Raw genomic sequence first — 245,863 nt, forward strand, 5'->3', positions numbered from 1 at the left:
TTTTGCAAAAGATCATCTTTAGGTCTTGAATAAAATTCAACCTTGCTCCCCTTCTTCAAGTCACTTGTTCTGTGTATTGCTTCCTCCAATAAAGTAAAACAGTTTATTACCAGAAAAAAACATCAAAAAAGCTGAGAGAACACACATGCCTCTTAACGGAAGCATCAAGCCATTGATGTTTATTCAGGTGAGCATTACCTATGATTATGTGAACATGTCACATTCATCAGATTCCTTTTGGGCTTCCGGTTCACTGATCTTACCCACTTCCTTAAATTACTACTTGGCTAATAAGGAAAGGGCAAGAAAGAGTCCAAAAGACAGTAACAACATTAGCAGCAGTGAGGCTTCCCAGTAAGAACCCTGCCACGGTCATACTCTTAACGTCTTCTCCGCGCGAGCTTGGGTTTATTTCATACTCCAGCAGCAAGGTGTGTGATGCAGGGTGTGCGGGTGGGGGAGGAGGGGCCCTGGGGTCCCCTCACTCGGAGCCAGAGTGACACACAGGAAGGGGAGATAGCAGGCAGAGGCCTGGGCCATAGTGTATGTACGTGGGGGCCACACTCACTGGGACGTCATCAGCTCCATGCTTTTCTCCTTTGCCTCTCCCCATCCCTCAAGACTGGGTTAGGCGCCCCACTGCACACTCCTGGAGCACCCTGCGCCTCTCCTGTTAACTGCACTTCCCACACTGCTCTGCGATTAGTGTCTCACTTATCCACAGCCACCCTTGTCTCCTTTGAGGCTTTAGTTGGCTTGTCCCTGAGTGTGTGAGCTAGGGATCTAGGGATTGAAGAGTTTCTTCTTATGTACACTGCAATCATTAGGCCCTGGAAACTTGGAGTTGGGCCTGAATCCTAAAACGTGCTCCCATTTGTACCTACTCTACCACTCTATTTAAATGCTTTAAGCTAGACAGGCTGTTTTGTTTACCAAGAAATGTATTAATCATTTATAAAAGCCATTAAAAAAGCCATACATTTAAGAAGACAGCAAAGAACATCACTTTGAAAATGCCATTTTTTTAAAACCATCAGTGAACATGCACTTTAAAAATCTACAGAGAACTTTTTTCATTTTGTATTTGTTCCACAGCATTCAAGCTGACAGTACAAGATAGGAGCTCATCAAACAGCACATGAAGATAGCCCAGGAGCATTCATGCATCCAGAAAAACAGAACAGCTTCTAAATCTCCACATATTCCCCAGTTAAGGGAAACCACTAGAACGTACATTTCTAGTGTACATTTTAGTAGCATTTGGGGATTTAGCACTTATAGTTCTATCACCTGGGGACGACTCCTAGGGTTCACAACATGTTTTTGAAACCTAAGTGCTATGAGGCTGGAGTGTGGACAAGTCACCGAGCTGATGAAGAACAGACCACTGTCAGCACAGCCCTGCTGTTTTCAACCTTCCTTCACATGTCGGAGACCATATTGTAATTGCACCTACAAATCTGAAAATTCACAGAGGACTAGATGATGTACTGCCCATGAATGTCAAAGGCAATTGGAAATCACCCAGTTCCATACACAGACAGGTTTGTTTCCAAGAAAAAGAGACCAAAGCACAGAAGCAGAGGACAAGAAAACATTTTAGATGATATTATATTCTCATGATAATATCCTCTCTACGTGAGGTCGGCTTGTTAGACCTTGACCTTACATCAAGCATATGCTAAAGGGACCTTACACACACTTTGAAAAGGGAAGACACGAATCAAATAAAACTAACTAGCTTGAAAGCAATAAGGGAGAACTAAACTTAAAAACTTCCACACTGGTTTCAACAATAATTTGTTTCCAGAACAAGGAAAAGTTCCTAACTATATTTGTACCCCTTCTTTATCAACTCCAGACCACCACATCCTTTTCCAAAACTGTCAGTCACACACATACACATTCGCGTCTTGTGTTTGCATCTGGCCCTCAGGCGATTTTAGCCAGCCACTTCTCCAAGTCCTGGATGTCAGCAGAGCCAGCGTCCCCTCTTCCGCCCTTGGCACTGCACTCTAGGAACTCCACTTTGAGGGGCAACTGTGAGAATTCAAATTCTTTGCCTTTCTTTCCCAGCTGAGCAGTGGCAGTGCTAGAACTGTCCAGTATGCTGGGGGCGGCAGAACGGGTGACTCGTAAAGTATTGCTGTGAGACAAAAGGAAAATGAGTCAGGAAGCAAAAAGAGCTTAATTTTTATATAACAATTAAAGGCCTTTAGGAAGTCATATTAATTCCTAAATATTTCAGCACTCATTTAAATACTTCATCATAAAACTGTCAATTATGCTATTAGGATTGTTGAATATTTGCATTTACAGGTCACTCTCTTGGACAGACAGGATACGGATCCAACCTAACATGGCCAGATGACAGGAGGGCACTAATGAACCAAGGTCACACCAACCTTCTTCCAGTTCAGTGCCCCCTTCTACTAGGATTTCCTGCATGATGCCATTTTAAGATACAGTTTTAAATTACCCGCTATAAGTATTATAAAACCTTTCTGAAAAGTTTCTGAAAGTGAAGTGTGGGTAGATAGGGTATTTATATTTACCTTGAGTCTACCTGGATACAGAGCTTAGAAATCCACAAACTACAGACTCTCATGTCCAGTTTGGGTACAATTACTATTCTCCAATCTCTTTAACCACTAACACTTTCCCAATTTAAGTCACTTAACTGCCACCTGCTGGCCCTAATAAGAATTGCAAAAGCAAGGCTCATTTGTCTACTTCTCTTCCCCTTTCTGCTGTCCAGAAGCAGAGGAATACAGGCTGACAATCTGCTTTCTTACAAAATAAAGCGTTTCTTGGTGCTGTAAGATTTCATGAAAACTACTGAAAAATCCACAGGAAAACTAAATACCTTGCTTAGAAAGACACACATAGATGTAAAACGTATTTTAAAAACAAATAATTAGAGACCGGAGCCCGCGTTTCCACAGAGCTGGAACTCCCGGCTCGGGGTCTCTTCCCTCTGCCGTCATGGAACTGCCCCAGAGCCCGAGGGGAGGGCAGCCTCACTGAGGCTGCCGGCTCTGGAGGGGCCCCGGGGGCCGAAGCCGCAACAGTCATGGGGACAGCAGGCTGGAGCCCAGAGAAGAAGTAGTCAGTATCCACTGCTGCTGGACGTGGCCGCGTGACCCAGTTCTGGACAATGAGAGAACCATGATTATATATTCCTCATACTGAAAAATGCTTTAACTGCCCAGAAAAATATGAGTGATAAAGGAAACTAAGAATCACATCACCTGCCATCTGCAAGCTGGGAACCCAGGAAAGTGAGTGGTTGTAATTCCAGTCCCTGTCCAAAGGCCTGACGACCAGTATAACTGATGGTGTAAAGCCCAGTCCAAGGGCAGGAGGAGACTGACGTCCCAACTCAAGCAGGCAGGTGGCAAGAAAAAAGCGCTGCTTAAAGGAGCTACAGAGGCCAGCGCGAGCAGCGACTAACAGCGCGGACCCCAGAAACGGGCATGAGACGCTAAGGCTGCTGCTGCCGACACCAAGAAGCCTGTGTGCGAGCACAGGTCACTATTCACACCCACCTTCCAGGGAGCCTGTGAAGCCCGCCACTGCCAGGGTCCCGGGATCCAGGGACAACTTCCCCAGGAGAACGCACGGCGAGCCTCAGGCTGGTGCAACGTCACGCTGGCCTCTGCCGCCGCAGGCTCGCCCCGCACGCAGTGCCCCTCCCTGCACCCGGCCTGAGTGAGCCAGAGCCCCCGAATCAGCGGCTCCTTTAACCCCGTCCTGTCTGAGCGAAAAATAGACGCCCTGCGGCGACCTAAATGCAGAGGTGGGGCCAAATCCAAAGCTGAGCCCCTGGGAGTTGTGAGAACAAAGAAGAGAAAGGGAAATATCTCCCAGCAGCCTCAGAAGCAGCGGATTAAAGCTCCACAATCAACTTGATGTGTCCTACATCTGTGGAATACATGAATAGACAACGAATCATCCCAAATTGAGGAGGTGGACTTCGAGAGCAAGATTTATGATTTTTCCCCCTTTTCCTCTTTTTATGAGTGTGTATGTGTATGCTCCTGTGTGAGATTTTGTCTGTATAGCTTTGCTTCCACCATTTGTCCTAGGGTTCTATCCGTCCGTTTTTGTTGTTGTTGTTTTAATTTTTTTCTTTATTAATAATTAATTTTAACTTTAATAACTCTATTTTATTTTACTTTATCTTCTTTCTTTCTTTCTTTCCTTCCTTCCCTCCTTTAGACAACGAATCATCCCAAATTGAGGAGGTGGACTTTGAGAACGAGATTTATGATTTTTTCCCCTTTTCCTCTTTTTGTGAGTGTGTATGTGTATGCTTCTGTGTCAGATTTTGTCTGAATAGCTTCGCTTTCACCATTTGTACTAGGGTTCTATCTGTCCGTTTTTTTTTTTCCTTTAAAAAAATTTTTTTTCTTAATAATTATTTTTTATTTTAACTATTTTATTTTATTTTACCTTCCTTTATTTTATTTGATTTTATCCTCTTCCCTCCCTCCCTCCCTCCCTCCCTCTCTCTCTCTCTCTCTCTTTCTTTCTTCTTTTTCTCCCTTTTATTCTGAACCATGTGGATGAAAGGCTCTTGGTGCTGCAGCCAGGAGTCAATGCTGTGCCTCTGAGGTGGGAGAGCCAACTTCAGGACACTGGTCCACAAAAGACCTCCCAGCTCCACATAATATCAAACGGCGAAAATCTCCCAGAGATCTCCATCTCAAAACCAGCACCCAGCTTCACTCAACGACCAGCAAGCTACAGTGCTGGACACCCTATGCCAAACAACTAGCAAGACAGGGACACAACCCCACCCATTAGCAGACAGGCTGCCTAAAATCATAAGTCCACAGACACCCGAAAACACACCACGAGACGTGGACCTGCCCACCAGTAAAACAAGATCCAGCCTCATCCACCAGAACACAGGCACTACTCCCCTCCACCAGGAAGCCTACACAAACCACTGAACCAACTTTAGCCACTGGGGACACACACCAAAAACAACGGGAACTACGAACCTGCAGCCTGCAAAAATGAGACCCCAAAAACAGTAAGATAAGCAAAATGAGAAGACAGAAAAACACAAAGCAGATGAAGGAGCAAGATAAAAACCCACCAGACGTAACAAATGAAGAGAAAATAGTCTACCTGAAAAAGAATTCAGAATAATGATAGTAAAGATGATCCAAAATCTTGGAAATAGAATAGAGAAAAAATGCAAGAAACATTTAAAAAGGACCTAGAAGAACTAAAGATGAAACAAGCAACGATGAACAACACAAAAAATGAAATTAAAAATCCTCTAGATGGGATCAATAGCAGAATAACTGAGGCAGAAGAACGGATAAGTGACTTGGAAGATAAAATAGTGGAAATAACTACTGCAGAGAAGAATAAAGAAAAAAGAATGAAAAGAACTGAGGACAGTCTCAGAGACATCAGGGACAACATTAAACACACCAACATTCGAATTATAGGGGTTCCAGAAGAAAAAGAGAAAAAGAAAGGGACTGAGAAAATATTTGAAAAGATTATAGTTGAAAACTTCCCTAATATGGGAAAGGAAATAGTTAATCAAGTCCAGGAAGCACAAAGAGTCCCATACAGGATAAATCCAAGGAGAAACACGCCAAAACACATATTAATCAAACTGTCAAAAATTAAATAAAAACAAAACATATTAAAAGCAGCAAAGGAAAAACAACAAATAACACACAAGGGAATCCTGATAAGGTTAACAACTGATCTTTCAGCAGAAACTCTGCTGAAAGCCAGAAGGGACTGGCAGGACATATTTAAAGTGATGAAGGACAGAAACCTACAACCAAGATTACTCTACCCAGCAAGGATCTCATTCAGATTTGATGGAGAAATTAAAACCTTTACAGACAAGCAAAAGCTGAGAGAGTTCAGCACCACCAAACCAGCTTTACAACAAATGCTAAAGGAACTTCTCTAGGCAAGAAACACAAGAGAAGGAAAAGACCTACAATAACAAACCCAAAACAATTCAGAAAATGGGAATAGGAACATACATATCAATAATTACCTTAAATGTAAATGGATTAAATGTGCCCACCAAAAGACACAGACTGGCTGAATGGATACAAAAACAAGACCCATAGATATACTGTCTACAAGAGACCCACTTCAGACCTAGAGACACATACAGACTGAAAGTAAGGGGATGGAAAAAGATATTCCATGCAAATGGAAACCAAAAGAAAGCTGAAGTAGCAATTCTCATATCAGACAAAATAGACTTTAAAATAAAGACTATTAGAAGAGACAAAGAAGGACACTACATAATGATCAAGGGATCGATCCAAGAAGAAGATATAACAATTTTAACTATCTATGCACCCAACATAGGAGCACCTCAATACATAAGGCAAATACTAACAGCCATAAAAGGGGAAATCGACAGTAACACATTCATAGTAGGGGACTTTAACACCCCACTTTCACCAATGGACAGATCATCCAAAATGAAAATAAGTAAGGAAACACAAGCTTTAAATGATACATTAAACAAGATGGACTTAATTGATATAGGACATTCCATCCAAAACCAACAGAAGTGCTCAAGTTCTCTCAAGTGCTCATGGAACATTCTCCAGGATAGATCATATCTTGGGTCACAAATCAAGCCTTGGTAAATTTAATAAAACTGAAATTGTATCAAGTATCTTCTCCGACCACAACACTATGAGACTAGATATCAATTACAGGAAAAGATCTGTAAAAAACACAAACACATGGAGGCTAAACAATACAATAGTTAATAACAAAGTGATCACTGAAGAAATCAAAGAGGAAATCAAAACATACCTAAAAACAAATGACAATGGAGACAGGACAACCCAAAACCTATGGGATGCAGCAAAAGCAGTTCTAAGAGGGAAGTTTATAGCATTACAATCCTACCTTAAGAAACAGAAAACATCTCGAATAAACAACCTAACCTTGCACCTAAAGCAATTAGAGAAAGAAGAACAAAGAAACCCTAAAGTTAGCAGAAGGAAAGAAATCATAAAGATCATATCAGAAATAAATGAAAAAGAAATGAAGGAAACGATAGCAAAGATCAATAAAACTAAAAGCTGGTTCTTTGAGAAAATAAACAAAATTGATAAACCACTAGACAGACGCATCAAGAAAAAAGGGAGAAGACTCAAATCAATAGAATTAGAAAAGGAGAAGTAACAACTGACACTGCAGAAATACAAAAGATCATGAGAGATTACTACAAGCAACTCTATGCCAATCAAACGGACAACCTGGAAGAAATGGACAAATTCTTAGAAATGCACAAACTGCCAAGACTGAATCAGGAAGAAATAGAAAATATGAACAGACCAATCACAAGCACTGAAATTGAAACAGTGATTTAAAATCTTCCAACAAGCTTCCCTAGTGGTGCAGTGGTTGAGAGTCCGCCTGCCGATGCAGGGGACATGGGTTCGAGCCCTGGTCCGGGAAGATCCCAGATGCCGTGGAGTGGCTGGGCGCGTGAGCCATGGCCGCTGAGCCTGCGTGTCCGGAGTCTGTGCTCCACAATGGGACAGGCCACAACAGTGAGAGGCCCACGTACCTCAAAAAAAAAAAAAAAAAAATCTTCCAACAAACATAAGCCCAAGACCAGATGGCTTCACAAGCGAATTCTATCAAACATTTAGAGAAGAGCTAACACCTATCCTTCTCAAACTCTTCCAAAATATAGCAGAGGGAGGAACACGCCCAAACTCATTCTACGAGGCCACCGTCACCCTGCTACCAAAACCAGACAAGGATGTCACAAAGAGAGAAAGCTACAGGCCAATATCACTGATGAACATAGATACAAAAATCCTCAACAAAATACTAGCAAACAGAATCAAACAACACATTAAAAGGATCATACACCATGATCAAGTGGGGTTTATTCCAGGAATGCAAGGATTCTTCAATATATGCAATCAATCAATGTGATACGCCATATTAATAAATTGAAAGATAAAAACCATATGGTTATCTCAATAGATGCAGAGAAAGCTTTCGACAAAATTCAACACCCATTTATGATAAAAACCCTCCAGAAAGTAGGCATAGAGGGAACTTTCCTCAACATAATAAAGGCCATATATGACAAACCCACAGCCAACATCGTCCTCAATGGTGAAAAACCGAAAGCATTTCCACTAAGATCAGGAACAAGACAAGGTTGCCCACTCTCACCACTCTTATTCAACATAGTTTTGGAAGTTTTAGCCACAGCAATCAGAGAAGAAAAGGAAATAAAAGGAATCCAAATCGGAAAAGAAGAAGTAAAGCTGTCACTGTTTGCAGATGACATGATACTATACATAGAGAATCCTAAAGATGCTACCAGAAAACTACTAGAGCTAATCAATGAATTTGGTAAAGTAGCAGGATACAAAATTAATGCACAGAAATCTCTGGCATTCCTATACACTAATGATGAAAAATCTGAAAGTGAAATCAAGAAAACACTCCCATTTACCACTGCAACAAAAAGAATAAAATATCTAGGAATAAACCTACCTAAGGAGACAGAAGACCTGTATGCAGAAATTATAAGACACTGATGAAAGAAATTAAAGATGACAGAAATAGATGGAGAGATATCCCATGTTCTTGGATTGGAAGAATCAACATTGTGAAAATGACTCTACTACCCAAAGCAATCTACAGATTCAATGCAATCCCTATCAAACTACCACTGGCATTTTTCACAGAACTAGAACAAAAAATTTCACAATTGTATGGAAACACAAAAGACGCTGAATACCCAAAGCAATCTTGAGAACGAAAAACGGAGCTGGAGGAATAAGGCTCCCTGACTTCAGACTATACTACAAAGCTACAGTAATCAAGACAGTATGGTACTGACACAAAAAACAGAAAGATCAATGGGACAGGATAGAAAGCCCAGAGATAAACCCACGCACATATGGTCACCTTATCTTTGATAAAGGAGGCAGGAATGTACAGTGGAGAAAGGACAGCCTCTTCAATAAGTGGTGCTGGGAAAACTGGACAGGTACATGTAAAAGTATGAGATTAGATCACTCCCTAACACCATATACAAAAATAAGCTCAAAATGGATTAAAGACCTAAATGTAAGGCCAGAAACTATCAAACTCTTCGAGGAAAACACAGGCAGAACACTCTATGACATAAATCACAGCAAGATCCTTTTTGACCCACCTCCTAGAGAAATGGAAATAAAAACAAAAATAAACAAATGGGACCTAATGAAACCTCAAAGGTTTTGCACAGCAAAGGAAACCATAAACGAGACCAAAAGACAATCCTCAGAATGGGAGAAAATATTTGCAAATGAAGCAACTGACAAAGGATTAATCTCCAAAATTTACAAGCAGCTCATGCAGCTCAATAACAAAAAAACAAACAACCCAATCCAAAAATGGACAGAAGACCTAAACAGACATTTCTCCAAAGAAGATATACAGACTGCCAACAAACACATGAAAGACTGCTCAACATCATTAACCATTAGAGAAATGCAAATCAAAACTACAATGAGATATCATCTCACACCAGTCAGAATGGCCATCATCAAAAAATCTAGGAAGAATAAATGCTGGAGAGGGTGTGGAGAAAAGAAAACACTCTTGCACTGATGGTGGGAATGTGAATTGGTACAGCCACTATGGAGAACAGTATGGAGGTTCCTTAAAAAACTACAAATAGAACTACCATATGACCCAGCAATCCCACTACTGGGCATATACCCTGAGAAAACCAAAATTCAAAAAGAGTCATGTACCAAAATGTTCATTGCAGCTCTATTTACAATAGCCAGGAGATGGAAACAACCTAAGTGTCCATCAACGGATGAATGGATAAAGAAGATGTGGCACATATATACAATGGAATATTACTAGGCCATAAAAAGAAACGAAATTGAGCTATTTGTAATGAGGTGGATGGACCCAGAGTCTGTCATACAGAGTGAAGTAAGTCATAGAGAGAAAGACAAATACCATACGCTAACACATATATATGGAAGTTAAGAAAAAAAAGTGTCATGAAGAACCTAGGGGTAAGACAGGAATAAAGACACAGACCTACTAGAGAATGAACTTGAGGATATGGGGAGGGGGAAGGGTAAGCTGTGACAAAGTGAGAGAGTGGCATGGACATATATACACTACCAAACGTAAAATAGCTAGCTAGTGGGAAGCAGCCGCAAAGCACAGGGAGATCCCCTAGAGGGGTGGGATAGGGAGGGTGGGAGGGAGGGAGACGCAAGAGTGAAGAGATATGGGAACATATGTATGTGTATAACTGATTCATTTTGTTATAAAGCAGAAACTAACAACACCATTGTAAAGCAATTATACTCCAATAAAGTTGTAAAAAAAAGTTGTAAAAAAACAACAACAAAGAATTAATACAGGGAAAAGCATTTGGGGAGGAGCACATAGGGCCTTCTAAGCAAGGTGGTGCATCCATGGGTATTCATCTTACTATTCTTTAAACTCAATATATGTGTCACATATACTCCTTTACATGTAGTATATTTTACAATTAAAAAACAACTCAAAAGGAAAAAACGACAAACATTATATTCAGCTCTTGCCATAAGGCCATGTAAATATAGTAAATCTTGTGATTCAGAAGACTAACAAATGCTTCAAAGCTGATAAGGCCTAATTCTCCTAAACACAGGATTAAACTAAATTTAGACTCCTAATTTAACTGATATTAACCTTTATAACTTTTTTTTTTTATGGCTGTGTGGGGTTCATTGCTGCACGTGGGCTTTCTTTAGTTGCGGTGAGTGGGGACTGCCCTTCGTTGTGGTGCACAGGCTTCTCACTGCGGCGGCTTCTTTTGTCACGGAGCATGGGCTCTAGGAGCACGGGTTCAGTAGTTGTGGTTCACGGGCTCTAGAGTGCAGGCTCAGTAGTTGTGGCACAGGGGCTTAGTTGCTCTGCAGCACATGGGATCTTCCCAGAGCAGGGCTCGAACCCGTGTTCCCTGCATTGGCAGGCGGTTCTTAACCACTGTGCCACTAGGGAAGCCCCCTTTATAACTTTTTAACATTTTATTTCACTGCCGTAAAATACAGCATTTTTTTCTGTATTGTTTTTCTACGGCCCTTTGGAGTGAAAAACAAATGGATTAAGGAAAATGTGTTTTAAACATGGGAAGACTTGGACTATGCTGTTTAAAAAAATGGATGTACAAATATTATGCCTGTTTTTGTCCAAAAGATAATTCTCAACAATTGCAACAGAAAATTTAGAAAAACAAATCAGCTAATTCCAATTTTTTTAGCTTAATGACAAGCAATATGCAGTCTCAAAAGAGTGAACATCAAGAATAGGAGAAGAGGTGATGAACATGCAATTTCAGAAAGGACAGAAACCACTGAAAGTGACACCAGCAAGATGGCAGAATGGGAGTTTTCAGCTCAAGTCCTCTCACAGAAACATCAATTTGAATAACCATCCACACAGAAGAACACCTTCATGAGAGGTAAGAAATCCAGGTTAGAGATTACAGCACCTGGGTATAACACAGAAATAAGAAAAGATGCATTGAAGAGGGTAGAAAGGACAGTTCCACATTACCCACGTTACTGCTCCTGCAAGCCTGAACAATGCAGCATGGAGAGTATGATTCACACGGGGGAAGGAGAGTGAAGTGAGCACCTACTGTGTCATGGAACCTAGCTCCTGACCAGCCCCAGTAGACACAGGTACCTACCTGGCCAGCCATGACAGATTCAGTTTCCAGGCCAGTTTCCATGGACCCAGGCATTAGGCCCACCCACCCACAAACCCAGAAGCAAGGCCAACCTGCCTAGGGACTCCAGCAGCAAGCCCACCCAGAATCTCTGGCTGGACTGACTAGAGAAGTGCTTACTCTGACAAAGTTAGTCTATAATGACTAGAAGAAGTCATTACTTTTTCAAATGTGCAGACACCAAAATAAGGACACAAGGAGCATGAAAAATCAGGGAAACATGACACCACCAAAGGAAGAAGATAGATCACCAATAACTGACCCTAAAGAAATGGAGATCTACAAAGTGCCTGGCAAAGAATTCAAAATAATCATCTGAAAGTCCCATAAGGTACAAAATAACACAGAAAACTCAACAAAATGAGGCAAAGAATAAGTGAACAAAATCAGAAAGTCAACAAAGATATAGAAACCATGAAAAACAAAAACTCTGGAGCTGAAGAACACAATGACTGGATGTGAAAAATTCAACAGCAGACTCAATCAGAATAAAGAATTGGAGAGCTTGAACACAGGTAACTTGAAATTACTCTGTGAGAAAAACAAAAAGAAAAAGCAAAAAAGAGTGAAGGAAGTCTTATGGGACATCATAAAAGGAACCGATATATGCATTATGGGAGTCTCAGAAAGAGCAGATAAAGACAAAGAATCAGAAAGCTTATTTAAAAAAATAATGATAGAAAACTCCCAAATCTGGGGAGGGAAATGAACATCCAGATCCACTAAGCCCCTAAAACCCCAAATGGATTAAACATAAAGAGAGCTTTAATGAGACACATTATAATCAAACTGACAAAAGTCAAAGACAGAATGTTGAAAGCATTAAGAGAAAGGCCATCTGTCACAAACAAGGGAAAATCCATAAGACTAAAAGTGGATCTCATAGCAGAAACCTTGCAGGCCAGTGGAGAGTGGAATGGTATATTCAAAATGCTGAAAGAAAAAAAACCTGCCATCCAAGAGTACTATACCCAGCAAAACTGTCCTTCAGATATGAAGGACAGACAAAAGCTTTCCCAAACACACAAAAGCTGCAGTTCATCACTACTAGTCCTGCCTTATAAGAAATGTTAAAGGGAGTTCTTCAAGGTGAAATAAAACTAATCAAGAACATGAAAACATATGAAAGTATAAAACTCACTGTAACAGTAAGAATATACTAAAATTTAGAATACTCTAGTATTGTAATGGTGACATATAAATCATTTTTAACTCTAGCATAAAAGCTAAAGACAAAAGTAATAAAAATAACTATGACTACAATAATTTATTAATGGATACACAATATAAAAAGATGTAAGTTGTGACATCAGTAACATAAAATGTGGGGGAAGGAGAAGTTAATGTATACAAATTTTTGTATACAAAGTTGTTATCAGCTTAAATTAGACTGTCAGTATTATAAGATGTTTTATATAAGCCATGACAGTCACAAAGAAAACATCTGTAGTAGACACACAAAATAAAGAGAAAAAAGTCAAAGCATAACAATACAAAAGAAATCATCAAATTACAAAGGAAGAGAGGAGACAAAGGAACTATGAAATAGTCAGAAAACCATCAACAAAACAGAATAAGTTCTTACCTATCAGTAATTACTTTAAATGTAAATGGTTTAAATTACCAATCAAAACAGAGTGGATGAATGGATAAAAAAACAAGCTTGAAGTACATGCTATCTCCAAGAGATGCACTCTCGATTTAAGGTTCAAAGTAAAGGGACAGAAAAACATATTCTATACAAATGATAAACAAAAGAGAGTAGGGCTGTATCAACAGAACAGACTAAGTCAAAAATTGTCACAAGAGACAAAGAAGGTTATCATATAATAATAAAGGGGCCAATTCATCAAGAGGATAAAATAATTGTGTACATATACATGTATATATGTAACATCAGAGAACCTAAATAAATAAATGGGATACATCACATTAACAGGATGAAGGATAAAAATCTTATGATCATCTCAACAGATTCAGAAAAAGCATATGACAAAATTCAACACCCTTTCATGATAAGAACTCAACAAAATAGTTACAGAAGGTAGGTACCTCAAAATAACAAGTGTCATTATATGACAAGCCCACAGATAACATCATACTCAATAGTGAAAGCTAAAAGCTTTTCCTCTAAGATCAGAAAAAAGATAAGGATGCCTACTCTTGCCACTTCTATTCAACATAGTACTGGAAGTCCTAGACAGAGCAATTAGGCAAAAAAGAAACAAAAGGCATCAAAATCAGAAAGGAAGAAGTAAAATTATCTCTGATTTCAGATCACTTGATCTTAAATATAGAAAACCATAAAAGACCCCCCAAAAATGAGAACTAACAGACTCAGTAAAATTGCAGGATACAAAATCTACACAAAAAAACAAGTTCTGTTTCTATGCACTACTAATGAACTATCAGGAAAAGAAATTAACAAAACAATTCCATTTATAATAGCATCAAAAACAATAAAATACTTAGGCATAAATTTAACAAAGTAGGTGAAAGATCTGTACACTGAAAACTATAAAACAGTGATGAAAGAAACTGAAGACACAAATAAATGGAAAAATGCCCCTTGTTCATATATTGGAATAATTTACATTGTTAACATGTCCATCTATAGGGGACTTCCCCGGTGGTCCAGTGGTTAAGAATCTGCCTTCCAATGCAGGGGATGTGGGTTCTATTTCTGGTCAGGGAACTAAGATCCCACATGCCGTGGGGCAACTAAGCCCGCACACCACAACTACTGAGCCCACGTGCCGCAAACTACAGAGCCCACTCTCCCCAAACTACTCTCTGGAGCCTGCGCGCCACAACTAGAGAGAAGCCCACAGGCTGCAACAAAAGATCCCACATGCCGCAACGATGATCCCACGTGCCGCAACTGAGACCCGATGCAAACAAAAAAATCTCCATCTATAAATTTAATGGAATCTCAATCAATATTCCAATGGAATTTTTCACAGAAATAGAAGAAACAATGGTAGAATTCATATGGAACCACAAAAGAACTATAATACTCAAAATAACCTTGAGTAAGAACAATAAATCTGGAGGCATCACATTTCCAGATTTCAAATTATATTGTAAACCTATAGTAATCAAAACAATATGGTACTATAAAAAGACATATAGATCAATGGAATAGAATAGAGAGCCCAGCACAAACCCATGCATATACAGTCAACTAATCTTCAACAAGGATGACAGGAGTATACTATAGGAAAAGGATAGTCTCTTCAATAAATGGTGCTGGGAAAACTGGATATCTACATGCAAAAGAATGAAACTGTGTATGTTATACCATACACAAAATCAACTCAAAATGGATTAAAGACTTAAATATAAGACCTGAAACCATAAAAATCCAAGAAGAAAATGTTCACTGACATTGGTGTTGTGGAAATTAGTTTTAAGATATGAGACCAAAAGCAAATAACAAAGCAAACATAAACAAGTGTGATTATATCAAACTAAAAAGCTTGTGCACAGCAAAGGAAAGAATCAACAAAATGAAAAGATAACCTATGGAATGGGGGAAAATATTTGCAAACCATATATCTGATAAGGGTTAATATCCAAAATATGGGATTTAGCAATATGTTTTTGGATCTGTCCCAAAACATACAACCCAGTAACAAAAAAACCAAATAATCCAATTTAAAAAATGGACAAAGGACCTGAACAGACATAGAGGACATACGAATAGTCAACAAGTACATGAAAAGATGCTAAACATCACTATTCATCAGGGAAATGCAAATCAAAACCACAATGAGATGTCACTTCACACCTGACAGAATTACTAACATTAGAAAAAAAAACATAAGTGTTGGTAAAGATATGGAGAAAAGGGAACCTTGGTACATTGTTGGTGGGTATGTAAATTGGTACAGCTATTACAGAAAACAGCACTGAGATTCCTCAAAAAATTACAAACAGAACTACTACCATATGAATCAGCAATTCCACTTCTGGGTAGTTATCCAAAGGAACTGAAATCAGGATCTCGGAGAGGTATATGCCTTCCATGTTCACTGCACCATTATTAACAATAGCTAATATATGGAAGCAACCTAAATGTCCATCGAAGGATGAACAGATAAAGAAAATGTGGAACATATATACAATGGAAAATTATTTAGCCCTGCAGAAGAAATTCCTGCCATTTGCGACAACATGGATGGACCTAGAGAACATTATGCTAAGTGAAATAACATAGAGTAAGACAACTACCATTATGATTAATTACACTTATATGTGGAATCTAAAACAGTCAAAAACATGGAAGCAAAGAGTAGAATGGTGGTCACCAAGGTGGGGGGCAGGGGGAAATGGAGAGATGATGGTCAAAGGGTATAAAGTTTCAGTTATGCAAGTAAGTGCTAGAGATCTAATATATAGCATAGTATTCACTGTACACTTAAAATTTGCTAATAGGGTAGATCTTATGTTAAGTGTTCTCATGAAATACATACACACACAAATAATGAAGTATGTAGGAAGAAACTCTGGGAAGTAATGGATATTTTTATGGCCTCGATGGTGATGATGGTTTCACAGTTGTATGCTTATCCCCAAATTGAGTTGTATACATTAAATATTCACAGCTTTTTACATATCAATTATACCTCAATAAAGGGGTTAAAATGTTCTTTTGATATTCAATTTGAAGGCATGATGTCTTTGATAAATCTAATTGAATGGCTAACTTTTCTTCTATTATATATTAAAAAGTTTAAAGCACATGGGATTGAATATATCATTCTCAATTGAAAAAAAAAAGCCACAGAAAATGACAGACCAGGGCTGGTAAAATTTTTCTGTAAAGAGCCATAAATTAGATATTTTGGGCTTGTGGGTGATATTTAGTCTCTGCCACATATTTTTCTACTTTTCTTCTTTTCTTACCTGTCCTATAAAAATGCAAAACCACTCTTTGTTGGCAGACCCTCAGCAGGAGTTTGTCAACCCCTGAAGCAAACCATATTCTACTAGACTCTAAGCTCCTGAGTACAGGAACAACATCACACTTCTTATAGTCACATCCTAGAGCAGGTCATGGCATATGTTAGACAAATTATAGGTGCTTATTAAATGAGCAAAGGAGAATGTAAATGATAATTGGAAAAAATTTACTAAAAGTTGAGTTTGTACAATTTTTCCTTATCAGATTTTTTTATTAAAAATATCCTTACATAACAGCATAAGAAAACATAACTTGCTCTATTATAATGTTGATTGTATCTCCTATGTAAGCAACCTGTTAGCTAACTCTTACAAATCAGCAGAACACAGAGACATAGATTCCTTAAAATTCAAAAGCTTATAGCTCAATTCACAAATTTTTAAACACTAAAATCAAGCTAAATGATATCGCCACATAGCTTGAAAACAAGAAACACACTACAAAATGGTATCATAGATTTTTATATTCTTCTGAAGTGTTCCTTTCTTGTTCTGTCAACAAAAATTTCCATAGCTTTCAAATTTAGTTTTTAAATCCTTTCATATCTACTATAAACTAGGTCTAGAAACAGTGGGAAAACAAATTGAGCTGTAGTCGCAATAAACCTGAGATTTTCTTTCCACGAAAATTTTAAATATCTATAAACATCCCATTAATACTTTTTACAGTTCCATTAATTCTGTTGTCAATTATTTAACAAGTATATTTCACACCAATCTGCAGGCTAATTGTGATAACCATACAAAACCAAAGACCTTAAGCAATATATACATATTTCCTAAGTGTTAAGAGATACAGTTAACCAATAGGACTTATTCTTACTTACATTTCTTTTTCAAGCTGCTGCTGAATTAACTTTGCTGATTTTGCCATTGTAATGTCTGTAAAGAAATAAAGACACTGCTGTTGTTTAAAGCAGAAGGGGTCTTTTCCCAAGACTTCTTGCACATATGGAAAATTCCTATTTAAACCCGTAAGTTTCTTTGCCCCACCATTTAAAAAAAATTTTTATGTTACATTGGATTATAGTTGACTTACAATGTTGTGTTAGTTTCAGGTGTACAGCAAAGTGATCCAGTTATACATATACATATATCTTATTCTTTTTCAAATTCTTTTCCCATTTAGGTTATTACAGAATATTGAGCAGAGTTCCCTGTGCTATACAGTAGGTCCTTGTTGGTTATCTATTTTAAATATAGTAATAAGTATATGTCAATCCCAAACTCTCAATTTATCCCTCCCACCAACCCCACCATTTTTTTAAAGAGCTTTTTTTTTAAATTTATTTTTATTCTTATTTTATTTATTTTTGGCTGTGTTGGGTTTTTGTTGCTGCACACGGGCTTTCCCTAGCTGCGGCGAGTGGGGGCTACTCTTTGTTGCAGGGTGTGGGCTTCTAATTGCGGTGACTTCTCTTGTTGCAGAGCACGGGCTCTAGGCTGCGGGCTTCAGTAGTTGTGGCACAGAGGCTCAGTAGTTGTGGCTCGCAAGCTCTAGAGCCCAGGCTCAGTAGTTGTGGCACATGGGCTTTGTTGCTCTGTGGCATGTGGGATCTTCCTGAACCAGGAATCAAACCTCTGTCCCCTGCATTGGCAGGCAGATTCTTATCCACTGCGCCACCAGGGAAGCCCGCTTAAAGAGCTTTTTATCACTAGTAGTTCCATTATCAAAGTAAGCTTTATATTTGCACAAATATTTATATTACAATTATGCTTACAATTAAGCTGGTGACCCTAAAATTGAGAAGCTCTTTCACAGAAGTTTTCTACATCTTACAGACATTTGAAATCAACACATATATTGTATACATAAGTCCAGCCAATGTAACAAGAAGAGAAGCTACCAGCTTTGTGATTTTAACAAGACCCTTCACTCCAGTAGAAATACCCTGCCTGTCATATAGAACTAAACCAAGAACATTTCCAGCTGATGCTAAGATGGTATGTTACGGCATCAAGTGCACTTTAGTAATAAAAAAGCACTGGTTTGGCACCAGCAGAAGCCAAATAAATATAGAAGAAATAAAGAGGTCAGGTAATGACCCTAAGACTGATTCACGATAAGTCATTGTTAGGGTTACTACTAGCTCACCTTTGAGAAATGCACTGAGCTTTTCATAGAATGAGAATATTAGGTCTGAAAGAGGACTAAAGATCAACTAGTCTATCTTATTTTTAGTTTTTTAGAAAAGAGAGATTATTTCATTATTGAGGTAACATTGGTTTATAACATGTTTCATATGTACAACATTATGATTCAATTTGTGTATACACTACACCGTGCCTACTATCAAAAATTTAGTTTCCATCCATCACCACACAGTAGTAGGTGCAAATATCTTTCTGAGTTAGTGTCCCATTACCTTTGGATAAATACCCAGAAGTGGAATAGCTGGATCCCATGGTAGCTCTATTCTTAATTTTTTGAGGACTATCTATACTGTTTCCCACAGTGGCTGCATTTACATTCCCATCAACAGTGCACAAGGGTTCCATTTTCTCCATATCCTCACCCACACATGTTATTTCTTCTCTGTTTGACAACAGTCACTCTAACAGGTGTGAGGTAATGTCTAATTGTGGCTTTGATTTGCATTTCCCTAATAGTTAATGATGTTCATCTTCACTAGTGATGAACATCTTCATTATGTGCCCAATGACCATTTGTATGTCTTTTCTGGAAAAACATCTATTCAGGTTATCTGCCCATTTTTAAATCAGGTTTTTTGTTGTTGTTGAGTTGTATGGGTTCTTTATAGATTTTGGATATTAACCCCTTATCAGATAATATGATTTGACAATATCTTCTCCCAGTCAGTAGGATGTCTTTTCATTTTGTTGATGGTTTCCTTTGCTGTGCAGAGCTTTTTAGTTTGATATAGTACCACCTGTTTATTTTTGTTTTTGTCTGCCTTGCCTGAGGAGACAGATCCAAAAACATATTGCTAAATCCCATGTCAAAGTCTGAACTCCCTGTTTTCTTCTAGGAGTTTTATGGTTTCAGGTCTTCTATTCAAGTCTTTAATACACTTTTCAGTTAATTTTTGTGTACAGTATAATAGTCTACTTTCATTCTTTTGCATGTGGCTGTACAGTTTTCCCAACACCATTTACTGAAGAGACTGTTCTTTCTCCATTCTATGTTCTTTGCGCCTTTGTTGTAAATTAATTGTCCATATGTTTATTTCTGGGCTCTCAATTCTGTTCCATTGACCTGTATGTCTGTTTTTCTGCCAAATACCATGCTGTTTTGATTACTATAGCTTTGTAGTAATATTTTGAAATCAGGGCATGTGATACCTCCAGCTTTGTTCCTTTTTCTCAGAATTGCTTCGGCTATTCATAGTTTTTCATGGTTCCATACAAATGTAAGGAATTTTTGTTCCATTTCTACAAAAAATGTCATTAGGATTTTGACAGGGATTGCTGCAATGAATCTGCAGATTGCTTTAAGTAAAATAGACATTTTAACAATGTTAATTCTTACAGTCTATGAGCATGAAATATCTTGCCATTTCTTTGTGTCTTCCATTTCTCTCAACAATGTTTTATAGTTTTTACTGTATTGTGGGATCTTAGTTCCCTGACCAGGGATTGAACCTGCACCCTCAGCAGTGAAAGTGTGGAGTCCTAACCACTGGACCACCAGGGAATTCCCATCCTTGGTTAAAATTTATTCCTGGGTATTTTATTGTTTTTGCTGCAATTTTAAATGGGACTGTTTTCTTAATTTCTCTTTCTGCTTGTTTGTTGTTGGTGTACAGAAACACAACAGAGTTTTGTATATTGCTTTTGCACCCTGCAACTTTACTGTATTCATTTATTATTTCTAATAGGTCTCTGGTGAAGTCTTTAGCTATGTTGAATGAGAGTGGCAAGAGTGGGCATCCTTGTCTTGTTCCTCATCTTAGAGGGATAGCTTTCAGTTTTTCACAGTTGAGTATGATGTCAGCTGTGGGTTTGACATGCATAGTCTTTATTATGTAGAGGTACATTCTTTCTATACCCATTTTATTGTCTTTATCATAAGTGGAATAGTTTAAGAAGAATGGGTATTAAATCTTCTTTGAACATTTGGTAGAATTTACCAGTGAAGCTGTCTGGTCCTGGACTTTTGGTTTTTTTGGAAGGCTTTTGATTACTGTTTTAATCTCCTTCCTAGTTAACAGTCTATTCAGATTTTCTATTTCTTCAAGATTCAGTCTTGGAAGGTTGTTTGTTAAGAATGTATTTATTTCTTCTAGGCTGTCCAATTTGTTGGTGTAGTTATTCACAGTATTCTCTTATAACCCTTTGTATTTCTGTGGGATCTGTTGTAATTTCTCCTCTTTCGTTTCTGATTTTATTTATGTGAGCCTCCTCTCTTTCTTAGTCTAGATAAAGGTTTGTCAATCTTGTTTATCTTTTCAAAGAACAAGCTCTTAGTTTCATTGATCTTTTCTACTATCTTCTTAGTCTCTATTTCATTTATTTCTGCTGGCTTTTAGTATTTCCTTCCTTCTACTGACTTTGGGCTTAGTTTGTTCTTTTACTAGTTCCTTTAGGTGTAAGGACTGTGGAGATTTTTCTTGTTTCTTGAGGTAGGCAAGTATTGCTATAAACTTGTACTGCTTTTTATGCATCCTATTGATCTGGTATGACATATTTTCATTTATCTTCAGGGATTTTTATTTCCTCCTTTCCTCCTCATTGACCTAATAGTTGTTCAGTAGCATGTTGTTTAGTCTCCACATATTTGTGACTTGTTCAGCTTTCCTCTTGTAGTTGATTTCTAGTTTCAAATCTTTGTGGTAGGAAAAGATGCTCGATATGATTTCAATCTTAAATTTATTGAAACTTGTTTTGTGTCCCAGCATATGGTCTATCCTTGAGAATGTTCCATGTGCACTTGAGAAGAATGTGTATTCTGCTGCTTTGGGATGGAATGTTTTATTTATATACATGTATATATGTATGTATGTATGTATGTATGTATGTGTGTGTGTGTATATATTCCACCTGATGTAATACTTCATTTAAGGCCAATGGTTCCTTATTAACATTCTGTCTAGATAATCAATTCATTGATGTAAGTGGGATGTTAAACTCCCCTACTATTATTGCTGTCAATTTCTTCATTTAGATCTGTTAATAATTCCTTTCATGTTTTAGTGCTCCTATGTTAGATGTTTATATATTCATAAATGTTACATCTTCTTGATGGACTGTCCCCTTTATCATTATATCAGTCCATCTTGTTCTCTTGTTTGGCTTGAAGTCTATTTGATCTGATCTGAGATGGCTAAACCTGCTTTCTTTTGGCTGCCATCTGCTTGGAGTATCATTTTCCATCCCTTCACTTTGAGCCTATGTTTGTCTTTAGAGCTGAGATGAGTCTCTGGGAGACAGGACATAGCTGGTCTTGTTTTTTAATACATCTAGCCACTGTGTCTTTTGATTGGTGAATTCAATCCACTTATATTTAGGGTGATTATTGATAAATGAGGACTAGTACTGCCATTTTATCTTTTGTTTTCTCTATATCTTTTGTTTTCTCTATATCTCCATTGTTTCTGCCTGACATCTTAGTTGGTGGTTTACTAGTTTCCTCCTAGTTTCATGTCTCTGCTCTAGAATTACTTTTGTGGTTACCGTCAGGTTTGTATAAGACATCTCATAGATAAAACAGTCCTTTTTCCGCTGATAGGATCTTATCTTCATTTGCCATTATATGGGTTCTGTTCTTTTCCTCTTCCCCTTTTACATTTTTGTCATCTCAAATTAACCCTTTTTATATTGTGAGTTCATTACCAAACTGCAATAGCTATAATTATTTTTACTGCTTTTTCCCCTTTAACCTTTATAATTAACAACCTATTCTGATGTAAAGTTGCAATTTTCTGATTCTATCTATTTATCACCTTACTCAAAGTTTTGCGTACTTTTGCCTCTTTGTTCCAGGTAGGAGAGCTCCTTCCAACATTTCTTGTAAGGCAGGTCTACTGGTAATGAACTCCCTCAGCTTTTGTCTGGGAAAGTCTTTATTTCTCCTTTGTATCTCAAGGATAAGTTTGTTGGAAGGATTCTTGGCAGAGGTTTTGTCTTATAATATTTTGAGCAGGCTATCCCATCCTCTCCTGGCCTATACAGTTTCTGCTGAGAAATCTGCTGATAGCTTAATAGGGGTTCCTACTGTCTTTTTTCCTCCAGATGCCTTTAAAATTCTTTATCATTGAATTTTGACAATTTTAACATAATGCGTCCTGGAGAACACCTTTTAGCATTGAGATAATTAAATGTCCTCTTAGCTTTATGGACTTGTATATCCAGTTCCTTCCCTGGCTTTGTGAAATTCTCAGCTATTATTTCTTTAAATAAACTCTCTGCTCTCTTCTCCCTCTCTTCTTCCTCTGGGATAACCATTATCTTTATGAAGGATAATGAAATTGGATAGTTCTCATAAAATTTTATTTAAAAAAAAATCTTAGTTCTCTTGCCACTCCTACTTGAATCATTTCTAGATCTCTATATTCAAGCTCACTAATTCTCTCTTCCATATGGTCTGCTCTATTTCCAGTGCTTTCTAATGCATTCTTCATCTCATTTATTGACATTTTCAGCTCCAGAACTTCTGTTTGGTTCTCTTTTAGACTTTTAATATCTTTGGTAAAGTATTTCTTCTGTTCATTAATTTTATTCCTGAGCTCACTGAACTGCCCTCCTGAGTTCTCTTGTAGCTTGTTTAGTTTCTTCGTAACAGCTATTTTGAATTCTCTATCAGTTAGATTACAATCTTCCATGACTTAAGTTTGGCTGCTGGAGAACTGTCATTTTCTTTTCGTTACACTGTGTACTGTGGTTTTACATGGTACTTGACAAACTGTTCCTCTGCCAGTGCATTTGAAGTAGCAAATACCTTTCTTATGTAGGTAAAGCTTTTTTTTTTCTCCTTGATTCTTACAGTTCAACAAGTTGGAAAATAGATGCCTTTCTTTTCTTTTTCTTGCTATAGCACAGGTTTTTGGCTTTTCTTACCTGAGCTGCCTCTGACTATATTTGAGAATTGGCACTTTCCACCCTCTACTACCTCTGCCAGATGTGTCACTGGTACCCTCACTGTCACTGCTTGAGCAGTGGAGGGTGTGGGGGGAAAAGTGAAGGAGACAGAGTCACGGACACCTTCGCCACATCTGGGGTTGTCGGGTTTGCATGCAGCACTGCCATGAGCCAGGGGATTGGGGTCACAGGCCCCACCACCACTGCTGCTGCTGCGGGGTTCCCTGTGGCCAAAGGAGCTACTGCAGCCAGGAGGCTGGAGCCATGTGTGCTGTCTTCCCTGTTGCTACAGGGTTATCTGGGGCTTCAGGCTCAGCCACTGTGGCCAGAGGCTGAGATTGTAGACATTCTTCCACTGTTCCCCCAGTTCTACCTCCTCCATGTGTTCCAGTCCACCCACCTTCAGAAGTAGACTTGTGGATCTCTCCAGCATTCTAGTGTGTTGGGCAGAGGAACCAGAGGAACCTTTGTTGAGTTTTGGATGTTTTACTAGTTGTAGAATGAAGGGGAGAGACAAAGAAGGTGTCTTACACCTCATGATGCTGACATCACTCCTAATCCGATTTTAAAGGTAATAAAACTGAAGCCTAGTTTTACTGGCTGAGACTAAAATGTTTTTCATTCTTACAAAGTTGCAAACTCTCCTTGATGAAGTGTGCTAGATGGCAAACTTGTTTAAAAGGAGAGACTCCATCCTGTCCTTCCTCAACTGTGTATCTGATATGACATATTGTCGATCTGATGAACTTAACTTGGTAAATTAAAATGATTTACGATTAAAAATAAAACACTGTATCAAAGAATAAATGACAATAATCACTCCTTTGTCGCTCCTTAGAACAGCCAGGTAAGGGAGACTATGAAAATGCTGGAGTATAAATACATTTTAAGATTTAAAATCCTTAATTTATAGTTCATTAGCAATCATCTCTCATCTTCAGTAATAACAATTGTAGATAACTGTATTAATTCTTAGTAGCAATCCCAGAAAAATCTCAACTATTATTACCAGAAAACATGATAGTACCTTGCTTATTGCAAGCGATTAAGAATGATGGTGTGTTCTTCAGACCAATACTGTCAAGGAGGACTTGATACAGAAACTCTGCCACATCTTTCACCTCTCGCTGGAAGGCTGCACTATCCACAACAAACACAATAGCCCTGGAGGGGGAAAAAAAGAAAAACTGCCATGTGAGCGTGCAACAGTGCAGCATTATATTGAAAAATGATACCCTTAATTTTGCCCAATTCAATCCTAATGATTAAAACAAAACAAACTCACATACAGGTGTCTGCACAAGTAATGATACAACACAAATACTTAACAAAGGACTACTTAGTGCTACTATGTATCAATGAACGTATCTAAAAAGACAAAAGAAAATGATGCCTCCCCTCAAGTCCAGCAAATTGTCATATACAAAACCATGTGATAAAACACTAGGACAGACCTTGTACCTGTACCTCCCCTCAAGTCCAGCAAATTGTCATATACAAAACCATGTGATAAAACACTAGGACAGACCTTGTACCTGCTATAATAGAAACAAAGAGGAAGATAATTTACATGGAACCAGGTCAGGAAGACTTAAAGGAGGATGTAATAGTTGAGTGAATTTTAGCCAGACAAAATACTACTGTGGCAAAGACTGTCTGGAAAGTAGTATGTGCAGGGCACAAAGTGGTGGAACAACATGCTTTGGAGAACTCAAGGTAAGCTAATACACAGGTAGGTGGGGAAATGAAGGAAAACCAGGTCAGATGGCAAAGGGGTGCAACACACTGACCTAAAGAGTTTATGCTTTTCTGTCTTACAAAGAATATTAGTGCCTAAATGACAAATACAACTAAGAGAATAATCAAACTAGAAGCAGAGTGACCAGGTAGGGCCCAACCTAAGGCAGCAACAGTGAGAATCCTCATGTGCCAGAAATAAAGAGATATCTAAGCTAAAGCAAAGCAGTCCAGGAAAACAGCAGATTTAGGCTTTAGGAACAAGGGTTTGAAAGCCCAGGAGATGTGCAACAGCCAACATGGAGTTGGAAAGCTGGAACTGAACACTCTGTGCAAAGCCTAGTACTTAAAAGCAGTCTAACAGACAGCAGTGTGGGAAAATAATCCAAGAAGAATTGAATCACCAGGCCTCCTGTGCCACACACAGAAACAGGGTATGAACTTACACTATCTCATGGTGTAAGATCCCCAAGCAGGAAGATATATAAAAATTGGGCCAGACTCAATGAACTCCTATGGCCCCCAAAAGAAGGAAATATGAACCCCTTCTGGAGAGAGGCTTTCATAACCTAAAGCAATTAAAAAAAACAAAACAAAACAGCAACCACAACATCAACAGCAAAATCTAACCCCCTTGAACAGGGTATCTGGATCAAAATTACAAAGCACAGTAAATAAACCATTATGAGGGAGAACCACAAAGGCAGATTAATCAGCACTCAAAACTAAAACTAATAAAGCAATCAGTAAAATATTTTAAATTATTTAAAAGAATACTAGACACCATAATAAAAGAATAAAGATAGTACTAAAAAAAAAGGCTGATTTTGAAAGATATGTTTTTACAAGTAAAGAACAAAATTAGTAATAACCCAATGGAAAAGTTAAGCAGAAAATACTACAGCTGAAAAGGATATAATAAACTACAAAATAAAGATGAAAATATCAACTATACGTAAGGTAAAAAGACTTGGAAGATATGACAGAGAAGAGACAAGAAGATAAGGTTCAATGATGTTAATAAGAGTTCCAAGAGGTGAAAGTGAGAATTTGGAAATAGAACTACCTAAAAAAAAATATTGTTGAGAATTTTCCAGAACTGAAGATACAAATCTTTCAACTGAAATAGCACACTTGAATCCCAACCATGATAAAGCTAAATCACCCCTAAACAGAAGGATAATCTACCCCTGAATACAGGATTAAAAAAACATAGATTCTGTATCATGAAATGACAATTAGATTGAGCACTGCTTTCTCATCTACAACAACAGATATCTGAAGTCAGGAGTAATGCCTTCAATGTGAAAACAGAAATAACTGCCACCCAGGATTTTATACTCGGCTAAAATAGTTATTCAAAAATGAAGGCCAATGAAAAAAGTTTCAAATGAACAAAAGATGAGAAACTTTTATCTCTTATTCACCATTTCTGGAAACATATCCAAAAGATATACGTGAAAGAAAATTAAATCAAAAGGAAAGAGTAAGAGGCAAGAAGCGATAGAGAAAAAAGAAATCCATAAACATCCTGGTAATTCTAGGTGATCACTGAATGATGGAGAAAAATATTAGTAACTGCTGGATGTTAAAAAAGAAGAAAGAGGGCTTTCCTGGTGGTGCAGTGGTTGAGAGTCCGCCTGCCGATGCAGGGGACACGGGTTCGTGCCCCGGTCTGGGAAGATCCCACATGCCGCGGAGCGGCTGGGCCTGTGAGCCATGGCCGCTGAGCCTGCGCGTCTGGAGCCTGTGCTCCGCAACGGGAGAGGCCACAGCAGTGAGAGGCCTGCGTACCACAAAAAAAAAAAAAAAAAAGAAGAAAGAGAAATAAAATGAAAGGAAGATGTGAGGAAGATCAAAGTAAGGTATTTTAAGTTCCAGTGAAAGAAAACCAATATTATTGATTTTAAACTTAAGTAATCAAAGTTTAAAAAAAAAAAGTAGAGGATAACAATGAAAAAAGAAAAAATAGCATAGTTTCAAACCAGCAGAGGGGGAAAAATGATATTAGGGAAACTTGATTAACCAAAAAAGGTAGGATTAAAAAACTAGAAGCCTCAGATCAATATACTATAAGTTGACCCTTGAACAATGTGGGCATTAGAGGCCTGACCCTCCAGTCAAAAATCTGCGTGTAACTTCATGGTCAGCCCTCTGTATCTGAGGTTTGGCATTGCCGGATTCGACCAACCAGATTGTGCAGTACATATTAAGTGAAAAAATTCCTCCTATAAGCGGACCCACACAGTTCAAATCCATGCTGTTCAAGGGTCCACTGTAGTAAATGTCTTTTGAATTTGCATTTATTGTGATTATGATTTGAGTTCATTTGTATCTTACATACTTTGAACGTTTTAGCTACCCAAAATACTTGGATCAAAGAGTAATTACACTGTGAACTGTAAAAAATTTATAATTGAAAATGGAAAAAAATTTTAATTAGAAATTAAAACCCAATTATAGCAAAATTTGCCAGTTCTAGATTTGTATCAATTGTTTGAGGAATTAAAAAAAAAAAAAATCACACAACTCCCAGTTTCCAGTCCAGCATGAAAGAAGCTGGAAGTCACCACTGCATTCTAACAAGTAAAAAGCTAACCAGACTGAAAACTCAACAGCACTTAGATTCATCAGAGAAGTGAGGTTATACAGCAAATCACTCCCCGCCAAATTGGAGAGAACAACACACATATACAGAAAAATACAACTTACTGAGGAATCAGTTGAGAATCAAGTATGAAGTTCACAGTCCAGAGACACAGGTTCACTAAGACTGAGACCTAATCACAGGACACTTCCCTTCCCCTCACACTTCACCACGTTACTAAGGGCAGTTCTTACCCAGTATATTGTGTCTGGCTATCAAGAAAAAATTACAAGACATACTAAAAAGTAAAAAAGAGTTTGAAGAGAAGGGGCAAGCAACAGAACTAGACTCAGATATGGAAGAGATGTTGGAATGATTAGACCAAGAATGTAAAACAACTGTGACTGTGGTGCTAAGGGCTCTAAAAGATAAAGTAGACAACATGCAAAAACAGATGGGCAATGTAAGGAGAGAGATGGAAGTTCTAAGAAATAACTAAAAAGAAAGCCACAGATCAAAAATAACCTAACAGAAATGGAGAAAGCCTGTGATGGAATTATTAGTAGACTAGACATGACTGAAGGAAAGAATCTCTGGCTTGAGATATCTCAACAGAAGCCTCCAAAACTGAAAAGCAAAGAGAACAAAGACTTAAAAAAACATAACAGAATATCTGAGAACTGCAGGACAACTACAAAAGGTGTAACATATATGTAATGGGAATTCCAGAAGGAGAGGAAAGAGAGGAAAGAACAGAAGAAATATTTAAACAACAATGACCGAAAATTTCCCCAAATTAATGTCAGACACCAAAGCACAGATTCACAGAAACCACAGGAAGCTCAGAAAACACCAAGCAGGATTAATGCTAAAAGAACTATACCTAGCCATTATCATTTTTAAACTACAGAAAATCAAAGATAAAGAAAAAATCCCACAATAAGCCAGAAGGAAAAAGACCTTACTTATAGAGGAGCAATGTAAGAATTATATCCAACTTCTCAGACATCATGCACGCAAGAAGAGAGTCAAGTGAAATATTTAAGGTGTTGAGAGAAGAATCCCCCAAACCTAGAATTCTATACCGTGTGAAGTTTACAGCATTGAATGCATTTATTAGAAAAGAAGAAAGACCCAAAATCAATCATCTAAGCTTCCACCTTAGGAAGCTAGAAAAATCAGAGTAATTTAAATCTACAGTACACGCAAGAAATAATGAAAGAGTAGAAATCAATGAAATAGAAAATAGGAAATCAATGGAGAACATCAACAAAACCAAAAACTGGTTCTATGAAAAGATCAATAAAATTTATAAACTTCTAGCTAGTCTAACTAAGAAAAAGAGAAGACACAAATTACAAATATCAGAAATGAAAGGGGATATCACTACAGATTCATGGGCATTAAAAGGACAATCAAGGGATACTATAAATAACTCTATGCCCCAAAATGTAATAACCTAGATGAAATGGTCCAACTCCTTGAAAGACGCAATCTGCCAAAACTAACATAAGAAACGGACAATCTGAATAGCCCTGTATCTATTAAAGAAACTGAATCAATAATTAAACCTTCCAAAACTGAGAGCACTAGGCACAGGTGGGATCACTGGTGAATTCTATCAAATGTTTAAGGACATTTATACAATGTTATATGCCACAAATATTCAATTTAAAAAAATTTAAGGAAGAAAATATACAAGTTCTCTATAATTTCTTTCAAAAAATAGAAACAGAGGGAATATTTTCTTACTCATTCTATGAGGCCAGCATTACTTTAAACACAAACCAAGACATTACAAGAAAACTACAGATAAATATCTCATGAACACAGATGTAAAAATCCTCATGAAAATATTGGCAAATCGAATCCAACAATGTATGAGAAGAATTATACACCATGATTGGTTCTGGACCCAATTCCAATGTGGGGGATGTGGGTTCCCCCACCACCAAGCAATGCTCCTGACACCAGATGGGTGCCCTACAATTCAACTCAATTCTGATGCTATCTACTTGGAGATAACATCAGATTTCACAGGTTAAAGGCTCAGTGCCACAAGACTGCCCTCCACTTCAGATGCCAATTACAAGCCCAGATTGTTACCTGTGCTTCTGACCAACAGGCTACAGACTCGAAGGTCTCACAACTCCTTCCTTCGGTTTGATTAATTTGGTAGCAGTGACCTCAGACACCAGTCAGAAGTCCAGGTTGTTAACTGTACTTCTGACTGACTGGCTATAAATCAGAGGTTCCCATGACCCCTCCTTCTTGGATTCAATTAATTTGTGAGAGCAGCTCAACTCAGGAAACTCATTTAACTCACTAAATTATCAGTTTATTGCAAAAGATATTAAAGGATATGAATCAACAGCCAGATGAAGGGATACATATGGTGAGATCCTGAACAAAGGAGCCTCTGTCCCCACGGAGTTTGGGCCCTGCAGGGTGGCATGTAGAAGCATTCTGGTTCTCCAACCTAGAAGCCCTATGAACCTCATCCTTTTGGGGTTTTATGGAGGCATAATTATATAGGCGTGATTGACTGAACAATTGACCGCTGGTGATTGATTCAACCTCCAGCCTCTCTCCTCTCCCTTCCCTGGATGGGAATGAAAAGTTCCAACTCTCTAATCATATGGTTGGTTCTTCTGGCACCCAGCCCCCATCCTTAGGTGCTTTCCAAAACTCACCGCAAAAACGTAACAAAAGACACATTTATCACTCTCACCACTTAGGAAATTCTAAGGGTTTTATGAGCTCTGTGCCAGAAACAGGGATGAAGACCAAATATGCATTTCTCATTATAAATCACAAAATCACAACAACCAAGTGGTATGAAAGGCTGGTTCAACGTTCAATCATCAATTAACATAATCATTTCATTGATATATAAACTAAAAAAGAAAAATCACACAATCGTATCAACAGATCCAAAAAAGCATTTGACAAAATCAAACAACCATTCATGATAAAACCTCCTAGTAAACTAAGAATAGAAGGGAACTTCAACTTGATAAAGAATATCTACAAAAATCAAATGGTTAACATCATACTTAATGGTGAAAAAAATCAAAGATTTCCTGCTAAGACCAGGAACACAGCAAGGATGTCCCATCTCACCATTGCTTTTGCAACATCGCACTGTAATTTCAAGCTAATGCATTAGGACAACAACAGGAAATAAAAGATATAGATTAGGAAGGAAGAAATAAAAATGTCTGTATTCGCACATGAAATGACTGTAGATGATCTGAAAAAATCAACCAAAAAGCTCAGGAACTAATAAGCAATTATAGCAGAGTTGCAGGATACAAGGTTGATACACAAGTGAATTGCTTACCCAAATATCAGGAATGAACAAATGGAATTTGATATTAAAAACACAATACCATTTACATTAGCATCCCACAATATGAAACTTAGGTACAAATCATATGAAATCTGTATCAGGAAAACTATGAAACTCTGATCAACAAAATTGAAGTAGAACTAGAAAAATGGAGAGATATTCCACGTTCATGGATAGGAAGACTAAATAGAGTCAAGATGTCAGTTCTTCCCAACTTGATTTACAGACTCAATGCAATCCCAATAAAAATCTTGGCAACTTATTTGTGGATACTGACAAACTGATTCTGAAGTTTATACAGAGAGGCAAAAGACCCAGAATAGTCAACACAATACTGAAGAAGAATAAAGTTGGAGAACTGATGTTACCAACTTACTATGAAACTATAGTAACAAAGACAGCATGGTATTGGTGAGAGAATAGATCAATAGAACAGAGTCCGGAAAGAGACCCTCATATATACGGTCAAGTGATCTCTGATGGAGGAGCAAAGGCAACAAATGAAGCAAAGATAGTCTTTTCAACAAATAGTGCTGGAACAGCTAGACATCCACATGCAAAAAAATGAATCTAGATATACAGAACTTACACCTTCCACAAAAATTTACTTAAAATGGATCACACAGGGGCTTCCCTGGTGGCGCAGTGGTTGAGAGTCCGCCTGCCGATGCAAAAAAAAAAAAAAAGGATCACACACCTAAACGTAAACCAAAACTACAAAACTCCTAGGAGATAACACTGGAGAAAACCTAGATGATGTTGGGTTTGACAATGACTTTTTATATACAATACAATCCATGGTAAACTGGACTTCAGTAAAGATAAAAATTTCTGCTCTACAAAAATCAACATCAAGAGAATGAGAAAACAAGCCACAGACTGGGAGAAAATATCTGCAAAAGATATATCTGATAAGGACCGTTACCCAAAATATATAAAAGAACTCTTGAAACTCAACAGTAAGAAAACAAACAACTTAATTAAAAAATGGGTCAAAGATCTTTATAGACACCTCACCAAACAAGATTTAAATAACTTATAAATAGCAAATATAAAAAGATGCTCCACATCATATGTCATCAGGGAAATGCAAATTAAAACAACAATTAGATACCACTACATACCCATTAGAATGGCAAAATCCAGAACACTGACAACACTAAATGCTGGTCAGGATGCAGAGTGACTGGAACTCTTTCATCGCTGGTGGGAATGCAAAATGGTACAGCCACTTTGGAAGAGAGTTTGGCAGTTTCTCACAAAACTAAACATACTCTTACTATATGATTCTGCTATTGTGCTCCTTGATATTTACCCCAAAACTTATGTGTACACAAATACCAGCTTAATTCAGAACTGCCAAAATTTGGAGGCAACTGAGATGTCCTTCAACAGGTAAATGGATAAATAAACTGTGGTACATCTAGACAATAGCATATTATTCAGCACTACAAAGAAATAAGCTATCAAACAATGAAAACACATGGAAGAAACTTAAATGCATATTACTAAGTGAAAGAAGCCAACATGAAAAGGCTACATACTGTATGTTTCCAACTATATGAAATTGTGAAAAAGGCAAAACTATGGAGACAATAAAAAGATGAGTGGTTGTGAGGGGTTAGGGGAGAGAAAGATGAACTGGCAGCGCAGAGAATTTTTAGGGCAGTGAAGCTACTCTCTAAGATACTATAATGGTGACTACATATCATTGTACATTTCTTCAGATTCCTAGAATGTACAACACCAAGAGTGAATCTTAATGTAACATACAGACTGAGAGATTATTATGTGTCAATTTAGGTACATCAGCTGCAACAAATGAACCACTGGGGTGAAGGATGCTGATAATAGGGGAGGTTAGACATGTGCAGGGGTAGGGTTATATGGGAAATCTCTGTACCTTCTATTCAATTTTGCTGTGAACCTAAAACTCTCTAAAAATAGTCTCTTTTTTTTTTTTGCAGTACACGGGCCTCTCACTGTTGTGGCCTCTCCCATTGCGGAGCACAGGCTCCGGACGCACAGGCTCAGTGGCCATGGCTCACAGGCCTAGCCGCTCCACAGTACGTGGGATCTTCCCGGACCGGGGCACAAACCCGTGTCCCCTGCATCGGCAGGCGGGCTCTCAACCACTGCACCACCAGGGAAGTCCATTTTTTTTTTTTTTTTTTAAAATCAAGTAACAGTCTCAACTATGACAGATTGCTCATCATCACCACCTTGTGGGCCAAGAAGCAACAACAAAATACAAAACAAGGTACCTTCAAAAATAAGGAAAGAAACAACTACCTCATTCCATCAACCCAGATTCCATCAATTAAAACACATATTATTTCAGGTTCAACTAAGAAAGAAAATACTGCCAATTAAACTATGACACCATTAACTATAAGTGGCATTCCAATTTCATAGATGTTAAAATGTGTCTTAAAATAAATGAAATGTGGTATTTTGATTTTCCTCAAGCTCCTACCAGTGTTAGAGACTACACAAGAATAAAGCATCTTAAGCTGAACCACAAGAAATTTAGGAAATAAGGGTCAGTAATACTAGGACAATACTAAACGAAATATGAAAATATTCTTCTGTACTTTTCAGGCGGCAAGTTTAGATAATTTAAGGATGGAAATACATAATGTTGGATTTTAATATCTTCTCAGATGCCACCTAGCTTTAAAATTCTTTTTTCAGATTTTAATAGTTCTACACATTACTAAATTTGTCCTCAGAGTAAATGAAAAATTTACTGACATCCTAATAAGGGTAAACGCTTTCTGAACACTCTGAGAAATATTTTCAAATATTATCTCATATAATCCAAGTGAAAGTGGACTTGCATCCCAGAAATGCTGACCCCAGGGTCCATGCTCTTTCCACTCCAGGACACCAGGATGCCTCCAGAATACCATGAGAGCAAACAACATAGCTGGCCTTGATATACAGATTTCAGACAAGCCCTTCCCACTTCCTACTTACCTGGCTGAAGCCTTAAACCGCTCTAAGAACTGAAGTCTCAAGCTCTCATGGCCAGGGAGGTCAATCAAGGTCAGGCTAGTGCCCTAAGGATGCCAGCAATATTATTAATGTTTCAGTCCGGATTCACATTTACAACATAAATCTTTCATATCAGATCGCAGGTATCAGAATGGTACCCAATTAATGAATCAAAAAAGGTCACTGTAACTGATTAATGAATCAAACAAATGTCCACAGAGCATCCTCTATTTATAAATCATGGAGTGAAGGCTCTGGAGATTTAACAATGGACAAAAACATGGTCCTGCCCTAACAGAGTTTATAATATAATCAGAAAGGTCAACACAATGTAAAATTACATGTAAATGTAAAATTACAACTTTGATCAATGTTCTGAGGGTACGTGAGAAACCTGACCCTGTATGGGGAAGTCAGGAAAGTCCACCTGAGGCTGGGAAAAATACCAGTATGAATAAAAGCAAAAACATGTGAAAAACCAGTAATATATTCACAAACTAAATAATATAAGAATCTACATTTTATCACATAACATGTTACCACTGCAGGGATCCCCAACCTTTATAAAAACAAAACATTCTTTTATATTTCTACTGCAATCTAATTTTAAAACATATGTCCACTAGACACACCATTTATTTGTTCCAACTCTGTCAATATTTTTTGTCAATTCTTGATCCAGGTGACAATCACTGAACAGGGCGGGGTTGTGCCACTACAGAGCAGACTGATTAAGTGCCCACTTCCATGCTATTCATGCCAGGCCTTCATTCTTGAGCTCAGGTTCAATGCAGATGTGGCAATGCTCAATCCTAAGACTCTCAGGTATAGCCCCGGCACATTTATCAGACCCACGGATCATTTCTCATTATGTTCTGCCTTCTCCACAGCCAGCCTCAACCACTATTCAGCAGGAGGGAGTCAGCATTATGCACAGATTTGACATAATTACAGCTGGATACACTGTGACCTGTCACTTAGTCTGTTTGATCTTTTATAGGTAATACACGAAGTATATTAGCCTTTTTTCTATTTTTATACTGGTAGTGTAGGGACCTCAGGTTGGGACCCCCATCACATTTCGTAATCAGCACCACAACACATACTATAAACAATCCATAAGGTACAGTACTAAATACATTACTATTTTGAGAGACTAAATCTAAAACATAAAGAGGGTGGGAAAAGAAGTAAAAAAGGGAGGGATGTTTTACATATTCAATAGAAACATGCAAGTCTTATTTGTAATGTTAAGTTTTCTGATAGCTATATTAAAAAAGTAAAAAGAAACAGGTAAAATTTTAAAAATATGTATTACATAACCCAGTATATCTAAATTAGCTTTATAACATATAAAAAAATTCAAGAAATTGATATTTTATTCTTTTTTTCATCCCAAGTCTTCAAGATCTGATGTATATTTTATACTTATAGCAGCCCTCAATTTGGACTGGTCACATTTCAGGTGCTCAACAGTCACACACGATCAGTGGCTACTCTGTTGGAAAGTACAGGTCTAAAGCATACCCTGGAATACCCCACTTAAAAGATCTAGTACAAGTGCCCCAAGAATTAAAGATCTCCCAAATCTGAAATTTCAAAATCTGAATCCTTGGGAGTTTAAAAAGGTCTGAGTCAGAAATAGTGCCATTATTGAAAAAAGAAAAAAAATACCTCTAAGACATTTAAAAGGATGTCTCTTTATCTTTGCTTACAATGTTTAATACTGGAGGTACCAGAAAAGGGCAGGGCGGGGGTGGGGAGGGCCCAAGGAGAGGGAGAAAAAGTCTCTAAAATCACCATTCTAATTCATCCATCTATACATCTAATGCCTCCAATCAGTCATCCACCCACCTTCCTTCCACCCACTAACTAAATACCTATTAAGCATTATAATTGGCTTGGCAGTCACTATCTACATTCTGGGGCCATACAGGTACATAAAAAGTCCTTCTCACGATTCCTTATTGGTGTTTTTTAAATATACTCATGTATACTCCATAAGATATCCACTGCAACACTGTTTGTAAAAGCAAGATTGTAACAACCAAAAAACTAAATGTCTGTTAATAGGGCTCTTATTAAATAAAAACTCAACATTAGTTGACAGGAGTAAAAGCTTTCTGATTATACTGTCTTCACATTCAACTGTGATCATGTACTACTTTTCCATGTGTACCTGTAAGACTTTTCTGTCATGTCTCAAAAGTAAAGGCTTTAAGAAAGGAAAAAAAAAATTGTATGGTATAGCCACATAATGGCATACTATGCAGGTCATAAATCAACCTGGTAGTACTATGTATGCAAATGAGGAAGAAAAAATGAAAACAAATCCAAGCTGTATCAGTTATATTGTTAAATTAAAAACAAAAACAAACGGGAGGGGGTAGAACACAGTGTTAAAAAAGAAAAAAGTAAAGATATACAGATATGTTTGTATAGCATAGACCATCTGGAAGGCTATACAGGAAAATGGTAAGTTACTACCTCCAAAGAGAAGACTTGTAAGAAGGGATAGGAATGGCAAAATTACTTTTCACCCAATATCCCTTCTAACCTTTTGAATTTTTGTCCCATATACATGTACTAAAGAAAAAGGCTTAATGCTCACTCTTAAGAACTCATGGTAAAGTTGGAATTAAGAAACAGAAACAAAAATTAATAAATAATCAGTGTGCATAAGGTACAACAAAGCAGGGGAGGGCATGATTTAAGTCCACTGCTTGGATGGTCAAAAGAAGAATTTGTCACATGCACAATATTTATCCATAAAAATAAGCTATGAACGTACCTATGCCCTCAGACTAATTTATCCTAGAAATGTCTTTTCCTGACACACCAAAGTAAAGTAAAACTGTCAGACTCCCCACATTCTAGGAACCTCTTACCCTGTTACTGTTGACCCTGTAGGCAGCAGAGCTGTCAGTGATGGAAGTCTGAGTGTCTCTGTAAAGGCCTGTTAACAACTGTAAAACAAAACAAAACAAAACACAACATGGAGGAGATCAGAGTAAACATATAAATAGCAAACCTAAAGAAAGTAACTTTGCTCTAACTCTCCTAGGTGTAAGGTCAAATAAACGAATGTTACTTGCAATAGCTGAAAAGGACCATATTAGTATTTTTTTTCTTTCTTCCTTTGCTTGTACAAAAATCTTATTAATTGCAAACTTCATTCCCCTCTCCTTAACGAGAGGAGGGGGATAACTATTATTTTTAAACTATTATTTTCAAATAATAGTTTCAAATGGTTAGTGGCCAAATTTACTGACCTTCCATCAACATTTACAATCATCAAAGTGGAAGGGAAATAATTTATACTCTCAAAAAGAAGAGTAATCAGAAGAAAACCTCTGCTACTCTCTGTAGCAAAAACCAAACATTTAAAAATACTACATAGGGCTTCCCTGGTGGTGCAGTGGTTGAGAGTCCGCCTGCCGATGCAGGGGACACGAGTTCGTGCCCCGGTCCGGGAAGATCCCACATGCCGCGGAGCGGCTGGGCCCGTGAGCCATGGCTGCTGAGTCTGCGCATCCGGAGCCTGTGCTCCGCAACAGGAGAGGCCACAACAGTGAGAGGCCCGCGTACCGCAAAAAATAAATAAATAAATAAATAAATAAATAAAAATACTACATGGACTCAAAATAAATATTAGTGAAAAGAAGCCTAAGTAGCCAATAGGCAGAAGAAGAATCACCCTTTAAAAAAGTTTCTTTGACAAAGTCTCAGAAAAATTATACACTGTATACAGATTACTGCCCCTCTATCTCTTCAGCTGGTCTGGCATCCTTAGCCATGACATGAAAGTAGTATATAAAACCCTTAAATGGGATAAGGGTTAAATGTCAGTATCTGGCAAGTACAAGAGAATAGAAATGGTCAAATTCCAGTTTAAGAGCTTTTCAAGAGTCTTTTCATCCTACCAAGTGATTCAAGAATTAACTCCCCAATTTGTCAGCACAGCTTCTTTTCCAAAGTACACCTCACAGGAATAATGGGGTGCCCTAAAATTTCCTATCAAGTTTAAGAGAGGTGTAAATCAAAGCATTTACTCTGACAAAAAGCAATGTTTTCCCGGAGTCACAAAGGCCAACAAGAAGAACAGCTCTTTGACTGCTCCTTCTGCTCCGGATGAACTTCCAGAACACTGTGGAATAGAGAAAAACAACCAAAATTATGCCTTGATTATCAACAATATGCATGTATGGTTGGGCTGTGGGAAATTAAGTCTACCACAGAACACTTCATTCACCTGGAACTTACCTCCATTGTTATTACCACCATTATAATCATTATTGTTTTAGGGACTCCGCTGAGTACCTGCCACTAACAGCTGTCAATTTTTCTGCATCTGCAGCCCCTACACCGACGGCGTACTCTTCAAGCGCAATCTTGCTCATTAGCTTTGTGTCCCCAGCGCCCAGTTCGCAAACATAGGATGCTCAAACTTGGAGCGACGACCATTGCAGTCTTCGTAGCAAGAGCAATGAAAGGGAGAAAACCGCGCGCTCACGCAGAACAGGGGCTAGTAACGCTGCGCTGCTCCTGCTGCTTCAGACAGGAGGGCAGGTTGGTATAAGGGGTGATTCCCCCTCTCTAGACGCCCCCCCGATGCCATGTCCGTTCCGCGTCCGCGGTCTGCACAAGCCCAGTCCAAGCTCGGATCCCCGCCAGCCCTGCACCCGCCATATCTACCGGCCGCCTCTTTACCCAGCGTCAGCAGCACCGCGACGAGCGCCACCACGACTGACAGCAGCGTCGGGTCCCTCTGCCACAGTTCCTGCCGCAAGGAGTCCAGGTAGAGCTGGAAGGCGCCTCCGACACTGCCGCCGTTCCCCATCCGCCGGGAGTCCGCGGAAGCCATGGCTGAGATCTTGCTAAGCGGCACCGCAAAACCTACGTGGCCCTCGGCTCTGCGCAGGCGTCCGAAGCGGAGCATCACGGGAGTGGTAGTTCCTAAGTTATATTTCCTCCTTCGGAGGCCGGGATCCCGAAGGTCCTGATGGTAGTTGTAGTTCTCTTGGACACTGCGCTCCCGCCGAAAAGACTGAGCTGCCAGACACAAGTATGAGTTACACGCTCATCCTTTAAGATATGAGTCAGATGTCGCCGCTCTCTTCATGGTTGTTGACAAAATGATGGATGAATAAAATGAATGGCTCGAGAAATCTCTGCTGAAGATTTCTAGTCGCTCCCTTCGTGAGGTGAGGTGTCTTGTGAGGAACTCAAGCATTACACAAATATTTCATCGGAAAATCACGTGGCAGGAGGTGTGACTGAAGATGTAAGGTGCGGTATGGGAATGCAGAAAGGGGCGCCTAATCCACATGGGTTCAGAGAAAAGCTCCCGGAGGAAAACGACAGGAACTGGGCCATGAAGGATGAGTTATCCTCTGCAGGTGAAACAGGAGAAAGGGTGCTCTGTGCAGAAGAAAAGAGCAATTCAGTGTCCCTACACTGTAAATCCAGGGCTGCAACTGAGATACCTACGTTAAGGGAAGCAGCCAGGAAAGTCAATGGGACGGGCAGAGCCTGTTGAAAACTGTCACTCCTGCCCTAAGGGGGCAGCCACCACTCTGCCAGGCAGGTATGTGGGAGCAAGGTGGCCAGTTCTTCAGTTTTTCAAGAGAAGCCAGAAAGAAAGGTTTTTAAGAGAAATTTTCCACTTTTTAAATTTCAGCAAGTAATGAAAACTTGTAGCCCAAATAAAACACCTCATAGGGTCAGAAGTAGCCGGCCTAGGGGCTGCCAGTTTGCAGTCTCTGTCACTAAGCAGGTGTCATTTCAGCAGAAGTGGCAGGAGATGAAGCAGGAAATGTTGGCAAAAAACAGACATGAAGGGACCGTGTGCTATGCTGAGGAACCTAGACTTTATCTAGAGTGCAATAAGAAGTTTCAGTTGGGAGTGAAATAGATGACTGGCAGATCAATGGAGAACTATGGTTTGAGAGGGAAAAGACTGGAGGCAGGGAGACCAGCTGGGGCTGTTGCAGTGTTTTGGCAAATGATGCACAGGGTCTGAACCAGGGAAATGTGGAAAGTGGAAAGGAGGGCACAGACATGAGAGATATTTAGAAGGAAAATATATAGGATTTAGTGATTAATTGGATAAGCTGAGTTAAGGAGAAGGAGAGCTATCAAGACTGCATCTGAAGCACTTGGTGTGTGTTGCTGGGAAGATCAAAGTGCTTAACGCGAATCAGAGAACTCAGTTGAAGGGTCTTTGGAGCTGGGGACATAGCCAGGATGAAAACTGCCTCTCTTTTGTGTATATGGAGTTCCCGGTGCCTCTGGGAAGTCTGAAATCGTATATCAAGCAGGTGATACAGTAAACAAATGTGAAGTCAGCAATAGGTGCTAGATTTTCATTTGGAAGTCATATGTAAACAAGCGGTCATTAAATTGTGGAGAGCATGAGGAATGAGGAGGAGAGGGAACCCCACAAAGAAGCCTGAGAAGGGAGGGTCAGCGACACAGGAGTAAAACGTGTCCTGGAATTGGCCAGCAGCATCTCTGCAGCAGAGGTTGAAGGCTTGAGTGAAAAGTGAGCTCAGGGGGAACAGCGGGGAGGGGTGGGGGGAGACAAGGTAATAAGGATAATTGCTCACATTAATGAGTGGTTGCTAGAGCCAGGCATTGTTCTAAATACTTTAAATTTATTAATTTGTTTAATCCTCACAATGACCCATTATCCCAATTTTACAGAGGGAAAACTGGGACAGGGATTGAGTAACCTACCCACCGATTCCAGGCAGTCGGGCTCCTTTATGCTTGACTATATGCTCTAACACAGTATAATTCATTTTCCAGGCATTTCATTGATAAAGGTAGGCAACAGGGACTCCAGATTAAGGAAGGATGTTTAGGATGGGAGGTTAAAGTTAGTAAACCAACTTCTATATTTTAAATTAGCATTATGAATTAAAACTGTCAGAACTGACAGGAATCTTACCACATTCTATTTCTTTTCTTTCTTATGGTCTTGATCCCTACTCTGTATCCACCACCCAACACGCGCGCGCACACACACACACACACACACACACACACAGTTCCTTTATAATAACTTCTGTTAGGGACTAAAAATGCAGGGAAGGAGGAAGGGCCAGGCATGGAGAACATCTACCAGAAATGTCCTCAGTGTATAGGGATTTTTAGTCAGAGCTACGTGAGTGAACAAGTGCCGTGTTGGTGGAGAAATTTGGGGATGAGGAAGCAGGGCTTTGATAAGACATGGTCATGCTGTTTTTCAATTTGTTTCCTGCGTATTATGAAGGCAGAAGAAATGTGCACACCTTCCACCCTCGTGTTAGAAGGTGGTGCTGCCATTCTGAGTAATGAGAGCAGGAGAGAATGGCGTCGGAGGCTTCCTGTCCTCTCACGTCTCTGCCTCAGGGACTCCGCAGGCTCCCAGGGGCTCTGTGGGGATGGATGTCAAGGAAGGACGTGCAGACACTGACTGCTGCTGGCTGAAAGTGCTCTGCTCCCTGATTCTAACAGCAGATGGAGAGTTACAATAAAACCAACATAGACAATTTTTTCTTCTCTTCCATTAATTAAAATGTCTCATTCACCGGACACATTTTTCTCTCCTGTTCCCAGCAGCTCCAAATCATAATGGAACCTATCTCAGACTCAAGGACACCAATCATGTGATTCCCCTACTCTGGCTTATCTCTTTAACTCTGTTTCTTTGAAAACATGGAGGATTTTTTAAAAAAGAATTAAAATGAGACATTTATTATATTAAAAACTCAATATAATAATGAAAGATCAAAGAAGAAAGACACAAATCGCCTTAGTTTTTATACCAATAGTATCTGGTGAACATGATTTCAGACATTGTACAGATATACTGACAAGAAGGCAGTCTAGAGGGAGGAATAAATAAAAAATAGACAGAAATTATTTTCAGAGACTATAATATGCCTTGCTGTGTTAACAGTCCGTAGAACAGTGCCTGGATCATGGTAGGTACTCAGCGCGTTGTTGATAAAATTAGATTTGTTGGCTCATTGCAATAAGACAGACCACACGCCAGAGGAATGGTGGGACATCTCACCAAACAAAGGAAAAGAAAGAATTATTATAGGATTTGAGGTGAGGGTGGAGTTTAGGTGGATATTACATAAAGCAGAGTGTTGCTAGACTCAAAGCAAAGCAGGGCTGTATGTAAAAAGGTGAACATCAGGTCTGGTCTGCAAAATGGACCCAGGGTCTGTTTCCTTGGTTACTAGAAAGTTGAGAGATGTGGACTGTTGTGTTCAGAACCCCCTACCTGCAGCTGTTCCCCAGAGTGTAGAGGAGTTAGGAAACAAAGGGGCAAACTGAAGAGTTGTTTAGAAGGCAAAATCAGCAGAACTTGCTGACATTGGATGTGGAATGAGGGGAAAGAGTGAATTGAAATTTGACTCCTCAGTTTGTGACTCCTGTGAGTGGGTAGCAGACCATGTCTTTACCCAGTATGAAATATATGGAAACAATAGTTGGATTAGGGAAGCAGGAGAGGGAAGGGGTAAGATGATCACCTCACTTTTCTTTCTGTTGGGCTTCCGATTGCTGTGCGAACTCTACCGTATAGATGCACAGGCAGGAGGAGGTGTGAGTGTGGGATGCTGGAAGCAGGGGTGAGCACAATAGATGTAGATGCCCAGGAGTCATTCTCATTGCTTACGGAGGGCCTGGAAAAGCACTGGATCAAGAGAAGAACCCCGGGAAGATTACCCTACTTTTCAGAACTGGTAGGATGAGCCCACAGTAAGACCACAAGAGGACAGAGAGGTAGGAACCAAAGCGAAGAGCTGCTGTGTCAGAGAAACTGGGAGAGGGTTCCAAGGAAGGGTGAGTGGTCAGCCATATCAAGTTAGTAAACAGACTCAAGGATGAAAGAACAAGTTGGTTTTCACAGCTGGCAGGTGGGTGGTAACCTTGACCCAAGTAGCTGCAGGGATATGAGTGGAGCAGAAGGCTGATTTCTCTGTGTTCAGCCATTAATAACCAGTGAGGGGTGGGAAGAATAAGGCTCCACCTTTCAGGAGCTCCACTAAGAATGGGAGGAGACAGGGCAGTGACTGCCATGGGAGGCGGGGTCAAGCTATGATTTTTAGCAAGAAGAGTTTCCAGTGATTCACTTTTCCAAGCAGTAAGAGTCAGGACTTCACGTATACCTGATGAAATTTATGAAAAATATTTTAAATGTGTAAATCGTCTATATTCTTTTTCTGTACTGCCTTGAATGCTCCATCTCAATACTTACTCTGCATCCTCCTTCCTTCCCCTTCCCCAGCAACACACACACACACACACACACACACACACACACACACACACACACACCACACACAGCCTTATACACTTGATTATATTATAATGACCATGCAGACCCCTTTTAGAAAGAATTCCTACTTGGACTGTACCCAGGAGGTATGGCTATGGGAAAGAGCAAATGAATCTTGAGCTCTGAAGGAAGGGCTAGTTGCACATGTATTTAGCCCTTCCAGACCAAACATTTAGGGAAAAAATGAAGTTTTTAAAAGATAAAACCAATAATAATTTTTATTTTGTCCCGCAGAGGTGCCACCACCAAACTGAAGGCAACCAAACCACTCAGACCAGCAAAACCAGGGGAAGCTTATGGGTCCGGTGAGCTCCCATCTCCATCAGGTGGTGGCCCCACTCTTGGATTTTAACCTCTGTGGAAACTGCAGGCTTCCAGGAGTTCTGTGGGGACAGAGCAGAGGGGTAGGGCAGTTAATATCTACCTATATTTGTTTTCTGTTAAGTGAATCAACAGTTAAGCCTGATACAAAAGTGCTCAGACCCATTGCCCTGCTCTTCTGATGGGTGGACCTGGCCGTTCTCCTAGTGGCCTCCTCCTCCTGCCTGCACAGCTCTTGTGCCTACAGCGGGCAGTGTCTCACACCAAGAATGGTAACAGGATTTCCCTGCCCTACATCATCCCCCATCTTGTGTCTTACGGGCAGGGCTCATACGCCTGAGTCCATGTGGCTGGAACGAGCCTGGGAGGACTGTCCTCTCTGATCCAAGTGAGGAACTAACATAACGAGATGCACTAAGCACCCAGCACGTGCCAGTTTCCGTCCTGGGAGCTGGGGATGGAGCAGAGTACAGCAGGGCCAGAGTCTCCCCCCCTCACAGACTATATAGGTAAATACAACCTGGGTACTCAGAACAGTGGCCATGGATCCTTCCTTATACCAGAATTATGTGGGCAGGTGTTTAAATGCAGAAACCCTGAACCTGGCACAGACTTGCTGAATCAGTATCCCCAGGACCTGGGAATCAGTATCTTAAGGACTGTGGCTTATGGACCTGCACTCTGCAGTTGAAGAATAACCTCCCTGTAGCTACATGGTATTCTCCCACATCTTCCAAATGATTCCAAGTCATTAAATGATGTCCAACATAGCTATAGTACAAAGGTGTGTTTTACTGTATTCTAGTTCTTAGAAAACTGGTGTTCTAGATAAGTACAGGCATACCTCATTTTATTGTGCTTCGCTTTATTGCACTTCACAGATGCTGTGTTTTTTACAAATTGAAGGTTTGTGGTAACCCTGCATCAAGCAAGTCTACTGGTGCCATTTTCCCAATAACATTTGCTAACTTCATGTCTCTGTGTCACATTTTGGTAATTCTTGAAATATTTCAGACTTTTTCATTATTATTATATATTTGTTATGGTGATCTGTGGTCAGTAATCCTTGATGTTACTATTATTAATTGTTTTGGGGCACCACAAGCCATGCCCATTAACATGGCAAACTTAATTGATAAATGTTGTGTGTGTTCTGACTGCTCCACCAGCACAACAATATTGAAATTAGGCCAGTTAATAACCCTACACTGGCCTCTAAATGTTCAAGTGAAAGGAAGAGTTGCACATCTCTCACTTTAAATCAAAAGCTAGATGTGATTAAGCTTAGTGAGGAAGGCCTGTCCAAAGACAAGCTGGGCGTCTTGTGCCAAACAGTTAGCCAAGTTGTGGACATAAAGGAAAAGTTCTTGAAGGAAGTTAAAAGTGCTGCTCCAGTGGACACAGAAATGATAAGAAACAGCCTTATTCCTGATATGGAGAAAGTTTTAGTGGCCTAGATAAAGGATCAAACCAGCCACAACATTCCCTTAAGCTAAAGCCTAATCCAGAGAAAGGCCCTAACTCTCTTCAGTTCTGTGAAGGCTGAGAGAGGTGAGGAAGCTGCAGGAGAAATGCCTGAAGCCAGCAGAGGTTGGTTCATGAGGTTTAAGGAAAGAAGCCATCTCCAGAACATAAAAGTGCAAAGTGAAGCAGCAAGTGCTGATGTAGAAGCTACAGCAAGTTACACAGAAGACCTACCTAAGATAGTTAATGAAGGTGGCTACACTAAACAACAGATTTTCCATGTAGACAAAACAGCCTTCTATTGGAAGAAGATGCCATCTAGGACTTTCATAGCTAGAGAGGAGAAGTCAATGCCTGGCTTCAGAGCTTCAAAGGACAGGCTGACTCTCTTGTTAGGGGCTAATGCAGCTGGTGACTTGAAATTGAAGCCAATGCTCATTTACCATTTCAAAAATCCTAGGGCCCTTAAGAATTATGCTTAGTCTCCTCTGCATATGCTCTATAAAGGGAACAACAAAGCCTGGATGACGGTACATCTGTTTACAATATGGTTTACTGAATATATTAAGCCCACTATTGAGACCTACTGCTCAGAAAAAAAGATTCCTTTCGAAATATGAGTGCCCACTAACAATGTACATGGTAACCCAAGAGCTCTGATGGAGATGTACAAGATTAATGTTGTTTTCATGCCTGCTCACACAACATCCATTCTGCAGCCCATGGATCAAGGAGTCATTCTGACTCTCAAGTCTCATTATGAAAGAAATACATTCCATAAGCCTATAGCTGCCATAGATAGTGATTCCTCTGATGGGTCTGGGCAAAGTCAAATGAAAACCTTCTGGAAAGGATTCTTCATTCTAGATGCCATTAAGAATATTTGTGATTCATGGAGAAAGGTCAAAATATCATCATGAACAGGAATTTGAGAGAAGTTGATTCCAATCCTCATAGGTGACTATAAGGGGTTCAAGACTTCAGTGGAGGAAGTAACTGCAGATGTGGTGGAAATAGCAAGAGACCTAGAATTAGAAGAGGAGCCTGAAGATGTGACTGACTTGCTGCAATCTCATGATAAAACTTTAATGAATAAGGAGTTGCTTCTCATGGATGAGCAAAGAGAGTGGTTTCTTGGGATGAAATCTACTCATGGTGAAGATGCTGTGAAGATTGTTGAAATGACAACAAAGGATTTAGAATATTATATAAACTTAGTTGATAAACTAACGGCAGGGCTTGAGAGGATGGAACTCCAATTATGAAAGAAGTTCTGCTGCGGGTAAAATGCTATCAAACATTGCATGCTACAGAGAAATCGTTCATAAAAGAAGAGTCAATTGATGGGGCAAACTTAATTGTCGTCTTATTTTAAGAAATTGCCAGAGTCACCTCAGCCTTCAGCAACCACCACCCTGATCAGTCAGCAGCCAGCACCATTGAGGTAAGACCCTCCACCAGCAAAGAGATTATGACTTGCTGAAGGCTCAGATGATGGTTAGCATTTTTTAGCAATAAAGTATTTTTTAATTAAGGTACGTATATTGTTAGACACTTTTTAGACATAATGCTATTGCACACTTTATACTGTAGTATAAACATAACTTTTATGTGCACTGGAAAGCCAAAAACTTCATATGTCTTGCTTTATTGCAATATTCCTTTATTGCAATAGTCTGAAACTGAATCTGCAACATCTCCGAGGTATGCCTGTGGTGTGTATGGCAACTTTAGAGTTACTGGAACTTATCATTTTTCAAGCTTTCAGGAGCAGCACCATGTAAAAGAACTCTCTGCAATGCTGGAAATGTTCTCTTTGCTCATCTATGTGGAGACACATGTATCTATTGAGCGCTTGAATTATGGCTAGTGTGACTGAGGAACTAAATTTAAAATTTTGTTTAATACTAATACAAATTTAAATACCCACATGTAGCTAGAGGCTACCATCTTGAACAAGGCAGCACTGTATAAAAAGGTGTTTATAGCAGAGTAATTGGCATGGGCACATAACTCTCTTCCTTTTCTTAGTAATAGCATGGAATTCTGTATGTCCTGGCAGTCACTGCCTCAGTGCCTTCAGCCCGTGCCCCCTTACGATCAGCCCATGCAAGTTAGCCTTTCATTCATGCTGGGATTGCATTGTTCCCTCAGCATTTCATCCTGTCTGTTGGTCATCTCCTGGGGACTGCAGCCCGCTCCTCCTTTTGTATCCAGCACCCAGAACCCCGCACATGTTCGTTTTGCAGATTCCCCAATGCTGTTCCTCTTACTCACTTGAGGTTGAGCATTGTCTCAGGTTAGCCACAGCTGTGACATACTCAGTTCCTAAGTAGGTTTCATACGTTGTTGCGTTCGGAAGTTCAGCCAAACATTTAGTGTCACTCCTGAACAGAAGGTCCTTGTTTTCTGAGTGGAACAAACAAAAACTGCTCGGGCAGTTAGTTCCATTGTTTCCAAATTGATCCTGTCAAATGGACAGAAAGTGCATGAGGACGTGTGGCAAAGAGCTGCTGGGAACGCATGGATGGGATGGAGGGGACTGGAAGCTGGGAACCAACCCTGGGAAGAAAGGGAAGCCGCAGAGGATGCCTCGGGATCTTTCCACATCCATCACCTGGCATTCATACAATTATGGACCACAAATCTGTGCTTCCATGAGGCCCCAAAGTCCTCTGTAGGGTCTATCCTGGTCCCATCTCCTTGGGGAAGTCCCTGCCTCCTGCCCACTGCTGACCTCTGATCTCTCTTCCTCACTTCGTTGGCCATGGTCTTGGGGGCGGCTTCCAGGAAATGAGAGGGAAGAAGCATGTCCCTTTTAAGTATTATTGTCAAAGAAAATATTAAATATGAGCAACCCAGTGAGGAGTAGTACAGGTAGCTGTTAAAAGTTCATATTTGACTTTTAAGTTCATGTGAACTTAAAAGTTCATCTTTGATCCTATCTTGATAAGAGGCTCAACTCCTCCAGGCCTTCTAAGATTATAAGTGAAATAATGATTACAGAACATTTAGCATTCCATCTAGCACTTAGGAAATGTCCATTAAATACTAATTATTAGTACCATTTACCTTCAGAGGACTCACAAAGGTAGCTATCTTAATTTTTAAAAGAAGAAAACCAATGGTGGATCAACAGAGAGGAAGCTGTCACTGAGGGGAGGGTGGTGTTTGTGGGTGGAGGGGTCTTTAGGATTAAAATACTCAGGCAGTCTCTCTCCCCACAAGGCCAGCCCTGGGTTGGTTGTTTTCCCCAGAGGACAAGTTCCCTCAGGGTAGGTTCCTGGGTTCTACTGCCTGTTGGAATGGTTCTTAGTATGCCTAAGCAAGAGAAACACAGTCCACATTTCATGACTTGTATCTAGAAGGGCTGGGAAATAGGATCAGTCACCTTCATTTTAAAAAAGGCAGAAGTGGGGAAAATGAGGGTACCACAGAGCAAGGTCAGCGTCGAGCTGCAAGGCAGGTACTTGGACCCTGGGACACATGCATCAGATGGGGTCTGATCTCTAGTGAGCAGAGTGAGGCCTGGGAGATCCAGTTCCACAATCCATGCCCTCCCAGTTCTAACTTCCAGGAAAAGAATGCTGGGGTACGGGCTGGGACTCAGCTGGGAAATCCCCAAATAATCCACACGCACACAGGAAGAAAGGGTTGGAGGCCCTGTCTGTGCCACCATACCTGCTGTCTGTTTAATATTCTGCGAACACAAGCTGCCTTATCTTCCCGTGAGACCACAGCATGATTCGGGGCTCGGGCCAGGTGGCAATCTTTAGCCTTATCCACAGACTTCCTGTTTCCATCGGTGCATAGCAGCTCAAAATCTTTCTCCTGCAGTGTTTTTGCCCACTCTTCAGGGTTTTCTTTTGGGTACAGAAAAGGTGGGTCAGCCACAGTTTTGATCAAGGCACACCTCACTGGGGAGATGTGACCAACCCACTGGCGTGTGGAGGGCCTGGACCCAGTGGCCAGCAGGGGTTACAGTAATGTGGAGAGGAAGAGAGTTACCAGGAATTCCCAGAGACCACTCCTTTCAATCTGCCCACCCAGCCAGGGGAGGGTGAACCACATTCTATGGATGATGTTCAAAATGATCTTCATTTCTTCTAAATTCCAAAGCATTTGGATCTCCTGCTCCAGTGTAGAAAGAATGTGACCCTCTAAGCAGGTTTGTGCTGTACCATCTGGCACTAGCAAGCAAAAGAACTTTCCCCAGAAGCCCTTTTGGAAGGGCCAAAGATTTCACTTTTAGGAGTGAAATCTGGCTCGCTCGTACTAGTTCTATGTGGAATGCACGCATGCCTCTGTGCATACAGGTCCATATCCTGTTCTCAGCCCCTTGCTTCATCTTTTCTGTATTCTCTCTGAAAAAAGAACATCTCACCTATTCTCAAGGTTTAAGCTCCTTCCTCCTAAGGCAATTCTCAAATAAGTTTTCCCGGTTTTTGCTTCTCTCCTAAAATACAGGATTGCAGTCTTTTTCTTAATTTAATTTTCTCATTTAATTGAAAAACTAATATATGAATGCAGTATTTTAAAAGTTTAAATTTATATAGAGAGTAAAAATATCCCTTTTCCTACACTCTCCAAAGGTACACTTTTGGTTTTTATAGAAAACCCCAAATTGCCTGCCTTTCCTCCCACCAGTACCTGCACATATCTTTGCTCACCTTTTAACATTTCTCCTTTCTTTTCTTACCCATCCCTCCAACTCAACACCTTCCAAGTGAAATCCATCCTTATTCTCTCCAAACCCATTCTGTTCTACTTAGTACTTTAAGCATTTATTCAGTACCATGTCCTCAGCCTTCTGCAAGACACAGTCTTATTGGAGGGGGGAAATAGCACACATACCAAAATCAAAAATGCAGGGCACAGATAATAACATTTTGTATTTTGTGTAACACTCTCTAAACGCTGTGTGAGCTAGGGAACCAGCACAGCGAGAGCACATTAACTCAGGAAGGCTAGCTGGAGAAGGCAAGCTTTCAGGTGTGTCCTGTAACATGTGTAGGCCTGAGAGGAGGAGAGAGGAACGCTTCTCTGTGAGGGGATGGAGGGCTCCGGCAAGACTCACGGACAGGTACGTGCCCGGTGTTCCTATTGGGTGGAGGAGAGCCCCCCTGGAACAGAGTCTTGGGCAGTCAGGCTAAACATGCTCAGATCCTCAAGGCCCTGAGTGTGGGATGGAGTGTGGCACTTAGGTAGGAAGAAAAGTGGGTCTATGAGAACTTATGAATGGAAATCAGTGTTAATGTGTGAGCCTGAAATAGGACAACTAGGAAAAATGAGATGGGAGGTGATTTGGTCTGGGTTAGGAGCAGTGGGCATCTAGAAGGGCATGATAAAAAATTTTCTTTCCACTACAAATAATGCTTGTTTACTGCAGCTAATTTGTAAAATGCTACATAGTTTAAGGAAGAAGACTTTGAAACCCAGTATAATCCCACAGCATTCACCTTCAACATTGGTGCATTACTTCTAGTCTCTTTTCTAGACTCATATGATGTGCAGACACATATCTATATAATTAGATCATACAGTCTCTATGCCTTTGTATCCTGGTTCTTCCATATCACAACATACCATAGAATTTAATGAAGACATATCTAGTCCGAAGAAACAAAAAACATACTGACTGAAAATTTAATCTAGGCTCGACTGGCAGGGCATATAAGACCTCCATGGGGACAGAGGCTGTGTGAAGAGGACTGGGTTTTGAGAGAAGTATGAGGAGTTTGGATTTATACAGGTTGAGTTTGCAGTGCCAGTGTACTTTGTACATAAAAATGACCACAGGGCAAACAGAGATCCTGGGATGTTATTTAGATGGGAGGTGGGCCTCCTCTATAAATTCCCCTCAGGAGGTAAGGCTTTTGGAGTCTTTGCAAAGACAGTTGCGGCCTTGAGAGGGGAGCCCTACTTGGAAGGGTACAAAGAGAAATCAAGGGATGACAAAGAACCAGCCTAGGGTAACACTCAGGTAGCAGGAAAAAGGACAGCCCTTAAAGGAAAAAGCAAAAGTAACAGGAGGGAAGAAAGAAAAATTAGCCAAACCAATTATTCCTTCAAGTAAGTACTTAGCAACTTCTGTGTGCCATGTACTGTGGTTGGTGTTGGGATGTAAGAAGAGGAAAAAAGAGCTCCCTGTGGCCATAGTTTATTACAGAATGTGATGAATTCAATAATAAGAGCAATATGGACAGAGGATTCTGTTGTGGGATGGAGGTGTGCCACTGGGGAAGGCATCTTAGAGGAGTTGGTCCTGTACTAGTTCATTCTAAATGAGTTGCTGGAAAAATTTGAGGTTGAGTAAAGGGACATGAGGGAAGGAGGGAAGTAATAGCTGCCTGGACTCTAGATGGGGAATATAAGCAGTTAGTGATAGAGAGTGGGCAGGTGGAATACTCATTCTTACTGACATTTTTAAAATTTTTGTCTTGTTTGTTAATGTCATGGCCATCTAATATTCACCCACTAGTTTTAGTGCCCATTGATGATCCTTGCTTGAATCAATTATTACTATCTTGGTTGCCAAACGATAGTTTTTTAACTTCATAATTATTTCTGCATCTGTAATTAGCATTCTACAATAAGGAAGATGTTTCCCTTATACTCATTTGTTTAATCAGGATGGACTTATGCGTTCCTATTTTATTCAATGGGTTATTATTTCTTACTACTATTATTATGTCTTTTCAAGCTCAAAATGTCCCAGATTTGGCCAGTGGAGGGCTTTCACAATGGCTCCTTTGTGCTTTGATACGTCCCATCTCTCTGAGCTCTTCAGCATGATGTTCCAGGTTCACCTTATACTTTTCCTGCCCCAGCCACAGAATCAGCTATTTTTCCAAGGGGCCTTGGTTCCTTCTATTGGAGAATGGTTCTAGAAGCCAAGGTCTTGGTGCTCATTCCTACAGGGGTGCCACTGTCTGTATGTTTTTCCCAGTGGACCTATAATATATTTAAATATATATTGGACCTAGAAATATGAGAAATAGTTATAAAGGACCTTTTGGGGATAACTCACAGAATTTGAATAGGGACTGTGGACGTGATGAGTATTAAATCCATGTTAGTATAAATTTCCTGATCTTGCTAATTGTAATGTAGGTATGTGAGAGAAAGTCCTGGTTCTTAGGAAATGTGCACTGAAGTATTTAGGGGAAAGGAGGCACAGTGCCTGCACCTGTAGGAAGGTTCCTGGGAGAGACTCAGGGCCACTGGGAAGCCCATGGTCCTTACCATTCTGCCTATCCAAGCAAACACTTCTCTCTTCACCGAACAAACAGGTTGAGAATCAGAGCTCTGGACCCTGACAGAGTCCATAACACTTCCACAAAGACATCTTGGACACAAGTGAACCAGCGACCCTGATTTATGGGGACAAAGGTTATGCACGTACCACCAGTGTTCTCTTTGACAGTCTGGTCCTTCACAAAGGCCACGTCTCCCTTCTCAACCAGACACCTGCAGAGTCCCAGACAGGGAGAGAGAAGAAAAGAGGCCAGAGACACATCTGTCATTCAGAAAGGCCACCTTATAGATCCAGGGCTGGCCATCTGATATCAGCAATTGTGATTCCCATTTGATCACTAATCTATTGTCACTGATCTTACATATTACTAATGTAAGTAATAAAAAGAAAACAAAACCTCTGATATGCTTTGTAGTTATACAATCTCACTTCTGCACTCTAAATTCTGGCCCATTTTCTCCAACAGAGCTACATCCATTTCCTAGCTTCAACACAGATATTAGAGGGGCAGTCTTCCCTCAAGGTGATTCCTTACTCACAGTCTCCCTGTAAAATTGTAAACTTGTGGGCTGTGAATTTTTCTTACTCTAACTCACAAGCTGGCTGTACCTGGGAAGTTGGGATAGTCTTTGTTTTTCCTTCCCTAGTGAGAATTTTAGTTACAATACCACCATCATTGGGAAGTTGATGGATTCATGAACTGCTAAGTGACACAGGCCCAAGCCAGACAGGATAGTTAAAAACTAATAAGGTCGTAAAGTGCACAGGTGTCTCTTTAAAAATGATAGAAACTCCATGAACTAGAAATGTAACCAAAGATGTAGAAGTCATGTACTTTACTTTTGTATTGATATATTTCCATGGTTGTAGGTTCCCCCAGAGGTGAATGGAAGAGCAGGAGCCAGATGCTTGACTCCTGTGTTTATTCAATTATGGTAGGGTTTCCTCACCTGGCACTTGTGACATTAGGGGCCAGATAATTCTTTGTTGTAGGGTGCTGTCCTACGCATGTAGGATGTTTAGCAGCCTCTCCCAGTTAGATGCCAGTAGCATCCCCCAACTCCACTGATAATCAAAAACATCTCCAGACACTGCCAAATGTCCCCTGAGGGGCAAATCACCCCCCACTGAGAACTTCTGACCTGTACCATACTGCCAGTCTTTGCTGTCTATGACAGCCAGGTCTGGAGACCGTGTCCTGGAGGGAGCTGGATGCCTCTTCTCACAGGTTTCTACTTATGTTTGTAAATGTGACACCCTAACATGCAGGACTAATGGGATAGGAATGTAAGAATCTCACCTGCGTTTCTAAAAAGGAATTTCGTCAGGGCTGGGATTACTATTATTTTTGTATGAGGATTATAATACTCACCTGAAAGCCCCTGAATAGCCATAGTATCTCTCATGGTTGTTGGGAAGACACTCCCTTCCCGGAACACCTTCTGAGCCAATGCACAGAGCACAGAGACTGGAATTTCGCAGAGACCCAGGAGCACAGCCTTCACTGAAAAATTTATCTGTGCAGAAGGATAAGAGAAAGTCAGCTCTTCCTGAGTCAATGTCAGTGGCCTTTACCTAACACATCACAGGTGTGTATGGCCCAGGATAGGTAGAACATACTCATTATGTGACCTGCCATCAACTCAGGACCTGCCAGGGTATAGGCTTTGAAAGGAAACTTAATTGAGGCTGGGAACAATTACAAGTCAGGTGGAGGGGATTCCATCAGCATCCCAATAGTGTCTCACTCACCTAGAGAGATGGGATGGGAATGATATGAAAGTTGACTAAAAGGGGTAAAATTGAAGGTCTCACTCCCTGAGTTGTGCCACTTGTTTTTGGTGTTTCTTTTCTCTGATATCTATTAGAAGAGCCTTTAACAGAACTTAGAACTCCAACCTTGAGAAAGTGCTGGGGAATTTCACACACAGTTCAGCTGCTCTCCCATAGCTGTAAAACTGCCAGGAGGCTCAGGAGAGCAGAAGTGCTGCCCTTGCTAGTGGGCAACAGAACTCCTGAATGCACCCCCCTCTCACACACACACACACACACACACACACACACACACACACAGGACTTGCCTGGTTCATAACTGTCTTTAGAGACCCTCCTTTTGAAGTAGCTACAAATATTTGGAGGTGGCAGGGAGGAAGTACTCAGGAAGTTAAAGAAAATAAGAACCATGACAAAACATGTCCATGGTGAAATTACACACAGATTTTAGGAGGTAGAACTAAGCTCATACCTGAAGATATTCAGAGGACACAGAGAATAAACTGATTTCCACCCCTTTGAAGGGGCCTAGGAGCTGAGCAGTCACTTGGTGAGACTGCCAAGATCTTAAAGAGACCCGAGGACCCCTCATACCACATTGCCTAGAAAGCCCTGTGGCAGGGCTTGGAGCTGTCCACCCAACGGCCATTTCCCCTTGCTTCTTCGTAACAAAGATCAAGTTTTTTTTCTTTTTCTTTTTTCTCCATTAATTTTTCATTGAGATATAATTGACGTATAACATATTAATTTCAGGAGTACAACACGTTTCGCTACTGTGAAATGATCACCACAATAGGTCTAGTTAACATCCATCACCATACGGGGTTAAAAATTTTTTTTCTGGGCTTCCCTGGTGGCGCAGTGGTTGAGAGTCTGCCTGCGGATGCAGGGGACACGGGTTCGTGTCCCAGTCCAGGAAGATCCCACATGCCGTGGAGCGGCTAGGCTAGGCCCATGAGCCATGGCCGCTGAGCCTGCGCGTTCGGAGCCTGTGCTCCGCAACGGGAGAGGCCACAATAGTGAGAGGCCCGCGTAACGTAAAAAAAAAAAAAAAAATTCTTTTGGCTAGGACTTCCAAACTATGTTGCATAAAAGTGGCAACAGTGGGAGTCCTTGTCTTGTGCCTGATCTTAGAGGGAATGCTTTCAGCTTTTCACTGTTGTGTATGATAGCTGTGGGTTTGTCATATACGGCCTTTATTAATTTGAGGTATATTCCCTCTATGCTCACTTTCTGGAGAGTTTTTCTCATAAATGAGTGATGAATTTTATCAAAAGCTTTTGCTGTATCTATTGAGATGATCATATGATCTTTTTCTTCAATTTGTTAATGTGGTGTATCACATTAAAATTTTTTTTTCTTGTGATGAGAACTTTTAAGAGCTACTCTCTTAGCAACTTTGAAATGTGCAATACAGCATTAACTATAGTCACCATGATGTACATTACATCCCCATGATTTATTTATTTTATAACCGAAGTTCTTACCTTTTGACTACACTCACCCAATTTGCCCACCCCCAGCCCCTGCCTCTGGCAACCGCCAATCTGCTCTCTGTGTCTATGAGCTCGGGTTATTTTGTTTTATTTTTGTTTAGATCCCACATATAAATGAGAACATACGGTATTTGTCTTTCTCTGCCTGACTTATTTCACATAGTGCCCTCAGGGTCCATCCATGGTGTTGCAAGAGGCAAAATTTCTTTCTTTTTTATGACTGAATGATATTCTATTGTATATATATAAACCACAATTTCTTTATCCATTCATTCATGATGGACACTTAGGTTCTTTCCGTGTCATGGCTGTTGTAAATAATGCTGCAGTGAACGTGTGGGTGCATATCTTTTCGAGTTAGTATTTTTGTTTTCTTCCAGTAAATACCCAGAAGTGAAATTGTTGGATCATATGGTAGTTCTACTTTTAATTTTTTGAACAAAAATCTAGTTTTATTTGGGACAGAAACATGCCCAAATAAACGATGACATTTTTCAGCCTCTCTTACAGCTAAATGTGACTATGTATCTAAGTTCAGGGCAATGAGAAGTTAGCTGAAGTAATTGGGCTACAGTTCCTGAATAGCTCCTTTAACAAGGTGGCACATACTTCAAGTGCCCTTTCTCTTTGTTCCTTGAGGTTGCCTGGATCGTGGATATAATGGCAACCATGAGTGACCTTGAAGATGGAGGCCTTATGCTGAGAATGGTGCAGCGGGAAGAGAGAGGAGCCTGGGTTTCTAACGACAGTACCAGCCACGGACTGCTGTCTCCGGTCTTTTTCATGAGAGAGAAAAGTAAACGCATATTCACTTAAGCCATTATGTGCAACTGAAAAGAACCATTCTGATCCATCTCCCAGCCCTACCATTCCTTTTAGATATTTTCTTGAAGTTCACTAAACCACATTGTATTACCATAGAGCCACGGCCACAGCATCTTGTACCATACCACACTCTTCCCAGTACACCTCTTCCCACCTGGCCCTGACAACAGTAGCCTCTCAGAGCTCACTCACCAAATTCACAGTGTTTAATATTATTGTAGAGCAGACCCATGGGGATGTTCCAACCAGCAGTTCTGTCTACTGCAGTGTGGCAGGACTTCCTGCCTTTCAGATTGTTCCAGTTGAGATCAGCATCTGATTTCTTAACCACAGCCACAGCAAAGTACCCTGCAAGAAAGACACCTAAATAGGGAGTATTAACACCCCTGGGCCCTCCAGAGTGTCTAAACCTGCCATCTCCTTAAGGAGTAGAATTATCCCAAACTATTCCTTCTCACTTTGAAAGGGTCTTCCCAATAACTGACGGGGGGGTGGTGGTGGGGTGGATACAAGTCATTCCAGGAGGTGGAGATTAATCTGAACTTTAAAAGTAAAGTAGTAAGAATACATAACCATCAGAGCAATGGCTGGTGTATAACCCTTCCCCAAATGCATGAAGCTACTGACATAAACCAGCAACTCACCCTCCACTGTGGAATAGCAGAGGAATGGATACTGAAGGGCACATTAGGAAAGAGTAGTAAATGAGCAATAAACCACAGGGATATTCTGGCCAGATAATTTGTGATAAGAAGAATACAGGTTTGCACCACAATAAATATGCAAAGTGGAAACTGTCAAAATCAAGTTAGCTGCCATGATTAGCTGCAAATACATGCTGATCTTTAAAACTGGTAATAGAAAGAATATCAACTCATGATTTCAGTTTTCCAATTTAATTAATTCAGGAAATTGTTTCCAACAGAAAAGACACAAATCTTATTGTTCATGGAATAAGAATGGTTATATTTTCGGCTGAAGAGCTTGGTTCCTAGTGTGACGGGGAGAGGCTGAAGGTTGTAACTGGGACAAGTGATGAGGACAGACTTGCACACTAGTGGCTGGAAATGACCTGCAGGGACCTGAGTGTGGGCCCCAGAGCCCACTTTGATAAGATTTCCTGTCTTTCTCCTGCCACATCTTTCCAGATCCACCCCCAGCCAGAGCGCTGGGTGAGAGCCAGGTTGGCCTGGGTTCCTGGGCCTAGCTCTGGCTGGGAGGCTGAGCAATCACATGCCCCTAGACATCTGCCGGTATGAGCCTCTCCCTTCAGCCCTGCCAGGCACGTATCAGCAAGTCTCCTGGGCTGGTGCTAACTCTCATCTAAAACTTTGCTGGCCTCGTGCAATGCGAGGCAGTCAGGAGTGGTGGGGAGGGCCTGTATTTGCTTGCTGGATGTTGGAGTCTAGACAACTTGCAATCTCTCTAAGCTGTTGGTCCTCTTATGCATCCTTAGAGGACAACAAGACATACCTTATAGGATTAAATGAAAATTCCCATGTGCAAGTCATAGCAAGTGTACAAAAGTAATCATCATTGCCAGTTACTCTACTTCCATGATTCCTTTGCATTCCGAAAATTGGTCTCTTATCTACTTTTGATTTGAATTTAAACTTACCTTACCCTTTCCCAAAAGCAGTGGGAATTTATCTTAAACTCATGAGGTTACCAATCTCAACTCACCTTCCTCTGGTGTGGTTTTACAATGTTGGCCCTCACTTTCTGTAGAGGAGAAAACGAAGAAGTCATTAAATACTCATTTATAGATTGGAAATCGTCTTTACCATGTGCAGCTCAGAATTAAAAGAGCCAGGAAAACTGTCTACATATCACCAGTTCCCAAAAGGTCCAGGCTGTCTGGATTATGCAAGTTCACTTTAGCTCCCTGGCCTCTGGAATGTAGTCCAAATTGTAAATTTCAAGCTTCCCACTCTATCTGTCCTGTGGCCACAGTGGTCTCTGCCAACCATACTTGAATCCCTGCACCAGGGCAACAGGAGAAGTGTGAGCTTTGGAATCAAGAAGACCTGCCAGGAATCCCAACTGAGAATCTAGGTGTCCTCTGCAGAGGGGTCACTTTTAGCTAGAACTTCCCCGTGCAAAGCCTCCAACTCCCTTGTGGGAGGTATGATAGAAGATCCCATCCTTCAAGAAAACTGTTGGGGGCTAGAGATGAGGGAGCCCAGGGCCTAGGAAGTAGGAGGTGCTCAGTAAGCAAGAGCTTTATGGCCCATGTGGCATAAATCAGGCTGTTATTTTCCATTTCCTTTCTCCATGGCCCAGGGGAAATGAAACACTGAGAGAAGCCCCTTCCACTTACTGTAGTTCTCTGCCAGGACAGGTACCAGACCACATTTGCCTGCTATGTAGATGTAGCCTCCATCCAAGCTCATGGCATCAGCTTCTCCTTTCTGCAAAGACACAGCACATCACAGCAGGTGAAAAGAGACCATCTTCTGTCCCACATGCCCTCCAAGCTGTTTCCTTGAAGCAGCCTTGCCAGCACAGGTCATGAAGGCCCAGCGAGACAGAAGCTGCTGGTACTGGACCCCCAAAGGATCAGTCAGGCACACCCAACATAGAAAATAAAATGTACTCCCATTTTCACCCAAACCATGATGAACTGATGATCAACTCTGGGTGCTTTGCTTAGTTTCTTCAGAAGGAAAGACCCACATTCAGTCCCCCTGTCCTCGTAGGGCACACTGTCCCAGAGACACTCTCACAACACCTTTCTGACACCAAGAGTTCTCATTTGTAAGACAAATGAGCAGAGTCAGAGACTCAGGGCTGTGCCTGTGGCATAGAGTGCCTCCTGATGGGGGCCCCAGACCCGGATCTCGGCCACATTGGCTGGGTGCTATTTTGGTGCTTGGTCAATACAAGGTCTTTAATGAATGAGTCAAATAAACTCAAATGATCTGTTAGATATAATGATCTAATAGAGCTAATAAGCCCCAAATTTCAGAAATGCTTAAATTCAACAAGGCTGCCAAGCTTCCCATTGGGCTTAGAAATATACTTTTGAGGAATATACCCTAAAGGAATAATCAGATATGTGGGAAACTATTTGGGCAAAATGTGTAAGTGGGCAAAAGCATGCAAGTGTGATTCATAATATCAATAAGACAGGACCAAACTTAATGCTCAATAGCAAGGAAATGGCTCAACAAATTGTAGCACATCCACACTCTGGAATAGCTATCAACATTAAGCTATCAACATGTTTTCGTAGAAACAACCTAAATGTCCATCGACAGATGAATGGATAAAGAAGATGTGGTACATATATACAATGGAATACTACTCAGCCATAAAAAAGAATGAAATAATGCCATTTGCAGCAACATGGATTGACCTAGAGATTATCATACTAAGTGAAGTGAGTCAGAAAGAGAAAGACAGATACCATATGGTATCACTTATATGTGGAATCTAAAGTATGACACAAATGAATTTATCTACAGAAAAGAAGCCGACTCACAGACATAGAGAACAGACTTGTGGTTGCCAAGGTGGGGGGGGCTGGGGAAGGAATGGGTTGGGAGTTTGGGGTTAGCAGATGCAAACTGTTATACATAGAACAGATAAACAACAATGTCCCACTGTATAGCACAGGCAACTATATTCAACATCCTATAATAAACCGTAAGGGAAAATAAAAATTTAAATTTAAAAAAAAGAAAAAAGAAAAAAAAGAAATGAAAGTCCCCCATAAACTTGGTCCCCAGACATACCACTGTAAACAGAATAGTGTATATTCTTTCAAAAATAAACTAAAATATATTTTTAAAAATCATGTTTTCAAAGAATGACTTGTGACAAGGGAAAAGCTCCCTAGATAAGATTAGGTGAGAAAAGAGAGTAAATTGTACGTATGATATGAGCCCAGTTAACAGGATTTTCTCTGAGTTATAAGGTTACAATTAGTTTTTATGTATTTTCTTCATTATATCCTCCAATTTTTCAACATTATCTAGAAGGAAATATGGAATGCTTTTGTGATCAACAAGGCTAAACTTCTACCTGCTTGCACAATAACACGACCCTGTCACACTTGTCTCACTTGCCATGGCACACCGTGGGTTTCAGGCACACCCACACTCAGGTCCAGCCTCCCTAAGCAGACATGGCTCAGATTGCCCTCCACTGGGTGCTAACACTAGGAGGAAACAAGCCCTAAGGAGCCCTTCAGATCCAGAAGTCCAAAGGTCCTGAGGTTTCGGTGGGGCTGGTCTCCCACAGTGAGGGCAAGGTTCCTTGGAACCCGGCTTTTCGTGTCATTCCCAGGAACACTCACTCACCCTTGCGGACAGGTGGGCAACAGTGGCAGGGATGCTGCCCTACAGAGGCAGGAGTGACGTACCATTATCTTGGCGATGCATTCTTCAGTGCTGTCTGCTGATTCACACTCTATTTCCCCGTCACTGTTCACACTCCACATATCACACCTGACCTTCTCCAGGTGGTGCACTGCACACCACTTCACCTTCTTGCATTCACCCTTTGAGGCGATCGGGCCTAGGACATAAGGAAGAGAACCAGAGTTTAGAAGAGGCCCAGATGTTGCCTGCTGGTTATGCTACTCTTTTCATGAAAGTGCTAGGATTTCTCAGCAATACACAAACAGATCCCATTCAAGGAATTAATCTCTTAGAAATCAAAGGTAATAACAGTCTCTCAGTTGGCTTCTTATCATTTAGATTTAACTTAAAATTGTTTCTTATGAGAAGTCAACTTTCCTCCCGACCCCAAGGCACTCTATCACTTCAGGCTGGGTTTGTTTTTTTTTTTCCCCTCTTTGTTTAGAAATAGCACTTAACCATCTGAGCTGTTGTTATGTATTTATTCATTATTTATTGTCTGTTCCCTGCAGGAGAACATAAGCTTGGCCAGGGCTAGGGTCATGCCTGTCTTGTTCTCCATGGCACCCTTAGTGCCTGCCTCATGGTCAGTACAATAAATGTTGGCTGAATAAATGGACACCTACCCAACTTTCAGACCCAGCTCAAGAGGCACTTCCTCAGGGAAGCCTTAACTCAATTCTGGGACCTGTCTTTCTTTGTTTTGCACTCTTCTAGAGCCATGATATTTTGTTCTGGGTTTTTGTTTTTGTTTTCCTTCTGCTGAGGAAATCTCTCATTTTTAATTGATCATTCAATGGAGTGACTATTCCTTCAACATTTGTCTTCCCCACTGGGCTGAATGTTCCATGACAGCAGAATTTAATATATTTTTGACTCACCATTGTATGCCCAGCACGTTGCACAGTTTATAGATAAGTGGTCAATACATGTCTGTTGAATGAAGGTTCAAACACATCCCCAATGACCCAAGGAAATTCAGAAGCAGGATCGACCTGTCTAAAGCTCCAGCTTCACCATGGCACATGTTGACCATAGCATTGGCTTCAGATGTGCACGTTTGTAGCAATTTCATTCTATTTGACTTACTTCATGCCAGGCTAACTGGCTTCACAAAGTGGGTAGGGTAGCCTTGATTTATACAAGGGAAACAGTGCTGGTATCAATACAAATCATTTTAAGCATGAATTTCCTTTAATGCCCTTTGGTGATGCCATTTAGCATTCATCTAACACTGGGCTGCACAGGCAGGGCAGACAAAGCATTGTTGGGACAGGTGTTCAATACCTGGAAAGACTCTATTGCTGGTGCACACCCTCACCAGTTTTCCAAGTTCCTAGAGCCACACGATCCTTCGCAAACACTTACGTGTATCTTCTCTTAGATTCCGGAGAGCGGTGACATACTCATATCCCAGGTAGAGCCAGGAGTCCATCTTAGGAGGAATCTTTAAAAACCCATTGGCAGAGTCCTTAAACAGCAGGTCCTTCCCATGAGGGGAGCTGAAGAGCTGGAAGCTTTCAGAGGTATCTCTGCCAAAGTGTTCCTGTGTGTGGTAAAAACACGGATCTGAATGGCTACAGCAACAAGGGATGCTGCAAAATGGGACCGAAGAAAATTTTAAAACTCAGGAAACTAAATTAAAAAGTGAAAATTTCAAGATGCCAGGAGAGAGGGCAGTCGGATCTGTTCTTTCCCACCCAGCACCTTCTCCATTCACAGCCCTCTTGGGACATATAACAAACACCCAATTTCACTGAATGTGTTTCTGTGCCTGTCTCCCTGGCTGGATGACAGCTCACTGAGTGCAAGAAACACATCTCCTTCAGAGGCTGACACTGTGTGGCTGCCTTGATGGACAGATGGACAGGTGGGAGGGCCGGATAAGAGAAAGTTGGCTCAGTTCTGGCTTTCTGCTGCTCTAGGGAAGGAAAGCTGGCTGTGTGTGCAGCTCCCTTGCAGTCAGGCTGAAGAACCTTGGAAGAGAGATCATTTCCTTTCCAACGGGAGAGATATGGAATAGAGCAAGAAGGAGCAGCTTCATGTCACTGGTCCAGAACGTAAGGGTCTGACAGATGATAATGCAGGACTAGGCTCTGTGCAACTCCAAGAAGGCTTTGCTGGGTGCTTTCTTACAAGTGGATGGTGTGTGGCATGGTCCCCACTGTATCCTGAACACAGAAGGGCTTCTACAGTGGCAAGAAGGGAGTGCAGGAAAATGCCCCAAATCCAAGCAGGAACTGCTAAGCAGGAAAGAGGACAGGGATTCGATACCTGGGCCTGGTTAAGAAGCTCCCAGATCAAGTCCTCCTTGCCGCCCATGCTTCGGGCCACGACGGCATGGGAAGGGACCCGGGCGAGGTAGCACCTCTCGTACTCGTCCACAGGCCTCCGGGTGTTGTCCCTGCAGAGCAGCTCATACTCGTCCCTGTCAGCCTCGTTAGGCAGGTTCTCTGGGGGAGGGAAGCCCACGTGAGCCGACGGCAGGCAGAGCGTGAGGTGTGGTGCCCCTTCCGCTCCCTTGCAAAACCCCACTGAATCATAAACTGTGTGAGCCAAGAAGCCTAGAGTAAACACTGAGCCAGAAGAAAACTGACTTGCTCAGGATCCCACAGCCAGTTTACAGGTAAAGCTTCTGATGTCCCGTGCAGGGGTGACTGCCCACACCTCACAAGAGGTCTCATCTCAGCAGGCTGACTACAGGTCAAGGCCAGCCAGACCTCCTCCCAATCCTTTGCTATTGCAACACTGACCAGGAGGAAGGGTCCCAGTGCCTAGGAAGTTGAACGATAGGATGAAGCCCAGGAGTCCAGCCGGGGACCCCACAGACACACGCCTCTGCGCAGGTAAACGCCCCAGCAGTGAGAAAGGAGGAACACGCTATGCTCGTGTCTGACTACTGAGCATGTAGAAGAAGGCAGGAAGAAAAGGAAGGCCTTCTGCTTGAAGGGACCTGCAGATGCTTCTCCTGTCACCTACCAAATACCGTGGTGTGCTTGACAAAGGCCACTTCCCCAGCGTCCTCCATCAGACACCTGTGGGGAGGAGACACATTAGGAGGGTTCCTGCAGGGCTGGCCCTTCTCCTTAGGTTGAGGGTCTGACCACACTGTCCAGCCTTGGGGAAAGGGCAGGGCCTGGGGGAGGCCTCTACGAAGACCCACAGCTGAGGGGGCACCATGGGGCACTGATATCCAGGGTACCATGGAGATAGGGGGGTGAGCTCACAGCAGCTGGAGGACCCTCACCATGTGCCCCAAAGCATCAAAAAGGCACTGAAGATGTTTCAATGAGAAAAGTGTTTTCAAACTTCTGGTGGAGGATAAAGGCATAGTGTCTCTTGAGGGAGGAAAGGTGCCCTTGGCTGGCTCTAAAACTTTAGAGTATAACCAAGGGAGGAGAGGGAGCAAGAAATCAGCCACATGAGCTGCCTGCACAGGGACGGTGAGAGGAGCCAGGAGAGAGGCCAGTGCCTTGAGCGGTCAGCGCTGCTGCAGTGGAGAGCAGAGGGCCTGCCCCTGAAGAGCAGCATGGACACTAGGGCCGTGCCCGTCATTTCAGGCTCTGCCTAGTCCAGTGAGAGAACTCCGGGGAAACGGAAAGAGGAGCCCCAGGAGAGGGCTTCCTTGTCAATGTCACATGAAGAGAGTATGCACTGGCCCGGCCTGGCCTGGGGAGCTGTGTCACTAAGTCCCTGTGTCACTGAGGCGATTAGGCCCCCTGGTTGCCCATTTGAAGACTGGGCTCTGCTGTGGGCCAGGGGAGATTTCCAGCCAAGGACATTGGACACTTAGGAGCCCGGATGGAGCAGAAGCCGGCCTCACTCACTTGAAGGCCCCTGAGTAGCCGAAGTACGGTTCATGGTTGGAGCAGGCGCACTTGTCCGTCCCTTTCCCCGCACACAGTTGGCACAGTTTGGGGAAGGACGACTGATCCACACAGGGGACGCAGCTGCTCGCGAAGAAACTGGCCGCTGCTGCTCAACACAGAGACACAGAAGCACAGGCGTGAGCCAGCCTGGCCAGAGGCACTTACAGCTCCCAGCTTAGGCTCATGATGGGACAGAGAGACCCAGACAAAACCAGCACCCCTAGACCCACTTGCCTTTACAAGTGTTCGCTCTTCAAGATTAAGGGTTTCCAAAAAGGGGCGAGTTTAACCCCTTTCCTCCCTCCTCCCTCCCCAAGAACCAGGCTTGTGCCAGCCACTCTCCAAGACCAGGTCACCGTCAGCCCCCCTCCCTGCCTTGTCAGACTGGAACAGCTCAGAGACAGGTCTCCTCTGGGATCCATGCGTGAGAAATGGAGGACCCGCCTGGAGAGGTGCGCGCCAAGTTCATGGCCAGCAGATGGCCACCAGGGAAAGCTCCAGCAGAATGGGAAAAGCATCAGCCACAGACAGGAAAGCACCCCAGGGAAGTGGACAGTGGGGCCCAGCAACCTTGGCCCTGACTGAAGCCCTCTGTTCCCTTCCCCCGACTCCTCAGGACAACCTCTGGTGGGGTGTCAGGAGCTCAGAGATAAAAGGACTTATGACAGCCCCTAATGGCTGCTGGTGCAGCAGACCTGCCAGTTTAAAGCTGTTTAACCTCCCACCTCCACTCCCAGAGTCATCACATATCATCACCTGATCATGTCTGAGTGACGCCAGTGTGGCCCATGTGGGCATCTGAGGAAGAGATGCCCGCTGAGGGCACTCACCCTCCTGCCTGCTTACCTCTCTGAAGAGATTCATGTGGCTCAGGCAAGTCCCAGTAAAGTAAGCCCATGGGGATATTCCACCCAGCAGATCTGCCGAGGCCTGTGTGGCAGGACTTCTTGCCTTTGAGCTCTTTCAGACCGAACTCAGTGCCCTTCTTCACCACGGCCACAGCGTAATACTGAGTTTGCGGGTCTGCAAAGGGAGACCGTGGATGAAAGACTCTCAAACTGGGCCCCAGGGAAGCACTGCTCATCACTACTGGGCTCCTGAGTAGGGAAGGGGAACCCCGAGGTAACATTTATGTTGGGTTGGCTTCTAAAGAGGGAAGGATCAGAAAAACTCTCATAGGCTTACATGGGAAAGGAAGGACCACAGAGGAGACATTTGTAACAACCCTCCAGGCAAACCCAGGAGCAAGAAGCCACATGCACACATGCCCCAATGCTATTGCCTACCCAGGCCTTGCAGGGAGTATCTGCCTACAACTACCAAGCCAAGCTCCCCTGGAAACTGGAACTGTGGCAACAGAGGCCACAGTCCTGACTTTCTCTAAGTATTTCTGTCCCTCACACAGGCCCAGGGACAGTGGAGTTGCTCTCAGAAGAGATGCAAAGCTGTCAGGGCTCCAAGTTCATGCTCCTGTGTGGTCTCTCCCCTGCGTGTGGCACCTGTGGTTCTTGGAGAACTGCTCTTTACACATTTAAACTCCAGTGGTTCAGCTCAGATTGCACACAGCCTGCCCAGGAGGTCAGTGTCCTGAGCACCAGTCCTCAACCAGCCCAAAGCTCCCAGAGGCCTTGAGTCGTGGCTGTGGGGGTTGATAGGGCCCCTCATTCCCCACTCACTGCCCCCTGGGGCAGGCTTATCAGTAGCTAATCCCCATTACCTGCCTGAATGAGACAAGACTCAGCATCTACCAGGAGAGAACAAGGGCCACAAACACCTTCCTGGGTCCCCGGGGAGAACTTACTATCTTTTGGGCCGTAGAACTCTGCCACTACAGGCTTCAGGTTGTAGGGCTTCAGGCCTGCCTCAAACACCAAACCACCATCCAACGTCACAGCATCTGCTTCGTTATCCTGGAAGAGAACAGACCAGAGTCTGATGAAGCCCTTACTTCCGAGCAAGGTCTGTCTGTAGTTGGGTGGTGCTCCTTGGATCTGGGGCCAGAAGAGCACTCAGTTTGGCCAATAGCTAACTGCACAACACCACAAGCTTCAGTTAACTCTACCTCCCTGGTGAGGGGATTTGTCCACCATATTCCTTAATTCCTGCAAAGAGAAAGAATGGATCATTTTTCTGTTTTCCCTGGTGAGGAGTCCAGCTGCTGGCCCAGAAAACTATCGTGATTTTTCAAGACTGACCTAAATTACAGAGGCTTTACCAGCAGGCCTCTTGGGGGAAAGCTGCCCCCCCAACACCAGACTGGGTGCACAGCCCATGCACCACAGGCTCTGAAGGGGCTGCAGTCAAGGACTCAGGTCCCTCTGCCTGGCCATGCTGTTACACATATTTACATTTCAAGTTCAGGTCCTTTCATTTGGTGACCTCTTTATTTTGGGCCTTCTGCTGAGATCTTCCTCAGATGCCTCTGTGGAGAATTCTCTATGGGGAAGGGGAGGCTTGAAGACATCCTTCTCCACTCTGATTCAGTACTCAGTACTTTTTCTTCCTGTCCTGGGTCCATATAACTGCAGGAGTCTTTTGTTCAGGGACGGGTGCTTTCTCTGGCTTTAACTTCTAGCTTATACTCTGAACTGAGTGTTAAATGCTAATTATTACTTCCATTATGGCTGATTGTTCATTTAATCAACTACACAGACACCATTGTCGAACTCAGCTCCATTTTACACATTAAAAAATAGAGGCCCAGAAACTTTAAGTCACCTCCCCAAGCCACATAGCTAGTAAGTCATGGAGCTGGGATTCGAATCCACGTAGTGTGGGTTTATTTCTCCCATTTACTGTTACTTGCTGGGTTTTTGGTTTTCATTTTTAGTTTTTGCTTCCAATAATTCTCATCTTTAAACCAGTAGTTCACTTGGTTCACTATAACCAATATTATAGATACCTTCCCACTAGGTCTAGAATTTATTTTCTCTTGAAGTGAGAAGCACCATCTTTTATATAGGCACTTCATAACATACTTTTATTGCTTTTTTTCTTGCTTCAAATATCTTTAATCAAAATGATTTTTCTTGAAGCCCTTGCTAGTACTCCATAAATAGTTCTTACTATTTATGGATTAAATTACAAGGCAGGGACTATAGCTCTATGATCTATGTCATGTTATAGATAAATAATAAGGTAATAGTATTTCTAAATGAAATAAAATAATAACGTAAGCCAAACCATATATTTGTCTAGCTGAAACTTTTCTTTCAATAGTTGGAATTGTTTTTGTTATTTTATTGTAATTAAATAACAACATAAAATTTATCATTTAACCATTTTTAAGAGTACCTTTCAGTGCCATTAAATACATTCACAATGGTGAAGGACTTTTTATTCCACAAATAGACTCCGTATATGAAACAATCTTTATGGTTTTCTTGGTATCTCAAAAGGTAGGTGAAACCTCCAGAGACTGTCCCCACCCACCTCACACACCACAGAATAAAAATAAATGAGTAAAAAAATAAGAACTTATCCTAGAGCAGTGAGGTTGGGGCTTTTTTGGCCCAGACACCAGGATCCTGGGCAGGAATCACTGGGGCCTCAGGGGCTCAGGAACCAAGGAGCCAAGGCCTAACTCATGGAGTCCACAAGAGCAACAGGGATTCTGAAGGGAAACTGAACCAGCAGGGAGGGGCAGGATTAAAGTCAAGCATGACTTCCCAGGTGCAGATAAACAAACCCAAAAGAAGGTAAGCCACAATGCATAGGCATCAGCAGGAACAGCAGACTTGGGCTCTCAAGGGTTGTGGATGTTGGAATGGTCAGAAACAATGGAGAAGAGCTATATATGTGCTTTATTGGAGAAGAGCTATATATGTGCTTTATGCACAAAGTGAAGGCTACAATCACAGAGATAAGCATAGAAAGGAAATTATCAGGAATAAAAAAGGAAAGCTGTTTAAACTGGTACTTCTAGAAGCAAAAAATATAATTGTTGAAATTAAAAAAAAGTGAATGAATGGGCAACAAGTTGATTAGACGTGTTTAAACTGAGAATTAGGAAACTGGAGGCTATATCTGAAGAATTCATCCCAGATGCTGCCAAAAAAGAGGTGCAGAGACTGAAACTATGAAAGAGGGATTAAAAGATATAGATGCTAGATTAAGGAAGGCCTAACGTGTTTCCTTGGAATCTTAGAATTAAAAAAAAAAAAAAAAAAGGAACTAAAGAAAAGGCAGTATTTAAAAAGATAATGGCAGCAAATTTTCCAGAACTGGTGAAAAACATGATTCCACAGATCCAACATACTTTAAGCAAGATAAGTAACAAGATTTCTACAACTGGAAATATCATAGCGAATCTATGGAACATCACCAACCAAGGACATGAAATCTCAAAGTTTTCCAGAGAGATGATTGAGGGAATAATAGGATAATATCAGACTTCTCAACTACTACAGTGGAAGTCAGGAGACAGTGGAATGGTATTTTTAAATAGTGTAAAAATATCAAACTAGAATTATACATTCAGCAAAATTACCATTCAAGAATAAGGGGGAGATTAAAGCATTTTCAGAGAAAACAAACAAGCAAGCAATGGAGAGAGTTTAACACCAAGATACTGACTCTAAAGTATCACCAAAAGAACACATTTCAAAAGGAAAACTTGTCCCAGAAGGATGGTCTGAAATATAAGAAGGGATAGTAGGGAGTTCCCTGGTGGTCTAGTGGTTGGGATTTAGTGTTTTCACTGCCGCGGCCTGGATTCGATCCCTGGTTGGGGAACTGAGATCTCGTAAGCCACGTAGCTCAGCCAAAATCTTTTTTAAAACTTAAAAAAAATAAAAAAAGAAGGAATGGTAAACAGATGAAATGGCAAAAATGTAAACAAGTCCAAATTTCTCTCTCTGCCTCTCTCTCTCTCTGTCTCCTTCCCTCTTTCTGAACTTTTGGGTGCATACACAAACTTACACATGCACACACTCACACACACACACACACACATATATAAATATATATTTATATAGTATTTTATGTATACTGCCAACAAATACATGAAGTATCTACATTCCAGGGTTAAAACAAGATAGACATAAAATATCAAATAGTAATATCTACACAGGGAAGAGCAAAGCCTGAGCTACTACATTCCAGAGTTCTTTTGCTGTTTCAGAAGGACATAATGGTCAAGATTATTTTACTATTAACATTTTGTTAAGCTAAAATTGTACAGTAAAAATTTAAGGGAAGTCATTAAAATATATAAATTGTTTAAATTTACTTTCAGTAGGGGGAAAGGTAGAATAAAGGGAAAACAATCCAAATGAACACACATGTACGAACTCCATTTTTAAAAATCAGAAATCAGAGGGAAAGCAGGACTAAGAGAAATCAAAAAGTAAATGGCAGAAATAAGTACAAATTTATCAATAATAAAAATAATAATTTGGGCTTCCCAGGTGCCTCAGTGGTTAAGAATCCACCTGCCAATGCAGGGGACACGGGTTCGAGCCCTGGTCCAGGAAGATCCCACATGCCGCGGAGCAACTAAGCCCACGCGCCACAACTGCTGAGCCTGCACTCTAGAGCCCGCGAGCCACAACTACTGAGGCCGCGTGCCACAACTACTGAAGCCCACGTGCCTAGAGCCTGTGCTCCTCAACAAGAGAAGCCACCTCAGTGAGAAGCCCATGCACCACAACGAAGGGTAGCCCCTGCTCGCCAAAACTAGAGAGAGCCTGTGCACAGCAACGAAGACCCAACGCGGCCAACAAAGAAAATAAATAAATTTATTTATTAAAAAAAATAATTTATTAACGGTCTAAATTGTCAGATTTCATTAATAAACAAAATCCAGCAATATACAATTTTCAAAAGACACACTTGAAAGATCAGCACACAGAAAGTTGAAAATAAAGGAATGGAACGAGATATAGGAAGAGGATACTAACCAAAAGAAAGTTGATGTAGTATGTATGCTAATATCAGAAAAATAGAGTTTAGTTAAGAAGTACTGCCAGAGATAGTGATTTTTTCATAATAATAAAATATCAAATTCACCAAGAATGATATGGGTTATGCTCTCATACACTGCTGGTGAAAGTGGAAATTGGAATAACCACATTGGATTTGCTTAAAAACCAAATACATTTGGCATCATCTTCAAAGTCAAATACTCACATATCCCACGGCACAGAAACTCTGCTCCTACATATATATTAAAGAGAAACTAGTAATTCTTGTGTCCCATGAGATTTGTATAAAAGTATTCCACAAACACTGATTAGAATAACAAAAAACTGGAAAAAATCCAAATGTCTCATGACCAGAAAAGAAAACATGAATTGTGGTATACTAACACAATGGACTTTTGTAGAGCTCTGAAAATGAAAGAACAATAGCTATATTCAACAACATGTGTGAAAACTTAGCATAATATTGAGGAGGGAAAAGCAAGTATGAGAAGACAACACATAGCGATGGCATGTTTATAAAATATTTTAAGAAGCAAAACTGTGCAATCATCCACACATACCTATATGTCTTAAATTAAAATAAAAGGCAAGAAAGTTTTAGGATTCTGTTTGCGCTGGATGGGGAAACACACACTAGTTGTAAGCAGGGCCAGTGGCTTACACTACCCCAAGTGGTGTTGTTCCCATAGAATCCAATGTTGCCACACAGTAGCCCTAGAAATAAGCTATTGGCAGTGATGAAGTTTTGAGAACCTCTGGTGGGTTTGTGGATAATATTATTTTATATTATTAACATATTTAAAAACAGAGAGGGGTATGCATACACCAAAGCTGAAATTATGTCATAAATCAAGAGTTATAATTAAGCCGTGATAGTAACTGAGGTTCAATAAACACACACACACAACAGACCAGTTGTTTATACCAAATCACTGATTCCTTGAGTTAATCATGCTCCATCTGGCTGAGTCTACCTCTCCCACCTCATTCCTCCTTCCAGTCTCCTGCTTGCTCTGCTCCAGTCACCCTACCTTCCCTACAGAAACTCAAACAAGCCCAGCTCTCCTCTGTCTCAGGCCCTTTGCACATGCTATGGTTCACTACCTGGCGTATTCTACCATAGCTTTTGGCAGGATTACCCATGCTCATCCCTGGGGTCTCAGGTTCATTGCTTCCTCTCAGAGAGATTGTCCCTGACACCCAGGCCAAAGCAGGTTTCCTCTGAAAGTTCTGTTCCTTTCTCTCCATTGTACATGACACAATTTGAAATTTCACATCTACTTGTTTGCATGTCTTTCTTCTCTCCTGACTAGACTGTAAACGCCTCAAAAGTAAGGAGCATGTGTGTTTAAATTCACTACTGCAGCCCCATTGCCCAGCACAGGGTCTGACACACGTTCAAATGTGCAGGAACAACGTTAAAGGAGTGAAGAGTATTTTGGAAAACCTAGAAGACAAAAGGATCAGCTATCAACAGCAATCATGACTATGTATTCCTCTTCCCTGTGTGTACCATTCATCTACTTCTTGTGATGCATCAGGAACCTCCAAAATAGTGTTACATGGCCATTCTGATAGCATGTATTCTTGTTTTCTTCTCTGAGTTCAGAGAATTTGGTGGCTCAAAAGAGTCCCCTTTCAGAACATGTTAGATTTTGCTTTAAGACTCATTAAAGGTGACTGCTCGTCTTTCCATTTCTAAAGTGATTTTACTAGCACTAGGGGCTGACTGCCCCACACAGCAGCCTCCTACCTGTGAGCACAGAATGATTCCAAAACAACAGGAGAAAGAGAAAGTATGGATTTTCTTCTTCTCTCCTTTAGGCAGCCACGACTTACCATGATGGCCTTGATGCAATCGATGTAGGAGGTCTTCTTCACACAGGAGACAAAAGGACCAGTATCAGTGAGGACTTTATTCATATTTTCACGGAAACTGGAGCACTTATTGGCCTCATGACTTGAAACGGTGCACCACCTCACAGTTTTCTCTGAGACAGCCAGACACAGCCCTAGGGGAGAGAGGTCAGAGGTCCCTGTGCCAGTGGGAGAGACAGCAGCACCCTCTGGAGGGTCGTGAAGTCTACTTCCCCTCCATCATGTCCACTCCCACTCCTGTTCGTGAACAACAAGAGACAGAGTTTCCACTGCATTCTGAGTCTGGGGACGAGTGACAGGCACCCTAATGTCCTCTTAGCTTCCCACTGACCAGACTGTGCTGGCCAGAGGGATGCCGACTTGACTATCAGCTCTCAATTGGAGACAATAAGCTGCTCCTCTGTGTTCTCTGAGCCTCCTTCATTCACCTCATGACCCGTGGCCTGCCATGGAATACAAATTTCAGGATACACAGGGGATTTTCAGCTATGTCAAGGTGTTGGCTCAATGCTACAACTCTGGGAAGCCAGCAGGGAAGGAATTACATCATCCAGTAATTACTGTCTTTTAGAGATGAGGGAACTGGGCTCAGAGAGTGATGCTTTACCCTAGGTTACCCAGCCTGTTAGTAGCTGCGACTGCCCTAGAAATCAGGTCTCCAGACTTTGGTCTCTGCCCAGGGAACAAAAGAAGATAACATTCTGAGTTGTCTTCCATGTGCTTGGCCAGTACATAGGGGTACATGATTGATGAGGCAATAAATTTGCCTGTGATGCTTATCTGTCATCCTCTGTTCCAAGAATAACTAGAAACTCCACATATTCAATGTTTCTCTCTGTTTCCAATGACCCCTCCCTCAATTTTACCATTAGGCTTTCTGGCTGACACTATGAGAAGCTAAAGCCAGCCATGTCTGTAGCAATTAATCCATGGGGTTGCAGATGTGTTGTCCCCATGATATGAGCATTTGGCACTGTCCACAAAGCCCTCTGTCATCTCCACTCTGTGGATCAACAGCACAGGGCTGGCTCAAGGAAGTGGATGAATATTCACAATGCACAAAGCAAGAGAGGGGGACAGAACAGTTCTCCAGGATGGAAAAAGAGGGTCCACAGGAAGCCTGTCCCCCAACCACCCTTTATCTCACCTCTGCCCATGGGATATCAAAGGAGGCAACAAGGAGTCAGCGGCAGACTCTCCCAAAAACCACTCCTCCAGGCCCTCCCCAAACTGCCCCTCCTGAGATCCCAAAGGCAGGAATTTGTCCTCAGTCATGCATTTACCTTCCACAGCCCTGTGAGATTCTCTGAGGTTAGGATTGGGGGCTGGGCGGGTAGGCAAAGACAAGTAAGGTGGGTCGACTCTCAAGGGTTAACTTTTTCAGGAAAGACAAGTAACTAAACACAGAAGGCTCCAAAGGTATATAAATGCACCACGACTGGCCAGCAAAAGTTAGAGGACAAAGGGGGCCTAACAGTGACAGGCTCCGAAGCACAGATGTGTGCAGCAAAGTCCCCTGCACTAGTGCCTGGATCCACAGCCTCATTTACTCTCACGGGACCTTTCCAGGTCAGGCTGTACTACCCCCCTCACCGCTGGAGACGCAAAAAGTTTGGCTTCAAATCCCATGCTCCAAACCCTTCAACTGCCCTGCCTCATTAGTGGGGCATGGTCAGCACCAAGGGCACCCATGGGACATCAGACTATCAGTGGAGGTGGGACCAGATCTGGGGAGGCTTTGAATGCCGTCCTAAGCAGTTTGGACTTGATTGAGACCGCAGCAAAGGGATTTGATAAACCGTGATGGAAGTGCTCTAATTTATTGTGTTCCGCTACTGAAAGGTTTTCTGGACACGAGGAGGAAGCAAGGAGGGGGTGAAAATGTGGCAGAGGCACAGGCAGGACCAGAAGGTGCGCGCAAGCGCAGAGCTGTCCCTGAGGCAGTGATGAAGCAGATGCAAGGGTGCAGCGGGGAGAAGCGAAGGAAAAGTCCGGGCTTCCAGCTCCAGCGCGGAGCCCAGGGATGGTGTGGCGGGCTTCGGTATTCAGGGGGCACCCGGGCCGGCGACTCTGCGGGCCTTCCCAGCGACCGCACTCACCCAGGACCGCGCAGGCTAGCAGAGCGCGGACGGCGAGCCTCATCCTCCCGGGTCTGCGAAGCGGAGTGCTGAGCACAGACGCACCGGCTTTTGGGCCACCTCCCCGCGCCCCGCGCCCCTTTATCCCCCGCGGGGCTGGCCAAGCACAATCTTTGACCCCCTTTGTTTGTGCAGCCCGCTTGCCCAATCGCCCCTCAGCCCTCCCCCTTCATTCCTCGCTCAGGCTGATAACCTCATTTCCTGACCTCTGGGACAGATCCGTGGGTGGAATCCAACACAAAAATGCTGACTGGAAGGGAATTAAAGAAAAATCACCCCGTTGTTAACGCGCGCTTGCTCTGTGCCAGGAGCAGAGTTGCAGCGGAAAGAGGCGGGGGTGGCTCTGCTTCTGAATCCCAAGGTGCCACAGCTGGTCCTGAACCAACCTATGTGCTCATTCTACAGATGGAAGAAGGAAGGGACTGGCCCAAACGCACACCAGAACAGGAGAATGACAGGCAGAGACCTTCCTGGGAGAGGGTGTGAGAGAAGAATAAGGCTGACCACAAGTCAAAGACAACAGGCTCAACCTCTTTCACTTGTTCCAAGGTGTATCCAGAAATCCCACTCCTTCTTGGGCCTTAAAGGCCCATGGAGGAGCTGTCCCTCCCCATGTGTCCTCCTGAGCACAGGATCCTGGACTGGTAAACTTCCTTCCCTTCATGCAGCCTGCTGGACACCTAGGCTAGGGACAGAGTCACAGGAGAGACAATGTCTCTCCTACAAGAAGCTGCCCTGGAATGTGATCAAGACTCTGTGACACTCAGGACAAGTGACACATGAACACAAAGAAAGGGACCCAGGAGAGGATGTGGCCTGATCTCATTGCCCTGGGTCATCCCTGGCTCTCTCCAGAAAAGTGGTCTCCAAACCATTTTGATTGCCCATCCTTATCTGGAAAAATAGTGAGGCTGTACATTGTGTGTATATATATATATATATATATATATAAACACTTTATATATATATAAACACTTTATATATATATAAACACTTTTAAAACTAATATTGTGTATATTTCAATCATGAAAGGAATAGAAAATTTGTAAACAATGAGACAAAGATGAAACACTCATTTTTAAATGTCTCTCTATATACTCTGCCTTATACACAATGAAAAATATCTCAAGGCAAAATATACACTTAGGGAAGGGGCAAAGTTCCTGATAGTAGATGTAAGTCCATATTCCAGAGAGTCAAGATAATTTTAGGTTTTCTTAAGTTACTTGTCCAACCCAATCAGATTAGCATTGTTTTTGGTTTTATTTACACTAATTTACACCAGACTTAGAAGATATCTCAATAGTGCCATTTTATTTTAGTTCACCTGTGTTTGTGATATTGGAATCATCTTCTAGGTCTAGTTTCTTTGCAGGAATCTTTCTAAGGCACTCATGCATTTTGTGAGATCTGATGAGTTAAATCACGTTACTTAATCTGTACATCCATTTTACTGGGCATATGCAAACCACAAAATGTGGAACCACAAAAGCCAAAAGTAAAGGACAGTTCAGGGAGTCACAGCCTTCCAGCATCCCCTTCCCCACCCCACCCCTTGTGAGGCTTTCCCCATCTTCCCTCAGGAACCTCAAAGGCCCTCCATGACATGCGTCTGCCTGCCTTGCAGACCAGGTGGGAGGCAGTGCCAATCCTCATATGAAACAAGAGTGAGTGTTAACTTATTCATCTTTTGCATGAGGAGTAAATATAATCGGAAGCTAGCATAAACTCCCCACGCCCCAATAGATTGTCTCATGTACAGGGGCTACACACGCCCCATTTCAGAGAGCGCTACTTTAGCAGGGACTTTCTGTTTACAGGGGGGACATAAGACAAGCCCGGCCCTCCAAATCCCTGCCTCACCGTGAAGAAGAGTGGCGGCTGCTGCGCTTGTGTCCCTGCCCTTGTGGACCCTCCGGCTCAAGCCATGGGAAACCCAGAATCTTGGCAGAAGGGGCGAATTCCTGCTGCCCACTGCGGCAGGCATTAGGGGGTGGCCTGCCCTCATGGGGCACCTTGAGGTACAGAGAGAAGAATGGAGGGGGAAAGTCAGGGGCAGGGCTGGCTGGGAGAGACTCCACAGAGCAGGATGCCCACACTCAGCTCATGCCTTCTACAGGTCCTGCAGTGAGCTTGCAGAGTCTGCCCAGAAGCAGGAAGGAGAGTTGTCGAATGTTGAGCTAATCCACGAACACATGGGAGCTTGGTGGAGGGCATGCGAGGCAGATGGACCTTGATCCTACCCCCTGGGCCCCTTCTGCACTCACACAGTGAGCCTTTCCTGAGGCAGCTCCTCTGGGGACAGGCCTACAGCCTGGCCTGAGCCCTCAGAGAGAGCACTCTGGCCAGGCTGAGCCCTCTCTGGGCCAGCCAAGCCTATGCCTTGCCTCAGTGGAGCCCTCTGAGTCTGAGCCTAAGACACGAGGGGAGGAAGTACAGAGCCCACGGGATCTGAAGAAGGGCCAGACGAGACATGGAGAACAGGATCCTGCACCATCTACTCACAAGAGGCTTGGTTCTTGCTCAGGAGGACAGGATAGAGGCCTGTGTCTGCCACTCCTAGGAGGCAGGGGTGAGGCCAGCTGTGGGTATACATGAGTGCATGACCCTGGTTGTATGGCTGTGCCCACATCTATAATGTGTATGGGGGTGTGTGGTGGTGACAGGTGAAAGTGTCAGTGTTCTGTGTCCTTGGTGGCCCATGACACTTGTCCCTGTGCTCTCCCTTATGGTGTTTAATTCTTTACTAGAAACACTCTGGAGTCAGGAAGCTCATTGTCCCTCTTTTACAGCTTAATGATGGCTAATACTTGCTGAGAGATTCACTGGGCCCTCACCACAGCCCTCTGAGATCGGTGCATTAGAATCCTCATTTTACAGATGAGATGAGGACACTGAGGCCCTGAGGGGTTATTAACTTGTCCAAGGTCAGCTGGCGAGCCAGGTGCAAAATCGGGCTGTCTGGTTCCAGAGCGTATGTACCCATCCACCAGGGACACTGCCTCTCCCATGAAACAGGGACACACACACAGGCCAAGAGGCTTGTCTGGGGTCACACTGAGAGAGAAACAGACCAGAGGCCTCCAGGACTGCCATTTCTCCACAGACACACAGCCCCCATTTTCTGCTGCAGAGGGGCTTGTCTCTGGGAGAGGTGTGGGTGCCCCAGCTGCAGCACCTCAGGCATGCACTGGCTTATCATGCTCAGATGGAAGGAAAGGATCATGTTTTCAGCTGTTCCACATGCCAGGCACTGTTCTGGGGCAAGACCTTGTGATCTTGACTAACTGCCTAAGGAGGTAAGATCAGTGCCCCATTTTTTAGATGTGAACATTACAGTAAAATGACAGGTCCTCATTCACAGAGCTCTGGAACCTGAACTCAAATCTCCTAAGTCCCAGCCTTCTCTAGACCACAGCTGCCTTCTTGATATTGATCTTTTCTCCTTTTTTTTTTTTTAAATATTGATCTTGTCTCCTTTTCTCATATTGATCTTGTCTCCTTCTTTTTTCTATATTGATCTTCTCTTTATTTGTCCAGAGAGGAAGGGAGAAAGGGAGGAAGGGAGGGAGGAGACAGAGAGAGAAGAGAACTTCCAGTTACAGATGAATCTAAGTCATGATCCAAATCTTCCACCATAAGCTGAATAAAACTCTTAAATTTCAACAGGATTGGCCCTCTTGTTGAAAGAGGTGGACTTGTGTGTACATGCAGGGAGGTTGGGTAGCTGACCTAAAGGAGATGGCATGAAGGCATTGGTCCTCTGAACCAATATTTGTTTCTAAATGTTGCCTCATTTACAAAGAAGCAGGGCAAACAAAGGGCCTCTGTCTGCTTGAACCCGTCCCTCCTCCCCCTCTCCCTCACTGCTCTCTGCCCAACACCAAGGCTTGTCCTCTGAAAGGCCTGCCTGTGGTCATTGGGAAGGTGGGATCAGGCAGCCGGAGAACTATACTCGTAGACTCCTTATCCTGCAGACCTGCCAGCTCAGGGATGTGTGGCGTGATAGTTGGTAACAAAGAGCAGAGTCTTTTTAGGAAAATGCCAGGTAATTTGTAATGTCATACACCACCACCTCTGTCTCTCTCTTAGTTCTACCCCACAGAAGTCCCTGAACAATCGATGGCTTCTGGGTTTCTATTCTTTCCCCAGGGGAGCCCATAAAAATATCCTTTCCATGAAGAATAGCCCAGGACCAGATAGCTTCACGGATGAATTCTACCAAACATTAAAGAAGAATTCTTCTTACACACACTCTTCCTGGTAATAGAAAAAGAAGGAATACTCCTTGACTAAATTTTTAAGGCAAGTACAGCAAAACCCAAAAACTGTCAAGGATATTATGAGAAAGATAAAAAAAATTCTTTTTATGAACATAGATGCAAAAATCCTAAGCAAAATATTAGCAAATTGAATCCAGCAACATCTAAGAGGGATACTAAATCATTACCAAATTGAGATTATTCCAGGAATGCAAGTTATCTTTAAAAAAAAAATCAGTGTAATTGATCACATTAACAGAATAAAGGAGAAAAGTTATATGACCATCAGTGGGTAGAGGAACAGCATTTGGTAAAATCCAACAACCATTCATTTTAAAACACTCTTAGCAAACTTATTCTAGGAAATTTGCTTAATCTGATAAAGAGTATGTACATGTGTGTGTGAAATATACATAAAAGAAATATATATGTAAATATACATAAGAAATGTATATGTGAAACCATCATATTCAGTGGTGAAATGGTGAATGAAAGTTTTCCCTTTGAGATCAAGGAAAAGATCAGAAGGTCTACCATTATGATTTCTATTCAACATTTTTACTTGCAGCCCTACCTGCCAGTCTGCTCAGGTATGAAAAATATATAATAATATAAAAGGATTGAAAAAGCAAAAATAAAACTCTTATTTTCACTAATGATATGATTGAAAATGTATAAAATTCTAAAAAACTAGATTATTAGAAAAATAAATGTTAGCTAGGCTTCCGGGAAGATGGCGGAAGAGTAAGACGCGGAAATCATCTTCCTCCCCACAGATACACCAGATACACGTGGAACAACTCCTACAGAACACCTACTGAACGCTGCCAGAAGACCTCAGACCTCCCAAAAGGCAAGAAACCCCCCACGTACCTGGGTAGGGCAAAAGAAAAAAGAATAAACAGAGACAAAAGGATAGGGACGGGACCTGCACCAGTGGGGGGGAGCCGTGAAGGAGGAAAGGTTTCCACACACTAGGAAGCCCCTTCGTGGGCGGAGACTGCAGGTGGCGGAGGGTGAAGCTTCGGAGCCGCGGACGAGAGCACGGCAACAGAGGTGCGGAGAGCAAAGCGGAGAGATTCCCGCACAGAGGATCGGTGCCGACCGGCACTCACCAGCCCGCGAGGCTTGTCTGCTCACCCGCCGGGGCGGGGCTGGGAGTTGAGGCTAGGACTTCGGTCGGAGCGTTGGGAATGGACTGGAATTGGTGGCGTGAACACAGCCTGCAGGGGGTTAGTGCACCACGGCTAGCCGGGAGGGAGTCCGGGGAAAAGTCTGGACCTGCCGAAGAGGCAGAAGACTTTTTCTTCCCTCTTTGTTTCCTGGTGCGCGAGGAGAGGGGATTAAGAGCACTGCTTAAAGGAGCTCCAGAGACGGGCGCCAGCCGCGGCTAAAAGCGTGGACCACAGAGACGGGCATGAGATGCTAAGGCTGCTGCTGCCGCCACCAAGAAGCCTGTGTGCGGGCACAGGTCACTATCCACAGCCCCCTTCCGGGGAGTCTGTGCAGCCCTACACTGCCAGGGTGCCGGGATCCAGGGACAGCTCCCCGGGGAGAACGCCCGGCGCGCCCTAGGCTGGTGCAACGTCACGTCGGCCTCTGCCACCGCAGGCTCACCCCGCACTCCGTGCCCCTCCCTCCCCCCGGCCTGAGCGAGCCAGAGCCCCCGAATCAGCGGCTCCTTTAACCTCGTCCTCTCTGAGCGAAGAACAGACGCCCTCCGGCGACCTACACACAGAGACGGGGCCAAATCCAAAGCTGAGCCCCTGGGAGCTGTGAGAACAAAGAAGAGAAAGGGAAATCTCTCCCAGCAGCCTCAGAAGCAGCGGATTAAAGCTCCACAATCAACTTGATGTACCCTGCTTCTGTGGAATACATGAATAGACAACGAGTCATCCCAAATTGAGGAGGTGGACTTTGAAAGATTTATTATTTTTTCCCCTTTTCCTCTTTTTGTGAGTGTGTATGTGTATGCTTCTGTGTCAGATTTTGTCTGTATAGCTTTGCTTTCACCATTTGTCCTAGGGTTCCATCCGTCCATTTCTTTTTTTAATAATTATTTTTTATTTTAATAACTTTATTTTATTTTACTTTATCTTCTTTCTTTCCTTCCTTCTTTCCTTCTTTCTTTCCTTCCTTCCTTCCTTTAGACAACGAATCATCCCAATTGAGGAGGTGGACTTTGAGAACAAGATTTATGATTTTTTCCCCTTTTCCTCTTTTTGTGAGTGTGTATGTGTATACTTCTGTGTGAGATTTTGTCTATATAGCTTCACTTTCACCATTTGTCCTAGGGTTCTATCTGTCCGTTTTTTGTTTTTTTAAAAAAATTTTTTATAATAATTATTTTTTTATTTTAATAACTTTATTATATTTTATCTTACTTTATTTATTTTACTTCATCTTCTTTCTTTTCTTCCTTCCTTCCCTCCTTCCTTCCTTCCACCCTCCCTCCCTCCCTCCTTTCTTTCTTTCTTTTTTCTACTTCTACTAATTCTCTCTTTCTACTTTTTCTCTCTATTATTCTGAGCCGTGTGGATGAAAGGCTCTTGGTGCTGCAGCCAGGAGTCAGTGCTGTGCCTCTGAGGTGGGAGAGCCAACTTCAGGGCACTGGTCCACAAGAGACCTCCCATCTGCACATAATATCAAATGACGAAAATCTCCCAGAGATCTCCATTTCAACACCAGCACCCAGCTTCACTCAACGACCAGCAAGCTACAGTGCTGGACACCCTATGCCAAACAACTAGCAGGATAGGAACACAACACCACCCATTAGCAGAGAGGCTACCTAAAATCATAACAAGTCCACAGACACCCGAAAACATACCACCAGACGTGGACCTGCCCACCAGAAAGACAAGATCCAGTCTCATCCACCAGAACACAGGCACTAGTCCCCTCCACCAGGAAGCCTACACAACCCACTGAACCAACTTTAGCCACTGGGGACACACACCAAAAACAACGGGAACTACGAACCTGCAGCCTGCAAAAAGGAGACCCCAAAAACAGTAAGATAAGCAAAAGGAGAAGACAGAAAAACACACAGCAGATGAAGGAGCAAGATAAAAACCCACCAGACCTAACAAATGAAGAGGAAATAGGTAGTCTACCTGAAAAAGAATTCAGAATAATGATAGTAAAGATGATCCAAAATCTTGGAAATATAATAGACAAAATGCAAGAAACATTTAACAAGGACCTAGAAGAACTAAAGATGAAACAAGCAATGATGAACAACACAATAAATGAAATTAAAAATCCTCTAGATGGGATCAATAGCAGAATAACTGAGGCAGAAGAACGGATAAGTGACCTGGAAGATAAAATAGTGGAAATAACTACTGCAGAGAAGAATAAAGAAAAAAGAACGAAAAGAACTGAGGACAGTCTCAGAGACCTCTGGGACAACATTAAACGCACCAACATTCCAATTATGGGGGTTCCAGAAGAAGAAGAGAAAAAGAAAGGGACTGAGAAAATATTTGAAGAGATTATAGTTGAAAACTTCCCTAATATGGGAAAGGAAATAGTTAAGTCCAGGAAGCACAGAGAGTCCCATACAGGATAAATCCAAGGAGAAACACGCCAAAACACATATTAATCAAACTGTCAAAAATTAAATACAAAGAAAACATATTAAAAGCAGCAAGGGAAAAACAACAAATAGCACACAAGGGAATCCCCATAAGGTTAACAGCTGAACTTTCAGCAGAAACTCTGCAAGCCAGAAGGGACTGGCAGGACATATTAAAAGTGATGAAGGAGAAAAACCTGCAACCAAGATTAGTCTACCCAGCAAGGATCTCATTCAGATTTGATGGAGAAATTAAAACCTTTACAGACAAGCAAAAGCTGAGAGAGTTCAGCACCACCAAATCAGCTTTACAACAACTGCTAAAGGAACTTCTCTAGGGAAGAAACACAAGAGAAGGAAAAGACCTACAATAACAAACCCAAAACAATTCAGAAAATGGGAATAGGAACATACATATCAAAAATTACCTTAAATGTAAATGGATTAAATGTGCCCACCAAAAGACACAGACTGACTGAACGGATACAAAAACAAGACGCATGTATTTACTGTCTACAAGAGACCCACTTCAGACCTAGAGACACATACAGACTGATAGTAAGGGGATGGAAAAAGATATTCCATGCAAATGGAAACCAAAAGAAAGCTGGAGTAGCAATTCTCATATCAGACAAAATAGACTTTAAAATAAAGACTATTAGAAGAGACAAAGAAGGACACTACATAATGATCAAGGGATTGATCCAAGAAGAAGATATAAAAATTGTAAATATTTATGCTCCCAACATAGGAGCACGTCAATACATAAGACAAATACTAACAGCCATAAAAGGGGATATCGACAGTAACACATTCATAGTAGGGGACTTTAACACCCCACTTTCACCAATGGACAGATCATCCAAAATGAAAATAAATAAGGAAACATAAGCTTTATATGATACATTAAATAAGATGGACTTAATTGATATTTATAGGACATTACATCCAAAACCAACAGAATACACATTTTTCTCAAGTGCCCATGGAACATTCTCCAGGATAGATCATATCTTGGGTCACAAATCAAGCCTTGGTAAATTTAATAAAATTGAAATTGTATCAATTATCTTTTCCGACCACAACACTATGAGACTAGATATCAATTACAGGAAAAGATCTGTAAAAAATACAAACACATGGAGGCTAAACAAAACACTACTAAATAACGAAGTGATCATTGAAGAAATCAAAGAGCAAATCAAAAAATACCTAGAAACAAATGACAATGGAGACAGGACAACCCAAAACCTATGGGATGCAGCAAAAGCAGGTTTAAGAGGGAAGTTTATAGCAATACAATCCTACCTTAAGAAACAGGAAACATCTCAAATAAACAACCTCACCTTGCACCTAAAGCTATTAGAGAAAGAAGAACAAAAAAACCCCAAAGTTAGCAGAAGGAAAGAAATCATAAAGATCAGATCAGAAATAAATGAAAAAGAAATGAAGGAAACGATAGCAAAGATCAATAAAACTGAAAGCTGGTTCTTTGAGAAGATAAACAAAATTGATAAACCATTAGCCAGACCCATCAAGAAAAAAGGGAGAAGACTCAAATCAATAGAATTAGAAATGAAAAAGGAGAAGTAACAAATGACACTGCAGAAATACAAAAGCTCATGAGAGATTACTACAAGCAACTCTATGCCAATCAAATGGACAACCTGGAAGAAATGGACAAATTCTTAGAAATGCACAACCTGCCAAGACTGAATCAGGAAGAAATGGAAAATATGAACAGACCAATCACAAGCACTGAACTTGAAACTGTGATTAAAAATCTTCCAACAAACAAAAGCCCAGGACCAGATGGCTTCACAGGCGAATTCTATCAAACATTTAGAGAAGAGCTAACACCTATCTTTCTCAAGCTCTTCCAAAATACAACAGAGGGAGGAACACTCCCAAACTCATTGTACGAGGCCACCATCACCCTGATACCAAAACCAGACAAGGATGTCACAAAGAAAGAAAACTACAGGCCAATAACACTGATGAACATAGATGCAAAAATCCTCAATAAAATACTAGCAAACAGAATCCAACAGCACATTAAAAGGATCATACACCATGGATCAAGTGGCGTTTATTCCAGGAATGCAAGGATTCTTCAATATATGCAAATCAATCAATGTGATACACCATATTAACAAACTGAAGGAGAAAAACCATATGGTCATCTCAACAGATGCAGAGAAAGCTTTTGACAAAATTCAACACCCATTTATGATAAAAACGCTCCAGACTAGGCATAGAGGGAACTTTCCTCAACATAATAAAGGCAATATATGACAAACCCACATTCAATATCGTCCTCAATAGTGAAAAACTGAAAGCATTTCCACTAAGATCAGGAACAAGAGAAGGTTGCCCACCCTCACCACTCTTATTCAACATAGTTTTGGAAGTTTTAGCCACAGCAATCAGAGAAGAAAAGGAAATAAAAGGATTCCAAATCGGAAAAGAAGAAGTAAAGCTGTCACTGTTTGCAGATGACATACTATACATAGAGAATCCTAAAGATGCTACCGGAAAACTACTAGAGCTAATCAATGAATTTGGTAAAGTAGCAGGATACAAAATTAATGCACAGAAATCTCTGGCATTCCTAAGCACTAATGATGAGAAATCTGAAAGTGAAATCAAGAAAACACTGCCATTTACCATTGCAACAAAAAGAATAATGTACCTAGGAATAAACCTACCTAAGGAGACAAAAGACCTGTATGCAGAAATTATAAGACACTGATGAAAGAAATTAAAGATGATACAAATAGATGGAGAGATATACCATGTTCTTGGATTGGAAGAATCAACATTGTGAAAATGACTACACTACCCAAAGCAATCTACAGATTCAATGCAATCCCTATCAAACTACCAATGACATTTTTCACAGAACTAGAACAAAAAATTTCACAATTTGTATGGAAACACAAAAGACCCCGAATAGCCAAAGCAGTCTTGAGAAGGAAAAACGGAGCTGGAGGAATCAGGGTCCCTGACTTCAGACTATACTACAAAGCTACAGTAATCAGGACAGTATGGTACTGGCAAAAAAACAGAAAGATAGATCAATGGAACAGGATAGAAAGCCCAGAGATAAACCCACACACATATGGTCACCTTATCTTTGATAAGGGAGGCAGGAATGTACAGTGGAGAAAGGACAGCCCTTCAATAAGTGGTGCTGGGAAAACTGGACAGGTATATGTAAAATTATGAGATTAGATCACTGCCTAACACCATACACAAAAATAAGCTCAAAATGAATTAAAGACCTAAATGTAAGGCCAGAAACTATCAAACTCTTAGAGGAAAACTTAGGCAGAACACTCTATGACATAAACCACAGCAAGATCCTTTTTGACCCACCTCCTAGAGAAATGGAAATAAAAACAACAATAAACAAATGGGACCTAATGAAACTTCAAAGCTTTTGCACAGCAAAGGAAACCATAAACAAGACCAAAAGACAACCCTCAGAATGGGAGAATATATTTGCAAATGAAGCAACTGACAAAGGATTAATCTCCAAAATTTATAAGCAGCTCATGCAGCTCAATAACAAAAAAACAAACAACCCAATCCAAAAATGGGCAGAAGTACTAAATAGACATTTCTCCAAAGAAGATATGCAGACTGCCAACAAACACATGAAAGAATGCTCAACATCATTAATCATTAGAGAAATGCAAATCAAAACTACAATGCGATGTCATCTCACACCAGTCAGAATGGCCATGATCAAAAAATCTAGAAACAATAAATGCTGGAGAGTGTGTGTAGAAAAGGGAACCCCTTTGCACTCTTGGTGGAAATGTAAATTGATACAGCCACTGTGGAGAACAGTATGGAGGTTCCTTAGAAACTACAAATAGAACTACCATATGACCCAGCAATCCCACTACTGGGCATATCCCCTGAGAAAACCATAATTCAAAAAGAGCCATATACCAAAATATTCATTGCAGCTCTATTTACAATAACCCAGAGATGGAAACAACCTAAGTGTCCATCATCGGATGAATGGATAAAGAAGATGTGGCACATATATACAATGGAATATTACTCAGCCATAAAAAGAAACGAAATTGAACTATTTGTAATGAGGTGGATAGACCTAGAGTCTGTCATACAGAGTGAAGTATGTCAGAAAGAGAAAGACAAATACCGTATGCTAACACATATATATGGAATTTAAGAAAGAAAATGTCATGAAGAACCTAGGGGTAAGACAGGAATAAAGACACAGAACTACTAGAGAATGGACTTGAGGATATGGTGAGGGAGATGGGTAAGCTGTGACAAAGCGAGAGAGAGGCATGGACATATGTACACTACCAAATGCAAGGTAGATAGCTAGTGGGAAGCAGCCGCATAACACAGGGAGATCAGCTTGGTGCTTTGTGACTGCCTGGAGCGGTGGGATAGGGAGGGTGGAAGGGAGGGAGATGCAAGAGTGAAGAGATATGGGAACATATGTATATGTATAACTGATTCACTTTGTTATAAAGCAGAAACTAACACACCATTGTAAAGCAATTATACTCCAATAAAATAAATAATTAATTTTTTAAAATGTGAAAGAAAAAAATGTCAGGCAGTGTTGCTGGATATAAGATAAATATACAAAAATCAATTATATTCCTAGATTAAAATTTTTTTAATGAAAATGCTATTTAAAGTAGTATAAGAATCACAGATGACCAAGAATAAGTCTATCAAAAGTTGTCTAAAATTTTTACACACCAAACTGTAAAATATTGATGAGAAATATTAAAGAAACTCTAAGTTAATGAAAGGCTATACACAGAAAATGGAGTTCTGACTCAATATTATAAAGATGTCAGTTCTCCTCAAATTATAATATATAGGTTCAGTGAACTCCCAATCTAACTCCTAATAAGTTTTTAATATTTTTTAGTGTGAATTGACAATGTAATCCTAAAGTTTATAAGGAAATGCAAAAGACCTTAAATAGACATTTGTTTGGTTGTGTAAGTTGTAGCATTCCAAGATTAGAACAAAATGCATTTGATTTTTCTAAACTTTTCTGCCTAACTCTAAGTACTGACATCTGAAATATAATTGCCATGTCTATCCAATTCAGCTGTTCATTATCAATAAAATTACCTACGTGCTTTCTATAACTTGACACTGGATTAGTAGTATGAATAAAAATTATATACAGTCCACTAAATAAGTATTTGTAGACATACATCCACCACAGTTGGTATATAATTTAACTCTTATGTTTATTCCAATTCTTTCACATTAAAAAGCAAATTAAACTCTTCACTAGCTATGGTTTAAGGTCTATTTCAGATTCCTCTTCTCTTCCAGATTCGTCTTCTCTTCCTCCACCTTCTTTTACATAGATATATGCCATTTTCAAATATACAGATAAGTAGAGAAAATGATGTAATAAACTCCCATGTACACCTTACCCAACTTCATCAATTGTCAACATTTCGCCAATATTATTTCATCCATCCTTCCACTTCCCCATTTTTTTCTGGAGTAACAGACAGTGCATTACTTCACCCACAAAAGTGTGCATCTCTAACAGCTAAGGGATTTTTCATATATAACCATAATGCATTTATCACACCTGTCAAAAATGAACAATTATTCCATATTATTATCTAATTCCCAGTTAATATTCCAGTTTACCTGGTTGTCAAAAAATGTTATTACCTCATTCAAATTAGAACCTAAAACAAGATCCAGGCATTGAATTGGTTATATATCTTAAATCTCTTCTGCTTTTTTCTTTTACCTTTTATGCTATTTACTTGTTGAAGAAACTGCATCATTTGTCCTTTGGAATTTCCAACATTCTGGATTTGGCTGGTGTGATTTAACATGTTATTTTGCATTTAACAGCATTTTACAGAAAGTCCCTCAATTTGGGTCTGTCTGAAATTGCTTCATGATTTGATTCAGGTGTGCATTTTTGACAGCAACATCACAGAAGTGAGGCTGGGTTCTCAGAGTATTGCATTAGAAGGAACACAATAGTAATTTGTTCCATTATCACTTCTGTAACCTTTATTTGCTTGGTTAAGGTGGTGTGTGACAGGTTTCTACACTGTAAATTTTCCTTTGTAATTAATGAGTAGTCTGTGGAGAGACACTTTGAAACTACTTAACATTTTGTTCCTCATCAGACTTTCATCCTCCAGTTTTAGCATCCATTGATGATTCTTGCCTGAATCATTATTACTATATTGATTACCAAATAGTGATTTTTCTGATTATTTCATTCCTTGTGCATTTATCAATTGCCATTCTAAAATAGACAAGTACTTCTCTTTCTCCATTTATTTATTGATTTCCTTTTATTTGTTTTTATCAGCATGGTCTTGGGGGTTTCTTTTATATTCAGTGGGTTATAATATTTTACTATTATTCTTTTTTTTCCATTTTTTATTGTGGTAAAAAACACAACATGAAATTTATCATCTTAACCATTTTAAAGTGTACAGTTCAGTGATATTAAGTACATTCATATTGCTGTGCAAATTGTCACCACCATACATCTCCAGAATTCTTTTCATCTTGCAAAATTGAAACTCTACACCAGTAAACAATAATTCCTCATTTTCCCTTACCAGCCCCTGGCAACCACTTCTCCACTTTCTATCTCTATGATTTTGACTACACTAAGTGCTTCATTTAAGTGGAATCATACACTATTTGCCTTTTGTGATTGTCTTACTTCACTTACCATAATATCCTTGTTTCATCCATGTTGTAGCACATGTCAATAATTTCCTTCTTTTTTAAGGCTGAATAATATTCCATTGTATGTACATACCATATTTGCTTATCCATTCATCTAGCAATGGGCACTTGGGTTGCTTCCACATTTTAGCTATTGCAAACAATACTTCTATAAACCATGAGTGTATAAATATCTCTACAAGACCCTGCTTTCAATTCTTTTGGGTATATACTAAGAAGTGAATATCTGGATCATATGGTAACTCTACATCTAATGTTTTTTGAGAAATCTCCATACAGTTTTCTACAATGGCTGTACATTCCCACCAACAGGGTTTTAATTAATCCACATCCTCACCAACACTTACTACTTTCTGGTTTTTTTGATAGGAGCCATTCCAATGAGTATGTGGTTTCTTAATGTAGATTTAATTTGCATTTCTCTAATGATTAGTGATGTTGAGCATCTTTTCATGTGCCTATTTACCATTCATATAATTTCTTTTCAAAAAAATTAAAGTTCTTTGCCCATTTTTGAATTGGATGTTTGGTTTTCTCTTGTTGAGTTTTAGGAGTTTTCTATATATTCTAGGTATTAATCCCTTAACAGATATCTAATATGGAAATGTTTTCTCCCACTCTGTGGGTTACCTTTCACTGTTCATAGTATCTTTTGATGCACAAAAGTTTTAATTTTCATAAACTTCAATCTGTCTGTTTTTGCTTTTGTTGCCTGTGCCTTGATGTCACATCCAAGAAATCACTGCCAAATCCAATGTCATCAAGCTTCTTCCCTATGTTTTCTTCTAAGAGTTTTATACTTTTTATGTCTTAAGTCTAGGTCTTTAAATAATTTTGAGTTAATTTTTATATGGTATTAGGTGAGTGTCCAACTTCTTTCTTTTGCATGTTTATACCCAGTTTTCTTAGCACGATTTGTCAAAAAGACTATCCTTTCACCTATTGAATGACTTGAACCCCTTTGTGGATATATGTCAGTGATTATTTCTGGGTTTTCTATTCTATTACTTTGATCTATGTGTCTGTCTTTATGCCAGCACCATACTCTTTTGAAATCTATAAAATATAATGTTATGTTTGTTGGTATGTTTTGACAACAGGAAATGTGAGTCCTCCAGCTTTGTTCTTATTCAAAAGTGTTTTGGCTATTCAGGATCACTTGAGATTCCATATGAATTTTAGGATTTTTTCCTATTTCTGGGAAAAAAATGTCATTTGGGTTTTGATAGGAATTGCATTTAATCTGTAGATTATTTGGGGTAGTATTGACATCATAACAATGTTAAGTTTTCTAATCAATAAACATGGAAGGTCTTTACATTTATGTCTTCTTTAACTTCTTTTAGCAATGTTTTGTAGTTTTCATTGTACAAAACTTTTACCTCTTTTGTTAAGATAATTCCTAATCACTTTTTTTTTTAACATCTTTATTGGAGTGTAATTGCTTTACAATGGTGTGTTAGTTTCTGCTTTATAACAAAGTGAATCAGTTATACATATACATATGTTCCCATATCTCTTTCCTCTTGCATCTCCCTCCCTCCCACCCTCCCTATCCCACCCCTCTAGGTGGTCACAAAGCACCAAACTGATCTCCCTGTGCTATGTGGCTACTTCCCAGTAGCTATCTATTTTACGTTTAGTAGTGTATATATGTCCATGCCACTCTCTCACTTTGTCACAGCTTACCCTTCCCCCTCCCCATATCCTCAAGTCCATGCTCTAGTAGGTCTGTGTCTTTATTCCCATCTTCCCCCTAGGTTCTTCATGAGCTTTTTTTTTTTTTTTCTTAGATTCCATATATATGTGTTAGCATACAGTATTCTGTTCTAGTCAGACAAGATACTTTATATTATATCTATCTTTAAAGTCTATTGAGACTTAATGTGTGGCCTAACATATCCTGAAAAGAATGTGTATTTGCACTTAAAAAGAATGTGTATTCTGTTGTTATTGGGTGGAGTGTTCTGTATATGTCTGTTTGATCTAGTTGATTTAATGAGTTGTTGAAGTCCTCTATTTCCATGCTTATCTTCTATCTGGTTATTCTGTCCATTATTGAGAGTGGGATATTGATGTCTCCAACTATTACTGTAGAACTGTCTATTTCTCCCTTCAATTCTGACAATTTTTGCTTTATATATTTTGATGGTCTATTGTTAGGTTTGTAAATGTTTGTAATGATTATATCATTTTACTGTATTGAAATCTTTACTAATATATAATGTTCTTCTTTGTCTGTTATAAACTTTTTTGATTTAAAGTCTATTTTTTCTGATATAATTATAGCCAACCCTGTTCTCTTTTGGTTACTATTTGGATGGAATATTTTCTTCCATCATTTCACATTCAATCTATTTGTGTCTTTGGATAAAAGTAAGTCTCTTGCAGACAATGTTTTATTATATCATGTTTTTTTCCATTCTGCTAATTTCTGTCTTTTGATTAGAGAGTTTAATCCATTTACATTGAAAGTAATTGCTGATAAGGAAGGACTTCTGTCATAGTACTATTTGTTTTCTACATGCCATACAGCATTTTTCTGTTCATTTCCAGCATTACTGTCTTCTCTTGTGTTTAGTTGATTTTTTTTTTGGTAGTGAAACATTTTAATTTCTTTCTCATTTCCTTTTGTGTGTATTCTATACCTATTTTTCCATGTGGTTACTATGGAGATTACATCTTAAAGTTATAACACTCTAAGTTGAACTTATACCATCCTAACTTGAATAACATACAAAAACTGCTTGTTTACAGCTCCATTCCCCACCCCTTTCAATTGTTGATCTCATAAAATTACATCTTTATACATTGTGTCTGAAAACATAAGCTAATAAAATTTTATGCATTAGTCTCTTATATATGTAGAAAACAAAATGTGGAATTATAAACCCTGGTTACAATAATACTAGCTTTTATAATCACTCATGTATTTTCCTTTACTGTGATCTTTATTTCTGCATAAGGCTTCAAGTTATTGTCTAGTGTCCTTTGATTTCTTTCTTTTTTTAATTAATTAATTATTTTTTTATTTTTGGCTCTATTGGGTTTTCGTTGCTGTGCGCAGGCCTTCTCTGGTTGCGGCGAGTGGGGGTTACTCTTCCTTGCAGTGTGCGGGCTTCTCATTGCAGTGGCTTCTCTTGTTGTGGAGCACAGGCTCTAGGCACATGGGCTTCAGTAGCTGTGGCTCACGGGCTCTAGAATACAGGTTCAGTAGTTGTGGTGCACAGGCTTAGGTGCTCCATGGCATGTGGGATCTTCCCGGACTAGGGCTTGAACCCACGTCCCCTGTGTTGGCAGGTGGATTCTTAACCACTGCATCACCAGGGAAGCCCTGTGTCATTTGATTTCAACCTGCAAAACTACCTTTAGTATTTCTTGCAGGGCAGGTCTAGTGGTAACAAATGTCCCCAGCTTTTGTTTATCTGGGAAAGTCTTAATTTCTCCCTCACTTTTGAAGAACAATTTTGCCAGACATAGGATTCTTGATTGATAGCGTTTTTTCTTTTGGCACCTTAAATGTATCAGCCCACTGCCTTCTGTCCTCCAAAGTTTTGTTTTTAAATATTTATTTATTTATTTGGCTGCGCTGGGTCTTAGTTGGGGTATGCGGGATCTTCATTGCCCATGTGGGATCTTTGTTGTGGCATGTGGGCTCTTAATTGTAGCATGTAGGATCTACTTCCCTGACCAGGGATTGAACACAGGCCCCCTGCATTGGGAGTGCAGAGTCTTAACCACTGGACCACCAGGGAAGTGGTGGTCCTGCAAAGTTTTTGAAGAGGAATTTGTTAATAACCTTGTTGAAGATCCCTTGTATGTCAAGAGTTGCTTCTTTCTTTCTGCATTCAAGATTATTTTTTTGTCTCTACTTTTGACAGTTTGGTTATAATATGTCTTGGTGTGGGTCCTGGGTTCATCTTACTTGGTGTTCACTGAGCTTCTTGGATTTATATTCATGTCCTTCATCAAACCTGGGAAGTTTTTGACCATTATTTTTTCAAATATTCTCTCTACTCCTTTCTATTCTCCTTCTGGGACTCCCACAATGTATATGTTATTCTACATTATGAAGACACACTTGTCCCTTATTCTCTGTTCACTTTTGCTCCATAATTTTTCTTTTTGCTCTTCAGACTCAATAATTTCAATTGTCCTGTCTTTCAGTTCACTGATTCTTCTCCCTGTTCAAAAATGCCTTTGAATTCCTTTAATGAATTTTTATTTCAGTTATTATACTTTTAGCTTCAGAATTTCTTTTAGGTTTTCTATCTCTTTACTTATATTTCCATTTTGATTATACATCATTTTTTTGTTTGCTTACTTTCTGCACATATCCTTTTAGTTCTCTCTTGAGCATTTTTGAAACAGTTATTTTAAAGTCTTCATCTAGTAGACCCATCATCAGGTCTTTTTCAGGAACAGTTTCTGTTGATTCTTTTCTCTTTTGAATGGTCCATATGTTTCTGTTTCTTTGTATGCCTTGTTTTGTTGTTGTTGTTGAAAACTGGACATTTGAATCTAACAGTATAGTAACTCTGGAAATCAGATTCTCCTTCCTCAGGGTTTGCCATTTTGTTTTGTTTTCTATTGCTGTAGACTATCTCTGTGCCATGGATCAGCTGAAGTACAAACTTAAGATCTTTTCAGTCATTTTTGATCCTGCTCCTTTCCCTGGGTATGCACAATGACTTTCTAATTTCTCTTGAATATGCAGTTGCTTTTTAATGCCCTAGTCTTAAATGTCTCATTTTCAAAAGGGAGAAAAAGAAAAAAGTGAGGGGGGGTGGTAAAAAGGTATTGGCCCTTTAAACCCTCTGGAAGTCACTCAGAGGAGGAGGGTCTTGCAACAAAGAGGAGAAGTGCAATAACAATGGCTTCCCTCCTCTGTATCTGCACCTCCATGTTCAGAAGCTGCAATCAATGACCATAACACAAATCCCTAATATTTCATAACAGGATCCTTATTGCCCACCTTGGATCCCACAAGCTGTGTGCAAGCTGCTCCAGGAATACATACACAGCTGCCTGATGTGGGGCATGGGGGAGGGAGATGGGTAGCCACTGCTAGGCTAAGAACTGAAATTGACTGAAATTAATGGCAGTTTACCCTTTAAACATTCCCCTGGAATTTGGAAGCCTTCAATGGATTCCAACGTTCAAAAATACTTACATCAAACAGTTTCTACCAGTGTAATTGTTGTTTGAGCGGGAAGACTGATTCTTGGTGCTTTATACTCTGCCATCTTCCCAGAACCCTCCCCCTCATTTATTTTGATGATTAGATTGTTGTGGCCCTTCACGCTTGCTCCTGTGTATTTGTTACAAGCCCCATAATTTTTTAGGCACTTCACTTTCTGGCAGAATAAGACATTCAGGCCTATCTCATACTTTCCCTATATTAGCTCTGGAATCTCTGTTTCAGGAATCTCATTTCTCTAAGAAACTTTATCCTTTTAGTATAGAATGGTATTTAGGAACCAAAATATGGGTGCTAGGTGTGGTAACTGCTTTGGAGAGAAATTGATACTAGGATCTTTCAACATATGTATAGATGATACAGATATAGATATATAGATATAGATCTCCATAATAACACACATCTACATCCATCTCTCCCTCCCTCCCTCTCTCTCTCTCTCCAACCATGAGTTCACACTGATTCCTCCAATTCAAGTTGAACATCACAGCAAATCTTTTAGTTTTCTCCCTCCCCATATTTGCAACTCCCTTCCTCCTGACAGTGAGAAAGCTGGATCTTGATGTTCTCAATATTTTTAGCTCTTTGTTCCATTCCCCTGTATATTATCAATCTCCTGATCCTCCAGCTGCCTCTTTGGCCCCAGTCCCTCAGGCTTCACTCCCCCTGGCCATCTCAAGGAGAGGAAATGAAGGAGAGCAAATAAGTATTTTTTAACTGAAGAAAAGAACAAAAAAGGGAAGAGAAAGAGAAAAGTAGAGAAAAGGAAAAGGAAGAGGAGCTTTTTAACCTGTCTCCACAGTCACACAGTAAACTGTGAAGGGCAGAGAGCAGGATCCTGTGCAGAATGAGGAAAAACTGAACAGAGATAATTAACATTTTTTACCATTAAACAAAGCTCTGGGCTCCTTTTCCTCAACACAATCATTCTTCTATAATGTACTGGGAGAGACTAGCTGGCGTTTGTCCTTGTTTCAAAAGCCAGAGATGTCTATTCTGCATGCAAAAGAACCTCCTAATAAAACTCTCTCCTTATCAGTATAATGTTCAACCTAACCTGGCTGTATCTGACCGCTAGGCCAACAGGTGCAGAGGCCACTGACCCTGGAGCTAAGTGGACTATGGAAACTGTCATGTGTAAAGGAACAAAAGTCCCTGATCAAAGGCAGGTGTGCAGGGAAAGTTGGTCTTCTCTGGCATGCTCTTGGCAGGGCACTCCGACAGGTCTGGCAAAGATGGGAAGAGAGTTAGAGGTCAGGGCTGGGGCACAGTTTAGGCAGGGTTGATTTCAGACAAAATTGTGAAACAGGCAGGATCTGTCCCAGGATGGAACATCTGTTCAAAAGCCCCTCTGGCAATTGACTTCTCCCAGGCCACACAGCGGGATACTATGGAGGGGAAAGGAAGGCTGGGGAATTCTAAGAGCCTGGTATAAAGTGGGCCAGGACACCAGGGTGTCAAGGAGTCTTCATTTTAAAATGAAAGAAGGATCTCAGGTAGAGGAACCTGCTCCCAGAAGTGGAGTTAATTTCCAGATTTGTATTTGGAAATCACCTGCCCAGTGCTAAGCAGGAATGTAGTGGTGATAGAAGGAGCATTAAGTAAACATGAGAAATGATCACAACTGCAAAGACTGGGACAAGAGGAGAACCTGGCCCTGGTTCTCCTTGACTGGGGACACCACTATATCTAGTGTGATTTGGTCATTTGCTTCTACACATTTACTTCTATTCAGTAAGACTTTCAGTTGTTTAGTGACTTAGGCGAGTTACTTCACTCTCACCACATTTTGTTTCCCACCTAGAAAATGAGAATAATAATACCTACCTCATAGGGTTATTATGAGAACTAAATTAGCAATTAAAGTAAATCACCTGGTACAGTACCCAGCACATTATTCTCCTTCTTATTTTTATTTATGTCATGACCAATATCTTCGCCTTCAATTCCCGTGTGCACAGTGTTGTGACCCCAGCTCCTGAGTCACACCACATCAGGGAGCCCTGCAAGCATGCTCACCACTAGATCCTAGACAATGCATCATAAAGAATATAGCAAGCAGATGCTGCAAAATTTTTTTCACCTTATGCTAGTTACCTATGCACGCTTTTTATTCACCTGTCCATTCTTGAGGACAGATACTGGGTATTATCATGTGCAATCTGTAGAATAAAATGGGTATGAAATTGGAGTCAGAGACTCCTCGTTTTGAATCATAGGCCACTTAGAAGATACATGATGCTGGACAAGTTACTTACCTATTCCTAGCACGTTTTCTCTTTAATAATAGGAATATGAGACCTTCTTGGGTCATTTCGAAGATTACTTACAGTGCTATTAAAGTGCTAGTCCTGCCTGACATGTAACAGTCACCAATAGATGGGCAATGCTTTCATTATTATGGAACACTCAGCACAGACTGAGTACTAACAACGTATTCAGTGAATTAATGAAGTGACCCCACATAATATCTTCATGGCACCTTCCATTGCTAATGGACCCTTCAGCAAAACACACTCTGCAAGACCATCTAGTACAATGATCTCATTTTATAGAGAGAAAAACTGAAGCCCAGCCAGAGAACATAACTGGTAGGGTGCCCAGCAGACAAAGCCAGAACCCAGGATTTTGGACTCAATATCCTGAGCTATCCCCACCATCCTGTGACATGCTTTCTTGAAAGGTATCATTCATAATGTCTTCTAAGTCATTTAGGGATGTCACTTCCCATGCTCTTTCACCAAGAGAAGCCAAGTCCTGAGATCTTCAGGTGGGCCCATGAGGAGTGGCTGGTTAAGCTGAGCAGAGTCTAGTGCTCCTGGGGCAAAAGAAACAGATTGCAGATTCCTCTACTGCCCTGACAGCAAATGCCATTGTTTGATGTCCCTGCTCTGTGTGGGAAGAGGATAGCAAAGTCCACCTGGTTTCTTAGCTGTTTCAAAGTAAACCTTTGATCTATACAGATTTGTAGACAATTGGTGTCAACTCTTGGTTTCTACAATTAAATTATCCTACCCTTTTAGTTGTCCTAAATGTTCCACAGATAGGCCTTTTACATAAATATATGCAACTTGTCTATATGTGCAACAAGACTTATCAGCCCCTCAGGGTAGAATCTGCCTGAAAATAGATTAAGTAGCCTCTATCCCCACCCCTCCAACCCAGGGGAAAGTGGTGTGAGGTTGCAGAAGAATCAGTGGACTGGAGCTATGAATACACAAAAATTATACACCAAGGGGTGTGTTTGTGTGTGTGTGTGTGTCTGTGTGTGTGTGTGTGTGTGTGTTATGATGGTGAGAGTCCCATGATTTTATTAATGCTCAAAGGGGTCCATTAGTACCCCAAACATGTTGAAATTCTAAACATTTATTATCTGCTCTGGTCTTTTTTCCAAGTCTTAGAATTGAGAGAAAGTAGAGGTAGAGTGCTTGATAGCTTTTCCCCAGACAGGGAGAAGTCCCTGTTGGACCAGGATCTTCAGGCTCCTGCCTCAAGTCTAATCCACTCAAGACTGCAAGGGTGGCTCTCCTGGTAGGGGAAACTGGTGGCAGAGACTCAAGCCCATCAGAGGCAACAGTCTCTGAGGCTTCAGGCAACAGAGCCTGAGGACTCTGTAGCAGGTGAAACTCTAGAAGAGAGTCTTCCTAGAAGTCCCAGGTTGAAGGATAAGCATGCCTGTGGCTTCCTAGGGGTATCCTGTAGGGAGACAGCCTAGGACGAGATGTGAAAATACCTTTCCCAAGAAGGACAAAAGGACCTGGAGCAGTCTGGTGCAAGAGACTGCTGAACGTGGAATCAGATTTGTGTAGGAAAGGGAAAACAAGGATTAAGTAAAAGGAAGGTTTAGACCAAAGTGGACAAGGGAATAAAACCAAAAAACCCAAGAAAGCAAGCTATTATGTTTTTGAATAATGCACAAAACAACAGAAGACGGAGCTCTGTAAAGTTAGAAAATCTTTCCTGAAAATAGCCTTAGTCTAAAAGTTCAGGAAAGCAAATTTCACATAAAATTCAGTAACCAAAAGTACTGCGGTCAAATACTATACAAAGTTATTACAGAAAATTAAATAAGAAGAAAAATAATATATCTACAGGCAATGAAAGCATGCCAGAAAGACATAGCCTCAAAATATCTAAAATCTATAACCTACACAAAAGTATGGAGAGAGCTAGAAACAGTAGAGATGTGGGTAAATATTATAAGATTTTTTTCATTTTTAAATTTCTTTAAAAGGTAATTGACAGCTTGATGTAAAAATAATAAAAATATACTGTGGAGTTTCTAACATATGTAGAAGTAAAATGTATGATAGTAAGAGCACAAAAGATAAAACAGGGAAATCAGTGGGGTAGTACAGCCAGCTTGTGATGGCTTGCAAAGGCTGATTGTGTGTATCTCTACTCAACTCTGAATTCATTGACGTCACTTTGGTAGCTTGAAATCATCCATGGCGAGAGTACATACTCCATGAAACTGGCAAATGACACAAATCAAGACTTTTTTTACCTTGAAGATCTGGTTGTTAAAAGTTTATCTGCACATCACTGGGGAAAGTGGAGCTGTACAGAATCTTATGTTAGACACAAAGTGATATAATGTTATTTGATGCTGGTATTAAGCTAAAGATGTATATTACAAACCTTGGAGAAGTTATTAAAAATAAAAGAATAGCTAATAAACAAACAGAGAAGATAAAATGAAATACTAAAAATTATCCAATTAATCCAACAGAAGGCAGAAAAGAGGAAATAAGGAACAAGGAACAGATGAGACAGATAGAAAACAAATATCAAAAATTACATTATATATAAATGAACTAAACACATCATTTAAAAGGGAAGAGAATGTCACACTGAATAAAAAAAAAAACTCTGTGCTCTTTATAAGAAACCCTCCTTAATAGAAAGAAACAGATGAATTAAAAGTAAAAGAATGTAGAACAATAAACCAAGCACAAACTATCATGAGAAAGGTGGAGTGGTCATATTAATATCCAATGAAACAGACTTAAAAAGAAAAAGTATTATAGGGACAACTAGGGACATTTCATAATGGTAAGGGAGTCAATTCATCAAGAAAGCCTAATCTCCTAAATATGTATGTAACAAAGCCTCCAAATATATAAAGCAAAATCTATTTAAACTGGAGGGAGAAATGAGCAAATCCATACTTATAGTTCAAGAGTTCAATCCTCTTCTCTCAGTAATTAATGCAAAAAGTAGATAGAAAATGAGTCAAGGCAGAGGATTTGAACAATAACTTTAGCCAACTTGACCTACTGCTACTTATAGTACTACACTACATATTACAGAACTACACCAAACAATTAAGAATACTTATTTTTTTTAAGTATACATGGAACATCCACCAAGATTGGCCATATGCTGGCCAACAAAAAAAAAAAACTTCAATAAATTTAGCAGGGTTGAAGTTATATAGAATATATATCTTCTGACCACAAAGGAATTAAATTAGAAATAAATTACAAAAGTATATCTGGAAAATTGCCAAATATTTGGAAATTTAAAAGAATTTTTAAATAATCCACAGATCAAAGAAGAAATCTTTGAAAAACTAGAAAAAAAATGTACCTCAATGATAATGAAAATAAACATATCAAAATTTGTGGGATTCAGCTAAAGCAGTGCTTAGAGGGAAATTTATCATTTTAAATGCCTATATTAGAAAAATAAAATGGGCTAAATATTGATATAAGCTTGCATCTTAAGAATCTAAGAAAAAAAGAAAAATAAATGAAAAATAAGTAGAAAGGAAGTAAGGCTAAGAACAGAAAATGAGATTAAAAAATAATAGTGGGACTTCCCTGGTGGCACAGTGGTTAAGAATCCATCTGCCAATGCAGGGTACACGGGTTCGATCCCTGGCCCGGGAAGATCCCACATGCCGCGGAGCAACTAAGCCCGTGTGCCACAACTACTGAGCCTGCGCTCTAGAGCCGGGGAGTCACAACTACTGAAGCCCCAAGCCTAGAGCCCGCGCTCTGCAACAAGAGAAGCCACCTCATTGAGAAGCCCACACACCGCAACGAAGAGTAGCCCCTGCTCGCCTCAGCTAGAGAAAGCCCGAGTGCAGCAACAGAGACCCAACATAGCCAAAAATAAATAAATTAAATAAATAAAAATTTTAAAAATAATAATATGAAAGTTTATAAAACTAAAAATTCATTCTTTGAAAAGTTCAAGAAAATTGATAAAGCTACAGCTACACAGGTCAAGAAGAAAGAAGAAAATACAAATTACCAGTATGAAAAATAGAAGAAGAGATATCACTACACAACCTATAAATATTAAAATAATAATAAGGAAATATTTTGAGCAATTTTATGGCAAAAATAGACAATTTAGATCAAACAAATTCCTTGAAACACAAATTTTGCCACTCTAGATTTTCACTGGTTCTTTTTGAAACCTTACACTTTTTATGTAAGGTTTTGTTATGTTCATGTATGTATGTATGTATGTATTTTTGGCCACATGGCTTGTGGGATCTTAGTTCCCCAACCGGGGATGGAACCCGGGCCCTTGGCAGTGAAAGCTCCCAGTCCTAACTATTGGACTGCCAGGGAATTCTCTTCATGTTTTCCTTTAAATCCTTGTGCCTGTTTATAACAACTGTTTAAAGTTAATTGTCTGAATACCATCATCTCTGTGGTTTCTAGGTGAGTTTCTACTGGTTGATTTTTCTGATGACTCTGGGTCACATTTTGTGCTTCTTCGCACATCTGGTAATCTTTGTATCTGACGCTGGATATTATGCATGCCACACTGTTGAATATTTAGATTTTGTTGTATTCATTTAGTGAGTATTGAGGTTTATTTTAGAGGGCAGTCAGGTGACTTGCAGATCTGCTTGATCTCACCAAGGCTAGTGTCACTCTCAGTAGGGGCAGTTATGGAGCAGCCCTTAGTCTACAGCTATTTCAGCCGCAGCTGCCTTCAGAGAAAAGCTTAGGTGTTCAGTGAGGTCTCTTCACACCGGCTGGTAGGAACGTGATTGGCTCCTGGCCCCATGGGAGCCCTGGGCATTGTTCAGCTTATGGGCCTCCCACAGTCATTCTTTGCCTAGCCTGACCGACTTCAGTTTCATTCTATGCACAAGCAGATTAGTATTTTGCCAAACATTTCAAGGAGACTCCTGTACAGATCTCTCTGTATACAAATTCCAGTCACTCTGGCTTCCCCAGACTCCTACCTCTGTTTCCTCAACTCAGTGTGATGGGCTCTCTTGGGTTCCTGCTCCCTTTGCCATGATCTGGAAATTTCCTCTAAGGAAGAAGTAAGGTCATCACTCTGCACACCTCTTTTCTTTTCCTTCTTTCAAGGATCATAGTCCTGCACTGTTATAGCCCAGTGTTTGAGAACATTTGTTTCATGTATTTTTTCCAGTTTTTTAGTTGTTTATGGAAGGACAGCAAATCCTGTACTGGTTACTCATTCACAGGCAGAAGCAGAAGTCCACACACCAAACTGACACTTCACAATATATAACTTGGGTTCCCATGCAGCATTTATTGAGGCACTACCATAGGTTGGGATCATGGTAATAATAGATAAGGCAAAATCTCTGATAAGAAACTGACTTAAATGAGTGTAAATCACACTTCTAGGAAATTTACTGCAAAAAGGTAGTAGGATGAGATTTTTGCTGTAATTTTCATATTTTTCAATTAATCTGATCAGGAGTTTGATTCCGCTTGACATTATGGATTTTAAATGCTCAAATATATTTTCAAAATGCAGAAACTCATTCCTTATCCTTTATTTTCATTATGTAAGTCCTTGATACTGCACACACTAATGCTTTTTTTGCACACTCAGACTCCCTTCAGACAGATTTATTGCTTAAATTCTATTTAAGTGAGTTGACTCTTGGGTAAAACCATCAAACAATAGGGAGGGAAGTTGAGCTAGTCTGGTAGAGGTCTAAAAAAAGATATAATTTAATACATACTAAATTCAGAAGCACAATTCTAGTATAAACAAACCATTTTCTACCCATGCCCCTGCCAAAATCTGAGAACATTTCATGAAGTTTTCTGAAAGACACAATAATTTTTATTCATTTTATTTTTTGCATCAGTTACAGGACACACTTATAAACATTAACTGATATTAACACAGACCCACCATGCAGACAAGTGAGAATGTGGCCCCACCGGATTTGCAGGCTCTGAGCATCTCTGCGGTTGCCCACTTTGATCAATTTTTAATTTCCATGGAATGTGCAAGCATCCAGAAGTTCTGTGAGAGGTAACATAAGAGAAAGACCGTCAGGTACTGCCTGTGCTTATTAAGTACGATGCTCTTCCTATTTTCTAAAAGTAAATGGTAGGTAATGAAGATTTTTTTTAAAAAAATCTCTCTCTCTCCTCTAACTGATGTCAGTGCTATCCTTAAACATCTACACTTTCCTCTCCTCCTATTCTCCACGTCTCTAACACATGATATAATTTAACAAAAATTCAGGCACACTCCCAATAATTTGATTATTCCAGCTCTAATTTTATTTCTCCAACTTATTTTTTTTGAGGCAGCTATGCCATGTCTATAGTACATAGAAGTAGAGAGAAGTGACTTACTTAGTGCCACTTCTACATATGTATATGTATATATGTAGAGGTGGCCTGCTCAGGCTAACAACACTTGTCTATTTTAATATCAATTATACATTTTATTTAAAATCTTTGAAAATTGGTCCACTATGAGTGGTATGTATGTGTCATTTCCAACCTCCTCCCTACACTGAAGTGCTCCCACACACAGACATTTTCATTCTATTAGCCAAAAAATGGAAATATACATGTAAACAAGTTCAATTTCCAAATGATCTTCAGTTCTGTTGCACTCTCTGGCTCCTTCAAATGATTTGGCCTTTTCAGTTAGTGTCTTATACGGTGCCCTAATTGACTGCCTCCCTGGTAAGCCTGAATCCTCTTGCAGGGCCAGGAGCAAGCCTTCCTAATCTTTGTGTCCTATTCGTACTGGCCCAGGCTTGGCACACCGTCGTCCTTAAGACAAACATGTTTACCTTGACCCCCACGTTATTGCTCCTTGGTGTTTATTCTACTCACCAGAGTGTAAGCACTGTCTCATGTTAGCAACAGCATGAAGATACTCTGGCCCTAAGTATTTTTGATAAGTTGTTCTGTCCTGAAGGTTAGCCAAACATTCTGTATCATCGCTGAAGAGCAGATCCTTGCTTGAGGATTTGAACAGCTGGAACATCATGTATTCAAACCCGTTTCTTCCAAAGAGCTCCTGCGTTAGACAGACAGACAGCGAGTGGCCAGCAGCGCCGGGCAGCACGGAGCTGTGTGCTCTGCTTCAGAAGCCCCGAGTCTGCTGGACTGCTCAGCGCCAGGCCCTAGGAGACCCGGGACACAGAGACAGCTTAGGAGGCACCGTAGTAAAATGGCACAAAGCATGGCCTCTGGGTTCAAATCCAGGCCCTAGCTTTTCCTGTCGAGTGACATTAAGAAAATTCTTGACGGAGCTCAGTGAACCTCAGTTTACTCATTTGTATATGGAGGTAATTACGCTAAATACTGAGATGATGTATGTAAAGCAACTGCTAAATAGAAAGAGCTCCAAGCTCACAGCTGTATCACTATCCCAACCAATCACTGCCAGATGTTTTCAACTCTCTGGGTCATCCTTCCATGTCCTCCTGTGGCCGGAGCCCTTACTACCTTGCCTCTTCTGTTCTCTGGACCTGCCCCAGGCACTGACCCTGCCCCTCCCCCGCTTCCTGCCCCTCCCCCCTTCCTTTGTCCACTTTCCTTGTAGCCCAGGTGACAGCTCACTCTGTGTGGGACCCATCCCTTCAAAAGTCCATGACCAAGAGCCTCTGTATTTCCACCTGTCCCTGGGTCATCACCTTTTAACTGGGATGTGTGGACAGAATGTGCTAAGATATGTATTAATCATTTGGGGCTCCTCCAGGAATGGGGTGTGCTAGGGCAAAAGGCAGACAAGGCTCTGGGTTTCCTTAAGATCATCTGATTCAGACAGCCACTACTTCATAGGGTCATCCCTTGTTGGCTGCCTGTAGAGGTCATGAGTTGTCTGAATGTTGGCTCTTCGACTTTCACGAAGCCAAAACAGTCTCAGCCTACCCAGGTCCAGGAAACACACTGGGATCCTCCCTAGGTCACACAGAGTAACCTCCGTTCTGCCTTTTCCACATGTAGCCCAGCCTACTGTGAAGGGCACTGGGCCAACCCCCTTATTTCTGTGACAGAACAAGCCCAAGAGGTACCACGACTCTGCTTAGAGAGTCAAGTGAGTCTCAGGGAGACGCTTGAGATACCCATGCGTCTGGGACTCTTCCAGTCCACTGTGATATCCTAGACAGCCCCAGAGCAAGAAGTGAGCGCAGCCGCCAGCCTTCCGCTTTCATCAGAGTCAGGGCCCACTGCCAAGGGAGAAAGGGCATGCGACTGGGATGTGCCTGTGCAGCTCTGCAAGTAACCTAAGCATTCGTTTGGGGGATGAGGACTGAATTCCCACACCTGTTGGTTGAAGAGCATTCTGCGGACAAAATCCGCCTTATCTTTCCTTGAGACCACAGCATGACTTGGGGCTATGGCCAGGTGGCAGCTCTGAGCCTCGGTCACAGGCTTCCTGGTGCCATCGAGGCACAGCAGCTGGAAGTCCTCCTGCTTCAGATCCTTCGCCCAGGCTTCAGGGTTCTTTCCTGGGGAGAGAGAGGAGGTGGACGGGCTACAGCTGACAGCTTTGGTCAAGGCACCCTCAATGGGGGGTGTGACCGACCACCAGTGCCTGGGAGAATCACAGAGGTGCAAAAAAAACACAATAAAGCCTTTACAATAAAGCAGAAGAAAAACATTCATAAACTCATAGATTCTCTTAAAGGCAAAGATTTCTTCAACAGACCTGAAAAGCACTAGGCAGAAAGGAGAAGATTGATGGATTGAACCATACTAAAATGAAGAATGTTTATCAAAAGACATCATCAAGAAAGTGAAAGGCAAGCCTTTTCAGAGAGGGACAAGATATTTGCAATACACACAGCTGACAAAAACTTGTATCCTGAACGCCTAAAAACCAAGACAGCCAGATGTGCTCATATGGACTGCGGCAGCTGTGTGTTTGTCAGTTGAGTTCAAGACCAATGTGATAACCAACCCTGTCAAGTCTGCCCAGACATGAAGAATTTTCTCATTCCCTAAATAAAAAAGGTTAGGACCAAAGTCACCAGAGTCTGATGGGGTTAATAAACTTCCCCCTTGCCCACCTGGGGAGTGATTTCCCAGGAAGGACTCTGAGTTTTCCGAGAGAGGAAAGGACAGCGTAGGCGCCTACCGTCAGTGTTCCGCAGGACCGTGGGATACTTCACAAAGGCCACGTCTCCCTTCTCAACCAGACACCTGCACAGAGAGGGTCAGATCAGCAAGGAGGACTCACAGCAGTGGGAGGGAGAGGCTCCAAGAGGGAACCACTGGGAGCTCCCAGCCCTACCCCGGGCCACTTACACCACACACGCTCCTGTGATGCCTGCTGTCCCTGGGGACTCAAGGGGAAATGCCGTGGAAAAAAGAAGTCTGCTTATTTAGATTCTATTGTAGATACCTATTGTTTGGTTCCTTGTTTTAAACACTGATTGGTTTCTCCACAAGAGCTGCTTGTGTTCTCCTATTAATAGGGATATCCAAGGATAATCCTCTGGTTGGATCAAACCACACATCAGAGATTAAAATCAGCGTGGAAGATGTGATTCTGAAGGAGTCCTATCACATCCATATGTCTACTCAGCCTTAACAAAAGTTAACGTGCATCATGAGATATTTTTCATGCTTAATCCCCTGAAAAATGTTTCTGTGTGTTTAAGGTGCATTCTTTTTTTTTTTTTTTTTTTTGTGATACGCGGGCCTCTCACTGTTGTGGCCTCTCCCGTTGCAGAGCACAGGCTCCGGACGCACAGGCTCAGTGGCCATGGCTCACGGGCGCAGCTGCTCCGTGGCATGTGGGATCTTCCCGGACCGGGGCACGAACCCGTGTCCCCTGCATCGGCAGGCGGACTCTCAACCACTGCGCCACCAGGGAAGCCCTAAGGTGCATTCTTTGTGAGAAACGCTGAGCGCATTAAAAATCAGTTTTGTGACATTCAATCAGTTGGAATTGATCCAGTTCCCTCTCTCTCCTAATCTTCGGGTCCCTCTATCATTAGCTAGGCTCAGCTACTCCGTTCAATTCTCCATCTTGCTCTATTTCCTTGCTTCAACACCACGCCCTCCACCCTGGCCAGTACAATCTCAGTCCTGAAGGAGCCTGATCGTCTGCCTCAGGTGTGTCTGCACCTCGGCAGTGAGGTAAACCAGAGCTTCCCGATCGTTGACTTCACCTGGGCATTCCTGTTGTCCCTTCTCTGCTCTAGATCTGTGATTCTCCAAGTGTGGGCTGGACTGGCAGCATCAGCACCAGTGGGAACTAGTTAGAAATGCACGTTCTCGGGACCCACCCCAGACCTACTGGCTCAGGAATTCTGGGGGTGGGGTCCAGCCATCGGTGTTTTAACAAGCTCTCTGGGAGATTCTGATTTGTGCTCAAGTGTGAAACAGTGCCCCCCCACCCCCGCTCTATAGAGCTTGAGACAGCACCCCCTCAACTCTATAGAGCATGGACTCCAAAACGTTCTCCCACTTCCTGTAAACCTCTGTCTCTCCACACACCCCTACCCAACACTCACACTCTGACATGTGCTTTGGCTTCCCGGAGGAAACACAGAAATCATCACTTGGGCTTCCTTTCAGCATCCTTCTGCCAAATCTGGCAGCCCAAGGCTCCAGCACGCTCCTGCCCTCCAGGGACAAAGGAGGAAGGAAGGTCTCTCTCCAGCAAAAGTCTCCTCCCTGGGTGGTCTGCACCTCACCCACGCTCAGGCACTTTCCACTGTAGTCATCCTCTTTCTCTTCTATAACCCTCTTCACTCTTCTCATCAGCTTCCACACTTCTTGTAAAAACAAACAATAAGCCCTGCCTTGACCCCACACTGCCCTTAGCAATGGGCCTCTCTCCAGGACTCATCCAAACACCTGAAAGGATCATCGCACTTGCCATCAGCACCCCTGCACATGACTCTCTGACCCTTGCCAGTCATCTTAGGGGGCTGACTCAGTATTGAATCTCCTCCCGCCCAGGTCACCAGATCCAGGAGCTAGGTTCACTGTATTCATTTTATTTGATCTCTCAAGTTCATCCTTTCCCCAGTGATCTGAAATGTCATCTTTGTTTTAGATTAAATATAGTATGTCCATGTACCTGTCTTGGAAATTTTTTCTCTTCCACTGATTTATTTGTCATTTTTCACATAAACCAGCCTGTATTGATCACAGCATTACCGTATTAAGTAGTATTATAATATGATTTTTATATCTAAGAAAACAAAATTCCCTTTGTATAATTTTATTTTTAAATTCTTGGCTTTTGTTCGGTCTACCTAGCTTTACTACTTTTTTGAGTACTGACCCCGCCCCCCGCCCCCCGCATCTGCTTTAATCCATCTGGTCACAGCGGTGGCAGCTGGAACTTCACAATGCAACTTCACGGCATGAGTTATGTGAGCGGGAAACTTTCACCTGAACTGGGCTGACAATCCTATGTCCTGGGACCTGGGACTAATACGTTATGGTCTGTGTTTGCTTCTTTATAACTGAAGACCTGTAACAATGCTGGGGCTGCTGGTCACAGACATTCCCTCTGTGTAGACTGAGAAACAGAGAAAACCACCCTGCGGGGAAAGAGAAATGAGGCAGATGTGCAGAGAGAGAGAGAGACAGAGAGAGAGAGAGAGAGAGAGAGAGAGAGAGAGAGAGGGAGAGAGAGAGAGAGAGGAGAAGCAGAGTGCTAAAAATTCATTCGTCATTTATCTGGAATTCTAATTTAACTGGATGACCTGAATTTTACCTGGCAACCCTCGCCTTAAAGTATCTTGGCTACTCCTGAGGCTCAGGTCTCAGCCCTTACAAGGAGGAAGCTCCCACAGCACCTGTTAAAATATGCCCTTGCCTTAAGATGGTTCATATGGGTGTTTTCGCTTGCAACCAAAGTCCTTATTCACTTTATTAAAGAAAAAAGATGTGAACCAAGATCAGCAGATAAAATGTATAGTATTCTAGAGAGTGAAAAGTGCTAAAGAAAACATAAAGCAAGAAAGGCGGATATGGAATATTGGCAAGGGTATGTGTGTAAAATCAGAGAGTGGCCAGGAAAGACTTCCCTGAGAAAGCTTAAAGGAAATGAGGGAACTAGCCATGATGCTATGAGAAGAAGGAGCACTGCAGGTGGGGGTAAGAGCAAGTGCAAAGGCCCTGAGGCAGGAGTGTGCCCGATATCTTCAAGAAACAGCTGTGATGCCAAGATCACAGATGGAGCAGAGACAGCAAGAGGAAAGATGTAGGAGATGAGGTCACACAGAGCCTTCCCAGATCTCCAAGGGGCCACACAGGTCAAAGAAGGACCCTGACTTTTACTCTGAGTAATATGGAAAATTACTGGGGGGCTTTAAGCAGAGAAATGCTTTAAACAGAATCACTCTCGTTGCTGTGTTGAGACAACACAGCAACGAGAGTGGGGGAGGAGGATAGGACAGATGCATGGAGATCTATTGGGGGTTATAATCCAGGGAGAGATGATGGTGGTTTAGATCTAGGTGGTATCACTGGAGATGGGCGATGAGGACAATTCTCGTTACCCTTTGCAGGCAGAGCTAACATGATTTGATGATGATCCAGACATGGGGTTTGAGAGAGAGAGAGTAAACACGGTTATCACACACCAAGGCTTTGACTTTTTCCTAAAGGAAAAACGGAGTTACCTTTAACTGAGATGGCGAAGACCTCAGGAGGTACTGGTTTGGGTGGGGGTGTGTAAATTCCAAAAGGTCAGCTTGGGACATTTAAACTTGACCTGGTGATTAGAAACCAAGTGGACGTGCCCAGGAGGCAGTTGGATATATGCGTTTGGAGTTTCATCTGGAGTTTTGGGAATTGTCAGCCTATAGATAGATTGAGACTAGATAAAACCACCAAGGTCTGAGCGTGAAGAGAGAAGACCAATGCTGGAGCCCTGGGGCATGCCAACTTGTACAGGTTGGGGAATGAGGTAGAGCCAGCAAAGAGGCCGAGATGCAGTAACAGGAGAGGGAGGAGGGAATCCAAGAAAGTGTGGGGTCCTGAAGCCAGGGAAGAAAATGTATGCAAGTGGGGGAAGAGATCGGTGGTGTCAGTGATCTGGGCTTTGGATTTATTTAGCAACACAGAGGTCCCTGGCAATTTAAAAGTGCAGTTTCAGCTGCATGGTGGGTGGTGGTATATGGGGGAGGGGGTTGGGAGGCGGGGAGTGGGGAGGTATGGTGGGAGTAGTCTTCTCATGTGCCAAGAGTAAGGAGAAATGTTTTCTGTAGATAATTTAAATACAATAATAAAACCAACTCCACTGGTTGGGGTGGGGGAGGTGAACAGATTCTTAAACTAGGCTTTGGGGAGATTGAAAGGAGAGAAAGTGAACCGAGCAAGGACATTAAAATATCCTCCTTCAAGGAATTTTGTTGTAAAGAGGAGAGAAATGGAAAGCTGCTGCAGAGGAAAGTGAGGTCAAGAGAGGTTTTACTTATTTCTTTATGTTTAAAGTGAGAAAACAGCAGCATGTTTGTATGCTGATGGAAATGATCCTGTAGAGAATAAGATGCGAAAACACAGGAGAAAAGAGGGGGAGGAGCGCTGGGGCAATGCCCTTGAGCGGGCTGCCTGCCGGAGACAATCGCTGCAGATGCAGGGCTGGGCTCGGCGAGGAGATGGCCCGCTCCTCCCCAGTAAAAGGAGGGAGGGCAGCGTCCAGGGGCGCACACAGGCCAGCACTCAGCAGATGTGGCGGTGGGACGTTGTGGAGTTTCTCTTTTGATTGCTTCAATTTTCTCAGGTGAAATAGGAAACAAAGGTGTGACAGATGGAGGAAGAAGTGTTGGAGGACTGAGGAGAGGAAAGAGTATGGAATGGTCTTGTAGGAGCGTGGGGTAGTAACAGACTAGAGACTTCTGGCTCATCTGAGCTGGGTTCGCATTACTTTAAAGGGAGGCCAGTCAGCCTGGAGGCGCTGGCACCAAAGTAGAATGTTGCACCCAACCCAGGTCGAGGTTCAGCCAGAAGAGATGACCGGCATTTGAGGCTGTGCCCCGGGGAATAATTATCACGGTTGGCTGTGGAATGTATGCTGCATCCGGAGGGGGAAAAGGACATGAGGGTGGGTGTGAACAGGATCAACGGGCCTCAGGTCGGTAGGAATGGTGGAGCCAGGAAGCTAGAAGGCGCGCAAAGGCAGGCAGGTGGTGGCGGGCAGGATGAGTGTCTAGAGCTAAGGTTGTTCTTCGTGTGCTCACTTGCACTTTGGAACTTCCGTGGTTCTGGATAGAACTCCGAGGACAGAATTCTAGGCCTCTGTGATTCTACTGTAATCATACCAAATGGGACCGTGGACCCTAATGCCAACGTGCTTCCCAGTGTAAAGAGAAGGTCAACTATTTTAGCCTAGGTTTAACGTTCAGCATATAGTTTTGTAGTGGGATCTGTGAAAATATGTGATTTATGTACGGCTTATGAAAGTGACCAAACTTTGGAGAGGGAGGGACGAAGCAGTCTGGCAGTGTGATGAATAGAAGGCTCCTTTCTAGAGGCTCACGCGTTCTCCACACCACCCTAACTCCACAGGGTGCCCTTCATACTGAGAATTAACTCTACCTCCTTAGCCAGGCCCGCAAGGCACCGAGACAGCCAATGCCTGCAGCTCCAGCCTCCTCCCTCACCTGATCCCCTCCCTCCCAATGCTCTACTCTGGCGCCTTCTCTGGCCTCAAATATGGCATCATTTGTCCAGCCCCAGCCTTTGTCCTTGCTGTTCCTTCTTCCTGGATTACTCTTCTCCATATTTTCTCAGGCCTGATTCCCTCTCAACATTTAACCCTCAGTTCACATGGCCCCTCTGATCCCGAGGCCTTCCCTGACCACCTTTTCTAAGATTGTCCCTGAGTCACTGCCATATCACCCCCCTTGGTCACCACCACCACCCCCAGCACTTATCACAGTCAGGAAGTGATTGTGCTTTAAGTATTTATTGTCTTACTCTCCCCACGAGACTCAGAGGCCGTGTGTCTTGCTGTTGCTCTAACCTCTCTACTTAGAATAGTGCCTGCCATATACTAGGTGCTCAATAAATATTTCTTGAATGGATGGAGGAGCCCAGGAATATGTGTTTTTAAATATACTCTTCAACCAGGTGTAAGAAGCATGTAGCCGGTGTCCTTCCTTTGATCTTAAACTGGGTCACTGAAAGATCCTGTGACTTGTCCACAATCACACAGAAGAACAGATCAAAAGTAGAAGCAGGGTTGTGACCTGTGTCCATCAGTCTTGCCTCTCCCCAGGTGCCCTGAGTCCGCCGGCTCTGCCCAAGACTGCTCCAGGAAGGGGCTGGGCTTGAGTCCTCAGGGCCCCTGGGAATCTGCAGTTCTTTTCTCTAATTCTGGCTCCTCCTAAATGCAGCACCCAGATGGTGGGATGATGAGAGAGGCAAAAGGGCAGGAAGTTCACCAGGCTGGTGCCAGAGTGAAAGGTGGTGGACAGATGCTACTTGCCTGAGAGCCCCACTCGAGCCGTAGTACCCCTCGTGGCTGTTGGGAGCACACGTGTGGGCTGGCGTGCCACTGCCATTGCACAGGGCACAGAGACTGGACGCTGGATCAGACCCAGGAGCACAGCTTTGACTGAAGAATTCATCTGCGCAGGAGGACACGAGAGGTCAGCTCTTCCTGCCTGTGTTGGCAAGAAAGCCTCAGACTTTGTTCCTAAAATTGCCTGAGTGACATAAAGACACACTCAGGTATTTAGTACCATATGATTAGAAACAAGAACCTTATGGAATTTTTTTAAAAAAAGGCTGCAGCTGAAGCAGAGTAAAGGGGGCCTGGCTGAGGCTGGGACAAGGGTCTTTGAGATCACAGCAGTCCCGGTATAGGTCAGTGGTGTGGACGGGTGGACACAGGTTTAACCCTAAGAGAGTGGACAAAATTGGAAGTCCTAGGTGGTTGAACCTGTCCTGTATGCTTTCCGATCTCTACTGCCCTTGTCCATCTTTACAAGGTCTGCCATCATGACTCAAAGGCCAGGAAGGGGCCCAAGAGGCCCAGCTGCCCACCCCTGTGCTGAGCCCCAGGGCATTGTGGTGAGGAAACCACACAAGCCCCGCCCTCCTGGACCCCAAGTTTCTGTGGTGACAGTCACGACTCAAGTAACCACGCCAGTGAATTTATGTTTCCCTATCATCGTGTTTCCCCACCGTGCTCTGGGAAAAAGAACATGGTTCCACGGCTACAGATAAAGGAACCTGGTGCAGACCTGGGAGTCAGGGAGAGGCCTCAAGTGGAGAGATGAAGAATGAATAGGAATTACCCAAGTGAAGGGCAAAGGGACGAGTTTTCCAGACAGGGAGCAGCATCTGCAAAGGCCTAGGGCAGGAGTTGGGGGAGGGAGCAAACAGCACAGAGAGCTTAATGGAGGCCATTGGTCCTGGACCACCCAGTGGTCCAGTGAGCGGGAGGGGTCAGGGTCCAGACCACATGTGATATTTTACACATTTGTGTATATTTTGTTCTTTATTTGTAGAGAAATGGGGAGCCTCTGATGGGCTTTAGACAATGTTGGGCCAGGGGTCTAGCAGCAGAGTGAGCCAGGACAGATGTGGGGTGTAGGCAGCAGGCTACTGCAGGGGTCCAGGGGACATGAGGGCAGCTTGAAGTAGCACAAAGGGGAGGGAGGAGCTACGTGGAAGGAGGAGAAGCTGATATCACTGGTGATGGACAGGTGTGTGGTGGCTGGCAGATTCATTTCCAGCTGGGGCCAGTGGATGGACTGTGGGGGGCCTCCACCAAGCTAGGCAGCTCTGGAGCAGGGCCAGGATCGGCAGAGATGATGCATTCCATGTTGTACAGGTTGAGTTTAATGTACTTTTTGAAATACTGGACTAGATAATGTCAAACAAGCAGTTCAATATACATAGGTTTGGAGATCAAGGAGAGATCTGTGCCAGGGACAAAAACTTGACAGTTATCAGCATATAGACACAATAATCGTACAGCAGCAAACATTTATCTAGTGCTTGCTATGTGCCTAGCTTTGTACGTATGTTTGTTTTAGATCGTCATCTAGGCTATAGGCATGGATGTGAGGGCTTGGGGGTTGAGTTTAGAGTGGTGAAAAAAGTTGCTTTAAGCAACTCAAACATTTATTAATCAGGTTGGGAAAGGGACTTTGTAGGGGTAGGAGAAAAAAGAAGCCAGTGTGTTTTCACAAAAGCCAGGAGATGGTGGTTTAAGGTGATCTGAAGCAGGAAAGGTCATGGAAGCACAGACTGGAGCCCATCCTTCCAGTTGAGCAACATGGAGGTCCCGGTAGCCTTGACCAGAGTTCTCCCTGTGGAACCAGGTGGAGGAGCCAGAGGGCAGTGAGTGCAGCCGTGAGTGGGGTGAGTGGCTGAGACCATGATTTTATGAGGTTTGGCCATAAAGGGGAGAAAGAGAAGGCAGGAGCTGGAGGGGAATGTGGGGAGAGGGAGGGTTTTTAAAGGTGGAAGACACTGGGTGTGTTCACATGCTGAAAGAAATTGTTGGACGTACCAGAGGAAGAGGTAGTAACTGAGGGTGCAGCTCTGGGGAGGGGCGAGGCAAGGCCCACAGCCAAGTGCAGGTAGGAGGACGGGCTGCGTTGTAGAGGGAGGCTGAGCAGGTGCAGCCAGCAGGAGCCCCCAGCTTTGGTGGTGGGGCATTGATGGGAACCATCCTGAGGGTTTGAAGTATCTCTTGCAGGTGCAGATGAGATCATGTGCTCAGAAAGGGTGATAGGTAGGTAAGCGTGGGATGGAAGTGTACGGACAACTAGGACATTAGGATAATTATTGGGAAGTGTGGGTGTGGAGCAGAGGAACAGCGGGGGTACTCGTGAGCGCCAGAGCAGGGCAGGGGGCGCTGGGGTCAGCAGCTGGAGCACCTCCATGGAATGAACTGCTCTGCCCTGCGACATTCTCCAGCTGTGTTCAGCTGATCAGGTGCAGAGTGCCAAGAGAGAGGGTGACAGGGTTCCCGCAGGGCTCGGATTTGTCAGATGGCTGGGGAAAGCCAGGGAGCAGGAGCCTTTTAGGTATTGGCAAGAGCGTTGTTGAAACAACTGATACGGAAATTTAAGAGAGGTGAGGGTGAAAGTGAAAGCTAAAGCACTCAAAATTTACTGGTGTAAGGTTTTCAATTAAGAAAGCAGCCAATTCAGTTTATGTGGAAAGATAACACATACACACAAACACACACACATATCACATGTGCACCCCTACATCCCACTCTTTTTTTTTTTTTTTGCAGTACGCGGGCCTCTCACTGTTGTGGCCTCTCCAGTTGCGGAGCACAGGCTCCGGACGCACAGGCTCAGCGGCCATGGCTCACGGGCCTAGCTGCTCCGCGGCACGTGGGATCTTCTCAGACCGGGGCACGAACCCGTGTCCCCTGCATCGGCAGGTGGACTCTCAACCACTGCGCCACCAGGGAAGCCCCCCTATGACCCACTCTTGCTTTGCAACCCAGGTCTCTTCCCTGAGCCAGATTTGAAAGACATAAAGAGTAGCGTATTTCCCTGAGATCTGCCCTTTGGGCCAAACCACTCCCCTCAGAAGCAATGGGAGAGGAGAAAGGGGAGTCCTGCTAAGGAGCTGTGAAGCTCACCCACATGGCTGTCCAGACCTTGTCCACACCATCCACTTATGCCATTCATTGAACTGAATTTCTCCCCTACACAGGCACAGGCCCAAGGAAGGGGCTGCCGCACCACCGCTCAGAGCACACTTACCAAATTTACAGGACCCAGTTTGGTTGTATATGAAACCCATCGGGATGTTCCAGCCTGCAGAAGTGCCAACTGCAGTGTGGCAGGACTTCTTGCCTCGCAGAGAATTCCAGGTGAGGTCAGCATCTGACTTCTTGACCACTGCCACGACGTAATAACCTTGCAACAGAGATACCAGGATGCAATTTCAATACCTCCAGGGCCCTCCCAAAATGTACTGCAGAGTTGCTGCCTGCCAGTCTCCCAGGGGAGGGGGAACAGCTTGAAGCCCTCACCTTGCTCTAGCAGATCCTCCCAGTAACCGTCATTGTTAGGTACTCTGCCAAACAGAGCGACTCTACTGCTCTCCAGATATGTCTCCAGGCATACACTCACAAATATTTACACACACACACTTCATACTCTTTCAACAGAATCCTGCCAGTGCATTCTTTTCTGCCAGTGCTTTATTCTTCCTCAATGATATACCTTTTTGATTCAGTAGAAATAGATATGGCTGTCTCATTCTATTTATTAGTTGAATCTAAGTTATGTCCACTGTATAGAAGTACAGTGTTTTATAATCCCCCTACTGGTGGGCATTTAAGTTGTGACCCATTTTTCCCTATGAAAAATCACTTATCTAAATAAAGCTTTGTATGGAGTGTGCACCTGCTTAAATATTTCTGTTGAATAGAAGTCCAAAAGAAAGAGCTTTAATGACTTCTTTTTTAAAGTCAAGTCTCTGATTTTCTAGGTTTACAATAATACCATTTTCTAATAATGACAATTTAATCTCTTCCTTTCCCCAATATATTTTTTTAAATATTTTTCTTATCTTTCTGCATTCACTTACAAAATAATGTCAAATATCTTTGGTGGGTGTGGGCATTCTTGTCTTCTTCCTGATTGTTATGGGAACACCATTGATGCTTGATGTATTCCTATTGCAGTAGAGTGTAACAGAATCCTGCTTGTTGAGTAAGGCCTAAACTGCAAGGCTGAATTTAGAGACAGGAATCATGGGTAATGTGGTTCACCACCACCACTCCCACCACCCCCAACACACACACCCTGTCTTGCTGTTGTGGATGAGGTATCTATATATTCATGCCTGGAAAATTTGGGAATCAACATGGCAGTGGAAGACCTGCCTCACCAGTTACTAAATGATCTCAGACAAGTCGCTTAGCATCTAGGATCCTAAATTTCTCCTCAGTGAAATGGTAACAGTAATGCTAATATGAGCACACTGTACGTTAGGAATGGGAAGGGGAGGTTACATGGATAGGTTTCCAGCCATATTGCTAATGGCAGAAGCAGTACCAGAGCCCCTTTCTTGGTGAAGCAGATTCTCCTGAGGCCACCGCAAGCTCTTGCCTATCAGACTGGGTTCTATTACGCCGTTCCGGCGGCCAAATACTGTTACAGTGCCTTTCTTGAGCTGTAACAATTCTGCACAAATGGTATTATTTATTGTCATCTGGTGTGTGTGTGTGTGTGGCTTTGGGATTAACCCCTCTCCATCTCTACTCCAATCTAACTTTCTCCATTACCCTGAACCGTCTTCTAAGCATCCTCATTGACCTACATTTGTATGTCACTGCAGTTCCTGGAAATTTCAATCACTTGTGAATCAATTAGAATTCTTTCTGACTTTACATATTTTTTAATCAGAACAACGAAATGCCAGCCCGTAGAGTTGAAGACGCAGATCCAATTCAGAGAAGACAGAAAGCCGTGAAAGCAGAGGGAAGAGGGACAGTTGACCCCAGGGCTGGGGTCCTGCTGCAAACAAAGGGCAGCTGCTGCAGGGTGAGTGGCTTTGCCCCCCTGAGGCCTTTGTGGAGGCGGGCGGTGCAGGGCTTCAAGACCCCAAGCTTGTGTGCCCGCCCACCTCCTGCAGCTCTCCTGTCTCATAAGAAATTCCAAACCCAGGTGAGCACTTGTTTTCATCTCAAGATCCTCCATCACAATGGTTTTCAAAGCTTAATATGCATCAGAATCATCCCAAGGGCTTGTTAAAACACAGAGCAGAGGCCCCATCCCAGACCCCAGCAGACCTGCAGTCAGACTCAAGAACGCTCACATCTAACAAGTTCTCAGGCGACACTGATGCCGCTGGTCCAGACACCACACTACCTAGAGAACCACTGCTCTAGCCAATGCCCAAGACTAGGTACCTCAGGGACAGACACAGAACCTCTCTGCCCATGTGGAGACACGGATGGGAAAACTCGTCACCTGGTCTCCTATTCTGAAGAGGAGGTCACTCCCCAGCTATTCAAAGCCAGTCACTAAAAGCTAAAGGGCTGATTTCATCTTCATCCTCCTCCTCTTCAGTAGCAGCATCTATGACTCCCCTCCTCCCCCTCTGAGGCATCCACTGGGCCCCAGAAACGTCAGGAACGGGCTCCTGCCCCAGTGCAGACATGGGTGGCAGTATGTGATGGGGAGCACTGCGGTGGGTCAGGAAGGGCAGGGGTCTCCAGTCACGGCGCCTCTGCCCAAACCCAGGTGCAGCCACTTCCCGGCTGTGTGGCCCTGGGCAAGTCACACCGTCCCTGAGCCTCACTTGCCCATCTACGTGATGTGGCCAGCGATGTGCATGTTCTAGAGGACTGCCGAGCGGAGTGAGCAGAAGCAGTCCAAGCAGGAGCCCTCTGTCCACTGTGACGCCCCACGACAGACCAGCTCCTTCACGATGGACTGCGGCAGTGTCATCTCTCTCTCTCTTTTGTTTAACAACTCTACTAACTTCGGTTTATTTGTAAGGCTTTCCTCACCCCCTCCCTGACAACAGGCCTTTACCTTTTTTTTTTTTTTGTGGTACGCGGGCCTCTCACTGTTGTGGCCTCTCCCGCTGCGGAACACAGGCTCCGGATGCGCAGGCTCAGTGGCCATGGCTCACGGGCCCAGCCGCTCCGCGGCACGTGGGATCTTCCCGGACCGGGTCATGAACCCGTGTCCCCTGCATCGGCAGGCGGACTCTCAACCACTGCACCACCAGGGAAGCCCAGGCCTTTACCTTTGAGCCCCAATGTTACCGATTCTGACTCACCTTCCACAGGTGTGTTCACACACTTAGACCCAAGCTGCTCTTTGCCATCTTGAGACACTAAAAAGAAAAAGAATTGAGGTACATTAAATTCTCACATTACTCAAGTCCTGACTTTCTCAGTCTCAATAGTCAAGAATAAAATGAGAAACGCTAGCTAAGCAGTTTATCATTGGCCATCAACAAGGCGAGATCCTGCAGTCCTATTTCACCTCCTCTTTCCTGACCTTTGCCACTGGAACATTAGGTTCCCTCCCAGAACATGCCCAACATTCAGGGAATTATAGAGAAAGACAGTGAGATGCTCATTGAAGGGGGTGGGGTGGGGAACAGAAGCCACTGAAGACCTTGACAGAGATCCTTTTGATTTGCTGTGTGATTCTAGGCATATGGACATTCTTCCCTTCAGAGCTCTGGGCTGTGTAGACAATCCTTGCAGCCATGCTGTGTTGGAGGGGAAGGATCCAGCCCATGGTTCAGAAAGACCTGGTTGCAGTCTTTATTCTACCTTGGACACATCATTCAACTTCCCCAAGCCTTAGTAAAATGGAGATACCACTATTTACTTCATAGAGTTGTTTTGTTTTGTTTTGAAGGATAACATATGGTTTCTCACTCACTGCATAGCAGATGAGGCATTTAACAAATAGTGGTGAAATCCTCTTTTCCCCTGGCTGTATTTTTCCAGGTGGATGGATCCCCACAAAGACCATGACCTTGTGGCCCCATCCCTCAATGTCCCAGTGCATCTTGGGTGAGCTAATTTTGGATTAGTAAATTTGGCAAAAGGATCTAGGCACCTGTGGCTCTTTCTTTGTTGAAGAGAATGGGGAGAGGGTGGTTTCGATCTCATCTATGACAGAATGTGTTTTCCCTCTGCCCTCAGCATGCGGTCTGCCAGCAGACCTGTCCTCCTGAATTGGTGGGTGACTCTAACTCAAGGACAATTTGACAAGCCCCATGGCTAGCTCTATGCCATGCCCTCCAATATCACTCTTTCAGTAATAAAGGTTTTATTTTGATTTCTTTCAGCCTAAGTTCCGCATCTATATCTTAACTGGTTCTGACTCTGGGGAAGATAGATGTTATCTACTAGCTCCCTACACTCCAGATAACATCTATTGTTATCTCCACACTGAACTAAATTATTTCCTCACCTTTCTGTGTCCATAGCCCAGAGGGAAGAAAACACAGAGACCCTCCCCTCCACTTACAGTAGTTCTCTGCCAGGACAGGCACCAGACCACATTTGCCCGCTGTGTAGATGAAGCCTCCATCCAAGCTCATGGCATCAGCCTCTCCTTTCTGAAGTTAAGAAATAAACCAATAGCACAACAGTGAGGCTGTTATCCTGTCTCATCCTCAGAGGTTTCCATCTCATTGGCTTAATGTCACACGTCCTTGTGATAAACCAAATGGTGTAGGACCCAGAGCTTCTGCCACATAAACACAGGGTTTAGAAAACTGGACATGCCTTTAGCCTGTTAACCCAGAAGCGAGCACCCAACCCAGGTCATGCTCCCTGGTCATCTCTGTGCCCTCGCATGAGACCCCGTTCTGAGTACTGGACATGCCATCACTACACTTTCTTTGTGACCATTGTCACTCACTCGACAATCAGACTCAGAGTATGTGTCTAATCTGTTTCTATGGAACATGTTTTCTTCCGTATGACATAGTTCAATTCTGTTCTTATAACCCCATTAGTACTCTACTCTAATTAATAATTCATTAATAATTAACTTATGATTTTAATCAATGAACTTTTCCAACAACAGAGACAAAAAATGCATACTTATATTCATAGATAAGGTCATCAAGAAACAAACACACAGACACAGGCACTCTTTGCTCTTCCCCTGTTAATTGCTCTTCTAGAAATCTATCTTAAAACAGTAGTAACTATAGAAGCAAAAGCTTATCAAGCCCCTACTATGTGCCAGGCCCTTTTCTAAACACTTTACAATGATTTCCTCATGTACTCCCTCACAGAACCCAGTAAGGTAGGTACTATAATTCTCCCCCTTTTATACCTTAGTTAACTGAAGCAGAGAGAAGCTAAGTAATTTATCCAATAGATGGTCACTAAGACTTAGGTAGTTTAATTCCTTAGCTTCTGCTCATAACCACTATGGAATGCATCAGCCTCCAGGATCTGACTAATCCAAAGAACACATCCCTAAATACTATTCTAGGTACACTTTTTTCATCCACAAAATGGGTGAAAAATCTACCTCATAGGCTCATCATGAGGAATAAATGAGTTAATACAAGTTAAGAGCTCATACGTATGCATGGCACATAGTAAGTAACTCCAGACATATTCACTGTCATTAATATTAAAGATATACTTAGAAATATTGATGGGTATAGAACAAAAATGTTCAATCCTATATTATTTATAACAGCCAAGGATTTGGAAATCATTCAGATATAGACATTTAGAAATTGGTTGAATAAATATCTGGTGGGCTATTATGCAACCATTAAGAACATTTTCGATGAATACTTCATTACCTAAAAAGTGCACCAATTGTGCTCAAGAATCGAAATCATAATAACAACTGTTAACATTTATAGACTGCTTATCATACGCCAGGCAATGCTACAAGCGCTCAACTTCACTTAATTCTTACAATTGACAAATTTAGGAGACTGTATAAATAGCAAGACTTTAATCTTAGAAATTGGTCCCAGGGACGTTTACCAAAATTAGATCTTCTTTCTTAAGAAAAATTGTAGTCTCCTAAGCTTGTCATTTTTTCAATCTTTTATTTATAAATGTTTTTCTAATCTCAAAAATATTGTCTGCTCATAGAGAAAATGGATGGTTGATACCAACACAACATCATAACTCAGAAATTATGTGGTGCTGATTTCTAAGTTATGAAGTTGTAAATGATATCATTTATTTTTCATTTCTCTTCCAGCATGTAATAATTTTATCCCCAGAAAAAAAAGCTGAACCTGTCCAGAGAACTGAAAAGGTTGATTTGCTTTCCCAATCCACAGGGGTCCTGACCACACCCTGGGGTGTCACCCAGCGTCCTAGGCAGGACCCCTCAGAGCTCCCTGGGCTCCAGAGCGGAGCTCCTAAGCAGTCTGGGTCCTGGGCTGCTCTGTGTTTCCGCCGGCCCCCGAGCGGGAGGGGCCTGTGGGAGCAGCGGGGTGTGGCTTTGGAGAGTTGGGGGTGGGGGGTGGGGGAAGGCAGCACGTAACAGGTGCGTCTCAGCCTCACAGCTGATGGGAAGACATCTGGGAAGGGGGCTTCACCGCCAGACTGCAGAAGCGCTGCGTGTCTGAGTGTCAGAGCCCAACTGCAGGAACGGGGCCCTCCTTACCGCGACGGCGGCGATGCAACCCTCGGTGGTCTCCTCCGCGGTGCACTTCAAGATGCCACCGCTCAGGGCACTCCACTCGTCACACTTGGCCTTCTCGTGCTGGCCCACTGTGCACCACATCACCCTCTGGGGGTCTTCTGTCCCTAGGTCTGGTGGAGAAGAGCCAGGGATCCAAAGGAAGCCCCCAGATGGGGGAGGGGAGGGGGGCGGTTAGCGCCACTGTCTTACGAGCGGCTGCCCAACAGCAGAGTCTCATGCCCATGTCACCGCTCATTGCTGCCTATCACCTCCCAGGAGAAATGGTGAACTCGGTTCCCAGAAAGAGCAGTGAAGGCAGAGCCAGCACCCTCTCGACCTCCCCTACTCAGACGTCACCACCCCAGGGGAGGCCTCTCTGAGCACCAGCCTGGCTCAGGGCCTTCTGGGGTTTTCTCTTCCAGGATGGGGTTCTCCCACCGAGGGAGCATCCCCTAGTTGGAAGCCAGTGTCATTTGTTCTGGGTGGGCCTGCTTGCTCTGACGCCCACATCAATCTCAGTGGCTTTGGTAGATGCTCCATAACTACTGGTTAACTAAATGAAGGGGGAAAAAAAAAAGGAAAGAAGGAAGGAAGGAAGAAATAAACCATGGGGATCCAAGGGAAAGCAGGCACTGGATTAAAACCCTCTGAAATTCTAGCTGTGCTCCTGGTGGTGGCAGAGGCTGTGTTCCCACTGCAGTTTAGGATGGGCTATTTTCCCCAGACCTACTGCAGGGTGGGGCAACCCTGGTTCACACAAGGGAGCCAGGACCATCATTACTTCAAGTTGCCTGCAATCTGAAGGTCTTTCAAAGCCTTTTGTGACCCCCTAATTCAGGCCTTTTTCCCAGATCAGCAGAAAATCCTTGCATGAACCCAATGCAGGTGGTAGTTCCCTTGGACCCTGCAGCCCAGTGAAGGTTGGGTGAGGTGAGGCTTGCGGGCACCAGGAAAACCTCCATGGCCACACCCTGCCCCATGTCCAAGCTCTCCAGGTTCCCCCGCAGGACCTTACACACCACTCATTAGATGCTGGATGGCAGAAAAATACTCGTATCCCAGGTATAGCTTGGCGTCCATCTTAGGTGGGACTCTTAAAAACCCAAGGGCGGCGTCCGTAAACAGCAGGTCCTTTCCATGAGGAGAGCCGAAGAGCTGGAATTCTGCTGACTTGTCTTTTCCAAAATTCTCCTGTTCAAAGGATAAAAGAAACAGTGAAGGAAGGAGGCTAGCATAAGGAAGTAAAGGAGAAACAAACCCCAAACCAGACAAGGAGAGCAGAGAGCGAGAGAAATATGAGCGCCTGAGAGTAAAGACCATGCCAAGGCCCTCCAAAGTCCCTGTGGCTCATGGGGTTCTCAAATCTTCTCCAGCAAATCCCAGCTTGTCTGCTTTGTGGGCCTCAGGGAGACCGCCAGGGGCTGCCCCCAGGTCTGCATAAAGGGTAATTGTCACCATGGGCCAGGCAGCTGCCCCTCTCCTATGCTGCATTCCCATGGGGCAGTCAGTGATGGTGGCCTTGTTGCTGGCCATCTGATTGCCCCAAGTGGCTCCGGTGAGCTTCATCCTGGAGCGGGTGCTGATCCAGGACCATCAAGCCTGGAGATCAGAAGTCCTGGGCGCGTCTGCCACCCCAAGCCTGCCACTGAAGGCCTTCAAGCAGTCCCTTCCTCTTTCTGGCACCCCCAGAAAGCGAAGGGCCCTTTGCGTATAACTCCCACTGACTGGCCCAAAGCCATTCCTGATGGTAGCTGACGGTAACACCTACCCACACGCTCTTTGCGACGTCTGTCTGCTTTTTGCTTTTGCAGTGGCTCTGCATGTTGCCTTCTCTGGCAAACCCCACATTTCCTTGGGGTGCCCACAGCTTACCCCGGGGCCCAGGAACCTTTCCAGATACGCCCTGCAAGTCAGTCCCTTCAAAGTACATAATCCATGTCCCCAAGGTTGTGCCCTCTCGTGATTATCTGTGTGTATAATGTGCTCACCGTATCTTCCACAGTCGTCTGTGAGTGACCCAAGGGCAGGTCTGTGTCTAGTTCATCTCTGACCACCCAGTGCTGAGCAGAGGGTGCTGACAGAGGTGACCGGATGAGGGCGGGCTGGGAGAGAGGGCCGCCAGCGCAGGACACAGAATGCTCACAGCCGGGAACCTGCCGCTGAGGGGTCCCCACCAATGGGATAAGAGGGGAGCACCTCATGGAGGAACGGCACCTGCATTGTAGCCTGAGGACCTCTTTACAACTGAGAAGAATAAATTGGGGCAACAAGGGGCTTCTGTGCAGTCTTTGGCCCATGGCGTTGATGATGCCAAGGGAGGGAGTTTTATGGCCACTGCTGCCCATCACGTATCCAGACCGAGTGCTTATCAGTGAAGCGGAGGACATGTGGCATGGTTCCCGCTGTGCTGGACACCCACGACTTCCACAGTGGCTAGAAGGGAGTCAACGAGAGTGTCCCAAATCCAAGCAGGGACCCCTACGCAGGAGGGGAGGATGGTGGGTGGAGCTACCTGGGCCAGGTTGAGAAGCTCCCAGATCAAGTCCTCCTTGCCGCCCATGCTTCGTGCCACGACAGCGTGGGAAGGGACCCGGGCCAGGTGGCACCTCTCGTACTCGTCCACAGGCCCCCGGGTGTTGTCCCTGCAGAGCAGCTCATACTCGTCCCTGTCAGCCTTGTCAGCCAGGTTCTCTGTGGAGGGAAGCCCACATGAGCCGTCGGCAGGCAGAGAAGGAGGTGTGGTCCCTGCCCCTCCCTGTATCCCAGATTGTTTGGGGATTTGTTGAAATAACTTTCTAAGCCCAAGACAGAGCCGCTCCTGCCTGGGATGCCACGTCACCACCAAAACTTAGATAACTTCCTGTGCCTGTAAATGTTCTGCTTGACCAGAAACGCAGTCTATCCAGTCAGCCAGGCCCCCAGTGCCAAGCCAACTCTGGGTCTATACTTCCTTCCTTCTTCCTTCTCACCCTTGGCAATGTGGCCCCAGCCAATCAGATATTATCTATTTTTCTCTTAGTTGTTCTTTATCCTATCAAAGCTTCCTGCCTTCTGCCCTATTTTGCAGTTCTCTGAATGGAGACTGCCAACTTCAAGAAGTGTTGAAGTTTGTATTACCTAAACTGTCTTCTTTAATCATTTTTTAACAGCCTGAGGAGGACTAAAAGAGAATCTTTTCCAAATATATTTTATACAGGTGAGGATGCTGAGCCCTCAGGAGATGAAATGACACGTTCTCACTGCAGAGAGACCCAGGGCTGGGAGGCATGCTCAGCCCAAGGCTCTGCTAACAAGGATGGTGACAGCAAATGTTTTCTGAGAGCTCACAGCACACCAAAGACTGACCTGAAGGCTCTCCATGCTCTGTCTCGTTTAATCCTCATAACAACTGGGGGAGGCTGGTAGATTATCCAGATTATCCTATTCTAGAGATGAGGAGACTGAGGCTAAGAGGGTTAAGGGAACTCATCAAAGTCTGAGTTAGTCTGTGGCTGACACAGCGCCAAGCTAGGACAATGAAACTCAGAAACTTCTGCTTAAAAGACAATGAGGGATCTTATATAATAGTGGACATGTGACTTTCAGCAAAGGGAAATTGGGATGGTCTTGGACAATTGGTTGTTTTCAGAAAGTGAGGATGTTTTCAGTTCTCCAGGGTGAGCATTAGAAGATGCTACCCATTGGCCTAACTGTGCCAACTTGAGCAGCCAGAGGAAATAACAATGACGGCTATCGGGAACAACTTGATTCTGGGAGACAAAACCCATAGATGACACCACTAATTAAAATTATTGATGATAAGATACACATGAATTGCCAAAATGCTAGCAAACCAGGTCAGTGTGTGATAATGAGGGGACAGTGAATTGTGAACAGCTGAGCAAGGGAACAAAGCCACTACACTTCTGCTCCATGTCAGGGAAAGACACCAGGCTGCGAGGAACCAAGGCCCCTGGAAAAAGTGAGGGCTCAAAATTCTCCTTGAGGTGGCAGACACATTTTAAAAAATGAACCTAGCATAAAATACACCTCTCTTGTTTAAACATCCTAAGTGATACAAGTGTGTTTTGTATCTAATAGAAATTTAATTGGTTATAAAACCCAGAATCTGTAAACTGAACTTGTCTGAAATATTATTTTGTTTGTTTGTTTCTGATAAACTGCCCAAAACTCTGGAAGGTTTTTTTTTTTTTAACATAGAAATACATCTTTGTCCATGGTAGTAATGCTTTTGCAACAGATTTAATTATAGATGTGCTAATAAGTTCTGAAATCATTATAATAATCTGTGTTTGTTTAAGGTGATTAAAGCATTTAGGAGCCCTTCATAATGAAGTATTCAGGAGAAAGTGATTAGATTGGAAACTGGTATTCCAGTGACTAAGAGAATCTGATTATTAAAACTTGTTTTATTAGTTGGTAAGTAATGCTTAAATGCTCAGATTTGTTTGGTAGATTTATAGACTGAACAAACTGAGCACTAAACAAAGTACAAACAGTGGAAGTGTTTTTTATACAGAAACTCTCCTATTTCATTAAGATCTTAGCACCACCCATCTCTAGATGTAAGGCGGCTCAGGAAGGAATGCGTTCCTCTGGCCAGAGGGTGGCCCGCAGGATTCATCCTCCGTCCGGCACTTACCAAACACCGTCATGTGCCTCACGAAGCTCACGTCCCCCACACTGTCCTGAAGACACCTGAGGACCAGGACAGCTGTGGTTAGGCACTGTCCACAGCACAGTCTCGCCCCTCCCCCAGTACCCCCCTCCCCAGGCTCTGCCCCGGTCCACTGGCTAACAGGGCTTCACCCACAGTTTCCCAGGCTTCAGTCCGTCCTCACAGAGGTGATGGCCCTGTCTGAAGACCCTTTGAATCCCCACAGCCAAGCCCAGGTCTGAAGCAAGCAGGAGCCCCCTAAGCTACATCCCAGGCAACTCTGGGGAGGGAGGCTGCAAAAGAGGGACCCACCACCTTCCTCTTCAAAGGCAGCCAAAAGCAACAGATTAAAAAAAAAAAAAAAAAAAAAAAGGTTTAAAGCCTTTTACATAGAGGTTAAAAACTCTAGACAGGCTTGGACTCCCGGCCAGTTTTGCTCTGGTTTTGAGCAGCAGCTATGTCTCTTGCAGGGCGTGGAGTACGGAGAGGTGCCTGCAGGCAGGGGGCTGAGTGGGAGGTGGGGAGAAGCAGCATGCATCCCTGACACAGAGGTACTCAGGTAGAGAGAAGCAGCTGGTGTGGGGGAGGGTTCCCAGCCCTTGGCCCAGCTGGGAGTCCAAGCCTGTGTCCATGGATCCCAGAGACCTCCCTGGTCCAGACCCCTCCATCTGGGGAGACAAGCGGGGCTCCCCCACAGAAGACTGCCCCTCAGGACGGGCAGGAACGAGGGTGGGCCGTGGGAGGCACTCGAGACCCTGTGTTTCACACCGACACTCTAGGTGGTCTGGGGCAGGCCCCGTCCACTCCCTGTGCCTTAGTTTCCCCATCATCAGAGTGAGGAAGAGGAGCAAGGGGGCCCCACTCACTTGAAGGCCCCCGAGTAGCCGAAGTACGGTTCGTGGGAGTTGCAGGCGCACTTGTCGGTCCCCTTCCCCGCACACAGTTGGCACAGTTTGGGGAAAGCCGTCTGATCCGCACAGGGGACGCAGCTGCCCGCGAAGAACTTAGCCGCTGCTGCTCAACACGGAGACACACGGACCTCAGGGCATGAGCTGCCAGGGCCCCTGGGTCGTGCATGCGTGTGTGTGTGTGTGTGTGTGTGTGTGTGTGTGTCCGTATGTGAGAGCCCAGAGGTCTGCATGCACTGCCTGGGACTGTCATGAGGAAGTGGGTGTGCAGAGGTGGCCGACAGTGCCCGGGTCTGAGGGCGTGGCTGGCTCACGCGTGGTCCCGGGGCTCCAGCCCAAGAGAAGCTTCCCAGCCTGTCCCCTGCAGGGCGCGAAAACTGCTGAGCTGCACTGACCCAAGCTGCAGCCCCAGCACCACTCACCTGGTTAGCTCACCAACACGGAGGCTCGGGGGTGGTGGGGGAGGCCGCAGGACTCTAAACACGCAGGAACCCCCGACAGCCCTTCCTTATCTCAGGACGTGGTCCCACCCACCCCTCTCCGCTTCTGATCCAGGGTCTGTGGTGGCTCCTGGGGATCCCTCTTCCAGGAACTCATGGGAGGGGGTTGGATTAACTTGCCTCATGGGCGCGGGGGTGTGCCAACAGCCGCATCATAACCGCCCAGACAGACGTCCCACAGCGTCTGACACTGGGGCAAGCAGGAACCCCAAGAAAGTGCAAACATGGCCAGAGCTGTGGCCCAGGCTGCAGCACCCCATCTGACCTCTGCAGCCCCAAACACAGGTGAAACATAAATGCTGCAGAGTTGGCAGGGCTCAAAAAGACACACTTTGGCAGAGCACAGAAAATTTGGCTGTCATCTTTCAGGGGCTGAAAAGGCACCCTAGGCTCACCATGGCTCATCGGAACTGAACAAGAGACTGGAGTACACAAAAAATCATAGCTCTGGTCCACTCATCCCCTCTCGCCTTCATCCCAAGCCCTCACCCACAGCACTGAGGCCTGACTGCTGGCGGTATGGCGATCATCCCCAGTGAGCCTTCCTGGGCAGCTGGAAGGCAGTTCCCCTTTCTCATCAGCCTCCACGATGGCCCTTATCAAGCCAAACTGCTGGGATTACCGTGAATGTGGGGCTGCCAGGAGCTCAGAGACCGGGGTTCCTTTGCTGAGAGAAGGAAAGACTCAGCTGCCAGTTCCCAAGGCTCGCTGGTGCAGCAAACCCAGACAGCACACGTTTAAAGCAGGTTGTCCGCATCTTGGAGTTTATGAAACCTGTACGCCTGTTAGTGTTCGTAAGGCCCCGAATCCAAGTGGGTGCTGGGAGTAGGAGCCCTGCCTCAGGGTACCCCGTCCCAGCCAGCTTACCTTTTCCAACCAAGTCAGAGGGAAGAAGTATCCCGATGGGGATGTTCCACCCAGGAGACCATCCCAGGCCTGTGTGGCAGGACTTCTTGCCTTGGAGCTGGTTCAGCTGGAAATTGCTGCCCTTCTTCACCACGGCTACAACATAATGGTGAGTCTGTGGATCTGAAAAGGAGCAGAGAAAGAAGGGCCAAAGGAAGATGCCACGTCATTGCCACTCATCTTCCAGAGTGTGTGCAATGGAACTTGGGAGGATCCTAGGACCTGCAACATCTCCTGGTAAGCAGGCAGAAAAGGAAAGGGAAAGGCCCTTGATTGACAGAAGAAAGGAAACTGCCCCTCTTCAAGGCAATACACTTGAGTTCTTTTTCTGCACCAGCTATTACAGGGCCTGCAGCTCCCAGTCATTGAGATTTACTGTTTCTCCCCACGGGCTCTTCTCCCTTCTCTGTCTGCAGCCTGGGCACGAAGATGAAGGTGTGGGGGGAAGGTATGGAGGGCGTCTCCAGGGTTTCGCCAGGGCCCTGCAAGCTGGACTCAGATTGAGACAGACCATGCTCACACACACACTGGTGACACCCATGGACAAGTATGGCAGGCACCCCATTCTTCGCCTCCCCAAACCCCATTCTTCAAACTGTGTTCTCTAGCACCTGCAGAGGACTTGGCACACGGAGAGGCTGTCCAGGTCTGTGTGTCTCCAGAGATGGGCGACCCCACTGGGTGGGCAGTGGACTCTGGACAACATGTCCGCTGTCACTCAGTGGCACAAGCAGCATTCCCATCAGGATGCTCAGGGTTCACAGCTTCCCAGAAAGAGCCAAGATCCCAGCCCCCATGAGTTAGCGGAGGTAACAGCCTCTCACAGTCTAAAGAACTCCAGCAGCTTTGTTCCCTGCAAGTGTAATGCCAACAGAGTCCCTGCCTCCCGCTGTGGCTGCTGTGTCAGAACAGAGACCTGGGTCCCCGCGGAAGACGCACCATCTTTTGACCCGTAGAATTCTGCCACGACGGGCTTCAGGTTGTAGGGGGCCAGGCCTGCCTCAAACACCAAACCTCCATCAATGGTCACAGCATCTGCTTTGTTTGCCTGAAAGAGAAAAGGCCAGACATGAATGAAGCCCCTCACCTCTGAGGAAGACTCACCTAACCCTCTGCCGGGGACACTTGACAAGTATCGCCATGGATACTTGGTATGGCTCAGACCTCCTCCGCCCCCCTAGTGTTGGCTCAAAAGCCTTCTCAGTGAGCCTTTCTCCGACTGTGCTCTTAAAACTACCACCTCATAAATGCTGGAAGCCCTCTGTTTCTCTCCTGAGCCCTTATCAACCATCTGACAAATCTTTATTTATTGTTTGTCCTCCCCTTTGAAATGCAGGCTCCTCCAAGGTGGGGATGTTACTGTGTTGTTTTATCCCGCCAAATCCCAGCACCGACTGCCAGTACGTGTCCAATAAATGTTGAATTGAGTGAATGAGTTGTAGAATATTTCCACCCATAAGAAGTCATGGTTTGCACTCTTGAGTCTGGATTCCCTCTTCAAGGATCTCTCAGCCAAGAATTCCTTCCTCCCTGAGAGAAGCAGTAACTTCACAGCCTCTTCTCAAAAATGAGGTTGGATTATTCCTTACCCCTCATTTCCTCATGGAAATCTTTTTTTTTCAACTGGAAGTCTGTACCTCTCAATCTCCCCCACCTATATCTTTCCTCCTTCTACCCATCTTCCCTCTGGCAACCACCCGTTCTCTGTATCTATGACTCTGTTTCTGTTTTGTTATATTTGTTCATTTGTTTTGTCTTTTAGATTCCACATATAAGTGAAATCATACAGCATTTGTCCTTTCTCTGTCTGACTTATTTCACTTAGTATAATACCCTCTGGGTCCACCCATGTTGTCACAAATGGCAAGATTTCACTCTTTTTTATGGGTAATATTCCATTGTATATATACACCACATCTTCTTTATCCATTCATCTACTGATGGACACTGAGGTTGCTTTTGTATCTTGGCTATTGTAAATAGTGCTTTTTATTCATTTCTTAATTGACATTTAAAGTAATTTAGCTTTTTATAAATTTAATACTACATTTCTGTATACTTGCCTCCCTTTACTCCATCTCATTTTTTCTTACATATATTTTACAATGTGTATTCATATATAAGTATATGTATACATATGTATATACATATATCAAATTAGTATTCTGTTGGTTGCATGTATCAGAAACCAATTTAAGAAAAGGAGGGATTTAGTATAAAGGTAAAAGACAAGAAGGCCACTAGGCCTTGTGAACACCATCAAGGTCAGAAGCAACAAGAACAGGTTTCAGTCCATCCCCATGGGCTCCAGCTCATGACTGAGGTTCTAGATGGTTCTCAGTCTTTCCCGCTTTGCACACATCTTCCCCCTCCTGACCACCTCCTCCTCAAGTTCCAGTATCAGATGCAAAGACAATAGTCTTACAGATATCTCTTAACCAGGTCCCACAATTGCATAAGGTCATATATAAATATGAATGAATTAGAGAAAATAAATAAAGTTTGTGTACATCTTTATGACCCTTACTGAATATTTCCAAATTTTTCTCCAGAAATGATGTAGAAATTTATAATTTCTAATGCCCATAGCAATGCATACCAATTTCAAGCAAAACTACTGGCAAGAAATACTATCATTTAAGAAATGTTATCACATTACGAGATATAAACTGCTACCTTAAGGTGGTTTTATTTGCATCCTTTGATTATTATAAAGGATGAACATTTTCCCTTCCTTACTTGTATCGTCTATTAGTTGTCATTTCTGTGAGTAGTTTGTTTATAGCTTGTTATTCTTAAGCATTTCTTATAAATTTAAATGACATCTTTACATAGCTTTTACACTACACTGTTTCGTTATAGCTGATGTGAATATATTTTTCTGTATGCTTAGGGCTTTAATCTTTTTCCTTTGTCAGAGACTTAAAATTTTTACATTTCCAAATTTGTCTACTTCTGTGATTTATCTTTTTATATCTATCTACATTAGTCAAATTGAGTCAAGCTGGGAGTTTATTTTGGTAAATGGATTAAAAATCTCACTTGATTTTATTTCTAAATGGCTATCCAGTTGTCCAACTAAAGAATCCTTTCTCAGACATTTGTTTGGAAAGTATGCCTTATCATACAATATCTAAATCTATGTGTATGTAACCATTAAGCCTAGGACCAGACTGCCTTAGTGTTGGACATTCATCATAGTTTGCATCTACATCATATCATGTAGATAATTAGACAGATGGATGTATGTATAGAAAGCTCGGAAGATGTCTGAATTTTGTTCTCTTCCAGATCTTCTACATCTGTCCGAGGACCCTGTTCTTTGTAATGCTGTTATTAAATATGTTATAGTTTCAGGCAGGCCTCAGCTACTCCCCAGCTCATTTTATTTTTCATAATACTATTTTATATTCTCACCCACACTTCTTCTTAAGAATTGTAAACTTATTTTACTGACTTTTTAAATTTTATAATATAATTTTGATAAAAATTATATTAAATTTATGAATTAACTTTGGGAAAATGTGCACATATATGAAGTTTAGTCTTCCTGTCTGGGAATATGGCATATGTTTTAATTTATTAATAAGTACTGTTCATTTGTCTCAGACTTTTGTATTACATTTATAATAATCTTACGGATCTCTCATATGATTTTTTTCCCTGCAACATTTTTCTGTATATCATTTTAAATGTAAATGAGATCACAATTTGGGGTTATTTTTCCCCAACTAGTGACTGTTGATATATGAAAATGACATTAATTGTGATATATTTATCTTTTACCAAACTAATTTTTTCATTAATAATTATGGTAACATTTCTTTTGATTCCATTGTACTTTCTAGGCGTGCAAGCATCTGAAAATATTGATATTTTGTTTGTTTCTATCTCATATGTATTTTATATCATTGCATTACTAGGAAATTCCAAAAACAATATTAAGTAATAATAGTGATACTACAGCTTCTTGTTTATTTATGAGTCTTTATAGATTTCTCTTTCAGTGCAATTCTGGCTTTGCTTTACCGTGACCATTTTCACTGAATCCTTCTCTATCAGTTGTTTAATTATTATTATTGTTGTTTTCACTATTAATGAATGTTGAGCACCTATATTTTCATCTACACATAGTCTCTGTACTTTCAAGTCTTTAGCTTATTTCTTTCTCCTCTAAAGCATGGTCTAGTTCCTTGGGGGAGAAAGTTGTTCTGAAGCAATAAACTATAACAAGTACAAAAAAAGAAGGAGAAAGTATGGATTTTCTTCCACTCTTCTTAGGCAGCAGTGACTTACCACAATGGCCTTGATGCACTCAAGGTAAGAGGTTCTCTTCACACAGGTGACATGAGGACCATCCACTGAAAGGACATTATTCATGTTGTCACGGAAGCTGTAGCACTTATTGGCCTCATGACTTGAGACAGTGCACCATCTCACAGTTTTTTCAGGGACAGCCAGACACAGCCCTATGGGAGACAGGCCAGGGGTGTAAGTGACCCACAGCACTCACCTTTCTCTGCTGTAAGAAGAAGGTAAAGACAAAGTCAAGGGTTGGCTGAGAGGGGTAGACACAAATTGGACTGGCTGCCTGGCCCACATAAATTCTCAGGTGCCATTTCTCTGGTTGTGCCTTTTCCCTTGGAGAAAAAAGCCAAAGCATCCCCCAAAAGTTAAATACAGAATTATCATATGACCCAGAAATTCCACTCATAAGTATATACCCAAAAGAATTGAAAACAGATACTCAAATACATATATACAAATATTCAGAGCAGCACTTTTCACAATGGTCAAAAAAGGTGGAAACAACCCAAATGCACAGCAATGAATGAATTGATAAGCAAAATATAGTACATCCACAAAATGGAATATAATCTACCGTAAAAAGAGTAAAGTACTGCTACATGCTACAGCACTGATAAAGCTCAAAAATAATACGTTAAATGAAAGAAGCCAGACACAAGAGGCCACACATTATATGACTCCATTTATATGAAATATCTAGAATAAGTAAATCTATAGAGGCAGAAAGCAAATTGGTGGTGGCCAGGGGCTGGGGAAGAGGAGGATGGGTACAGGATGCTCTCTTGGGGTGTTGGAACTATGGTGGAACTAGATAGAGGTGGTAGTTGCATAACCCTGTGAACATACTAAATACCACTGAATTGTATACTTTTAAATGATTAATTTCATTTTAGTGAATTTCACACCAAAAAAGAAAATAGCATTATGGGAAGGAAGATTTGGGCCTAATGATTTAATCTTTGTCTTGGCATTAGATACTCTAACCTTACATGGTAGTAACTGCTGGGGCATTAAAATCAGTGTCTGTTCATTTCACTGGCACTTTAGGCTGTAGTAATTAGTGTTAACAATAATGCAAAGGCAAAATGCTGTTTACAGAACTGTGGTATTTGAGCAAAATGTCATCTTAGATGAAATCTAGCAGATGAAAGTAACAGCAGTCACAGCTATGAATTTTTGAGGAGGCCCTGTGTGTCAGGCAGTGGGCCAGGCACATGACCCTCCTCGAATGCCCACAATTGTCCTGCTGGTTAAATACTGGTGTTCCCATTTTGTAGATGAGTTTAAACAAGCAAACAAAAAAACTGTCAGAGACATCAAATAACTTGAGATGAAGCTAATACTTGAAACACCCAGGTCTGTTTGGCTCCAAAGCCTGTATTGTGTCTTAACTGTCTGCAAGTAGGAAATATCAAAATAAATGGGACAGGAGATGTCAAATTTCCTTAGAGAGAATCCCATACCAAAGACAGGGAGTGACAAATGGAGTGCTTCAGCTCTGTTTTGAACAGGCCTTCGATAGTAGCTGCCAGGGTAGAAGAGCCAGTGAGAGAATGGAGCTGTCAGGACAGATGCCCTTGCGCAGAATAGAAGTGTGTGGAGTAATAGCTCATATTGCATTTTGAGCCTTTCAAAGCATGTTTATTCTGCTTGCCAATACAGATTCTTAAAACGTTTCTGCTCTTAGAAATGACTGATAACTGTAGAGACAATACAACTCTATAAATGAAAATAGCTTTGTAAGCAGGTTAAGTTACACAAAGAGCCACTGTATACAATTGCAGTTTTTTTTTCTTTTTCAAAGGTTTGCACTTACTGAGAAAGCCTTTTTGAAAGTCTATTTTCAGTCACCTGTGCTTATGGTCAAATGATTAAAACTGTAGCTTTTGAATTTCTGATGTTTTAAAATTATTTATTTATTTATTATTGAATGAAAGATTCTTTAAATTCTACCGTGCTTTACAATTTCCAAAAGTTTCACACAGATAATTTCATATAATCCTATAATAATCTTTTATTCCCTCTCCTACCTATATATTGCCCCTCATCCCCTCCCTCTCCCCGGTGGTAATCACTAGTTCATTCAGTGTGAGTATAAAATAGGGTGAATGATATTTGCATCGTTAGGGGAAACGCTAAAGTCTTGACAAAAACACGGTACTAAAGCAGGGAACTAAACAAATAAAACACAAAACAAACAAACAAAAAATCAAACCAGGATGGGCTTCTGTTTCCACCTATGAGAAATAACTGATATGGGACTTGCCCTAGCACTTTAAACAGGTGAGAAAAAAAAAAAAAAAACCTGGGGAAAAACATACGAAAAAAATGTTCTAACACATTGGACAACAGGAAGTGCAGGACTGTGATCCCTGAGAGAAGGGAAACAAATAAAGTAAGCCCTGTAATCACACTAGCTTTCTTCCTGGACAAAATGTCCAGATAGCAGGGCAGAGAAGAGAAAAGAAACAGCCCGATGGTCACCCCAAGTTGAGGAGACAGAGATCATAGTTTCGTAAGGTGGAGGCAATTAGAATGTGCAGCACAGGGTACCAAAGAGCAGGGAATGCAAAAAGAGAGGAGGAAGAGAAGAGAGATTGAGATCCAGAATTGTCACACCTTGGAGATTCTGGCTAAATATCAATTTGAGCATTGTGGAGGCCAGGCAAGGACAACTGCTAGGGAAAGAAAATTTAATAGGGAGCCTAAACCAAACATTTCTCAGAACTCAAATGGGGTTAGGAATCATTTGGGTTCCCACCATTCAGAGTGGAGAAAATCTTATTGAATAAATAGTGCATTTATGAAAGATTCCATAAGTAAGCTAAACTAGATCTAGAAAGAAGGGTATTCTAGACACTGCCTAAACATCTTGAAAATTAGTCTTGAGAAGGTTAAGCTGATCTGAAGACATTATGAGTGCCTGTCAGAAAAAAAGGTTGACACTCCTTAAATTAAAAAAAAAAAGCAAAAACCAAAAACCAAAATACAGTACTCAGCAAGGTAAAATTCACAGTATCCAGCAACCAATAAAATTAATCACAAGTGAAGGTGCAGGAAAATGTAATCCATAACCAGGAGGAAAATCAGTCAATACAATCAGAACCAGAAATGAAAGAGATGAGGAAATTAACAGAAAATAGCTTTAAAACAGCTATTTTAAATATTATAAGTATGCTCGGAGCGTTAAAGAAAAACATGAACATCAGCGCTGCTGGGGGATGTGGCGCTTCCTTTCTGCTCCCATGCTTGTTGTGGTGCCACCAGACATGCCCTCAACATGCAAAATGATGCCAGAGAGTTCGTGGACCTGTATTTGCCGCAGAAATACCCTGCCAGCAACCGCATCATCAGCGCCAAAGACCACGCGTCAGTCCAGGTGAACTTGGCTGAGGTCAACAAAGTAACAGGCAGGTTCAACACCCAGTTCAAAACCTAGGCTATCTGTGGGGCCATTCACAGGATGGGAGAGTCAGATGATGCCATTCTCCGACTGGCCAAGGCCCATGGCATACTCTCAAAGAACTTCTGACTGGAGAGGATCATGGATGTGGAATATTTGCCATAAGTAAATAGTGAACCCTACCCCCAAGAAAAGAAAAACATGAGCATAATGAGGAAACAAATATAAGATGTAAGGCGCCAAAAAGAATTCCTAGAGATGAAAAATAGAATATCTGAAATAAAAATTCCAGTGGATAAGATTAACAGCTGATTAGATATGCGGAAGAAAAAAGATGATCTAGAAGACATTATTACAAACTATCTAAAATGAAGCAGAGAGAAAGAAAGATAGAAAAACAAATGATCAGAGCCTCAGTGACTTGTCATACAGTATCAAGTGATCTAACATATGTGTAACTGGAGTCCAGGATAAAAAAGGGGGGAAGGGGCAAGAAAAAATATGTGAAGAAAGATTTGGCCAGAATTTTTGCTAATATTATGAAAATGACAAACTCCCAGTTCTAAAGCAACCAGAGAAAAGAGACAAAATTAGGTACAGAGGAGCAAAGACAATAAATGTCTCAGACTTTTTGTCAGAAACCACACAAGTCATAGACAATGGAATATCCTTAAAGTGCTAAAAGGAAAATAACTTGCTAACCTAGAAATCTAAAACCAATGAAAATAACTTTCAGAACTGAAGGCAAAAATAAACTTTTCCAGACAAACAAATGTTGGGAGAATTTGGGTACAGCAGACTTGCACTATAATGAATGTTAAAGGAAGTTCCAGACCCAAGTGGTTACACTCATGAAATCTATCAAACACTTAACAGAAATAACACCAATGTGGCAAAAACGATCTTATAAAGTAGAGAAGAAAGTAATACTCCTAACTCATTTTCTAAGGCCAGCATTAACCTGATACCAAATCCAAACAAAGACATTATAAGTAAAGAAAACTACAACCAAATATTCCCCATGAACATAGACACAAAAATCATTTACAAAATATTAACAAATCAAACGCAGCCAAAAAAAAATTCTTAAGTACATGAACACACACACACACACACACACACACACAGAGGTTTATCCCTTGCCCAGGAATGTGAAGTTGAATTAATGTGCAAAAACTAATCAGTATAGCTCACCATATTACAGAATAAAACAGAAAAATTCATACGATTATCTCTATAGAACAGAAAAGGCACTTGCCAATTCAAAATTCCAAGCAAAGTAAGAATAGAAAGGAATGTCCTCAACCTGATAAAGAACATCTAGAAAAAACCCCACAGTTAATATTATACCTAATGGTGAAAGACTGAATGCTTTCCCCTTCAGGTCAGAAACAAGGCAAAGATTGACATTCTCTTCACTTCTGTTTAACACTGTATTAGAGGTCTTAACCATTTTAACAAAGCTCAAAAGAGAAACAAAAGGCATACAGGTTGGAAAAGAAGATAGAAAATTGTCTATATTCACAGATAACATGTTTCTCTACACAGAAAATTTTAAGGAATAAATGATTTAGAAAGGTCTTAGGATCTGAGGTCAAAGCGCTAAAATCAGTTGAATCTCTACAAAGCTAAAAAGAAAAAACTGTAAAATGAAACTTTAAAAATACTACTTACGGGCTTCCCTGGTGGCGCAGTGGTTGAGAGTCCGCCTGCCGATGCAGGGGACGCGGGTTCATGCCCCGGTCCGGGAGGATCCCACGTGCCACGGAGCGGCTGGGCCCGTGAGCCATGGCCGCTGAGCCTGCGCGTCCGGAGCCTGTGCTCCGCAACGGGAGAGGCCACAACAGTGAGAGGCCCACATACCGCAAAAAAAAATAAATAAATAAATAAAAAATAATACTTACAATGGCTTTCAAAGATATGCAATATCAGAACTTCCCTGGTGGTCCAGTGGTAAAAAACCCACCTTCCAATGCAGGGGACACGGGTTCCATTCCTGGTGGAGGAACTAAGATCCCACATGCCACGGGGCAACTAAGCCCTTGTGCCACAACTACTGAGCTCACATGCCTCAACAAGAGAGCCCACCTGCCGCCAACTACAGAGCCCACGCGCCCTGGAGCCTGCACACCACAACTAGAGAGAGAAAAACCTGCACGCCACAAGTAGAGAGAAGCCTGAGCACCACAACAAAGAGCCCGTGCCGCAACGAAAGATCCCATATGCCTCAACGAAGATCCAGCGTTCCAAAACTAAGACCTGATACAGCCAAGAAAAATGAAAGAAAATAAGAAAAAAAATCTAAAATAGATATATATATGAAATATTAGGGATAAATTTAACAAATTATGAACAAGAGCTGTACATGAAAACTACAAAAAATTTCCAAGATAAATGAAAGAAGACCTAAATAAATAGATATAGAATGTTCATGGATTAGAAAACTCAATATTGTTAAGATGCCAAGCCTCAAAATAATCTATAAATTAAATGCTATCTCAATAATAATCCAAGCCTAATTGTTTTTTATAGAATTTGATAACCTGATTCAAAATTGTGTTTGGATATGCAAAAGATCTAAACGGCCAAACCAACACTGAAGTAGTACAATAGAGTTGGAGGATTTATACTACCTGATTTCAAGACTTATTATAAAGCTACAGTAACCAAGACAGTGTGATATTGGCACAAGGAGAGATATAAAGCTTAACGTAACAGAACAAAGAGTCTAGAAATTGACCCATATATATAGGGTCAGTAGATTTTCAACAAAGCTGCCGAGGTAATTCAGTGAAAAAAGGATATTCTTTTCGAAAACAAGTCCTGGAATAACTGGATATTCATATGAGAAAAGTGAATCCCAACTCTTACTTTATACCATACACAAAAATTAACTAAAAATGTATCATAGACCAAAACATAAAAGCTGAAGCTATAAAACTTCTAAAATAAAACAAAGAGGAAACTATTGCAACTTTGGGGGTAGCCAATTATATCAATATTTTTAGAGAGGACACAAAACATAATAACAAAAAATAAAAATTAGGTAAGGGAACCTGATCAAAATGTAAAACATCTGCTCTTCAGAAAGTATCATTGAGAAAATGGAGGGCTTCCCTGGTGGCACAGTGAATCCGCCTGCCAATGCAGGGGACACGGGTTTGAGCTCTGGTCCAGGAAGATCCCAGATGCTGTGGAGTAACTAAGCCCATGCGCCACAACTACTGAGCCAGTGAGACTAGAGCCTGTGCTCTGAAACACGAGAAGCCACTGAAATGAGAAGCTCGCGCATGGCAACAAAGAGTAGCCCCTGCTCACCATAACTAGAGAAAGCCCATGTGCCGCAACAAAGACCCAGTGCAGCCAAAAATAAATAAATAAAATTAATTATTTTATTGGTGGTGTGATGAATTGGGAGATTGGGATGGACATATATACACTAATATGTATAAAATGGATAACTAATAAGAACCTGCTGTATAAAAAAATAGAATTCAAAAAAAATTAATTAATTAAAGAAAATGGAAAGCTAAGCTACAACATTATTACTCATCAGGGAAATGCAATTTAAAACCATTGTGAGGTACTACACACACCTATCAGAATGGCTAAATGTGAAAATATTGACAACACCAAGTGTTAGCGGGATGTGGAGCAACTGAAATTATCATACTGTGGGTGGGAATGGAAAATGGTACAACTACTCAAAAAAGTTTGACATTTTCTTAACAAGTTAAACGTAACTTACCATTATGACCCAGCAATGCTACTCCTAGATATTTACCCAAAACAAATGAAAATATACGTCCACCCAAAGACTTGTACACTAACATTCATAGCAGCTTTAGTCATAATATCCCAAACTGGAGACAACCTAAACATCCACTAAGAAATGAATGGAAAACAAACTGTGATAAAGTCATACCATGGAATACTACTAAGCAATAAAAAGGAATGAACTTTGATACATACAACAATGTGGATAAATCTCTAAACAATTGTGCTGAATGAAACAAGCCAGACACAAAAGACTATGTAGTGCATGATTCCATTTACATGAAATCCTAGAAAAGGAAAAACTTACCTAAAGTGGGAAAAAATGGGAATGACTGGGAAGGGGTAGGGGACAGTTTGGGAGTGATGGAAATGTTTTATATTTTGATTGTGGTGGTAGTTATGGGGGTAGGCATATTTCTTGAAATTCATTGAACTATGTATACTTGTAGGAGAGCATTTTATTAAAAGCAAGTTATGCTTCAATAAAAATGATTTTAAAAAGAAAGAGTGTGTGCAAGCAAGCTAAGTGTCAATGGAGTCAAGTAACCTAAACTAGGCCAGCCATCAATAACACTCCATTCAACCATGTGACAATTTCAAGAAGGGGCAATCAGAGCCCACCGTGGATATTTCAATCTGCTCCTAGAAGGGAAAAGCTGCTGGTGGCCACATGCTCACTGCATGGAGAAATCTCTTCCCCAGAAGAGCAAAAGGCAGGGAAAGGAGGTGGCAGCCAAGGTGGAGGTACAGGCTGTACTGAGCCCCTGGTTCTTGGCTCTTGCAAGGCCTATTGATCACCATTCCCACGCCTCTGACACTTTTAGTTTAAGCTAGTTTGGTTACATTCCTGTCATCTGCCACCAGAAGGGTTTTTATAGGAAAAGAACACTGAGCTTTGAAGAAAGCACGTCCTCGATTCCAGCCTTGTCCAGTGGCCAAGAGAGAAGGAATGTTGGGATGGAGTGGGCGGAGGGCCAGGGAGAGGCAGCTCTTGCCTCTGTTTAGTAAACACAGAGCCGACTGGGAAAGTGAACTTTTGGTCAGTGCCTGACACTGCCAAGAGAGGGGATGGGGGGAGAACAAACAACAGAAGCCCTGTTCAGGAAGAATACGGGAGAGGCCAGGGGGCTGCACTCTGGATTTTTTGCAGCCATAGTTGGACCACAGCTGTAGCAACATTGCCAGCCTTCCCCAGCCCCATCAGAGCTCCCCGTGTGGCCCTAGGTGGCAGCACTGGGCCAAGGAGGGCCACCCCCATCCCTGAAAGCACTCCTTGCCTTTCCTGCCTTCTTCTGCTCAGCCCAGGTTATGCCTCCCCCCATGATAGATACCCTACCCCAGAAATGATTTAAGACAGCCTGAGACCTGACAGAATCAGGGCTGGACAGAACCCAGTTGTCCCGCCAAGCAGGGGTCTCCACCTGCATGAGGTCAGTGACTTTGCACCATTACCTTCCTTACAGTTACCCAGCCAAGAGCCCTGACAGTCCCCCAACACGGGAAGGGGCCCCCTACATTTACGTGCAGGATTTTTTTTCCAGTGATAACTCACCTGTGCCTACAGCTCTGCCCTTAGGTACATGACTTCATGTCACTTTCACAGCAACTGTGTGTTTGCTGTGAAAAAGTAATTTCTACTGAACTGAGGAGGAAATCAGCTCAGAGAGGAGGGCAAGGGACCACCCAGTCACATGGCACCGAGTGGCAGGTGGATTCCATTCTAGGGTGATTGTTTCTGCCCTATATTCCTCCACCTGCCTAGTGTGTAGTCGGGATGGGAGGCATTGTACAGTTCAGAGCAGGAAAGATCCTTCTGGTTAGATACCTGACATGACAAGCTTCCCTGATGTGCCCCTCCCCCTCTTAATAATAGTCCTTGAGCCCTCGGAAAAATTCCCTTCCCTCCTCTGACCCTGTTTCCTTCACTGTAAACTGGACGAACAGCCTCCAGGCCAGGGGTCATGAACTTTTTCTGTACTGGGCTAGCTAGGCAATTACTAGTTTTGTGGGCCATACAGTCTTTGTGGCAACTCTCCACTCTGCCCTTAAAGCCTGAAAGCAGCCGTGGACAATACCTGAATGAGCATGATCGTGTTGCAATGAAGTTTTATTTATGGACGCTGACATTTGAATTTCACATAATTCTTATGTGTCAAGCTATTTTTCTTTTTATTTTCTTTCACACATGTAAAGATGTAAAACCCATTCTTAGCTCGTTCGGCTGTGTATCAGGCAGCTGGCGGGATTTGGTCGGCTGGTCAGAGTTTGCGAACTCCTGCCCTAGCCTGCAGGGTTTCTGCAAGGGCGAAAGTTGGTCAGGTGCACTGATGCACCACCGGCGGTGGAAGGCACGTTGGAGCCAGCCAGGCGCTGGGTTGCTTCGAAGCCGCCTAGACGAGGCAGTGCAGTGTCCCGCCGTGGCTGACCCTCGGCTGGCACCCGGTCCCATCCTAAACGGCCGGCCCCCACCCGGCTCCCAGTGCGCACTCACCCAGGACCCCCGCGCACAGCACGGAGCAGACCGCGAGCCTCATTCTCCTCGGCGGCGCGCGACTCCTACCCGGCTCCCGGGGCCTCGGCCAACTTTACCTGCCCGCGAGGGGGCGGATCCGCCTCCTCCGAAGGGTTCGCCCTTCCGGCCCATTGCCTTCGCCACACCCCCACCCCTCTCCCAGACAGCTCGCAGGGGCTCGCTGCGGCTGCACCTCTGCCCAGCGCCCGGAACTGAGAGGCTGGATCTCTGCTCGCGGGCTAGTAGTCCTCACCCCGGAGGTACGAACCGCAGCAACCCCGGAGCCCGCTGGACAGAGAAGCCGAGGCCCAAGATGAGAGTGACCGCCTGGGCCCCAGGTTAGTTACTAGAATGCGGGTTCCTTGACCCCCTGGACAAGCAACTCTTCGATGTCTCCAACACAGACTCTTCGGGACTGAGGGGCGGTCCACTAGGTGAACACTGTGGACCCTTACCCCAGGAGAGCATGTGCACACGCATACACAACGTTTTGAACGCAATTTTCAGGTATCCTCAGACTCTTCCTCCAAAAGCGTCTCGTTGCCCACTCCGGGTCCCTCCCCCACCCCCAATCCCCCTGACACGGTCTCCTGCAACCCTGGCTGAAGTCTGAGGTCAGGTGAAGCGCTGAACCCTGGGAGGGCTGCTTCTACTCACCAGTGCAGCCCGCAGCCCCATCCTCCTGAAGTCTATGAGCTCTGCCTGGGGGAAGTCTTCCGAATTTAGATTTTTCAAAATTTTTCTTGAAGTGTAATAAACATACATAAAACTTAACATATCCTAAGTATACAACTTGAGCAATTATCACCAAGTGAGCACACCCCTGTAACCAGCACCCACATCAAGAAACAGAACGTTAACAGAGTGGGGGGTGCCTCTCCTCCAATTACTTCCCATCTCCCCACAAAGATATCCATTATCTTGACTTCTGGCAACATAGACTAATTCTGCTGATTGTTTAACTTTACAGAGATGGAATCATACAATATGTACAATGTTGCATCTGACTTCTTTCTGGTTACATTTGTAAGATTCATCTATGTTGTTGTGTATAGTTGCCCGTCAGGAGATCTTGGTGTTGCATATGACCCCATATTGTATATGCAGGACTTGCTATTTATCCTGCCTGTTGATGATAGTGGTTTCTAGTGGGCTCTTATAGTGAGTGCTGCTGTGAACATTCTAGTACATGTCTTTTCCTGCACACAGGTATACATTTCTGCAGGATATTTTCCTGGGAGGGTAACTGCTTGGTAATAAAGTAGGCATATGTTCAACTCATAGATACTGCCAAACACTTTTCCCAAGTGGTTGAACCAATTTCCACTCCCACATTAAGAGTACAAGAGTTTGGCTGTTCCATATTTTTACTGTTTTGCTGGGAGTGTTGTTGGTTTTGCACCATAATTTTGAGTTTTTTCTGATGACTAATGAGGTTGAGTATCTTTATATGTTTATTAGCTATTTAAATGCCCTCTTGTTCAAGTCTTTTGCCCTGGATACACTTTAAGTAGACTTTCTCTCAAGTTAAGTATTAGGACTGGCAATATAGTAATTCAAACCACAGACCAAGACTCATCTAATAATGCATCCTCAAAACTGAGTCTTAAGACTGTAAGAATGTATTATAATTGAATTTAAACAGTTTATTATTTTAGCCCACCATAACTCTTTATTCTGCCCCCCTCTTCTTGTGCGCAAAGGGTGAATCTTTGCTAAGGAAATACTGTTGTTTGTTTCAGCTCCTACCAAAATTATGAAAAGTTCTTCCCTCTGTCAGAGATTAACCCTGCCTTCCACTGAGGCCAGAGATAGTCCTGAGGGAGTAGGAAGAGGTTGTAAGTCACAGAATTCACAAGGTCAAAGGCATGAGACTATTATACACAAACCTGGGCTCTCCTCCCCTTCTCTTACACACACACACACACACACACACTGTCTCACACATATACCTCAAAGTAAACAATGTATCCTCTTCCTTCCATATCTTACAGACATCACCATCATTGGACAACTAATGGGAGATTGTCCCCATTCTCTCCCCCTTCACACCACCTCTAGCCAGCTAAGTTGAGTTTTCAATTCAAGAAATGTATTGTCTCTATGTGCCAGATAACTAGGGACAGGATAGAGTGAGGAGGGGACCTCTCACATCTGGTCAGCTTTCAAGGTGACCGTCTGGGCTTTGGAGTAAGACCAGCTGGAGGGCACAGAGAAAGGCTTAGGAGCCTTGGTCACACAAGGTCCGTGCTGTGCAGAGAGGCTGTCGGGGTCCCTGAGACCACATCCCATATGCTCATGAGCTGGAAATAGCCAGCATATTTCTGGTCAGAGATTAAAGCAACCTCTAGACCAGCAATCTGCTGAACACCATCTCAAAGGAAAGGATGAACATGTCCCCTCCTTGGTGAGACACTCATCAGGGGGTTCTTGGCACGGGGTTTGTCCCAGAGACTGCTATGGTGTAAACCCTTACTCTGGGCCTGCTGTGATGGTGACACAAAGTCCTGAAGGCCACCTGCTGCCCCCCCATGCCAAAGATACTAGAGGCCAGAGATTCCACGTTGGGACTCAGCTACTTCTGTGTCTCCTTCCACTCAAGGAATCCTTCGATCTTTAGAATTTTTGAAAATGAGAATAGCAGCCTCTTCCTCTTTTTAATCTAGAGAAAAAGGGATTTATATCTTTTTAATGTGAACCTTTTATTGAACTTATACATACATATAGAAAGTATACATCATGTGTACAACCTATGGATTAACACGGCATGAACACACCCATGTAACCAGCACTCAGATAAAGAGAATATTACCAGCTCCCTAGGAGCCCCCTCATCCAACTTAGAATCACCAGTGATCAAAAGTAACCATTATTCTGATTTCAAACACCACAGATGTTTCACCTGTTTTTGTATTTCACACAAATGGAATCATAAAGTAAGCACTGTTTTCTGTCTTGCTTCTTTGTCCAAATGTAATATTCATGACAGTCAACCATGCTGTTTCATATACTGTAATTTGTTCATTCTCATTACTGGGTGGTATTCCAATAGTGAATATATCAATGACTATTGATGGACATTTGGGGTTTTTTGTTTTTCAATTTGAGGCTATTATGAGGTAATACTGCTGTGAAAATTTTTGTACGTTTCTGTTGGTGAGCATGTGTCTGCATTTCTGTTGATTATACACGCAAGGGCACGATTGCTGAATCTCAGCATATGTCTATGTTCAGCTTTCATAAGTGTTGCCACACTGTTTCTAAAGTAGTCGTACACTTCCCACTCTCCTCCCACTCCCACCAGCGTATGAAAGTTCCAGTTGCCTCACATCATTGTCAACCCTTGGTTTGGGCTGACTTTTTAATTTTAACTCTCCTGGAGCATATGATGAAGTTCACTGTAGTTTTAATATTAATTTCCCTGATGACTAATAAAGTTGAACACTTTTTCACATGTTTATTGGTGATTCAGATATCTTCTTTTGTGATATACCTATTTTTTATTGGATTATTTTCACATTTTTTATGTTGTAGGAGTTCTTTATTTATTCTAGATATGAGAACTGTGAAGGACATATGTATTTCAAATATCTTCTTCCATTTTATGGGTTATCTTTCACTCTCTTGATGGTGTCTTTTAATAAACAGAAGTTTTATATATTTCTGAGTCCTATTTCAACATTTTCCTTTATGTTTAGCACTTTTTGTAAACTGTTTAAGAAATCTTTGCCTGTCCCAACTTCATGAAAATATTCTCTTATGTTTCCTTCTAGAAGCTTTATAGTTTTACCCCTCACATTTAGATCTAGAATCCACCTGGAATTGAGTTTTTTAAAAAAACACAGACATTTATTTTCCATTCATGTGAACGAGAAATTAGGTTAAAAGAAGTGGATGACTTTTCTTAACATGACATTTTTTTGCCCCAAATATTCACTCAGTAGGTCTCCTGGAATTTAACAAATGATGTATAGACCCTGTAATTTGTGCTATATAACTACAGTTATAAACTGAATAACTTAGTGAGCTATAGCATGATGTCACAGAAGACAAGGCTAAGGCACATGGCCTAGATCTTTTTGGAACTGATATTTGTGAATGGTATGGGATAGAAGCCTGTATTCATTTCTCCTTCCATATGTGTGCCCAGTTGACCCAGCACCATTTACTTGAAAGATAATTCTTTTTTTACTGCACTTTAGTATAAACTTTGTCAAAAATCAGGTAACTGTCTATGTGTTTCTAGACTCTCCACTCTGTTCCACTAAGCTATATATCAACCCTTCCACTTATATCTGTCTCAGTCTCTGTAACTTTATAATAAGTCTTGATATCTCAGTGAAGACACCCATGTCTAGAGTTTTATTGGTGGAAAGGTTTTCAATTCCAGATTAAATTTCTTTAATAGCTAAAGAAATGTTCAGATATTCTGATTCTTCAAGTCTTGGTATTGCTAAGTTTTTCAAGAAAGTTACCCATTTCATCTAAATTTCAAATTTATTGATGTAAAGTTGTGCACAATATTATCTTTATTCATTTTTTATGTTTACCAGTTTATTATAAAGGATATAGATGAATGACCAGATGAAGAGGTTCATTGGTGAGGTCTGGAAGGGTCCTGTTACAGGAGCTTCTGTCCCTGAGAAACTGGGATGCACCGTCCTCCCAGCACGTGAAAGTGTTCACCAACCTGGAAGCTCTTATACATTTTTAATGTGTGGAGGATCCTTGCTATAATTTTCTTTTTCATTTCTGATATTGGTAATTTATGTTTTCTCCTTTTTCTTGATTAGTATTGCCAAGGTTTTACCTATTTTATTAATTTTCATAAGGAGCCAACTTTTGGCTTTGTTGATTTTCTCTATGGTAAATTCACTTGTTGATTTCTGCTTTCTTGACTTTCTTTGGGCTTTGTTCTTTTTCTGGATTTTATAAAAGGAAGTTAAGATCATTGATTTTCAGCCTCTCTTCTACTCTAATATATGCATTGAAGGCTCCAAATTTCCTTTTCCTTGATATATTATTATATCTTTATGATTATCTAAAATATATTCAAATATATATTCTAATTCAAAATATATTCCAATTTTCATTGTGATTTCTTGTTTAACTCATAGTTTATTTAGAAATGTACTGCTTAATTTCCAGTGTTTTCAATTTCCTGGTTATCTTTTGTTATTTATGTCTAACTGAGTTCCACTATGGTACGATAACATACTCAGAATGATTTCAGTCTTTTGAAATGTGCTGAAGGTTGTTTGGTGGCCCAGCATACAGTTACTTTTTGTTGTTTAATATGCATTTTAAAATAATGAGTATTCTATGGCTGTTGGGTAAAGTGTTTTATTTATAATGCTATACATAAATCAAATACATACATATGTGTGTTATATACATATATACACACACACACCACACACACATTGAAAATTGTGTTGTTCAGCTCTATAATTGTTTTAATCCGATTTTTCTATTAGCACTGGAGAGAAGTGTGTTCCCCACTATGATTGTGGATTTGTCTATTTCTTGTTTTAATGCTGCTGACCTTTGCTTTATATATTTTAAAACTATGTTTTTGAGTACATACATATTTGAGATTGTGATACCTTACTGTTAGGTTATTCCCTTTATAATTCTAATCATTATGAAGTGCCTCTTTTTATCTCTAGTAATGTTTCTTGCTTTAGAGTCTTGTGTAATATTGGGGTAGTTACACCGGCTTTCTTCTGGCTATTGTATGCATCATATATTTTTTAATCCTTTTGTGTTCAGTGTTTCTGTGTCCTTATATTTAAAGTGTGTCTTTTACAAGCAGCATATATTTTAAAAACTCCATGTGACAATCTTAGACTTTAATTGGCATATAGTTTGTTGACATTTAATGTAATTACTGATATGTTAGAGTGTTATCTGACACCTTATATTTGTTTTCTATTTGGCTCACCTGTTTTTAATGTGCAAATCTTCTGGCAGAGCATTTTCTCAGGATTTTTAATGTTTTTAACTAACAGTTTGTAGAGTTTGTTCTTTTCTTCCATAACTTTAATAATGTCACTGTATTGTGTTCTTTTGTCTATAATTTCTGTTGAGAAGTCAACTGAGGTCAACTGTTGTTCCTTTGAAGGTAATTTGTCTTTTTCCTCTGGCTGCTTTTAAAATATTCCCTTTATCTTCTTCATGTTCTTTGGTTTGACCATCATATGCCTAAGTGTGATTTTACCCTAGCTGTGAAGGTTTGGGCTAATTTTCTTTATCACTTTTGGAAAATTCTCAGCCATTGTTTGTTTAAATATCCCTCCTGCCTATTCTGTTGATTCTACTTCTACAACTATAATTGTATGTGTAGTAATCCCTTTTTAAAAATATTTATTTATTTATTTTGGCTGGTCTTAGTCGCGGAACATGGGATCTTTGTTGCGGCGTGCGGGATCTTTGTTGCGGCATGCAGACTCAGTTGCGGCGTGCGGGATCTAGTATCCCGACCAGGCATTGAACCGGGGCCCCCTGCATTGGGAGCGTGGAGTCTTACCCACTGGACCACCAGGGAAGTCCCTGTAGTAATCTTTTTCAAATGCACACATGTATCATGCCTTTTTCTGTATTTCCATTTTTTTCCTTGTGTTTCAGTTTGGATATTTTATATTAAACTAACTTTCAGTTTACTAATCCTCTCTTCTTTGCATCTATTGTATTGTTAAATCTACTTAATGAGAAATTAACATAAATTATTGCCTTTTTCATGTAAACTCAAATTTCAGACTTTTTAGGGGGAGTAAAACAGGCTCTTTGCTGTTTAGAATGTTCTTTCTGAGTTGCAAAAATTCTCTTTCCATGGTTTTGTAATTCCTGTATTCCCCCATTCAGTCTTGGCTGCCACAAGTGCAAAGACACTTTTTCTTGCATCTTTAGTGGAACGATTGCCTTTTTCACTGCTAGAATTTCCATTTTTATTTCTTCTTCATAGATTCCAATTCTCAAATGAAATTCTCCACCTTTTTCACCCTTTTATTCTACTAAGAAGATAAAATGGGGACTGATCACTTTCATCCAATCGAGGTTTGGCTGAATCAAGACTAGCCTGCAGTTTTGATAGGCTCCTATGTCTACCCACTGAAAGCCTGGTGTGGTGGGCAGAAAAATGGCCCCCAAAGACATCCATGTCCTAATCTCACAAACTGTGAATATGTTATGCTACATGGCAAGGGAGGATTAACGTTGCAGATGGAACTAAAGTTGCTAGCCAGGCAATTTGGGAATAAAGAGATCATCCTAAATTATCTGTGAGGGTCAATGTAATCACAAGCAAGGGTCCTTTAAATGTGGAAGAGGGAAGCAGAAGGGTTAGTGTCTGAATAAGGCAAAGAAAGCCTGCAGTTGCTGGCTTTGAAGATGGAATGGGCTGCAGTCATGAGCCAAGAAACGTGAGCAGCTCTAAAGCAGGAAAAGCCAGAAAATGGGTTCTCCTATGGAGCCTTCAGAAAGGAGAGCAGCCCTGCTGACAACTTGAGTTTAGCCCAGTGAGACCCATTTCAGACTTTAGTCCTACAAAACTGTAATATAATAAATCTGTGTTGTTTTAAGCCACTTAATTTGTGGTGATTGTTACAGCAGCAATAGGAAACTAATACACCTGGTATATACTTTGGGCCCTCTCTAAGGTGTGGAATTATATTTTTTGCCTCCCTTTCCACGGAACTTCAAATTGTGCCAAATATCTTAAGGGGAGAACTGGTCATTTATCAGGCTTAGTTCTCTGCACCTCCCTTCTCATTGGGATCTTGTCTCCACTTGTGTTTTTCCAGCCGTGAGACTGCCAAAGCTCTGCTAGCAGTAGCCCTCTGCTCAGGCAAAACCAGATACCTCTTACCTTGTACCAGGAAGTGGTAAATTCCCCCAAGGAAATGTGGTTGCAGAATGTCATCTCACCTCCCTGGGTTACCCCTTCCCTTTTCCAGAAATTTGGCACCTCTAATGTCTAATGCTCTTAAATAGGTTTTCTGGTGCTTTATCCACATCTAGATGTGCTCAACAAGAGCACAGTTCTTGAACAAGCTACTTCACCATTACAGAAGCACAAATGAGGACATTAACTACTAATTTGTAATCTTTATTTTTGAAGATTCTAGTATATTGTTACTGAATGAATGAATTTTACAAGTTATTGTGCTCACAACTGCTCTAACTCCTCATTTATTCATACCTTTGAAAGGAAATAGGGTCTATGAGGGCAGAGACCACATTCTTCTTGTTCAGCATGCTAACCCTAGGTTGGAAAACAGTGCCTGGTATAAGACTCAAAAAAAAATGATCAAATATATGACAATTATGATGAATAAATGCATGTAAAGGATTGACTCAAAAGGAGGTTGAACAATCTTCTCTGTAGGCCTGTGGACAAAAATCAAATAGGGTCAAGAGGTGAGCATTGCTCCTAAGGTTAATGATCTACCTAAAGCTAACACAGCCTAAATCCAATAGACCAAGATGCCCTCTGACCTCTGAGTGGAGCAAACTCTGGAAAATTCCTGTGTACCGGAACAAAGTCATATTGCAAAGGAAGGACATCCATACTCCTAAAGCCATCTCTGTTGTTTTGGCACAATCTCTCTAACAGCAGAGCAGGAGGTTAGGAGATTGTATTGTAGGAAACAAGTTAAAGACTTCATTATGGCCTTTGGAAAATTAGGAATTTGTGAATTTATCATTAACTGTGTGCGAGGCACTGAGCTAAGTGCTTTTCAGATATTAATTTATAGCAACTCCATAAGGTAGGTGCTATTGTCATCCTCATTTCATACAGGAAGAAAGCAAAGTACAGAGAGGTTAAGTTACTTGCCGAAGGTCAGACAGCCAGTACATGTCAGAGCCGGCAATCAAACTAGGCAGCCTACTTCCAAGTCCAAGCTCTCCCCATGTGGCCTCTGGCATTTGTCTCTGAAGCAGTTTCACTTTCCTCTTTCCAAGGGCCTTTGTGGTAATAAAAACAGTTTTTGAAGTGGCAGCACATTTGTTTAAACCCTGGCAACTTCAGAATTGATTAGGTTGGTACTAGTTGACATAACAGATGAAACTCCTGATCTCAATGGTTTAACATAATGGAAGTTGGCTTCTTGCCAATATAAAACCCAGATGGCAGCAGTGGTCTTGTTTGGTTGGAGAGGCAGGGATGGGGAGTTCACCTTCATAGCTCTGGTCAGTCATTCAGAGATCCAGGCTAAGAGATGCTCTGCCATTTTCAACATGTGGTTTCCAATATTGCCTTGTGTATTGACATCTAGAATAAGGAATTGTGTAAGGCGGTACGAGAAGTTTCCATGACCCAGGCCTGGAAGTGCTAAACATCACTTCTACCTATATTCTATTGGTTATAACTCAGTCACACGATCCCATGGAGATGCAAATAGGATGGGAACTGGAATCCCTGGCTTGGGCAACTTTGTCCCAGCAACAACACACACTATCAAAGAGGACCGCATGCCTTGGGTCTTTTGTCTCAGTTTGAGTTTCCCCAGAAAGCACACTTTTAGACAAGCCTTTCTAAATGTTTTATTTGGTAAGTGAAGAAACAAAGGTTAGAGAATGGGGAAGGGAGACAGGGATGAGAAGGCATCCAAAGGATGTACTGACAGGTCAGTTAGCACTGTGGAGACTGGGGCTTAATTCCACTGGGGAAACTCTGGGAGCCAGGGTAGAATATCCCATTAAGAGGCTTGCAAACAAGAGTCTTTATACACGAACTCCTGTCAGTCATTGTTTGAGGGTTTTTTCCCATGGGTCATAAATCCCCTTGCCTTCTGGGATACTGTGCAGGTGGCTAAGCAGACTGCTGGTGCCAGAGAATGGCTTCATGCAAAGGAATGCAGTGCTGGCAATTGGAAGTTTCCCAATATGTCTGTGAGTGGTAAGGCTGAGGGGATATGTATGGGATACTAAGGATCTGCTACACAGTCTCAGCCAGAGTCCACGGGATGGTCCAGTGACATGTGGACTAACAAGACCAGTTGTTGCCCACCCCTCACCCTGACCCAGTCGCATACCTGATATACAATGGTGGAGCAGGGACAGAATAATTACAATAAAATTCCTTTTCAGAAAGGGAAGGAGGGGAGACTCCTAGCTGTTGCTGATCAGCATTAACTTTGAAGTCCTACTGGGCAGGCATTGGGTGGTTCCTCTGCCTGATTAGATCCAGGTTCTGCTCTCTGAAAGCAGTTCCTTTGCTCATTGCTCTCCAAGGTCCCTGGCCCCTCCCTCTGGGATGGTCTTCCTTTTCTATCAATATTATCCTCTCTAGCCAGGTCTGGACGGGGTACTGAGGAGCTTGTGCTCCGTGGGGGCTGTATGACTTTTCACCCACTTCTGACTATGCAAGCTTGAAGGTTGTACAAAGTTTGAATACTCCAGATTTCTGGTTTTCTTCACAAAACAATGAACCTTCAGAACCTTAGTAACCTTCAGATCTATTTGCTCCCAGTCAGTTTCACACATACAAGACAAGGTCAAGGGCAAGGCCTGACTGATGAGGCTGGTGAAGATACATGAGACACGTTTATTATTCCATAGATAGCAAAAAGGAAGAAGCCAAAGGTGCCAGCTCCCTGGGTCCTTACCCACACACCAAAAAGGATGACACTGAAAGGGCTGGTGGCTGCAACTTGAGTTGTGGGAAACCCCATCACTGGGGAGCCAAATCTAGATGGTAGCTAAGTCGTTTTATATTCTGTAGCTCTATTCTGAGGGGAGTGGTGCAGAAAGCCCCACACTTCATCAGAATCTGGGAGGTGATGAGAAACTATCTGATGACAGCCTTCCGGGGGAGGCAGGAAGACAAGTGGGAGGTGGCCTCCATCCTCTCATGTTCCTGCAGGATCACAGAGTGTTTTGGCTCACATATGCTGCAATCCCAACCTTAGCCTGCATGGATGTGTGCACGTCTGCCAGGAAGCCATGGCAGAGCTGCTCCCCTACAGTAGGTGCCACACCACAGTTCTCTCCTGGACTAATTTTCATGCTTGATTGCTATCCTTGGCCCCAAACCTTTCTCTCTCAATTAATGGTGCCTACCCAGCTTGGGTGGGAGGACCACACTCTTAACTAGGTCTTTTCCACGTGGATGGGTTGTAATGTACGTTTGTTCTGGAAAACCTCTCTTGGGTTTCTCTCTCACTTTTAGAGCCTAGATGCAGTCAGCTTTTCCAACCCTGCAAATCGCCAGTTTTGGACTTTTTAATTCCTTTTATTTTTTGCTTGCAAACAAGCCAGTTCTTCCCTGAGTTTACCACTTTCTTATAATGCCTAATTAAATGCAGCCAATAGCAAACAACACGTGCCACTAACATTCTATTTTACCTCCTCTTCCCAACACTTCAGCAGACTCAGTAGGCCTATGTTCTACCTTCCAGGTACTGAAGACAACAGTTTAAATAAGTATTTTGCCACAGCAAAGACTATTTCTGCAGCAAGAAAGATGGTTTACTAATCTCATTTTTAAATTATACATCCCCTTATTTGTACATATTTATTCATTTACAGCACTGGAAACAAATCTAAAACCCTATCCCTGAAAAAAAATCTACTTTTAGTTTACGTTCTAGTTTTCAGAAATCTTACGTAGCAAAACATAACAAGAAATACTCATATTCCCACCATCCATATTTTAGAAGTAACTATTTTGTCATATTTGTTTCCTGTATTTTTTCATTTTACAAACACATAAAGTTCCCTTTAATTCTACTCCAAGCAGGGTCTGGAGTGACTGGCTGTAGGTGACAGAAGGGCCAAGGAAACAGGGAAGGAAGGGGGAAGTTAATGCCCAGACCCCAACTTCACAGGCAGCTGCCTGAGGACACATCACAACTATTCCCCACGGTCACCAATATCTTCATGGACCACAACCCATATAACCATTTTCACCTTTCCCTAAGGGACTGCTATTCAAGCAAACGTTAATATGCATCAGAATCATCCTGAGGGCTTGTTAAAACACAGGGCAGCGGCCCCATCCTGGACCCCAGCAGACCTGTGGTCAGACTCAAGAACGCTCACATCTAACACGTTCTCAGGCGACACTGATGCCGCTGGTCCAGACACCACACTACCTAGAGAACCACTGCTTTAGCCAATGCCCAAGACTAGGTACCTCAGGGACAGACACAGAACCTCTCTGCCCATGTGGAGACACGGATGGGAAAACTCGTCACCTGGTCTCCTATTCTGAAGAGGAGATCAACTCCCCAGCTATTCAAAGCCAGCCACTAAAAGCTAAAGGGCTGATTTCATCTTCATCCTCCTCCTCTTCAGTAGCAGCATCTATGACTCCCCTCCTCCCCCTCTGAGGCATCCACTGGGCCCCAGAAACGTCAGGAATGGGATCCTGCCCCAGCGCAGACATGGGTGGCAGTATGTGACAGGGCAGTATGTGCGGTGGGTCAGGAAGGGCAGGGGTCTCCAGTCACGGTGCCTCTGCCCAAACCCAGGTGCAGCCACTTCCCGGCTGTGTGGCCCTGGGCAAGTCACACCGTCCCTGAGCCTCACTTGCCCATCTACGTGATGTGGCCAGCGATGTGCATGTTCTAGAGGACTGCCGAGCGGAGTGAGCAGAAGCAGTCCAAGCAGGAGCCCTCTGTCCACTGTGACGCCCCACGACAGACCTGCTCCTTCACGATGGACTGCGGCAGTGTCATCTCTCTCTCTCTTTTTTGTTTAACAACTCTACTAACTTTGGTTTATTTGTAAGGCTTTCCTCACTCCCTCCCTGACAACAGGCCTTTACCTTTGAGCCTCAGTGTTACTGATTCTGACTCACGTTCCACAGGTGTGTTCACACACTGCTGATCTTTGCCATCTTGAGACACTAAAAACAATTGAAGTACAGGTCATGAAACTGTCACATTACTCAAGTCCTGATTTTCTCAATCTCAGTAGTCAAGAATAAGATGAGGAAAAACGCTAACTAAGCAGTTTGTCATTGGCCGTCAACAAGCGGAGATCCTGCAGTCCTATTTCACCTCCTCTCCCCTGACCTGTGCTATTTGAACATTAGGTTCCATCCCAGAATCTGCCCAACACTCGGGGAATTACAGAGAAAGAAAATGAGATGCTCACTGAAGGGGGTGGTGTGGCACTCCTGAAGAAGTTGGCAAAGACCCAGGTGTGTAATTCACGTCATCCTGACATCTTTCTTCCCTTTAGACCTCTTGGCTGTGGTAGCTGGTGAGTACATTCGGACTATACTGGAGGAAAAAGAATCCAGTCCGCCAGTCCATGGAATCAAAAAGACTTGGATGCAGTCTTAATTCTACCACTTACTGTGACCTTGAACCCGTCATATACCTTCCCTAAGCCTCAGTTTTTACATCTGTAAAATGGAGATACCACTATTTGCCTCACAGAGTTGTTTTGGATAATATATGGTTTCTCAGTATAAAATATTTATTAAAGAAACCTTTTTCCTGCCTATAATTTTTGATGTGCTAGGGCCTCCTCTAAGGAACTGGCCTGCGGCCCCGCCCGCTAGCCGTGGGCGCTTGGCCAGCTCCCAGCGGAGCACAGGCCCGCTCTTGCAAGCCCTGATCGCTAGGCTCCCACCTCGAGGCTCCAACCTCAACGCTCCTGGTACCCCTTGCCCCCGGCCCAGCGCGCCACGCGCCCCACCCACCTCCGCAGCCTTACGTCTCCGCCCTCCTCCCGCAACTGCGGTGGCGTCACTTCCGCCGGAAGGGGCGGGCGCGTCCGCGCGGCTGGCGCGAAAGTTGGGTCGCGGTTCGGCAATTTCCGGGTCTGCGCTTGCTAGGGCTGGGGGCGCCGCAGGGGGCGGCGGTTGTGCGCCGGGCTGGCGCCCGACCCCAGCCGCCGTCCCACGGGCCGCGGGGCCCCCCACTCGCTGCCTGGAGACTCCCAGGCTCCACCCAGGTGAGTGAGGCTCGGAGTAAGGACCCAGCTCCCTCCCGCCGCCCCGCTGGGGGGTCGCGGTGCTGCCTCTGGCCTTCCGAGCCCTGGTTTCCGGACCTTGTAACCGGCCCCTGGACCGGCGGATAGGACTTAGACGCCGGAGAGGGAGTAACTGCGGCTGGACCGAGAGCCGGGCCTTTCCCTGGGACCTGGGGAGCTAGAGCGTCCGGCCTTTTAGGCGCCTGACTTTGCTGGCTGGCTTTCATGTTTATATTTGAAGTCCGTTTATTGAGGGCTGAACCTACCTCGAGGGCCGCGGATACCCACAGGGACCGATTCGTTCTGAGCATCCTTAAGCATAATGCAATTGAATGACTATTGGCTTAGGGGACTTAGCCCCAGAGCAAAGGTCCTAGATATATTCAGTTTAGCGTACATTAATTTCGTTTTCTGATTTGCAAGGATTGGTGTTGTCATCTTTTTCCTTGATTGTGCCCACATTCCATTGTTTGTTACAAATCGTAATGGACGAATTCATGGGCAAGGCCGGAATGTTTGTGCTGTGGCATTCTTGTCTTCGCAGAAGAATAGGTGCTTTAAAACATTTAACTTAATATGTAATGTGTTTTTGTTCTTGTTCATGGTTCCTTTATTTTGACAGTTCAGAAATGTCCCACAATGATAAAGAACCGCTTTTTGTGAAGTTTTTAAAGTCTTCAGACAATTCTGAATGTTTTTTTAAAGCTCTTGAGGTAAGACTACTTGAAAATGTCTTGTTTGATGCTGTGAATTCATTTTCTTGTTTTCAGTGTTTTTGATTTATTAGGCCTTTTTGTCTTAGTCATAGTTATTTTATTTTCATGATAGTTTTACTGTAGTCTACATTCATAAGTATCTCATTGTTACACAGTTTTGAATTGATATTAGTATATCACTGTATTTTGGGGGGCTTAAAATCTTTAATGACATTTCTATTGACAGTGATGGACCTACTATTCTTGGAAATTGTTTTCTTTTGTCTACTAACCATAGACCTTTGTGTGTTGAAAAAATTTGAGTCAGTCCTATATTGGTTACACTTCATTTTTGTTGTTGTTAATTGTTAACTATGTCTCATTATGTACAGTATTATATTATCTAGGTAGTGTAGAGCCTTGCTACTCACAGACCACAGTAGCATCACCATGGCCTGAGAGTTGGACCCCAACTCAGACTTACCAGTTGGAATCTGCTTTTTAACAAGATCCTGTGTACGTTAAAGTTTAAGGAACACTGTTGTAGCAGGTTTTTCTTTAAAGTTCATTCATTGAGCAAACAATTATTGAATGTCCATCATCTAAGAAGCACTGTTCTAGTACTTGGGATATATCAGTGATGAGATCAGGCAAATATCCATACTTTCTCAGAGCTTACATTCTATTCTAGCTGGAGGAAATAGACATTAATCAGACATATAATTGAGTAAACTGTAATGTTAAAGGTGCCAAGTGCTATGGGAAGAGAAAAACAAAGCAGGTTAAGGTGTTCTGGAGGTTGTTTGTTGGGGGAGAAGGGAAAGTTACAATTTATTTTAAATGGAGTGTGATCAGGGTAGACTTTATGGAGAAGATGATATTTGAGTATACTTGAAGGAGGTGAGAAAATGAGCCATGTGGATATCTGCAGAGGAAGGTTTCAGGCAGAGGAAATAATCATACACAAGCCCTGGGAAAGTGCTTGCGGTGTCTGTCCTGCTTTAGTGTGGCTGTAGTGTAGTGAAGAAGGGAGGTGGAAAGAATGCTAAGGTGTGCTTTAGAGAGTAAGAGTAAGGAGGTCATGAAGGGCCTTGTGGGCCATGGTAAAGACTTTGGCTTTTTCTTCCAGTGAGATGGAAAGCCACTGGGGGCTTTTAATCGGAAGAGTAACATGATCTGACTTAATCGTTTTAAAAGGATCACCCTAAGTATTTAATGTAAGGACTTCAAAATTTGTTCAGAAAATATTCGAGTGTTAACTGGGAGCCAGGATATTTTGGCAAACAAGATAGATCATGAAATTTTCATTCTTAGAAGGGAGAGAGACAAAAACAGTATGTGTATACGTGTGTGTGTGTATATATATATATACTATCTATGTTATTTTTCTTCATAAAATACACTAGAGGGATAGGGAAAGAATATTTTAGAAAAGGGTGATAAGGAAAGGCATCTCTGAGGAAGTGACATGTGAGCAGATGTGGTTGAAGTAAGGTAAGTCAGGTGAAGTCCTGGGGGGAAGAGTATTGCAGGCAGCGGGAAAAAGAGTAAAACCTCTAAATGAGGTCATGCTTAGTTTGTTCTAGGTTGCAAAAGAAAGCAGGAGTGGCTAGGGAAGAGTGAGCAAAAGGGATTAGAGGAAGAAGGTAAGTGTGGGGAGACAGGCAGGGGCCAGACTCTACGGTCTTGTAGGCAATTGTAAGAAACGTGGATTTTATTCTGAGTGTGGTGGGAAGCTGCTGGAGGTTTTTTGTTTGTTTGTTTGTTTGTTTGTTTTGCGGCACATGGGCCCCTCACTGTTGTGGCCTCTCCCGTTGCGGAGCACAGGCTCCAGACGCGCAGGCTCAGCGGCCACGGCTCACGGGCCCAGCCGCTCCGCGGCATGTGGGATCTTCCCGGACTGGGGCACGAACCCATGTCCCCTGCATCGGCAGGCGGACTCTCAACCACTGCACCACCAGGGAAGCCCCACTGGAGGTTTTTAACAGGGTGACATGACCTTTTTTGTATTGTTAAAAAGATTACCAGCTGCTGGGTAGAGAATAGATTTAGGGGAAGGGAGGGAGAAGGAACCACTTTGGAGACTTCTGCACAGGTCTAGTGAGAGATGACGGTTCCTTTCAATAGGAGAAAGGCTGGTTTTGAGATGGATTTTAAAGATAGAGTTCATAGGACATAAATACAGGTGAATTATTTCATATGCATTCTTACTTTTTCTTTCAGTCAATGAAAGAGTTCCAATCAGAAGAATATCTTCAGATTATTACAGAAGAAGAGGCATTGAAAATGAAGGAGAATGATAGATCACTTTATATCTGTGACCCTTTTAGTGGCAAAGTCTTTGATCATCTCAAAAAGGTTTGCTAACTTTTAGTGTGTTCTTTCAGGTAGTCTGTGTTTTGGTTTGTTTTTGCTTCAGTGGACATAAGTTCTTTACTGATCATGAAGTATTTTGCAAATTATGAATTGAGAGGAATCCTTTGTTTTTGGAAGACCAGAATAGTATTTTTCAAGGTAAATCATATTACAGTAGGCTTTGGTTAGTATGTAATTTTTATATTTCAGGGAATTTAGCTTCACTTAGAATAATTTAACCCTGTAGTAATGAAGCATTTTATTGATGAAGTTCTACTGTACTTAAACTCAGTTTGATTGCAAGATATATTAGGGAAAAATAGTACAGTAGGAAAAGACTTCAACATAATCCTTGGTTACTTACTGTCTTTCCTGTGTGCTCTTGAATTTTAGTACCTGTACTTTGTATAGGGTCTGAAAAATTATATGCTAAAGGAAGCATTTGGGGGCCGAGCATTGCTGATATACCATTGAGCCATCTTATTTCTTTTTGTTGATTCTAGAGTCTACTGACTCATTACTTTTTTGGTGTCTGGACAAGAGAGAAGCATTGAAATAAAAGTAAACTGGCTGTAATTACATCCAGATTACAAAGAAGTGATTCTTGTTTGAAGGAGAAGAAAGCATAGAAGAGTAGGTAGATGCAGTACTATCTGTACAGTATATGGAAGGTCTGTGCCCACCTTTGCCAAAAGCATTGTTGGTCTTACCCTCCTTTTGGAAATAACACTGCTTGTAAGATAGAATCAATAGCATCGAAAACTCAGTTTTCTTATGACTGATGGAAAAGATAGCAATAATCATTTACCCTGTAGATATTTACATCGGTCATGCTTTGGTGACTTTGGCAGCTGTAGGCTTTTTAGTCTGGGTTGGATGTGCTGATGTTGAGCAAGATTGTCACGTTTCTCAGTTATCAATGAAAGTGATACCTTAGGAGAAGTCTTTGTAGGTCTTCCTTGGAAAGACATTGAGTTGCGAACAAAGTATTTAAAAAACAAATGTAGGAACTGCCTAGGATTATACATTTTTTGTAGCAGAATAGGTTTTTTACCGGGGGGTTAGTTGGGCTCTCAACACTTTTTAACCACTTCATTGGCTGGCTGCTTCATTTGAAAAGTAAATGTAGATATTTCCTAATTATTATGGCATAAGACTGTTACTCATATCTCCTATCACTAAGATTGTGTTTGTTTCAGAAATTAAAATTTTAATGGCAATTTTGAGTGAGTGTGGCTTTTGGAGCTTATTTCTTTTGATAGCCTGCATTGTTTGATTTGCTTGTGTGTGTATGTTAACGTGTGATGTGTCTGAGAAATTATATAATGGTTATTGTTTTTTTCTTGTAAAAATTTGGTGGTTTTTCTGCAGTAGTCATCAACTTCTGTAAAGAATTGGTAAATACAGTATTACAAAATGTAATTTTATAAGACTGGAGGTCTTTTTCTACTTAGTAAACTTTCTCTGTTTTTGTAGCTTGGCTGCAGAATTGTTGGTCCTCAAGTAGTCATATTTTGTATGCACCACCAACGATGTGTCCCAAGAGCTGAACATCCAGTTTATAACATGGTTATGTCTGATGTAACCATATCTTGTACAAGCCTAGAAAATGATAAAAGGGTAGGTGTTGCGGTATTGAGTGGAATATCGTGGTCAATATGTATGTATTTCCACACTTAACTTTTCACTGTGTAGGGTATATTTTGAAAGACCTTGACTTGGTGTTTATGACTGATAACTAAGTCAAGATGACAGTGTATATCTTTTTTTATTTTTTAATAAATTGAATACAGTGGAATCTTTTATTGCAAACTGGCTAGTTGAAGTTTTTTGTTTTGATTTAAAAAGGAAACTCACTTTTTTCCCTGTGTAATTTTCCCTGTTTGTTTTTGAGTCACATTTTTCCACCATAGTTGCTTAATCTTTTAAAAAAGGATTGAGATTTACATATAATATATGTTTTTATATATTCTATATATAATTTGTATATTTTTAAGTATCAATGTGTATGTAGTATATTAAAATATATAGTGTTTACTGTAGAACCAACATAATTAAATTCATGGAGTTGCAAGAGATAAATGTAGGAAAATAATGTATATAAAGGTAATTATTCTAAAATTTGTCTTCCAAAAAGTAATTTCATTAATTATTTAACTTTATAGTGGTGAGAAACATTTGTGCATTCAAGCTAACAACAAAAGATGTTTATGGGATATTGTATAAAAAAATGGAAAAGATATTGTTTGTTTCAGTATTAACAATATATTTTCTTTTGGGGCTACAGGAAGAAGTTCATAAATATGTACAAATGATGGGTGGACGCATATACAGAGACCTTAACATATCAGTAACTCACCTTATTGCAGGAGAAGTTGGTAGCAAAAAGTATTTAGTTGCTGCAAACCTGAAGAAACCTATTTTACTTCCTTCCTGGGTAAAAACACTTTGGGAGAAGTCACAAGAGAAGTAAGAAAGATATTCAGATATTTTCTAGATTTGAATAAATGATACATTCAATCACTTTGGCACATTGTGGGTTTTCATAGGGGAGGTTTTATGGTATCCTCTTTGGATTTGTTATTTGGGGACAAAAATAGGATCATTACTCTTCTCTCCAATGAAAACAAAAGGTAATCTACAAGCTCTTATTATCAAGGTATAAGTTGATAGGTGGAATGGGCTATGGGCTTTAGCATTGGCTACAAGGTAAGCAATGCTTTGATAATAAAATGGTTTTCAGAAGTAAACATTTATAAAATAGTGGAGAAAATCAGTGTGGCAACTGTAGCTTTTATGTTGCGTTTATCCTTCAATACTGTGCTAACATGTTAAGATGGAGAGTAAATTTTAGCCACTTTGGCATTCGTATTCCCTCCCAAAAGAGACATATTTAAGGTTGAATATAAACACATATAAGCCATTAACTGAGATGTGATCATTCAGTAAACATTAACTGAGCCCATTTTATGTACCTGGCCTGAGTTAGGCATTAGATATAAGTGGAGAGCAGAACAGGACAGCATCCCTGCCCTCATGGAGCTTAGAGCCTATTTCAAAGGATAGAATTGAGTTTCCATTAGAATTATATTAACAACCAATAAGTCCAGGTACCACTGTTTGAATTAAACAGGCATTTTCCAGTCTTCCTTTCAACACCATCTAGCACATCCTAAACACGTCTCCACGTTGGCACCCTCATTCCTAGCCTGTTTCGTCAGCACATCTGCCTAGCACGGCAACAGAATGATAATGATATTTTTGTTGGCATTCTGACAAAAAGCATTCCTTATTATTTGTATAGTATAATGGAGGAATTAAAAGTCTGTTTTTCTAGTAGGCAACCAAAGAACCTTTGGGTTTTTAGGTAGAAATTTAGACTTATAATTTTGGAAAATGCACCACTTTCACCAGCATGGATTTACAGTTAATGAAATATATATTTTCCCGTAAAACAGTTTTATTTGAGAGACTCTGAAACATTAGTTTTTATTAGAGACATGGTTTGAGCTACATGAGCAATTAGTATCATTCGAAGTGTGTTTATCAGTTTCCCTTTTCTTAATAATGATTAAAATCCTAAAAAATGAGGAAAGCATTAGTGATATTTCTGTTGTTTGTCATTATTCTTCTGGTAAATTTAAACTATCTGGTATATTTAATATGTTAATGTTTTTTTCTTTTTTATTGTTTGTTTTCCCCAGAAAAATAATTAGATATACCGATATAGACATGGAAGACTTCAAGTGTCCTATTTTTCTTGGTTGCATAATCTGTGTCACTGGCTTACGTGGCTTAGACAGGAAAGAAGTTCAGCAACTCACAGTTAAGCATGGAGGTCAATATATGGGACAGTTGAAAATGAATGAGTGTACACACCTCATTGTGCAAGAACCAAAAGGTAAAACTGTTTCCCAAATGAACAAATGCAACATTTTCTACTACTTAACATTTTAAGATCATTATAGAATACCTTTTACTTCTGACATGTCATAAATCTGCTATGGTTTTTTTTCTTGCAAACATAGTTTGGTTTATAATCTTTAGAAAACTTACATGACTTCCCAAGTCTTTATCAGGTCATTGAATAAATAAAAAACAAAAATTTCCAGTGGGGTTTTATCTAAATTTATTTTCAGATCTTTTTTTGTTTGTTTTTTAAGTCCCCACACGGTTACCCAGTACTTAAGAGATGAGAGATTTGGATGAATAACAAGAAAGCTAATAGATGTCGCTAAATTACACTTCTTTCTAATTATAAATTTTAAAGGCTTGGCTTAGTTTTTAGTTGAATGAATCAGCCTTACTCAATGAACTACAAGTTTTAACTTGAAGATGCACCTTGCAGAACATGAGACAACTAAAAGAAGAAAAATATATTACCAAGAAGAAGAATTCCTTAAAATTGCAGTTAATTTTGGTGTTCTATAACCTTTATTCTGGAGAATATTTTTTTTTCTTAATATCTTTATTGGGGTATAATTGCTTTACAATGGTGTGTTAGTTTCTGCTTTATAACAAAGTGAATCAGTTATACATAAACACATGTTCCCATATGTCTTCCCTCTTGCGTCTCCCTCCCTCCCACCCTCCCTATCCCACCCCTCCAGGCTGTCACAAAGCACCGAGCCAATATCCCTGTGCCATGTGGCTGCTTCCCACTAGCTATCTACCTTACTACGTTTGTTAGTGTGTATATGTCCATGACTCTCTCTCGCCCTGTCACAGCTTGGAGAATATTTTTTACCAGTACTCTTAAAATATATAAAAATTGATAAGAGCAGAGTTTTATTAATATTTTTATTATATCTTTTTATATCTGTACTGTGTTTTATTAAGCTCCCTAAATAAGTAAAATTAGGGAAAAAATTAAAATTAATAATTGTCTTTAAGTGAGAACTTTGGGTATGGCCAATTATGATATTATGATTGTGAGTAAAGTTGATAACTGCTATTGGTTTTCTGAATCTAAAGACAGTACATCTCTCAGCTCTCATGAACGTCAAAGAAACCTTTCTTGTTATTGTTTACTATATATTGTCCTCAGTTTCTCTATACCGTTTCAAAATACATTGTGTTAAAAAGTTTTTTTAAGGCAATAAAAGATACGTAATTTTTATATGACTTATTTAACTATTTGCCTTTTTATCCTGGACTTCAAGTAGAATCCTGTTGACATAGGAATAGTCTCTTGAAAGTTGCTGTTTTTTATATTGCAGACATTTATAATTTTCACGGTTATTTTATACAGTTTATTAAACCACATAATTCTGTGAGTTATCCCCATGTTACAGATTAAGAAAATGGTTTAAAGAATTTAAATGATGGAGGCTGTACTCGAAAATACTGAGTTACCCCACAGTTGCCTCTGCCTCTGTGCAGTTTTGTAAAAGATAAACCCCCTCACATAGCATCATAGCATGTGTATTTAACAACACATAGAAAATATAATTGAGCAATAACCTAATATATTACCTTTTAATACACTGTATAGCATACTGTTAAAAGTAAGAGTAATTGCTGGTAACTTTAATTTTGTCCCAGGTAGATTTTTTTTATAACCTGTCATTTAAATATTTCTGCAAAGATTTTAATGGTTTGCATTTCTCTCTCTCTGTGTTTCTCTTTCTTAATGAACATAATAGGTCAAAAATATGAATGTGCCAGGAGATGGAATGTACACTGTGTGACTGTGCAGTGGTTTTTTGACAGTGTTGAGAAAGGTTTTTGTCAGGATGAATCCATATATAAGACAGAGCCTACACCAGAAACAAAGACTATGCCTGATACTTCAACTCCTACTGGCCAGATCAACACAACTAATAGTAAGTCTCTTTCGGATTAAAGTAAACAATCAGTTTTAAGACAGTCAGTTTTCTGTGTAAGAATTGATTTGTTAATAGGATCAGGGAGGTACAGTAGGAAATTCCATCTTTTCTTGCTATGCTTCCAGGTATAATTGTATAATAAAATAACTGAATTGTATTAAAAAATTAGTCCAGAACTCCTGATATTTCTTTTTATAATGAGTGCGTACTTTCATACCCTCATGCAATGCACAAGATTATTAAAGAAATTAAGAATGTTAATAAAGACTTAAGAGAATTAATTTTTTAAAACTTGACTGGCAGGTATAAGTACATTTTCTTTATTAGTTTGCTACAATTGTTATAGATCATCTGTATTCATATAAAATTTAAAACCATTTCTGTTTTGGAGGTATTAATGTTGGCAATTTAACAAATGTTATAAATTTTTTTTCAAATGTAACTTTCTTGGACCTTAAAGCCAGCAACTTCAGATTTTTATTGGAAGCAAGTCACTATTAAGAGAATGTATTAAATATATTTTCATTTAAATAAGATATGAGCCTTAATTAGTTTCATTTTCCCTTTTCATACTTTGCCACCAAGATTTCAGTAAAAGCATTTGAATCTTACTTTAGAAATTGTTCATGGCTCTTTTTGTATAAGAAAAGTTCGTGTGTAGGAAAATATGTAATCACAATTATTTTATCTCCATAAATTACATCTTTGTTTTCAATATGTAGGTTATGCTCTTTCAGATGTCAGCCATATTTCCAACATCAGTGCAAGTTGCATAAATGAATCGACATGTAGTTCAGTTCTTAATAGCAAAGTGGAGCCTACACTTGAAAATCTGGATGTCAGTGCATTTCAGGCACCTGAAGATTTATTAGATGGTTGTCGGGTATGTCTTTATCATGTAATAAATGCAGTAAGTGATAATATACTTTAGTACTTGTAGCTTCACTTTGAAGACCCTTTAGAGTTGGGCTTGTTCCTTATTTACATAAGCCCTCCACTCTAGCTAAGCAGATGCACTCATTAGGCCATGTCTATCTTTTAGCTTAGGGGCTCTATGCCTGGGGCGTACCTTCATCTCTCATCCATTAAAAGTTCATATCATTTTTTTCAACTCTTCTCTGAACCTTCCTAATAACTACCTTAATCTTTCCATCTACTGTGTTTTGAGAGCATTTAGTTTCTGAACCACTTAATGAATTTTTATTTATAGCTATCATTTATTAAGTGTTTATAACATGCTAGACAGTGTGCTAATTATTTCATATACATTGTTGATACGTTTTATATATAATCCCATTTAATTCCCACAAATAACTCTAAAACAGATAATATTGAGACTGATACTTAGAGGATTAAAGTTCCTGTTCAGAATCTCACAGACATTAAGTAGCCAGACATCTACTCCAAAGCCTATATTCCTAACCATTAGGTGTACTGCTTTGTTTAATATCTCTTGGGCTATTTTATTTTTTAGTGTCTGAGTAACTATCTTGTAAGTGCCTTTGATGGGATCATCATATATATATCTCCTAGAACTGAATACTTAATATATTCTTGTTTGTAGAATCAATAGGCTAAGCATTAATTTTAGAGTAGCAAAGATTTAACCTTATTTTATTGTTAAGGAAATTGGGCAAATTACCTTCCTTTCTATACTTTTAAAACTTAGCAGTTTACTAGCAGAACAGGAAGTGTGTTGTGTAATCTTTTATCTAGACTATACTAATTCTGGATATGACTTAATTATTTGTATAGAAAAACATATGATTCCTTATTTTTGTTAAAGTGTATTCTAGTGATGGAGGTTATTTAGTTTGGGATATAAATGCAGTTAGAAATAGATTGGTCATTAAGAAGTTTTTTAAAGACACGTTATGTAAAATAGAGTTGAAGAAGATAGTTATATTGATTAAATTGGTTTAAATACATACATAACCCCATCCGTGCCTCCAAAAGTATATATACACATATTGATAGTTAAAAATAAGTTACTGCTTACATATCATCCTAAGCATTCTGCTTAGCTCTTTGACTTAAATTTTCTTGTTTAATCAACTCTGTGAAAAAGATATCTCAATATATAAGTAAGAAAATTGGTTTAAAGTGTCTGAGTATCTTGAGGTGGTCATGTGGTTAATCATTGGCAGCTGAACCAAAATTTAAACCTAGCTTTTCTGAATTCAAGTGTTTAACGCCAGTTTATTTCTGTAATTACTTTAAAATTTAAAAGTGGTAAGAACAACTTAAGAAGCTACCTGATTTTAGAAATTGCTATGCACTAATGTTCAGAAGATAATTGAATTAATCTGGCTTCTATTTTATTTAAAGCCTCAGAATACTTATCAAGCAGTGTCTACTGTAAAGGGTAATAATGCTATGGGATTGTGAAGAAATGATAAAATTTAAGAATATTTTAAAATTCAAACCTTCAGAATATACGTCACTTCTTAATGTATCTTAAAGTGTAAACAAGAGTTGTCTTATTTACGCACAATGGATTTAGATATATGCTTTTAATAAATAGGTTTCTATTGAGAGAAATAAGCCATTTTAAATACATTAATCTAAAGTAAATGTTTTCTTTCTTTGCAGATCTATCTTTGCGGTTTTAGTGGCAGAAAGCTAGATAAACTGAGAAGACTTATTAACAGTGGAGGTGGAGTTCGCTTTAATCAGCTCAATGAAGATGTAACTCATGTTATTGTGGGAGATTATGATGATGAATTGAAACAGTTTTGGGATAAATCAGCCCACAGGTTTTGTCAGTTTTTAATTCAAAGCAATTTCTACTCTGATAATTTTTTTTAAATTGCATGTCCTGGCAATTATGTAAACTGCATGGCAAGTGGGATTGTGGTCCTTATAGTTTAAACTAATATATAACTATGTACTATTTTTGTAGGCCTCATGTAGTGGGAGCAAAATGGTTGCTAGAGTGTTTTAGTAAAGGTAATATGCTTCCTGAAGAGCCATATATCCATGCTAACTACCAGCCCGTGGAAATTCCAGTTTCAGACCAACCTGAAAGTAAAACAACCCTTTTAAAAAGGAAGAAGAGCAGCTTCTCTAAGAAAGACTTTGCTCCAAATGAAAAGCATGAGGAAACTGATGAAGATCTGCTCTCTCAATATGCGACTAATAACCCAACCATAGGTAAGAAAGAGTGATTAGTGTTTACAGTCATTAAATATTTTGGTAGCAGAATACATACATATGTGATTTCTGCCAGGTTCTCTAGAATTTAGTTAAACTAACGTTTTTCTTCCCTTGAAGTTTTATGTGTGTCACTTCTTTTTTTTAAGCAGGCAAGGCTAAGGGATTCTGGACCTTCTGACTCCCTCTTCTCTCTTCAACTCACTTGTTCCTCTTAGATCTGTTTTATACACAGGCATTACTTGGTTTGTGTGAGTTTGTAACACCCTGAACTTTTATTTTAACCTTGTAACAAATGCCTCTTACTTGGTAATTGTGCTCTTTGATGGGTATAATGCTGCACTGTAGACTACCATCTCAGGATGTAGTCTCAGTGTGGTAAGCAAAATTGCCAGTAAAGAGTTGTGGGCAGCATTTCTTATTTTTTTACTCTTTATACTTTGTTATTCTTCTCTCATTTTGCCTTGTTCCCGCCCTCCACCCTTTTTTTTTTTCTGTTGTGGTTTTATTTTGTTGCAGTTGTTTCAATTATAGTTTTATTTTTTTCTAATATATTTTATATCTTTCTAATTGTATTTTGTTTTCTATTCTTTGATATTGTACTGATCTGTCCCTCCCCTCCCCTCCCCTCCCCTCCCCTCCCCTCCCCCATGAGGCTTACGGAATCTTGGTTCCCAGGCCGGAGGTCAGGCCTGAGCTCCTGTGGTGTGAGCTCTGAGTTCAAATCTCTGGCCTAACAGAGAACATCAGACCCCAGGGAATATTAATTGGAGTGACACCTCCTGAAGGTCCTCATCTCAGCACCAAGACCTGGCTCTATCCAACTGCCTGCAGACACCAGTGGTGGACATCTCAGGCCAAACAACCAGTAAGACAGGAATACAGCACCACCCATCAAAAAAAAAAAAAAAAAAAAGAAACAACAAAAAACTATGTTGCAGACAATGGAGCAAGGTAAAAACCTGCAAGACAAATAAATGACGACGAAATAGGCAACCTACCTGAAAAAGAATGCAGAGTAATGATAGTAAAAATGATTCAAAATCTCAAAAACAGAATGGAGAAAATACAAAAAACATTTATCAAGGATCTAGAAGAACTAAGGAACAAACGAACAGTGATGAAAAACACAATTACTGAAATTAAAAATACTCAAGGAATCAATAGCAGAATAATTTAGGCAGAAGAAAGGATAAGTGAGCTGGAAGATAAAATGGTGCAAGTAACTGCGAGGGAGCAGAATAAACAAAAAAAAGAATGAAAAGAATTGAGGACAGTCTCAGAGATCTCTGGGACATTAAACGCACCAACATTTGAATTATAGGGGTCCCAGAAGAAGAAGAGGAAAAGAAAGGGACTGAGAAAATATTGGAAGAGATTATAGTTGAAAAATGTCCCTAACATGGGAAAGGACGTAGTCAATCAAGTCCAGGAAGCGCAGAGAGTCCCATACAGGATCAATCCAAGGAGAAACACACCAAGACACATATTTATCAAACTATCAAAAATTAAGTGCAAAGAACAAATATTAAAAGCAGCAACGGAAAAGCAACAAATAACATACAAGGGAATCCCCATAAGGTTAACAGCTGATCTTCCAGTAGAAACTCAGCAAGACAGAAGGGAGTGGCAGGACATGTTTAAAGTGGTGAAAGGGAAAGACCTACAACCAAGATTCCTCTACCCACAAGGATCTCATTCAGATTCAACAGAGAAATTAAAGCCTTTACAGACAAGCAAAAACTAAGAGAATTCATCACCACAAAACCAGCTTGACAAATGCTAAAGGAACTTCTCTAGGCAGGAAACACAAGAGATGGAAAAGACCTACAGTAACCCAAAACAATTAAGAAAATGGGAATAGGAACATACATATCGATAATTACCTTAAATGTAAATAGATTAAATGCTCCAACCAACAGACATAGACTGGCTGAATGGATACAAAAACAAGACCCGTATATATGCTGTCTACAAGAGACCCACTTCAGATCTAGGGACATATACAGACTGAAACTGAGGGGATGGAAAAAGATATTCCATGCAAATGGAAATCAAAAGAAAGCTGGAGTAGCAATTCTCATATCAGACAAAATAGACTTTAAAATAAACACTATTACAAGAGACCAAAAGGACACTACATAATGATCAAGGGATCAATCCAAGAAGATATAACAATTGTAAGTATTTATGCACCCAACATAGGAGCACCTCAATACATAGGGCAAATGTTAACAGCCATAAAGGGGAAATCGACAGTAACACAATCATAGTAGGGGTATTAACACCTCACTTTCATCAATGAAGAGATCATCCAAAATGAAAATAAATAAGGAAACACAAGCTTTAAATGACATTAAACAAGATGAACTTAATTGGTATTTATAGGACATTACATCCAAAAGCAGAAGAATACACTTTCTTCTCAAGTACTCATGGAATATTCTCCAGGATAGACCATATCATAGGTCACAAATCAAGCCTTAGTAAATTTAAGAAAACTGAAATTGTATCAAGTATCTTTTCCAACCACAACGCTTTGAAACTAGATATCAGTTACAGGAAAGCAATCTGTAAAAAATACAAACACATGGAGGCTAAACAATACACTACTAAATAACCGAGAAATCACTGAAGAAATCAAAGAGGAAATCAAAAAATACCTAGAAACAAATGACAATAGAAACACGGTGACACAAAACCTCTGGGATGCAGCAAAAGCAGTTCTAAGAGGGAAGTTTATAGCAATACAATCATACCTGAAGGAAAAAGAAATATCTCAAACAACCTAACCTTACACCTAAAGGAATTAGAGAAAGAAGGACAAAAAAACCCCGAAGTTAATAGAAGGAAAGAAATCATAAAGATCAGATCAGAAATCAATGAAATAGAAATGAAGGAAACAATAGCAAAGGTCAATAAAACTAAAAGCTAGTTCTTTGAGAAGATAAAATTGATAAACCATTAGCCAGACTCATCAAGAAAAAAAGGGAGAAGACAAATCAACAGAATTAGAAATGAAAAAGGAGAAGTAACAACTGACACTGTAGAAATACAAAGGATCATGAGAGATTACTACAAGCAACTGTATGCCAATAAAATGGACAACCTGGAAGAAATGGGCAAATTCTTAGAAAAGCACAACCTTCCAAGACTGAACCAGGAAGAAATAGAAAATATAAACAGACCAATCACAAGCACTGAAATTGAAACTGTGATTAAAAATCTTCCAACAAAGAAAAGCCCAGGACCAGATGGCTTCACAGGCGAATTCTATCAAACATATAGAGAAGAGCTAACACCTATCATTCTCAAACGCTTCCAAGATATAGCAGAGGGAAGAACACTCCCAAACTCATTCTACAAGGCCACCATCACCTTGATACCAAAGCCAGACAAAGATGTCACAAAAAAAGAAAACTACAGGCCAATATCCCTGATGAACATAGATGCAAAAATCCTCAACAAAATACTAGCACACAGAATCCAACCGCACACTAAAAGGGTCATACACCATGATCAAGTGGGGTTTATCTAAGGAATGCAAGGATTCTTCGGTATACAGAAATTAATCAATGTGATACACAATATTAACAAACTGAAGGATAAAAACCATATGGTAATCTCAGTAGATGCAGAAAAAGCTTTCAACAAAATTCATCACCCACTTATGACAAAAACTCACGAGAAAGTGGGCACAGAGGGAACCTACCTCAACTTAATAAAGGACATATATGATAAACCGACAGTCAATATCCTTCTCAAAGGTGAAAAACTGAAACCATTTTCTCTAAGATCAGGAACAAGTCAAGGGTGCCCACTCTCACCAGTATTCAACATAGTTTTGGAAGTTTTACCCACAGCAGTCAGAGAAGAAAAAGAAATAAGAGGAATCCAAATCGGAAAAGAAGAAGTAAAACTGGCACTGTTTGCAGATGACATGATACTATACATAGAAAATCCTAAAGATGCTACCAGAAAACTGCTGGCGCTAATTGATGAATTTGGTAGATTAGCAGGATACAAAATTAATGCACAGAAATCTCTTGCATTCCTATATACTGACGACAGAAAATCTGAGAGAAATTAAGGAAACACTCCCATTTACCATTGCAACAAAAAGAATAAAATACCCAGGAATAAACCTACCTAAGGAGATAAAAAACCTGTATGCAGAAAACTATGAGACACTGATGAAAGAAATTAAAGATGATACAAACACAGAGATACACCATATTCTTGCTTTGGAAGAATCAATATTGTGAAAATGACTATAGTACCCAAAGCAATCTACGGATTCAATGCAATCCCTATCAAACTACCAATGGCATTTTCCACAGAACTAGAACAAAAAATTTCACAATTTGTATGGAAACACAAAAGAACCCAAATACCCAACGCAGTCTTGAGAAAGAAAGCCAGAGCTGGAGGAATCAGGCTCCCGGTCTTCAGACTATACTACAAAGCTACAGTAATCAAGACAGTATGGTGCTGGCACAAACACAGAAATAGAGATCAATGGAACAGGATAGAAAGCCCAGAGATAAACCCCTGCCTATAATGGTCACCTTATCTTTCATAAAGGAGGCAAGAATATACAATGGAGAAAAGACAGCCTTTTCAATAAGTGGTGCTGGGAAAACTGGACAGCTACATGTAAATGAATGAAATTAGAGCACTCCCTAACACCATATACAAAAGTAAACTCAAAATGGATTAAAGACCTAAATGTAAGGCCAGACACTATAAAACCCTTAGAGGAAAACATAGAACACTCTATGACATAAATCATAGCAGGATCCTTTTTGACCCACCTCCTAGAGAAATGGAAATAAAAACAAGTAAACAAATGGGACCTAATGAAACGTAAAGCCTTTTGCACAGCAATGGAAACCATAAACAAGATGAAAAGACAACCCTCAGAATGGGAGAAGATATTTGCAAATGAAGTAACTGACAAAGGATTAATCTCCAAAATATACAAGCAGCTTATGCAGCTCAATATAAAAAAAATATATATCCAAAAATGGGCAGAAGACCTAAATAGACGTTTCTCCACAGAAGATATACAGATTGCCAGCAAGCACATGAAAGGATGCTCAGCCTCATTAATCATTAGAGAAATGCAAATCAAAGTTACAATGAGGTATCACCTCACACTTGTCAGAATGGCCATCATCAAAAAATCTACAAACAATAAATGCTGGAGAGGGTGTGGAGAAAAGGGAACCCACTTGCACTGTTGGTGGGAATGTAAATTGGTGCAGCCACTATGGAGAACAGTATGGAGGTTCCTTAAAACACTAAAAACAGAACTACTCTATGACCCAGCAATCCCACTACTGGGCATGTACCCTGAGAAAACCATAATTCAAAAAGAGTTATGTACCACAATGTTTATTGCGGCACTATTTACAATAGCCAGGACATGGAAGCAACCTAAGTATCCATGGACAGATGAATGGGTAAAGAAGATGTGGCAATGTATACAATGGAATACTACTCAACCATAAAAAGAAACAAAATTGAGTTATTTGTAGTGAGGCTGGTGCACCTAGAGTCTGTCTTACAGAGTGAAGTAAGTCAGAAAGTGAAAAATACCATATGGTAACACATATATGGAATCTAAAAAAAAAAAAAGGTTCTTATGAACCTAGGGGCAGGACAGGAATAAAGACGCAGACGTAGAGAATGGACTTGAGGACACAGGGAGGGGGCAGGGTAAGCTGGGATGAAGTGAAAGAGTAACATTGACTTATTTACACTACCAAATGTAAAATAGATAGCTAGTGGGAAACATCTGCCTAGCGGGTCCACCTAGAGGGTTGGGATAGGGAGGGTGGGAGGGAGACGCAAGAAGGAAGAGATATGGGAACATATGTATATGTATAACTGATTCACTGTTATAAAGCGGAAACTAACACACCATTGTAAAGCAATTATACTCCAATAAAGATGTTAAAAAAAACAAAAACAACTCAATACACAGAATGTTCTATAGAAAACTTTTAATATGATATCTAATATTAAAAATATTTCATTCTTATATACCAGCAAACAGTTCAAAAATGTAATTTTAAGACATAAAAATTAAAATATCAAAAAGAACAAATGAACATAATATAAATAGAAAACAAAAAATTAGGAATACTTATAACACAGCATGTGCAGGATCTTATGAGTGTAGTTATACTTTATTGAAAAACATTAAAAAAAGATAAAACTGTATGCTGATATTCTATATTCATGGAAAGGAAGAATTTTTCATTGTAAAGTTGTCAATTCTGCTCCAAATTATAAATTTAATAGAATCCCAACCAAATTCCCATACTGATTTATGCAAACTGATTTAAAAAATTAGAAGCAAAGGTCCAAAAAAGGGTAAGACACTTTTGTAAAGAAAATTGGAGAGTCCTTTTATTTCAGATATCAAAACATTTTACACAAAGTTATTATAATAAGATGGTTTATCACTGCAGTATCTCAATGGAACAGAATAAAAAGCTTAAACACAGATCCCCATTTAACAAACCCTTAATAAATGACGGGCGGCAGTGCAAATTAGTAGAAAAAGGATGGCCTGTTCAATAAAAAGTTTGAAAACAAGTGATTATCCACATGGATAATCTGAACACTTCTTATCAAATACAAAAATCAACTCCATGTGGATTGAAGACATAACGTGGGAAGGCAAAATTTTAAGACCTCTAAAAAATATACATAAAAGTAACTTTATGACCCTCAGATAGGAAAACTTGTATAAAATAGAAAACCACAAACCACAAAATAAGATTGAAAAATCCAACTACTTTAAAGTATTCGTCAAATAACACTCAAAAAGATGCTCTACCTTATTAGCAGTCAGTTATAAGATTAAAACCACAATGAGATCCCACTTTTCATCCATCAAATTGATAAGAATTTCAAGCCTTATGGGAAATTCTAAATGTTGAAAGGATGTGCAATAGGAATCCTTACTATTGTTCTAGTATGAAGTGGTAAACTAGAACAAACACTTCAGAAAGCAATATGCATTATGTAAGAAAGTGGAATATGTACATATCCCAGGAATCAGCCAAGCCAGCCCTAGAAAAATTCTTGCTCATGTGCACAGAGACGTGCATAAGAACAATCTCGGCAGTACGGTTTGTACTGTATTGGCAAAACAGCAAAGCAAAACCAAAAAAAACACAAAATATCCTTAGGTGGAAAAATAAATTGTGGTATGTTCACATACCAGTGTGGTACATTCATAACCAGTTACTTGGATGAGATGAATATCTCTCATGCTGAGGTTAGGATAGCAAAAGAGTACATACCATGTATCACTTATGTAAGTCAAAATACATGCAAAATGAAGTAGTGTATATATTACTTACAGTTATATACATGTTGTAAACCACAAAGAAAATGGGAAGGGATTCACAGGAGAATTTTGGCCAAGTAAAATATTTTATTTTTTCTAATAGCTAGATTAGCAGTATATGGTTACTCATTATTCTTTATATGTTTTTAGATGTATTAAATACTTCATAATAAAATTTTTAACACCTTTATCAGAGTAAAATTGCTTTACAATGGTGTGTTAGTTTCTGCTTTATAACAAAGTGAATCAGTTATACATATACAGATGTCCCCATATCTCTTCCTTCTTGCGTCTCCCTCCCTCCAAATCCCACCCCTCTAGGTGGTCACAAAGCACCGAGCTGATCTCCCTGTGCTATGCGGCTGCTTCCCACTAGCTAGCTATTTTACGTTTGGTAGTGTATATATGTCCATGCCACTCTCTCACTTTGTCACAGCTTACCCTTCCCCCTCCCCATATCCTCAAGTCCATTCTCTAGTAGGTCTGTGTCTTTATTCCTGTCTTACCCCTACGTTCTTCATGACATTTTTTTTCTTAAATTCCATATATATGTGTTAGCATACAGTATTTGTTTTTCTCCTGATTTACTTCACTCTATGACAGACTCTAGGTCCATTCACCTCATTACAAATAGCTCAATTTCGTTTCTTTTTATGGCTGAGTAATATTCCATTGTATATATGTGCCACATCTTCTTTATCCATTCATCCAATGATGGAAACTTAGGTTCTTTCCATCTCCTGTCTATTGTAAATAGAGCTGCAATGAACGTTTTGGTACATACCTTTTTTTTTTTTTTTTAACATCTTTATCGGGGTATAATTGCTTTACAATGGTGTGTTAGTTTCCGCTTTATAACAAAGTGAATCAGTTATACATATGTTCCCATATCTCTTCACTCTTGTGTCTCCCTCCCTCCCACCCTCCCTATCTCACCCCTCTAGGCGGTCACAAAGCACCGAGCTGATCTCCCTGTGCTATGCGGCTGCTTCCCACTAGCTATCTACCTTACGTTTGGTAGTGTATATATGTCCATGCCTCTCTCTCGCTTTGTCACAGCTCACCCTTCCCCCTCCCCATATCCTCAAGTCCCTTCTCTAGTAGGTCTGTGTCTTTATTCCTGTCTTACCCCTAGGTTCTTCATGACATTTTTTTTTCTTAAATTCCATATATATGTGTTAGCATACGGTATGTGTCTTTCTCTTTCTGACTTACTTCACTCTCTATGACAGACTCTAGGTCTATCCACCTCATTACACATAGCTCAATTTCGTTTCTTTTTATGGCTGAGTAATATTCCATTGTATATATGTGCCACATCTTCTTTATCCATTCATCCGATGATGGGCACTTAGATTGTTTCCATCTCCGGGCTATTGTAAATACAGCTGAAATGAAAATTTTGGTACATGCCTCTTTTTGAATTATGGTTTTCTCAGGGTATATGCCCAGTAGTGGGATTGCTGGGTCATATGGTAGTTCTATTTGTAGTTTTTTAAGGAACCTCCATACTGTTCTCCATACTGGCTGTACCAATTCACATTCCCACCAGCAGTGGAAGAGTGTTCCCTTTTCTCCACACTGTCTCCAGCATTTATTGTTTGTAGATTTTTTGATCATGGCCATTCTGACTGGTGTGAGGTGTACCTCACTGTAGTTTTGATTTGCATTTCCCACATGAGCATTCTTTCATGTGTTTGTTGGCAGTCTATATATCTTTGGAGAAATGTCTATTTAGGTCTTCTGCCCATTTTTGGATTGGGTTGTTTGTTTTTTTGTTATTGAGCTGCATGAGGTGCTTGTAAATTTTGGAGATTAATCCTCTGTCAGTTGCTTCATTTGCAAATATTTTCTCCCATTCTGAGGGTTGTCTTTTGGTCTTGTTTATGGTTTCCTTTGCTGTGCAAAAGCTTTGAAGTTTCATTAGGTCCCATTTGTTTATTTTTCTTTCTATTTCCGTTTCTCTAGGAGGTGGGTCAAAAAGGATCTTGCTGTGATTTATGACATGAGTGTTTTGCCTCTGTTTTCCTCTAAGAGTTTGATAGTTTCTGGCCTTACATTTAGGTCTTTAATCCATTTTGAGCTTATTTTTGTGTATGGTGTTAGGCAGTGATCTAATCTCATAATTTTACATGTACCTGTCCAGTTTTCCCCGCACCACTTACTGAGCTGTCCTTTCTCCACTGTACATTTCTGCCTTCTTTATCAAAGATAAGGTGGCCATATGTGCGTGGGTTTATCTCTGGGCTTTCTATCCAGTTCCGTTGATCTATATTTCTGTTTTTGTGCCAGTACCATACTCTCTTGACACTGTAGCTTTGTAGTATAGTCTGAAGTAAGGAAGCCTGATCCTCCAGCTCCGTTTTTCGTTCTCAGGATTGCTTTGGCTATTCGGGGTCTTCTGTGTTTCCATACAAATTGTGAAATCTTCTGTTCTAGTTCTGTGAAAAATGCCAGTGGTAGTTTGCTAAGGATTGCATTGAATCTGTAGATTGCTTTGGGTAGTAGAGTCATTTTCACAATGTTGATTCTTCCAACCCAAGAACATGGTATATCTCTCCATCTGTTTGTATCATCTTTAATTTCTTTCATCAGTGTCTTATAATTTTCTGCATACAGGTCTTTTGTCTCCTTAGGTAGGTTTATTCCTAGATATTTTATTCTTTTTGTGCAATGGTAAATGGGAGTGTTTTCTTGATTTCACGTTCAGATTTTTCATCATTAGTGTATAGGAATGCCCGAGATTTCTGTGCATTAATGTTGTATCCTGCTACTTTACCAAATTCATTGATTAGCTCTAGTAGTTTTCTGGTAGCATCTTTAGGATTCTCTATGTCCTCTGCAAACAGTGACAGCTTTACTTCCTTTCTGATTTCGATTCCTTTTATTTCCTTTTCTTCTCTGATTGCTGTGGCTAAAACTTCCAAAACTATGTTGAATAAGAGTGGTGAGAGTGGGCAACCTTCTCTTGTTCCTGATCTTAGTGGAAATGCTTTCAGTTTTTCACTATTGAGGACGATATTGAATGTGGGTTTGTCATATATTGCCTTTATTATGTTGAGGAAAGTTCTCTCTATGCCTAGTCTGGAGCGTTTTTATCATAAATGGGTGTTGAATTTTGTCAAAAGCTTTCTCTGCATCTGTTGAGATGACCATATGGTTTTTCTCCTTCAGTTTGTTAATATGGTGTATCACATTGATTGATTTGCATATATTGAAGAATCCTTGCATTCCTGGAATAAACGCCACTTGATCCATGGTGTATGATCCTTTTAATGTGCTGTTGGATTCTGTTTGCTAGTATTTTATTGAGGATTTTTACATCTATGTTCATCAGTGTTATTGGCCTGTAGTTTTCTTTCTTTGTGACATCCTTGTCTGGTTTTGGTATCAGGGTGATGGTGGCCTCGTACAATGAGTTTGGGAGTGTTCCTCCCTCTGCTGTATTTTGGAAGAGCTTGAGAAAGATAGGTGTTAGCTCTTCTCTAAATGTTTGATAGAGTTCGCCTGTGAAGCCATCTGGTCCTGGGCTTTTGTTTGTTGGAAGATTTTTAATCACAGTTTCAATTTCAGTGCTTGTGATTGGCCTGTTCATATTTTCCATTTCTTCCTGATTCAGTCTTGGCAGGTTGTGCATTTCTAAGAATTTGTCCATTTCTTCCAGGTTGTCCATTTGATTGGCATAGAGTTGCTTGTAGTAATCTCTCATGAGCTTTTGTATTTCTGCAGTGTCAGTTGTTACTTCTCCTTTTTCATTTCTAATTCTATTGATTTGAGTCTTCTCCCTTTTTTTCTTGATGGGTCTGGCTAATGGTTTATCAATTTTGTTTATCTTCTCAAAGAACCAGCTTTCAGTTTTATTGATCTTTGCTATCGTTTCCTTCATTTCTTTTTCATTTATTTCTGATCTGATCTTTGTGATTTCTTTCCTTCTGCTAACTTTGGGGTTTTTTTATTTTTCTTTCTCTAATTGCTTTAGGTGCAAGGTTAGGTTGTTTATTTGAGATGTTTCCTGTTTCTTAAGATAGGGTTGTATTGCTATAAACCTCCCTCTTAGAACTGCTTTTGTTGCATCGCATAGGTTGTGGGTCGTCGTGTCTCCATTGTCATTTGTTCCTAGGTATTTTTTGGTTTCCTCTTTGATTTCTTCAGTGATCACTTCGTTATTAAGTAGTGTATTGTTTAGCCTCCATGTGTTTGTATTTTTTACAGATCTTTTACTCTAATTGATATCTAGTCTCATAGCATTGTGGTCGGAGAAGAAACTTGATACAATTTCAGTTTTATTAAATTTACCAAGGCTTGATTTGTGACCCCATATATGATCTATCCTGGAGAATGTTCCATGAGCACTTGAGAAAAAAGTGTATTCTGTTGATTTTGGATGGAATGTCCTATAAATATCAATTAAGTCCATCTTGTTTAATGTATCATTTAAAGCTTGTGTTTCCTTATTTATTTTCATTTTGGATGATCTGTCCATTTGTGAAAGTGGGGTGTTAAAGTCCCCTACTATGAACGTGTTACTGTCGACTTCCCTTTCTATGGCTGTTAGTATTTGCCTTATGTATTGAGGTGCTCCTGTGTTAGGTGCATAGATACTTAAAATTGTTATATCTTCTTGGATCGATCCCTTGATCATTATGTAGTGTCCTTTGTCTCTTCTAATAGTCCTTATTTTAAAGTCTATTTTGTCTGATATGAGAATTGCTACTCCAGCTTTCTTTTGGTTTCCATTTGCATGGAATATCTTTTTCCATCCCCTCACTTTCAGTCTGTATGTGTCTCTAGGTCTGAAGTGGGTCTCTTGTACACAGCATATCTATGGGTCTTGTTTTTGTATCCATTCAGCCAGTCTGTGTCTTTTGGTGGGAGCATTTAATCCATTTACATTTAAGGTAATTATCGATATGTATGTTCCTATTCCCATTTTCTTAATTGTTTTGGGTTTGTTATTATAGGTCTTTTCCTTCTCTTGTGTTTCTTGCCTAGAGAAGATCCTTTAGCATTTGTTGTAGAGCTGGTTTGGTGGTGCTGAACTCTCTCAGCTTTTGCTTGTCTGCAAAGGCTTTAAGTTCTCCATCAAATCTGAATGAGATCCTTGCTGGGTAGAGTAATCTTGGTTGCAGGTTTTTCTCCTTCATCACTTTAAATATATCCTGCCAGTCCCTTCTGGCTTGCAGAGTTTCTGCTGAAAGATCAGCTGTTAACCTTATGGGGATTCCCTTCTGTGCTATTTGTTGTTTTTCCCTTGCTGCTTTTAATGTTTTCTTTGTATTTAACTTTTGACAGTTTGATTAATATGCGTCTTAACGTGTTTCTCCTTGGATTTATCCTGTATGGGACTCTCTGTGCTTCCTGGACTTGATTAACTATTTCCTTTCCCATATTAGGGAAGTTCTCAACTATAATGTCTTCACATATTTTCTTAGTCCCTTTCGTTTTCTCTTCTTCTTCTGGAACCCCTATAATTCGAATGTTGGTGCGTTTAATGTTGTCACAGAGGTCTCTGAGATTGTCCTCAGTCCTTTTCATTCTTTTTTCTTTATTCTGCTCTGCAGTAGTTATTTCCAGTATTCTATCTTCCAGGTCCCTTTCCGTTCTTCTGCCTCAGTTATTCTGCTATTGATCCCTTCTAGAGTATTTTTAATTTCATTTATTGTGTTGTTCATTGTTGCTTGTCTCATCTTTAGTTCTTCTACGTCCTTGTTAGATGTTTCTTGTATTTTGTCTATTATATTTCCAAGATTTTGGATCATCTTTACTACCATTATTCTGAATTCTTTTTCAGGTAGGCTGCCTATTTCCTCTTCATTTGTTACGTCTGGTGGGTTTTTATCTTGCTCCTTCATCTGCTGTGTGTTTTTCTGTCTTCTCATTTTGCTTAACTTACTGTGTTTGGGGTCTCCTTTTTGCAGGCTGCAGGTTCGTAGTTCCCGTTGTTTTTGGTGTGTGTCCCCAGTGGCTAAAGTTGGTTCAGTGGGTTGTGTAGGCTTCCTGGTGGAGGGCACTAGTGCCTGTGTTCTGGTGAATGGGGCTGGATCTTGTCTTTCTGGTGGGCAGGTCCACGTCTGGTGGTGTGTTTTGGGGTGTCTGTGGACTTATTATGATTTTAGGCAGCCTCTCTGCTAATGGATGGGGTTGTGTTCCTGTCTTGCTAGTTGTTTGGCATAGGGTGTCCTGCACTGTAGCTTGCTGGTCGTCGAGTGAAGCTGGGTGGTGGTGTTGAGATGGAGATCTCTGGGAGATTTTTGCCATTTGATATTACGTGGAGCTGGGAGGTCTCTTGTGGACCAGTGTCCTGAAGTTGGCTCTCCCACCTCAGAGTCACAGCACTGACTGCTGGCTGCAGCACCAGAGCCTTTCATCCACACCGCTCAGAATAAAAGGGAGAAAAAGTAGAAAGAAAGAGAGGGAGGGAGGGAAGGAGCAAGGAAAGGATAGAAGAAAATAAAATAAGGTATAATAAAATAAAAAAATTATTAAGAAAAAAAATTTTTTAAGTAAAAAAAAAAAATGGATGGATAGAACCCTAGGACAAATGGTGAAAGCAAAGCTATACAGACAAAATCTCACACAGAAGCGTACACATACTCAGAAAAAGCGGAAAAGGGGAAAAAATAATATATCTTGCTCTCAAAGTCCACCTCCTCTATTTGGGATGATTCGTTGTCTCTTCAGGTGTTCCACAGATGCAGGGTACATCATGTTGATTGTGGAGATTTAATCCACTGCTCCTGAGGCTGCTGGGAGAGATTTCCCTTTCTCTTCTTTGTTTGCACAGCTCCCAGGGTTCAGGTTTGGATTTGGCCCTGCCTCTGCGTGTAGGTCGCTGGAGGGCATCTGTTCTTCGCTCAGACAGGACGGGGTTAAAGGAGCTGCTGATTCGGGGGCTCTGGCTCACTCAGGCCGGGGGGAGGGAGGGGCACAGAGTGCGGGGTGCACCTGTGGCAGCAGTGGCCGGCGTGACGTTGCACCAGCCTGAGGCGCACCGTGCGTTCCCCCGGGGAAGTTGTCCCTGGGTCCCTGGACCCTGTCAGTGGAGGTCTGCACAGGCTCCCTGGAAGAGAGGTGTGGAGAGTGACCTGTGTTCGCACCCAGGCTTCTTGGTGGCGGCAGCAGCAGCCTTAGCGTCTCATGCCTGTCTCTGGGGTCCGCACTGCTGCTCGCGCCGATCTCTGGAGCTCCTTTAAGCAGTTCTCTTAATCCCCTCTCCTCGCGCACCAGGAAACAAAGAGGGAAGAAAAAGTCTCTTGCCTCTTTGGCAGGTCCAGACTTTTTCCCGGACTCCCTCCCGGTTAGCCGTGGTGCACGAACCACGTCAGGCTGTTTTCACGCTGCCAGTCCTCTCCCTGCGCTCTGACCGAAGCCCGAGCCTCAGCTCCCAGCCCCGCCTGCCCCAGCGGTTGAGCAGACAAGCCTCTCGGGCTGGTGAGTGCTGGTCGGCACCGATTCTCTGTGCGGTAATCTCTCCGCTTTGCCCTCCGGACCCCTGTGGCTGTTCTCTCCTCCGCGGCTCTGAAGCTCCCCCCGCCCCGCCACCCGCAGTCTCCGCCCGTGAAGGGGCTTCTAGTGTGTGGAAACCTTTCCTCCTTCATGGCTCCCTCCCACTGGTGCAGGTCCCGTCCCTATTCTTTTGTCTCTGTTTATTCTTTTTTTGCCCTACCCAGGTACGTGGGGAGTTTCTTGCCTTTTGGGAGGTCTGAGGTCTTCTGCCAGCGTTCAGTAGGTGTTCTGTAGGAGTTGTTCCACGTGTAGATGTATTTCTGATGTATCTGTGGGGAGGAAGGTGAACTCCACGTCTTACTCTTCCGCCATCTTCCTCCTCTCTCTGGGTATTGAGTTTTTAAAAATTGTGGTAAAATATGCCTAACATAAAATTTACCATTTTCACTATTTTTAGGTGTACAATTTAGTGGCACTATATTCACACTATTGTGCCACCATCGTTACCATTCATGCCAGAAGTTTTTTATCTTCCCAAAGTGAAACATTATAGCCATTAAATAGTAACTCTGTATTCCTACCTCCGCCCAGTCCCTGGCAACCACCATTCTATTTTCTGTCTTTGAATTTGCCCATTCTAGGTAGCTCATATAAATGGACTCATACAGTATCTGTCCTTTTGTGTCTTATTTCACTTACCATAATGTCCTCAAGTTTCATCCATGTTTTAGCATGTGTCAGAATTTCATTCCTTATTAAAGTTGAATAATAGTTCATTGTATGTTGGAATTGTCTCTTCCTTTCTGTTGATGGACACTTGAGTTTTCTCTGTGGTTGGCTTTTGTAAATAATGGTGCTGTGAACGTCGCTGTACAGGTATCTGTTCAAGTCCCTGCTTTCATTTCTTTTAGATACAGTCCCAGAAGTGGAATTCATAAGTCATATGGTAATTCTATGTTTAATTTTTTGGGAAACCACCTTGCTGTTTTCCACAGTGGTGTACCACTTTACATTCTCACCAGCAATGCACAGGGGTTCCAGTTTCTCCACATCCTTACCAACATATTGTATTTTCTGCTTTTTTTTAATAAACATCATCCTGATGGGTATGAAGTGGTATCTCACTGGTGGTTTTGATTTGCATTTCCCTGATGATTAGTGACATTGAGCATCATTTCATGTTTTTATTGGCCATCTATAAATCTTCTTTGGAGAAATGTTTATTCAATTGGGTTGATTTTTTTGTTCCTGAGTAGTAGGAGTTCTTTATGTATTTTGAATATTGATCCCTTATCAGATATATGATTTGCATATATTTTCACCCATTCTTTGGGTAGCCTTTTCACCCTGTGTTCTGTGATGGACAAAAGTTTTAATTGTGATGAAGTCCAATTTATCTATTGTTTTCTCATTGCCTGTGTTTTTGGTGCCATAATTAAGAAATCATTGCCAAATCTAATGTAATGATGCTTTTCTTGTATGTTTTCTTCTAAAAGTTTTGTAGTTTTTATTCTTTAGGGCTGTGATCTGGGTATTATGTACTTTTCCTCTGCTCATTAGAATTATATGGTTTTTTCTCCTTGGTGTGGTAAATTGCATTAGTAGATTTTACATTGTTAAATCAAGTTTAACTTCTTCTGGATATGACATATTCATCTTTTTTTTACTGTGTTCAGTTTACTAATATTTTATTTAGGATTTTATCTATTCGGTGTGATATTGGCCTATAATTTTCCTTTTCCTGTTGTCCTTGTTGGGTTTTGTTATTATTGATAAAATGGATTGGTGAGTTACTTTTTTTTTTTTCTTTAATCTCAGTTTATGTACGATTTTTTTTTTCTTTAATCTCAGTTTATGTATGATTCGAGTTCCCTTATACTTGAATGTGTGATGAAACTCATCTGTCTAACGGCCTGGTCTAACGGCCTGGCCTGATTTTATAGTACGGATTTATTTAATGGATATGAAACTATTTCATTGTTCTGTTTTTTCCTGAATAAGTTTTGGTAAGCTATATTTTCTAGGAGATTTAAACACCAGTTTCATTAGTCTTTTTAACAAACCAAGTTTGATTTTTGTTTTTGTTTCATTAATTTATTGTCTTACTCTTTTTTTTCTTCTCTTTTTTCTTCTGATTTCTTAAGTTGCACAATTTGTTTTTTTGTAGTCTTTTTATCTAAGTGTTTATGTCAGTAGATTTCTCTGAAAGTAGTAACTCAGTTATATTTCAAAAGATCTTTTATATAGCATTTTTGTAATTGTTCAAGTCTAAATATTTTCTAATTTTATCATATCTTTGGTCTATGAGGTGTTTAGAAAGTGGTTTTCATAAATGTTCTTCTGTGCCTCAGAAAAATAAAGTGTACTTGTCATCTCCTTTTGCAGGGTGGACTTGGTGGTGGTGGTGGTTGATTGGGTTTTGGTCGACATTTTCACTGAAGGCATTTCCCTTTAGTGTTTCTGAGTGTTAAGGTATACTCTGCCCCACGTCTAATTTGTGTGAGATCAAAGGCTTGACTCCTATCCCTCTATGTGATATCCTTAAATACTAAGGGTATAGGTCACTGCCAAAATAGATGTTAATCGTTAGCTTTAGTAATCACTTAATGACCTGAATTCATGCTACTACTTCATTTTTAGCCCTTGAGAATTTCTCTTGCTTTCTTGTAAACTCAGCTATGTATTTATAAGGATACCTTTAATATTTCATCCTGTATTTTAGGTGTTTTTAGTGAGTGGGTTTTGAATATCTAGCCTACCATATTTCTAGAAGGGAACTTTCAGTATTCTTATTTTTTTATCCACACTGTTTCTCTTCATGGTGTACTGCAGAATTGACTTTTGTCAGACCACTTGCTTATGCTTTAGTAGTGTATCATATCAGATCATCCTAATTTTTTAGGATATTCTAGTATAAAGAAGCCGCAGATTGACTGGAAGTAGTTTTATGCATTATCCTTCAACAAGGGTACTTGCTGGAGGCAGGCAGTTGGTTTCTCAAACCTTCCTTTCTAAAGCAGCTAGTAGTCTACTGACTTTGAAAGGATTTAGTGACAGTAAATCTCAGTGAATCCCCAAGCATCAAATTTAGAAGAATGTAATCAAGTATTTTCAGTTACCTCTTAAAATTACTTTTGATTTGAGAGAGCTTTTTCAATAATAGTCTTGTCAAAAAGCCTATTATTATTCGGTAGTCTATTGGGCTACCGAATGACGTCTATTGGGCTACCGAATGACATCTATTTGAGAAAGGGTTTTATTTCTAAAATAAATGGGAAGAACTACTGTAGAACATGTTAATTTATTCTGAGTCTTTAATAACTTCAGGGTTTTACTTATCATTTATAAAACTTAGTATTTCTAGTTTGTTTTTATAGTAGTCTAAAATTCCCCTGGGCTTCTTCCTTCTTCCTATCTCACCACTTATATATAGACATCAAACAAAGTTGTTTTTTTCCTCCTAGATGTGATTGTGAACAATTCTAATGGCAAAATATTTTGTTTTTACATTTTATATTAGAAATATCTATTTTTAAAACTACTTTCCAGAATGTTTTATAGTATCATGTCACCTTTATTTCCATCTAAGCTTATTCATCCTCATACATCTCTATAAATTATAGATATACTGTTATCCCTTATTCCTTATAATATGAAACTGAGGGTCATAGAGTCTCCTGACCTACTGATCAGTAATGCTCTAGACAAAACTGCTTCTTCAGAGTGTCAGTAAGAGCAATTTAAATACTTGTATTAAGTAGGAATTAAAGTATATATAAACAGTAATTAGTTTAAAAGTGAAAATGATCGTGTCTATTGGAGATGAAGATAGAAATAAGAAGATGGCACTATAACGTTATGGACCCTGGAGTCAGACAGACTTCGGTTTATATCTCATTTCTGCCACCTAATAACTGTAGGACTTTAGGTAAGTTACATAACCTCTTTAAGCCTGGTATTCTTCTTGAAGAAAGGGTATAGATACAGCAATAGAATGAGCCTAATAATATCATGACCATTAATTACATGCATGTAAAGCACTTAGGCACAGTGCCTATATAAATAAATGTTAAGAATCCTTGAATACCTGCCAGGCTTGTTGGAATCCCATGAAGCAGGGCTTGGCAAACTGTTTTTGTAAAAGGCCAGACAGTAAATATTTTGTGACTTTGCCAGCCACATTCTGCCTCTGTCACACATTCTATTTTGTTTTGTTTTGTTTTTGCAACCACTTAAAAATGTAAAAACAATAATACACAGGCCATGGGCCCACTTTGGCCCCTAGGCTGTAGTTTGCCTATCTCTGCTGTAAGACATTACCCTTCAACACAGCACCACTAGAGTTTTCAAAAACATACTAAGTTTTTACCTCTTAAACTTTTAGCATTGATTTCATAATATTTATTGCATATTAGGGAATGCATTTTCTTTTTCTTTTTATACAGCAAGTCAGTAGAGCAACTGCTCCTAATCTCTTTATTTTTTTTAATTTAATTTGATTTATTTTATTATACAGCAGGCTCTTATTAGTTATCCATTTTATACATATTGGTGTATACATGTCAATCCCAATCTCCCAATTCATCACACCACCCCACCTCCACCCCCTCCACGCCACTTTCCCCCCTTGGTGTCCATACGTTTGTTCACTGTATCTGTGTCTCATTTTCTGCCCTGCAAACCGGTTCATCAGTACCATTTTTCTAGATTCCACATATATGTGTTAATATACGATATTTGTTTTTCTCTTTCTGACTTACTTCACTCCATATGACAGTCTCTAGATCCATCCACATCTCTACAAATGACCCAGTTTCGTTCCTTCTTATGGCTGAGTAATATTCCATTGTATATATGTACCACATCTTCTTTATCCATTCATCTGTTGATGGGCATTTAGGTTGTTTCCATGTCCTGGCGATTGTAAATAGTGCTGCAATGAACACTGGGGTGCATGCGTCTTTTTGAATTATGGTTTCTCTGGGTGTATGCCCAGTAGTGGGATTGCTGGGTCATATGGTAATGCTATTCTTAGTTTTTTAAGGACCCTCCATACTGTTCTCCATAGTGACTGCATAAATTTACATTCCCTCCAACAGTGCAAGAGGGTTCCCTTTTCTCCACACCCTCTCCAGCATTTGTTGTTTGTAGATTTTCTGATGATGCCCATTCTAACTGCTGTGAGGTGTGATACCTCACTGTAGTTTTGATTTGCATTTCTCTAATAATTAGTGATGTTGAGCAGCTTTTCATGTGCTTCTTGGCCATCTATATGTCCTCTTTGGAGAAATGTCTATTTAGGTCTTCTGCCCATTTTTAGGTTGGGTTGTTTTTTTTTTAATATTGAGCTGCGTGAGCTGTTTATATATTTTGGAGATTAATCCTTTGTCCATTGATTCGTTTGCAAATATTTTCTCCCATTCTGTGGGTTGTCTTTTCATCTTGTTTGTAGTTTCCTTTGCGGTGCAAAAACTTAAGTTTCATTAGGTCCCATTTGTTTATTTTTGTTTTTATTTCCATTACTCTAGGAGGTGGATCAAAAAAGGCCTTGCTGTGATTTATGTCAAAGAATGTTCTTCCTATGTTTTCCTCCAAGAATTTTATAGTGTCTGGTCTTACATTTAGGTCTCGAATCCATTTTGAGTTTATTTTTGTGTATGGTGTTAGGGAGTGTTCTAATTTCATTCTTTTACATGTAGCTGTCCAGTTCTCCGAGCACCACTTACTGAAGAGACTGTCTCCATTGTATATCCTTGCGTCCTTTGTCATAGATTAGTTGACCGTAGGTGTGTGGGTTTACATCTGTGCTTTCTATCCCGTCCCATTGATCTATGTTTCTGTTTTTGTGCCAGTACCATATTGTCTTAATTACCGTAGCTTTGTAGTGTAGTCTGAAGTCAGGGAGCCTGATTCATCCATCTCCGTTTTTTTCCCTCAAGACCACTGTGGCTATTTGGGGTATTTTGTGTCTCCATACAAATTTTAAGATTTTTTTGTTCTAGTTCTATAAAAAATGCCATTGGTAATTTGATAGGGGTTGCATTGAATCTGTAGATTGCTTTGGGTAGTATAGTCATTTTCACAATATTGATTCTTCCAATCCAAGAACGTGGTATATGTCTCCATCTGTTTGTTTAATCTTTAATTTCTTTCATCAGTGTCTTATACTTTTCTGCATACAGGTCTTTTGTCTCCCTAGGTAGGCTTATTCCTAGGTATTTTATTCTTTTTGTTGCAGTGGTAAATGGGAGTGTTTCCTTATTTTCTCTTTCACATTTTTCATCATTAGTGTATAGGAATGCAAGAGATTTCTGTACATTAATTTTGTATCCTGCAACTTTACCAAATTCATTGATTAGCTCTAGTAGTTTTCTGGTGGCATCTTCAGGATTCTCTATGTATAGTATCATGTCATCTGCAAACAGTGACAGTTTTACTTCTTTTCCAATTTGTATTTCTTTTTCTTCTCTGACTGCTGTGGCTAGGACTTCCAAAACTATGTTGAATAATAGTGGTGAGAGTGTATATCCTCGTCTTGTTCCTGATCTTAGAGGAAATGCTTTCAGTTTTTCACCATTGAGAATGATGTTTGCTGTGGGTTTGTCGTATATGGCCTTTATTATGCTGAGGTACATTTCCTCTATGCCCACTTTCTGGAGAGTTTTTATCATAAATGGGTGTTGAATTTTGTCAAAAGCTTTTTCTGCATCTATTGAGATGATCATATGGTTTTTCTTCTTCAATTTGTTAATGTGGTGTATCAAATTGATTGATTTACATATACTGAAGAATCCTTGCATCCCTGGGATAAATCCCACTTGATCATGGTGTATGATCCTTTTAATGTGTTGTTGGATTGTTTACTAGTATTTTGTTGAGGACTTTTGCATCTATATTCATCAGTGATATTGGTCTGTAACTTTCTTTTTTTGTAGTATCTTTGTCTGTTTTGGTATCAGGATGATGGTGGCTTCATAGAATGAGTTTGGAAGTGTTCCTTCCTCTGCAATTTTTTGGAAGAGTTTGAGAAGGATGGGTGTTAGCTCTTCTCTAAATGTTTGATAGAATTCACCTGTGAAGCCATCTGGTCCTGGACTTTTGTTTGTTGGAAGATTTTTGTTGTTGTTATTGTTGTTGTTGGAAGATTTTTAATTACAGTTTCAATTTCATTACTTGTGATTGGTCTGTTCATATTTTCGGTTTCTTCCTGGTTCAGTCTTGGAAGGTCATACCTTTCTAAGAATATTTCCATTTCTTCCAGGTTGTCCATTTTATTGGCATATAGAGTTGCTTGTAGTAGTCTCTTAGGGTGCTTTGTATTTCTGCAGTGTCTGTTGTAACGTCTCCTTTTTCATTTCTAATTTTATTGATTTGAGTCCTCTCCCACTTTTCTTGATGAGTCTGGCTAATGGTTTATCAATTATGTTTATCTTCTCAAAGAACCAGCTTTTAGTTTTATTGATCTTTGCTATTGTTTTCTTTGTTTCTGTTTCATTTATTTCTGCTCTGATCTTTATGATTTCTTTCCTTCTGCTAACTTTGGGTTTTGTTTGTTCTTCTTTCTCTAGTTGTTTTAGGTGTAAGGTTAGATTGTTTATTTGAGATGTTTGGTTCTTTTTGAGGTACAATTCTATTGCTATAATGTTCCCTCTTAGAACTGCTTTTGCTGCATCCCATAGGATTTGGATTGTCATGTTTTTATTGTCATTTGTCTCTAGGTATTTTTTAATGTCCTCTTTGATTTCTTCAGTGATCTCTTGGTCGTTTAGTAACGTATTGTTTAGCCTCCATGTGTTTGTGGTTTTTACGGTTTTTTTCTCTGTAATTGATTTCTAATCTCATAGTGTTGTGGTTGGAAAAGGTGCTTGATACTATTTCAGTTTTCTTAACTTTACTGAGGCTTGGTTTGTGACCCAAGATGTGATCTATCATGGAGAATCTTCTGTGCACACTTGAGAATAAACTGTAATCTGCTGGTTTTGGATGGAGTGTCCTATAAATATATCTGGTGTATTGTGTCATTTAAAGCTTGTTTTTCCTTATTAATTTTCTGTTTGGATGATCAGTCCATTGGTGTAAGTGAGGTGTTAAAGTCCCCCACTGTTATTATTTTTATTAATTAATTTTTTTATTTTTGGCACATTGGGTCTTCGTTGCTGTGCGCGGGCTTTCTCTAGTTGCGGGGAGCGGGCTACTCTTCGTTGCGGTGCACGGGCTTCTCATTGCAGTGGCTTCTCTTGTTGCAGAGCATGGGCTCTAGGTGCACAGGCTTCAGTACTTGTGGCACATGGGCTCAGTAGTTGTGGCTCACGGGCTCTAGATAGCAGGCTCAGTAGTTGTGGCGCACTGGCTTACTTACTCTGCGGCATGTGGGATCTTCCTGGACCAGGGCTCAAACCCGTGTTCCCTGCATTGGCAGGCGGATTCTTAACCACTGCACCACCAGGGAAGTCCCCCCACTATTATTGTGTTACTGTCGATTTCCTCTTTTATAGCTGTTAGCAGTTGCCTTACGTATTGAGGTGCTCCTGTGTTGGGTGCATATATATTAATAATTGTTATATCTTCTTTTTGGATTGATTCCTTGATCATTATGTAGTGTCCTTCCTTGTCTCTTGTAACATTTTTTGTTTTAAAGTCTATTTTATCAGATATGAGTATTGCTACTCCAGCCTTCTTTTGATTTCCATTTGCATGGAATATCATTTTCCATCCCTTCACTTCCAGTCTGTATGTGTCCCTAGGTCTGAAGTGGGTCTCCTGTAGACAGCATATATATGGGTCTTGTTTTTGTATCCATTCAGCGAGCCTGTGTCTTTTGCTTGGAGCATTTAATCCATTCACATTTAAGGGAATTATCTATTATGTATGTTCCTGTTACCATTTTCTTAGTTGTTTTAGGTTTGTTTTTGTAGGTCCTTTTTTCTCTTGTGTTTCCCACTTAGAGAAGTTCCTTTAGCATTTGTTGTAGAGCTGGTTTGGTGGAGCTGAATTCTCTTTGCTTTTGCTTGTCTGTAAAGCTTTTGATTTCTCCATGGAATCTGAATGAGATCCTTGCCGGGTAGAGTAATCTTGGTTTTAAGTTCTTCCCTTTCATCACTTTAAATATGTCATGCCACTCCCTTCTGGCTTTTAGAGTTTCTGCTGAGAAATCAGCTTTTAACCTTATTTGAGTTCCCTTGTATGTTGTCGTTTTTCCCTTGTTGCTTTCTATAATTTTTCTTTGTCTTTAATTTTTGCCAATTTGCTTACTGTGTGTCTCGGCGTGTTTCTCCTTGGGTTTATCCTGTATGGGAGTCTCTGTGCTTCCTGGACTTGCGTGGCTATTTCCTTTCCCATGTTAGGGAAGTTTTTGACTATAATCTCTTCAAATATTTTCTCGGGTTCTTTTTCTCTCTCTTCTCCTTCTGGGACCCCTATAATGCGAATGTTGTTGCATTTAATGTTGTCCCAGAGGTCTCTTAGTCTGTCTTCATTTCTTTTCATTCTTTTTTCTTTATTCTGTTCTGCAGCAGTGAATTCCACCATTCTGTCTTCCAGGTCACTTATCCATTCTTCTACCTCAGTTATTCTGCTGTTGATTCCTTCCAGTGTATTTTTCATTTCAATTATTGTATTGTTCATCTCTGTTTGTTTGTTCTTTAATTCTCCTAGGTCTTTGTTAAACATTTCTTGCATCTTTTCAATCTTTGCCTCCATCCTTTTTCCAAGGTCCTGGGTCATCTTCACTATCATTATTCTGAATTCTTTTTCTGGAAGGTTGCCTATCTCTACTTCATTTAGTTGTTTTTCTGGGGTTTTATCTTGTTCCTTCATCTGGTACATTGCCCTCTGCCTTTTTTGTGTGTTTGTTTGTTTGTTTTTGTTTTGCGGTATGTGGGCCTCTCACTGTTGTGGCCTCTCCCGTTGCGGAGCACAGGCTCCGGACGCGCAGGCTCAGCGGCCATGTCTCACGGGCCCAGCCGCTCTGCGGCATGTGGGATCTTCCTGGACCAGGGAACGAACCCGTGTCCCCTGCATCGGCAGGCGGACTCTCAACCACTGCGCCACCAGGGAAGCCCCCTCTGCCTTTTCGTCTTGTCTGTCTTTCTGTGAATGTGGTTTTAGTTCCACAGGCTGCAGGACTGTAGTTCTTCTTGCTTCTGCTGTCTGCCCTCTCCTAATCCCTTTATTTTTAAACCAGGACTTTTCCAGTGTATAACACCCTGCTAGTGTTGGAAGGTCTCCTGCAGAGGCAGGGGGTAGCTGTGTCTCACCATGAGGACTAGGACACTGGCAGCAGCTGCATTTTCATTATTGACATTTATATTTTAAAATATCTATGTTTTTTTCTTCTACTACCCATTTATAAGCCAACTTTATCCTGAAATGAAATTGTTGAGACTGTTGGGTCCTTGATCAGTTGTTTTCTTAAGAATCTGTATAGAAGCTAAATAGCTCCAATTTCATTATAAAACTTTTTAGAAATTTTTGAAAGGGAAGTAACCATAATTCTCTTATTATTGCATTTATTCAGTTATTTCCATGTGATGGGCTTGACCACTTAGGCCTGTTGCTTCCAGTTTTTCCTTAATGATATTTTTTTAATTCTGTTGTGAATTATCTGAACCAGTTTCAGAACTCAAACAGGCCCATGGAGTTATTGGAGCTTCATAATTTTCAACTAATTAGAGTTTTCTAGTATACTGGTAATACTTAGATTAGTAACATGATTGCTGTTGTCCTAGGATAGTAATACTGATATCACTCCTGGGAACCCAGAGAATGGGATGGTTCATATTCTTTCTTCATTGTATACTTATAAAGCCTTAGTTTTATATGTGTGGTCACAGTTCTCAGGTTCCATGTTACCTTAATATCCTTACTAGGAAATAAACTTTATAAAATAAACTACCTGTTAGAAAACATTTCTTTTTCTGTTCCAGTTGATGTTGTGCAGTCTGAAGTTGGGCCCTTTAATGATTCTGCTCATATTTCTCTGCAAGAAGAAAACCAGTCTTCCGTCAGTCATTGCCTCCCTGATGCTTCTACAATTACTGAAGAAGGTTTATTTAGCCAAAAGAGTTTTCTTATTTTAGGTTTTACTAATGAAAATGAATTTAATATTGCAACTATCATAAGAGAAAATGCTGGAAAAATTGTGTCACTTCAGAGCAGAGTTGTTGCTGATTATGCTGTGGTTCCTCTGCTGGGGTGTGAAGTACAGGCAACTGTGGGAGAAGTTGTTACAAATACGTGGCTGGTAAGAAAACACTGTAGCAGTTGAAATATAGTATTGAAGGATGTCTGAAACTAGGAGTACACGTTTATTTCTTAGGCAGTTCAGTTTCAGTAAATTGGTATTTGGGTTTGAGCACTGTCTGGATTTTGCTTTTAACAATGGAAAGTGTAAATAATAAACTATGCAAGCTTCTTGGTCCTAATCCTGGTAGAATAGAGGGGCCACACCAGCAGTGTTCCTTCTTAGGAAGTTACTCCAGGTCATCTCATATTATTTCAATTTTCCTAGTTTTCTTACTACCAAAACATGACATACACTTTTGTATTATTCCATCTTGTTGGCTTATCACTAATAATTTCATCATTGATTTATTTTTCGACTTGCAAAGAGAAAAAGTGATAATACATTGGAAGAAATTAAATTTTAAGCAAAATTCAATAAATTCGATGATAAATCTGACTGATTTTAACATCCTATATAATGGATTGGTGTGAATGTATTTCTTTAATGTTATAATTTTAAATGTGTTGAGAATGAGCATATATACACATTTATATGAAAGTAAAATTGGTTTTCATCTAAACTAAAATTACTGTTACTGTAACTGAACCAGTGTTAACCACTAGTCACTTATTTCAGGTTGATGTTATTGTTTCTCTTGTTTTTGAAAGGTAACTTGTATAGACTATCAGACTTTAACTGATCCAAAGTCAAATCCTCTCTTCACACCAGTCCCAGTAATGGCAGGAATGACTCCTTTAGAGGATTGTGTTCTTTCATTCAGCCAGTGTGCAGGAGCTGAAAAAGATTCGTTGACATTCTTAGCAAATCGCCTTGGAGCAAGGTATGTAGTATTTTTAGTGTACCTGCTGTCTTGGTGTACTTTTTATTTGTTTTGACTTATAGAAGAGCATTCAAATTAGGATTTCACTGGGTGTCTTTATAATATTTATGAGGAGTGTGTTGCATATCTATGTGATGGCTCAAAGTGGGAGAGGGAGAATGCTGTTAGACGGATGCCTGGCAAATGTTAAGGCTCCAGGTGTTAATGCTTACCTACCAGGAAAGGGAATATTTAAAGCTGATACGTGGGTCGTTATTGAGTGTTGCTTATCTAAGCATTATTTATTCCCTTCCATATGCCATCTGGATGATTTATTCTTTTTCAGTGTACATTCATTGTTTTTCTGCAGTGCGAATGTTAAGCAGAAATAATGAATACTTTGGGAGAAAGAAAATGAATTTTAAAGTTCCAAAATCCAGATTAGCCCAACCTGTAAGTGAACTTTAATGGTGGCTGTTTAAAAAGGAAGTAGAAAACTCATTATATAAATAAATATAAATGAACTAAACTTTACATTAAAGGAAAAGTTCTTTTAGATTATATCATTAAGCAGCACTTAAAATGCTTTTAAACAAGAGACACATCTAAACCTAAATGATTCAGAACATTTGGGGAAAAAAAAAGATGGGCAAAGATATATCAAAAGAAAAGAGAGTGTTGCAGTTTTAACATCAGACAAGTTTGGATTCAAATCAAAAGGCATTAAACAGGAAAAAGAAGAGCACTGTAAATAAAGAGCGCTATTTACACTGAAGGTAAAAAATATGTATATACCAAATAGAGCATGACTACCATTCATAGAACAAAAACAGCAGGAAATTCAATGAGGAATCAGCAGAAACATTAATTGTAAGAGACTTTAATTCCCACCTTTTACCTCATGACAGGTCAAATGGAAAACAAGAAAGGATACAGATTTAAACAGCATAGTTAACTATACACTCTAAAACAGTGACCATACCATTTCAAGCACCTGTGGAACACTCATAAACGTTGCCTGTATAGAAATTGGCCACAAAGAAAACCTCAGTAAGTTCCCTGAAGTAGAAAGAGTGGAGACCATATTCTGTAATCACAGTACAAAAAAAAACCCCCAAAATTAGAAATGAGTAGGAGAAATAGAAAATGAAAAGACTTTATCAACTCAGCATTTTAGAACTTTTTAGTAACTCTTGGTTCAAAGAGGAATTCAAAACCACTTTTAAGCCTAGAAATCATTATCAACCTGATAGTAACAAGCAACACCAGTGCCCACATTGTGACCTTAAAATACCACTTCCCACTAAAAGAAACTAAAGCTTAAAGAAATGATCAGTTCTAGGTCTGGGGCAGAAGAGATACCAGTGAGTATGGAACATTTTGTCAGAACAGAGAGCAAGTATTGATATATTATTGAAGACTCGTAGGAAGGGTTGTGTCAAAAGGACCTCCACTGGCCAAAGACAGGAAAAGTTGTCACTAGAGATAATAATAGCAGTGGATCCAGACACATCAAATAATGTTTAAATCATAACTTCATAATGGCACCAAACAAACTAAGCTAATTGGTCATGTTTGAAGGATGCTAGGAAACCAACTCATTATTTTGAAAGCTGGTAAATAAAGAGAAAGGATCAAGTATTTATCCTGCCTTTCCTATACAGTCTGTATCAGAGTACCATAATAATGGATAAGACGATTTCCCTTTATAGAAGTATTCCAACAAATAAGTGAAAAAGGAATGATAAGATTGTGACTCCTAATAAATGAAAGATTCTAGGCATTGAAAACCAACAGTTAATCACATACTAAAGAGAAAACCAGACATATGCTTCCTTGTGAAGAATACGTCACCACCTTGAAGTAGTCTTAGCAAAATAATGAAACCTCAATCTAATAAAACCTAGATTCAACTACTGAATTATAGGAAATACAGGAGAATAACATGTTCTACTACAGCACAGCAATACAATCAGCAAAATCCAGACTCTGAGATAACTCTACATTATAGTGTCTTCAACAAGGGGGCAAGGAAAGAAGAGGGAACCTGCAAGATAAAAGACATAAAAAATTAAATGTAGTGTTTAAAGATGCACTATGTGATAAAACAGAAGAAAAGTAAGGAAGTGATGATCGTAAATATCCAAATAGTGGCTACTGTTAGCAAGGGAGGGAAGGGGGTTAGTAACTGAGAAGAGGCACATTGGAGAGGTTCTGGAGTGACTGGTTAGATTCTGTCTTCTGACGTGGGTGGTTGATATAAGGGTTTTCATCTTATGATAATTCATTAAATTGTATATTTCCTTTTTTGCTGTGTTGTGTACTTGGATTATACCAAACAGTAAGCTTTTGGAAAAAACTGAAATTGTAACAAATAACAATAACAAAATATGGCAACAGACTAAAGTGGTGCTCACAGAAAAATTCAGCAAAGTGGTTATGTAGACTATTAATATACAGAAGTCACTGACCTTCATATGTACAACCAGTTAGAAGAGCTAATGAAAACAAAGGTCTCTTACTAAATCTGGAATAAGAGATAAAACACGTAGCAACATGATGTGGAATCTAAAAGAACAAAACAAAGGAGCAAACAAAATAAAACCAAAATAGACTCATAGAGAACAAATTAGATATAGAGAACAAATTAGTAGTCACCAGAGGGGAAGGTGAAGGGGATTAACAGGTACAGAATTCCAGTTATAAAGTTAAAAAGTCATGGGGATGTAATATTCAGCATAAGGAAAAAAGTAATACTGTACTAGCTTTGTATGTTGACAGATGGCTTCTATACTTTTGGTGTTGATCATTTGTAATGCATTTAAATGTCGAGTCACTACGTAGTACACCTGAAACTAATATAATATTGTATGTCAACTATACTTCGATTTTTAAAAAAATTTTAAAGGGAAACTTGGAAGAGCTACAGAAACTTGTAAAATGCGATTGAGGGAAATAAATAAGACTTAAACAGTATGAAAGATGTATCTGTTCTTGGACAGGAAGACTAAACGTTATAAAGAAATTTTTTAGAGAGGGCAATAAGCAAACTAATTCTTAAATTCAAAGAAAATATTAGCAAGCAGGAAAGTCATAAAAATTCTGAAATAGAATAGTTATTTAAATATATTTTGTAAACCTCACTAGATAAAATAGTGTGTCTGTAAGTAGCAGAAAGTTCAGTGAACAGGCAGAAAGTCTAGAAATAGACCTAAACACAAACAGGAATTTGGTATATGATAAAAGTGATATTTCAACTTACTGAGGAAGAGATGGTTTATTTAATAAATATGATTCAGTAAAGTTGGAGCAACATATCATCCCAAAATAAGTACCAAATTAATTCATCAGTGGGTTAAATGTGAAAAATGAATCCATGAAAGTACTAGGAAAAATGTGGAATATTAAAAACATCTTAAAAGTGGGGATCTAGACCTAAAACCCAGAAGTCCTAAAAGAAAAGACAATTCTGTTTATATCTCATATTCTGGTTTTGCCCCCATATTTCCTTTAATATTCTGTGATCATGAGGAAGGCGTTTAATTTCTCTGCATCTTTTCTCAGGTCGTATTTTTACAATAATTTGTAAAGTATTGGTATTTCACAAATATTGAGAGGATCGAATGAGATATGTGAAAATACTTGGAGAAGTTGTAGTGGGCTAAAAGATATAATGTGTTATTCATACTCTTCCTTTGCTCCCGTAGTTGTTCCATGCTGCCTTCTTTTGGGAGGAAAGACAAGGTGGATGGGTGATGACTAATTAAATAGATGGTTTTTCTGGTTATTTCTTGTAAGTCTAGTTTAATTTGCTTATGTTTTTATAAAAAGTTTAATTTCATTCTAGAGTAAGCACTTGTAAGGGGATTAGCTTAATTTAAGAAATAGAGCCAACTTTTAATCAGTGAGTATTTTCTTATATTCAGAACTCTAACAAAACCATTGTATTAGAAACTTCATTCTTACTTTGCTGGCTAATTGTGCACATGACATTTGCTTTTCTTTAAATGTAACTTTCAGTGTTCAAGAATTCTTCGTTCGCAAATCCAATGCAAAGAAAGGCATGTTTGCCAGTACACATCTTGTATTGAAAGAACCAGGTGGTTCTAAATATGAAGCTGCCAAGAAGTGGAATTTACCAGCGGTCACTATAGCTTGGCTGTTGGAGACTGCTAGATTGGGAAAGAGAGCAAATGAAAGCCATTTTCTGATCAAAAATTCACCTAAAGAAGGTTAATACTTTTGTCCTTTTATATATATTTTTTTACAATTTGATGGTTTCTGGGATATGAATATGCTAAAACTTATTTTTAGGACAGGTCATTAAAATTTCTCCCTTTCATGTGAGCCACTCTTGGGCACTCATTATTGGGGGTGTGGGGCAAAATAAATATGCGTTCATAGCACAAATGTTTAATTTGTATCTGTACTATCAAGTGTAGGCACTATCTGAAAGCTAGAGGGTACAGAACAATATAGGAGCATTCTAGGGTCTCAGTGTTTGAAGTCTAATGAGCTTAGATCCCATTTACTGTTCCTTCAGTGGCTCATACTGACACGTCTTGTGAGTAAAGTGCTCTCTATTCCTCATCTTTGGACTTTTGCATGTTATCTCTTGCCTGTTTCATGCTAGCCTGTTCCTCCTTATCTTTCAGTTCTCGACTTGGATATCACTTTCCCTGGAAAGCCTTCCTTGACTCACCAAGTATGGCCTTTGTCTTGCCATAACACCCTTGCCTTTTGTAGCTCTCATCCCAGTGTTACCGTTCTAGTTTACTTTCATGTTTCCCCGCTCAACCATAAGCTCTGAAAAGGCAAGGAGTACATGTGTCTTGTGCATTATATATTTTCATTGTCTAGATTGGGCCTGGCATGGAGCAGCCGTCTAATAAGTGTATTTGTTAAATGTTGAAAAAAGGTAGGAGGCAGGATGGGAGGACACAGTAGCCTCTCTTGTAAGATGATGGCATCCCTGGGCAAACTTCAGGGAAGCTTCTCAAAGCTATTACTTACTACTTTTTTTTTTTTTTTGCGGTACGCGGGCCTCTCACTATTGTGGCCTCTCCCATTGTGGAGCACAGGCTCCGGATGCGCAGGCTCAGCGGCCATGGCTTACGGGCCCAGCCGCTCCGCGGCATGTGGGATCTTCCCGGACCAAGGCACGAACCCATGTCCCCTGCATCGGCAGGCGGGCTCTCAACCACTGCACCACCAGGGAAGCCCATACTTACTACTTTATTTAGACAACCTGGAAATTTTACAGTGCAGGCAAAGTAATATTAAAACTTCATTAAGCACTTTCCAAAAACCTGACCGTAGTTGTTAACTCTGAGTGCATGTAATTGGGATTTTCTTTTTTACTCTGCCATTGACTAAGATGACATTATTTATATAATTTTGGGCAAATTATGAGGTTTATTGAGAATATTTCAAGTTACAACAAGATGAAACAGGAAATCTAATTTCATTAATTATTTCTTTCAGTTGATGTACTTGTCTAACTCAACACATATTTTAGTATATTGTCTGGTTTGTTTCTTTGAAAGTAGGTATATAACTTTGTGGTTTGAAGTATACTTGAGAATTCACATGAAAACTCACAATAAGATGTAAAAACATCACTTCTTGTGTGCCTCTTTAGACACAAAAGACGTTAGTGGCTCACATTTGTTTCTTTTCATTTTAAATCTCTAGAACAAAGTTTGGAAACTGAAACAACAAGCGGGGTGAATCTAAATCCAGATACTCCAGAGCATCCTGTCACAGACCTGGAAACTCACAGAAAAACAGCCGTTACACCTTTAGATATGAACCGCTTTCAGAGTAAAGCTTTCCATGCGGTGATCTCACAGCACTCCGGACAGGCTTCAGCCTCCCCTGCAGCAGGACAACCACTTCAGAAGGAGCCCTCATTATGCCTGGATACACCATCAAAGTTTCTGTCCAAGGACAAGCTCTTCAAGCCTTCCTTTGATGTGAAGGTAAGGCTTATAGAAAGTGGTCCTGGAGATAACAGTTTTATAGCTTATAACGTAAAGCACCAAGTTCTCCATCACCTCTGAAGTTTGTAGTAGTAACTTCCAGAAGTGTTGGCAAATAGATGCATAGTATTGAATCCCTACATATATCCAGGTTTGAGGTAACAGCTAGAGATATATATGGTGTGAAATCAGGACATCTGGATTCAAGTCCTATATCTGCCATGAACGGTATGACTCACAGATCATTTAACGTATCTGAGCATTAGTTCCTTTTGTACAAAAGCATAGTATCACTTACTCTGAAAACTTACAGGTTTATCATAAGGATTAAGTGAAATTGTGTGATGAAATAGTTTCATAAACTGTAAAATAACATAAACACATTGCTACTTATGTTTTGATTCTAGGTGTACACCCGGTGCTCTTTCTGAAAATGTCTGTTATCACTTTACTTTTCAATCATTTCCCTTAAAAAGATGAGTTAAGTGTGCATCTTTCTTTGATCTTCTGAGCACTGGAGTATGGCTCCCCTTCTGAAAAATTCATTCACAAATCAAGGGCTAATTCAAGCTTCTCAAATGGTTTCCTTTCATTCCCCAAAGATAATTTCTTCACTATTCCTTTAGTAGTTTTTGGCCTTTCGAATGGCTATTCAAACCATGTTTTTTTTTATCCATGACTTTACAAAATTATTGTACGGTTTATCTATTGAGGTTTTACTCATAGAGTTTAATAATTTTTACTAGTATGTTTTGGAGCAGACTTAAAGTTTACAGATTGTTCATCTTTAGAAAATAAATATAAATTGATACCTGGAACAGTTTTCTCCAAGCTAAATCTTTGATCAAATTTCTTCCGAAGTAAGATTTTGTGCTGTGATTAACACTGTTCCTTGTGCCTTAAGAAGTAGAGGAAAACCACTGGTTTGGGAACTGCAAGATCTAGAGTCAGGCCTCTGCTTTTCCTCTTGCAGCCTTTTAAGGCGAGTCAACCTCTTTGGGTTTCATTATCCCCGTCTGTAAAATCATGGAGCATATCTAGATGATTTCCAAGGTCTCAAAGCTCATAGACTCTTTGAATAGTAAATGAAATAATATTAGGAGACAAGAAGATAGTAGAAATATTTCTAGTCATTGAGACCATTCTTCTACCTTGCAGTGAAAAGCTGATGGTTCTGAAATAGAAATAGTCTCAGTGAAGGTACAAAACACATTTAAAGGTTTCATTGTTTAGTCATAGTGTATTTAGCAGTGTCTCTCTCTCTCTGTCTTTTGTGATATATAAAATAGTTCTTCATCTTATAATCAGTGGTTCTTCAAATTGATGTAATATGGTATTTTGAATTTTTTTCTCTGAAAACAGAAGGGCCCATGATTCCATATGGGTCACAAAATTGAACATACATTAACCCTCACAATAAAAAGCGCCCCTTATTTAACTTAATTTTTAATTGACACACATCCAGAAAAGTACAACAAATATGCTGGTAAATGAAACATTAGTGTTAACAGTTGGGAAGACACAATACATATTCAGAAAGAGATCATTGCCAATTCTATAGAATCTTCCTCAAGTCCCTCCTTCCTCCCCAAAGGTAATACTCCTGACTTCTACCACTAGCTTTGTTATGCTTGTTTTTCACTTTTAAATAGGTGGAATCATAACATGTATTATGAGTCTGTCTATTTTTGTTCAACCTTCATTTAGAAGATTTGTCCATGTTGCTATCTCTATAATTCATTGATTTTATTACTGTGTAATAATCCAGTATATGGATATATCACAATTTACATATTCATTCTACTGTTGATGGGCATTTAGGTGGTTACTAGTTTTTTGCTCTTAAAAATAGCACTACTATGAACATTCTTGTGCATGTCTCTTGGAATATGTATACATGCTTTGCTTTTTGGTATATACCTAGAAGTGAAATTGCTGGGTCATCTTTCACCTTCAGTAGAGACTGACAGGCTGTCCAAATGGTTGTACCAGTTTATACTCCCACCAATAGTGTATTGAGCACCCAGTTTCCCCATCCTTGCCAAAGAAGTATTATAAGTTTTTTTTTTTAATATTATACTTGGAAATAATTCCTAACTCACAAGAAGTTGCAAAATAAAAATAGTATAAGGAATACTCACATAACCTTTTACTCAGATATGTAGAGTTTTCATTAATTTCCAGATGGAAGAATTTTGTTTGTTTCATTTTTAACTTCTAGTTTTATTGCATTGTGATCAGACTTTTGTTTGTAATATTTCTACTTCACAGAACTTACTGATCTTTTCTTTGTACCCTGATATATGAGCAGTTTTTGAGAACATTCTTTGATTTTTGAGAACATTCTTTGATAAGAAGATATATTCTTTATCAGGGTTTTCTCTCTATAGATAAAAGTCTGACATACTGATTATATTGTTTAGATCTTTTATATCCTTTACTATTTTTTGTTCATTTAACTCTTCTTATACTAAGTGGTATTTTCAAGTTTCCTAATATTGGTGTGTTTTTAATTTCTCCCTGCATCTGATGTGGTTTTTGTTTTGAATAGATAATTGCAGTATTACTTAGTGCATAGCTATTCATAACTGTTATGTAAGTAGGAATGTGTCCTTTGTCTCATTTAATGCTTTTGGCTTGAAGTATACTTTGGTATCAGGATTTCAATCGCTTCTCTCTTACTGTTTTCATTTCCCTTATAAATCTGTGCATTCCTTCATTTTTAGCCTTTTTGGATTGCTGTGTTTTAAGTGGGTCTCCTGTATACAGCATAGAGTTGGGTTTGCTTTTTGAGCCATTTTGAAAATGTTTCAGTTAGGCAGGTTAAGCGCATTCACATTTAATATGACTTATATTGTATTTGGTCTCATTTCTGTCATATATTATATTGTCATTGCTTTGTGATTATGTTTTATATATTTTTATTATATGTTTCTTCACTTACTGTGTCCTCTTTGTGGTTTTTTTTTCCTTTTGGTATTTAGGAAAGTGTTTGTTTTATCCTCATGGTTTCTTATAGTGTTCTTAATCCCCCTTCTTAACCTTTTATATGACAGTTTTAAATTATGTCTAGATCCCCTGCTTACTGCTTCTATTGCAGTCAATGATCTTATTCTGTTTCCACCTTTTCTCTCTTCCACTATTTTTAGTTAGATTTGTCTACTTTGTCAGAAAATAAAATGTTTATATATTCTTCAACCCATGGACCTCACCCTTGTTTTAACCTTAACTCTGCATTTAAATATATGAAATGCTCACTGTCTGTCCTTTGTGAAGCTTCCCTGTCCTCTTTTGGTAGGAATGAAGTTCTGCACCTTTAAAACTTTTACTAAGGCCTTGATCTTCAACAAATTGTTCAGATGCACTGGTTTGCTTTTTTTTTTTTCCCCTTGAGTTTCCTGAAAATGCTGGTCCACTGCTACCTTGCTTTTTTTTTTTTTTTTTTTTTTTTTGTGGTATGCGACCTCTCACTGTTGTGGCCTCTCCCGTTGCGGAGCACAGGCTCCGGACGCGCAGGCTCAGCGGCCATGGCTCACGGGCCCAGCCGCTCCGCAGCATGTGGGATCTTCCCAGACCGGGGCACGAACCCGTGTCCCCTTCATCGGCAGGCGGACTCTCAACCACTGTGCCACCAGGGAAGCCCTACCTTGCTTTTATGTATGTTGTTTTCGAAAATTGTAATGCCAATCTAATTATGTTGTCTTTGTAAATTATTTCCTTTTGCCTGAAAGCCATGTGGATTTTTCTTTTATTTTTAAAGTCTAATAGTTTTACAAGGATATGTCTAGATATTGATCATTCTCAATCAATTTTCCCTAATACATGGTGAGTTTTTAAATGTTTAGAATTTGGCTTCTCTGAATTTTGGTCTGAGATTAGAAAAATGGAGCTGCCAGTCAACTGAGTTGAATAGAATGCTTTGGGATTGGAGCCTGAAGATCAAGAGCTCGTGTTTTGGGCACATAAAGTTTGAGATGCCTGTTAGACATCCAAGTACTTTTGTCAGATAGGCAGTTACACATAAAGCCTGGAGTTTGAGGAATGGTGAGTGGTCTGGGCTAGAGAAAGAAATTTGGAGATCCGAGTTTGTAGGTAATATTTAAAGCCATATGAGAAGAGATGCCAAGAGAGCAGAAGAAGAAAAGAGAAAGGGTCTAAGGAACACCCACAGGGGCTCACATTTAGAGAAGGAAACAGCAAAGGCGCCACCAGTGAGGGAAGAGAAAGCCTAGAGATTGTCTTAGAGGCCAAGTAAGAAAGTATCAAGGAAGGAGTAGTTCACTATGTCAGATGCTGCTGAAAGATCAACAAAGGTGAGAATAGAAAGTTGACCACGGGATTTGGCATTGTGGACGCTGGTGATCTTAACAATAAGGGTTATTGTGACATTGTGGAGGTGGAAGCAAGTGGGTTCCTACAGGAATGTGGGAAGAGTTCGGGACATTGACTATAAACTATGCGTTTGAGGAGTCTTACTGTAAAGGGGAGTCAAGAAATGGGGTGCTAGCTATAGGGCAAAGTATGATCAAAAGAAGGTTGTTTTGTTTTTATAATGGAAGAAATAACTGTATGCCAATGTGATGGATCAGTAGAGATCCAGTTGATGGTGCAGATGAGAGGGGAGAATTAGTGAGAGGGGTTGGGATCTAATGTTTAAGTGGGGGAAAGTACCAGAAGGAAAGCAGTGCTCATGGCATAGGTTCAGAAGGCGGGTAGACATGGTGTGGGAGCTCTGATTTCTTTTGTATATGAAGAATTATTTTAAATGCTGCAGAGAAATTAAAAACAAAAAACAAAAAGAAACTTTTGCAAATAGAAAGCCTTACCATGTTCTCAAAAAAAAGATTAAACATCCTAAAGATCTAAAAAGATAATATAGATCCTATTAAAACTGTAAGCAAAAATAGTACAAAAATTCTGAAAAGAATAATTAAGGGAAGGCACTAGCCCTACTAATTATTAAAACATCTTATAGAGCTTCAGTAATTGAAGCAATGTGTTATTGTTACATGAATAATCAAATCAATGCAGAAGATTACACCCCATAGATAGAAGAATGCATTATATGATTAAGGGGACATTCAAATCAGACCACTGGGTAGCCATCTGAGAAAACAGTTAGGATAAAACCTCAAACCTTACATCAGAATGAATTTCAGAGGATCCGATACTTAAGTACAAGAAAGGAAGGCATAAAAATACTAGAACAGGCCATGAGCGTGAGTTGTTTTTAAATAATTCCATTGTGAGGAAGGTCTTTCTAACTATAACATAATACCAAAAGAAATAAAAGATTCATATGAATTTGACAGCATTAAAAAATTCTCTACATTCAACTATGCAGATTTCATAAATATGCAATAAAAGTATTTGTTTAAAAAAAAATTCTCCATGGCAAAAATTTGACAAATGACAAATTGGGAACAAATATGTGCATATCATAGTGGGTATATATGTGCATAAAAATATATACAGATATATTTAGGCAAATGGATATTTTAAAAAGACTAATAACCTAATGGGAAAATAAGCGAAGGATAGGAAGGGATATCTGTCACAAAAAATTGAATAGAAATATTATACATGCATGAAGATGTTTAATCCCATTCAGTATAAGAGGATGGAAAATTATACATGCATGAAGATGTTTAATCTCATTCAGTATAAGAGCATGGAAAATTAAAGCATGCAAATATATTTTTTAACCTATCAGATTGGCAAAAAAGAAAAATCTGATTACCCACTGTGCTGTCAAGCATGTTGGGAAACACTAATGCTTTGCTCATGAGAATGTAAGTGTTGGTGCGCACATTTTGCTTAAATGGTTCCCTTTACTCTTGTGTGTGTGTACAAGGTTATTCACTACATTTTTATACTGGCAAAAGATTGTTAATCTAAATATTCATCAGTTGAGCACTGGTTAAATACTTTCTGCTGTATACATGGAATACTATGTAGATGGGAAAGAGAATGAGCACAAGCCCTGGACAGCAGTGGCCTCTGCTCACGAGGGAATTGTGGGTGGCTTGGGAACAGGAATACATTTTGTACCTTTGAAGATTTTTCACAATTCTCAGCTCAATCTAACTTTTTAACCTTCTTTATAGTTCATGTCTTGTTTATATCCATCCTTGCTTACTTGTTTCCGTCTGTATGTTTTGTTTGTTTACTTGTTCGTTTATTTTGTTTTTTGGTATCATTAATTTTAACCAACTTCAACTCTAAGATCAGACAAATGTGGTAAGTGCTGCTGAAAATGTAAACTTGTCAGTCTCTTTGAACTAATTTGCTGGACAGTATGAAATTTCTTTTCTTCATAATAGATACTAGTTCAGTCTTTTTATTGTTGTTTAGAGGAAAACTGGAGGAGGTTAAAACTATAATCCAGTTAATATTGAGGATTATTCCCTTTCTCTCTTTACCTCTTTTTTCTCCCTCTTTCCTTTTTCTGTTTACCTCTCTCTCTTCCCTTCTCTCCCCTCTTCTTCCTTTCTCTCTCCTTTTCTTCTCCTTTTCCTCTCTTCCTTTCTCCCTCTCCCCCTCCATACATACAGGATGCACTTGCAGCCTTGGAAACTCCAGGAGGTCCCAGCCAGCAGAAAAGGAAACTGAGTACACCACTCTCAGAAGTCATTGTCAGAAACTTGAAACTTGCTTTGGCAAATAGCTCTCGAAATACTGTCGCTCTTTCTGCCAGCCCTCAACTGAAAGATGCCCGGTCAGAAAAGGTAGAATCAAATCTCTCATTATAAGGAAGTTTTAGATAAAAAACACTTAAAACAATAATCGTTGATCTGTTTCTTTTATTTTCCATGGGCAGGAAGAAGCTCCAAAGCCACTTCACAAGGTAGTGGTATGTGTTAGTAAAAAACTCAGTAAGAAGCAGAGTGAACTAAATGGGATTGCAGCCTCTCTAGGTGCAGACTACAGGTAGTTGGTTCATCTTTCTGTTTGGTGGTACGGCCTAAATTTATAGGGAAACCTAAAACTGTTGTGAGCATCTACAAAAAAACATTATTTTGACTTTTAGTTTGTCATATTATCTACAAAATCTCTCCAGTTGATTTTTAATTTAGCACATCCTTTTAAAATATTCTCTCCCATATCAATTCACTCTTACAAGTATGTTTTTAGGGCATGTTTAACAAATATATGAGAACTTATTTTGTGCCACTCACTATTCTAAAAACTTGGGATCCATGAATGAGTATAATCTAGAAAAAAATCCTTGTCTTCAAGGAGTTTATAGTCTAGTAATACATTTAGGTCTGACATTAAGCATGTTTCTTAGTGATTTTCAAATTAGAACCTTTCTGTAAGTAGTACTAAGTACTGCAGCACTCCTGAATTAAAAGTGTCTTTTTGAGGATGTTTGAATTTCTATCATTTTTACTACTTTGGAGGCATAGTTTATCAGATCCACTCTCAACCTGACAGCCAAACTAGAGACAGGTCTCTAGCATAAATGGCATCAGTATCAGGGAATGAGAGACCCTTGCCTATTCCGGCCAATCCTGAATTGACTGTATTCCTCCATTGTCAGTGGTGCTTGCTTTCTTGATCACCTGTTTTCAGCCATTCATAGATAGCACAATGATTGGTTTTACAAGTAACAAACAGTTTGAGGAACATGATTAGCTTTATCTTTCCCTTTGGTAAGTCATTTCAGTTATCTTTCTTTTTGATAAAGAAATTAGATCAGGAGAATGTAAAAATAAAATGGGTCTGTGATAGTTGTAAGCACCTTAGTGTTTAATTCATCTGTTGTCGAAGGGTAAAGGTTTCTTACTTATTATAACTATTATTTGTATTGTCTATTTTATAGACATATTATTCTATAATAATTATTATGTAATTGTCTAATATTATATAATTACTATTATATTTATATTACCTATTACTAGTTGCTGAGGGCTTAGTATGAGGCAAGTATTATCTCATTTCATGCTCACAATAGCCCCTATGAGAGTATTCATATTTGTCAAAATTGAATGCTTCCTTCAGTATTCCATTTGGATGTGGACTTGATGTAAGATTTAAAAGGAACATATAGGACTTGTGTTTCTATAAGATTTAAAATGCCAGTCCTGGGAATTCCTTGGTGGTCTAGTGGTTAAGACTGCGCTTCCACTACTGGGGGTACAGGTTCCATCCCTGGTCGGGGAACTAGGATCCTGCATGCTATGCAGTGCAGCCAAGAAAAAAGGAAAGAAAGAAAGAAAAAAAATTTGCCAACTCCTGATCTATCTCCATCTACTGTCTACAACCATTGATGGTCTGTTCTTGAAGGACTAAAAGGCACAGTTTTTGTATTATCACAGTGGAGTCGGATAGTAGTAAACCAAGATGATTCAGGCAAAAGATATTCCTTTTTTTTTTTTAATTATCTTGATAATTTATTTACATTTTACTGTTTTACCTCACAGCAGAAATAGAAACAATTATTAGAAAGACTGGCAATTCAATTAGCAGGGGGTTTTTCACTATTATTTTTAAGGACACATGGACAGAGAAATAGAATGTTTATAATATAATTTAGGAGGGAACATTCCTTCTTAATTTGTTTAACTTGGCTATTTAAAAAGTTCAGAAATAGGAGTTCCCTGGTGGTCTAGTGGTTAGGATTCTGGGCGTTCACTGCTGTGGCCAGGATTCAGTCCCTGGTCGGGGAACTGAGATCCCACAAGCCGAGCGACGTGGCAAAAAAAAAAAAAGCGTTCAGAGATATTTCTTAATTAGGAAATGGGAAGTATGTTAGGTATCCATAAAGAGAAACCTCCCTTTATTTTGGTGATTACATTTAGAATTACAATTTTTATTTCCTCCTTAGTTTTTACTTGATCTTTTGAAGGATGACATATTTTACTTTTTTAGATTATTTTCCTAAAATAATCAAGAAAATATTAAATGGAAAGAAATCAGGAGCATAATGTAATAGCTAAGAGTGTGAGTTTTGAAGTCAAAACTGGCTCTACCTCTTATTCACTGAATATCCTTGAACAGGTTACTTTAACCATGCCCTTCAGTTTTCTTATCTGTTAAATGAGTAAAATAATACATTGTTTTAGGATTGTTGTGAGGAATGGATGAAATAATGCTATGTAAAGTACACAGTGTGTTATGGGGCACAGAGCAAATGTACAGTGAATAGTGACTGCCAACAACTGGAAGACAGATTGGATGCTTTGCCATTTCATTAACTTGAAAATACTTTTATTGTTATATCACCTTTATAAAATGATATTATAAAAGAAAATTGAAAATTTAGAAAAGTATACAAAGGAAAGTAATATTTTCAAGAATATCCTTCTAAATATGTCTCTGCATTTATATACCTAGAGATATATGTATAAAATTTGACAATGAAAGTGGAGCCTGTCATTTAATGTTTTTTGCTTACTCTGGTTCTTGAAAGTTTTGAGAAGGTCAGAGTATTCTGTTTATAGACAGTAATGATCATCTTAAACAAATGTAGTTATTTCTCTCAGATATTAATTTTTTTGTGTGTTTGCTTGTTTCAGGTGGAGTTTTGATGAGACAGTGACTCATTTCATTTATCAAGGGAGACCAAATGACACTAATCGGGAGTATAAATCTGTAAAAGAAAGAGGAATACACATTGTTTCAGAGCACTGGCTTTTAGAAGTAAGCCATACTTTTTTCCCTCCCCTCCCTATTAAATGAAAATGCATGTAAACAGTATTTCAAGGCACAAACCCATTTCTTTGTATGTAAACAAGTTCGATAACCTTAGTTAATTACACATTTCATATCTTTGGCATCAAAAAATTAAGATCTTTAATCCTTAAATGCTTAACGAGTCTTTAATGGGTACTCTTTCAGATTCTCTGATTCTTTTTGCTAATTAAAAATGGTATGAAAGAAAATTTTATAATAATTTGAGGAGAATTAATTTAGCATGCCAATACAGCTTCTTTTCTTTCCTCTTCTTCCCTTTCCTTTTCTTTCTGGGTTTTGCCTGGAATGTGATAGATACCTTGGCAAAAGCATAGAAATAGGATAAGATTTTATACTTTAGTGGACATGACATTTAAAAAGTGAGGACAATTTGTCATTTGATGGAATTTTTAAGTGTCAACTACTTTTCAAAACTTTAATTTTGTGGACTCTTGCCATCTTAGAACATAATGTATTGGCTGTCTTTATTCTACTTAACATCATTTATTTGCTAAGATTTTTTTTCAGTCCTGTTTTAAAGCACACCATTGTATTGCAGTGTGCCCAAGAGTATAAACATCTTCCTGAATCTCTTTATCCACATACTTATAATCCCAAAATGAGCTTGGATATCAGTGCAGTGCAAGATGGCAGACTTTGTAATAACCGACTACTCCCAGCTGATTTGACAACGAAGGATGATGAGGTAGATGATATCGATGATACATTTACCCCCTCTTTAAGCTGAATGTACAATCATATACTGCTATGAAACCTTATACTGGGCTTGGTTTGAGAAATGGTAATTTTTCTCCTTCAATAGCCAGATCATTTGCCTGTAGAAGAAAATGATATAGACAGTATGACTACCAGTAATAAAGAACCAGCAACATCAAATGGAAATGGCAGGAATGACTCTAAAGGAGGTAAAATATTTTAAATTACAAACAAAACAAATTTATAAATATGTATCTTTAATATGGAATGCTTCCTTTGCATCAGATGGACAAATAAAAGTTTTTTTCTATGTTGCTGAATACAAGTAAAGCATATATTTGAGGACTGAATTGAGGTTCCATGCCAATCATTAAGTAATAGTTAACAAAGCTTTAAGTGATTTTAGTGTGAAACCTGTGAAATGTGTGGAACTAGGTATTTTACAGAGTTAGTGTGACACAGCCCTATTCTATTAAAGGTAGGTGGAGTTGGTAATTTTTTAAACATTTGTCCTTTGGTTCAGTTCCTTTCAGTGACTTTCAAAAAGTTTTATTATGTGCACAATATATTTTAACATAAATTCACATGGTTTTAAAGGTACAGAAGGAGGTGTGAAAAGTTTCTCCCACCCTTCTGATGTTATTTTCTTATGGAGCCTTCTAGAGCTGTTTCATGCATACAATCAAACATGTTTTCTGGGACTTCCCTGGTGGTGCAGTGGTTAAGAATCCACCTGCTAATGCAAGGGACATGGGTTCGAGCCTGGTCCAGGAAGATCCCACATGCCGCAGAGCAGCTAAGCCTGTGTGCCACAGCTACTGAAGCCTGTGCACCTAGAGCCCGTGCTCCGCAACAAGGGAAGCCACCGCAATGAGAAGCCCGTGCACCGCAACAAAGAGTAGCCCCCGCTCGCCACAACTAGAGAAAGCCCGTGCGCAGCAACGAAGGCCCAACACAGCCAAAAATAAATAAATAAGTTTTCTCCTTCCCCACTTTTAAAAAAATGCGTAAATACTGACTATTGTATATTCTGTTTTATGCTTTGATCCTGATCTTTTTATTTAGCAGTTCTACCTGTGGAGTGTCTTTATTAGTACATAGGATCTTTTTCAGTCATTTTCCCTTTTTTTGGCAACTGTATAGTATTCACAGTATGAATGGCCCACTTTATTTAACCAGTTCTATGTTGATGGGAATGTAGTTTATTTCTAATTTCTTGCTGTTATAAAGAGTACAGCATTGAATAACCTTATATCTATAGGTGTCCTCTTTTTAATGGATTAATATTTTCTATTTTTCTCACCCTACCATAGCTTTCCCTGTCTATGATTTACCTGTTTAGTTAGTCCCACTCTGTTCATTCCAAAAATCTTTATTTAGTACCTACTTCAATGTTTAGTCTACAAGGAAACCAAAGATAAGTATGTTGTGGTCTGTGTTTTTGAGGACCATAGGGGAAAATCATAAATGACTGTAATGTACCTTGGTGTAGTACAGAACATGAGAGGGTCAGAAGCAGGCAGGGAGCTCTACAAAAGGATGACGACTGTGGGTCTTAGCACAGTGTCTGCAAAGGACTTCCTGATTATTTCCTCTACAGTCCTTGTAGTAAGGGTTGCCTTTATGTTCTGCAGGATTCATAGTCTTAGTACATTACTATAGCCTATAGTAAGTATCTGATAAATGTCAAGTTAATAAATTTATGTTCAACCAAATCTAGACAAAATAGTTAATGTGAATAGGGTGTGATAGAAAGGAGAAACTTCCCTTGATTGGTGTATTTGTGTTTGTTTCAAGCTCTGACACAGACCTTGGAGATGAGAGAGAACTTTCAAAAGCAGCTGCAGGAGATAATGTCTGCAACTTCACTAGTGAAACCCCAAGGGCAGAGGACTTCCCTTTCAAGAAGTGGTTGTAACAGTGCCTCTTCAACCCCTGACAGCGCTCGCTCTGCCCGCAGCGGACGAAGTAGAGTCCTAGAGGCACTGAGGTCTGTACCTGTCGCTGGTGACAGAATAGCTTTTCCTTCCTCCCTTCCTTCCTAACTTTTCCTTCTTCCTTCTCTTGTTCCAGGCAGTTCTAGAATTCTTACTTGGGGACAGGAAGCAGAGGTTAATTCCATACGGAGCAACTGCTTCCTGTGAGGCATGATTAATACATTTTATTACCTCCCCTGAGAAAGAAATGATTTTAAGATCCAGTTTGCCTTGTTTGAAATGGATTCAATGGATAGTCCCCTCAGTTCTTAATATTAGAATTAAATAATATTGGTATTAAACAGTAAGTGCATATATATATGCGTATATATATATTTAAGCAGTTACTTCTTATTGGAACTACATGTGTTTTGTATTCTCTTTATAAATCTGTCTTCTAGGGAAGGTGATTACAGATCTTAGTGTGATGTGACTTAAGTTCAGTAGAATAAGTTCATCTTTTCCTTGATAGAAAAATCTCTAATTGATGAATTATGGTACTTACATCTTGAATTAATTTAACTGTGCATTTATCTACATTAACTGTATATTTCATGAGGCTATTTCTTTTATCTGAGTACTGAGCAAAAATGGTTGTTTGTTTAATAGACCAGATCATGTTTTATCATTTTAGAGGGCCTAAATCTTGTGTCAAATTCAGAGTAAATAAATAAGCTCTGAGAATAAAAGGCCATCTTCCTCGTATTTGAGGCAAATGAACACTTTGGGAGTACCATCAGCTTTGGCAAATTATTTTTACTAAGATTCCATATATATATGGAATTGAAATATTCAGTATACACAGTGAAGGAAGATATTGGAATTCTATTTACTTTCCAGTGGAATTGTTACAGTTATACCATAAAAATATGTTTCACCCTAGTTCACTGTAAGGCTGTTCTACCTAGACTCTGGGAGGTTCGGTTACCAGTAGCCAAAAGGACCTGCTTCTAAGGCAGCCTGTAGATAGTACACTTCCTGTGTAATTATAGTTCTTACTATTTCCAGTGATAAAAATACAACTATTGACTGGTCAACAAAGTAACCAGGTTTCTAAACATTACCACGTTACCCTAAGCCTATATAATTAAGAGAAATCCCTTTTTAAAAGCAGTAATCATTTAGAATTTTTTAAAATTTCTTGACAGTAAACTCCCCCTTTGAAGTTTTAAATATATGGACATTCAGTCAAAATATGTGTTTCATTTTCTAGGTAAAACAGATAAGTTTCTGGAAGAAACATTTTAAAAATAAAAAATTTCCCGAAGTTCACTTATTCAATAAGTATTTTCAAGTGCTTACTATGTGCTAGATGGTGGACATATAAAGGTGAACCACCAATTTACAAGACTTACAGAATTTATGAGTGGGATTTTGTTATGGCTATCCATTACTAAAATTGTGACTTTTATTCCTTAGGCAGTCTCGTCAAACAGTACCTGATGTCAACACAGAGCCCTCCCAAAATGAACAGATCATTTGGGATGACCCTACAGCCAGGGAAGAGAGAGCAAGACTTGCCAGCAATTTGCAGTGGCCTAGTTGTCCCACACAATACTCTGAGCTTCAGGCTGATGTTAAAAAATTGGAGGATTCTCCTTTCCAGGAGCCTTTACATGATTCAGAAACTGCTGAACAGGGTAATGAGAAAGAAATCTATTTAGTTGTTTGTATTAGGTACATGTTGACCTCTTGACAATAAACAGATACGCACCTGTGGTTACTGTGGTTCTCTGAATTGTACATGCAAATGAAAAACTCACTAGATGTTTTAAGTTTAAACCCAAACCTTAGATTTGGGATTAAACTTTAAGAAGTAAGAAGAATAATTATAAATTGAGGTAATTTATCAGTAAATTGAAAAATATATTTTGATTCTTAAATTTGGAAATTTAGGGTTAGGCATTTTTTTCCCTGTACATTTTTCCAGTCCTTTTTGCGTTGTGTAGTTAATGCTTGGTTTTTCTTCCAGTCATCTTAGTTACATTTAAGTCTTCTGAATTCCACCCAGCACATACCTACATTTGGAGTTGTATGTGTTTCTTTCTGGATTCCTTATCCAACTTCCTTGGACTTTACCTTGAAAACAAAATACTTCCCATCTCTCATCATTGGTCATTTTCCCCCCCTTTCTCTTTCACATGATTATATCTCTATACTAGATATGTAGATTTATGTCTGCTTCTGATTTTCTTCAGGTGTAGAATTGCTCTCACTTTTAAAATTTTGTTTACATTTTACTGGTGAGAGCGTGGTACTTAAAGAAAGGGTTAGGCAAACCCACAGAGAAGCCATTTGCCCTTTTAAAGCTAACTAATTGCATTTAATTATAAGCTCTAGAAATAGGTTACTTTTTTTGCATGTACTTTTTACATTCCAGAATTTGTGTTTAATTTCATCTTGGCTAAGACAGATGAGAATATTTCCCAGACTTTGTTCTTAGTCGTATTTGGATAACATCACACTGCAGCATTTTATTGCCCTCAGCTGTCTGTGATCCTGAGAACATATGTGTGACTGAAGCCCCAAAACACCCGATCTCTGAAGAACTGGAAACTCCAATAAAAGACAGCCACCTGATCCCTACGCCTCAAGCCCCCAGTATTGCCTTCCCCCTAGCCAACCCACCTGTGGCTCCACACCCTAGAGAAAAGGTTCGTTTATCCTTAGTTTGGTGATAAGGCTTTTGGATATTGCTCTTATGCTGCATTCAGAATTTATTGATATCAATATCAAGGGTTCATCGAATGTTGAAAACTGCATTTCTTTGCACTCTATTATTATTTCTATATTTGATAACTCAGAAGACTAAGTAAAATGTCACTATAAAAGAACCATAGGCCTGATAACTTTTTTAATGTTAATTTTTTCTAAAATAAACTCTTCCATTCCAGATTATAACGATAGAGGAGACTCATGAAGACTTAAAAAAACAGTACATATTTCAGTTGTCATCTCTGAATCCTCAAGAACGTATTGATTATTGTCATCTGATTGAAAAACTAGGTACAAGTATTTTACTTAGGTCAAAAATGTCCCATATAGTAACCTTACTTGGAAGTCAAATGTAGCTAATTATTGATATCATTTGTAAGCTGTGGAAATTGAGATTAAAAAGATGGGTAACTTGCCTCAGGCCATACACTGAGTCACCAGTATAACTTTGATTTTATAAAGCTCTAATCTAAATCTAAAGTCACTGGGTCATAGGATTTAAAGATTTAAATTGAAACCAACCATTAAGGTTTAAGAATCTTATGCTGCTTTGAGCATTTGTTCATTGTTGAAACCTTGGACAAAATCAATGGAATTATAGACTTAAAATATGATTAAAACTACATTTTTATGAATTTGAAGGTACAGTGACATCCAGACAGGAGCTCCTCCTCATGTGACATTCTTATTCCACTAGTTGTCAGGCTCTCCATCTGACACCATTCTGAAAGCAGCATACTAGGAAGGTAAACTTTCTAGGAGCTACATTTTAAAGAGTGGAAAGAAAGAGGTGAAATTAATTTTAAATATATATTTTATTTAACCTAGTATATGCAAAATATTATATTCAATGTGTAATTAGTATAAAATATCAGTGAGATAATTTACCTTTTTTTCTTACAAAGTCTTTGAAATCTGGGATATATTTTACACGTACAGCACATCTCAACTTGGACTGGCTGTGCTTCAGGTGTTCAGTAGCCACATGTGGCTAGTGGCTACTGTATTGAACAAAGCAGCCCTATAGAGTTAAGAACATTACTGGAAAGAACTTAATATGACAACTTGACCTAGAGAAAACATTAAGAAATAATGGTTGTTTTTAATAGTGGCCCTGAATCATCAAGAAAAGATTAAATGTCATTTAGTGCTATCCTTTTAAGGATGTGGAGAACTATTCTGTTGGTCACAGAATAAATTTGTTATATAGAGTTAGATATTGATATTAGTAATGGAATTTTTACCTATTGTTCTTTTGTCACTGTGATTCTGCGTGAGTTACTCTGTACCTGTGTCCTCATGTGTAAATTGCACATAACAATAGTATGTTCATAGAGTTGTGAGGATTAAATGAGTTAATACTTTCAACTTTCAACAGTCCCTGGCATGTATATAGTAAGTGCTCAAAAAGTCTTGTTGCTATTATTAGAGTCATCTGTAAAGCATGAGTGGAGTTCCATTGTTTTGTTGAAATCTTAGAAAGTTCTTGATACTCTGCCTAACCTCTAAAGTGTAATCAAAAGCCATGCTTTACATAAGCTTACATTTACTTATGCCTTCTTCTGTCCTCAAAGTCAGACTTCATAATACATATCTGAAAAAAGGGTTCAGCTCCCACCTTCTTCATCTCTATTTACCTAGTGTTTTCCTCCCAAGCTTCTGTGCGGGTCTACTGACCTTATTTCCACTAAAAGCAGAAGAAATAGTTTCCCCCTTTGAACAAGGATTTAGTATTGAGAGAGCAAAGAATTTTTGTTAATTATATTAGATCTGATAATGGCATTGTAGCTGTATGAGAAAATTTCCATGTATTTTAGAGATGCATACTGAATACATAGGGATAAATTAAAATGATATCTGGTATTTGCTTTAAAATGGTTAAGCAAAAAATGGGGTAGTTTGAAGTAAGCATGGTGAAATTTTGATAATCTTAGAACCTAGGTAGCCAGTGTATGGGGGTTCATTTTACTGTTTTATCTACTGTTGGAGTTTAAATTTTCATAATAAACATTATTTTATTAAAAAATATATGTAAAGTATGTTAGGGGGTTTGTTTATTGGTACATTTTGTTTATAAATAATTCCTCTGCATAGTTGAGGTACATTTTCCCTCAGGAAAATTTAAGAATCAATAAAGTACCTATATTTTTTCTAATCAAGGTGGATTAGTGATTGAGAAGCAGTGCTTTGATCCCAACTGTACACACATTGTTGTGGGACATCCACTTCGAAACGAGAAGTATTTAGCTTCAGTGGCAGCTGGGAAGTGGGTGCTCCATCGCTCCTACCTTGAAGCTTGCAGGACTGCTGGGCGCTTCATGCTGGTGTGTATGCAAATTCATGTGAAGGGTTGTTTTTCTTTAAAAGTAAAGGTCTTAATAACTGATTCCAGCACATAAAATGTTAAGCTAATTCTTTGAAATATTTTGGTTCCTAACTGACCAGTGCAGTAATATCTATCATGTACTTTTTGACGTTTTCAATCAAGATCATTCAGGGATCTCGCCTGTGTAGACAGGTAATCAAGCTGTTAATACATACCTCTTTTGAGACCATGTCCTTCTGTGAAGTTCATCTTACAGTAGGTGAAGCCCAATAATCTATTACCAATTGCTAAGATATAGTTATCTCTTTCTTAGAAATGTATGCAATATTCTTCTGATTTCTAATTAAAAGCCAGATATACTTAACTTTCATATGAAGCCAAATTAATCTACATTTCCTCCATGCTCATAAACTGATGCTTACTTAGTATCCTCTGTATTTAGAGGAATGGAATGTATAGCTTGTAACTCTTATTAGATTGTGGATTCTTTGAGGACATATTCTATGAACTCAAAAGTTTGTTGGACTAATTCTCTAGGAAGAAGACTATGAATGGGGAAGTAGTTCCATACTTGATGTTTTGACTGGAATCAGTGTACAGCAACGAAAACTAGCACTTGCAGCGATGAGATGGAGGAAGAAAATCCAGCAAAGACAAGAATCAGGCATTATTGAGGTATTAACGTATATAATTATGTAGGTAGTATAAATGGCATTCGATGTCATGACTAGTCCAGATTTTTTTTTCAGAGAATGTGCTTGACAAAATAAGAATAATTCTATTCGTCTTTTATCACTTGATTGATATACTTAATTTGGACATTCTAAATTGAGCTTAGTGTTGATTCCTAATTCTTCTAATTGTGATCAACAGTAAGATATATATAATGTTGATAGCTCTCTTAAAAATCATTTATATGTGTAAAATGTGACCCATACTGTATTTCTTCCAAAGAGTCTTTCTAGCATCCAGCTTCAGGGCTTCTCAACTTGGGGTCCACAGACGGAGTTTTATAGATCAAATTCAGGAAGGCTATATATACTTTGTTTTTGTTTTGTTTTGTTTTGTCTTTTATTGGAGTATAGTTACTTTACAATATTGTGTTAGTTTCTGCTGTACAGCAAAGTGAATCAGCCACATGTATACATATATCCCCTCTTCCTTGTATTTCCTTCCCATTTAGGTCACCACAGAGCACTAAAAGGTCCCTGTGCTATACATTCTGTTCTCATTAGTTATCTGTTTTACACATAGTACTGTATATATGTCAATCCCAGTCTCCCAATCCATCCCACCCCCTCCCTTCCCCCCATTGGTATCCATACGTTTATTCTCCACATCTGTGTCTCTCTGCTTTGCAAATAAGTTCATCTATACCATTTTTCTAGATTCCACATGTGTACGTTAATATACGGTATTTGTTTTTCTCTTTCTGACTTACTTCACTCTGTGACAGCCTCTAGGTCCATCCACGTCTCTACAAATGACCCAATTTTGTTCCTTTATATGGCTGAGTAATATTCCATCATATATATGTACCACATCTTCTTTATTCATTCCTCTGTTGGTGGACATTTAGGTTGCTTCCATGTCCTGGCTATTGTAAATAGTGCTACAATGAACATTGGGATCCAGGAAGGCTATACACTTTGGATGGGGGAAGAAATACATCCTTATTTTTACTAACCTCTAATTGAAAGTTAACATTTCCTTCATTGTAAGTCTAGGCAACAAATCGCAACAGTATTAACAGTACTATGATTTTGCCCCACAGGAATCAGATATTTTTGCTTGCATTATGATTGCAACTTGAAATACTGTTTATGTTGGTCACAACTTTAAAATAGTACATACAGACCTCCCCAACTTGTGATGGTTCAACTTTATGATGGTGCAAAAATGATACACATTCAGTAAAAACCATAGTTTGAATTTTGAATGTTGGTCTTTTCTCAGGCTAGCATTATGCAGTACAGTATTCTCTGGTGATACTGGGCAGCGGCAGCAGCCACAGCTCCCAGTGAGCCACGTGATCATGGGGGTAAACAACTGATATACTTAAAACCATTCTGTTTTTCACTTTCAGTATAGCATTCAATAAATTACATGAGATATTCAGCCACTTTATTATAAAATTGGCTTTGTGTTAGATGATTTTGCCCAACCACAGACTAATATAAGTGTTATGAGCATACTTAAGATAGGCTGGGCTGGTAAGCTATGATGTTCAGTAGGTTAGGTGTATTTAAATGCTTTTTTTTTTTTTTGGCTGTGTTGGATCTTAGTTGTGGCACATGGGATCTTTCATTGCAGTGCATGGGCTCTTTGTTGGCGTGCGGGCTTCTCTCTAGTTGTGGCACGCAGGGTGCATGGGCTCTCTAGTTGTGGCGTGTGAGTTCCAGAGCATGTGGACTCTGTAGTTTGCAGCACGCAGGCTCTCTCGTTGAGGCATGCAAGCTCAGTAGTTGTGGCACACAGGCTTAGTTGCCCCACGGCGTGTGGGATCCCTGGGACCTGACCAGGGATCGAACGTGCATCCCCTTCATTTGAAGACAGACTCTTTACCACTGGATCACCAGGGAAGCCCCTTAATGCATTTTTGACTAAACCGTATTTTCAACCCTATGATGGGTTTAATATAGAAGCACGTCTATTATTATGTCACAAATTTTGAAACATTTTGATACTTTTCAATAAAATGGTTTCTTTTGTAATACTTTGTATTTTATTTTGGACATTTAAAAAACATTCATATGGTATGGAAATTACATCTCAATAAAGCTGTTATTTTTTTTTAAGTTATTTAGAGAACAGATCCATAGGTTTTACTAGACTTCCAAATGGGTCCATGGCTCACAAAAAGGTTAAGAACCTGAGTTATATCATCTTTTGTGTTATATTCTGAGTTCTCTGCTGTCTCCAAGTCCCTGTTAGCCTTGATTCCCTTTCTTTTAAAGTAATTCCACTGGCTTCTGTTAATTGCTAATTCTGTACTTAAGTATTTTATGTTTCAAATTTGTAAACATTTTCAAGAGAAATATTAACTGGAGGCTTCATCTCATCTAAGAAGCTGTGCTTTAGGCTCTACCTTTGATTAGTTTTAAGAAAAAAATAGTAGAAAAGACTAAACAAATGTCACGTTGCTTTGTTTTAATGTTACCGAATCATTAAATCATTTTCCTTCATTCTTCAAGTATTTATTGATGGGCTGCTGTGTGCCAGACCGTGGCTGTGTGTTTCAGAGTATTCTGACCAAGATAGTTATCAGTGTGTTCATCAGAAGTAAAGGTTATAAGATTATTCATTGACAGAGAAAATAATGTATTTTTTGTATTATTTTGTCATTTATTTTTCCAAATAATTTCAACACTGATTATTTTTTTATTTGTAGGGGGCATTTAGTGGGTGGAAGGTTATTTTACATGTCGATCAGTCCCGAGAAGCAGGATTCAAACGCCTTCTTCAGTCAGGAGGAGCAAAGGTTTGTATTGACAAGGTTGCTGTGATCAATTCTTGATTTTCCGTGCTTTGTGAAATGGTAATCCTTTATGTGTAGCTTATACAGTTGAACTACTTTGAAACACTGATAGATTGTGATGCTTTTTGTTTTTTCCTTAGGTGCTACCTGGTCATTCTGTATCTTTATTTAAAGAAGCTACACATCTCTTTTCTGACTTTAATAAACTAAAACCAGATGACTTAGGAGTTAATATAGCAGAAGCTGCTGCCCAGAATGTGTACTGCTTGAAAACGGAATACATTGCTGATTTTCTTATGCAGGTTTGTAAGATCCTGTCCTTGACCTCCTCACCACCAGAAATGTGCTTATATGCATAGAGACATAACTACACAACAAAACCCTCGGCTTGTTATTCATAGAATGTTAATCTCTTGTTAGTCTCCCCCATTCAACCCCTTTCAGTTTCAGTCTATTTTTTAAAATAATGAAAACCTATGTAAACATTTAGCCTAGAAGTTAAATATGAAATGGGCATAAAAATCTGGGTACCTCTAAAAGTGCCCTCTAAAATGTTGGAATATAAAGAAAGCAGAAATTGATTCCACGAGTCCAAGGAGAAACATTTACCCAAGGGTCCTTTTTAAATTTTCTTGACCTTTTGTTTTGATACACTGTAAATACCTGTGTTAGTAAGGGAAATGAAACACTTACTACATGGAGGGCTCACTATACTCCTGTTCAGAATTGGCCTGTGTTGGGTGATTTGAATGGGCAAAGAAAAATCTTGACACCGGAGTGCCTAAAATGCCATCAGGAATCAGCAAGATATGACACATGATTGTAAATGTCTTACAACAAAGGATTTCAAACAGATTAGTGTAGAAGTAGGGGGAAGCCAAAACTAACCTGCTTTGTGGTTGTTGCTGCTCGTGTTTGGAAGTTGGTCAGCTTTTAATAGGAGTGCCTGAAACATGCATGCAAAGCCTCTGTCATAAAGCAGTGGGGTGTATTGATTAGGACTTAGTAAACCAGTACTAGCTCTCCTTGAACATCTAAATAACTTTTTAAAAATCTCTATTTGTTGAGACATGAGGTTTTAAAATATTACCCACTGGGAAAAGGGCAGGGATTGGGGGAATGTAGAGAACTTCCCATACCTCATCCCTCCAGAAATTTCTGATCGTTTCAGGGATACAGCTGCCATCTAAGATGGGACCCAACATAGATTAATTGCTTAAACTTGTGCTGTGTTAAACTTGTACATGTGCTATAATTTGGGGGTATTTTTTCTTTTTACATAAAAAAGAGTGTATAGAAAATATGTTCTGGTTAAAGAATAGCAAAATGTCATTCAGGTGCCGAGGATAAGAAATAGAAGATTGCTAGTCCCATAGGAACTCCCTGTTGCTCCTTCCCGGTTGTTCCTGCCTTTCTCAGGGTTGTAATGTGTGTCAAATACTACATGTCTGGAGAAACACATTGGGGGAGTGAGCTGCTCTGTATTTCTGCATCTGAGCTTATTATTGCCTATCTCTAGCTCTCAGGAGTAAGTCAAAATAGAACACTTCTATAGTGTGAAGCAGCAGGCTAAGGAGGGGAGAGCAGCAGCTTCATGTCAAGTTCATGGCCAAGATAAGCCAAGCACAGATAGGACTCTGAGATAGGCTCACCCCAGTGTTCTGACTTCAGCTTAGAAACTAGGTGTGGTGGCTGCAGGGATCTTTGTCACCCTCTGTCTACTTCTGTACACTGCCATCGTCCCAGGAGCTCCATTCACCACCATTTGTCTCTTTTCTGTTGAATCTCCTCCTTCTGAATTGCATGTCATCCTGATCTGCTGTCTCATTGTGATGGAGGTCTCTTCTCGTAACCTCTTGAGAGGGAACACATGGAAGGTAAATTGAGACTTTCTATGTGTGGAAATTCTTTTTTCTATTCTCATTCCTACTAGAATGATAGTTTGGCTGGGCATCAAATTCTAGGTTGGAAACTGCTTTCTCTTAGACTTTTGATTGATTGTCTCATTGCTTCTAGTATTGCTATTGAGCAGTCTAAAGCCATCTGATTCTTAATCCTTTATATGTAACTGTAATCTAGTTAGGAAGTTCTTTTTGCCCCAGTTTTATGAAATTTCAAAATGATACACTCTCATGAGGATCTGTTTATATTATGCTGGGCGCTTGGGCCCTTTCTGGTCTGGTAACTTCTATCTTTGAGTTCTGGGAAATCTTGAATTATTTCAATGATGAGGGTTTTTTTTTCCACTTTCTGTTCTCTCCTTCTGTACTTCTGCTATTTGTATATTAGATTTTATTATTTTTCACTTATTTTTATCTTTTTGAGCGATTCTTGCAGTTCAATATTCTATCAACTTCATTTTGCTATCATGTTTTAGACCTGTTTTCATTTTTTGAATTTATATTTTATTGTTTTAATGTTTTCTTGTTTCATCGATTAATACCTTCTGTGAGCTCTCAGAGGATTTATTGATGTATTTTTTTTAAGTTTTCTTATCTCTGCATAGTTTCTACTTCCACCAAGCTGTGTTTTTCCCTTTATCTGGGTTTTTATCTTCCATGTTAGAGGAATTTATCAGATATCTAGTAATTCTTGGTTTTCTGTCCATGATTAAGAGTAGGGGGTAGGGACTTCCCTGGTGGCACAGTGGTCAAGAACCAGCCTGCCAGTGCAGGGGACACGGGTTCGAGCCCTGGTCCAGGAAGATCCCACATGCTGCAGAACAACTAAGCCCGTGTGCCACGACTACTGAAGCCTGCGAGCCTAGAACCCATGCTCCTCAACAAGAGAAGCCACTGCAATGAGAAGCCCGCGCACTGCAACGAAGAGTAGCCCCCACTTGCCGCGACTAGAGAAAGCCTGCACACAGCAATGAAGACCCAACAGAACCAAACGTAAAAATAATTAATTTTTTAAAATATCACTTAAAAAGAAAAGTAGGGGGTAAAAAGCTGCTTAGAAGTACTGAGCACAGTTGGGTCTTGTCCATTTTGAACTGGGTGAGATGGTGTGGATGAACTAGTTATTGGACACCTCTCCTAGATTCATAACTTTATGTGCTTCTTGAATTGTTTCATTTTTACCCAAAGAGGAGTCTTCTGATCTGCCTAAATGATGAGTCTGGCCTTTTTTTTTTTTTGAATTGAGATACAATTGGCATATAACATTAGTTTCAGGTGTACAAAATAATGAATGATTCAGTATATGTATATTTTACGAAATGATCTACGCAGTAAGTCTAGTTAGCATCCATCACCACACATAATTACAATTTTCTTTAATCTTGTGATAAGAACTTCCAAAATTGAGTCTCAACAACTTTCAAATATACCATACAGTATTATTAACTATAACCATTATGCTGTGTATTATATTCCCACAGCTTATTTATTTTATAACAAATTTGTACCTCTTGACCACCTTTATCCATTTTGCCCACCCCTCACACCCCTGCCTCTGTCAAGCAACCACCAGTCTGTTCTCTGTTGTATCTATTGAGTTTTGAGGGTTTTGGTTTTTTTAGATTTCACTTAACAAGAGATCATACAGTATTTGTATTTCTCTTTCTGACTTTTTTTGCTTAGCATAATGCCCTCAAGGTCCATCCATGTTGCCACAATTGGCAGGATTTCCTCTTTAATGGCTGAATAATATTCCATTGTGTGTGTGTGTGTGTGTGTGTGTGTATGTGTACATACCAGTTTTCTTTATCCATTCATTCATTGCTGGACACTCATGTCTTGGCTATTAGATATCTTCGAGTTAGTGTTTTTGTTTCCTTTGGATAAATACCCAGAAGTGGAACTGTTGGACCATATAGTAGTTCTGTATTTAATTTTTTGTGGAACCTCCATACTGTTTTCCAGAGTGGCTGCGCCATTTATATTCCCACCAATGGTGCACAAAGGTTCCATTTTCTCTGCATCCTTGCCAACATGTGTTATCTCTTGTCTTTTTTATGGTATTGCCAACATGTGTTATCTCTTGTCTTTTTTATGTTAGTTATCCTAATGGGTGTGAGGTGGTATCTCATTGTGGTTTTGATTTGCATTTCTCTGTTGATTAGTGGTGTTGAGCACCATTTCATGTACCTGTTGGCCATCTGTATGTCTTCTTTGGAAAAATGTCTATTCAGATCCTCTGCCCATTTTTTAATCAGATTTTTTTTTTGCTGTTGAGTTGTATGAGTTCTGTATATATTTTGGATATTAACCCTTATCAGATATATAATTTGCAAATATTTTTTCCCATTTGATAAGTTGGCTTTTCATTTTGTTGATGGTTTCCTTCATTGTGCAGAAGTTTTTTGGTTTGATATAGTTTCACTTGTTAATTTTTGCTTTTGTTACTTTGCTTTTGGTGTCAAATCCAAAAAATCATCACCAAAACCAGTGTCAAGGAGCTTGCTGCATATGTTTTTTTCTAGGAGTTTTATGGTTTCAGGTCTTGTGTTCAAGTCTTTAATCCATTTTGGGTTTATTTTTGTGTATGATATAAGATAGTGGTCGAGTTTCATTCTTCTGCATGTGGGGGTTCCGTTTTCCCAACACTATTTATCGAAAAGACTGTCTTTTCCCTATTGTATATTCTTGGCACCTTTGTCGTAAATTAATTGATCATGTATGCATATGTTTACTTCTGGGCTCTCTAGTCTGTTCCATTGATCTGTTTTTGTGCCAATACCGTATTATTTTGATTACTGTAGCTTTGTAATATAGTTTGAAATCAGGGAGCATGATGCTTCCAACTTTGTTGTTCTTAACATTGCTTTTGGTATTTGAGATATTTTGTGGTTCCATACAAATTTTAGGTTTGTTTGTTCTGTTTCTCTGAAAAATGCCATTGGAATTTTGATAGGGATTGCATTGAATCTGCAGACTGCTTTGGGTAGTAAGGATATTTTAACAATATTCTTCCAGTCCATGAGCACAGCTTATCTTTTCATTTATTTGTATCTTTTTCAGTTTCTTTCATCAGTGTCTTACAGTTTTCAGTTTACAGATGCTTTACCTCCTTGGTTAAATTATTTCCCAGGTATTTATCTTTTTAATTTTTAAATTATTTGTGTCTTTATATTTAAAACGGCTTTTTTGTAAACAGGACATAGTTGGGCCTTGCTTTTTATTATCTGGAATGTTTAGTCCGTAATCACTGATACTGTTTTTTTGGGGTTTTTTGCCATTTGTTTTTGGTTTGTCTCTTCAGTTCTTTGTTCCTCAGTTCTTCTTTTCTTGCTTTTTTTGGTATTTAATATTTTTTAGAATTCCATTTCATCCATTGTCTTTTTTTTAAATATTTATTTATTATTTATTTGGCTGTGTTGTGGCATGGGGGATCTTTGTTGCGGCTTGCAGGATCTTTAGTTGCTGCACATGGGATCTAGTTCCCTAACCGGGATCAAACCCAGGCCCCCTGCATTGGGAATGTGGAGTCTTAACCACTGGACCACCAGGGAAATCCCCTCCATTGTCTCTTTGTTTTTTTTGGCTGTGTTGGGTCTTCGTTGCTGCACGTGGGCTTTCTCTAGTTGTGGAGAGCAGGAGCTACTCTTCATCGCAGTGCGTGGCCTTCTCATTGCTGTGGCTTCTCTTGCTGCGGAGCATGGGCTTGAGGTGCACAGGCTTCAGTAGTTGCAGCACGCGGGCTCAGTAGTTGTGGCTCACAGGCTCTAGAGGACAGGCTCAGTAGTTGTGGCGCATGGGCTTAGTTGCTGCACAGCACGTGGGATCTTCCCTGCCCAGGGCTCAAACCCATGTCCCCTGCATTGGCAGGCAGATTCTCAGCCACTGCGCCACCAGGGAAGACCCTCCATTGTCTTTTTAAAGCAAAAACTTCTCTGCTTTTTTTTAGAGGGGCAGGGGTGTTTTGCTCTACAGATTACAATATACTTCCTTAGTTTTTCATAATCTTCCTAGAGTTAATATTGTGCCACTTTGCATAAAATGCAGAAATCTTGAACCATATAGATTCCTTTGCTTCCCCTGTTCTTCAAACCAAGGGCCAGTAAACTATAGCCCACAGGCCAAATCCAGCCCACTGCCTGTTTTATTAACAAAGTTTTATTGAAACCCAGCCACGTTCTTACATTTGCATATTCTCTTTGGCTGCTTTTGCACTACAACTGCAGAGTTGAGTAGTCGCAACAGAAATTTGCAACTACTAAAATATTTAATGTCTGGCCCATCTATCTGTTTTAGCCCCACAAGTACAGTGTTATACTTTAAGTAAGTTTTGCTTTAAACAATCCAATGTATTTTAAGGAAATGAAAAGGGAAAAAAGTCTTTTATATTTACCCTAATGTATCCCATTTTGAGTGTTATTTTTTTCTGAATATCTAAGTTTCCATCTGGTATCATTTTCCTTCAGCCTGAAGAACTTTCTTTAGTTTGTAGTACAAATATGATGGGGACCAATGCTAGTTTTCTTTTTTTCTCTTTTTTTTGAAAATGTCTATTTTACCTTTATTCTTGAAGATTCTTGGCAGGATATAGAATTTGGGGTTGAGTTTTTTTTCTTCTTCTGGTACTTCAATAAAGACTTCATTCTCTCCTGGCCTCCATTGTTTCTTTTTCTTTTTACTTTTTAACAAAATTTTTTTTTAAATAAATAATGTTTTTTTGGCTGTGTTGGGTCTTAATTGCGGCACTTGGGATCTTCGTTGAGGCATGCAGGATCTTTGTGGCATGGGCTCTTCATTGTGGCACACAGGCTTCTCTCTTGTTGTGGTGTGTGGGTTTTTTTCTTTCTCTAGTTGTGTCACGTGGGCTCCAGAGCGCCTGGGCTCTGTAGTTTTGTGGAATGCGGGCTCTCTCATTGAGGCGCACAGGCTTAGTTGCCCCAGGGCATGTGGGATCTTAGTTCCCTGACCAGAGATCGAAACTGCGTCCCCTGAATTAGAAGGTGGACTCTTTACCACTGGACCACTGAGGAAGTCCTAAGGCCTCCATTGTTTCTGATAAGAAGTTAATGGTAATTTGAATTGTTCCCTTTTATGCAATGTGTCATTTTTCTTCTGGCTGTTCTCAGGATTTTCTCTTCATCTTTGATTTTCAACCATTTATATTTCCAGGTATGGTTTCTTTGTATGAATCCTGATTGGTATTCACAAAGCTTCTTTAAACTTATGTCTCTCACCAAGTTTGGGAAATTTGGGGCATTATTTCTTCATTCTGCTATTTTTTCTGCTTCATTCTTTTCTGTCTGGGAATTCAGTTACTCATGTTACTCTTTTGATATTGTCCCACAGGCCCCTAAGCCTGTATTCACTTACTTGCAATTATTTTTCTCTGTGCTCTTCTGGTTGCCCAATTCCTGTGTATCTATCTCCAACTTCACTGATTTTTTCCTGTTATTTTCATCTGCTCTTAATCCTATCCAGTGAGACTTTGATTTAAGTCTTATATTTTTGGACTTCCCTGGTGGCTCTGTGGTTAAGAATCTGCCTGCGAATGCAGGGGACGCGGGTTCAATTCCTGGTCTGGGAAGATCCCACATGCCACGGAGCAACTGAGCCTGTGAACCACAACTACTGAGCCTGTGCTCTAGAGCCTGCATGCCACAACTGCTGAGCCTGTGCGCCACAACTACTGAAGCCCGCGTGCCCTAGAGCCTGCACGCTGCAACTACTGAGCCCACACACCACAACTACTGAAGCCCATGTGCTCTAGGGCCTGCATGCCACAACTACTGAGCCCACATGCTGCAACTACTGAAGCCTGCGTGCCTGGAGCCCATGCTCCACAACAAGAAAGCCACTGCAATGAGAAGCCCACGCACAAAAACGAAGAGTAGCTCCCATTTGCCACAACTAGAGAAAGCCTGTGTGCAGCAGTGAAGACCCAACACAGCCAAAAATAAATAAAAATTTTTTTAAAGTATTACTTGTTTATATCTAAAATCTCTTTGGTTCTTTTCTGTGGTTTCTGTTTTTGTGCTGAGATTTCCTCTGTTCACTCATTTCAAGCATATTTTCCTTTATATCATTAAGAACAGTTATAATAGCTATGTTGCAATTGTCTACTATTTCCAACATCTGGGTCATGAGCAAGATGTTCTGTTACTTTTTTTTTAATTAAACTTTTTTATTTGGAAATAATTGTAGATTTACATGCAGTAGTAAGAAATAATACAGAGACATTCCATGTACACTTTCTCCAGGTTACACTAGTGGGTAGCATCTTGCAAAAACAAGGATATCCTTACAACCAGGATATTGGCTTTATACAATCCAAGCTTATTCAGATTTCCCCAGTTTTACTTCTATTCATGTATATTTGTGTATTTAGATTTCTGCAGTTTTATCATGTGTAAGTTCATGTATCTGTCACCACAGTCAAGATACAGAACAGTTCTATCACTACAAGAATCCCTCTTTTTTTTTTTTTTTTTTTTGCAGCACACAGGCCTCTCACTGTTGTGGCCTCTCCCGCGGAGCACAGGCTCCGGATGCACAGGCTCAGTGGCCATGGCTCACGGGCCCAGCCGCTCTGCGGCATGTGGGATCTTCCCGGACTGGGGTACAAATCCATGTCCCCCGCATCGGCAGGTGGACTCTCAACCACTGCGCCACCAGGGAAGCCCAAGAATCCCTCATTTTTTAAAACTTAAATAAATGGAATTAATAATAGTGTGTAAACTTTGGCAGTTGGCTTTTTTCACTCAGTAAAATTCCTTTGAGTTTCATCCAGATTGTTGCATTCTTATGCCACAATGAATACTTTATTACCTTTTATTGCTGAGTAGTACGGATGTACCACAGTTAATCATTAACCTATGGAAGGACATCTGGGTTGTTTCCATTTATGTACAGTTTCATATGTGAAAATAAGATTTCATTGCACTGGGATAAATTCTCAAGAGTGTGTTTACAAAGTGGGCATATTTTACATTCTCACCATCAATGTATGAGTGATCCAGTTTCTCTGTATCCTCATGTGCATTTAGTTGTCATTGTTTATTTAGCCATTTCATTTGGTGTATGATCTCTCTTGTGATTTTAACTTGCATTTTCCTAATGGCTAATCAAAGTGAACATCTTTTTGTGTGCTTATTTGCCATGTTCATATCCTCTTCCTTGAAATGTCTCTTCATGTCTTTTGTCCACTTTGTAATTGAATTGTTTTTTTTTAACGCTTGAGAGTTGTTTATAATAGATACTAGTCTTTTGTTGGATATGTATTTGCACATATTTTCTTCCAGTCTGTGGCTTATGTATTCATCCATTTACCTTTATCCTCTTTTTTGTTTTTTTTTTTTCTTTTGGCTTAGCCACACAGCTAGCAGATCTTAGTTCCTCAACCAGGGATTGAACCCGTGCCCCCAGTAGTGGAAGCACTGAGTCCTAACCACTGGACCACCAGGGATCCCCTACCTTTATCCTCTTAACAGGAATTTTTGCAAAACAAGTTTTAAAAAAGGTTTTATAGTTTTTACTTTTTATGTCTGATAATACGTAGAGGTGTAAGGTTTAGGTCAAAATTGTTAGGAGGTTGGTTGAGGGGTTTTCTGCCTCAGAATGTCCAGTTGCTCCAGCACCATTTGTTAAAAGAACTATATACTCCATTTAGTTGCACTTGCACCTTGGTCAGTATTCAGATGTGCATTTTGTGTGGGTCTATTTCTGCATTCTCTGTTCTGTTCCATCAATCTATGTGTCTTTCCCTCTGCAAGACTCTTAATTACTGTATACATAATAAGTCCTAATATTAGGTCGTGATTCCTTCCTCTTTATTCCTCTTTTTCAAAATTGTTGTTGCTATTCTAGGGCCTGTACTTCTTTTTGACTGTGTCTTTATATGTAAATTTTTAAATAAGTCTGTTTGTCTATAAAAATACCTTTCTATGATTTTGATAGGAATTACATTAAACCTACAGATCAGTTTGAGTGTTTGACATCTTTACTATGTTAAGTCTTTTAGTCACTGAGGACAGCTTATCTCTAATTATTTAGATTGTCTGATTTCTTTCATGGGCATTTTGTAATTTTCAGTATATGTATATTTTTTTCTTAAGTTGATACTTAAGTATTTCCATTTTGGGGGGTGATTGTTTTTTCTTGAGAATAGTTCATGTTCTGCTTCTTCACGTGTATAGTAATTATGGATGTATCCTAGAAATTACAAATCAGTTGTAGAGACTAGATCCTGTCATGTTCTTCTGAAGAGGACCATTTTATTTGTTTAGCAGGCAGTTTACTTGGCTGACCTTCCGCAGTGAGTGGCAGCTCAAATCTTAGTTGGGTTCTTTGAGCCTTACCTTGAGTCTCTGCACATACATGATTTAGGGGTCAAGCAAGGATTTGGTCAGTGTTTATAATACAGAGTTTGGAGCTCCTCCCAAACTTTCTGGAATTTCCCACCTCATTTTCTAGTGCTGTGGTTGCCATTCTGTCCCCTGGTTCTTCAAAGTTTTCTGTTAGAGTTTTAGGCAGTCAACATGACACAGACAGGGGCTTCTCCTCAGACTAAAAGCCATAAAAAATGAAAAGGGGAATTCATCTCATTGCATTCAAAGATTTTCAAAAATTTACACTAAACATAACATCTCACAGTTAAATGATAGCTATTAACTTATTTTACCATATTTTCCATATTCTGTACTTAATGCATATTTTACAGATGAAACCATTAAGATCTGAGCTAGCCCCACTCTGCCTGAGCTATAAACTCATTTTTCGGATAAAAGGTGAAATTTTGTTACACAGGATCTGTCACTAAAGGTGACAGGTTCTAAATAGCTACCTTGAAAGACAAATGCTTACTCTTTTTTGGTCATAAAGCAGAGTAAAGGAATCTATTACCTAAATAACAGTTTGAAATCTGAAAAAAATGAACAATGTTGGGTTTTTTACCCCCTTTTATAGGAATCTCCTCCTCAAGTAGAAAATTACTGTCTACCAGAAGCTGTTTCATTTCTTCAGAATAATAAGGAACCTGGGCCTGGATTCTCACAAAAGAGGAAAGCTCCTACAGAGAAAAATAAAATCAAACGACCTAGAGTACAGTAATTGTATTTACTCAGTTACCAAACATTAAATGTGTTTTAAATTAATAGCTTGAATGTAACTGTGATGGATTTGTATAGTAATTTAAAGACAAGAACTTGAAGAATTCAGCTTCAGTGTAATGACCCTGCTTGAAGTTAGTTTTTAACACCTGAAATTTTAATCATTGAAATATTAACTGTCCCTGAATGGAAAGCTACCTAAAATAACAAAGTGCAACTCCTCAGCTAGCTTGTCATTAAACCATATTGACATGTGTAAAGGGCTTTTTGTTTATTTATTTTCTTATAAATATCTGAGTCTGTAGCTTAGTAGAAGTTTTAGCAAGGTGATAGATTTTGCCTTAAAATGTCTGTTTTAATTCATAACAACAAGGAAATTATCAATTGGGATTTATTCACGTTTTCCATGATTTTTAGCTTCTCACCATTTTACCTCTTTTTAACAGGAGCCTGAGCACAAGGTTTAATGAGGAACTGAGGCTTTAAACTTAATGTGTGTGTATATATGTATATGCATGTTTATACAAATCTCCATGAGGTTTTCCAAGTTTGGACGCCAAAGCTTCAAAAATAAGGACAATAAAGAATAAAAGTAGTGACTCAAAGTAGTTCAAATAAGTTTTTAAAAAGAAAAGCATTCTGGTATCCATTTTCTTGTTGAAGCAATAAAAGATTTGTAAAACACATTAAAAAGTGAATCTAGTCATGTTTCTGATGTTGTTTATATAGAATATTGGTCTAGTGGGTTGAAAAAAAAGGAACTACAAAATTGCAGTAGCCTCTATTAATCTAAACCTAAACACCAGGTACTACATGCATGACCACAATTCTCTAATTATTAAGCTACCTCATTTTGTTTGACTGTAATTTTGATGTAAACTGTTCAATTCCTAATAATTCTTTTAAAGCCAAATTCAAATGGTGATGGATTAAAGTCCTCAACCTGGACATCAAACCCCTGAAGTTTTCATCAGGTTTTCCTCTAAATGGAGTAGGGGTTATCCCTGCCCTTCACAATACGAATTCCTACACCGCCAAACAGGTAGCACTGTTATGTAAACTGTACTCCTGTCCCTCCCCCAAGCAAAAAAACATATGGGCCTGGTTTTATTAGAGCCATTTTGTGTTAGTTGCGTCCTTTCATTGGCAGTTTGCAGTAAGTTTCTCCCTGAATTTCACTACTTAAAAATTCTTTGAAATAGTTACTCTACAAATCTTGATGAGCACACTGTTGACAAAACAAATGTTATTCTATTTCTCTATCCCAGGAAAAATTAACTAATGTACCATTTTCTTTTCTGCCAAGATTATGAACTATTTTTTCAGTTCAGGCCTTCAACACACAGTTTACAATTTTAAGGCTCCAGATCGGTCTACACCCTGCATAAATCCTTTCAACTCAGGCTTTGGCTCTTACACTGTAAATGTCCTAATGCCAGCAAGTTCTTCTTAGCATGCAAATAATTCCAAGCATAGGTAGGTATCTCATTTAAAAAGGAAAAAAACCCAAAAATCTTTCCTTGATTATTCTTATTTTCTCCTTAGTATTACTACAGTATTTTAATCTGTGCCGCTTAAATTAGCATCTTATATTCCTCCATGAATTTTTCATGTTCATTGGTCTGATCTCATCACCATTAATTCAACAAATAAGACACCTTAGCTGTAAGGTAGTGCGTGGGCTTCAGGAGCAAACCACTTAGAGCACGTGCTCTCTGAGACAGCTTACAGAAGCAGGGCCCTCAGTGCAGATACAGCACTCAGTTATATTCAGTATTTATATTATGGGCTGAATCGTGTCTTTCTTCCTCGACCCCCAAAAGAAAATTTCGTAAATTGAAGCTTAACCCCATACATAACTGTACTTGGAAATTGGGCCATTGAGGGGGTAATTAAGGCTAAATGAGGTCCTATGAATGGGGCCCTACTTTGGTAGGACTGGTGGCCTTATGAGGAGAGACCAGGAGTTCATGGGCACAGAGGAAAGAGAGGAAAGACAAGACCATGTGGGGACACAGAGGCAGCTGTCTGCAAATTAGGAGGAGATGCCTTACCAGAAGCCACTCATGGCAGCACCTCAGCCTTAAACTTCTAGCCTCCAGAATTGTGAGAAGTTTGTTATTCAAGCCACCCACTCTGTGGTATTCTCTTTTGGCAGCCCCAGCAGACTAATAACAATATTACCATGCAGAGGTTCACAAACTGCGCCATAATGTTCAGGAATGGCATAAGCACACTTTCGTAGGGTAGAGCTCAGAGTTTTAGAGTTCACATCCGTGCCTTCCCACCCAAAAAAGACACAAACCACTGCTCTAGTCCAAACCTGTTAAAAGACAGGAAGGAAAGGGGAGGACAGAACAGCTAGAAAATGAAGGAGGGGCACAGCTGTTGGGATTCAATAAAAAGGAGCTGGAACTGGCTGAAACCAAGGAGGCTTCAAGAATAGTCTGGTCATTGACATTTAGCTCATTATACCTATATTGTAATACAGTGGTCCCCAATCTTTTTGCCACCAGGGACCAGTTTCGAGGAAGACAATTTTTCCAGGGACGGGGGGTGGTGGGGTGGGGGATGGTTCAGGCGGTAATGGGAACAAAGGGGAGTGGCAGATGAAGCTTTGCTGGCTCACCTGCCGCTCACCTCCTGCTGTGTGGCCCGGGCGTTGGGGACCCCTGTTGTAATACTAAAAATCACTCCCCCTTACATGGACCAGAAAAGTGGGCAGTGGCTGAATACCTGGGAAATACCCACGCTTCACTGAAATAGCAAGAATATTCCTCCCACTCATTAGCCTATGAAATTAGCCCATAAAACCCCAAAACCCCATGCCCTGGGGTCACTCTCACTTTCTGAAGACATCAGGCCAGAAGGGAGTGGCATGATATATTTAAAGTGCTGAAAGAAAAAAATACTGTGCTGGCAAACTTGTCCTTCAGAATTGGAGGAGAGATAGAGGGTTTTCCAGACAACGAAAAGCTAGAGAATTTCATCAATACTAGACCAGACTTACAAGAAATGTTAAAGGAACTTCTTTAAGCTGAAAGAGGGTTGGAGGCACTAATTAGTAATGAGAGACATGGAAGTATAAATCTCACTGTTAGAGATAAATATATAGTAAAAATTCAGAACAATCTAATGTAAAATTGGTGAGTTAATCACTTATAAAGGTACTAGGAAGGTTAAGACAAGAGTAGTAAAACTAACTACAATTTTTTAACAATAATAACAATATTATTAATAATATTAATAACAATAACAATTTGTTAATGGATACACAAGATTAAAAGATGTAAATTGTGACATCAATATAAAACGTGGTGTGGGGAGTAAAGATGTAGAGCTTTAGAATGAGATCAAACTTAAGTTGTTATCAACTTAAAATAAACTATTACAAATAAAAATATAAGTTGTTTTATGTAAGCTCATGGTAACCACAAAGCACAACCCACAGTAGATACATAAAAGACAAAGAGAAAGGAATCAAAGCATACCACTACAGAAAACCATCAAATCAAAAAGTAAGAGAGCAAGAGATGAACAAGGGAACAGAGGAACTACAAAACAGCCGGAAAACAATTAACAAAATGGCAATAACTATGTACCTATCAATAATTATTATAAATGTAAATGGAGTAAATTCTCCAAACAAAAGACATAGAGTAGCTGAATGGATAAAAAAACAAAACAATACATCAACAACAAAAAACATCTATATGGGTCTCAGCAGAGACTCACTTCAGATGTAAGGACACAAAAAGACTGAAAGCGAAGGGATATAAAAAGATATTCCTTGAAATGGAACCCAAAGAAAGCTGGACTAGCTATACTTATAATGGACAAAATAGATTTTAAGTCAAAGAGACAAAGAAAGTCATTATACAAATGATAAAAGGGTCAACCCTACAAGAGAATACAATATTTGTAAATATTTGTGCACCCAACATAGAATCACCTAAATATATAACGCAAAAATTAACACACATAAAGGAAGAAATAGGCAGCAATATAGTAGTAAGGGATTTTAATATTCTACTTTAATTCATGAATAGATCATCCACAATGAAAATCAATACAGAATCACTGGCCTTAAATGACACATTAGATCAAATGGACTTAACAGACATATATAGAACATTCCATCCAAGAGCAACAGAATACACATTCTTCTCAGGTGCACATAAAACATTCTCCAGCATAGATAATATGTTAGGCCACAAAACAAGTCAATAAATTCAAGAAGACTGAAATCATACCAAGCATCTTTTCTGACCACAATGATATGAAACTAGAAATCAATAACAAGAAGAAAACTGGAAAATCAACAAATACGTGGAGATTAAACAACATGCTACTGAACAACAAATGGGTCAAAGAAGACATCAAAAGAGAAATAAAAAAATACTTTGAAACAAATGAAAATGGAAATACAACATACCAACACTTATGTGATGCAGCAAAAGCAGTTCTAAGAGGGAAGTTAATAGTGATAAAAGCCTTATTAAGAGACAAGAAAGATCTCAAACAACCTAACTTTAGACTTCAAGAAACTACAAAAAGAAGAAAAAACTAAGTCTAAATTTATAAATTTAGAAGGAAGGAAATAACAAAGATCAGAGCAGAAATGAAGTAGAGACTAAAAGACAATAGAAAAAATCAATGAAACTAAGAGCTGTTTTTGAAAAATGAAATATCAAATATAAACTAAAGAAACAAACCTTAGCTAGACTCAAAAGAGGACTCAAAGTCAGAAATGAAAGCAGAGACATTACGATGTCTACTATGAATAATTATACACCAACAAATTGGACAACCTATAAAAAATGGATAAATTTCTAGAAACATACAGACTACAAAGACTAAGTCATGAGGAAATTAAAAATTTGATTACACTGATTACTAGTAAGGAGATTGAATCAGTAATCCAAAACTTCTCAACAAACAAAAGTCCAGGACCAGATGATTCTACTGGTAAGTTCTAGCAAACATTTAAAGAATACCAATCCTTCTCAAACTCTTTCAAAAAAACAAGAGGAGGGAACACTTCCAAACCAATTTTATGAGGCCAGCATTACCCTGATACCAAAACCAAAGACACTAGAAGAAAAGAAAATTACAGGCCAACAATGAACATAGATGCAAAAATCCTCAACAGAATATTAGCAAACTGAATTCAACAATACATTAAAAGGATCAGAAAACATGATTAAGTGGGATTTATTCCAGGGATGCAAGGGATAGGGGTGGTTCGATATCCACAAGTCAGTCAATGTGATACACCATATTAAAATGAAGAATAAAAATCCTATGATCATCTCAATAGATGCAGAAAAAGCTTTTCACAAAATTCAACATCCATTTTAGAAACTCTCAGAAAAGTGGCTATAGAGAGAATGTACCCCAACATAATAAAAGCCATGCATGACCAGCCAACAGCCAACATCATACTCAACAGTGAATATCTGAAAGCTTTTCCTCTAAGATCAGGAACAAGACAAAGATGCCCACTCTTGCCACTTTTATTCATCATAGTATTGGAAGCCTTAGCCAGAGCAATGAGGCAAGAAAAAGAAATAAAAGGCATCCAAATTGAAAAGGAAGAAGTGAAACTGTTACTGTTTGCAGATGACATGGTATTATAGCAAGAAAACCCTAAAGAACTCCACCAAAAAACTGTTAGAATTAAATAATGAATTCAGTAATGGTGCAGGACACAAAATCAATATGCAAAAATAAATTGCATTTCTGTACACTAATAGTGAACTATCAGAAATTGAAATTAAGAAAACAATCCTAGACCTATACGCTGATAACCATAAAACATTGATAAAGGAAATTGAAGATGATTCAAAGAAATGGAAAGAGATCCCATGCTCTTGGATTGGAAAAATTAATATTGTTATAATGGTCCTACTACCTAAAGCAATCTACAGATTTAATGCAATTCCTATCAAATTACCCATGACATTTTTCACAAAGCTAGAACAAATAATCCTAAAATTATTTGGGACACAGGTTCAATCCGTGGTCCAGGAAGATTCCACATGCCGTGGAGCAATTAAGCTCATGCGCCACAACAACTGAGCCTGCGCTCTAGAGCCCACCAACCACAATTAGTGAGCCCGTGTGCTACAACTACTGAAGCCTGTGTGCCTAGAATCCATGCTCCACAACAAAGAGAAGCCACTGCAATGAGAAACTCACACATCACAATGAAGAGTAGCCCCCGCTCACCGCAACTACAGAAAGCCCGCGTGCAGCAATGAAGACCTAATGGAGCCAAAAATAAATAAATAAATTTATTATTTTTTTAAAAGAACATTCCTTCATACAATATACAAAAATAAACTCAAGAAGGTTTAAAGACTTAAATATAAGACATGACACTGGACTTCCCTGGTGGCGCAGTGGTTAAGAATCTGCCTGCCAATGCAGGGGACATGGGTTCGAGCTCTGGTCCAGGAAGATCCCACATGCCTCGGAGCAACTAAGCCCACGCGCCACAACTACTGAGCCTGCGTTCTAGAGCCTGCCAGCCACAACTACTGAGCCTGAGTGCCACAACTACTGAAGCCCACGTGCCCACAGCACGTGCTCTGCAACAAGAGAAGACACCACAATGAGAAGCCTGTGCACCACAACGAAAAGTAGCCCCTCCTTGCCGAAACTAGAGAAAGCCCGCATGTAGCAACAAAGACCCAACGCAGCCAAAAATAAATAAATAAATTTATTTAAAAAAAAAGACATGACACCATAAAACTCCTAAAAAACATAGGCAAAACATCCCCCGACATAAATCGTAGAAATATATTCTTAGATCAATCTCCCCAGGCAAAATAAATAAAAGCAAAAATAAACTAATGGGACCTAATCAAACTTATAAGCTATTGCACAGCAAAAGAAACCATAAACAAAATGAAAAGACAGCTTACAGAATGGGAGATAATATTTGCAAATGATATAACGCCAATGGGTTAATTTCCAAAATATATAAACAGCTCATACAACTTCATATTAAAAAAAAGCCAAACAACTCAATCAAAAAAGGGCAGAAGACCTAAATAGACATTTCTCCAAAGAAGACATACAGATGGCCAACAAGCACATGAAAAGATGCTCAACATCACTAATTATTGGAGAAATGCAAATCAAAACCACAGTGAGCTATCACCTCACATCAGTCAGAATGCCTATCATCAAAAAATCTACAAATAGAATTCCCTGGCAGTCCAATGGTTAAGACTCCATGCTTCTAATGCAGGGGGTGCGGGTTTGATCCCTGGTCAGGGAACTAAGATCCTACATGCTGCGCAACATGACCCAAAAAAAAAAGAAGTCTACAAATAATAAATGCTGGAGAGGGTGTGGAGAAATAGGAACCCTCCTACACTGTTGGTGGGAATGTAAATTGATGCAACCACTATGAGAAACAGTATGGTGGCTCCTTAAATAACTAAAAATAGAGTTACCATATGATCCAGCAATCCCACTCCTAGGCATATATCCAGAAAAGACAAAAACTCTAATTCAAAAAGATACATGCACCCCAATTATCATAGCAGCACTATTTACAATAGCCAAGATATGGAAACCACACAAATATCCATGAACAGATGAATGGGTAAAGAAGATGTGTGTCATATATATATATATATATATATATATATATATATATACATATGTACGTATATAATGGAATATTACTCAGCCATAAAAAAGAGTGAAATAATGCCATTTGCAGCAATGTGGATGGACCTAGAGATTGTCATACTAAGTGAAGTAAGCCAGACAAAGACAAATATCATATGATATTGCTTTTATGTGGAATCTTTTTTTAAAAAGATACAAATGAACTTATTTACAAAATATAAATAGACCCCCAAACATAGAAAACAAACTTATGGTTACCAAAGGGAAAATGGGTGGTGGAGGGATAAATTAGGAAGTTGGGATTAACATATACACACTACTATATATAAAATAGATGACCAACAAGGACCTACTATATAGCACAGAGAAATATACTCAATATGTTGTAATAACTTATAAGGGAAAATAATCTGAAAAAGAATATATTGTCATATATATATAGCTATATGACTGAATCACTGTGCTCTACACTTAAACTAACACAACATTGTAAATCAACTATATTTCAATAAAATATATATATATAATTATATATATAATTTGATGATTAAAGAATAATATATATTATATATATAATATATATTTTATACGTATATATAGTAGTCCTAAAATTTGTATGGAATCACAAAAGACCTGAATAGCCAAAGCAACTTGAGAAAGAATAACACAGCTGGAAGCATCATGGTTCCTGATTTCAAACTATATTACAAAGATATAATCAACAAATAGTATGGTGCGGGGCTTCCCTGGTGGCTCAGTGGTTAAGAATCTTCCTGTCAATGCAGGGGACACCGGTTCAAGCCCTGGTCTGGGAAGATCCCACATGGGGTGGAGAAGCTGAGCCCGTGGGCCACAACTACTGAGCCTGCACACCACAATTACTGAAACCCATGTGCCTAGAGCCTGTGCTGCACAACAAGAGAAGCCACCACAATGAGAAGCCTGCACACCGCAATGAAGAGTAGCCCCCGCTTGCCACAACTAGAGAAAGCCCATGCACAGCAACGAAGACCCAACACAGCCAAAAATAAATAAATAAAATAAATAAATTTATTTAAAGAAATAGTATGGTGCGGACATTAAAAACAGACACATAGATCAATGGAACAGAATAAGCTCACACATACATAGTCAATTAACTTACAAAAAAGGTGTTAAGGATATACAATGGGGGAAAGATAATCTCTTCAATAAATGGTGATGGGAAGGGGCTCCCCTGATGGCACAATGGTTGAGTCCACCTGCCGATGCAGGGGACACGGGTTCGTGCCCCAGTCCGGGAAGATCCCACGTGCCGCAGAGCGGCTAGGCCCGTGAGCCATGGTCGCTGAGCCTGTGCGTCCGGAGCCTGTGCTCCGCAACAGGAGAGGTCACAACAGTGAGAGGCCCGCGTACGGCAAAAAATAAATAAATAAATAAATAAATGGTGATGGGAAAACTGAGCAACCACATGCAAAACAATGAAACTGGACCGCTATCTTATTCCATACACAAAAAATACTCAAAATGGATTAAAGTCCTGAACGTAAGACCTAAAACCATAAAACTCCTGGAAGAAAACATAGCAGTGATCTCCTTGACATAGGTCTTGGTGATGATACTTTGGATTTGACACCAAAAGCAAAAATAAACAAGTGGGACTAAATACTTCTGCACAGCAAAGAAAACCATCCACAAAATGAAAAGGCAACCTACTGAATGGGAGAAAATATTTGTAAACCATATAACTGATAAAAGGTTAATATCCAAATTATATAAGAATTCATGCAACTCAATAGCAAACAACCAATCTGATTTAAAAATGGGCAGAAGGGACTCCCCTTGTGGCACAGTGGTTAAGAATCCACCTGCCAGTGCAGGGGACACGGGTTTGATCCCTGGTCCGGGAAGATTCCACATGCCATGGAGCAACTAAGCCCATGCACCACAACTACTGAGCCTGCGCTCTAGAGCCTCTCAGACACAACTATTGGCATCAAAGAAGTTCTTGAGAATGAGCAAGTCTTTGCAAGGCACTCTGACCCAAGTGAAGAATCTCAGGATTTTCAAGAAAATGTTCACCTCCTCAGCTAACACAGGAGGGCAAACTATGTCCACTGACAAGGAAGGCTCAGAGAGACTTGACTTTTTAACACTCTCAGTTTAGTCTGAGTCCAACCAGAATTTGCCATTCCAAGTTCCTCCATCTCTCCCAGTCAATATCCTAAATTTCACATGAGCAACTTAATGAGGTTGTGAATCCAACTGATGTCATAATTCAACAACCTGCACAATTAAGTTTTGTTTGATTTTCAGCAACATCAGCTCCCTGGCTCCGTGAAATGATTCTCTTAGGGCTGCCATGGATGCTCTCTGGTCCATGGACGGTGACTTGAGCTGAGAGTTTCAGGACCTGAGCTTGTCATTTCTTCTTGTAAGCACTCCAGTGCATGGAGAACCAGCCCCACACTAGCCCTTGCAGGCATCATTACTGCCATAAAACTCAAGTGCAGCCCAAGTCCCAGGGGCTCCCAAAGCACTTGCTTCAGCAGACACTTCATCACAAACAGAGGTGGTAGCTGAACTGTAATGCATATCGTGGATTATGAGTATCCCATTTCCCACTGGCAAGGAGCTCATCATTTTGCTTGAGTCCAAAGGTACCACCAAACCAATCCCCAAATCCAATCTTTGAAGGTTTGTCTCCTGCGACCATTCCTGGTACCATTTCATCAGCCAGCATTCAGTCAGGAAACAAATTAAACCAGTAATTTAGACAGGAAAAATATAAAGAATTATTAACTAGTTAAAGTGGTTAACAATTAAAAAGGGTAAAAGAGTGTGCTTAGGGTACAGCACTAGCAACTACAGAAAGCAGTCACTAGCCCTAGAGCTGAGGACGAGTGAACAAGAAAGGAACTTAGAAACTTAAAGGCAAGGGCCCCTCCCAAGGCTGAGGTTCAAACCTGTGAGGGGAGAACATGGCTGCCACTGCAACAGCCAACCTGCCAGTGGCACAGAAACTTGCTGGGGAATATGGGCTGAAGTAACTTCTGGAGGGTGGCTGAACCGCGGAGGGCTGCTGAGGTGAACATCCCAGGCTCCACATGCCAATCCTCCCAGAGGACCTGAAGAAAGACACGGTCCTCTTGCTAACTCTGCAGTGTTCCTCTGGCGCCCTCTGTTGGCAAAGCACAGATGTGTACAGGGTCCAGAGTTCTTGAACCACAAAATAAGGCTACCCATTAATAACGGGCACACGACTCATTTATAGGAGACATAGGAAAGTAACCTGCTAAGTTCAGAATGTGGACAATTCTACAAGCCAAATGACCAGAATTGTGGTAAGAATACAGTGGGAAAATTATAGGAGCCTTAAAGACTAAATGCAATGGGTCATCTTGTCTGGATTGTTTCAAACAAACCAACTGTAAAGCACCAGGAGAAATCAGAGTAATTTTAACACCAATAGGATATTTGATATTAAGAAAATGTTAGTTGTCAAGCCTGTGCGCCACAACTATTGAGCCTGTGCTCTAGAGCCCACGAGCCACAACTACTGAGCCCACGCACCACAACTACTGAAGCCTGTGTCCCCAGAGCCCGTGCTCCGCAACAAGAGAAGCCACTGCAATGAGAAGCCCACGTACCGCCATGAACAGTAGACCCCACTTGCCACATCTAGAGAAAACCCACGTGCAGCAAAGAAAACCCAATGCAGCCAAAAATAAATAAAATAAAAGTAATTAATTTTTAAAAAAGAAAGAAAATGTTAGTTGTTTAGGTGTGATAATGGTGTTATGGTTAGGGATCTTTATCCCTAGGTGAAACCTTTATGGATGAAATAAGTCTGGGATTAGCTTGAAATAATCCGGGAAATGGGGAGGGTGTTTGCAGGTGAAATAAGAGTGGCCCACAGATTGATAATCGTTGAAGTTGGGCTATGGGTTTGAGTACATCTATTATACTAGTCTCTGTACTAGTGTATTTGAATCATAAAACATCCTAAAAAATAAAATCCCACACCCAGAAAAAAATTTGAAGGTAGTACAGCTCACCTCAGTATCAGGAACTCTATCTTCTGCTACTTTGAGAGGGAGAGTGTAAGGAAACCAGCCTCTAGGACATTCATGCCGACCCTGGGATGGGAATATGGCAAAAGGCATTTTCAAGCCAAATTCGAAGAAACGTTAGTTTCCCACTTTCCTTCTCTAGCCTTAAATCCAGCAAGTGGAGTGGAAGCAAAGCCTCATGGTTAAGAACACGCCAGGGCCAAAACACCTGGGGTGGAATCCTGGCTCCTTTATCACCTGCTCTGTGACTCAGGCAAGTTTACCTAACTTTTCAGAACCTATTTTCCCATCTTTAAG

The 245,863-nt window shown here is 40.3% G+C and overlaps 4 protein-coding genes and 1 pseudogene across 10 annotated transcripts; 2 read left to right on the plus strand and 3 right to left on the minus strand.

The window, feature by feature from the left end:
• Positions 1 to 923: 923 nt before the first annotated feature.
• SRPRB (SRP receptor subunit beta) lies at positions 924 to 39,371 on the minus strand. 2 transcript variants are annotated; one of them, XR_016393140.1, is made up of 8 exons: positions 39,160 to 39,371; positions 38,502 to 38,596; positions 37,338 to 37,415; positions 34,432 to 34,514; positions 24,804 to 24,940; positions 17,566 to 17,620; positions 2,926 to 3,150; positions 2,080 to 2,146 (listed from the first exon to the last, which is right to left on the minus strand). XR_016393140.1 is itself a non-coding variant. In XM_022582525.3 (7 exons), exons 1-7 carry the CDS (start codon positions 39,311 to 39,313, stop codon positions 1,933 to 1,935), a joined length of 816 nt encoding a protein of 271 aa, XP_022438233.2. In that variant the 5' UTR covers positions 39,314 to 39,366; the 3' UTR covers positions 924 to 1,932. The 2 variants fall into 2 exon arrangements, 1 of the variants encoding a protein (XP_022438233.2); XM_022582525.3 differs by lacking the exon at positions 2,926 to 3,150 and having other exon boundaries at positions 924 to 2,146; positions 39,160 to 39,366.
• An 804-nt stretch (positions 39,372 to 40,175) lies between these two features.
• TF (transferrin) lies at positions 40,176 to 73,086 on the minus strand. Its single transcript, XM_022582524.2, is given in 16 exon segments — positions 40,176 to 44,169; positions 47,849 to 48,038; positions 49,253 to 49,434; positions 52,977 to 53,041; positions 54,202 to 54,346; positions 57,116 to 57,271; positions 58,607 to 58,645; positions 59,244 to 59,334; positions 61,290 to 61,444; positions 62,656 to 62,833; positions 63,562 to 63,740; positions 64,267 to 64,322; positions 65,115 to 65,262; positions 66,003 to 66,179; positions 66,958 to 67,066; positions 72,920 to 73,086. Coding segments are annotated over 16 exon segments (2,043 nt in total). The 5' UTR covers positions 73,004 to 73,086; the 3' UTR covers positions 40,176 to 44,080.
• Positions 73,087 to 98,432: 25,346 nt separating this feature from the next.
• On the minus strand, positions 98,433 to 143,489 carry LOC111179197 (inhibitor of carbonic anhydrase). The gene is made up of 17 exons (XM_022582523.2): positions 143,155 to 143,489; positions 133,472 to 133,644; positions 130,115 to 130,223; positions 129,137 to 129,298; positions 127,728 to 127,875; positions 126,847 to 126,902; positions 124,717 to 124,895; positions 123,224 to 123,395; positions 122,187 to 122,335; positions 120,060 to 120,150; positions 118,849 to 118,905; positions 115,812 to 115,967; positions 112,559 to 112,700; positions 106,238 to 106,302; positions 105,424 to 105,608; positions 103,984 to 104,170; positions 98,433 to 103,153 (listed from the first exon to the last, which is right to left on the minus strand). The coding sequence occupies exons 1-17, from the start codon at positions 143,195 to 143,197 to the stop codon at positions 103,119 to 103,121; spliced, it is 2,109 nt and encodes a 702-aa protein (XP_022438231.2). The 5' UTR covers positions 143,198 to 143,489; the 3' UTR covers positions 98,433 to 103,118.
• On the plus strand, positions 136,405 to 138,330 carry LOC149749444 (small ribosomal subunit protein eS21 pseudogene; annotated as a pseudogene).
• A 13,394-nt stretch (positions 143,490 to 156,883) lies between the features above and the next one.
• On the plus strand, positions 156,884 to 234,560 carry TOPBP1 (DNA topoisomerase II binding protein 1). 6 transcript variants are annotated; one of them, XM_089911130.1, is made up of 28 exons: positions 156,885 to 157,086; positions 157,727 to 157,817; positions 160,023 to 160,157; positions 161,631 to 161,774; positions 162,442 to 162,623; positions 163,859 to 164,055; positions 165,800 to 165,979; positions 166,705 to 166,892; positions 168,575 to 168,738; positions 168,885 to 169,135; positions 194,873 to 195,189; positions 195,840 to 196,012; positions 200,012 to 200,223; positions 201,686 to 201,972; positions 208,527 to 208,700; positions 208,793 to 208,902; positions 211,494 to 211,617; positions 212,210 to 212,356; positions 212,474 to 212,576; positions 214,165 to 214,357; positions 215,763 to 215,983; positions 216,831 to 216,997; positions 217,238 to 217,349; positions 219,219 to 219,382; positions 219,922 to 220,059; positions 222,776 to 222,865; positions 223,003 to 223,164; positions 233,725 to 234,560. In XM_089911130.1, exons 2-28 carry the CDS (start codon positions 157,734 to 157,736, stop codon positions 233,866 to 233,868), a joined length of 4,563 nt encoding a protein of 1,520 aa, XP_089767256.1. In that variant the 5' UTR covers positions 156,885 to 157,086; positions 157,727 to 157,733; the 3' UTR covers positions 233,869 to 234,560. The 6 variants fall into 6 exon arrangements, 5 of the variants coding, with proteins under 5 accessions (XP_089767257.1, XP_089767256.1, XP_089767258.1 ...); XM_089911132.1 differs by having other exon boundaries at positions 195,026 to 195,189; XM_022582520.3 differs by having other exon boundaries at positions 166,705 to 166,865.
• Positions 234,561 to 245,863: the final 11,303 nt, after the last annotated feature.

The sequence above is a fragment of the Delphinapterus leucas genome, chromosome 4, assembly GCF_059928025.1.
Source record: "Delphinapterus leucas isolate spDelLeu-1000000601 "Yukka" chromosome 4, BTC_Dleu_Yukka2, whole genome shotgun sequence".
NCBI lineage: Eukaryota > Metazoa > Chordata > Mammalia > Artiodactyla > Monodontidae > Delphinapterus > Delphinapterus leucas.

Bases quoted from the DNA above. Each gene is read 5' to 3' on its own strand.
- TOPBP1 (XM_089911130.1), top strand. From the start codon at position 157,734: ATGTCCCACAATGATAAAGAACCGCTTTTTGTGAAGTTTTTAAAGTCT. The intron at 164,056-165,799 runs GTAAAACTGTTT...TGAACATAATAG, and splicing joins CATTGTGCAAGAACCAAAAG to GTCAAAAATATGAATGTGCC. The intron at 200,224-201,685 runs GTTAATACTTTT...TTAAATCTCTAG, and splicing joins CAAAAATTCACCTAAAGAAG to AACAAAGTTTGGAAACTGAA.
- LOC111179197 (XM_022582523.2), bottom strand. From the start codon at position 143,197: ATGAGGCTCGCGGTCTGCTCCGTGCTGTGCGCGGGGGTCCTGG. The intron at 129,299-130,114 runs GTGCGTCTTCCG...GCTCCTTTTCAG, and splicing joins ATTCTACGGGTCAAAAGATG to ATCCACAGACTCACCATTAT. The intron at 123,396-124,716 runs GTAGCTCCACCC...TCCTTTGAACAG, and splicing joins AGCTTCTCAACCTGGCCCAG to GAGAATTTTGGAAAAGACAA.
- SRPRB (XM_022582525.3), bottom strand. From the start codon at position 39,313: ATGGCTTCCGCGGACTCCCGGCGGATGGGGAACGGCGGCAGTGTCGGA. The intron at 17,621-24,803 runs GTACTATCATGT...ATTTCTTTACAG, and splicing joins AATCGCTTGCAATAAGCAAG to ACATTACAATGGCAAAATCA. The intron at 2,147-17,565 runs GTAAGTAAGAAT...TTTGTCTCACAG, and splicing joins CAGCAGCTTGAAAAAGAAAT to CAATACTTTACGAGTCACCC.